Raw genomic sequence first — 288358 nt, forward strand, 5'->3', positions numbered from 1 at the left:
GAAGTAAATATAATGTAACTCCATCAGTTATTATCTTGAGAGCTCGGTTGGCATGTGTATTAAATAATGGTTATATCGCTATGTTTTTTTGCCTGATACGATATACTATTCAGCCCTACTGTCGGCTGAAAACTCCACACACTTTCAGGCAATATTGAAGGAAAAAGAATCAACTTCATACTGTACGTCCTCGGGTTCAGGAGAGAGAGAGAGAGAGAGAGAGAGAGAGAGAGAGAGAGAGAGAGAGAGAGAGAGAGAGAGAGAGAGAGAGAGAGAGAGAGAGAGAGAGAGAGAGAGAGAGAGAGAGAGAGAGAGAGAGAGAGAGAGAGAGAGAGAGAGAGAGAGAGAGAGAGAAAGAGAGAGAGAAGAGAGAGAGAGAGAGAGAGAGAGAGAGAGGAGAGAGAGAGAGAGAGGCTGACAGACAGAGAGATAAAAATACATAGATAAAAGGAGACAGGAGACAGAGACAGAGATACACATACAGAGACCATACCGTGACAGAGACAGACACAGAAAGAGAAAGAGAGAGACAGAGACAAAGAGACAAAACAGTAAAAGCGACAGAGACAGAAACAGACAGAGAGAGACAGTCAGAGAGGTACAGCGAGAGAGAGAGTGAAAAGAAGAGATCTGAAGCTCTGCTTTATTTATTTTCGAGTAATTAATCAGCGAATATTTTGGTTATGGTGTAGAATTTGGTCAGTTGGATCGATGACAAACTAATCTCTGTCACGTCAGGGACTGGGCATGTTCTTTGCCGGGGAGGCGAAGCTTATAATGTTTTAACATACATGAAAAAGTGGCTGACCCCTCCTATTCCAACTTAAAAAGAACAAAAACAAACAAACAAAAACCAGGATGATGACAAAAGTTACTTCAATTATGCAGTAATTATATGTTGCTAATGTCATACATTTAGATGATATATAATATTATGAGGTTATTACGAAAATACCGCCCGACGCGAAATACATCTTATATTCCTGGCTTGGGCATCAAATTGTCAGAGTAGTGATAATTTTCGTGCAATGCCCACAATTTTTTCTCCCTATATTATCGCGCCAGTGTGGAACGCTATGTAGGACGCGCTTCTGCTAATTTTTGATTGTGTGCACTACACACGTACGAATGTACAGAGCGCGCGAGACATGTTCTGGCACTCGTCCAATGGGTCCCTTGAAACCGTTCAACAGCATGAACAGTGGACGCGCAGATACAGCCGCGAGGGATGGGGCGCCTTAAAACCGTACATGTTACGGAACGGGCGTTACGTACGGCCTTTTTTAGCGCACGAAAAATTCTATTGTTCTGGATTGTAGATGTATAATAATTGGTTTGATGTCGACACTTTGAAATATACTAGGATCGTTCCTTTAACAGTGTAGATGTGTCCGCATTGATTAGGCCAGAAAAAAATATTATAAATTATAGGTTTGTTTCTGGTCATTGACATGTGGCAAAAGGATGCGGCGACGCAATTTGTTTCATTATATTTCAGTTTTGGTGGAATTTGACACATTTCCCCCTTTTTTCCACAGGGGCAAAAGAAAAACAGGAAACAATGAGTTGACGCGCACACTTTGAAGTGATGCGCGCGGTGACCAGAAACAACAAAATTGTTTGCCTTATGTGTAGCTTTTCTTACAGACAAAGATAACATCACTTGTTTATGTTAGAGTAACTTTATGCTCGGATAATGATTGACCATGATACATCAAGATGATGTCTTTGTCCTTGTTCTTGAAAGACCAAATAAACTTTGACAGTTCACTGCTGTTCATATACATATTGTAGGGAACGATTGCGTGTGATTAGCGAAGCGTATCATGAAGATGTTTATCAGTAAAGCCGACTTAAACCTTCTCCTTTATTGACTTCTGTTCAGATTTTAGCCTTGTAAATGTAGTCCTACTTGACAGTCACATTTCGACGGACGTAAATACTTATCCTGGCAAAATTTTGCTGGTGTTGTAACTGGCCGGGGCACAGCATTACTACCAGTAATGAGGGGCCTTGTCCAGCATTGACAGCGTTTGCGGGGCATAAAAGAAGTTACAAAAAGTAAGGAATTTTATCTCCTGCAAACGTTCATACAGCGCCACCTGTGGCAGGGGTCAAGAGGTCGTCGTGTAGGCTTGTCCCATCCTCTTTGCCCTGAGACGGTCCCTCAGGCAAGACTGCCATTTAGGCGCTTGACCTCATCTGAACTTTAACAACGCCCTCCTCCGCCCCTTTCCACCACTTTTGTAACTTCTTCTTCTGGCAAAACAAATAACTGGGCGATCTTTGCATGGTATAGCGTATCATCCATGTATGAGCCTCTGTCTCCATTTTAAATGTATATTTACCGCTATTGAGCATTTCAAAAACATGGTGATCCTCCACCACCAATGTCAAAAAGGAGTGACTCCCATGCATCCACCCCCTAACTGAAAAAAACTGCCAAATCGCTTGCTCACCTTGTCCCTCGCTGTAAGTGCCGTACACAAATAGACGGCAACATGATAAGAACACAATGCAGGTTTTGTCTTTCAAAATCAGGAAGAAAATTGGGGGTCACCGTGCAAGTTTTGTTACTAGAAAAACAATAACCCAAAATAAACGGTATTTAATATTCAAAACGGCCGCCATCACTGTATTATCTCTATGGAGAAAAATAAATCTTTTGAATTTCTAAAAACCAAGCAGGTGAAAAGTTTTCTTATGCCAATAGCTTTGAAATCAAAGCCCACGAGTGGTATATAAGAAAAGAATTGTAAAAATTTGAGAATCTGATTAGCTATCCCCAAGGCGCTTTCTACCTTAACAACGAATAGCAGTTACGGCTTATAATTTGAAATTGTACGTGACAGTAACTTCTATACAACAGTGCACTGGCATCACTTAAAGGTTATTGATCTTGATCACAAGGTGTTTATATATATATATATATATATATATATATATATATATATATATATATATATATATATATATATATATATATATATATATATATATATTTATATATAATCCCATGGTATTTTTCTATGTTTGACGTCATCGTATACGAGTGTTTTTCGCGGAGCCGTACAACTTCGAGCCGAAGGCGAGAAGTTGTGCGGCTCCGCGAAAAACACGAGTATACGATGACGTCAAACAGAGAAAAATACCATGGGATTATATATTTATCACATGAACAGTCTTCTTATTTTTCTTTTGACGTAGATGGATCAAAATTATCGTAACAAATTGCATGAATTTCGTCGCGATTTGTGTTTTACTTACGCGGATTACTTTCATTTAAAGAGTAAAGCGGCCCGTCACCCAGGAGATACTTTCATTCATAAATCCCATCAAGCTGAAATTTGCTACATTACAGGGTATCTCCACCAACCAGACGTACGGATTCGGTCATGTGAACGTGTCAATCATTGTCTCGCGCTATATCGATGCCAAGACAAGTTGGCCAGCGGCGGACATAGCTTTCACCGTGCTAGCGACGGATAACCATAGTATTCAGAGTTACTTTATATAAAATTACAATTATATTTATGAAGTAAATGAGACGACACGATCGAAACAGTAATTCTCATTCCCAGAGATGCCGTGGCTTTCAAAATATCACACAAGTTTACGACCTTTGCGAGCGCGAAAGATTCCGTTCGATGACACACTCATTGCATGTAGGTGCCCACAAACGTTGCCGTCACCAGTCTCTGCCGTGCCGGTGTCAACTCGTCAATCCCGATCTCGGTCATCAATGTTTTCGTCTTACGAACTTTGATGTTTGCATTGACACATATCTCGTCCATGGATACATCCTAATTTTGTTGACGGAAACTCTGTTTTGAGTGTTGTCTGAGTCAACTTTCGAAGTACAGGAAGTACATGGGATTCCACGCAGCTCGACAGCTTATGTCGTCACAGCATTATACCACGCTGCAAGTTTGATTCCGAGCGAGACTTTACGGAGTTTTTGTGTGATTAAGGAAATTGATCGTTGTTAGTCGAATGACTTTAGGCTTGTGCCTCCTATGTCGCTTTCCCGTAGATTATACTATACTCATTTATTCAGTTTGAGGTGTAGGTTTCGGTTTTATCGCCAACCGGGATCGCCAGGTACGACGTCCACACGACTCGACTGGAGTCGAGACGTTATAATACTGACCTTATAAAATAACGATCGTCGGTATCTCCATTCGATTCTCGGGAAAAGCTATTGTTTTAGCGACTTGAAATTTCGTTGGACAAACATGCCTTCTATGTTTCCATGTCTGGATTTATCGGGTCACCTTTTTGTAAAAATAACGTGCGAGCACGGCATCGATCACAACAAATCTGTTCGTATCGCGACGTATGACAACGGTACCATGAAAGAAAAAAGTTCCGGTTGATGACGTACAACAGGGGTAATTCGGATTTCTTATCCGTCCTGTTCTACGTCACACAGGTGGGAATTCGGGCCAGTTCATGTGATAAATATATATATATATTTATATGCAAATTATCTGGTCTGTTTTAAAAGAAAAGACTTGTCGTAAAGAAAGATCGTCATATTTGGTCTGTCAAAAATCAATAGGCGAGGTAGATAACTATCGCCAATCGTGACTCATTCTTTATTTTTTTGATAACAAGGCTCTAGACAGGGATGGCATAGCATGATACTTTTCCTTATAATGACTAACATATTAATAGAGGACGGCGGAAAACACGTTCAGCTGAACGTTCAAAAATCTTTAGCGGTAACTACAGTAAGTGTTACTCACGCTGTACTAAGACCTTTGCACATTGGGCTTAATAAAATATTATTATCATCTTGATTTATATAGAGATAGTTTCATCGGTTGTCGACGACAGAAAACAAAAAAAATACACAGATGAGAATTTATTATCAAGCAGCAGCAGTTGTATAAAACCAATGCTTCTATAATGATTATTCTATGTGATTGACTGTGACTGTGACTGTGATTGACACTAACTCTCTTCCGTCGACACTGTCATTTTGCTATGATCAACTATAACTATAACTCATGACATGGTCGTCCAAAAATGATGGTGCAGTAATACCATGCTATTGGAGATGTACTTCTACCAAAAGGAATTTTCCATTTTGTTGAAATTATCACTCTTTTAATTCAGTCATTTTGGTCTTATCGGACAAGAACAAAATAGCTGACTTTGCAGCCTGTTTGTGATACGAACAATGCATTGCGATGTCACGACTTTATCTATTTCCGCGTAATTAACTATAAATTAACCAGGCTTTTGAAAAAATGGGGTCAGTTTGTGTCTTTATAATTTAATAATGACTACCCTTTTTTGATAAAATGTCGTTTTGTGAGTTAGCTATCACTAATGATCGTCTGACTTGTCATCATTGAAGTTGTTGACTCGTTGTTATCTGATAGAAATACTTAAGATTGCATATTATCAGTGCAGGAAGGGGCTAAAATGTTCTATTTTTTAGAAGCAACTGTCCCATAATATGCCTATACTCATCTCAAGCTATTTTTTTAATTTTCACGACACAGTGAATGATTCTATGGGTTTGTCAGGCAGACACTGGTTTATCTCGGTGTCGAAGGTCATTTTCTTAATTAAGTTGCACATTGAAAAATTAACAGAGAGTTCAGATTGAGCTATGGTCAATGATAAGTTATTTAACTGATATAGCTACGGTTGTAACTGAGTACACTGCATGAAAACCCCATAATCTACTTTGCATTGATTATTGCCTGTATTTTAGCTGAAGAGTGCAAATGCAGATGAATACAGTCAAGAATCCATTGGTTGTATTCAGCAAGCCTGTATAAATGTGGATTCACGTGAATTCACGTGTATTATTCTATAATACAGTCAATTTATTAGTGTGAATTTATGTGTATTATTGCGTTTTGATACAGTGTTAGATTGAACTGTTTCGCCTTGCCGTTTGAATCGACAAACTTTATAGTTATGTTGATTTGGATGCAGAGAAACATTGTCCACTGCAGAGAGAGTTTAAGAAAACTTATTTTAAAGGAGTAATTCAAAGACAATATGGCGGGAACATTGGACAAAAAAGTGAAATTTTGGAGATGGCGAGTTTTGGGGATTGGCATGAGTGAGTAGCTAGTCATAGCAGTATTTGAAGCACGGTTGACAATCATCGCCAATCGAAACTCATTCTTCATTTTCTATAGCAAGGCTCTGAACAGCGCGATATTTAAGCAATGGCTAACATATTAATGGAGGCTGACACAGTAAACACAATACATCGATTCAGATAAACATTCAATACCCGGCCTCGTATGCTTCATTTACTCTATACACTAACCTTGCACATTGGGTTCCAATGCCTTTAAATAAACCATTAATGAGAGCAAGGGTCATACAAATTTAGATTATCATCTTGTTTAATTGAAATGGCATCAGCGCTTTTCAAAAACAAAATCGGGTTGTCCCTGAGCAACAGAACAAATAAGAAGCTAAGCTTTTTGATATCGTTTAATCTTTCTGTCTGTCGACCTTCATCTCGGGTATATCGTTGCTAATGTCTTCATGTTTGGACAGACACTCAGATAATTATTTTTTATTTGTTTCCTACTCATCAAACAGGTGAATCCAATTACAGGATGAGGAACTCATCTTGCCCGATGGAGCAATGCAGAGCAGTGAGGAGTATGGAGCAATGAGTCCAGTACCCTAACCACTGTCACACGGTGCCTCCGATTAAAAACTACCCGGTTTAAAGTCTGCACTTTAGTGACCTGAGTGGCCAGTGACTTTCTCAATACACGTTCAAAATGGTTCAAGCGCAAACCACAGTAATAGAATACAGAAATTCCTGAACATGCTATTGTTTTTCATTTATCAGTTAACATTAAGCTGTCTGTCCACACTATCTTCAAAGTGTTGATAATGTTCAAAAGCAGGTATACGATAGTACTCGCATATACTAAACCCGCGGATCAACTTTGTTTCCTGTCCTAAACATCAACATATCTAAACATCAACATCTGTCCTAGCAAAACATCAACATGAAACAAAATATTTACCTAATGTTGCAGTAGAATATTTGGGATTCTAAGGTTTCGTGAGGATTCAAGAGACCAGGATACTTTGCAGTGTGTTCGCGATAAGAGAAAAACATTCCGATGTCATGACTTTGTCTAAAATATTCAACAAAAAAGCGGTGAGGAACGAGGTCAGCTCAATTTGATCCATTAATTTGCCATTTATCTCGATGTTTGTACAAGGAGTGTTGAATACTGAGGAGTTATTATACAGAAGTAAATATAATGTAACTCCATCAGTTATTATCTTGAGAGCTCGGTTGGCATGTGTATTAAATAATGGTTATATCGCTATGTTTTTTTGCCTGATACGATATACTATTCAGCCCTACTGTCGGCTGAAACTCCACACACTTTCAGGCAAAATTGAAGGAAAAAGAATCAACTTCATACTGTACGTCCTCGGGTTCAGGAGAGAGAGAGAGAGAGAGAGAGAGAGAGAGAGAGAGAGAGAGAGAGAGAGAGAGAGAGAGAGAGAGAGAGAGAGAGAGAGAGAGAGAGAGAGAGAGAGAGAGAGAGAGAGAGAGAGAGACAGAGAGAGAGAGAGAGAGAGAGAGAGAGAGAGAGAGAGAGAGAGAGAAATACATCGATAAAAGGAGACAGGGGACAGAGACAGAGATACACATACAGAGACCATACGTGACAGAGACAGACACAGAAAGAGAAGAGAGAAAGAGAGAGACCCAGAGAAAAGAGACAAAACAGTAAAAAGAGACAGAGACAGGAAACAGACAGAGAGAGACAGTCAGAGAGGTACAGCGAGAGAGAGAGTGAAAAGAAGAAGAAAAGCAAGGAACAAACAAACAAACAGACACACAGAATGAAATAAAAGAAAATACGCTGTCATGAGACAAACATTACAGGGAAAATTCAGGAATCCAGTTTAGATAGGGTAGTGATGAGAAACGTTTAATAGACGTATAGGAATCCATATTCATATTGTTATTAATGTGTCTATTTTTTTAGTATGTCAAATAGATAAAAAAATCTGAATTTATGAATCACAGAATGTTATACAGTTTGCTATGACAAATCTCTTCCTATATATTGTAAAGGCTTGATCATATTGCCATTAATTAGTCTGTCTAAAGGTTGGTAGATAGGCCAGTAAGAATGTATATGAAAACACGCTGATATGGATAAGATTTTTCAGTTTCAAAATACAAATACTAAACATTATCCTGTCATCAAAGTCCAGGGATTTTAAACAATAATTTTCAGAGTCAATTGCTTTATCGTTTAAATAACGAACTGGTTAGCAATGTGCACTGGTTAGATTTAGTCCCTACAGAAGGAAATAAAGTACAGTCAATTCAAATTTAGAAATGTCAAGACCATACTGCAGATACCAAGAGTGATCAATAAAGTATGAAAACTTCCCCTGGCAACATTACTAGTGGCCGTTGTCAACAGTCTGAACTCGTTGTCATACCAGTCTTGGCCGATATTAAGGCGCATGGTCCATCTCATTGAAAGAGACTCCCTGTCTTGTATCACTTCATATGCGTGATACAACGAAAAACTCTTGCCACCAGGAAAGCATTTCCTTTCACTCTTAAGTTGTTGGTAAGTTAAGTAACTAGACAAAGTACAGTTTTCGTCATATCTCGCCTTGACCCCGTAAGCAAACAAAACGATAGATTGTAGTCTATAATGATGACAACTTTTCCACCCGATTTTGACTTGATTTAGCTTGTCAGTTTTTGTGCATATACACTGTTGTACATCATGGTTTCGTTACGTTATGCACATTTTAGTACGCCTGAAAGAAAAAATACAACGTGACGTAATTTTATCTTATTCTCTCATATTTTGTTATGTTTCTGACGACCCTTCCCCTCAGCTGAATGGCTTGTTGACGTTTTTTGTACTTTCTGTTTAGTGTACTCTGTTTTCGTCGACTAGGGTGAATAATAACAGCTACATCTAGAATATACTGGTGACATCGTTTTGTTAAAAAATATTTCTACGTAGTAGAAATTTTCAATGCGAAAATAACTCGTTTCTGTAAGTATGCAGGAATAAACGCTAACAGATTTATACGAAAGGATAGACGCTAAATGCGCATGCCCTTTTATTTTGCTGTTCACACTCGATATATGTTTAAGGTCCATTGATGGTCATGGCCAAAGTGAAATAATTAACTACATTTGTTATCAGCCATATTTTGACACTATCCAGACATCAAACGTGTACTGGAGCTTTTTCTACATGTATGCCTTTTACTTGGAATACTACTTGGAATCTTACAACATACTGTGACGTGTGAATTATGATTAAGGTCCGTATTACATTGTTTATATTCTTTTTGCGCTGTGAACTCCGCTCAACGCATTTACATAATTGTGGTCAGCGTTGCCGATCTCCCGAAATCAAGATAGAGCAAATCAACCAAAAACAAGTATAGGGTAGAACAGTAGAACGGTAGAGCAGCTCTGTGTTCTCACAGACTTGCACGGGACTGCAGATTATCTTATTCTCCCGACGTAATCTCTTGATTTACAGCCTGGAAGGGGAAGTTGTTTTGTTTGTAATGTGATATCCGTCGTATAATCACAGACAAATATAGACAGACTTGAATCGCGGCATGCCTTTAGTTCCATGCTCGTCTCAGTAGACTATTGGCTTTTCATATTAAAATGAGCTTCAAAGGTGTTAAACATTTTGAAGGCTTTGTTTGTGGTTGATAATTACACGAGATTATGCGAAAATACGACGAGATTGCATCGTACTGCCAGTCGCGTTGCAACCATAGTTACTTTGTGAGCTCTCAGGCCAGAAGCACTGCTTCACGCCAATCAAAACATAACACGCCAGCAGTTTCATAAACATGTCCTTCCTTGACGCACGTGTAAAAGACGGTATGACTGACTGTAAATCATTGAATAAAACCAGACAGTATCGATAAAAGACTTTCAAATTTGGTTCAAAACACTCATTATATATTCATAAAAATATGACATGAATTTTTAAAACGGTGAAACTCACTTTCCTGAAGCTCAAAACACTCCCGTTTTCGCAAGAAGCATGTCAATTCCGCTCAGCACCACACGAAAACAACAACGACAAACTTTGCCGAACATACTTTCGCTTAAAAAATTGGCGAAAATCAGAAAATTACCGAAGGATGCATGGTCGGCACTCTTCGGAAAAGAGAGGCGAGAGCAACATGAGGCAAGGCGAACATGGATGGGTAACGTAACCACTTCATGCCTTAAACAATACCCGTTGCGAGTCTGTCTTTGTTTGTCTGTGATATAATCAGCTGAACCTTCAACGTCCATCATTGTTTTTAAACTCTGCGACAACTTTTTTGCTCCCTCTGGTGGGTTAATATTTTCCAGTATCCATTTTCACTTCTTGCAGTTGTATCCCTCCCTTAAGGTAGTTGGTAATTATCTAACTAGTCTAGGTTGTTTGTTTATTTTATTTGTATTATCTAACTTGCCTGGGATTTTTCAGGATTTTCTGTTGTTGATTTCTTGCACTGCACCATGGAAATTTGCAATCTCCGCATTACATTATCTACCTTTTTGAAGCGCACATTAAATCGTGTGTAATGGTATGATTATAATCGTTCGTAACATTGGTTGGTTAGGATTGTTGCTCACACAATGTAATTTAATTGCAGGTTATTTGGATTAGAAGGAATTGGCTTTCATGTTTTGAAGCTGTCTTGGAGTTACAAGGGCCACAAATGCTACCTCAAAATTAAAGTAAAAATAATACTACTGTAATTTTCAAGTTTTTTTTCAGTTTCAGTGTGTTTTTGAATTACAACACTTTCTCATACCTGCCTAAAACGCATCGTACCAGGAACAAATCGTATTAGTTACACATTTCGGCGTGGCCTTCGGGTGCATGACTCTAATATCAATACATCAGAGATATATAGCACGGATAGCTGGGTGTTTGCACAGTTAAAGCCTGTTTTACAAAGAATCATACCGGCTAAAAGCTGCATCTTTCAGTCAGGGTTGGATTTTTGCAATTGAAAGTCTTTTTTGCAAACTGTACTAATCAGTATGAAATCTGCAGGTCATGGCGATAAGCCCCTGCGTTAGTCATTGGTAGGACAAATTAATGAAGGGGATAAGCGAGGACAATTAACGGATATGGACTGTTTTCTGTAAAACACAATACAGAGATAGCTAGCATAAAGTAAGAGGCACACACTCGACACAGGCGAGGCTTGTACAATGAAGGAAGTTTAATACATGACATTTATTTATCGTATTCATGTCTTCTTGACGAGTGATGCTATCAATATCTTAACATCTGAATAACGACAGATATTTACTGACAGGTGACCGTTTTCCCGTATATTGGTGGGGCTTTTAAAATTATCGGTTTTGTAGCCTTACTACGGATTGTCAGAAACGTCCCCCTGAAATGTGCATGAAAACTCTTCGATATGTATTAGAGTAGTGACTTTTTCTGTAAGTGGAGAATCATAAACCCTAAAAGACTCGATGGATGTTTAAGTTCCCTCTTCAATGGCCATTGCCGAAAGTAAAATGATTCACTTCACTTTTGCCAGTCATTGTTTCACATCGTGAAGTCATAAACAGTATTGTGAGCTAATATTCCCGAAAGTATTTTTTTTACATTAATGCGAAAATACTGCGCGGAATATTTTAACATGGTGTGACTTATGCCTCATGACATTGCTTATTCGGCGGTGTGAACTCCGCCAAAGCATTCAGATACTGTGGCCAGCGTACAAGGTCAGTCTTCCGAAATCAGATAGCGAAGCAACCCTGTATAACAGTAGAACAACAGAACAACTCCGTACTCCCTCAGACTTGCACGGCTGTAAATTGTATTATTCTCCGGAAGTTATGACATAATTTAGAGTCTAGAAGTTGTCTCAAAGAAATGTGACATATCTGTCGTGTCACGGTTCGTTACGCAAAACGGTGTCAATGGTGGACTTAAATATGGTTAAGAGGTCAATTGTACCTTTAACGCAAATATTTTTACTCCGTCACCTTGTCTCCTCGTGAGCTGTACGGCTGCTCTTTTCACGATTATTCCAAGCTTATGCTTCCAGTGTCGTCCGGATTCGGTGAAATTTTGCCCAGTTCCTGCTCATCAGTTTTATTTATCTATGTAAGTGACGCCGATGGATTGCAATCCATTGATGTACATGAAATAATTAACTGATCACCTTCTTCTAGACATTGGCCGTTTGCAGTGTTGCCAATACACACTGGCACCTCTGGCTATCTGTATGGAAATGGTAAAATGGTAAAAGTCGTTTTAGTATGAAACACGTTTATCAGTGACTTCTGAAACAAATATGCATTACCGACACTAAATGATGAACTGCACGATTATATTGCAGCAAATGAATTATCATCGGATTTAACGACAGAGAGTATATTTATATTAATACAGACGGTGTTAGAGGATTCTCAAAAATTAATCGGTAGAACTTTTGTTCTAAGCTTACTTGAGATGAACACTGTTTCATTGAGAGTTTTTCATACACGCGGGAAAACAAAGAAAGAAACGACCAGGTCATCTCCGTTTTTATAGTAACAGTTATTGTCCATTGGTGATAATTTAGAATCGATGACAAATCGGGTCATTGGCTTTTGACGTAAGTGATTACATTATTTACAGTGCATTCAAAAGTTATAAATACATAGTTTGATTCTGGAGATATCATATCAATCATATTAATGCAAAACAACTGTAGCAAGAGGATCGCCTAGGGACAAAAATGGATTGCCCTTTAAAAAAGCATTATGTACATATCAGAATCATGACATAGCCTCCTCAGATGAAGTTTTAATTAAATCAGTTAAAAATGTCCAACAAAAGACCCATGACATGTAATTTTTTTTAAATGGCAACCTTGTTTCCCTACTGGAAAGTGTGGCTACTAACATAAACATATATATGTATGCAATAGTTCGTTAATATAGGATGAAACCTGCTCAAGAATATCCGTATGACGCGCTCCACATCTGTACGTAAAAACCGTCACGAAATTATCATAAAGTTGCTGCATTTGATCGTTTCATTTCAGTTGATTAATGCCACGGTACAATATCCTTGTAATAAGTTTGAAGTAATCGATGTACATTTTTCGTAGCAATAGCTTTTAGCGTTTCTTCCTGATATTTCAAGCCTCCATCACCCTTTCCGACACCAAAATAATTTAACACCGCTTTCAGGTGCGGAGTAACTATGGTTCAACATTGTCTGCTGCACGACCTGATCCCGCAAGGTGGTTTGTTACACTTTGCCCATTCTTGTATCACTTAAAGTTTAATGATATTTGTTCAGGCATGTCTGGCAAACAAGTTGGCCCGAAAAATGTATTAAAATGGCAGCCACGATGTCCATATTGAATGATTCCTGAAATACATTGATGTACATAATGAAGGTTATCGTGTATCATCAATGAGTGAGGGTTAAAGGAATGTGGATGGTTACGTCGGTAACGGATGACGTCAGTAAAGACTAATACGCATTTATACGCGAGTATGAGCTCCAGTGTACAGGGTATACTTACATTTGACAATGACGTTCCAAGCTCGCAGCTTTCACGTTTGTTCATCTTCCTGTGACCCCCTTACAAATGACTGTCAGAGTATTGTCGTACTTTGTGAGCTTCCACGTGTAGGTATTCCAAGTTATGCAATCCCAGTCACATCCTGGCTGTGAAATGCATTGCCCTGGCATTTCAACACTGCCATTGAACCAATTTAACACAGGAAGAGGATTGTCACCTCTTGTTTCACATATTGTTGTCATCTCATACCCATCTTGTAGAAAGGCTCGTTAAGACGATATGTTTTGGCACGATGGCCACGGAATGTTTGGCTGATCTATGTAAATGATGTTGAAACAAATCACAGGCAAACGTTTAGTGTGATATTTTGTAAAACAGTTTTGAGATTTTCGGAAAAACACCTCAACATCATGTCATAAGCATTTGAAATGGCTGTAAAATACCTATATTAAAACTTTACTCAGCTATACGGTTTGGTTTGAAATACCACATGCCAGTAATACAAAATTAGAAATACTTATAGTGTACTTCTAATGTCACAGATTTTTCATCAGAACCGTAATTACTGTTTACGACACAAGTGTATGAAGTCATGTGATCTGATCCATCGACGTTGGTGATGGTCAGTTTACTATCACTTTCACAGAGTTAATATCGGTCATCATCAGGTAAAGATGAATCGTTGATTAACCATCCATAAGTTGGTGGAGGAAGGCCGGTTGAATTACACTTGATTGAAACATCTTCGTTTCCAATACCAACCCTTGGGTCGATATCATCTTTTGTTATCTTTGCTGCAACCGCATCTATTGACGTTAGGAAAGAGGGGTTTGTAAATTAAACGCATCATATCTTCTACGGTGCAAGTCTGTGAAATATCTGCTGATCATTACTTGGATTGCAAAAAAAAAGAAAAAAAAGAAAAAGAAAGAAAGAACAACAGGGGTTCATTCTCAGTCTGAAAGAAACCTGAAAGTAGTTTAACACTTGCGATTGAGATATGAATTAACAATTAAAAACCTTTATATTTTTCCTTCTTACGGCAGTATTATTGCATTTACCTGTTACTCTCAAATCTAATTAGAAAGACTGGACTTCACTTGCTGCAAATGCATTGACATCACATGTGTAAGGCGATTCGTCACTCTTTTTTACTCTGTGGATGTGAAGACTTGCCTGTCCGTCTATCCATACAAATTCTCATCCGTTAAAACAAGGTCATTCTCTAACTCCAAGGTCATTCTCTAATATTGTCGTAGTCTATGAAAACATCGACTTTATTATATGACTTTTGGAGGCCTGGACATGCCCGCACTTGACCCCTTACTTAAAGTGTAAACCGTATGTCTACCGCCTGAAAGTACCACAGTGTGTCGAAAGTACTGGCGTCGGCGGGGTCTATGCGAGTAAGAAGCTCAGCGTTTTGTCACGGATTTGTCTACATGTAATAATAAAACTGCAAAGTAAGTGTCTATGCTGAGCCGCTGTTAACTCAGCCTGAGGCTGATCTGAAAGTCTGTCACAAGGACAGCTATAGATCTAGAACGGCTGTCAGTCGATGATAGTTAGTACATAAAGGCACTTCTTCAAGTTGATCCGGGAAAAGTGAAAAAAGAAAGTATGAAAAGATATCGAGCTTTAGGAACTGCAAATTAATTACGTGTTTTTAACCCCCATCAATTATTTTATTCTGAATAAGGAACGCATCTAGCCGAAAAGTAGGTACCCTGAAACTTTTTCCACTCTGGCAAAGGCAATTCAATAACAGCTCTATTGGGATGGGGGGAGGGGGGGGGGAGAGCATGGTGACCATGTGCCGTCTGTTTCGGAATCAAAGCAGAGTAACTCGTTTGTAATTAAATATGCCTGACTAAAACTTTCATTTAATGTGAAACTTATTATGTTTGGCATAGCCGTCCGACTTGCGACGCCAGGTCAAAGTCAACATTAAAGCCGCAATTTCCAATCCCAGGTTCTCGCATTAGTGGAGTTCTCCTCCAAGTCAAACACATGGCCAGTATGATGTTTGATTTCTATAACATTAGTTACACAAACTGATCTGAACCTTTTGGCTTCTTTTGCTAATTCTGCAAACAGAATTTATATAAGGTTAGAGTTTGATTGACAGTCCGTTCAAATCGCCAATGGTCGTTGATTCCCCAACACCAACGCTCGAATTTCCTAAAAATCATCTTCCAGTCGCGTTAGAATTTGAATATAACCACAGAGTTCGATCGGCAGCAGCTGCGCGCTGACTGATTTGCAGTTTTCTCCCCTAGACGGCCGAAAAAAAACCCAAAAAAACTAAAAAGTGACAGCTTCTGGAGCATGTGCCCGCGTGTTGCCTATTTGGTGTCCACTTACACAGTGAACGCAACCACGGCTTCGCGCCCTTTTAAAAGGAGGCTCCGCCTTTACAAATGAAACAATGACAAACGAATTAACTTCCTGTTCAACACCAAATTTCGATATTCGATTTATTCCTAGCATATTGCAAAGCGATGGTCTTTACATTTTCTCACTTGTTTCGTGCGAACATTGCATATGTGCTGGATTTCGAGCTAATACGCGTTTCAATCTCTAATATCATCATCATATCATATATAAGCTGGCCGCGTAATGCACGGCGTTACATGTAAAATCCGATGTTGGAAATGTCAATTCTAAAACGACAATCACAGAAAGAAACATGACGATATTTCAGAATTCCTTCTTCGATTTCGACATTCAAATTCGGTTGGCCTAATAGTGCCACGGGTTCGAGAGATGCCTTGCATTGCTGGTCTGTCCTAACTATTCAAAACATTACATATCTAATTTACCGCCATGTGGTTTCTTTTTATATTAATATGCATTTCTACGCCAACTAATCTGTCTTGAGCAGAAACGAAAGTTAATCAAGACAGTCCTAGTCTCACTTGCAGAGGTCAAAGTGTCATGGCTGATGGGTCGCGGGTCTCGATCTGTACATTATTGTCTGCCTTCAAAGATTTGATACTTTCAGTAATACTTGGCATATTTTCCGAATTTATAATTTCAGGATTATGTTTGAATTAACTATAACTTTTACCATTTTGACAAACAGCGCACTTCATCATCTAAAAGCCTGTTTTTCAAATCAATCCGCAAGGAAGATGGGAATGGTGAGGATGCTGAAAATGCCGAACACTCTCAGGATAAAGTCATTTGTAAGCATCTGACAGAAAATTCCTGTTTTGTTGACATTATAGTTAGTCGAAATTGCGGTATGTCTAACAGCAGCCTAAAACCATCTTTCGTGTCTATCTTGGTGGAAAGACATATATTTATATCAAAGGTTAAACGATAACGCCGATCCAGCGTAAACATTTTTGTTGAGCAAAATATTTACTTTGAGGCGGCGGTATATATATGTAAGCGACAGCATGAAGTGGTACAATCTGATGCTCTGCTTTACTTACTTCGAGTAATTGATCAGCGAATATTTTTGCTACTGGTGTGGAATGGGGTCAGTGGGAATCGACAAAACACTAATCTTTGTCAGGGAACGGGCCTTTTCTTTGGCCGTGGGAGGGGAGGCCTATAATGATTTTAAGACATCAAAAAGAGGCTGACCCCTCCTATTCCAACTTAAAACAAAACAGGGTAATAACACAAATCACTTCAAGTATGAAGTAATTATATCTGTTACTAAAGTTTCATACATCTAGGCGGTATATAAATTTGCTGTAATGTCGACACTTTGAAATAAACTCAGATCGTTTGTTCAACAGTGTAGATGTGTCAGCATTGATTATGTGTAGCTTTTCGTACAGACAAAGTTAACATGGCTTGTTTATGTCAGAGTTACTTTTACGCTCGGATAATGATTGACCATGATACACCAAAGTCGACGTCCATGTCCCTGTTCTCGAAAAACCAAGCAAACATTGAAAGTTCAGTACTGTTCTCATATTTTTCGCATATGATTGCATGTGATTAGTGAAGCGAATCATGAAGGTGTTATCAGTGAAGCCAACGTAAACCTTCTCCTTATTGGCCTCTATCTTCATTTAAAAAATATATTTACCTCTATTGAGCATTTCAAAACATGGTGACCCTCCATCGCTAAAGTCAAATAGGGTGACCCCATGGATCCATCTCCCCCAGGCTGAAGAAACTGACCAGTCCCTTGCTCACTTTGTCCCTCGCTGTGAGTGCAGTACAGAGACAGACGGCAACATGATAAATACACAATGCAGAGTTTTCCTTGCATTCACACATACGTGTCATTTGATAATGTAACAGACAGACTGAGAAAGGTAGTGAGAGAAGTGAAAATGTTTACAAATAGACTGAGTTAAAGTTATACAGAACCATATACCAAATACCATTCCATTTGAAATGATTCTCATACGATTTAACAATGGACGGTAACTCTGACTTTGTGAAGCGCAAATCTTATAATATGTAATGATACGATTTATTACTTGCGAGATAATCTGAACGTTCAATGTTAGAGAGATCTCAATTTGTATGAAATCTAAAGGGACGAAAACGCACATATTTCCTCTATATGACCCAAAAGTGGACAAGAAACGTTATCTCTTTACACTTCAGCAGGACTCATATCAGTCTAAATCCTGCAGAATCAAATGTTGTGTCAACCTGGTTATCATTCTGACGATCCTTACGGGCTGATTTGTTTTTCGGCATGTTTGTAGGGAAAGATTATGGATATTTTTTTTTTCAAATATTGAGATTTAAGGATCATTCAAAGGATACTGTGAGCGATAACCATCATTAGTTCTTTCGTATTTTACATTGCTAACCGATGACCATGCAACTCAGAATCAAATACTCAAGTTTAGTATTAATTCGGCGAGGTATCGCTGATATCACAAATATAGACATAAAATAGCTTGAGGGAGACATGGGAAAACTTCACTGTGATGTGTCACCAAATTTACCACATGCTGAGATGGGTGACTACATTGATTCAAATGTTTACCTTTCTGGTGATCAGCAACCTATTGACCTCCTAAGCTTGGTTAAACTCACTTGTGTCTGATGGCATATCATAATCCGATCAGCACGCATAAAAGTCCACAAGTCCGAATCTTTGCTTGGCAACAGCGTGTTCATTATTTTATGTATCTGCTGCAACAACGGAACGCGGAAAACGCTTAAGAAAAAAACCCAAACAATTTGAATTATAAATATAAAGGGGAACATTTGTACTATTGGCATTTTCTTATTAATCATTATGTATTCAATACGGCGTAATGATTTCGTTCTTGTTTCTCTGAGCACTTGTTCTGCCCGAACAACTTTTGAAAGTACTGAATTGGGTAAACAAGACTATGAAATATAGAAGTCGATTTACACTCACGACAAATTTGACATAACACAAAAAGAGTGTGTTTCAGATCTTTATTTTAATTTGAGAACTGTATGTACGAACAAGTAATGTTCATTTCAATATTAAACATTTTCCTTCCTCTCATTAGCCCCTTAAATACATGGAAAACGTACATTAAGCTGACGCACACGTGAACATACAAATTATAATTCTCATCTGTGGATGTAACACACTTACACATTTTCTGCCACCAAATTATTCATCGCTTGCTTCTAAATGAGCTTTATAGAGGAGTTATATTTGCTTGACGGCATCGTAAACGGATACAGGTAAGTTAAAATGAGGGTAGGTAATATAACTTATTTTGAAACTCATAAAGATTACGCTATGTATGATATCGCATTTTATTTGCGAGGATAAGACCGTTTGGAAATAATTATAAACTGCAAAAAGGGCAGGTTTTATCGTGGACAATCAGTGTTAAATTTACAAATTTATGCGTAGAGCCATTAAGGTAATATGCACCTCGAAAGTAAAAGTCTCAAACTTTTGCTGACATTTTCCTTAAGGAATCTTTCAATTATTGTCTTTCAAAATTCGAAATAAAAATCGGGGTCACCGTGCGTTTTGGTACTAGAGACAAAAATAACCCCAAATTTATTGATTTGAAATTCAAAATGACCGCTATCCCTGTGTTAACTCTCTGGCGAATTTTTTTTTATTTTTTTTGAATTTCGAAAACCAACCAGCCGGTGAAAAGTTGTCTTATGCTAAGAGCTTTAAAATGAACATCCACAAGTGTTATAGAAGAAAAATAATTGTAAAAATTTTCAGAGTCCGAATATCTATCCCCGGATGCATTCTACCTTAACAACGAATAGCAGTTACGGCTTATAATATGAAATAGTACAGTAACTTCTAACCAACAGTGCATTGACATTACTTTAATGTTTTTGATAGATTTGATCACCTTTTGTATCTTTCTACCAAACGAACATCGATGTTGGCATTATATAGCGTTTTTACTCAGCTATTTAAAATCGGGTCTTTACTAACTCACTTTAGTAACTCTACTTTCCTTTGATTGCAATGGAAGCAGAATGCTGCTAGCAGGGATATTCCAAATAAAGATGTTTACAACATCTAAATTGTAATCAGAATCATACCGTTTGAAGTAGATCCTGTACTGCAGTGTGTTGTACACCCTGCTGACTGTTGGCGCTAGTTCCGACATGTCGCTTGGTACATCGCAAAAACCGTACTCGTGGGGCTTCGGCTAGAAATGCTTTTGTTTCAAATATTAAGATACTTTCTATAGCATATATCGTCGCTTCACGTAAAACTATCCATTTATGTAAAATAGAATAAAAGGGAAAACAGTCTTTGGATTTTGACTGTCAAGGCTTCCTCGTAGACTTCCCCTCGTTTTCCATCAATCCTAGTCAAGATCGTGGAATGACGACCGTTCTCATTTAGTATACAATTTTGACATTACATAAGCCCTAAAACACTCTCATCTTTCTGCATCTTTCCAGCGATTTTTAGTTGATTGGTGTAAAAAAATCCACACGAATAATTTAACTGAAAGGAGCGGCATTATCGATTTTCCTCGTGTGGCGTCTGAGCTCGTTGTACTTTGCTTCGTTATCTGGACTGTGCATGCTTGTAGGCCCTTTTATTAACTTATGTCGCTAATCGTTAACAGTGAGATGTTTTGGAAAGACAGAGAAGTCTAAATCCTAATAGGAACAATTTCTATTTCTCGCTTGAAACTAAATAACGAAAAATTTACAGCATTTTTATTATTGCAAGTAAATCAAAATGCAGTTAAGCATGCATATGTATGAAAAACATAATTTCTTTGGATGTCTGTTTTTCAGAAGTTAATTTGATACACTGGTTAAAAATCTAGACATAGCCACTCATTGTGAAATGCAGCTCCTGTTTGAATACTAACAGACGTATTCTAGCAATGTTTGAAAGACAAAATAACTCAACTCATTCAATAGGCATATCAAGACATCATCAGTTGAAGTAGGCAGACTCGTGCGCCTTTGTCTAATAATACAATGGCATTGCAAAAGTTGTGCTAAAAGTTCAAAATTAGGAAATAGTTCTGTAAACGTCCAATATTTGGAATGACTGATGGAAACTCTCTGTATACACCTACTTTTGTTGACAAGTCATGATAATCCCCGCACATAATTTTAAGAACAAAACTTGGACATTAGATAACAGGTGCTGAATTAAGTAATCCAGTTGTTTTCATTGGCAACGACTCTTCCTCTGAATGATGCAAAAGCGTGTACTCGGTCGTATGAGGGCGTTTTTCTGCACCCGAGAACAAAAAAGATCCGCCGATGCGGACAAAATATCCCCAAATGCCTGGTTTTTCTTTTTCCCTCACTTGAAATTAAACAAATAATCCTGCTTTGTAGATTTAACCTATATTCAAGCATACAATTGAACTTTTACGACGTACAGCCATCTAGAATGTAAAGTTTTGGACAAAAAGCCCCGTGCCCCGAGGTGGGTAAGCTTTGATGCCGTGAAAAACTACGAGTTTACATTCTTGCAGACGAAGTTTAAGTACGAAACAATCGTGACGAGAAATTGCAGCAGAAGCATCAATTACTTAATGTGTCATTTGACACGTTAAAAATATCAGGGCGGGGGGCTGTCATGATAAACAGAGCAAGGTGTTAGTTATTATGAAAGTGTTGTAACCCAAAAATGCGCCGAAAATGAGATATGATATGGATATAGGGCGAAGCGAAATATGCAATAAAATGGGGCACCCGAGGACCATGCCTTAGGCATCCGAAGGGCACATCAAAATGAAAAGTGATGGCGGAAAATAGTTGTTGTTGCCTTATTATTCCCCATTCATAGCTGTATCTTTTTCCAACGGCAGCCTTTTGAGCTTTTTTGGAAAAACCTTCAAAGCTCCCCTTCCAAGATGTCAAATGATTCATCCCTTACTTCTGGTGGTGGCGTTTTGTATATTGCAATTATTAAAGGGAAATCAACTCCACACATCATTCGTAACTTGGGTCACCGGGTTATACTCAAATTTAAATCTGAAGAGACATCAGAGCGTTGATTGTATTTGAAGAGTACGTTTTGTAGAGCGAAGCTCAAATCTGGAGACGGATATTAAAATTTGCGGAGCGTAGCTCTAATCTTTAGAGCATAAATGAATGGTGTCGTTTTCGGATTTGGTAGACGGTACACTGACTATGGTTTGACGACGTCTGAATACTTACTTCAAGCTATGATTTTAGTTCTTGCTCAAGTTTCCAGTGTAATTCGCGCGTATAAAATTTATATTTGAAATTGTGCAAGCAATACGTTTGAGTTCTCAGAGACAGACTAAACTTAAATTGCGCCGTCTACGACCGACCATTAAAACCTCTCTCTTTTTCTTATACTTCGATTTCCCCCGCTGATTGCCGTCGGCAAGCGTAAATTGTAAGTTAATTATTATCGAAGCCTATTTACAGACACGACCAGGCATAATAGGCAGTGTCATGTCAAACTTGCTCGATGCGATGAAGTGGCATCTTTATAGGGTCCCTTTCAAAAGCTATTGGCGCATGTTACTATCATTGTATGAACAGCAAGCTTTCAGCAAATTAGTATCTAGTCAATATGAGTGAGAGGTCCTTTATTTTCTGGATTACACCAGATTCGGTGGAGTCTCGGCTCTCATAAGAACTCTAGGCATTCAAGAATAAAGGCAAGCATATGAATAGTTCTTGCTTTGAATCTACTCGACTACTCTCTGATAGAAACAACTGATCATAGTGCTTTCCATTTCACATATCTTACGCTGTGAAAGAAACGAAATCAGAAAATGAGTATTAATCAGTTTCAGCGTAGACATTAACATTATTCAAATCGAATTAGCGCCCTCACCGTTTTAGACTACAGCATGTTACGAAGAAATGGCACATACAGTTACCTTGAATGCCTTTTATTTGAGTGTATTGACAGTCATATATATGACATGAATTTAGCATCTCAACCTCCCACAGTTGTTCATATATATAAATGTGACAGGGTCAGTGTTCGTACTATGACACGCTATCGTGACTGTGTTTTGCTAACCTAATTGTTATCAGCCTTACCTGTAAACACTTGATTTTTCTGTTATTTTTGCCGAATTTCGGTTAATGGTTGACCAAAATCCACCGCATGTGCTAGTAACAGATAACATTTCATCATCTATAGCTACGCTGCTCAAAAAAGTCAACTTTGCTCACACAATCTGATTGCAAGCTGAAGGGTACCATTTGCACAGTGCTGATCAAAATATATGTTAACGGGGCATGTAGTGGAACTAAGTTTATCAGGGTGAATGTCAAACTACTTATTTAATACAGAATATATTTGATGTTTAAATTACTCTTGTTAGAGAGAGAGAGAGAGAGAGAGGAGAGAGAGAGAGAGAGAGAGAGAGAGAGAGAGAGAGAGAGAGAGAGAGAGTTTACTGTACGCCATAGTAACAGTTTGCACTTGTTCAAATCTGTAATATGTCGTATCCTCTTGTCATCGGTGACTCAATTATGCCGTTTCTTAGACTTAAAAATGCCTATGGTCACCCAGCTTTGTATTTTCTGATCATTCCGACATGTTGAATTTGCGAAGATGTGACAGGGTAGAGTAATGTTTTTATTAACGGAAGAATTATTGAAGTACAGCGATATTGTTAAAAATATACAGTCATAAGAAACTTGCATCAACCAACAAAAATTTAACAAAAAAAACAGCAACACGGTACGTGCGTTTATTAAGTTCCTCAGATTCGAGATACTGAAATTCTGCAGTCGAGATAATGTATGAACGACTCGTCACGTTCCCATCTCGATGTGATCAGAACTTCCTTATCACTTTTAATATTTCATTAAAACGCCTAGAAACAAACGAGTGTTTAGTTTTATTTGTTCCCTATTCAAACGGTACAGTGGTCAAAACAAATTGTCTCCAAACACTTAATCTAAGCTTGGAGAGGGCGCTGTTACTTTGACCATAATTTATTGTTTCAAAAGAAATAAAAAGGATAATTACATATCGGAGAGCTATGAAGCACTTTTTTTAAAATGAAATTGCAGATTTCATGCTGTCTCTTCTCATGTCAATCCTGTGCACGTTTTCATCGCTTGCTTGTTCACAAATACGTTGACCGTCGCTTTATGCTTGACATACGTGTTATTAAAGTTTTAAAAGGGAAGGAAGAGGGAATAAATTGTGAGATCGCACTACTGAGACTCCGTACTCTCGGAGAGGTGTTGCACATATCGGAGGTTGCCTGCCGTGTACTCCAAATCTGACACATACTGGCATTGCTACTCCTATAAGTACACATTATATTTTCAACGTCATCTTACAAAATTGCTCACACTGTCTGGTGTACAACGAGAAAGAAAGAACTGCTAAATGCTATCGACCGACAAAGTAGGACAGACAGACGCCATTCTGATGACCTTAATTTGACCGTATTCTTAAGGCAAACATACGAGTTCAACCTTCCGATGTTAATCCCCTCATTAATAATGCAAGGCTTGGCATCGTTTCATAACCAGGGGTTTACTGAGACAGGTGGTGACGGCTTGGCTAAGTACGGTCAATGATATCAATTCATCCGAGCTGCTATTTCTATCCGGTGACTAAGTGTAAAAACAAATATTTGGAGACGTCGCGATGGCACAGAGTTGCCTTGTTCCTTATAATTGGTGAGCGATTAAGACAGATAAAAGCATAAATGTCATTGAAAAATAGTTCAATATATAGAGATGACAACTTCGTTATTTCTGTCGTTTCAAATATGCGTGCCTACATAATGCATGATAAGAGATATTTGGTAAACTAACAGTCAGAGTCTCATTTGCAGGGAGATGAGCGCCCTCATGGACACAAAATAAATCGCAATTTTGTCTTCTGGCTCGTGTAAATTCCTTATCTTTATTGCAATATTAATGCTAATTATAGCATCTTAGCGCGAAAATATTTACATATTAAGTAGTTCATGTAAATAAAAAATATTAAAGAATTTGCAATGCCGTGAGAAGAGGTGCCAACTTTACGCCACGCTGTAATTGGTCATGTCGGTTAAACTTTAACTGTGACCGTCCGATTGTATCTTAGTTTATCACTATATTAGGACTCATTGCGACAAAGCCTCATCGCTCAACTCGTGATAATTTCGTAGCAAATAGAAACGCAAAAACAAATGTGTTCTGGTATGTAGGGCATTCTATAGCGTCTGACGACATCAAGGAAGACTTCTTTGTGATTCCAGTGATTACAACCATAAAAGGGAGAAGTAAACATTCTACTTTACGGGAGCCATCCCAATGTAGCGATGATTAGAGGATAGAAAAGGGTATTTCTGACAATCATTCTGGTCAGGAATCGCCCCGTGCATGAGAACGTGCACGTAGGCCATCTCTATGACGACCACCGTGCAACTGTGTTATGACTACCTTTGATGACAGCAGAACAATCTAGAACACTGACGGTTTTGATCCGTCAGGTTGCTATCAACTGTAAAAATTAAAGTCTACTGTTTCTCTCTTCACTTGGCATATATTCTTTTACTTTTATCTTCGTAGTATTAAGGGCTGCAACGTAGTATATCTGCGACTAAAGCAGCAAAAACACGTGATAACACATGTCTTAACGGTATTTAATGGTTGAGGACAGTGTGACATTTAGTTATCTTATCCAGTATCTAGGCCCGCTATGTGTAGAGGGTGAAGTCGATTTTGACGTAGAAAATCATGATAATGTTTGTCATTATTAATGTTGAGCTGCCAGTCTACAAAAGTTGGTGAAAATTCACACCTTTTTGATTTAATGTCTTTTCTTTCGTCATCAGATAAAGCTACAGTTAATTTAAAATTCACCGTGGAGGAATTGAGAGAGCGTTAGGCTGCATTCACAAATCAAAGACAAGGTTCTCAGATTTTTCAAATGTCCCCCACCAACAAACTTACAAAGCATTCAAATTTCCCCGTTTTACTTGCTATAGTTTTGAAATTCCCCCTTCAAGAGCTTGAACAGAAATTACGTGCGGAATGCAGTTTTTTGCGCAAGCATTTTTAAAGAGTCATGAAATTTTAGGGATAAACAAAATGTAGTGCTCTATGTACAATTACATACCAAACTATAAATGAAGTTAAACACTGAAGTTATTGTCCCTTTTGTGATCACATAAAGAGGTTTGTAAACAGGATGAATTCCCTCACCTATCATGAAAACTAGACACAATTAACATATTTGTGAAAGAGGAACATTAGTTGTACTTATTGGCCAATCAGAATGTTTTGATCTGTGTAGCAACTGCAGTTTCTTGTTCTACTCCCCGCAGCATGTTAGAATAACAAAAAGTCTATTTGGCAAACACTCTGCATGTGTTAAGACCGTAATCATTGTTATTGATGACAAATGAATTCAAATCCGCGCTTGACTTCAATTTTGATCGATAATAATGCTGATTGAACACATGGCTGTGCTAGACTTTTCATCACGCTACAGGGAGTGGGACAAGAACTGCCGTGGATACACGATGCAAAACCAAAAACATAAATCAAAGAAATAACAGACGAGTCTGTGTCAAGTCCCCCTTTAATTCCTCAAATCCTTTCTAGCGCCTCCAACACACCCTTGATATTTTCAAGTCCCAAAGTCAATTGTCCCCCTCCAGGAGTGCTTGTGTATGCATGCTTAGCAATTAAAGCGAAGAGAGAGAGAGAGGAGAGAGAGAGAGAGAGAGAGAGAGAGAGAGAGAGAGAGAGAGAGAGAGAGAGAGAGAGAGAGAGAGAGAGAGAGAGAGAGAGAGAGAGAGACAGAGAGACAGACAGACAGACAGACAGACAGACAGAGATAGAAACAGATAGACAGGGAGACAGAGAGAATGGGGAAATCGACTTATGAAACAAATTCTAATATACAGAATCGTAAATTGACTGACAGAAACAGCAGGCAGGCTGACAGGCACTCATATACAAATCTGAAAATTAAAGGCATAAGCAGATGTCGACTTTCTTTAACTTGTAGGGCACCTTCAATCTCCTAATTTGCCTACACCGATTAGAAGTATTGCATACTTAGATTATTACACAAAGGGGATGTAATATCTTCCGCCACTAAAATCCTATCTATGTCATAAAACATTGCCTTCGCCTTGATTCATTTTGTGTACTATAATATTTTATTCTCTGAAAAAATATCTAGGGTTTGTCCAATCTATTAGGAAATATTTAATATTTTCCAGAATGGATTGTGAACTCAATTCAAATAATACATCCGGAGTACTAACCAGCCTACTCTACATTCATATGTTAAATTATTAACTATTCTCAAACATGTGTGTTAACTGTTGTTAACAGTCCATGCATGTGGAATATCACTATCGCGTGTTACTGCCACACTCACCTGTGAATGTGGATTAAGTACTAATATAAGGAACCACGAGCCCAGCTCAGAGAGGCATATCTAGGATTCCAACAGGTCAGTTCCTTATTTTTCCCTCGGTTTGGTTCCGTCTAAGTGGTATGTCAGATAGAGTTGTGTGCATTCTACAATCAACGTTGCATTGATAAAAATAGCCGTCTTCCCAGGGGCGAGTCAATGACCCTTGATGCATACGTAGTATAGTTGATTGGAAACTGTATTTATATGTGAAATTAAATGCGTCGTCATGAATGTTACTTTGTCCGATACATAAACAACGATTGGAAAACAAGTAATCTCCGCATCTATACTAATCAATATTAATCCAAGCTAGTAGTATGTTTTGACTAGCCCTGTAAATGATTCAAATGAAAGCTGATAAAGTTGACGAACGTTTGACTTGTAATGACCAAATTAAAGGAAAAGGAGCATTTTTCTTTGCTGGAACATGTTAATTGTTTGAAAGGTTATCAGAACAGCCTTATAATTATTTAGCTTATAGTGATCAAGTCTCCGAATTCAAAGGTGAGTTAGATATAATGTAGGGTTGAAAGTTCTGCAGTGAAGTGTTCAGAAATTCTTTGATTCGCATATTTTTTAAAGATTTTGAAAACCATTGAAACGGTTCATTGCTGTCTTAAAGGCATTAACGAAACTATGCAAGAAGACCACAACCTACAACATATGAAATGGTGACTAAGTATCTTTAATTTGATCTTGGTTCACCCTTGCTACAGTGTGTTCTGAAGATAATTTAAGGGGTGAAAAAGAGAGCGAGAGAGTTTCAAAACGAGTCTTAGAAAAGGGATGAACAACACCTTGCGAGGATGGTGCCATACAGATGAACATAGAAAAAATAAAATAACAAAGTACCCGACCGAAAATAGTCACATATCTCAAATTTGGAAATAATTAATAGAAACATTACTCAAATCAAATTAAAAAAACAAACATTGCAGCGTAGATGTTTGTTGAAATATATCTGGTTTATTAGCTTTATCCTTGAGTATTGAATTCACGCAGAAATAAGGATATTGCAGTCAAGTTTGGCTATTCTAATTTTACTTGCAACTTATGATTATCATTTATTTATTAATATTATGTGAATGAAAATATTGAAATTGCATTATTTGCATCCTATAATTTAAACGTGTTTCTAACTTTACTTAATTGATTGCGAAATTTGACTACTCGTTAATGAATCAAAATAACAATAGTAGTAATTCCTTCAGAATTATAACAAATAAATGATCTTTAGATCAAGTCATATAAATTTATCTTTGGTGATCATCACGGGAGAGACATGGAGTGGTTTGTTTAGCTATGGTAGAAGGCCAATGCCAGGGCAACACATCGTTTGAAATATAATTTGATGATTCGTAGTTGAAAGCTACGGGGAATTTGCTCAAAATGTGGACAGAGAAAAGGGAGCCACTCAATTTTCAGGAAATGTACTGAATTTATACACAAATAGTGTACAAGTATGAAAATAATGGATTAGAACATGGTGCATTTTTATAATAAACATGGTACAATTTGATTTGTATGTATACTAAGTATAGTTATTATAATTACAAAATAAATAATATTTTAGTATTTTCTGATAAAAAAATTGGTATACTTCATTAATAACAACAAGAAACATTTACTCTCCATTTTATAGGTACTGATTATTTTGGAGACTGTGAAAACAAAGCTAATCCTAAAAAGTAACAAAACACTGGACTCTCAAACCATCTTTCAATGCAAGAAATTAATTTGTTAGTCTAAAAATACTTGCGCAAAGGACATTTTCCAGCTGAATATAAATTTAATTTATATATTAAAGGGCCATTATTTGTAACTTTTGACCATTTTTTACCTCGGAAAATTCCATGTTGGAGGCTCATATTTGTTGCAAAATTTTGTTTTACGAAAAAACAAACATGATTAGTGATGTTATAGCCACATAAAACTGCCGATTTTTGTTCAAACGTGTTGCCATTCCGAGCTCGTTTGTTGACGTCTGGCATGCTCAGCGTGCTGAGGAGAACGCAGATATGGTGACGCCGCTGGTAAGGTCATTTCTCCGGCTCAAAATTACAAACAAACAATGAATGGATTCAGAATAATACTGACTCTGACTCAGATTGCACCAGACTGCTTCATCGCACACATCAATTTCTCAAAATTTTCCACACAAGAGGCGGACACCCCACTGACATTCTCCCCTCAGCTTCTCTTTTATTTTTCCCCACCTGTATCTTCAAATTATCTGATGTTAGATATCGTAGTGGAAAAACCCCGTAGCCGAATTAATCACATTAGAACACCAGCGTTTGTGCCAACATTCTTAACGATTCTAACAAGTCAGTGTTGTAACTGCAAATCGTTCTCGAGGAATCATTTACACCGTCTCACCATATACCCATGAAAACGTTCATTCTCGACAAACAAAATAGAGAATTTTTACCCTCCCGTGTGACAATCAGGCAGTCGTACAGGAATATCACAAAGGGAACAATTCTCATCATTGGTCCATGGCAGAGAGTATATATTCACAAAAAGTAGTGATAAGTATGACAACAGTGGTGGTCAAGTTGCACTTTCTCATCGTCGTCGTCTCATAGTATTTGTCCTATTTAATTTAATTGATTACAACATACAGTAAAATTACGCCGCATTGTGTATGTTCATTCTAGAAAATATTGTCATTCTGTTGAATACACCATTTACCATACACCTGGCGCCGCCTAGCAGGCAGAGCCTTGGCGGTGACTGCGTATCAATACATTTTATTGTTAAAGATGTGTTGCTTTGACATGATTCTGCCATCGTCAAAACAAACCACTCTTGAGGTTAATAACCTGATAAACTCCTCTTCATTAGGATTTTATGATAAAACTTGTTATAGAGGAATTAGCACATATCACCATATGCGTATACTTAGGGTTTTTAAGCAAGTTAAAACAATTGTCAATGTAAACAGTCTTTGAGTAGTGAATCTGTGTTAACGGCATTTTATTCCTTATCGTATACCAATATCGCACCATCCTGTTTTTGTAATAAGCTGCGATAGTTTGCCGTAAACGTCGAGATATGCAGGATAACGCCATTAGTTTTGGAGTGTTCCCTTACTACATCCGTAATTTGATAATAATCAAAGTAAACCAACAAAAATGTTCTTACACTCTGTAACCCCGTACAGTTTCATCAAAACATCTTGGGCGCTCAAACCATGGTAGGAGTTACAATTTCTAAATGTTGATAAAAATTCTTTGTATGCCCTGATTTTTTAATACCCGAATAACATGAAAACACTCAGATTGCATAATTTAGATAAATGTATTTACGGCTTAGCCAGTAAAATATTCAAATAATATGATGCCACCCTTCGGTTAAAGATTAGAGACAAAGCAAATAGAGACGTTTATGGTTGACATGGTATCATTGCCTGGTCAGGTCAACATATTTTACCACTCCTAGTTCTGTTTGCAGCGTGAATAATCTGTTCACTTAGTATTTTGTAGAAGTGTGACTTAACCAGTGATATATGCAAAAGTTGCATACACTTACAAAAATGGGCAAGTAAGAGTCACGGCACCAACAATCCCTTCGTATCATCAACACAAGCTCACGGTTCAAATGTACGCTAAATAATTTCCCATATTAAAATTACGTATGTCCAAACGTCATATTTGGCCTTATATTGATTCGCAAACCCTCCATCTCAAATATAATTGACTCTAGAGCTGTACTGGATAAAATATTGCCCTAAATCGAGATATTTTTTTTATTTGTAATTCAACAGATAATGTTTCGTTTTATCTCATATTCTATTGAGACATTCGCAAAAATTCTACAAGTTTGATTGTACCAACACCGCCTGTATCGCATGCTGGTGTCCGTCTGATTCTGACTAGCGGCCGACATGACAAGTTCAGCCGTCTGCACCTGACTTCGAACACATTCCGTTATTCATATATTATATTACCATGCCCTGCCCAGTCGCATTTTGATTGGTCGAGCTGAACCACGTGACTGACCACAAATACACAGTAATGGTTTGTTTACATGACCGTGAATAAAAATAATAAGATTAGCAACTCAAAATATCGTAACTTTACACATCAAACGTAAATCATAATCAATCACAAAATAAAATGGAGCACTTGTAGGTCAAGTTGAGATACTTTTTCCTGAAAACATCTCCGGATTTGCCAATTTTTTACAGCGCGCGTGATAGTGCGTCGCGTATTGCTCAGTTTCTGGGGCCCAGTTGTCGTTCGCTCCTGAAATTTTCGCAAACTTTGACTGTTTTCGTGGGTTCGCTGATAATATAATGGAAATAACAGACTCCGCTCTGACCATTAACGTATATTTTTGGGCGCGGGCTCAAGGAAAGCCAAATTAACGGGCTCGGCAAGCCTCGCTCGTTAATTTTTGGCTTTCCTCTCGCCCTTGCCCACAAATAAACGTTAATGGTTAGCGCGTCGCCCGTTATTTCTTTAGTGTCTTTATTTTACTATGTGTTACCCTTGCTTTATTTCGGTGTTATTCACGGGCTAGCTGCTTAGGAGCAAACTCAACAAGGGCAATCACCGAATTCGTTCATGTGAGTTGGGTCGCGGAATTCGTGGAAAATGCAGTTGCGTCGCAAGTAGGTGTAAACCAAGACGAGTGCAGGGACTGGACAAATGACACAGACACTTGAAGTAAAATAAAAGAATAATAAACAAAATATAATGAATAACGATCCAATAAAATTCAAATGTACCGGTACCGAGCAAAAATATCAAATTACAATATCGTTAACAAAAAAACGTACTATCCCTAAATCGATTCAGCACTTGATATGTCTAAATGCTATAAAAATAAAAGACATTGATTCAGAAGTGCAAAATGATATCAAAAACATGTGACGTCGAGAACAAGTAACACTTATAGTGACAATGTTCAGCTGTGCCACTCGTTGCTTTTCACTTGACAGACAAATCAGGGCAGAGGCTCTGAACTTGTCAAACAAACAAACAAACAGTACAGTGTCCGTTGCATTAATTGTCCAAACGCCTATGTGGTAACGTTGACAACACAGTAACTCATTAGCATTCCATCGCAGGTACACGTTCCTGGAGAAAACGAGCGTATCTTCGCCTGCCAAGAGTCACTTCAGGCGTAGTTCAAAAGTTCATAAACAAAATCGAGAACCACGTCGGCTTTCACCGATGAGGGCGTCGTCCCGCAAACAGCTCTCAGTAGCGTGTAAATGGGCATAAGAGTCAGCAACGCACGTCTCAGCTATAACCCATGAACGTTACACTAATTCGCTGAATATGATTCCACTGGGAAATTCGTTTTGTCGACAATGCTCCGAGTTCCTTCGAACGTGAAGTTGAACTCAACAACAAAGCACCGATCAGTTCTGCGAATGAAAAATCACTTATGTGGTCGATTAATCATGTGCTCGTAAGATGATCCGTCGACAGTTTATCCGTTGGCGTTGAGTTATGCGGGTCATTGCATTCCTCACGCCAAGTTCAGAGAACTTCAAATGGCCGTAACGTTATCAAATTGAGTCCGATTTTCATGCGACTTGTATCGATCGAATTGTACTTACATCAGCTTCTAAGACGTGTAGCATCAGCGTTGAGAAACCTGTGCAAGCACCATTAATTGTCGGATATCTGCAGTCAGTGTCTCCAAAGAAGTGTTCGATTTTGGCAAGCACCCACGCTTCGTGCAGTAAAGCAGACTTTGACATTCGATTGGGTCGAAGAAATACCACTTCACACGCCGGGATCTCACGAAGACAAACTAAAATAATGTCAGTTAACATCCAGCTTCCCTCGCGCCCCCTTTGAATGCGATTTCATCACACGATTCCGCCGATGGTTCGGATTTTGTAGAGACTTCCACTCACGTCGACCTTATCGGACACCGGCCATATTCGAAGTTCTTCATGATCAAGTTTCCTTCGCCGTATTACACCCGCCAAACTTTGGGTGAAATACACGCGCGTCTTCTTTGATTGAACTGATTTAACCCTTCTATCAGCAAAAAGGTCAATAGATAACAATAAAAGAGCTTTCGTACAGAAATCATGAAATCTAAGGTCTAAATACTACATCAAAATACAATCAAAACCCTTGGATTACTTTAATAGCGTAATCACCCCAAAAGCAAAAGTCAGTAGTTAAAATCGTCTATCATCACCTATTCGTGGGTCATCCCACTATGACTTGAGGGGGTCATTGCCTATGGTATCACACTCCCCCAAGTCAGCATAGGGACGACCTACTATGCTTACTTTAAGATTTTTTTTTTTATATAAGCAAATGATCATTGAAAACCAAAGCAAATTCACTAAAATATCGACTTGCCAAAGATACGAATTACTGAACACAAACATAAGTATAAACATTACATCAACGAGACCATTAACATCGAAATGCTCTCGTTGGCAAAGGCATGGCGCCTGAAAAACGAGTGACTCAAATCATCCTCAGATGCACCTTCGATGAAACACCGCCACTTTCCTGTCATAGCAGTAGGAGTAGAGTCTCTATAATCCTGAAAGAGTAATCAGAAAAGGTAAGTGCGCAGAAGCCGCTGGGCAACGCAAGACACACAGCACCCAAGGGACATTGCTAAATCCACTAGCACACCTGCAAAGGTGCACAACGCAATAGTCGACATGCACCACCACTTACCTCACGTCAATCACCGTCGGCCCTCCAGACCAACTTACCTGTAACATCATCGATGGCATGGTATACGCAGATGAGTCACAGTTAAAGTGTAGCTATGGTAACCTACTGTATACACACGCATCCATCTACATTCATTCGTACTTACATGTACATTCCATTGGCCATGATTTCAAGTATTTTCATGGTTATGTCATGGTTCCTGTTGTTTGGCAAAGTCAGTCTTCCTTGAAAAACTTCATCTTCATGCTTGATCCTCATTGAATCAAAAGACGACCTCTTACCAACACCAGGATTCTTTGAAATGCCTCTATCATTTTTGCCTCGTTTGATCAAACGCGAACACCAACCATAGTACTTGGGCGGTCTTCGAGTTCTAGTTGATCGACGCGGAGGGGGAACCATGGTCTCTCCCTCCTCGGAAATCGATGATTCCTCATCGGCATCTGAGCAATCACCATGGGAATTAGCTGGGTCACTACAAGTGATCTCTGGTTGCTTCTCCCCTATATTCTCATTTCCGCTTTTTAAAGTTCCTCTATGAGTGGACGCATCTGTGACATTCCCAACTACATCACTTGACAGAATGTTCTGTGGTGCCACATCAGCCTCCTCAGCAATTCCGTCAGACATCTCATTAGATATAACGTCTCTACTATCTTCATGCATGCTCGTTGCAATGTTATCTGAGCCTCTTATATGGTCAGAAGAATCACTCACAACAAGACCGATTGGTTCCGGAAGATCTTGGTCAATAACGACACGATCGTTTGGGTCATTCCTGTCCATAGATTCAGCGCGGAGCCCACTTCTACCTTCTAAGCTTACAGGTCTAACACGCCTAGGCTTAAAGGGTGACGCTTCTGGGTTCAGAACATAGTCTTGTTCACTCTGTGTGGTTGAACTCCCTTCAACTCCAGTAGTCCCCTGGATACCCTTATCCTGGAGGCATTCACTCATCTCATCTTCCGTATAACTCGACAATGGTCGATCACAGCAAGGCTTCAACAGATTTCTGTGAACCGTCTGTGTTTTCGAAGTTTTCGTTGAGCGTATAACATATACTGGCAGATCAGGGCTGAGTCTTCTCTCAACAACATACGGAGTCTCCTCCCACCGTTCGGCGATTTTATGTTGACCTCGTACGTTAACGTTTCTACGTAAAACTCAATCACCCTCCTTTAGCATCACCTCTCGGACCCTCAGGTCATATTGTTCCTTACTTGCTTGAGCTGACTTCCCTGCAGCCCTTTTTGCCATCTGGAATACCTTGTCCATTCTGGATCTCAAGTCGGCAATATATTTCGTTGGCGTTGTAGGATCCCTGTTTTCAGGTGATATTCCAAATCGTACGTCCAAGGCTATCTTCGCTTGCCTTCCAAACAACAGGTGGTAAGGCGCGAAACCTGTTGTGTCATGAACCGTGCAGTTGTACGCATGTACCAACGGCTTGACATAATCCTTCCAGTTGGCCTTCTGTTCGTTCTCAAGCGTACCCATCATATTAAGGAGCGTACGGTAAATCTCTCAGTCTGTGCGTTCCCTTGGGGATGATAGGGCGTGGTACGTGATTTCTTGATGTTCAGCAACTGGCACAATTCCCGTATTACTCGTGACTCAAAGTTCCTACCTGATCAGAGTGAAGTCGTTCCGGGCATCCATATGGTAGCATAAAGTCTTCCCATAGGTGCTTGGCTGTCGTTTTAGCTGTCTGGTTGCGTGTCGGTATCGCTACAGCAAACTTCGAGAAATGATCAGTGATCACCAGCAAGTCCTTGATCCCGCCTTTACATTCTTCAAGGCTCAAGAAGTCCATGCAGACGAGTTCTAGCGGTTGCGAAGTTTCAATACTCAACATCGGAGCACGGGTCTTCAGTCCTGCCTCGTCCTTCCTTCGAGTACATCTCTTACACGTACGAATGTACTTCTTCATATCAGCCGACATCAGGGGCCAATAAAACCTAGCTCTCAATAAATCAATTGCTCGATCCTGTCCCAGGTGTCCACAATCATCATGCACCCCTTTCATGGCTTCCTGGCGAAATTCGTGCGGTAGCACCAATTGGTAGTAGACTTCTCCACTGGATGACGTCCTGGCTCTATACAAAACATCATCGCGGAAAGAGAACTTACTCCAATCCCTCAGCGCTATTCTCACTTCTTGTGATTCATTCGCTCGCTGCTTCCTAGTCATCTTATCCTTCCCATCGGTCCTCGCGTGGACCAAGGTTCGTATGCATTGTATGGTAGGGTCTCTGTCCTGTAATTTTGCCCACTGACTTAACGTAATCGTAGGCAATGTCGCTTCACCTGGCATTTCCGGTGGTTCAGCCATTTCCTTGGGTATTGCTCGTACTGAGGCAGCTAGGGCTTCCACCCATGGTGTATCTTCATCGCCATCAGTCAGAAGTGGCTCCCCCACTGCCTGCACTTGGTCAGGAGTCATCGCTACGGTTTCCTGGAACCGCTTTTCTGACTCATCAAATCTTTGAGTTGTGGTATTGGGTCGTCGTGACAACCCGTCGGCATCACCATTCCTTAAACCAGGTCAGTAGTGAATCTTCAGCTTGTACTGAGACAAAGCATTCCACCACCGCTGCCCTGTTGCATCCAGCTTTGCAGTACTTGCTATGTACGTTAGAGGATTATTATCAGTCAATACCGTGACATCATTGCCAAAGCAGTAGTCATGAAACTTTTCTGTGAGAAATTCCAGTTTGTGAGCTGGGTAATTCTTCTCGCTGGCAGTCAAACTCCTACTCGCATATGCGACTGGTCGCAATTGTTTCTGTCCATCTGCACCTTCGACAGTTTGGTATAGAGCAGCTCCTAGTCCCATCAAGCTTGCGTCTGTGTGCAGCTCAAAGGGTTGTGTATAGTCTGCATAGGCCAAAACCGGAGCAGAAGTAAGTTTGTCTACAATCAGCTCAAAGGCATCTTGGCACTCCTCTGTCCATTCATATGGGGGTGGTCGTTTTCTCTCTCCCCCATTCTTCCTTTTTGTCGGCTGCCCTGCTGTCAAAGCATGCAACGGCCGGGCAATCGCCGAATATCCCTGTACAAACACTGCATGAAAACGCAATAATACAGATAAATTCACATTAATGAGTTGCCTGTATTATAGAATAATACATGTGAATTCACATGAATCCAGATGAATACAGGCTTGCTGAATACAAGAAATGGATTCTTGACTGTATTCATCTGTATATGCACTCTTCAGCTAAAATACAGGCAATAATCCATGCTAATACAGTAAGTATTATTGGGTTTTCATGCAGTGAAACCTACGGTAATACCCCGCAAATCCCAGGAATGTCCTCAGTTCTTTTACATTGGTCGGGACGGGCCATGTCCTCAAAGCCTAAGTCTTGTCGGGGTCGGTCTCAACACCATTCGAAGATACAACATGTCCCAATTACTTTATGTTCTCGCGAAAAAAGCTGACACTTGGTATGCTTAATCTTCAGGTCACATTCTCTGAGTCGTTTAAGAACCTTATCAACTCGATCGAGATGTTCCTCAAAGGTCTCTGAAAAGATGACCACACACTCATATAAACCATGCAAATCCTCATGTTATAATCCCCTAAACACTGTTCAACAACACGCTGACATGTAGCACCAGCGTTCATGAGTCCAAAAGGCATGACAACAAATTCGTAGAAAAGAAACGGAGTTGCAAATTCTGTCTTTTGGATGTTCTTCTCGGCCATCGCTATTCGCCAAAATCCACTTTTCAAGTCAGTTGATGTGAAACATTTCGCATCTGGCAACACATCCTGTCCTTCCTCAATACGAGGCAGAGCGTATGCATCTGAAATTGTCTGTGCATTTAAACTCCTATAATCGACACCAGTGCGAGTAGTTTCGTCGTTTTTGCGACAAGGATGAGCGGAGATGATCAGGGACGTTTAGACTGCCTAATCACTCCAACGTCCAACATTCCCCATATCTGTGCTCGGATCTCCTCATAGAATGCTGGTGGTATCCGGCGGTATGGTTGTTTGACCGGACGTTCATCTTTCAAGTTGATCTCATGTTTGTGGATCGTACATCTCCCTAGGTCATTGTCACTGATCAAAAATGACGCAATGTTACGTTCAATCACCTCCTGTACTTTCTTCATCTCATCTTGTCAACCGGCGAATCAGTCATGTCAAAGGATAATCCCCCAACCTTAACTTCACTCACTTCCGATGACTCATGTTGTGGATCGTACATCTCCCTAGGTCATTGTCACTGGTCGAAAACTACGCAATGTTACGTTCAATCACCTCCTGTACTTTCTTCATCTCGACTTTGTCAAGGGCGAATCAGTCATGTCAAAGGATAATCCCCCGACCTTAACTTCACTCACTTCCAATGACTCATCTTGTGTTTCATCGTCCCTGCGGTTTCTTGGTGGCTGCACTTCTATTCCTCGTACTGCCTTCACCGTAGCGACAACCTGCCTTGGCTTAATGACGACCGCTTTATCGGTTTCATTCTTTACTACCACGGGCACGGCTGTCGAACGTCTCCCACACTCAGCAATCATCACCATTGGGTTCAGAGTCAACCCTTTGTGTCCACTCCAGTCGTCATCATCACCTAACAGTACTTCATGTTTCTCTCCTTTAGGACCAGCCTTCATGCTCCCTGGAATGGTATGTGCAGTATGTGGCTTCAATGTCACTCGTTCGTTAATTGCTGCTCGCACCACTCCCATATTTCCATTTGGTCCATAGAACTGTTCACAAGCACGAAGAGTAGTAATCGCTCTTCTCGCTACTGGCTTCATTCTGCTCATTGTCTTACCGCCACCGTTCAGCATATTAATCGTCATATAATTGTTCAACCAGTTGGTCCCCGCCAACAATGGCACGCGATCGTTGTACTCCGTTCCTTTCACCACCAATGCCAACAGATTGAAAGTGGTAGCATCGTTGAAAACGTGAATAGGGAAACCAACTTCAACTTCTATTACACCAACGTAGTCCAAAACATCGTCTGTCACACCCGCAATCTCAAGAACTTCGTCCAATGGCGTAAACGGCACATCGGATAGGTATCGATGATAGTAGTCCTCGCTGACCATGGTAACCTGTGACCCCGTATCCACTTGAGCCAAACATTTCCTTCCATTTAGAAAAGCATACTGCTCATTCAACGGACCAACGACCCGTCCATCAATGGGTCTCGGCTTACCCTTTCTTTGCGGGTTCTTTTCCTGTCGTCGTCTACCTGTCATACTCTGGGCTTTGACAGATGCGCGTTTCCATTTTGGGCACTTCGCTGATGTGTGTCCTTCTTTACATTTACCGCATGGCTGCTTACAATCACGCGACATGTGACCTTCACCATTGCAGTTGTAGCAAGTGAACGGCTTAGCTTCACTCTTCTTTTCATTTCGGTCATTGCTTTTATGCGGTGCTCCCTGTCTTGGGGCTGGTTCCTGCGGAATCTGTGTGGCAATATCATGTGGCGAAACTGTCATTGCTGCACGAGCATTCCAGATCTCTTCCATTCCAGCAGCGTGTTCTTTTCGTTGTTGTTCTATAGCCAGCTTCACCTGTTCCTGCTGTAGTTGTATCACTTTCAACATTGCTGTCATTTTAGTGTACACTTCGTCTGTCCCGTGATCTCGTTGCTTCTTTTTCTTTGAGCGCTCTTCATTGTCACAGGAATCAGAATCAGACTCAGACATTTCCTTCACAGCTCTATGTCCTCTTGTCTTCTTTCGTCGATCTTCATCTTTTCTTCTATTTTAGGGCCACATACTCCCTGTACTTCTTGTTCACCTATGCGGATGATCCGCAATAACTCATCAAAGTTCCTAGCATTCTCGTATTGGTGCCTGGCAACGTCCTTTACTCGCAGATCAGTCAATCCTTCCCACAAAGTGGTGCACAGGATTGAATCCATTTCACTCTCATGTACCCCCCCCCACGATCAAATATACGCCGGAGGTTTATCTCAACGCGGCATGCAAATGACGCAGCTGTCTCGCCCTCCTTTTGAAAATCATTGTACAACTGCCGTTTCAATGTAGCCGTAGACACAACTACACCGTATACAGTTTCAAGTTTATCCAACATCTTTTCAATAGGTGGGTCAATTCCTAACCTAGAATGACCTCACTTGCTTCGCCTCTAATGGATTTCCGAATGGCCTGTCGCAGTACCCGATCGCTGTGAATACCACTCTGTCTCATACTCTGTACCTCTCTCAACCACGATTCATACGATATACTATCCTTACCTTTATAATCGCCAGTAAAGGTCGGTACCCTTGGCGCCGTATTCATCACTTCGGCCAAAGCTCGATGTGTCCACTCCCCATATTCAGGTTGTTCCTTCCTTCGCTTGCCGTTACGCTGCGACGAAGCCTCGCGTTCAATCTCCTCACTTCGTCTGCGCTCGCGTTCACGAAGAGATTTCAGTTCATGTTCCAATTCAGCTATCCGCTCGTGCTCATAGTCAAACTGCGCTGCACTTTCAGTCAAACTACTATCTTTTATAGGCTGCAATCGCACTCCTATCGGTTTCCATTGATAGGTTGATAAGCCCTTTTTCGGAGTATATACGCCTCGGCCCCCTCCTCGTTTTGGTACAGTCCCCTGGGGTAGCTTAGACATGCCCTCTCCCCCAATGGGTGACCTACCCATCGCCCCATATTCGTTGGCCATGGCCCCTTTAATACTATCAGTAGTTTCATTTTCATTGTCCCCTGGGTCGGGATGGGTGACCCCATTCGCTGCGATACTTACCTCATCGCCTCCCTCCGTCTTCACTCTGATGCCAGTACCTTGTACATCCTCCATGTTTCAAATTCAGAGGCAATCTGTCGATAGCTTGAGTCTACAACGATACTTACAGACAAAACTGACAAGTGTTTGCAAACCGCAAATGGTCGTGTTCAATAAATCAGAGGCAACAGTACCTATCATTAATTTCTTGTTCGATCAATAAGCGTATCACTCGTCCAACCCTTCTCGTCGTTTGTTTTCAACTGCAAAAACCAAACCTCAATGGGCCGAATCAAAACGTTGTCCCTCCCTGTTGCCAATTTGTACAAAACGGTAAAAATGACAAACCTCCCCGGGAAAACCTTCTAATCCAGCCCCACGTTGCTGGGCGCCAGATGTTACCCTTGCTTTATTTCGGTGTTATTCACGGGCTAGCTGTTTAGGAGCAAACTCAACAAGGGCAATCACCGAATTCGTTCGTGTGAGTTGGGTCGCGGAATTCGTGGAAAATGCAGTTGCGTCGCAGGTAGGGGTAAACCAAGACGAGTGCAGGGACTGGACAAATGACACAGACACTTGAAGTAAAATAAAAGAATAATAAACAAAATATAATGAATAACGATCCAATAAAATTCAAATGTACCGGTACCGAGCAAAAATATCAAATTACAATATCGTTAACAAAAAAACGTACTATCCCTAAATCGATTCAGCACTTGATATGTCTAAATGCTATAAAAATAAAAGACATTGATTCAGAAGTGCAAAATGATATCAAAAACATGTGACGTCGAGAACAAGTAACACTTATAGTGACAATGTTCAGCTGTGCCACTCGTTGCTTTTCACTTGGCAGACAAATCAGGGCAGAGGCTCTGAACTTGTCAAACAAACAAACAAACAGTACAGTGTCCGTTGCATTAATTGTCCAAACGCCTATGTGGTAACGTTGACAACACAGTAACTCATTAGCATTCCATCGCAGGTACACGTTCCTGGAGAAAACGAGCGTATCTTCGCCTGCCAAGAGTCACTTCAGGCATAGTTCAAAAGTTCATAAACAAACGCGAGAACCAACGTCGGCTTTCACCGATGAGGGCGTCGTCCCGCAAACAGCTCTCAGTAGCGTGTAAATGGGCATAAGAGTCAGCAACGCACGTCTCAGCTATAACCCATGAACGTTACGCTAATTCGCTGAATATGAATTCCACTGGGACATTCGTTTGTCGACAATGCTCCGAGTTCCTTCAAACGTGAAGTTGAACTCAACAACAAAGCACCGATCAGTTCTGCGAATGAAAAATCACTTATATGGTCGATTAATCATATGCTCGTAAGATGATCCGTCGACAGTTTATCCGTTGGCGTTGAGTTATGCGGGTCGTTGCATTCCTCACGCCCAGTTCAGAGAACTTCAAATGGCCGTAACGTTATCAAATTGAGTCCGATTTTCATGCGACTTGTATCGATCGAATCGTACTTACATCAGCTTCTAAGACGTGAAGCATCAGCGTTGAGAAACCTGTGCAAGCATCCTTAATCGTCGGATATCTGCAGTCAGTGTCTCCAAAGAAGTGTTCGATTTCGGCAAGCACCCACGCTTCGTTCCAGTACAGCAGACTTGACATTCGATTGGGTCGAAGAAATACCACTTCACACGCCGGGATCTCACGAAGACAAGCTCAAATAATGTCAGTTAACATCCAGCTTCCCTCGCGTCCCTTTCGAATGCAATTTCATCACACGATTCCGCCGATGGTTCGAATTTTGAAAAGACTTTCACTCACGTCGACCTTATCGGACACCGGCCATATTCGAAGTTCTTCATGATCAAGTTTCCTTCGCCGTATTACACCCGCCAAACTTTGGGTGAAATGCACGCGCGTCTTCTTTGATTGAACTGATTTAACCTTTCTATCAGCAAAAAGGTCAATAGAAAACAATAAAAGAGCTTTCGTACAGAAATCATGAAATCTAAGGTCTAAATACTACATCAAAATACAATCAAAACCCTTGGATTACTTTAATAGCGTAATCACCCCAAAAGCAAAAGTCAGTAGTTAAAATCGTCTATCATCACCTATTCGTGGGTCATCCCACTATGACTTGAGGGGGTCATTGCCTATGGTATCACATGCAATACAAAGAGTATCCGAAATTGAAAGAATTAGAATTTTTCACTTATCTTGGCTCATAGCTTTATTTCAATAGATCTTCGATCAGGGTCAGTAAACAAGTGTAGATATATACAACGCTTATATGCGTTTTTGTTTGAGAAGATTTATACGTGAAAAATGGCGACCATACTTGTGTACCGTCTATTTACTGTCTGTTGTGCTGTTTTGTGTATATTTTTACAACTATTGTCTTACGAATTCTGACCTAATGTCTTTGGAGAATGGATTGGTATGATTGCGATTATTTTTGTACAAGATCTCAATAAAGGAATTTCAATATGTCTTTGTTGATTTAGATTTTATACTATAATCTATAGAATATTGAAACATTCTCCTATTTCTATTTCTTATAGTCAATATCAAAGTACGATTTCGAAACGCGCAAATTAGTATTTATTGCAAGGAGACTGCTGCCAAACGCGCTGTCTTGTTTTAAGTCATCAGCCGCACGAAAATTTCCTGCTTTCAATTATGTGTATATGTGTGCAGTGGCAGACTGTCCTGCAAAAGCATCATCACAAACGGTACACCACACGATCATTGTTACATTGTAAGTTATGCAAATCATCGGCCTGCAAACGGACTTGTAGTTGATGCAACTTTGTTTTGATAAAGGAGACATAAAAGAGCCTAGGGCGTGAACAATTCATCTGTTTTATGAGTCAAAACAATTTCAAACCAAATTAATGCCTAAGAACACCATTTTGTTTCTAGATACGGTTATTTCTATTGTCAGGCAGAGGAAAATAAACTTGCTAGGTTATCAAGAGTGTCAAATTATGTAGATATTATTACTTTTCATGCATGCTATGCCTACAATTAATTCAAATTCCTGTACTGAAATCTCGTCGTATATAACAGGTTGGTCGCGATTCCGAGTCGTCCAGGATTTTCTATCATGTAAAACAAATTTGTCTATGAATCGAATTTTGTTGTTGATTAAATCATCACAAGGGACTTGTACCAATCTACTAAATCGCAACCAAATATAGTCATGTTCATGAGCAATCTTGTATCGTCTGAATATATTCTGAAAATACTTTGAATATCGCCCCAGATAGATATTATACCGCTGTCCGTAATATGGGCTCGTAAGCTGTCTCTATGACAACCACCGTGCAGCTGTGCTTTGTGACCTATTGAATGGCAGCCACAATCTAGTATGCTGACCGTTATCATCATCAAACCTCAATCCTGTTTAGTTGGCTATTAAAGCTTGCATACAGGTACACCATTATCAGAATTGACTAAAGTATTGAAAAATCGATGAAAATTTTATTAGCACATATCATAAATTCGCCTGTATTTATGATGGAGGACGCTGTCGCCCAGTGATATCTTGTCAAATATTTACATAAACCATCGAAAGGTTACACAGCTTCTGCTGTTTGTAAGAAAATCTTGAATGGCGGTATTTATTCAAGTATTAAGCTGCCAGGGAATAAAACAATCTTATCTGATTATATAAATTTTTTTGTCAATTCAGGATGTGTACTCGGAACTATATCTCTTACATCGGCCCTCGAACTCAGGTAACCCAATCTGCTAATACAGTTGGATGTTTGTTACATCAGAGGATGCAAAGGCCTGAATCACTTAAACATTTACGGTGAGAATAAATGAGTTTCAGTGACTGTACATGCTTCATTGAATAGTAAAAAGGTCAATATTCACGCTGACCAAGATTGAACGGATTTTTAGCGCGAAGAATGCTGTATAACTTACCATTCCATCTGATTGAAGTCAATGAAAAAATGAGACGGAAATAGTAGACACATAAAGATGGAAAGATGTAGACAGTTGCTAATCAAAACAGTTAGTTATAGAATAAAGCAAAGAATGTCGGAGAGAATTAGACAGCTAGTTACAGACATAATAATGAAGCACGTCGCGAGCAAAAAATACAGACTGGCTTTTATTGTAGTAGAAGTTGACGAAGCTCCTTCTCATCACTGTACATAGACCTCCATATCGTTAAATTCGTTTAATTCAAATGATGAGAAATGATGATACGAAGCATATTAATGATAACTTTTTTTGAAGAAATAAAAAGAGAAATGAAGGAATTGAAAAAGAGACAATAAAGATAAAAGAAGAGAACACGAGTCTTCGTGATCAATTGTCAGCTGTACACAAAGATCTGAGTAATACCAAAGAAGAATTAAACGAACTTTAGCAGTACGGTCGAAGAAATAACGTAGAAATACAAGGTATCCCTCAGCACGACAATGAAGATACAGACAACATTGTAATCAAGATCGCAGCTGCCACTGGTGTCGACATTACGTCATCTGATATCAACATTAGTCACCGTCTCCCGAGGTGTCACGCTACGCAACAACGTCAACGACAGCTATCCGCCTCCTACACTGTAAAGTGAAGTGTTCAAAAATAGAACACCAATTAAACGCCCTTTTGTAACACTTTTTGAACGCGTCTAGACTTTAGAAATTTAACACTACGTGTTCAACCAACGTTCAATTTTTGAACACGGGTGTGCAGATTTTGAACACTATGTGTTCATCAGACATTATATTGAACACCATTGTGTTCCATATCTGAACACACGTTGCACATAATATGTGTTCAAAAAATCGAACGCATTTACGCGTTCAAAGGGCTGTAACATTTTTGAACACATGGACGCCGTTCAGCGATAAGTGTGTTAAAGGATTGAACACATGATATGCACTTGTTGAACACCTTTAATTTTTGGTGGTCAGGGGGTGTTCAAGCCTGGTTTTAACAAAACGGACCACTGATATCCATTAAAAATTATTTTATTCTAAGAGTACACAAAAATTCCTTGAGTAAAATACAATTATTTGGTGTAAAATGGGAGAAGATGCATGATCACTTTGTACAGTTTTTTCAGAGGAAATCACCAACGGTGTTAACACCTCCTATCAAAACATAAACAAAAGAAAATCCTTATAAACACTGTCGATCGTTTTCAAAAAATATGAACAAAGTAATGACAAAACAGGTTTAACTTCAATATTGTGGATTACGTTATATGTTCATACTTGTAAAAACGTACAAAAATATCTGTTTTGAAAAAGCTCAAAATTTGGCTTACTTATTGTGTTGAAAACACGTATTCGTATGAAATGTTTACTCCGTTTTTGTAAGATAGTTTAAGACATTTCCTCTTGTATAGACAATTGCAAACTTGGAAAAAGGTTAGTCAAGGCTTCTCTGATGCACATGGTACATAGTTGTCCACACTAAAGTAAACACAACATGTCAAGTTGTCACAAAGTGTCACAGTAGTCCTGTTTCAAAATGACCTACATTACACGTCCTACACACATGTACTGCATGCTCTGATTGGTTAATCCGCTTCTCTAAGGTCCACTTTCGGAGCAGTCATTGGAGGGACCTCATGTGTTAGGTCTCATTATTATGTATTATTCAATTTACAGCTTCCTGATTGGTTAATGTGTAGTTCCGGTCCTCCAGTGTTCACTGCCTCATTATGCAATGTCCCATGTACTTTTGGATGATGCCTGCACGTGGTCACAGCTCGATCCCAGTATATGAAGAAAGGTACTCATGCCGAGTATTTGTCAAAATATCTAGTTAGATTTGACCTTGTTCGAGAGTTCCTTCACTATTCATGGCATTTAATATGATACTGTGAATTATAGATGAATTGAATATTGTCAGGAGAAATTTTGTCCTTTTCCCTGCTGTAGTTGGTTGAAATGAGCTACCAACCACGAAATGTGATGTATAGCATGTTATGTAGGTCATTTTCACACACTCATCATGACCTGAGTTCAATTAGTCTAGAACATTATCAAGGTCACTGCCCTTAATGACCTCACAACCTTGAATTCAATTAGTCATGTTTGGAATGTTCTGGAAATTTACTGAGTTGTGCAAGAGATAATTTTAGAACAGTAATTAGCATGTCAATAAAAGTTCTAGATTGTTCTTATATGCTTATGTAAGCACATGAGTATAAATACTGGGACAGCAGGCTTGCAGTCAGACATTTGGGATCGTGTCTCTTGTGTGTTACTTCAAGTCTTTGGAAACTCCAGCAGTATTATTTTCAAGACTTTTCAAGACCTTCACTGCCAACGCTGGATTTATACTTTGGACTTTGTGCAACTTCAAGCCTGCAAGCCAAAGGACTGTTCATTCATCCGACTGACTGTTACAACTCTGAGACTGGAGCTTTGCCGTCCCAGCTGAGATAAAAAGCCTGTACACTTTTAAAGCTTGTATTCTATCCCTTTTTTATTTTCGTAATAATTTTGTTTAAACGGAAACTGCTGAGTTCACCCTTTTGTTCGTTTTCTCTGCAAGTAACAAAATTGGGGGCTCGTCCGGGATACAAATATTTTGAGCCGTTTAACAACATTTTGCCAGCCTTTTCAAAACTACTGTATACTGTGAACTCAGCGAAATTCAATCATGGTGGAATTCAAGCCAGACGAATTTATGGATGACCTTGATCAGGACACATTTGATTCCCTTAGAAAAGACAACCTCATTGCACTGGCCAATTTCCTTAAAGTAGAAGTCAAAAGATCTATGCGCAAGAAGGAAATTCAGTACAAGATTGCAAAACATTTAGTTAATTCAGGCCATTTTGAGGAGTCTGCCTTTAAAGATTATGAGCCTGAGTCTTCCTTTGAACTCAAACAATTGGAATATGAAATACAGGCAGATTTGGCATGTAAACAATTGGCATTCGAAAAAGAAAAAAAATACATATGGATTAGAAATGAAAGAAAAAAGAATTACAAATGGAATAAAGAGAAAGGAAGAAAAAAAGAGGAAAAAGAAAAGGAAAGAGGATTAGAAGAACATCGATTAGAGTTAGAAATGAGACATTGGGATCTTGGAAATCAGGAAATTCTTCCCTTCAGACGGTTTTGAAATCACTAAGCATTTCAGGTTAGTTCCCCCTTTCCAAGAAAAGGATGTTGACAAAATTTTCTCCATTTTGAGAAAATATCTCAGACTCTAAATTGGCCTAAGGAGCCATGGTCTATGCTTTTGCAGAGTGCTTTGGTTGGTAGAGCAAGATAAATTCATATTCAGTTGTCAGTAGAGCAGGCTTCAAATTATGATTCTGTGAATGAATTAATTCTCAAGGGCTATGAGTTGGTGCCTGAAGCTTACCGTCAGAAATTTAGGTATTGTGAGAAGGTGAAAGATCAAACTTATGTTGAATTTGCTCGAACAAAAGAACAATTGTTTGATCATTGGTGTTCTTCTGGAAAGGTCAGTCAGAATTATGACAAATTACGACAACTTGTTTTGATTAAGGAATTTAAAAGGGAATTGACATCAAGACATTTATCAATGAACAAAAGGCAGATACATTGGAGGTTGCTGCACGTTTGGCCGATGATTATTCATTGACCCACAAATCTTCATTTCTCAGCAAACCATCCCTGTACTTTTCATACAGAAACAATGCAGGTAAATTTAACTCCTCCTTTCCATCCAAGAATTGTTCAAAGAAAAGTAGGAAATCAAATGACAACAGTTCACAGAGTTCAAGTAACACTCCAACATCATCAGATCCCAAGTCTCAATCTCCTCCTGACAAACAGTTTGGTACACTTTCTTGTAATTATTGTAAGAAAGATGGCCATTTAGTGTCAGATTGTTTCAAATTGAAAAGAAAACGTGAAGGTCAAAGTAGTCAAAGTTGATCTAAGCCAACTGGCTTTATTTCTTCATCAACTCAATTAGAGTCTAACAATGTGTGTAACACATTTTCTGAGGTTAAACCCCTTATCCCCAATTAATGAGGGCAAGGTCAATTCTTCTCAAGATAGCATTATGGGTATTTTCGAACCATTTATTCATGATGGTTTTATATCACTTTCTAGTGATTTTTCTTCCACTACCCCTGTCAAAATTTTAATAGATACCGGGGCTTCCCAGTCTTTTTATTGGCAGATACCCTGTCGTTTTCTGAAAAGTCATTTTCAGGTACTTAAGTTCTTATTAAGGGGGTAGATTGTAATGACGACATTCCTATTCCTCTCCATAATGTATCTTTGTCTTCGGACTTTGTTTCTGGACCTGTGACTTAGGTATTAGGCCCTTTTTGCCTTTTGAAGGGATTCACCTTCTTCTTGGAAACGACCTTGTTGGGGACAAGGTCATTACTAATCCACTTGTGATTGATAATCCTAGTTTAGATCAGAATCAAGAGCCAATAGAAGAGGAAATTCCTGGTTTATCCCTTCATGTGCTATTACTCGAGCAATGTCAAAGAAAACTTCTGATAGTTAAAATACTCTAAAAATAATGTCACAGATGTTGACTTACATAACACCTTTCTTAGTCAGGTGTTTGACACTGATCATTCCGTTATCCCTCGTTGATTTGAAACTTTCAGTAAAACTTCTGCTGACCAAGTCAGACATTTTCTAGACCAAATCTGATTGCAGAACAACACAAAGACCCAGATATTTTGTGTTTGTTTGACAGGGTAGACCATGATGGTGAAACTTCAGATAGCCCTGTTTCCTATCATACAAAATCTGGTATTCTCATGCGTAAATGGAGACCCCCAGATGCCTTGAAGTTCGTTGATGACGATTGGGCTATAAAACATCAAATTGTGGTTCAAAAGCCCTGTCGTGCTGAAATATTGTGCATGGCCCATGAAACGCCCTGGGCTGGTCATTTAGTTGTCAGGAAAACTTATCACAAAATTCTCAGTCACTTTTCGTCGCGTCAGTGGAAGAAGGTCGTAACTGCGTTTCACCAAATTTTACAGGAGAGGCATAAAACTGATTTTCAACAAAAATATAAATATATCGAAATTTTAAAGTCAGCGGTTCCCGAAAAAATAATTTTTAGACTCAACACATTAAGTTCTTGGTTCGGAAAGCCTTTTCAATAAATATTTTTAGGCGAAAAATGTAGATACGACCCCGGAAGTGGACCAAACGGAGATCAAAAAGATCGTAAGTGGCAGATACGACCTTATTGCATGGAAAACTCATGGTATGTTTTCAGTGTCAAAAGGTCGTAACTGCCGCTTCTTACCTAGTATCACATAACTTTGAAGTCACTGGTGTAATTTACATTGATAACGGATAGTACGATTTACATGAATGGATGTCAAAGATGAAAAATGCTTGGATCTCGAGCGGAGAAGCATTGTTTTCAGTTTTACAGACTTCCTTAGTACAGCGCCCTCAGGGTCAGAGGAACCCACACGCACAAACCTTTTGAATAGAATTGGAGGATATATTTGCTAACCCTGGCTTCCATATCGTTATAATCACTCAGAATAATGGACAGTCTTCCCCAAACCTTATTAATTTTCTCAATTACTCCTCGTTTTATTTCATATCTTGCATGGTACCCGGGCTGTTTTATCTAGCGCCCTCAACGTCGGCCAGCACAATGTGCTAAAAAAAATCCAATGCGCTGGCTTGGGAGTAGAAACTGACAGGAAATTATCAAAATGTCGATAAACGATTGAACACATGCCACACTGCAACCATCAAGCTTTGAAGAGTTAAACTTATTTACCAATTACTGAATAAATGGCCACAAATATGTCCAGTGTCATTTTAATGATAAAATATACTCCTGTTTTGTTTAAGCATAGGTCATAGAGTGAGAAGTTAACACAAGTGTTATCTAATTGTGATAATAGTTTTGTTTGTTTGTTTGCTTGTTTGTTTGTTTGTTTGGATCACACATAAATAGTAAATTCGATTACTGTTTTCAGGCTTTTCATTTTTCTCAGTCTTTCACAGAAAATTGTTTTAATTTTTTTTCAAAAACATGTTTTGATGTTCTGAACTAAGCTTTTTAAATTTACATGTTAATTCTCTGAAAGAAAACTTCATAGAGAACTTGGACAGTTCTCACACATTGAACTATTATGCACAAGTTGGAAATCGAGACATATCAACTCAATAGAAGGCATATTAAACCAATGTGAGTCTGATACAGAACAATTTTGTTGAAAACAGAGGCCCTAGTTACAGCCACTCTGTCTTAGTGTATGCAACTGTGTCATGCACTGAACTATTACTTCACATTTTTTCCTGAACTGTAATTCATTTATTGATGCACAATTTCTTTGGTTGTGTAAAGTCAATACAAGTAGCATTCCTGCAAAAAATCTCTCAAAAGTAATAGCCAGATATTATATTAATTAATCCTTTCAGGCCTAAATTTCATGACATGCTCAAACTACAGTAAGAGAATTTTATCTACACTTTCAGAAGGTCAGGCAAAGAATTCAACATTGCATCACAGTTTAATCCCAGTGTCAGACTTTCTTCTACAGAGCATCCATTGCACAACAGACTGAATGAGTGAAAGGCTTGTTAATCAACATGAATAGGCACCAACAGAAAAATGGAGTCTGTTTCTGCTTTTGACCCTGACTGAAATTTTTGAAATTAACTTACATGTCTGTAACAGGCAGAGCTGACCAAGCCAGGATACCAAGACAATGCCAGAGGTTTGCAGAAATTTCAGCCAGGGGATATTTTTGTTTGTGTCTAAACCTATAATACAGTAAACTTATAGTCTGACATAGAGATTAACCTTCATGTAATATTGAAGTTCTTGTATGCTTGCCTCATATCACAGCCAAATATTATCAATCTAGAAATTGTCAGGCCTGAAAGGATTAATTATGGGAATGACCATTGAATGTATTCATAATTTAATTTAATTAAAGTAACAATTCATTGAAAATAAATTAATAAATTCACTGAAATATTCCGTTGAAAAAAGTGCATTCACTGAGGTGTTTGAAGAATGTTTTTGCCAACTTACAGTAGTAAACTCATTGTAAAAATTCATACAACCATTCATTGCAACAATCCCTTGTAATAAAAAATAGTTGTAAATTCATTGTAAAAAAATTAACTTTGGCAGTAGTTGTTAAGTCATTGTAAAATGTTCAAACAATTTGGCAATAGTGCATTGTTAAGTTTTTTTTCCTTAAATTGCTTTTTGATTTTACATTGTAACATCATTTTGTCCAATATGTATATAAACGCAGAAGTTTTAAAGTCAACGGCTTCATTAAATCCAACATTAACAACAGTGATTGAGGTATTGAAAAAAACACTGAGGTGTTGAAAAGTTCATTGGCCAACTTACAGTAGTAAACTCATTGTTAAAATTCATACAACCATTCATTGCAACAATCCCTTGTAATAACAACCATTCATTGCAACAATGCCTTGTAATAAAAATAGTTGTAAATTCATTGTTTAAAAAAATTAACTTTGGCAGTAGTTGTTAAGTCAATGTAAAATGTTCAAACACTTTGGCAATAGTGCATTGTTGTTTGTTTTTTTTTGTTTTTTTTTTCAGAAAAACTGATTTAAATTTTGTCCAACATGTATATAAACGCAGAAATCTTACAGTCAACAGTTTCATTAAATCCAACAATAAAACGCTTTTGCTGTGTTAAGAATATGACTTATTTACATTTCATTAAACACACTGACGTGTTGGTTAACATGTGTTGACCTTGTACAAAGTTGAAAAAAAATATTGTTTCAGGCACGTTTAAGTAATGCCTGCAGACAGACTTGCAAACAGTTGGATGAATGGATGGATGGATGGACGGATGAGGGCATGCATATGGGCGGAGATCAGACGGACGGAGAAAAGGATGGACTAACAGCGCCCAATGCACAAGTCCCTTCTGATTACGTTTGAAGGGGATTAATAGTGGTGATAATGTGGTGTTTCACATGTTGTAAGTTTTCAAAGTCATGTGTTATACTTTTATCTCACAGTTACAGAGGTCAGTCATGCTGAGAATTAATTTGTTTTAAGATTTCAAGGCCATATTATTATATTATTTTATCTCATAGTTACAGAGGTCAGTTACTCTCAGATTTTATTTATTTTATAGGATTTCAAGGACATGTTATTGTACTATTTTTGTCTCAGTTACAGAGGTCAGTCATGCTGAAAATTCATTTAGTCGGAGTCCTCATCCTCATTTGGCTCAGCCAGTCTCTCTCTGGAAGCTGTGCTGCAAGGAAGTTTGGCATAGAACTCGTGATATTTGGTAGGGATGAGGCCTTTGCTGCAGAGAGCTGCTAGGTCTTGGTACTTCAGCATGCCGATTGGGACAGCTTTCCCATATGCAGCCTTCAGAGGATAGTTGTGCATGTCTGCCATCTGTCTTCTTCTCCTTCCTCTTGACAAAAGGATGTTGAGTGACATAAACTCTGAATCTGCGATGTCATATTTGAAGAAGATATTAGTTGGGCTTTCCTTCCTATACTGGAAACAATGGATTTTGTTCCATCTGATCTTTGTGTCATTGTCACACCACTGAAGGTTGGATACTGTATTACAGACAAGGTCCTTGAAATTAAGGAAGTTGGTGTGTTTCAATTCATGCACTCTATATGCTGGTACACTTTTCTTGGCCATTGATACTGCTGTATACCACTCACTCGGGGCAAACACATCGACATGTTTCACAGCTCTTTCAATAGTAGCATGGACAGAGTCCCCTTCCATTTGAGAATGACCTCTCTCAAAATAATTGTGAGTTATTGTGTTTATCGGCAGATTTACAACTGAGTATAGGCACATGGCTGAGAAGGCACTGTTTCTTTGTTGGCCAGTACAGCTATCTGAGTAGTATATTACCTCATCCTTTGCCCCAAGACTGACATTGTATTTGTACAGACATGTAGATATTTCACAGCTTCCTCGCTTTCCCTCGCCTTCATGCCACATGTAGCACTGTGCTTCTCTGGTTGCCATATTATAAACTGATAGGTTGTATGTGCTCAGTTTCCTACTGTAATAGAAGTCAGAAACATTACATTTGGGTGTAACAAGGACTTTCTGTAAGTCAAAATTTACAGCAGCAATATTATTGTGTAATACTGCTCTATTTTTGTCAGTTTGCTTTTTCAACCGTGCAGCTACTTTTCTTCTGATATGACTGTCATACTGTTCTTTACTCTTCACTTGGTCTTCATTACTCATGTTATTATATGTCTCACAGAATGCACATTTGTCCTTTTTTGGCACATGAAAGCCGAGGTTGAATTCTCCAGAGAATATAGATTGATGATAACATGTTTTTTTACTGGTGTGCGGTCCTTTGTTTTACACTCCTCAACATACATCCTGTACATGGTGCCAATAGATAGCCCTGATTCAAGGTACTTCCTGTTTGAACTTTTCCTACAGTAGTGTGATTCAACTGCAGGAAATGATGCTATGTGAGTTCGGATAATGTTTTTATCTTCCTCTGTGATTGCACCAGGTACTGCACCTTTACCTCGTCCATCCTGTGAGTCTATACTTTGTCGCTTTACCAGTGTGTAGGCAACAGTCTTTTCACCAACATCAAGTGTTTTCAGGAAGACATCTTTACACACTCTCTGTTTATCGCAATGTTTTGGCAAGTTGTATATAATTGTATTCTCTCTTCGTGAATTTCCTGTGACAGTTGCTCTCTTCTTTCCTATCTTTGTTACATGTGCCTTAATAAAGTCTCTCTGACGTTCATAACTTCCTAGGTTCCAGTATTTACTGAAAATATCTTGACGTTCTTCTAATGAAAAATGTTTTGAACAATCCATGTTACATCGACACTGATGATATATCATCTGCCTTGCACAGACTCTTTTACCCGTGTGAGCAGTGTATTCTTGACCTGAATTTCTGAGCCTTTTCTGAATATTCCGCTTCCAGTTTGTGACATTGCGAAAACGTAACCTACTCCTACTTGAATCATCTACCAAGTTATCTGCTTCACTGTGACTGACTTCGGGACTATTGATGGAGGTAGAACCAGGGTCACCAATGACATCAGTAGGGTTAGCATGACTGACCTCATCACTGACAATATCACGGCTACACTGAGCAGCTTCTATAGCACTACAGCTGTCATAAAGCTCACACACACTACCTATCTGTGGATTTTGATTAGGCCAACTGGAAACTGCATCATTATTACTGAAAAGTAAATGACCCCCTGGACTGAAGCTTGATTCGCTGATATCAGCACCAATAACACTGTAGTTTGGCTGATATACATGTAAATCTGTAAAAGTGTTATCACTTGAAGTGGGCAGAGTGGTATCTGTTACACTCACACTTGGTCTGCTTGACTCAGTAATATCAGGAAATATTTGTGGATGAGTTACACTGATATCATTCTGCCTAACTTCAAAAGTAACACTGTAGCTTGACTGATTTTCATGTACATCTATAGTTGTGTTATTGATTGAGTTGCACGGAATGTTGTTAGGACAGCTAATGCTATTATCGCACTCATACACACCATCAGTATTTTGGTTGATTGGAATAGTTGCATTGCAGAGAAAAGGATCATCTCCAGTGAATACATCATTATCTATATCAAGCAGTATACCAGAAGTGGCAGCTGTTTCTAGGATGTCTTTAACTGAGAGTTTTTGTTTTAATACACTTAAAGGAATATCATCATTTTCATTATCAACCTCATCGTCACCACCACCACCAACACCACTATCATCCCCACCGTTATTGACAGCTATATCAACATCAGTACAAGACTCACTGTGCAAGTTATGTTTATCTAGACTTAACTTTGACTGAATAACACTCAGTGGTATATCATCATCGTCACTTTCAAAACTATACTCAATCATATTGTTCTATCACAGTCCCTCTATCCACTGTGGTTCTATGTTCTCTTTGTCACGTTCTGCTGTATGATGATCAATCATATGACGAATTATTTTCAATCGAGTAAAAGTTATATCTTGCTTAATTATCTTCAAACGCAGCCGGTTCGCTTTTACATGGTATATCCACTTGAACTGTAGATACCTGCCTGTGTATGACTGCAGAGCCTGCCGTCTTAGTCTAGTAGTTGCTTGTAACTGTATACCCTTGAGGGTTTGAAACGCGTTATTTTTATAATCTAGCTCTGAAGACAAACAAATGCATTCTTGGCATGAGTCCATTCTAAAAAAAAAAACAGAGAAAAAACAGTATTAAGTGTTTGGGTATTAAATTGCAAGAAACTTATTAAAGGCTGGCGCCGGGACATATGGTTTTGAAGATTAATTTTGTGTTTGCACGGATGTTTATTGGGAGTGATTTTGAATGGGCATAAAATTCACATGTCAACAATAAAATCACTTGCTGCACATGGTTATATTGACATGCTAAATACTGAGAATTTCACCATGCTTTTGGAAGTAGAACATGAGTAAACAAAAACAAAAATAGTGAATAATCCATCAAAGGTTGCAGCTGCGTGGCTTTAATGTAATGTGATAATGTCAAACAAGGTCACATTATCTCTGGTGTTAGTAAACTAGAATCAAAGAGGATACATTTTTTACACCTGAGTGCTAATGGTAGCCATACCACTCAAACTGGCAAGGCTTCTAGCGTACTTTAAATCACATGTAACTGTTCATGAGCAAATACAAATTCTGTCCTTTCCTTTCCTTTCCTTTCCTTTCCAAGTTCACAGTCCAAAGAAAATGAATATTCCTACCTCACTCGAGAATCCTCTCATGGCTCACCAAGCGATGTGACATAACGTAGTGGAACATACCACTGCAGAAAAGTTTAATGTGGCAACATAATCTGAAATTGGAAATGTTTTTAGGCTATTGATTCCGTACCTGCAATGACTGTAGACAGTGTAGCGGAAGGCCGCTCTGATTGAAATTTGAATGAAGTTGTTTAAATGCGGCCCGGTCACAAACAACGTAACAGGAGCACCCTGTCCTGCACAATCACTACAATTGATTCTGGTTTACAACCATGTTCAATAATAACACCTTTGATGCAACGCAATGTTGCTTTGGCAGCCTCACTTGGGATTTACACGTCCTTGATGCAAATGTAGACAGTACAAAGTAATACAACTTTCACTGACTTCGCAAAGCTATCACCAATCGTCATCACAGAGGCGAAGTGCCCTTTACTTCAGTCAAGTTCGACGACATCATCTGAATGATCGTGTAGTTTGTTTCTCGTACACTTTGTTTTCGCCTATATTGCCTTCACGTATTAGCAGTGTTATTTGGCATTCTTTTGAACACAGACGAGTACGAGTGCGGCCGTATGGTAGGAGAAAACACAAGACTTACCAGATGCAGTTCTCTGCTCAACGTACGTGGGATGCGTGTTGTTGGGCGCATCATACCGTTTTACGGCATTGCTTCAGTACACGGCGCCCAACATCGACACTCACCGTTTTACAACAATGTAGTAAACACTTTACGACCAGCCTGTTTTGATACCTATCGCAATGCCAATCACTCTGTGCGTGTCTCCTACTACATTTGGGAAGGGCCCGTACATAATAGTAACATAATTTTTGCATTTTATTCTGATACCATCTAAAATACCTTTGTGTTTCGCCAATAAGCATTCGTCACTGCAGTTACGACCTTATTGCATTTATTCTGGCATCCGTACAGCACGACCCCAAAAGGTCGTATCTGACACTTACGACCTTTCTGCACAAGCGTTAACTGCAGATACGACCTTATTGCAGCAGTTACGACCTTACTGCCAAACCGAGAGGGGATATGATCAAAACTAAAAATCTATTTTTTTCACCTTTTCGCGAGAAAGTTTACTGAAATGACATTCAGCAGATGTATTGATAACAAGAAATCATAATTTGATAAAACTGATTTTCCTCAAAAATGTCAGTTACGACCTTCTTCCACTGACGCGACGTTTATTTGGCCAAATCTAAGGCAGGATGTAGCATATTTCTCTAAAACGTGTCACATATGTCAAATGATAGGAAAGTCAAATCAGACCATTCAAAATGCCCCTTTACAGCCAATTCCTGCAATTCAAGATCCATTTAGTAGGATACTAATATACTGTTTGGGCCCCTACCAAAAACAAGATCAGGAAATGAGTACATGCTGACAATAATGTGTACATCAACTCGGTTCCCAGAAGCCATACCACTGAGAAATATAAAGACAAAGACTATAGTGAAAGCTTTAGTCTAATTTTTCACTTTATTTGGCCTCCCTAAATGTGCCCAGTCCGATCAAGGCTCCAACTTTATGTCTGGTATTTTCCAACAAGTAATGGATCAGCTAGGCATTAAACAGTATAGGCCATCTGCGTATCATCAAGAAAATCAGGGTGCTCTAGAGCGATTTCATCAGACTTTGAAAAATATGATTAGGACATACTGTTTTGACACAGAGAAGCAGGGGGATGAAGGAATTCATTTTCTGCCCTTTGCTGTTAGAGAGTCAATTCAAGAGTCCATTGGGTTCAGCCAATTTAAACTTGTATTTGTACATACAGTCTGTGGCCCACTTAAGCTCGTTAAAGAGAATTCCTATCAGACGATGACGATTGTCTGAATATTTTACAATATGTGTCAGATTTTCGTACAAAACTCTCTAAAGCATGTGAATTAGCAAGAGAAAATCTTGAGTCATCTCAGCAGTCAATGAAAATGAAATAAGATAAAAAACACCTCAAAACGGAAGTTTGAACCAGGTCAAAAAGTTCTTGTTCTACTTCCGGTTCCTGGCAAACCACTCCATGCTTGTTACTTTGGGCCATTCCTAATTGCTAAGAAATTGAGTGATTTAAATTACATCATAAAACACCTTAAAGGAGAAAACAAAAACAGCTATGTCACATAAATATGCTTAAGCCATATTTGGATAGGGATAATCCTACTAAAACACAGCCTGTTAGTGCAGTCAGTTCTAGTCATTATGAAATAGTGATACTGAAACTGACTTGAGTGAAAATACTCTAAATTCAAAGTTGGGCCTCGGTCAAGCTTCAGAACTCAGAAATCCTAGAGAAGCTGGAGTCTACAAATTGGCACACCTCCAGACAGAACAACAACAACAGGTGAAAGAACTGCTCCATGAATATAAACACCTGTTTCAAGATGTTCCAACGAGGACAAACGTCATCTATCACGACGTTGATGTTGGGGACAGTAAGCCTGTAAAACAACACCATACAGACTGAATCCAACAAAAGCAAAATATCTCAATGAAGAAGTCAAATACCTGCTGGACAATGACTTTATTGAAGCCAGTAAAAGTAACTGGATTTCACCATGCATACTTGTTCCCAAATCAGATCACAGTTATTGTATGTGCAAGGAGTACATGAAAGTGAACACTTTAACAAAGACAGACACTTTCCCAATCCCGAGGATTGATGATTGCATCGATCGAGTGGGAAAGCCAAGTATGTGACGAAATTTGACCTACTGAAGGGATTTTGGCAAGTCCCTCTGACGGATCGTGCTCGTGAGATATCCGCCTCTGTTACACCAGACGGAGTGTTCCAGTACAAGGTGATGCCACTTTGACCACTTTGACCTTCACCTTTTCTTTTCAATTTGAAACAATCTGACATTAAATGGCCATCTTTCTTACAATAATTATGAGAAAGTTAACCGAACTGTTTGTCAGGAGGAGATTGAGACTTGGGATTTGATGACTAGGGAGTATTACTTGAACTATGTGAACTGTTGTCATTTGATTTCCGAATCTCCTTTGAGAAATTCTTGGATGAAAAGGAGGAGTTAAAGTTTACTGCATTGTTACTGTGTGAAAAGGACTGGGATGGTTTGCTGAGAAAGGAAGATTTGTGGGTCAATGAATAATCATCGGCCAAACGTGCAGCAACCTCCAATGTATCTGCCTTTTGTTCATTGATAAACGTCTTGATGTCACTCCGAATGCACCTTTTAAATTCCTCAATCAAAACGAGTTGTCGTACTTTGTCACAATTCTGACTGACCTTTTCAGAAGAACACCAACGATCAAACAGTTGAGAATTAATTCCTTCACAAAATCATAATTTGAAGCCTGCTCTATTGACAACTGAATATAAATTTATCTGGATTTACCCACAAAGCACTCTGCAAAAGCATAGACCAGGACTCCTTAGGCCAATGCAGACTCTGAGCAATTTTTTCAAAATGGAGAAAATATTTGTCAACATCCTTTTCTTGGAAAGGGGGAACTAACCTGAAATGCTTAGTGATTTCAAAACCGTCTGAAGCGAAGAATTTTTTTCTGATTTTCCAAGCTCCAAACGTCTCATTTCTAACTGTAATCGATGTTCTTCTAATTCTCTTTCCTTTTCTTTTTCCTCTTCTTCTTTCTCCCTTTGTCTTTCTCCCATTTGCAATTCTTTTTCTTTCATTTCTAATTCCATATGTATTTTTTTCTTTTTCTAATGCCATTTTTTTCATGCCAAATCTGCCTGTATTCCTAATTCCAAGTTTTTGAGTTCAAAGGAAGACTCAGGCTCATAATTCTTGTAAGGCAGACTCCTCAAAATGGCCTAAATTAACTAAGTGTTTTGCAATTCTGTACTGAATTTGCTTCTTGCGCATAAATCTTTTGACTTCTGCTTTAAGGGAATTGGCCTGTGCAACGAGGTTTTCTTTTCCGAGGGAATCAAATGTGTCCTGATCAAGGTCATCAATACATTCATCCGGCTTGAATTCCGCCATGATTGAATTTCGCTGAGTTCACAGTATACAGTAGTTTGAAAAGGCTGTCAAAATGTTGTCAAACGGCTCAAAATATTCGAATCCTGGACGAATCCCCATTTTTTACGTGCAGAGAAAACGAACAAAGGGTGAACTCAGCAGTTTTCGTATAAAACGAAATTTAATACGAAAATAAAACTAATTGCTAAGTCAAGGATAGAATACAAACTGTAAAAGTGCACAGATTACCCATCTCAGCTGGGACGGCAAAGCTCCAGTCTCAGAGTTGTAACAGTCAGTCCGATGAATGAACAGTCCTTTGGCTTGCAGGCTCGAAGTTGCACAAAGTCCACAGAATAAATCCAGCGTTGGCAATGAAGGTCTGCAAAAGTCTGAACAATTACTACTGCTGGAGTTTCCAAAGACTTGAAGTAACACACAAGAGACACAATCCCAAATGTCTGACTGCAAGCCTGCTGTCCCAGTATTTATACTCATGTGCTTACATAAGCATATAAGAACAATCTAGAACTTTTATTGACATGCTAATTACCGTTCTTAAATTATCTCTAGCACAACTCAGTAAATTTCCAGAACATTCCAAACATGACTAATTGAATTCAAGGTTGTGAGGTCATTATAAAGGCAGTGGCCCTAAGAATTTTCTAGACTAATTGAACTCAGGTCAAGATGAGTGTGGGGGAAAATGACATACATAACAAGTACTATAAGAGGTAGAAATATTTATTGAGTAATGTTGAACGAAATTGGCATCGGCACTCAGGCCTTGAAAATTAGTAATTTTAGGACGATGCAAATCAGTGAATACACTACAGTATAAACGGACATAACCTTTCTTATACCAGGTGAATAATCTGTAGGGAGTGTTTATGGATTCTTGCAGGTTAGCTAAATGGCTCTGATAAATTTCTTGATCAAGTCAATTTTGCATTTCTCCAAGAGTTTGCGAGAAAGATATTCATACATGTCTGTCCAAAGATCGGTATATGTAGGTTACGACTGGTACGACTGACCCACAAGAATCTATGGCGGCTGGCACCAGCTGCAATCAGTTGACTGCGAACAACTGTAACTGGGACATGGTAAACGGCTTACTGAATTATGTAATGAACCCATGTGTTTCCCTTGAAGCTCTATTGTTTCCTCTTGTCATTCACAGGCCTCACTGTAGTCGATGCGGCCAATGCTCCCGTCAAATCAAAATGAAATAAAAAGCTTGAACTTTGTACATAACCAACAATTGGAAAACAGCGAGCCAACATGCCTGTAATGCATGAAGGGACAGGGATAAGTAAAAACATGGAAATTTAACGCATGAAGGTTTGTCGGGCATTTCTCGTTGTAACTTTCGGCCGATCCGTGAACATCACGAATAACGTATTACTTCAGCGGTAGCCAGGAAGCACGTGGGACATTGCATAATGAGGCAGTGAACACTGGAGGACCGGACCTACACATTAACCAATCAGGGAGCTGTAAAGTGAATAATACATAGTAATGAGACCTAACGCATGAGGTCCCACCAATCAGCGTAACGCAAATGGACCTTAAATTACCAGATGAACCAATCACTGATGTTGGTACATATGTCAGGGACCTGACTTATGAAACAGGACTAGTAAGACACAACATGCAGAAAGTGGGTAAAGGGGTCCTTTGAGGTGTAAAACCCATTTCTTTGTCCAACAAAGTCCTTAATGAACGAAAAGATTTGTTTGTTTGTAATACCTTTAAATAAACTCTGAAATAAATCAGTGACATTTCAAAACTCTACTTCTCAGAAATTAATAACACATTAACTAATTTTGACTTCGTTTCATAAGTTTTGTTCTGTTTGTCAATAAGCATTTGCTGTTGAACCTGGAAATTTCTGTCCTCACTAAAATTCACTTGTAAAAGGAAACTGCAGTGTACAACCAATGGCAACAACCTAAATGTTAGCCATTTCAACACTAATATAGCAACTCAACAAGCGACTTAGACGTCGAAAGAGCTCGCAGTGTTATGTATAGGATCTCTGACAGCTCACGTCGAACCACCAGTAAAGGAGAAGATTTTTGGAAAAAATAGCAAAATTCGCCTCAAAAATATAAATTTGCGTATTTCACCATAACTTGAACATATATGATTAGGGAAATCCCTGGGAACATGTACTCAAACAATAAAGGAATCGTACGGGCCGTTTTGAAGAAAAAGCTTGGGATGTAAAAATTTGAGGATGGTGTCACACATTCACCTATTAGATAAGCTCTGCTTCGCTAATAGCAAAACTGAAAACAGTAAAAATCGATAACAAAAGACGTGTTGATTTACAATGCAAAAATAATCCAAAATTTGGTAGCAGGCTATGATCAACTAAATGCTACTGGAGCATAAGCCTTCAAAGACGTGACGTGTCCTTCATCAGATGCAAGGGTGGGATGAAGAATTGAAGCTGAAAGCGACAGAAAATTCAGAGTGAAAATTTCAGGAAATTCAGAAATTCACACTAACACTATGTGAAATATTTTTGAAAAATGAGATTTGCTTATTTTTCATGTTTTCCCATACAAAAGAGAAGAAATAGAGGTAGTTAAAATATTTTCAATATTTACCTCTCTGAATTTCTATAAAATCTCCCAGGCTACCAAAATAACCTAAATGATTTCTTTTCCTCTGATGAAAATCAGAGTTTGCAAAAGAACACAAGTTACCCATTTTTTTTACAGATAATTTGTACACTTGCAAGGAGAGAATTTATACGTAGACTTGTACATTTTCACTCTGAATTTTCTGTCGCTTTCTGTGTTTTAATTCTTCATTCCACCCTTGCATCTGATAAGGGAGACTACACGTATTTGAAAGCTAATTCTCCAGTAACATTTAGTTGATCGTAGCGTTCTATCAAAGCTCAGATAATTCAGAACAAAAATACAGAAACTTATCAAAATTCAGTCACTGACCGTCGCAAGTTAAATTTATATTAGAGATGAACTGAGGTTCTCAAGCTTGTTTCCAGACAGCTACCTGTACGCTTATCTTCTTCAATTTTTCAGAAATACCATCAGTATTGATAATAGGTGATGAAAATCTATGTGGTAACATTTTTTTCGAACAGGCATCATTACGCCATGTGACAATAGATTGGAAATGATAAAGATCGTCAGTGATAGTAAACTGATAGGTATGGCGTGCCAGGGGCATCATGGTACCATCAGTTTCTGTAATAACTCTTCGATTTCTAGGTAAATCAAACTTTTCACATCCTAAATAATGCAACAATAGGTAATATGGCGACATGAGACTTTAAATGAAAGACAAGGTTGCCTAATCAGGTTAAGGAAAAAGGGTGACTTTGGTATATAGTGCCTCTTTTCGATACTGTTACAAAATATTGGCTTCTTCTTGTCATCAACTGATGAAAAGTAAAAACTCTTACTCTCATATGCTGAAACAATAGAGTGTACACTCTGCGGTGTTTAACTAATGTTTTATATGCGATTGTGATTACTTAAAGATATGGTTAGCTGTGATTACACAGCGGTAATGAGGTATATCAATCGCGCTCGGTCAAGGATCATCGCCACAGTTTTGCGTTGATGACCCTTGACCCGAGTGCGATCGTTATGCCGTGGCCCAAAACACTGCTGCGTATTTACAGCTAGTGTATGGTCTACCAGCCACTGAAAGAAAAAAGGGTTCTTCACGTATTTTAGCTATTCCTAACTACTATACAAATAATTTCAAAGGATAACAATACAGATGCTTGAAAATTTAACACATTTTACTAATTTGGAGAGAAAACTTATCCTTTCTGGTCTTGTTTCCGCACGATCACGACTTCAGGGTGCATTTACAAGAAAAATGTCACAACTTCCGTTTTGATGCATGGCGGGATAAGAAAAGGCAACAAACTTGAACATCAAGTGTGAAGGAGTAAAACGCCTCTTGCACGCCGATGTTAAAATTAAAACGTTCATTGTGGTTACCTGATTTTGTTTTCAAATTTCAAAATTTGAACCCGAAATAAACGTGTAAAAACATTTTGTATACTTCCTTTTTTAGAAAAAAAAACCATGCTTTCAGTAATTTTGGACCGGAGATATTTTTCACTTAGTGGGAAACTCGTTACGTCAAAATCCGTGTACGTTTGCCGGACAGCGATGCACTAGTAAATTTAATATGGCCAGAGTAAAATGAAAAACTCTAAAGATTATTAATTGTTTTACAGAACTGTAAAATTTCTGTAATGCTGAGTTTTTGAACACTTGAAGGAGATGGTTGTTAACACTCAGTGTTCAGGTTTAGAACATCATTGTTATTAATATGAACACCAGTGTTAACAATATGAACACCAGCCGTTCAAATTTGAACACCGACATCTACATTTTGAACGCATAAGACGCGTCTTGCGTCCGCTATTTTCACAGTGTATCATTGTTAGATTTGTAAGGCGCGCAGTCAGAAATGAGATGTTGAAGGCCAGGAAGAAAGGAAGAATCTACATGGTAAAACACCATCCCACCTACGTCTTGACGAAAACGCAACGAATAGTATCTTTATTAACGAAAATCTCAACCCATCCCTGAAGCGACTCTTCCATCAAGTTAATGACAGACGAAAACACCTTGCGTGCAGCTATATATGGACTAATAATGGGAATATATACACGCGGAAAGATGGCACTTGCGATGCGATCGTCATTTCATTGTTGCAAGCTATTGATCGCTTGATCTGAGAATATTCACCCTTTTTGTACTTTTTATGGATTTAAACTTACAGGACTCTGTCGTTAAATCTAGTTGCGCTTCATTTTCTGTCGACGAATCGAACCATGGTAAATATAAAAACAATGTTCCCTCGACTGCTAATAATAATACTTCTCTAGATCGGTCATTTTCAGCTCTTCACGTAAATATTCGATCATTGGGGAAACACTATGATGACCTCGTCACTTTATTAAGAACACTGAGTCACACTTTCTCTGTTGTCGCTTTGACTTAAAACGGTTAAGTAAGGACTCTGATTGTTCTCTTTTTAACATACAACCCTATCAACTTATCACTTGTAATCGTGAATTATCACTTGGTGAGGGAGCTGCATTAAACATTCACAAGTCTTTTTTGTTCACGCAATAACAACTTAGTGATAACTAATTGTGAGTCTGTTGTTATAGAAACATTTATCAATGTGGTTGTGGGTGTTGTGTATAGAAAACCAAACACCTCAATGCAGGATTTCCTCATTTTTGACAAGTGTCTTGCATATATGTCTACTATGGACAAAAATTGTATCATTCTGGGTGATATCAACATTGACGTCAGTGTTAATACAAGCCCGGCCGCTGATTACAACTCTATGTAAATTCCTACAACTGTGTTCAGATTATTGAATCTCCAACTAGAGATTATTCTAGTACAGCGACAGTGATTGATCATGTGATAACAAACATTACAGACAATTTCATTAATGGTGGCTGTATTCACACTGATAACAGTGACCATCATCCAATCTTTGCTATTATTGAAAATTTTAAGCAAAGTTTTTCTAATGATGTTTCATTCCTTAAATCTGACTTTTCACACTACGATCGGGAAGCTTTTCTCTCCGATTTGACTAGAATTAGTTGCCAACCAATTTACAAGTGTGTCGATCCTTATGATTCCTATGAGGCATTTTGCGTCAATTTCACAGCATTTCAACAAACCATGCCCCTGTCCGTCAATGCAATATCCAGCATAAACCAATGTATAAACCCTGCTTGTCTTAGGGTTTATCCATTTCAATTAAGACAAAACACAGGCTCTTCAGTAAAATGAAAAGATTGCCTAACAATGTTGATATTAGTAACAGATACAGAGTTTATTGCAACGTGCTTACAAAGTTGCTAAAAATAGCAAAAAGTAGGCATTTCACCAACAAATATTTTCTTGATTCCGAAATTCTCAACAAGTATAGTAAAAAAACCTTTCTTCCCCTATACATATAAAGGGTGATGGTGACGTGCTCCTGACAGGAAAGGCTAGTATAGCAGAAAAGTTTAAACCATTTTTTCACCGAAATTGGATCCAATCTTGCAGCAATTATCCCCGCTGCCGGTAATTTCCACCATCATATCAGAGGAAATTATCCCCTCACTTTCTTTCTCAGTCCTGTTGTTGAAAAAAGACATTCTCAAACACATTCAAAATATTGACCCTGGCAAAGCTATGGGGTATAACCATATTCACGCTAAATTATTGAAGGACGCTGCATTCTTCATTTTACGTCCACTGGCCCAAATTGTCAATTGCTCTTACACAAAAGGTATTTTTGCGTGACTCCAATTTACAAAAAAGGGTTTACCCCTTGATGTTGATAATTGTAGGCCTATTCCAATTTTACCAGTTCTCTGCAAAGTGATGGGATCTGTTGTTAAAGATCAACTGTTGACTCGCCTTGACAAAAATGACATCCTAATCGACACACAGTATTGTTTTCGCAAACACTACAACACTAAACTTGCCCTTGCTGACGTAGTGTCAAATATTATCCATCAGTTGGACCAGGGTCTGATCACTTTTGGTATTTTTATCGATCTTAAACAACATTCGATACAATAGACCATGGCATTTTATTGCATAAATTATCACGTTATGGTATCAGAGGACTACCCCTGCAGTGGTTCAAAAGTTACCTTAATAACCGTCATCAAGTGTTGTACCCCAGGGTTTAATACTCGGACCCATTCTTTCCTTCTTTATATTAATGATATGTCTAATTCTACAGATGTCTTTGATTTCCGTCTCTTGCGGATGATACTAACCTATTCAAATCCATGAACCCACACAACATCAACCTGGACATGATGAATTCGATAGAATATGTCAGCGGTGTAAGGCAAACAAATTAACAATTAACGTCGAGAAAACTAACTATATGATAATTAAAAGCCACGTGTTCTTCTTCTGCTTTATAACTAATTAATTCTCCAACATTTGACCTACTGCATTTAAATCTATTTGTTTACATAAGAAAATAGTCCGACATCACTTTTTCCACTTACATGCCTCTTCAGCCCCCCTCTTCAAACATCTCAGCATCTTGGACATACACAAACTCTGTAAATTTCAGACTTTATTTTTTTCTAGGATATTAAGAATAACCGCTTTGCACGTACTCAGAACAATTATACTGAAGACCATGTACCCGATAGCTAATATACTCGCTCTAAGATTTAAAAAATACCCGAATTCCCCGAGTGAAGCTCACAGTCAGTCAACATAATATTAGGTACGCAGCAACCAAACACTTGAGTTCTCTTCTGTGCTACATCAAAAACTTAACAAATCGTCACTCTTTCAAGACGAAGTTAAAAAAGAATATTTACTTGACATGAATTGACATCGACATTGTCTCAGTCCTCCCTTTGCTAGCATCTCTTTATTTATTTATTTATTTGTACAACTTAAACTTTATAAAATGTTTTATGTTTCACTTCAATTCCATGTATTTTTCTCCTTATTTCCACTGCTTTGTCAACTGAAAGTCATGTTGAATCAGGATATCTACTAGTTTAGGGCCATTGACTTGATTAGTTTGAATGAACTATTTCCATGGTCCTCACCAGGGTCGTTATTCAGTGTAATAATTATTAGCACTGCTATGTCTTGCTTCAACTGCATATTTCTATTACTTCACTGTGTAGTGTAATCTTTCCCATGGTGAAATAAAATGAAATGAAATGAAATGAAATTTGTGTGTACATTTGATTTTTAAAACAAATTGTCGACGAATGTAAAGTATTTGTTTGACAAGTTGTGTATAATATGTCCTATCTTCATGTACGTCGGGCCTGTATACAGTTTCAAACACTCCTTACATTATTTCTTATTATGACTATCGCTTGTTTTCGCAACACTCACTTTTAATTGTGGAATTAGTATTATAATAAGAGAGTACCGAGCCTAACACATCATGATACGTCAAGGTTTCCAAAGTCCAGTCTCTTATTTTTAATCGGTTTTCTTCCGTGTAAATGGAATGCAAAGTAAAATTAATTACGTGCAACGTACGATGTATTAAAATAGCCGTGTGTAATAGAAGATAAGAAGTGGACCCTCACTTTGAGTTGTGTATATTTATCGAACCCATGACATTAGATGCATCGTCATGACGATTTCCATCCATGTTTATACACACAGTCCGATGACAGACCCTGTAACCCCCAGTGTAGACACTGATCAATCAGCGACAAAACTACACTAACCCATAAAACGAGTCCTGCCTAACCGACCGGTTTAACGTACCAAGTGAAAATTGCTAACGCTCGTAAAATTTGAAGGCGCAATGAGATTTTTTTGATAAGAGAGAGAGAGAGAGAGAGAGAGAGAGAGAGAGAGAGAGAGAGAGAGAGAGAGAGAGAGAGAGAGCCAATATGCAGAAGGCGTCACTGTTGGAGTCGAGCTATCTCATTTTCTTCGTGGTCACCTTTTGTTTATCAATCTTATGATTGCAAATGTAATACCGATTTGTCTATTTACGTTTCCTCTCATTATACTATTGTTGCATCTTAAGAAAAAATAGTGGTATGAGTGACTTAATCATAGACCGATTGTTAAACGTTAACTGCAATTCATTATCTTGCTTAAATTTCGTTTGTATTGTTACCGTTAAATGAATTCGTATATTTGAGAATCTAGAAGTTAACGAGAATAGCACATACTTAAGATTCAAAGATATTGTGATACGATAAAAATTTTAATTTGAATGCTACAGGTACAGTTAAAGTGATATAGAATTCGAGCAGTTTTGAGTTTTGACATAGTATAACTCTGTTTCACCGAATGAAAACACATGTCTCAGTGAATTAAATCATATATCTGTTTGAGATAAAACTTGGAGTTCCTATACATTCAAAATGAAGGTAATAGAAATGTTCATATCGATAGACTTAATCATTTTGAAGACCCGTTAACGAAAGGCTACTGGTTGGATCATGTAACTTGTTAATGATTTCTGCCTGAGGTGCTGATCGATATTTATAGGCAAAAAAATAGCAAGATATGATATGTGAAGCACATATTTCTTGGTCAGGTCTTAGACTCCTAGCACATATATTAGAATATCTGTAGTGTAAGATGATTTTTACAGAAAGAACTAAAATTTGACCTTACATTTGCAACATTTACGAACACTTGGAAGATACTTCTAGTAGGATTAATGGTCGCGATATCTTAAATCCACTTGAATCGGGTGTACAGTCGTTTTAGGACTCGTGATAGACATTTCTGATAACAACATGGCGTAATATAACCAATAATTTGTCTTGGAAGTGTAAATTCACTCGTCTCCTTTTTGTATGGCCACACATCATGGAAGCAATCCACCCTTTAAGGAATCTTTATCGTTGAAAATAACTTTATTCACATCTGTATTCAATTTTTTTGTGATCGGGTGATGGGAATATCGTTTTTACAGGCAATATTGTAAAACATCTCAGGTAATTTTGATAATAAATTGTTGCTGACTATTTGTGTTTATACAGTCCGAGTTAATAGAGTGGTCACCTATAAATACTGTCATTTTATGACGTGTAGACTCTTAAAGTCTGTAGCTGACTTTTAAATATTTCTTTTATAACCTCATTTTTTTCTCGTCCAGTATGAGGTCAGATCTCAGTCATATCTCGTAGTTTTCTAAACAAGAATTGAAAACGATCCGTCCAACTCTACTAGTCAGGAACATCATAGACCGAAAGTCTGTGTCTTCTGCTTTTAAGGGTACTTTCTATCGCTTCAACATGTCTTTTTCTCGCTTAATTAATTATCGCATACGCAGATGTTTCACATTAAAAATATCTCTGAGTGGTTATCTTTAGAAGGAAAAGCATTGTCTGTTGAATTTGGTGAGACATTTTGAAGCAGTGTGCAAGAATTTCTACAAGTACTAATCTTACCCTTTCTTTCTGACTCGCTTCTCTATTAATATAACGCAGAATATCTATATCTAGAACTTGGTCAAGCAGCGGTAGATTTCTGTACGAGAGTTTCCAATGTTAAAGTCAGATATATAGATGATGTCATTTCCTGAATAATTCAAGCTTCAATGTCTGTCTCCCTATGATATATCATCTTGAATTAGGCGTCAAAGAAACTATGCAGTTTAGCACATCATCTGGATGTTTTGTTGCCATGTTATAATGCGACAATAAGAAAGTCGAGATGGCTTGAGACAGTCGTAACTTTGATCGAGCAACGCAACCGAAGAGAATGAAGTAACGAACAATGACAGTAACTCATCCAGAAAAGTAGGCTGACATACAATGCAGACATTTAATAGTTACCTTGGATACAAGACGTTTAATTAAAATAAAGTTCAACTCATACAATTCCATTTCTATTGTTAAGCACAATAACCTTCGGTCAGCGCAGTCATAAAAAAAGATATAACTGATTAAGTAATTGATGTAGATAAGCTACAGTTTCTTGGTCGCCACCTTATAAATTGTAGTTTTCTTAAAGGGGCTGCACCCAACACAGCGTATTTTGTTTTAAAATCACATTTTTTGCAAATATTCATTCAATTTTATTTAATTTGTTAACCCTGGATTAAAATATTGGTTGGGTTCACCTGTAAGCTTGACAAACTCTCGTAGATTGTGTGATAAAAAGATGTAAATTTACGCAAAGACATGCAAATTACCCGAAATCCTGGCTTCTCTTTTCCAATTTCAAGATTTCAAGAGAATTTCACTCCACTCTTGGTCAAATATTCAAAAATTTTTACATTATGTTCTTCTATTGCTATATAACAAAACAACTATTTTTTTGGCAATAAAATTCTTACATTTGAATGAGAGGCATTTTACTATTGCTAATTATGATTTCAATCGTTCCATTTTAGAATGTGAATATATAATGCAAAATAAAATGGTCGTTTTTTCCACATATGGTCTTGCTTCATGTGAAATATTACATTTAAGAACATAGTGTTAATTTTGTGACAAAAACTTATATTATAATTTATACCAAAATCGAGGTACTTGCCGCAAATATACACCCCTTCACCCTTCGAGTAATCGATTGATACGATACCAAAACTTTTATTTCTTTGCTTTTTGAAAATAAAATGTGTGTAATATTACTTTGAAAAACTGTGTAGGCAACGCGCAGCTCCACCTTAATTCCACACATTTGCAAACTTACAGAGAGTGTTACTATTAAATAGGCAGTGTACATCATGCCATAAATGCATGAACTCCTCAGGTGTACATAAGAAAAATACAATTATCGTGATACAAAAATGCGTAATGCTCGATGTTACATTATTATGTAAGTGTTTTGCTTAGTAAGGTCCTCCATAATAATTTCCGAGTAAATATCTTAAAGAGAGAGAGAGAGAGAGAGAGAGAGAGAGAGAGGAGAGAGAGAGAGAGAGAGAGAGAGAGAGAGATCCTCGATAATACAAACAGAGCTATAAATTCTGAAATGCCGTCTGATAAATCCTGATAAATATGTATGGTCATGTTCATGACTATTGGTCAATCTATTTCTGATATTTGAACGGTTAACAAGGCTATTTAAATTCAAATTCTTGATTATTTAATAGAACTAATAACGACTCGAATATAATACCAGGAAGTAGATCAGGCATATTATCGTTGACTATAAACTGAATTTTGAGAACTTTGAAAACATAGAAGTTAAAGATACAAACATATATACAAACTCTCGGTTAAAAAGAGAATGCTGCTGTCAAGTAGTTTACGTGACACAGAGTAAACACAGTTGTGTAAAAAAATTCAACTTGCAATGCTTATCAAAACAGTTATGTTTATAAATCACTGTTCGGTTCCCTTAGCTATAAGAATATACTACTATAAACGCCATTACGTAACGACCACTCTGTTTTATATTCTGACGACAGTAAACACCTAAGCAATCAATCTCTTAATAGAAGATATCGAGTGAAAATGCAGAAACGGTTGCTCATAAAAGCCGTCAATACCATGGGTATTTTAACGTTCTTATAAAGTGGCGTAGTGTCAGGTGATCTTTTTATAAATTTATCCTGATACATATGTCCTCATAAAAAATCCTTTAATATTGAAAACAACGTATACAAAAAAATTTTCATCCAAATTTTAAAACAAAATTCTATTCTGTGAAGCATTGTTTGGCCAATGTTTGCAAACTTTAACAAGAAATGCAAAATATGATTGATTTCCTATATTTTTGTTGATAAAATAACAGACGACGTCTGAAGGAAGAATGCGCTTCTGGAAGAGACATTCAGATCCTAAAACGTATCTTTCTTTTCTACCGTCTCAGGGGCTCGTTCATAAGCTTTAGGTGTGAGAAACATTTTCACCGTCTCATTGAATTTTATTTTCCCCATTGGAGATAACACACATATAGAGTCCATGGTGAATTGATTTCAAATTAACATTTGGTAAGATTTGTTTTCTCTGAAGGCGTCGAACTTTGCACAGTGACCCAATGTTTATAATGATTTTGTTAGAGAATGGTTCAAGTTTTCCTAAAGGACAGCTTTTAGCAAAAAATGTAAAGTCTTTCACTATTGAGGCGCCAACCTCCTTAACCAAACATAGCTAAAAATAACTGCGACAACTTGTTATCTTAAGAGATGCTGATATCTCAAGCGATATCTACTGTGACTTGGAGAAGTCAATGGCGGTATAGGCAACACTCTCGTCTGGTGGTTTTTGTGGGGGCTTTGGTTTTCCACCGCTGGGGACAGACTTTGGCTTGCTGGTCGGCTTTAAGTCTAGGTCAGCATATACTAAACCCTCGATATTTTGCTTCTGTGAAAACGAAAATATGAGGAGAAGAGATATTACATCTTGCAATAACTTAAAACATGTAAATGACACATCTGACTCTGGGCAAAATGCTTGATAAGCAACAATATATACACATATACAAATTCTGTGCACGTGTCATATATGTTCTGTAAACACGTACGTATACTAATAAAATTCATAGGCTGTGTACACTTGGTATGCAAAGACCTGCATTACTTATACTCATGATCTGCATAGAAATACGCTACGCATATCAACGTATTGAAATGTTCCATATACAAAGATATACGCTACGTATGCAATTAGTATTGTGTTCCATATACGTAAATATGCGTACGTAAATATACTGAACGTATATTAAGCATTTTGTCCAGTGTGAGTGGTGGCAAATTACTTTTTATTGTCGAACAAATATAGTCCACAAGTTAACAAAGTCACATAACACACTGCTTAAACATTATCCATAGTTACGTAAGTCAGGCATCGTCATTCTGCTCTGGTAAAATACTGAACCCCAATGTATTGATATGCAACAGTTTAAGACAGGGAGAAGACGTTGAAAATTAATCCTGACAACACGGTTTATCAAAATGTTTAGTCATGTTGGCATTATCATTGTAGATCGAGGTCAAATACCTGCGGGAACTGGCCGTCGTTTGTATTCTGTGCATTGTCGTTTGATTTAACACCTTTTTCATAGACATCTTCATAAACTCTATCTCCGACTTCGTCTGCCTTTGTTTTCTTTGGTTTGGCACCCTTCCCTTTTTTCTTAATGACAACATCCTCGTAGGCACCATTATCAGCAGTACCACGGCATTAGATTGAGTACGTTTGCTCATCGTTCCGGATATGTTAGCGTAAGAAACCTCGCCATCTCAAGAAAAAACAGAATCGACAAGAAAATTGCTAAAAGCGCTCTGCCTATAAAGGGGTGCATGAAACTTGAGCGCCAACAGACTTAGTATTTGCTTAAAGCTAACAAATTTAGAATCACATTTAACAAATTACTAATAGTTCTTTTGCTTTCTGTTTTCGCGGTAAAGTGAATTTCAAACTTGTAAACAATGTAAATTCATTGTTTTCACAAGTTGCGATCATTGCGTGTTTCAAGGTATCGTATGCACGAAACTTACATAAAGCGCAGAGATATGGAGTTAAACAAAACAATAGTATAAAGCAAGAGTGGCTTTCCATGCATTATATAATGATCTACATATCGTAAACTGTAATATGCTGCCGTTTCTACTGTCGTTTCAGCATGTGTGATGTACATCATGTAGTATGCACGAATCAAAAAGACAGGAAATGACGTATTTAATTGTCAGCCCTCTGCACGAACACTAGGTGCGAAGGATATAATTTGAAAGCAGAACTTTGAACATTATATGATTAATTGAATTATTGAAAATTACGTGCAATGATTTTTTGGCGTGCTCACATCGCTTCACACACCATAATATTTCGTCTCAGTACTGTAGCGCATTCCAACTTTTCCCCACACAGAAACTGGCCTGCTTGGGATTATAACACATCCACTAATACTGCTTATCTCGATGTTTTTCTACAAATGTTAGATCAGCCCAATGTTTTGACACCTTTCACGAAGCGCTATGTGATTGGATAAAATGGCTGTTCTTAGCATTTTTAATTACCCCTAGGCCTATGTACTGGTCGGACATCCTGTTGCCTACAGTTGTTCTAAACTACAAAAAAGCTGTTACACTACTACAAGTTTCGTTTAATTAAGACGCCTTGCCGAGTTCCTTCTCGGTGGGTTCTAACATAAGGGTGGATTTAGATCAGACACTACAAGACAGCAAACTATACAGAAATTATGTGACACACATTAGAACTGAACATTCATCTACATTGAAACGTTTAATATATTGTACAGTACATCAGTCGAAAAATCCGAACTTTGGTCATATGTTTTCACTGTGATGTGACGCATTAAATGACTCAATCGACACGCTAAAACATGGATGTTCCTCGACGAGAATAGAGAGAAGCCGCCGGGTATGCAATCCTTGATCAAGAATCAAACCTTGTACTAGAAAAAGACAAGTTAAAATGTTCTTTAAAGTACTGGCAACGTTTGGGTGAACGAAGCCATCAAAATGTTACTCCAAGCAATAATCTGTACCAAGAATCAAAGAATTTTGAGGAAAAGTAACCTCATCTGTAGCTAATTTTGAGAAAATCTCAGCTAATAACACAGATACAATACACATTACAAATGAAACCATCAGTTGTATAATTAGAAATCTTAAAAATAATAATTAAGGCATGCGGACCAGATAAAATAACACATGAAATCATTAAAGGTGGTGGGCAGGTAGTAATTGACTCAGCGACTGCTCTTTTTAAAGTCCCATGAGCTGCAACTCTGCGACATTTGTCCACCCTCAAGTATCTCCGATTTCCTCAGACATTCATAGCAATCTTCAAATTGCACATTATAGTCATTAACTATGCCTCAACAACATTTGCTTGTAACAGAATAGGCAAGAAATTGAACAGCTGTTCGTTTGTTCATTTTAAATGCCCCACCATTTTCAAAATCTTTGCCATATTTGAAAAACGGAGAATTATTCGTCAAAGTGGAGTAAATCCCTTTCCCTTCTTTTCAGTTGGTTGCACCATGTTGTATTTGTAAAGATTCAAATATGTACATGCACAATTTACACTGTTTATCATGTAGTTGTATGGGGGCGGCCATATTTGGGTGCGACATCAGTTTATTATTTGTCTTACTGAAACCTCCCCATGCAGTCCGACTCTGTGGATAATTCTACTCGAGTAAACATCTCTGGGTAAGAGTATTTCTATAAACTTATTAATCTATATAAATAATGAAATGATATCGAAAGTTGCAGTTCATGTACCTTTAATCCTTCTACCAAATTAGGAATTGTTCCAAAAGAATAGGGGAAAAATATTATTAATCAACTACATAAGTATAAGGTGACACCAGAAATCTCAATAATTGTAAAGGTATTGAGCTCAGTTATTGGAAAAATGTACAATAGAATCATAGAAAAAGAGGTAACAAATTTAGTTGAATCGATGAATATTTTCAGTGAAATTCCAGGACTTCGGAGAAATAGGCGAACGATTGACCCAATTTTCAATTGCTTTTTTAGACTTCTGGAAAGTTAATGACAGCGTTCGGAGAGATAGATTTGGTATGAGTTGTGGAATAACGGAATCAAAGGGAATTTGTGGCGTGTAATTAAAAATATACATACATACGATCATATTGAAAGTAAAGTTACTTTTAATGACATTGAAACAGATAATTTTGACCAAAACGAGGGTCTCAGACAAGATGTGTTTTAGCCCCGATTTTATTTGCGATCTACATAAATACGTTAAAGAAGGTGATTAATGAATCACTGCTTGATGTCACGCAATCTCTGTGACCATACTCGTTTGAAGAAAATACCATCAAAATTTGACAATTTGTTTCCTCTCATGAAAGCAATCCTTGGCAATCATGCAAACAATAATGGAACTTTTGTGTCCCCTACATCAGGGACAAGCTTTGTGCCTACATGGATTGTTAATACTAGAGGAATGCTTCAGGGTCCGTTTGCGTTCACTAAAAAGTTGCCGCAAGTGCTAATTGTATGTATTCAATCCCTCTCTATAGAGAAAATCAATTGCCATGCTTTTCTGATGCACCATCGGTACGAAACTACTAGTATGTGGACCTTTCTGTACATGTTACGTTCACTATGTTAACCTGCACCTCAATAGAAGGAAACACTGTGGACGAACACAAATAAACATAAACAGACTTAAGTGGCTGCAAAGGTCGCAAGGACCAAAGATCACATGTACATAAAAGAAGGGCCTTGGCTACCTCTTTGGCGTCTACACACGCGCTACATCGCTCTGCGTGGCACGGCTTAGCCCTGCGAACCGTGCTGTGTTCTCGGCGTTATATCGCCACGACACAGACAAATAGAGAAACAGACTAGCAACGGGTATTGTTCAAGGCATGAAGCGGTTATGTAACCCATCCATGTTCGCCTCGCCTCAGGTTGCTCTCGCCTCTCTTTTCCGAAGAGTGCCAACCATACATCCATCCTTAATTTTCGGATTTCGCCTATTGTTAGACGAAAGTATGCTCGGCAAAGTTTGTGTTGTTGTTGTCGTGTGGTGCTGAGTGCAATTGACGTGCTGGCGAAAACGGGAGTGTTTTGAACTGTAGGAAAGTAAGTTTTACCATTTTACAAATTCCTCTGATATTTTTATGAATATATAATGAGTGTGTTTGAACCAAATTTGAAAATCTTTTATCGATACTGTCTGGTTTTACTCAAAGGTTTACGGTCAGTCATACTGTCTTTTATACGTTCGTCAAAGAAGGACATGTTTATGAAACTGCTGGCGCGTTATGTTTTGATTGACGTGAAGCATGTTTCTGCCCTGAGAGCTCACAAAGTAACTATGGCTGCTACGCAACTTGCAGTACGATGCCATCTCGTCGTATTTTTCGCATAATCTCGTGCAATTATCAACCACAAATAAAGTCTCCAACAAGTTTAACACCTTTGAAGCTCATTTTAATATAAAAAGGCCATTGTCTACCGAGACGACCATGGAACAAAAGGCATGCCGCGTTGCCAGTCTGTTTTTCTATTTGTCTGTGGCCGGGAACACTAGGCAGGGCTATAATACGGCAAAGGCATAATCATACCCGGGCATTCTTGACTCTTACCGGCCGTAGGGATAATAGCTGACCATTGCGCATCGGTTGATACCGTGACAGAAAATTACTTTAATAGTAACCTCCGTGGTTTTATTTTTATTGGTCATGCGTACATCAGTCCAACGACGTACCGCCATGGTTAGTCATGGGGACGACAGTAGTGGAACTAGTACTTTCATCCTATACGGCAAGCATTGTGAAATATCTTGGTCTTTGCATGCTCACTGTGTTTCGAATTTTATTACATACGGCTTTGCCCAGGTCTGCATAATTTTCCCTGTTTAATGAACGTTAGTGTATAACAGCTGTAATTACTGGGAAATTAGTGAAACCAATAAATTTGTATTGCTTTACTCGGAATCTCAACTGTCTCACAAAGATCATGGAGCAAGCTCCATCCACGGATGTGTACATCCATGCTCCATGCAAAGAGTAATCTTAATTCGCTGCCCATATGTGGGGGTTGTCAACCTGATGTAATAGCCATTCCCCAGATTTCAAATCGATAAAGTGTGTGCGTAAACAAGAAAAGTAAACTCATGAATTTTAATAGACGTGGTGGGTATGGCCGATTTGCCCAAATAGGCCATACCAACCACGTCTAAATCTGTGTGGGGAAAAGCTGTCAAGGGTACGTTATAACAGTTGACATTTCGAGACCTGTTCATACGTGTTTCATATTAGGGGGTATTTGTGCAACAAAATTACGATTATCGTATTAGTAACCAGTTGAAGGCTACATCCGTCGACAGAGCATGTTGTGTAGGTAGATGCAAGGTCGCTTATCGTCAATAAACGAATTGTAGCCTAAGAAGTAAGATGTTAAAGACGTGTGTGATATATGGTTCAGTAACAATGCAAGTTTGTACTTTGATCTACATCTCTGCCGGAGCGATTGTTAATTCCAATGCCACATATTTGAGACATTCAGTAAACTAGATCGTCAAAATAAATGTCAACACGATTTTCAGTAATGAGGATGATTAAGATACATTGATAATGATAATTGTTGGAAGTGAAAGGGAGAAACAGATGACATATTATCATATTGTTGATTTTTTTTTTATATTTAATGACAGCCTTCTTTATCTAAAATCACATGGCCCTTTTACCTGTTTCTTTACCTTTCATGAACGGTGGTGCAAAATCGACATTGTTAGAGCTGGTTGCTGCTTCGTGATGTCCATCGTGCTTCCCTGTCAAAAAATAGAAAAATCTTTATGTGTTGAATAAATATAGTTAAATATATATAATGAATATAGTTGTAACAATAGGAAAACCATGACGAATTCAAATGACCGCAATAGTGATTAAAAGTACGTTTATCGTCAGTAAAACGAATTTAAGCCTAAGAAGTAAGGCGTTAATGACGTAGGTTATATATACCCTGCTCTTTGGATTTCTTTTCCTTCTTTTTCTTCTTGTCAACGTCTGCATAAACATCCATTCCTACGTTACCAGTGTTTACTTCAGGGTCACTTTCCTTTCCTTTCTTTGTTTTCTTTTTCTTAATGTCAACAATTGCATATTGTTCACCACTTGCAGGGCTATCTCCATGTGCTACTACAGTAGTTGATTTCTCACCCGGAGATACCACTGCGTACGGAGATTGACAGTGTATGTCACTGCCGCCCTTTGACTGTTTGCTTTGGTCTGTATCGTCCTTCTTTGCAAAGGATTTATCAACCACAGCATAGGCTCCTGCCCAATAAAGTGTAAAATGGTTTTTAAAATTATAGATGATGACTTTGTGTTAGTATATAAGTTTTAATAAAATTCCCATTGTTGATACAAGGCCTTGAAAAGGGCCAATATTACAGCAATAATGCCTAGACTACCTCGTCCATGTTAATTTACCTGTTGTACGATTCTGTTCCTTATTGCTCATTGTGCTGTACGATGTTTTCTGTGGGTTTGTGCTGACGAAAGTGTTGACATAACTCTGATCTGTGTCCTGTGATACTGCATCATTCACAACAATGAAAACTCCGTATCTATTTAACAAATAAATCAAACTTAAAATGAGATAAATTTAGTTATTGATGAACTGGGACGTGCATTCGATCGATACGTTCCACTACATAGTCCCTATGTCTCACCTGCATACAGTCTGCTTTCATCTTCTGAATGAAAGCCACGCCATCGTTATATTCTTGATACCCTGATGTCATATAAAGAAAGGAAACTTACTTTTGTCGCTAGATTTTCACACGACAAAGTGGGACATGTTTTAAATGTATCTTTCAAATTATTTTTTTTAACTATTCCCTTTGTTATGACATGTCCATTCTGCTTTGACAACATTTTGTGCCGTTTTTTAAGGCTGTAAATATCATTCATGATAATGACGCTGAACGTCGAAATTCATTTTAAACGTAACTAACTTTCGCGTGCCTGAACTACTTAGGGCAAGTTTAAATTCAATGAACTAGACAAATAAGATTGCCGTAGCTACCCTTTGGTTCGATAATGCCTATATTGAAATTTCAAGTGGTGGGATTCGGTTTTAATCGATAGGTCTTGGGAAGTTGAATTATAGACCCATAGCTTAGCTCACAGGCGTTCGTTAGCTGTACCATATCCGTGAGTAGGCTATGTCCGCTAGCTAATGGCTTCTCTGTTGCATTAGGCTACAGGTCATAGTCCCTAACATGGACGTAGTCCAGCTAACTAACGACTGTTACTCCGCCATGCAGTCCCGTCTCACTGTAGTCTCTTTAAATCCTGAGGAAGCATTTCGGGCTTTAATGCAACTTGATAACTACTCACTCAATTTGCTGTGTTCATTTCTGATTGGAGTTAAGGGTGAACTCAACTTGATCTGTTGCGGGTTCAGGTGTAATATAAAGTGGCGTAAATAACAGTAGTTCTCCTTGGTGATGATAACAGGGCCGAATGAATCATTCACCCGCTAAGACGTACGTAGTCGATTATTCAATAGAGCTAATAAATCACAGAAATCCGTTAGCAATACCTACAAATGTGGTACCCTCCAGATTCGTTGTCGTTTTTTTTTTGAAACCAAAGGAATAATGCATGTGAAATTTTAATCTACCTACATCATTACTGTTCTTATTTCCAATGTACTGACCGAGCCAGACAGCTACTGTAGTTACCGCCATTAAAATTCACACTGAATAAATGAAACCAACATTCAAAATAGTATAGCTGTCAGCCACATATAATTTCAGCCATCCAAAACATCAAAGCCTATCAAAAGTCAATTAACACGGCCCGGTAAGGTGCAAGATGCAGTCTTTGCTTGATTCCTTTTCAGAAACATGAATTGTCCAGAAAGAAAAATCATAAACTGATGATGTTTTACGGGCATTTGTAGGCGTTGACAGTTGAAATATTAATACCTACATTTGCGCAAACACTACTGGGATAGAGGAAAACTCGATAGCGCGGGCCTGTGACATTCCGAATATATATTGAAATCTTGAACAAAGGCATTTTTCTTCGACGTTTGGTACAATTCATCATCTCGACCATTATAAAGATATTTCCTAAACCTAACGGACCGAGCACAATTAACGGAGGGGGGGGACACGAAAAAAAAGAGTGTTCTTGGGGTGGGCCATGAAAATTCCAGGGAAGGTAAGGGGTGGCCCACCAAAACTTTGACACCATGACAGACAGAGAATATTTTCAGCATTTTTGTTCCTTGTTCAAGCTGGAGTTCCTTATTAAACTTTGTGTAGCATGATGAAATACCAAGTCTTAAACCTCACAATGCAGTTATTATGTGTGAAATGAGCAATATTATACTTGAAAATTGACTTGAGCTTGTTAGACTAACTTGGAGATGTGCAGTGAACACTGTCATCATTAAAAATAATTCATTTCTGAATCAATGCTTCAACCATAACAACTATAACAGCACTGAATGAACTTGTAGATTGTGTATAAGGTATTTAGTAATTTCATCATTCTTTGAGATTAAAATAGCACAACACAATACTGAAAAGTAGCTGTAGGTGTTACAAGCAGTAAAGCTGGAACGTATGTTATTTTGTTTGTTTATTATTTAAATATTTATTTGTTTATTATTTATTTCAAGAATGCAGAATGTTGTTTTCACTAAAGCATATATTAAAAGTTTTAAGGATTATATATACATGTGTACAACTTTGTACCTATGTAATCCTTCTTTTCGGGGAGGGGGGACCACACAAATTTTGTTGACGGTGATCGGGGGGGGGCGCTAAAATGTTTGCTGGTGTTAGGGGGCCTGTAAAAATATAAGCACCATATATTTTCTCTTCCAGCCCCCTGCCGTTAATTGTGCTCGTTCCCTAAAGTGAACTTACCTGTGGAACTTCCCTTCGGTGGAGATGACAATAAACCCGTGTTGAGTTTAGTATTCTCGAAGTAGTCGTTATTGGAGGAAGTGCTATAGTTAAATAAACATTAAATATAATTCTGTGCTTTGTGGTATTGGCGAAATTGTTATTAATTTCAAATTGATTGTTTGTTTAGCATTTTTGAGTCAAGAGAGTTCCAATTTTGCATTTTAATATTGAAACACACACATACACAAACACACACACACACACACACACATACACACACACACACACACACACACACACACACACACACACACACACACACACACACATATATATATATATATATATATATATATATATATATATATATATATATATATATATATATATATATATATATATATATATATATATATATATATATATACATTGTGTGTATCTATTGTCTGAAATTAATTGCTACTGAATTGCTTACCTCGTTCCCTTTTGTAATGCTGCAGAGTGAACAATGAAAAAAAAGAGATTGTTGGCAATATACAGGAATGTATGTCAATAACTTGTAGTGCAATATTGTCATGTACAAATAAATTAAAGAGCCAACCAATCCCCCGCCACACACACACACACACACACACACACACACACACACACACACACACACACACACACACACACACAACACACACATATATATATATATATATATATATATATATATATATATATATATATATATATATATATATATATATATATATATATATATATATATATATATATATATTTATCGCATGAATGGCCCGTATTCCCACCTGTGTGACGTAGAACAGGACGGATAAGAAATCCGAATTACCCCTGTTGTACGTCATCAACCGGAACTTTTTTCATGCATGGTATCGTTCATACACGCAGGTCGCGATCACAGGTCGCAGGTCGTGATGGACGCCGTGCAAGCTCTCATGACATTTTTACAAAAAGGTGCCTCGATGAATCCAGACACGGAAACATCATGTTTAACGAAATTTCGAGTCGCTAAAACTATAGTTTTCCCCGAGAATAAAATGGGGATACCGTCGGTTGTTTTATTCTGGCTCAGTAACGTCGTGGCACCAGTCGAGTGGGAAGGCTCAATGTGGACGTCGTACCTGATGATCCCGGATGGCGATAACCCGAAACCTACATCTCAATGTATAAGTTCAATTGAATAAAAAGTATAGTAAAATCTTCGGCAAAGCGACATTGGAGGCACAATCAAAAAATCATTCGACTAACAACGTCGCGATAAATTTCCTTCATCACACAAAAAAACCCGTAATTCTCGCTCGGAATCAAACCTGTAGCGCTGCGTATCGCGCAAGGGCTGTATCGAAGATATCAGCTGTTGAGCTGTGCAGCGCTGTGGAATCCGATGTACTTCGACTCAGAAAACACTGAAAACAGAGTTTCCGTTAAGTAAAATTAGGATGTATCCACGAGGTTAGATATATGTCACTGCAAACATCAAAGTCCATAAGACGAAAACATTGACGACCGAGATCGGGATTGATGAGTTTACACAGGCAGAGACCGATGACGGCATTATTGTGGGCACAAACATACAATGAGGTGCGTACACTCACTGCGTCATACGAACGGAATCTTTCACGCCCGCAAAGGTCGTAAACTCGTGTGATATTTTCCAAAGCCACGGTATCTCTGACAATGAGAATAACTGTTTTGATCAGGTCGTTGCATTAACTTCATAATCCATAACTCTGAATACTATGGCTAAAGCTACAGCGTGCCACAATGATTGACACGTTCACGTGATCGAATCCGTACGTCAAAGATCCGCCCCGATCATCGAGCTAAGAACCCTTTCACTTCTTCTGTCTGATGATTGCAGGATACATGAAACTTAAGTAACAGATACCATTATTTTGTACTTGAAGTAATTTTGATATATATATATATATATATATATATATATATATATATATATATATATATATATATATATATATATATATATATATATATATATATATATATATATATATATATATATATATATATATATAATATATTGAACTGGCCCGGATCGCCATCTGTGTGACGTAGTACGAGGCGCCAAATGTAACAAAAAATAATTTACACAATCAGCCTCATTTTAGAGATAGAACAGCTACTGAGGATATATCTATAGAGAGGAATTTTAATATATATATATATATATATATATATATATATATATATTATATATATATATATATATATATATATATATATATATAGACATACAAACACATATACATTGGTCATACATATGTATGCATACATATACGTGTATGCATACACATATATACGCATATAGGGTATTCATTTATACATGTAGAATGCATACATACATACATACATACATACATACATACATACATACATACATACATACATACATACATACATACATACATACATACATACATACATACATACATACATACATACATACATACATACATACATACATACATACATACATACATACATACATACATACATACATACATACGTACGTACGTACGTATGTGCACACATACATTCGCAAAAACATGCATAAACACACACAGTATACATACATATAAACAAACACAGATACATACATACATACATGCATACAAACATACATACATACATACATACATACATACATACATACATACATACATACATACATACATACATACATACATACATACATACATACATACATACATACATACATACATACATACATACATACATACATTACATAAATACATAGAGCCTGGACTTGGATAAATTTACATTCAGCCTCGCTTTCGACATACAGTTGAAAACGAGGTTGAATGTACATTTTTTCAACTGTAAGCTTGTCTCGAAAACATTTACATTCAGCCTCGCTTTCGACATACAGTTGAAAACGAGGTTGAATGTACATTTTTTCAACTGTAAGCTTATGTCTCGAAAACATTTACATTCAACCTCGCTTTCGACATACAGTTGAAAACGAGGTTGAATGTACATTTTTTCAACTGTAAGCTTATGTCTCGAAAACATTTACATTCAACCTCGTTTTCACTTTGCATACATACAGCTGTAAAATTTTATATACACGTAATACCAACTTCAAAACTTTATATACAGTCTCGTTAACGTTTTCACATAGATGGGACTCGGAAATTTATTTTCACATAGATGGGACTCGGAAATTTATATATATACACCCTCGTTTTCGAAATATGATAGTGACTTCCAAATGTTCATATAATGTCGGTCGAAAGTGGATTTACATTAAAGACGTTGTGTTAACACTGCTGCACATAGCAGGGCTTGTGTGTTTCACAAGACCAAAGAAATATTCAATTTTACTATGGCCCTCCTAGTGGTCCAGCCTACCATGCTCCGCGTTCCCAGCATTGAAGGTGCTGGACGGGAGGCGGTAGGCCTCTCGCGCCGCGCTGGGAAAACACAGTATCGTACGCAGGGCCATGGAGCTAAGAAGGTACCATGGCAGGGCTAAGAATGACCCAGGCTAGGTGCAATTATTGTAGCCCATATGCCGTGCGCTGGCTTTTCTGACCTGTTTTCTTTGCAGCGCTGGCCTGTAGCGGCCGGTCACAGCAACATGTTAGAAAAAGACCACAGACAGCCCGGCCGGCTGTGAGCTGCCTTTTTTGCGGCTAGACCCTGGCAAGACTAAAGCTATTAAACACACGCATAGTGCTGGCGCTTGTGCTATTCAAGTGCATTTGAACTTTCTGGTTTATTTTGTGCTAGCGACAACAATGACCGTGGTATTGCTATCTGGAGAGATCACCACTGATCTAGGTTTTTATTGAATATAATGTAAGTTGTTAGGTACGATTGAAAAGATAATTTTCTAGTCTTTAAAATGACGTATTGTACCATGCAATATCTTGTATAGTTTGTATGAAATATGACCAAATCTTACCCCATACCCTAAAGTTTACATCTAAAATTGCAGTCATAGCTAAAATCAAATTCTACCAATTTTTACGCAGACATAAAAAAGTGGGCAATGTTTTGTATTAAATCTGTTTTATTTGGTACGTGGACATGTTAAAAATATGAAATAGACTTTTAACAGAAAAAAATATTGGGATTCTATAGCTGTAACAGTCATATTTTTAAGGGTACAGCAAAATCTCAGTATTACTGACCCGCATGCGTTTTTGTTAAATCTGTCTTCCTATAAGTCATCTGCTGAGCTTGTTATTGATTATAACCTGGCTTGATTGGTATCATTAGAAAGGTAATTAAGTAGTGCTTTAAATGACATATTGTAACATTCAATATCTTGTAAAGTTTTTATGAAATATGACAAAAACTTTCCCCATACCCCAAAGTGCATATCCAAAGATACTGTCATAGCTCACGTCAAATTCTACTGATTTTTTACCTACACACAATAAAAACAGCAATGTTTTGTATTAAATCTGTTTTACTTGGTACTGAAACATATTAGAAATATAAAGTATATTTTAACAGAAAAAATATTGGGATGTTATAGCTGTAACAGTCATTTTTTGAAGTATACTACAAAATCACAATATAGTTGACTCGCATGAGTTTTTGTTGAACCTGCCTTCTTGTAAGTTGTCTGCTGAGCTTGTTTTTGAATACAACATGGTATGTTAGGTATCATTAAAAAGGTAATTTACTCGCCTTTAAAATGAAATATAGTAACATGCAATATCGTGTATAAATTTCATGACATATGACCAAAACTACCCCATACCCCATGGTTTACATAGAAAGTACTCTTATAGCTAACATGATCAAATTCCGCAAATTTTTAGCTCGACATGATAAAAAGGGCACTGTTTTGTATTAAATCTGTTGTATTTGGTACTGGGTTATGTCAAAAATGTGAAATAGACTTTTAACAAAAAAAGATATTTGGATTGTATAGTTGTAACAGCCATATTTTTAAGGGTGACGCAAAATTCCAGTACCGCAGACTGGCACCTTTTTTGTCAAATTATTCTTCTTGTAAGTCATCTGCCGAGCTTATTTTGTAACATAACCTGGCTTGTGGGGTATCATTAGTAGGGCAATTTATTCGTCTTCAAGATGACATATTGTAATATGCAATGGCCTTCACAATTTTCTTGAAATATGGTCAAATTTCACCCCATACCCCAAAAGTTCAAATCGCAAATTATCTTAAATTTCAACCATTTTTTGCTACACATAATACAAAAGGCAATTCTTGTATGAAATCTAATTTATTTGTTACAAATGTATGTCACAAGTATGAAATAAACTTTTAACGGGAAGATGATACTATTTAGTAGCCATTTGGATCACCTTTGGATGGGGAAACCCATATATAGAAATGCATGTGTTTCAACAAATTTGCCATGATACCTGGGTACCCTTCCAAATATGATCCAAAAGGCTAAAAAATCATATTATATTCCTGTTTAAAGTTAATTTCATATTTGTGACATACTTTTTTAACAAAATCACAGATTTTATAGGTTGCATACAGGCATTGCCCTTTGTATACAAAGTTAATAAATTGTAAACAAATGGTAGAGTTTCAGATTCGCTGTAATTTGCTTTGTAATTTTCAACGTAAACTTTGGGGTATGGGGTAAGTTTTGGTCATATTTCATGAATACTGTACAAGATATTGCATGTTGCAATATGTTATCGTAAAGAAGAATAAATTACCTTATCAATGGTACCTAACAAATAAGATTATATTCAAAAACAAGCTCAGCAGATGTCTTAAAAGAAGACTGGTTTAACAAAAATGCGTGCAAATCTGCAACACTGTGATATTGCGGTACCATTCAAAATATGACTGTTACAGCTGTAGAGTCAAAATATTTTTTCTGTTAAAAGTTTATTCATATTTCTGACATGTCGTTGTACTAAATAAAACAGATTGAATAGCAAAAATGGCCAGATTTTTGTGTCTAGCTAAACAATTGGTAGAATTGGATTTTAGCTATGACTGCAATTGTCAATGTAAACTTTGGGGTATGGAGTAAATTTTTTTGTCATATTTCATGAATACTGTACAATATATTGCATGTTACAATATGTTATCTTAAAGATGAATAAATTACCTTTCCAATGGTACCTAACAAATTAGATTATATTAAAAAACAAGCTCAGCAGATGACTTATAGGAAGACAGGTTTAACAAAAATGCATGCAAATCTGCAACACTGTGATATTGCGGTACCCTTCAAAATATGACTGTTACAGTTGTAGAGACCCAATATTTTTCTGTTAAAAGTCTATTTTATATTTCTGACATGTCCCTGTACCAAATAAAACAGATTTAATGGCAAAAATGGCCAGATTTTTTGTGTCTAGCTAAAAATTGGTAGAATTGGATTTTAGCTATGACTGCAATTTTAAACGTAAACTTTGGGGTATGGGGTAAGTTTTGGTCATATTTCATGAATACTATACAAGATAGTGCATGTTACAATATGTTAATTTAAAAACTAGTAAATTATCTTTCTAATGATACCTAACAAGTTAGATTATATTCAAAAACAAGCTCAGCAGATGACTTATAGGAAGACAGATTTAACAAAAATGCATGCAAATCTGCAACACTGTGATATTGCGGTACCCTCCAAAATCTGACTGTTACAGCTGTAAAGTCCCAATATTTTTTCTGTTAAAAGTCTATTTCATATTTCTGACATATCCCTGTACCAAATAAAACAGATTTAATAGCAAAAATGGCCAGATTTTTTGTGTCTAGCTAAAAAATTGGTAGAATTTGATTTTAGCTATGACTGCAATTGTCAATGTAAACTTTGGGGTATGGGGTAAGTATTGGCCATATTACATGAATACTATACAAGATAGTGCATGTCACAATATGTCATTTTAAAGACTAGTAAATTATCTTTCTAATGATACCTAACAAGTTAGATTATATTCAAAAACAAGCTCAGCAGATGACTGATATGAAGACAGCTTTAACAAAAATGCATGCAAATCTGCAACACTGTAATATTGCGGTTCCCTTCAAAATATGACTGTTACAGCTGTAGAGACCCAATATTTTTTCTGTTAAAAGTCTATTTAATATTTCTGACATGTCCCTGTACCAAATAAAACCAATTTCATACAAAGAATTGCATTTTTTATTCTGCCTAGCTAAATAATTGGTAGAATTTGAGATTTACTGTAATTTGCAATGTTAAACTTTGGGGTATGGGGTAAGTTTTGGTCATATTTCACAAAAACTGTAGAATATATTGCATAGTACAATATGTCATCTTAAAGAAAAATAAATTGCCTTTCTAATGGTACCAAACAAGTGAGGTTATGTTAAAAAATAAGCTCAGCAGATGACTTACAAGAAGACAGATTTGACGAAAATGCAATTGGGTTGCAAAATCGTGATTTTGCGGTACCCTTCAAAACATGACCATAACAGCTATTCCATCCCTATATTTTTTCTGTTAAAATTCCATTTCGTATTCTAGGGATCCCAAGGCTTCTGAAAAATACAGGTTTGTTATCCTGTGGGGGGGGGTGCACGTAGACCCCCTCTAGCCCACGGCCTACATCATGAATATGTCCACATTACCCGTATATATTGACTTATATAGCATAACATCAACTTATCCGTTGGTTTCGTATACTTAAATTGGATCGCCGACACTCTTTACAGTTTTGGCGATACGTTTATGTTTCAGCACATTTTGGCGTACTTTTGCCAAGTTTGGCGCCACTGTGAGCTGCGAACGACCTGCGAGTGAGCACGACAACAATGTATCAATTTCCGATAAAAGAATATCGATCGATAACGTTCACTGCACGGTTACAGTGGAGTGTCTGTGCCCGTTCGCCTCCGTTCTGTGTTATTTTTTCAAATTTACTGGAATTTTATCGTTGATATTCGCCCAAATTTGGTGTAAATTACAACTACATGACATGCATTCAGTCTGTTAACTTACGAGACGCATATTGATTAAAATGCGTCAATTTAAGACCCTTGTTCTGCATATGTACACGCCGTCAGATCGCCTAATTATTGACGGCAACAGTATATTTCAGTGATCGGAATAAATAAAATGCAAGTAAAACAATTTTCGTGAAGAAATTCAAAAATCTAAAACGATAGGAATTTTGTATATTAATCAAAGGATCACCATGCCAATTTTCATCATTATTCGTTCAAAATTGAGGAATTTGAACCGGCGAGAAATGTACAATCTGTTCGGTGTATTAGACGCCATTGTTTTCTACGGGAAATCGAGCTTATTCGCCGCGCCGTAAAATGAAAAATATATCTGAAAAAACCCGTTGGTTTAACTTTTTTATTTCGCTTTAAATTCTTACGATATTTGAGATGATACATCTCATGAAGGTTAACTAAAACTCTATCGTTTTATTTTTTTGAGTTTCCCTCTAATTTTTATGAAATGACGAGTTAACGATCGTTTGGCTGTTGACTGTGTTTTCGCCTGTTTTTGTATATGAATTATTATTGCATAGGTATTTTCAGAATTCCTTCATGAAATTAATGCCAAAATATCATAATGGAAAGGTCAACATATGAGGAAATTGAATATGCAACTCTTCCATCAATATTAAGCTGTGCAGCGACGAAATTCGGCGAAATTTTAAACATAGCGTCCAAGGCGCATTTGACTCTCTGTACGCGTACTCGACGTATGAGTGGCGAAAAAGTGACACGCTAATATGAAACAAAATGGAGGGCCTTTGGGCCCGTAGTGGTGTGTTCCGGGCATTATACGGCCTCCACCACAGCCGTATAACGCCGGGAAAACACAGACATGTACACGGGGCTAGGCTACGAGCAGCCCAGATCAGTGGTGATCTCAACTGATAGCAATACCACGATCATTGTTGTGGCTAGCTTACTAGATCAAAATAAACCGGAGAGTTCAAATGCACTTGAATAGCACAAGCGCCAGCACTATGCGTGTATTAGCTTTCGTCTTGCCAGGGTCTAGCCGCGTACCCCTGGGCAGAGTTCAATCACGCTTTCTGAGCACAAGCATCACTAGGTATTACACTTAATCCAAGACGAGTCTGTATGTAAAAGTTTCCCATCGAGTCTGTGTATAAAACTTCCCAGCTAGCTGTATGTAAAATTTTCTTATCGAGTCTGTGTACAAAACTTCCCAGCTGGCTGTATGTAAAATTTCCCCATTGAGTCTGTGTATAAAACTTCCCAGCGTGCTGTGTCTTCAGAACAGGTTTGTATGTAAAACTTTCCCACCGAGTCTGTGTATAAAACTTCCCAGATAGCTGTATGTAAAATTTCCCCATCGAGTCTATGTATAAAACTTCCCAGCGTGCTGTGTCTTCAGAACGGGTTTGTATGTAAAACTTTCCAACGAGTCTGTGTATAAAACTTCCCAGCTATAGCTGTGCCCTCACATCGACACTGTATGTAAACTTTAGCTGTTTGTAGTTGTATCATCAGAACGAGGCCGATATATATAAATTTTGCAGCTGTGCTGAGCTAAGTAAGTTTCTAACATATAGAACCTCGTTCTGATACAGGGATACTTCATCAGAACGAGGCTGTATAAATAAGATTTTGCAGCGCTGTCAGATACTGTAAACGTCAGCAGCTGCCTCGAAAACGAGGCTAAATGTAAAATCTTCGAGCTGTATCAAAGTCCGATGTATGTATGTATGTATGTATGTATGTATGTATGTATGTATGTATGTATGTATGTATGTATGTATGTATGTATGTATGTATGTATGTATGTATGTATGTATGTATGTATGTATGTATGTATGTATGTATGTATGTATGTATGTATGTGTAGTGTGTGTGTTTATGCATGTTTGTGCGAAATTATGTGTGTACGTGTATACGTATGATGTATGTATGAACGTATGTATGTATTGTACATGTCTGAATGAATACACTCTATGCGTACGCGTATGATTATGTATATATATATATATATATATATATATATATATATATATATATATATATATATATATATATATATATATATTATAATTCCTCTCTCTATATACATTTTCCACCTTTTCTATCTCTAAAAAAGCTTGATTGTGTAAATTAACAGACATGGAAACATAAAGGCATATTTGTCCAACAAAATTTCGAGTCGCTATAGCTTTAACGTTTCCCTAGAATTGAATGTGGACGTCGTACCTGGCGATTCCGGTTGGCGTTAAAACCTAAACCTACACCTCAACGTAAGTTCAACTGAATAAATGAGTACAGTATAATCTTCGGGGAAGCAACATAGGAGGCACAAGCACAAAGGCATTCGACTAACAACGATCAATTTCTTTCATCAAAAAAAAAATCAGTTAATTCTCGCTCGGAATCAAACTTGCAGCGCGGCGTCTAACGCTGTAGCGTAGACAAGCTGTCGAGCTGTGTGCAGCGCTGTGGAATATTATGTACTTCGAAAGATGACTCAGACAACACTCAAAACAGAGTTTCCGTCAGGTAACAAAATTAGGATGTATTCAAGGGCGAGATATGTGCAGCTCCAAACATCAAAGTCCGAAAAGAAGAAAACATTGATGACCGAGATCGGGATTCACGAGTTGACACCGGCAGACACCGGTGACGGCAACGTTCTCACAGTGGGCAAAAACATGCAAAATGCAAAACTTGTGTGATATTTTGAAGCCACGGCATCTCTGAGAATGAAAATTAATGTTTCGATCGTGTCGTTGCCTTTACTTCATAAATCTGATTGTAAATATCATTAATAACTCTGAATACAACGGCTATCCGTCGGTACCACGGTGAAAGCTATGTCCTCCGATGGCCAACTTGCATTGGCATCGGCACAGCGCGAGACAATGGGATATGATTGACACGTTCACGTGACCGAATCCGTATGTTTGGTTGGTGGAGATACCATTCGATGTATCAAAATTTCAGCTTGATGGGATTTATGAATGAAAGTATCTCCTGGGTGACGGGCCGCTTTACTCATTAAATGAAAGTAATCCGCGTAAGTAAAACACAAATCACGACGAAATTCATGCAATTTGTTACAATAATTTTGATCCATCTACGTCAAAAGAAAAATAAGAAGACTGTTCATGTGATAAATATATAATCCCATGGTATTTTTCTCTGTTTGTCGTCATCTTATACTCGTGTTTTTCGCGGAGCCGCACAACTTCTCGCCTTCGGATATATATATATATATATATATATATATATATATATATATATATATATATATATATATATATATATATATATATATATATATATATATAATGTGTGTGTGTGTTTATGTACACACACACACACACACACACACACACACACACACATATATATATATATATATATATATATATATATATATATATATATATATATATATATATATATATATAATCTCACTGACGATTTAAACTAAACAAAAGACTGTATACCTCGCAAAAATTCTATGTAAATGCAACGTAACTCACATCCATGTTAAAAGTGAAACAAAAACACAAATACATCTCACCTTGTTTATTTTCTCTTTCGTTTCGCCAAACAAGGGTTGCAATAATGACAACGGCAATTGCAGCCGCTACGATCAATGGAATTAATATGGATATGGCTATTATCCACGAGCTCGATGTCGATATATCATCTATTTAAATTAAATAGCAATACGTTTGCATATACATTATATACTCGGCATTTTAAGCAGACATTCAACGATTTTCTTCCAAAATCAATAAGAAAAGGACGCTGTCATTGTGCAAATGTTGTGACAATTAATTACACAATATTTACCGATAATAAGAATTCAACATGGACGTTATAACATTAACACTAAAAGATTCAAACTTTGCCCTCAAAATTGTATTTTAAAAGATCGATAGCCTAAATATCTCTCCCGAGGTCATTGTACCTTAATAAATTTAAAACACCCTTGACCTTGAAATAATCATGGTATTTAGTCTAGCCGTATCGTGTCCAAAGATTAGACTAGAGTTTTAACGCAAGCTACCATTACTATGGTTTTATAAAGTTCCAACCTAGACTCTGACATTAAAGAAGTCTGCGAAATTGTAGGGGTCTATTTACGTCTTATTTAAATTTTGAGAAAATAACATTTCACAATGAAAACTTACTACTTACACGTATAATAAAGAGGAGCGCCACACTCTGTGTACTCTTTATTGCTACAGAAATATATGAGCAGTGCTCCAGATCCTTGTACTTGAACTGTCACTTCATCCTCACAAGGATCATCAATCCAATAGTTTATCCAATGTGTTCCGTTGTAAATTTCAACTTTAACACATGCTCCATCAGTCACAGATATGACAATATCACCGTTATCACTCACTCGTACACCTGGAATATGACATGAATATTTACTGATAAAAAGATCTATGCGGAGCATGACGTTATATGTATCCAGTTGTCGCTCCCGCCGACTTCTTCGTCTTCACAACCTTTTTTTGGTGTACAAATGTATAATAAAGTTGCGATTGTTAATGCCAATATAATTATACAAAATTACTTAGGAATACAATTTTGTAAGATTGGAATCGTGGCCTTTAATACCTGGAAAGTTATCGAATTTGATGACATCAAACGTTTAAAGGGAACTATAGAATAACTAATCTGTACATTGTGTAGGGATAAAGAGGCGCTATAATGGCACATTGTTGACGTGGTAAATTTCGTGAAAACATTTAAAAGTTACAATATCAATCGTGTTAATGTTGGTATCGGATTTCTTAAGTTAAATACTTTGCGCGGGAAATACTCACTTTCCGACTTGGGTGTTGCGGCTGTTGATACAAGCATAGATGAAAGTACATATGAGATGTGTGTTAGTTTACACTTAAAAGTTTTGATGTGGGAGAATTTCGTAACTGTCGCTATAATATCAATGACGTAAGCTCAAGATTATCCAAAGTCAACTTTACGCAATTACTATATATTAACATATTAAAAATTACGACTAAAACTCATATTTTACTACATTTAACCTGCAACTTCGTTACATATTAATGACGCCAATCATGTGGGAAATATTTACCAGTTTTTTAGTTTAGAATAAAACCACAAACTTTTGAGTGAATAGCAATGTCCTAAGTTCATAATCTGTAAAGCCACATCAAAGTGAAATATGCTTGCCACGAATGTATGAAACCTTAACTTACGTAAAGTGGAATCTATCGTCGGTTGGTCACCGTGGCTTTCACCGATGATGTTAAAACTAACAACGGTGATTTTGTATTCAGTCATAGCTAAAAGTCCATGAATAGTATCTTTTGTGTTTGTGGTTGGCTTGGTCCTTTTAACAGTTTCTTTAGATGAGTCACTTTCTAGATATTCCAACAAGAATTCTTGTGATAATCCACCATCGAAGCCCGGAGTCCATGTCAATGTTAGACTATTCTCAGTCTTGTTTTTAACCATTATATCATAGGCTGGGTATGGTCTCCCTAAAGTTTTGAATCCATAATGAATAACGACCATGGGCTAATTATTGTAGTCTAAACGATGACCTAAACCATGTATAGTTCAAGTTCATGTGGTTTTTTATTCATACTGACCATGATTGTTTATTAAAGGTCTGTCGGTCCGTCAATGTTTTGCCTTCATGTCTTATAATATATATATATATATATATATATATATATATATATATATATATATATATATATATATATATATAGAGAGAGAGAGAAGAGAGAGAGAGAGAGAGAGAGAGAGAGATGAGAGGAGAGAGAGAGAGAGAGAGAGAGAGAGAGAGAGAGAGAGATAGATAGATATATAGATATATATATGTAGATGAAAGTCCGGAGCTGGATTATTAGATTAAAACATTTATTCGCTACTCAGACTTTCGTGCATCTTGCGATGCAGTCATCACACGCGCATCTCGATGTGTTCCATTCAGAATGCCTTTGTTCTATTTTCTCATTAATCTAGTATGTATTGGTTTGTATTTGGCAGTTGCCTGATGACTGCATCGCAAGATGCACGAAACTCTGAATAGCGAATAAATGTTTTAATCTAATAATCCAGCTCCGGACTTTCATCTTCCTATAGCTCTAGTTCAACTATTGAGCACTCTGCCAGTCCGATGGAGACATCAATCTACGTCCTGCTCGTGTATATATATATATATATATATATATATATATATATATATATATATATATATATATATATATATATATATATATATATATATATATATATATATATATATATATATATATATATATTCAGCCATGTCAATACTGATATATATATATATATATATATATATATATATATATATATATATATATATATATATATATGTGTGTGTGTGTGTGTGTGTGTGGTGTGTGTGTGTGTGTGTGTGTGTGTGTGTGTGTATTGCAACATTTCAGAAACGGCTTAGCCCAAAATGATGACGTCACTATCGCAATACACAAATCAGACACATAGTTGATATATGAAGGGAGTAGGAAATGGTGTTTCGCTTATCAAAATGTCCGGAATAGAGCGAAAGTCCAGGAATGATCATGCCTGCTACTCCCATGCTATACACGAGACAAAACCGAGCACATAAAACGAAGCAATCGGAGGCAAGCATTTCAGCGCTAGGAGTTGTTAGTTCATGTAATTACGGGAAATATTCAGTTTTATTCCTGTTAAAAGTCATCTCACTGACATTTTGTACACCGAGTGCAGATTTATTTTTAAAGTGAACCCAAAGGAAATGGGTCTATTCAGCTCATTTCAATACTGAAGACCGCAAACGGGTACGTGAGAGTTGTCGAACGACATTCATATCCAAAAGACAGGGCTGCGATGACTATTTATACGTTACGGTGATATTAATTGTAAAAGAGGCATATCAAGAAGTGATGATTTAAAAGTTCAGTGTTTACCTAGGATAATAATGTCCGAGGTTACGATCTGAAAGTGATGATAAATTATTTTTTTGTTTTCGGTGCAAGAGTATGGAAGTGGACATGGAAACTTTGGGGAATGATTGAAAACAAAAGTCCACATTTTCACGATTTTCATTTTATCCCCTGTCGTTGAGTACTCGAATACTATTAACGTCTTCTTCAGTTTACCATATTTCTATGTGGAAGGACGAGTACATAAATTACACAGGAGAAAAGTGTGAATTATTAGTTATACTATGTTTTATATAATAACCAATCACCGCTACCGGGGCTCGAACCCAGCATATTAAGCATGTGCAGCTCTAGCTATTACCTATACTCTACGAGAAAAAAGAAACAAACAAAATACAAACAAACAAACAAACAAACAAATAAAGAAAACAAACATAAAACGGGTGCAGTGTTTATTTAAACATTTGGATAGTAATGCTCTGCAGGTACTGGTTCATTTATACTCTTAACTTTTATCAAGTCTAAATTGACTTTTATGTACTTTTTGACATCGCATTTCGCTCTTTGTTTATCTATTTTTGTTTCATTTGTTTCCATTGCCGTCCATTTTGAGCAGAGTTCTTATCATTTTGGCATTCAAAGAGACAACCAGAATTGTGGTTTTTTAACATTTATGTAAGTTGAATACTTCGCGTTTGATATTTTTTGTTGAATTTTGTTCTTTGCTGTTATTTTACAATACCAAATATATTTGTTCACTGGTTGCCTAATACTGCTTATATAAAACTTGTCCACAAGAAATGGAAATGCGAACAACCATCGTGAAAGATTTCACAAAAGTGACATTATGAAATGCCACCAATTACACTTGACAAAATTATTGATATATGTTCAGTATATTAACGTATATTGACGTATATGGAACACAATATTAATTGCAAACATAACGTATAACTTTGTATATTGAACATTCCGATACGTTTATATGCGTAGCGTATATTAATCAGATCATGTGTATACGTAGTGCAGATCTTAGCACATCAAGTGTACACTGTACTTTTTCATTTTATTAGTGTACCTACGTGCAAACTTAAGGTATTTGACACATGTGCAGAATCAGTATATATGAATAGATTGTTGTAAATCAAGCATTTTGCCCAGTGTTAATAAAAACGAATTTGAAAGTAGCGAAAAAATTTGTTGTGAAAGGTCCACATACTGCCACTAATACCGAATCATTGCTTCTCCTGATTTTGTTTTTCTATTTTATTTTCCAGGTGTCACCCATGATATGGCGGCCTCCTGGGTAGACACTCCTAAAAATATTGCGCAATATGCCAGTGCCGTTTCGATTGATGGGGCTGTTAACTGAAAGTATAAACAAGTCAAATATGTTGAACAAATGACTTCATCGCTCGGCTCATTTCAAACAAGCTTCCGCTAAACGAACAAATATTACTTGCTAACAAATCTAAAGATTTACCTGGCATGCATCCACATGCCTTCAATGTTGTTGGTGTGGGCGATAGTGTGAGGATCCACGAAATGAAGGGAACAATTGACGGTCAAATAAGAGAATTGATGAGAGTCGGACAACGGAAAATAAGCCATTCATTTATCAAAAATAATAGCGGAATATAGACGAATAGAAATTAAAGTATTGAATTCACGCCAGTCAACAGAAAATAAAAGCTTGCTGAAATATCGCTAGCTATATGACTCCGAACAATAATTTTCCGTCACTGTGTCTACCCCGGGTGTATCTGGACATTCATTATTTGGATTCCACATCGAACTTTTTTACATCCTGGATTCTTCAATTTCACAAAAGAGTCGGGTCACCAATCTGGTGGAAGGCATGATCGCGAAGAGAGAAGAAACAAATATCTTCACAATATCCAAACAAATCAATAACAGAGTTGGACATGATATAAGAATGAGACGAAATTATTGCCGCCATAATATGAACTAATTTACGCTAACCCTTAAATGTGTGTGTTGGTCTTTGTTCGCTTATGCTCTCTCAGTTCCAAAGATTCGGTTAGCTATCATCTGTTCCTAACTAAAACTGTGACGAAAATGAAGCAGTCGGAAAATGTGAAAGTGGTTGAAAGAATGTTATTAAGTATTCAGTGCCGCTATTACAAGTAGGTGTTCGTGTACAATGACTTTTTACATCATCACTTGTTGGCATACAATTCCTTCATCCTTGCAAACGGCAGCAGGGAGAGTGAACAGACCACGCTATTTTACGAATTGAGACCCCCCAAAGCAGAGAGGTCCACTTTTACGAGGATATCTCTGGCAAGCCATCCAAGGAGCTACGTTAGCATGACCGACCAGAGGGCAGCACAGTTACTTGACGCTATTCCGGAGGGAGAGTTTTTCTGAAAATCCAGTTCTTGGGCGGGGTAAACCAAGACAGCTGGTCCGTCAACAACAAATTTGACCAAGTCCGTGCTAAGAGGAAGAAGGGGCACAGGCCATTGTTGTCATCACTCAGAGCACAAAGCCTGGTGTACTGACTGGGATTGATAGTGTACTGTCAGCATGCGTACCCGGTCACGGCCGTAGTGTATGGCCTCTGCCCCCTCAGAGACCTAGTCCCTGCCAACCTGACCCCACTAAGAGATGAGACCTTAAGTGTATGGCCCAGCGAGTTATGGAAGCACTTTAAAGGGCCTATGACATGCCCTTACAACCTAACGTAAAATCACTCTTTGGGTCTTGAAGTAGCTTACGTCACTGTCTTGCATTGCCTATCGCCCCCTTGTCCTGATAAAACGCAAGTAAAAGTTACGGGTGTACCCCTAGCCCTACTCGTTCGACTTTTTTGGCTTTTCGAAGTTGAGCCGACGACATATCTTAATACGGGCAAACAGTCTTTCACACATTCGCAATACCATGTCCGTAAGGGTGTGAGGCAAGGGCTTTCTTTGCTCAGAACGTACACCAGCGGCAACACACGAGAGAACATTGTAAGCTTAGTGTTTAGTTTGCTATAAATAGTGTTTAGTTTGCTATAGTCACATGGTCATTTCTGCAGGAGATCACCAACGGTCACATGTCGCGTACGGCATATCGCCTCGCCGATTGAGTAAATTAAAATGACTAAAATTAAAATGACTTGTCAGGCTATGTGATTAGGTGTGATATATATAATGCTTTCGTGCAAAATCTGGGAAATAAACATTACAAGAAGGATGACAGTCGATGTCACATTCTCATTCATCGGGAAACATTTGTGCGGCAGGAACCTTCCCGTCAGCACACAATCGTGAAAGGTGAAGATGACGATTCAAAATGGCGACCGACAGAGCAGTGACAAGCTTTCTTTGTTTTTATTCATCAAAACATATACAAAATAGGCCTAACACATCACTTTTTGCAGGATTCGTTTGATCTGAAAACGCAGGGGAACACAGGTCGATTGCACCATTTGTCTCGTGCTCCAAGGAAATGATAGTTCTGTCAAAGGTCGACGTCTGACACAGCTACACTCACAGTGATAGATTTCGGAAAGGGTAGTAAATTTCGCCCAAAGCCGTTTTATAAATGACGAGCACTACGAAGTCTTATTACCATACCTTTTGAAACTTTTTTGTGTTTATCCTCAAACTGTTAACGCGGCGGAATTGGTATTTAGGGGTCAAGTTGCAAAATTTTTGACCCCGTGTAGAGTGCTTAGTAATCGGACTGCTATCACAGTAATCGGACGTCATATTTGGAAAGTGATTAGCGGAAAAACGTTGATGATTTGATACTTAAAACCCCAATTTTCATTTCGATGTGTTTTAAAAAAACTGAATGTAATATTTCGTGATAAATAGTTACGTTTAATAGACGACATAACCATATTTCGACGTGTTTGGCGCCTGGGTTGGCGCTTACCTACCGGACATATGGGCTGCCTCTGTGTTGCTTTCGGCACATTTTATCGTATGGTCTGGCTATCTTCGCCAAATTTGTATAGCCCAAAATAGCTTCCACTAAAGACTATCCAAAACGGGACAGCAGTATCACTTCACTTAATATGAGTTCACACGACTTGTAAAACGTTATCATTACGGAGCGAAGTGAGTCTGATGAGCAGCATGTGATTGAATTCCGAAAACTGAGGTCGTCTGAAAACTGTCACAATGAGTGCACTGCAGCTGCAACATGTAATGCGTTGAATCGAAACGATTAGGCGCGGGATTCTTCCACTTTTTATAAAATAAATTAAACCGTGAAAAGTTCAAACTAAGACTGATACTGTCTTATTTCATACAAAGAAATGAAACGTAGCCTTGTCGTACTTTCAAATCTGTCCAGAGCATTCTATTGCTTTGTCCACTTGCGCTGTGTTCTTCAGATTCAGAATCTGACTCTGATATTTTAACCATTCGTCCCGGATGCCTGGGGTTGCCTATCCGCCTTCAAGCCAATTCCCCTTGAAATCACTTTCTGAATTCTCGTCAACACTTGCCTCGCGGGAAGCATAGACCCTCGAGGGTCTATGCTGGAAGCAACTTGATAAGTCCCTGCAGCTGGACCGCCGGTGTGGCTATCTTCCAGTGTTTACTGGCGTCTGTGAGCACTGTTTATATAGATGACTTTGTTTGTGGTCTAATTTATGCAAGGACCGCTAAATACACTTTCTTGACAATGGCGTGGTACAAATGACGTCAATTGTACCTGTTGGTCAATATGCAATAACACTGCCTGGCTCGGGTGCGAAGAGGTCCCCTGATCACAAGGCATGGAAAAGAAGTCAAATTTCGCCCTTCGCGCACATCTTTCCAAACTGACACAACATGCAATCCGTAGACAGGTCCTCTAGCTGAGTTTTGAAGGGGAAAAAAACTTGTGAAATCATGTCATAGGCTCTTTAAAGTTGCTCTGAGGGGCAAGGGGCTGACACTAATACGACATCAGAAAATGAAGGAGTGGGAAAGAGAGTTCATGCGACTGGTGCCACCATCGGGGATGTTGCCAGACTCGAAATTATCCTCAAGAGGGCGATCATTCTGCAGGACATTACAGTTGAAAATATGGTAGAGGTAACCATCACCCCATAGAGCTCATCTGCCACAATGGCCACGCCTTAACAAAATAACTGCAATTTCCTCAAAGCATAGCGGTCTATATCTACGAGGGCGATATCTGGCAGCCCATCAAAGAAGCTATCGAGGATGAACCACCAGCGGGCTGGCCCTTGTGAAGTGGTAGAAATAAACGACTTACATTTGACCAGGTCGTATTCCAAAACGGCGGCTTCTATAGGAAACAGGAAGCCCAGGAGAGACTCCAGGTCTATGGCGGCCTATGTGACCCCGCAATCGCCGGAAAGCTTTCAGTGAGAGCCATGCGGCCAGTATATTGATCAAAGAAAAGAACTGCTGGAAGCCGACCCTAGCTAGCTTTCTTCCAGACATCCAAAAGCTTTTCGGAACATTGCCACAGCAGCATCAGGTACGCGATAGACTGCAAAATGAGGGATGGTGCTGGCATTGACATGAAGACCTGCTACCCTGTTTCCCTTTAGGGCCTTGGCGAAGACAAAGCCTATTTTAAGTGTTTTGGATACCCCTTCCATGATTCAAGTAGCCATCAAGGGTCCTCTTCCAAAAGACATTGGCACTGGCTTTGCGGAGGTCCAGGAATGGAATTTCACTAAAGATGCCCAACCATTTCATCCCATGTCGCACGGAAAACACTTTGCTGAGAACTGCAGGGCCCAAACATAGCTTCTGCCTTCCTGACACTCTGCCAAAAGTCGAGAATCCATTTAGGATTCTTCTGTATATTGTTCTGGATACTGCAAGAATCCACCAGAATACTAGTATTACATTATGTATTCCTCCGGAATCCACTTACAATCAATCAAGCAATGGATTCTGTTGGATACGGAACATTTTTTAAGAAACCATTGTTTGTGGATTCACGTGTAAACCATTATATGTATATTCAGGATACTGCTGGATTCACATGTGTAATCCATTGTATATTTCAGGATACTGCTGGATTCTCTAATTTTTAGAGAATCAATGGTTCAGTACTTTCACCTGTTTGATTACATAATAATGGGAGGGACAGTTACCGCATATATCATTCTTATTATAACCAATTTTTACATAATTATCCAACACTGGCTTCTGGGGAACTGGGAGGTGGTTCCTTAAATAACATCTGGAAACTACTACTTCAATTTAGATACACAAATCCAAAATCACTCTAAATGATTTCTTCTTTATTCAAAAGGAATGTGTAAATGTTAGTAAAATAGATAAAAGGCAATATAAAGCATAAAGTAAACTACACTGATTAAAAAAATACACACAAAAAAAAACCATTCACAACAATCTCCCGAGACACATATAAAGTTATCTTCAATACTGTCAAAAAGAACTTCCATAACCTTGATAACTCTTATATCAATTAATGCAGTCACTTTTTAATATGCCTGGGCCTAACAGGGAGAAATATGGTCATTACCCTATTGACCTATATACAAAATTTTGAAGCAATCTGTTGACCTGTTTCAGAGAAATAATTTTTGACAAAAACAGGAAAATAACCAACAATACAATAAGCAACATAAAATCTGCTCAATTAAATCCCGTGACAATTTTAAATTATAATAGAATTCATTGTTTCACGGCCAAATCTGTAAAAATAAAACCTAGTGAATCATTTTTCCCAAACAGCAAAACAGCGAAATTAGATCCTGGTGAAAATTAATGCTTTTTACAGTATGTTGTAAATTTTGGCAATACCTTAAAAGATATACATGTTTAGTATTTTCAAATAATGTACATTTTACCTTGTGTTAATCGAGATGTGCAAGCTAATGACTGTGTAATTCACCAAATTACAAGATCAACTACATGTACCTTTTAATTATAGGAATAAAAAATTATGTCAAGAGTTTCTTGATTGAAAATGAAGCACTTAAGCTATCTACACAGGAAAAAAGGCAGACACATACCTGTAACAGAGGCTAATCAGTACCTGCAATGGGCCTAGAGAAATAACCTTTGTTGCAAGACCAGTAAAAATATGTCAGATATTAAGGTCTTGTGTAAATCCTTATTCATGGTGGTACAGGAATGTATACAATGCTGTAATTTCTGACTGTATCAAGACCTATGATTACAGCACTGAACCACCGGTGTGTGTACAGTGGTGTGTCAGCTTTGAATTTATAGCGCCTAAAAATTTGGATGGATTTTAGGGTGCAAATTTGTTGTACAATTGGCAAAAATTAATAATAGAAGCGGAAAGAAGTGTTATTGTTTAAACAATAAAAACATTGGTGGCGCTCTCCGTAGCAGCCTTACGTTGTTCAGCGCTCCGCAAGTTTTATGGTATTTTAGCAGCCCTGAGCCTTTTAGCCATCAAAAACCTTTTTATCGTGTGCAACAGCGATGCAGGTGACCGTTTGGACTTCTAGATTGGCTTTATTGGTGTGTTTTGTTGAGTTCTTTTCGAAATTCTCATCTGGTAGCCAAGCCATCGATCAAGCCATGAAAATACAATATGGCTGTCATGAACTTCTCGCACTACGGAGATCTTCCCCGGGTACGCTTATGACTACCTTAGATGAAATCCCTCTACAGGATTCTGCCACTGGAAGTTGGCGGTCAAAAAGATTGAAAAGACCCTGCTTAAGAGAGGTGGCTATGTGAATTATCTTCCTTCATCGCGGAAAATTCCTAAAGTTATCGGCGTTTTTTCACGTCATGCCGAGAACAAGTTTGTTTCAATTCCAGCCAGAAGTACAGTGCTAACTTCAGTAAAAAGAGTTTCTTCATATTGTTTATGTGACTGTGAAATTTTACTCTGTTGGAATGCAAGATCGATGGATGGTAAAGTTAGTGCTCTATGTGCTTCGATTATTTCCAACACTACGGATATTTTTATGATTAGTGAATCCTGGATTACGGATTAAAATCGTACCCTGGTAGAAGCAGATTTGTCATCTTCCATATCAGGCTTTTATATATTGCAAGCACCGCGTTGTAATCGGAAGGGTGGAGGTATAGCACTGATAACAACATCTAATCTGGAAACTAAAAAGAACAAGTGTACCAAGTTTAAATCTTTTGAAGTCATGGATGTGAATATCTCTACAGGCAGTTCTGCTCTTTGTGTCATCATCATTTATCGTCCACTGTATCAGCGAAACATAAATTCACCGTGAAATGTTTTATCCCGGAATTTGCACTTTATGGAAAGCCTGTTACTTGCACCTGGTCGCCTACTGATTGCAGGGGGTTTAATATTCATGTGGATGATGCAAATGACAGTGATGCTTGTCAGTTTGACGATCTCATTCGATCTCTCGGTCTAACTCAACATGTATTCGGGAGTACACACCGGAACAGTCATACTCTAGACCTTGTGTTGACCCGAACATCTGAACCATGGCTTTGAAATTTCATAATTGACAACAAAATGCCATCCGATCATTCTGCTGTCCATTTCACGTCCATGGTCACTCGTCCCCTTATACAAGAATAACCAGGAACAACGCAACATCAAGAGCATTAATTTAATGAATCTTAAACACTCAATTTCAAGTACACTTAATCATCCGGAGTCGATCAATGAAATAAATGAGCTGACAGAAGTTTACAATTCTACATTGAAAAGTTTGATGGATTTGCATGCTCCTGCCAAACAGAGAACCATTGTGCAGAAACCCCGTGCCCAATGGTTTACAGAAGACCTACTGGCTAAGTATAAGGCCCTGAGATCACTTGAACAAAAGTGGCATTCTTCTCAACTGAAATTGACAGACAGATTTTTATCGCTGCTCGTGTTGAGTATAACAGAGAGTTGGATTGGAGAGAGCGACTTTTCATCGAAGTAAAATTGAAAACGCAAATACTGAGGAACTGTTCCAATTTGTTGATGACATTTCCGGTGCAAAGAAATCTGCTTCCGACATTCTCCAAAATAATCATGAACTATCTCAACTACCAGTGCCTTTGCAACGTTTTTTGAACAGAAAATAGTAGACATTCGCAAAAAACTTGAAAATGCTAGTCCTCTTAGTATCGAACCATTCTTGTATCAAAACTCGTTCTCCATTCTTGAACCTTTATGTATTGATGATGTAATTTCTATTGTTAGTAAGATGCCTTCTAAATCGTGTCAACTAGATCCAATGCCCACACAGCGGTTAAAGCATGTGTAAATAACTAGCCCCATTACTGCTCCGTATTGTAAATTCTTCTTTTTCGTCTGGTGTTTTCCAACTGATTGCAAAACAGCCATTGTTCGTCCACTCATTAAGAGAAGTGAACTTGATTGTAATACAATGAAAAACTATCGTCCTGTATCAAAATGTAGTTTTCTGGACAAGTTTTTGGAGAAGTGTGCCTTTGTTCGTTTAAATCGTTATCGGTCCGAAAATTCTCTGTACGGTCGTTTTGAGGCTGCTTATCGCGAGGGGCACGGCACTGAAACTGCACTTATACGCATGTTGAACGATGTCATGCTCGCTCTCGATAAACACCAACATGTCGTCCTGGTTCTTTGGATTTGTCAGCGGCATTTGACACCATGGACCATAACATTCTACTGGGTAGGTTACGCTCTCGTTTTGGTATTCAAGGGGTTGCTCTAAAATGGTTTGAATCCTTTCTGAAAGGTAGAACACAACAGGTGTCTGTCAAGTCGATGTTATCTATCAAATGCATTTTAAAGTATGGTGTACCTCAGGGTTCAGTATTGGGTCCTGTCTTGTTTGCTGTGTACATGACTCCGATTGAGGATATCATCACGCGTCATGGTTTAAATTCTGTTATATATGCAGATGATTCTGGATTGTACATTGCTTGTGACATCCTTACCAGCTCCACAATTGTTCAGCGTATAGAAGCATGCGTCGATGAAATTCGTAATTGGATGATGTCCAATGAGTTGGCACTTAATGATGGGAAGACAGAGGTTGTCTGGTTTACACCCCGAAATTGTACGGTTGGTTTACAATTTGGTTCTATGAATGTACGAATAGGTGAGGCCACGATTTCGCCATCCACTGTTGTACGTGACCTTGGCGTAATGCTTGACTCGTTAGGTCTCATGGACGAGCATATTCGCTATGTTTGTAGGTGGCATCTCATTCACTTTGGCGGATAAGTAAAATTAGAAAATTGTTAGACCAGCCCAGTGCTGAAAAATTGGTTCACGCTTTTGTCACATCGAAGTTAGATTATTGTAACTGTCTACTTTTTGGCCTACCTGCATATAAATTGAGCAAGCTTCAACACATTCAGAACTCTGCTTCTCGTTTGGTAATGGACGGAAGATGGGCCGTCACATTGATAGGACATCTATACTCAAGGAGTTACATTGGCTTCCAGTAGAAGAACGAATCTGTTTTAAAATCTTTGTTTGGTTTTTAAAATTGTCCATCAAGATGAATTGGTTCCAAATTACTTATCAGAACTAGTAACAATGATAGCCCAGTACATAATACCAGAAGGAGTGTCGGTGTAAGATTGAATCCATTTTCTGTCAAAGATCACGGGAAACAACTTTCTAGAATATATGGTGACAGAGCTTTTAGCGTGTATGCCCCTAAACTGTGGAATAGTTTGCCGCCCGAACTTCGGATGATAAAGAAATTCGCTCTTTTTAAGAAGTCCCATAAAACCATTATTTTTCATCAATGCTACTGTTGACTTGGATATAATTTTTACCTGCATGTTTTATAGTTTATTTATTTTTATCATTTTAGTGAAATTTAAAAATACTTTCTTTGCTGTTTTTAGGTGGGATCCTTTAGTCTAGATTTTAGCTTGCTTTATTTATCGATTGTTTTTAATTGCACTCTTTCCTCTGGGAGTTATTTTGTATTTCTGCGTTTATTTTAGTTCTTCCAGTATTTTCTGTAATGTACAGACCACTGAGACAAGATGTGTAGTGGTCTTTAAACAATAAAATTATTATTATTATTATTATTATTATTATTATTATTATTATTATAATTATTATTATTTCAGACCATGTTAGAGATCAGTGTTCACAGCACTGTGTACAGGTGTTGTAACAGGTAGAAATACAGCCATATGTTAACAGTAATGGATACAGACTTGATACAACTCCTTCCGTGTTTGCTGACGCAGACCTGTATCACAGTTTGTATCAGGGCCTGTGCAGGAACTGTCACAGGGGCGAATTTGTTTTGCAGTGTATGTTTAAATAACTCTTACTTATCACATACATGTATGTGTACTGTTAAATCGTAGCTTTTGTTCAACTCATCAAAATCTTAAAAACTGGCAAAAATTGCTCTGAAAAACACAATCTTGCATATATCAGGACAAATTGATTACTGCTTACTTATATTATCCTAAGAAACCTTCAGGTAAGATTTCAAAGCAATCTGACAAGCAATTTCAGAATTTTTTTTACAAGAAATAGAAAAATACCATCAATAACACGGTGTGCCTCACATTTGTTTCAGCATGTTTAAACACTGTGTCTGCACCTTGATAATTCTTGAGGACACAAAATCAAGATACGTCAAAGTGACAAATTTCATCAGTACTTCAAAGATGTACTGGTACAGTATTTATGATTTATGCCTTGGTTATGCAAATCTTTGCTTGGTGTCAACTGACCCGTGCCGGCTAATGACTGCATATTTCACTGAACTTAAAACACCTGCTCTGTATAATACTTTTCAAGTAAAGCAATTAAAATTGAGAACAAATCAATTTTGACCAACAGAGGAATGATGGATATCAAAAAAGCTATGTATCACTGTTCTGTCTCACACAATTGTCACTGAACTGTTTCTATTAGGTAGGTCTCTCACTGGCTCTGTCATACTTCCTCTGCAGTATGTAGTGTCTTGAATTAGAGTATTTAAGCATTCGCTGATTGAGTATGTCTATCAAATCGTTTAGTTTGTCAGATTGCCAAAACGGCCACGAGGCAATTGTCCTTCTATCTGGTGTAACCTCCTCAACAGACATCAGGTCTGCAGCTACATCATTCCGGAAACTCTTCTCATCTGCATTGATCACTGCACTTCTCCTCTTTGAAATCTGTAGGTAGAAATGATAAATGATGGTTATTTAAAATAATGCAAAAATTGAGATGAATTGTGACGGTATATATTTAAAGGTCACTGTCATAATTAGCAATATTGTACATTTGATATTTTAAGATCAACTCCGTTCCACCTATGCTTAGGGAACATAAGGAAATTCATGTATCATTTTAACATTGGCATCCTTGTCCAACGACCTTTGAGCACATCAGAATAGAACTGTCAATTTACATTACCCTCAACTGAAGCAAGTATTGCTTTGTTGAAATTTTATTTGAACCAATAAGTACATTTTTACAATTATTGTGACAAAATTGTTGGCTTTGTGTATCTAATAGTGCTAACTGTGCAAAGACTCTCACCCGTACTACAATATCCCGTGAGTCATTCTGATTGTACCAACAGAGATTCCCTAGTCAAGCCAGGCATAGCTCACATGTAATGAGAAAACTGTAGACTACTAAAAATAAAAAAATTGAAAACATGCTTTGAAGGAGACTCACTGTCAATTACCATTTAAAATGATTTTTAAATATCATGCATTATTTAGAGGACATATACATTTACATAATTTTCAATAAATTACATAACCAGCCATACAGAAGAGTTTGAAGTAAACAGAGATACTTAAAGCATGGACTGAGAGTTATTGAATACCGTTCAATAACTGTCAGTCCAGCCATCAAGTCAATACTAGTTCAGAACTATATCCTTGTTCTCAGAAGGTTCTCAGCGGGTGCAACACTAAAGCTGTTTTGACTATGCAAAATGTTGTTTTTTATGAAAATGTATATTAAGTTACATTTTCTGAAAAAAAGCAAGAGTTTTCTTGCACACAGCTGGTTGTTCGGAAACAGTTTCGTACTTCATTGATTCCTTCAATATCATTTTGGCAAGTGTCAGCTGACAGTGTTAAAAAGATCATATTAGGTTTGACTATGCTATTATTGTTTGTCATGTTATATACATTGTGTTTGAAATCATCTAAGAGCCCCTTAAGTTGTTTCAACACTACGCTTCTCTAAAATAATTTGCAGGACTAACACATTTCCTTGTGATCTCAAATTAGACATTTGATAGGCTGCAAACCGGAGTAGGGGCCTACAGTGGTCCCCTGTTTTGACATCCAAGATCGAACACTGACAGAGGTGAATGTTTCCAACTGTGACGTTGCATGCTCTGTTCCTTAGCAATATTACCAAAATCAAAAGACTGTTAAAATGTGAATTTACTCATCATATATTTCACAAATGTATGGTTTCCTACTGCAGTCAAAGCCAATAATTTTCAGAGCTGAAATAAATTTGTGAAAATACACTAATTTTCGTTGTGTGTGTACCCTTGTTATTAAACCCCGGCTCGAAAGGGCCTGGGATAAGGAACAACTATGGTCACATGTTAAGAAGATTATGAGGTGTTTATGTCTTTGTTTTCCTTTGAAATTGCAATCGTTATATAAATATGTTGCGAAATTTTTGGATTAAGTCCGCACCGGGCTTTAACTACCAGCTTGGAGAGTATATGCAATTTTGCACGAAATAAAGATTGCGCTGTGATTAAATATTTGCCCAAACATGCATACACTTAGAATACTTTGCATATCTACACTGAAATCGTCACATCAACGGCACTGACAAGTCTAGTGTATAATGCAGAGCACTGAATGTTTTCAACTTAGACATTGTATGTTCTATGTCCTTAGTAATATTACCTATTTGTGAAAATGGGGGAAACCAAAATGAATGTTAAAATTTGAATTAATTGTCAAATGTTTCTCAAAGGAATGGTTTTATAATGCATTAAAAGCTCATATCCCTTCAGATGGTCAAATTCAGAGAAAACCAGACAGAATGGGAAGATATTATGAGGCCAACAAATTTCAAGAGTTACATGTACAGCTGATGGGACTTTCAACATGCTACTTCATCTATTAACTTCGCAGCATTTGTAACCTTCTAAATTAACACTATTGTTTGACTTGGGAAATAAGTTGACAACATGGATATTATGCCTCCAATGACTATTGATGAGGACAAACAAATCAGGGGGCTCTTTTCCCCCATTTAGCCCACAATACAAACATAAATTTTGAGCTACAAGAATAAGGAGGCTTGTGGGATTTCATTCAAAAATCTATCAACATATTAAATTGATTGAAGTTTAAAAGAAAACGAAGGATAAAAACACCACATTCATGGCAGCCATTTCAAGTAGATCTAAAAGATAGAAGGTAAAACAATCATATGTTCCTGGGTTTACTTTTCACAGGGCCTGGACAGAAATCACGGGGCCAAAGGCAACCATCTTGGAAGGGTTGCTATAGTCAACAAAAGCTTTTTTGAAGGATCACACATACCTTTTGGGGCAGGTTCATCGTTTTTGCACTACTACCTCAACCATACGAAGACAAGAAGTGGCCGATATTGTCCTTTATTGTAAATTATCAAATTATAATATATTGGAATCAGTTGGCAAAATATTGACAATTTTGCACTATAAAACATGCATTACATGTCCATCTACACATTTTTAATAATTTATGTAGTTTTTGTAGTTGGAATTTGGAGGTAACACTGCATAAAATCCCTATAATACTTACTGTATTAACATGGATTATTGCCTGTATTTTAGCTGAAGAGTGCATATACAGATGAATACAGTCAAGAATCCATTTTTTTGTATTCAGCAAGCCTGTATTCATGTTGATTAATGTGAATTCACGTGTATTATACTATAATACAGGCTACTCATTAATGTGAATTAATCTGAATTATCGGGTTTTCATGCAGTTGTAAAAATACACCTTAGTAAAAGAAATTGATATTTTGATTCCATAAAAACTGTTGATTCACTCACTGTCCCTCCACCCACCAGTCTCGAAACGAGACATATGCGCTATTTTTATATAGGTGTTAATCGCTTTACCGTAGGTACGAAGCGCGTTGTGGATGTAAATACGTGCTTGGGGATCCCATCAGTAGTGTTTGGCAACATCTTGCGGTGTGGAGTATTCTTATTTATTATAATTTCTTTGCTCTTCAGGTAACTTTGCTACCACAGCCAGTATTTCTGATACAACTGAGAAGCCGTGTTTATTGAGAGTATTTTCTTTTTAGATTTTCGTCTTTGATTTTCCGTGTTTTTCTGTCGAATTTTCATCCACCAAATTTGACCTCGCTAGGTAGGAAGAGGCACCTTGTAGAATGAAAGTCCTTCCCCTTTCACTTGTAGAAATAAGAAGAAATCGAAATGACTTTGGCGTGATCAATCAGCCATGAGATTTAAAAAAATGGTAATATGCGTCTTTTGTTGTTTACTCTGTTCTGTTTTAGAAAATGCCCGAGCCTTCGATGATGCATTTGTTGTTAGAAATCAAGATGGCGGCCACCATAGGTCGGCAATGCGTTTTTTTGAACACGAAAATTGCCAATCAACCCGTAAAATTCCTTGTGAAATTTGACTTGCTCGATGTATGCCTTCCTAAAAGTTTATTTTCTTGAATCGATTTTCATTCTAACATTACTCGAAGTTAATGCTTTCGCTGTTTCGGAATGCTGTGTGACTTTGCTTTGACGCCATTTTGAAATTTTGATCGCGCAGGTTAGTTTTTCAGTTTTTTCCTCCCTTCCATGTATGAATCTAATCCAACTCAGCAAATTTCTGTCATTGAACATTAAATTTACGGTATTTTACGAATGTTGAGACAGTTATTTTGTTTTTTCCCTACGAAATGATGATTTTTGGGATAGTGATTTTGTTTGTGTCTTTGTTTATCCGTTTTAAGACTCAGGGGTACAGCGGCGTACAGTTGTCTTGCAGCTATTCCTTGCAAGCTCAATCTGTTTTTGAGGCCAAAAGGCTACGCAACAGTTTTAAAAAGAAATGAATTTTTATGTAAAAATGTGAAAGAACCTTGAGGCTACCATCTCAATACCGAAACGTTTGTGTTACAATATATATCCATCATGACAAGTTTATTCAGCGAAATCGCTGTAGTGAATGTCGCAGTGCATTCTGGTCATTTTGGTTAAAATTAGCATATTTTTCATGCAAATCTACTTGTCACCTCTAAGGTCACCTTAAAGGTGTCAGAGATTCACAGATTTTTTATAATTGATATGTTTACCTGCAATCCGGTTTGGAGCAAAGAAACAGGAGCTGTTTCCAGACCAGAGGGTGGAGAGACGGTGATTCACTACACACTGTATCTATGAGGAAAAAATTAGATCTTATTTTTCAATACAAAAACAAGCCACATCTTTGTATATATAGATGCTGGATTATTGGTATTAATGTACTTAATTAGGCTGAGCTGGTTACTTGTGAATGTGTGTGCATGAAATTCGGTTTTTCGAATATTACCGGAATGTTGATGCCTATACATACATTCTGCTCTCTGGAAATCTGCGATAGATATATCTATCTCCATCACAAGTTAAATCTATGCTTTTAAAATGTTGACAAATGATATAAATATACACGGTGACAATAGCGTTTGAAAGCAGATGCGAACAACAATATGCTATTTGACTTTCATCCAAGTGATTACATTATCTATTTTAAAGGTTTAAGGTATGCTTTAAAGTTCAAAGCTCAAAAAAAAATACGTCAATTATTATTATATTATATCACTGCTACCATGCGCATTCTGATTGGTCGAGAGCTCATTCCCCCGATGCTAACATACAGTTTTAGCACTGATTGCAGTGCTAAGACGGGCCTCTAAACCAGCATTTTCGAAAATTGCCCGGTCGGTGCATTTGAACGTACCTATCTAAACCATAGACCTCCGAGAAAGACCGAAACAGTCCACTTTGTTTCAAAGACCGAAGACCGAATTTGATACCCAGATAAAGTGTGGTTCTGTAACTCACCTCTTGGTGTAAATAAGTTGGGATCGATGATGAAAGACATCTCTGAAGCAGCACGTTTGGGGTATGATGCACACAAATATTAGGGCGACAGCGCACCGTGCACTTTGCGGGAGTCGAGACGGGTTATATCCTAGTACCGCTCTTTAAAATGAAGATAGTGTTCGTTCATACACAAATAAATTGACACTTCCTCACAGTAACGGTATGTCAGATATTATTTACCAAAGTTTGGGCTATAACAGTTTGGGATGTCCTAACGATGTAGACCAAGAAGTTCAAAATAACAATGGGATGACTCCTGGCGACTGCGATGATATTTGACATCAAATGCAACGAGCAGTGTCAGCGTCCAGCTCTCCCTACGGGCAACACACTCAGAATCTGCAAAACTGTTCATCACAGTTGCAGTCATCGCAAGTCTGGATTATTTTAAAACTGCTTGTTTTCTGGTACAATTAACGTCCAAATTATCCATCAAAAATAGATCCTGTAACTTCACTGTGCCACCACTAAATGTCGCTACGGTATGCGGTACAGAATAAGACAGTTCTGTTTTTAGTATGCCAAAAAAGCCAGGACTATTGTTCTTATGTAAATTTACGAAAAAAATGTTACTTTTTTTCTTTTGATTTGAACTCTTGACCCATTTTCTGTGTGAGTGCATCAGGTATTTTTGACAAGTATCGTTCGTGTAGTCGTGTGCATGCGAATAAAATGCAATGTCGATATGGACGTAATGCGTATTTATCGTAGGATACTGTGTGCCTGTACGAAATCCCAACTGATAAAACTGCTCGGTCTCGGGCGCAAAATTTCCGACGTTCGATCTCTCAGACGTCCGTTTCTGCATTTGGCGCTTAGAGTGATGAAAATACCCAAGTAAGACATAAATACACGCAAGTTCATATAAAAAATAGCAATAACTCGATTTTGGTACAATTCGCTCCATATAGCACTCGCCTATCGGCTCGTGCTATATGTCGCGCATTGTACCAAAATCTCGTGTATACCTCTCTTGCGGCAGGGGTTATTGCTTAAATAAAACATTAACACAGACTGTGGCACAAACAGCGAATGGAAATTGGGGCAATCTTCCTTGAAAACATTTTTGAAGGGTGATTATTCTACATTTTCGAAACACCAACCAACACCCCAACCCCCCTCCCCTTGTAATTTATGTACAGTCCCTCACCGGGATCAACACTCCATCCCGGATCTATTGCACGGCGAACACGAAAAGGTCATATTACCATAAAGTTGCCTTGGAATTAGATGTTCATAGTTCAATTGAAATTATCAGGTTATTGATGATTTAAACAACACAAAATTTAGACATTTTGCAAGATAAAGACATGCTGAACACGCTTAGACGAAATGGAGTAGACGTATGTAAGACACTTGGACTGTTAGACGAGAAGGAGTAGACGTATGTAAGACACTTGGGCTGGTTAAGAATAAGAGAGCAACTATACATACCTGGTATTCTGTACACGACCACCGTCCAGCTGATGCAGGACTCAGCAGCTATTGACGCCTTCAAGTGGGTGTCGACATTTCGGTGGTGCAAAAAGAGTTGCATTCTTCTGTCCAAATTGCTAAAAGGCATTATCGAGTTTCGTCCCGATTGAACGGAGAATAAAAAAATGCTGCTTGTCAAACCATTGAGCTTTTGGTAGCTCTATGGTTGAACTGGACGATGTAACTTCATGGCACGATTGACGACTCACCAGTTGAACTAGATTAAACGTACAGAGTAGCCATTGAGATGGTCAAGGTTTTCAAGGATAGACTTTGTAGACATTCCTAAACGAGCTACGGCCAACAATTGCCGATTTTAATTTTTACATTTATGACACGAAATGTCTGCATGAAATACATTCTATGGTCGAGTAAGTTTAGCTGGCTTGCACAAAATACATTCTTTACCTTTAATACATTTTTGACATTTTTTGCACAAAAGGTCTGCACGAAATACATTTTATAATCGGGGCCGGTCTAGATGGGCTTGCACAAAATACATTCTTTACATTTAATACATTCTTTACAATCAATACACTTTTACATGTTTTACATTGATAAAAAGGAAGTTCTGCACGAAATACATCGTAAGCTCGGGCAGGTTGTAGATGTGGCTTGTAATAGTTCTAAATGGGCGAAAATTGTCCTAGCACAACGTAAATTACCGCTGAGCGACGCTTAGAACAAGTTTGACACGACAAAGTGTTACACAATCTATTGTTATTGAGCACCCATTCACACCTATGGCCATTTGAAGTCCAGAAAGTTAAACCACGGCCCCTGTAATGTGTCTTACGTGCGGACATTTTTGGGACAAAATGTATTAATTGTACAGAATGTATTTCAGGCAAGGTCTGCCTAAACTCACGATGAGGTCGGACTGTCCCTCCTAACCAAGTCCTGATAGTTTTGTGCGGACATGTTATGAAGAAAAAGCCTTTAATTAATGTAAAGAATGTAATTTGTGCAGATCTTTCTTGCAAAGAATTTATTAAATGTAAAGAATGTATTAAATGTAAAGAATGTATTTCCTACAAGCACAGCTATATCTGACCCGACCATAGAATGTATTTCGTGCAGACCTTTCATGTAATAAATGTAACAAATGTATTAAATGTAAATATGCATTTCGTGTAGACCTTTCATGTACTAAATGTAAGAAATGTAAAGAATGTATTAAATGTAAAAAATGCATTTTGTGCAAGACCGGCCCAAACTCCCGATGGTGGCCGATAACTCCCGAGGAAAGGCACAAGAGTTTGGTGTATTTTGTTGAAAAATTGTATTAAATGTAAAGAATGTATTTCATTCAGACCTTTCATGTAATGAATGTAAAGTATGTTAAATGTAAAGAATGTATTTCGTGCAAACCTTTCATGTAAAAATGTATTAAATGTAAATAATGTATTTCGTGCAGACTTTTCATGTAAAAAACGTATTAAATGTAAAGAATGTATTTCGTGATGGATAAATGTAACAAAAATGTAAACGTGCAGAATTCTTGACTACTGGCAATGGATGAACAAGGGATGCAGCATCATTGGCAACTTCAGGCAGGGCAACATGGTCGGTTGAAAAATACTGACCTAACGGCTGATGAAAGACAAAGCAGAGCTTGACTTCCTTGTTAGACATACCCACCAATGTGTCAGCCAGGTTGGAGCACTGATGAGATGTCTCATGGGCGACATCCCTGTTTATGATGATGGCGAACAACATCAACCTTCTCTCCATGCGTTCAAGATTTGAACCCAATGAGGCTGTCCAGGTGGCCACCGACACTATCTTCGTCCAACTACGTTCAACAAGCCCAAAGACTACGAGCCCCCGCCCTCCCATGTGTGTCTGCACTAAACAAGACGAAATGTGTGAGGTGTACTGCATGCAAAGATTCAGCTACTTGTTTGTCCCATCGCCCTGGCCCAGTGGCGTGACAAGGCAGAGCAGCTGTACATGCCAGAGGAATACACAGCTTACCTGCCAATGCCCAAACACAAATCGCAACATAGGACCTCCCTCAAAGCACTGCACCATGCCATGATGACCAAATGACCCAATTCATTTGAGCTACCAGAACGGAGGAGGCTAGACTTGGTTCAAGTCTGTGATTTGCGAATGTTTGAGTGGGGTGAAAGCAATATTGTTGTGTTCTGTTTTCATTTGGAACGCATGAGTGGAGTGGACGTGGTGAGTAGGGTGAATGCTATAAAGGAGTGTTTCACCCGGATTCACAGACTTGGCTTTCTTGCACGATCTGTGTTGCTATAAATTATTCATGAGAAGGCGTTTTTATTCACTTATATATTATTCATAAGATGAAATCACCGTTTTTTTACGTATGGAAGGAGTGACCTCTTGATCCAAGTGAGAGGTGCATAAAACGTACACGTAGGTGTTGTTGATAAAATGTCGAGTGTGAATACTGCCTCAAAAGTCAGCACGATCTCTGTTGTATCACCGAAAGCACTTGAAAATATCTTTGTTGTTGTGGGGGCCCATGTGGCAAAAAGGCGATAATCGTCGCCGTCATTTAAGGATGAAAAAGACACTGTCCTGTGAAGAAATAGTTTGCCGTCGGTGCAAGTCTTGACCCCTTTCTGCACAATCATGTCAGTTGCAGATCATACATTAATCAGGCAATTGACACATCTTTTCTCTCAATGTAACTCTAAACAACTTTTCTTTGGTAATCTCGTATAATTAGCGAAGGTCGACCAATAAATTGTAAAACGCAGTCGATGTACGACCTTGATTGCCTTTATTCGCCCAGCACTCAACATACTCGATGTCCAAGTGGCTTTGCACAACATGTATGGAGATGAAAACAAAGTAATCTGCTTTGGCAACCTGGTCAGCTGCGGCAAATTGCTGGTAAGATGCCTCATTATTGGCTGTATCGCAAGGCTGACTACTTCGAGAAGATTGATGTCGACCATTAATATATGCAGAGGTTTATTAGCATGCGCTCTTCTTATTGGCCAGAATAATTGCAGAAGTTGTCAATTATTTTTGTATTTGCTTGACATCACTGTGTATACAGTCCATCTCGTCGCTGGAAATGTGCGAGGAGTCGAAGTCAGTGAACCCGGCAGAAACTAACTCACTACTGCACAGACTAAAGTAATACATTCAATCGCTGGGAAAACCTAGCCTTGGCTGCCACTTTCCGAATAGTTTGGTACGAAATAGGAGAGACAAAGGAGAAATTATTGTAAATGGTTTTATTTGTTTAATCAACCAACTTGATCTAAGTCTAGGAGGAGGGGATATTTTGCAACACCACCAGAGCAATCGAGCTGTTCTTCCAGAGAGACCCCTTGTGTTCACAGTGACCTATCATCCGGCAGAAGAGATGCGGGCCAGAGAGGTCAAGGCCCAGACCTATCTCAGCTTCATCCGCTGGAGTGGTCAGACGGAGAGGACCTCGGAAAGTATTGTCCTGAAGTATACCCACCACGTGATCATCTAGGATGAGGTCTGCACCATGCCCGGGAATATTCTTGAGACCTTCCTGGACTGGCTCAAACACAGGGGTGTCCAAGTCATCTGCTGTGGCGACCAGGGTCAGCCACCGCCTATTTCTTGTGAGATGCCACACGAGTAGCTGCATTGGAAGACTGACCACTATGAGAAGATTGATGTCGACCATTGAGCCTAGGACTTGGCCCTAAATGTACTCAAAAGGAGTATCAGCCTCTAGCCTGAAAAAGTCCAGTGCCGAAGGATGCAAAAGGCACAAGTCTGTTGCCAAGGGTTTGATCACTTTATTGAGGCCTAGATGCCTACTGCCCTAATCTGATCTCGAGACATACAATTCCTAATCCAGTATTTCAGATGTTAAAACAATAGACGTTTCCCATCGGTGTGTGCAGGGACTGTGTTTGAAGAAACCTCGCGCGGGGCACATCTTCAGGGACCTTAGTGGCTGATACCATTTTTCTATGGCTGCAAGCTCTTTCCAGTAGCCAAGGGGTAGGGGGTTAGGGCGGAATGGGTGTTGCTTTAGATGTTAAACTCTTGCTGCTTGCTTACTGCCGGTGATTAGGAGACTTACTTGCGAAATGCTTTTGAGATACATAGTGAAATACGGCAAGTCCAGCAGTTAATGGTTACATCTCACATACAATTGACTGAAAAGGTCTTGCCTTTTGGAGACATAGAGAAATACAGAAAGTAAAACAGCGAGGCACTGGCAAGTCCAGCAGCAAGTGACATGCCCTAATTGAAGGAGTATCACGAGGCGGCCAACAAGGCCTGCCATGACATGAATTAATTTTCATTTTTTCTGTCCAGTGCTCGACGTGTAGTACTTTTGAAACTTGGTCTAATCATACGTAACACGGGCTGTGCCCCAATCTCTTGATTAAAAGATCTGTCAGTCCCCATCCATCAAAGACAACTCTCTCTCAGCCTCAGTTCTTGGCTCAGTGTCTGTCTTTTACAGTTTTGGATCCACTGCATCTGCTTTATAAACGTCTCTCTGTCCTAATCGACTTTCTCCCTATTGTGCCTTCTCTCTCTGCTTTAAAGCCTCCCCGATGGCCACACAGTTTTTGAGAAAGTACACTGTCACTAGTGAAGGCGGTCATGCTGAGAGTCGCACTGACAACTGTCATCCCATGTTTTTTTTTTCTACCCAAGCACAACTTTCATTGCAACAGCCACTGCCATAGCTCCCCCAATTTTGATGACTCTGTTCAAGGTGGGTTCACCAGGGTCACCTATCTCTGTCTTTAGTATGTTTTCTGCGCCCATCGAAAAGAAACGGTCAGCCCTTCCATTAAAGCCCCTTGTACAAAGAGTAGTGACAACAGTCTTTGTGTCCATTACGCCATAAATAATATTTATGGCGTGATGGAGTCTGGCGCCCATAAATTACTTCATTTTTACAGAGAATGCCATGGAGCAGGAGCAACAGGAGGGAAGGGGGACGAGGCATCTGTGGCCCGCTGCCTGTGCCGCAGCGCTGGGTTGGTTTGAGGAAAAAATGCTTACGTTTTTATTAGTATAAGCATAATCTTCTTCATCTTTGCTGTGCCTTCAGGTTTCAATGCCAGTGGTTCCATGGTCGTGCACAGCAGGGCCAGGGGGATCGGCGGCCTCCCCTGAGCCATTCTCTCTCAAGGGAAGCTATCTCAATTTGTGTTAGTACACAGATTATTTTATTCCCGTTTTTATGTCGACGTATTTGGCCATGATAAGCGTTGCATGCACTGACAATAGAGGGTACAGCCGCGCCTGGTCCCCCCCAAGTGTAAGCCTATGCCCCCAGCTTATTCATAACTCTCTTGACAATTAAATTGGCGTTCAGATCCTTCAAAGCCCCTATATGCTGACTATCATCAGCAAGCAGCCATTCCCTTACTAGCTAAAGATACGAAGCTCTTGACGATGTTCTTGCTAAAAGGGGCATTGAACGCTGTCTCAAAAGATTTGCATACATATCTATATGTTGTATATTATATGAAAACACTCAGTGGATTTTCCTATCCTCTGGGCAACTGGACGCGATTGTTAGCAAACTGACACTAATTTTTTATATGTTTTTATGGGAGTAAAAAAGCGTAAATGGTTACTCCTCTGGGATCAAAAGTCAATAGGACGTGCCGTTCTGTCATTGGTTTAATCTGACAGAGGTGTAATGCCCAAAGGCTGTGCTCAAGGTGATTAACACAACGGTTGTCACAGATGATTGCGCAGATACTGTACTTATCTAGTGATCGCTAAATGCCACTCACAAACCATTGTTGTGCTTCAGTCATCTATGCAGCTGTGTGTATTAAACTGTTGAACTCCCTTCACACAATATCTAGAAGGCAATGGGTCTGTGCTTTCTTTAGAGATAATTGCCATAGGCAGTTTCACAGCTAACAGAAGCACTGCCCTTTTTCTTTACTGTGAGGTGAGAAGACAAAAGTATACGGAAAATTAAAGCAATTGAAACATAGACATGCTTTTTTTCCTAGCTGGAGGCAAACGTAACTATTTTACTGTGAGATCAAAAGGTCAGGTTAGTCGTTGAAATCCGTGTATATAAGCAGACATTTTATATTAAAACCTCATTCGCTCTGGTGCCAATGTACATTGCGCATAGCCTTTCCTTTGGAACTTTTTATGTGTACGAGGCGATTTCCCTAAGTTGGGGCATTCAAAACGTAAAAACAACGCGCTCAGGGGGTAAAGACCTTTATTGAGAGGGTGGGCGGCTTCCGTTTTGTAAAATTGCGTGGTCCGTTCACTCTCCCTGATGCTCCCATATATTTATGTTACCATCGAATTTGCATTTAATTTAGTGCAAACCTAAAATAACCCCTGCACTGTTTTTAGCAAACATATATATGCGCTGTCTACTACTGCAACTTTTTGCCATGCTAACACAAAACATATTATTATGCCCGGTCAAACTTTGCAAGCTAGCACTGCGACTCTATTGGCAGTGACACAGACTTTCATTAAAACAACAATGTAGTCGCAATCACATTCGACCATATTTTCTTGCTTTACCAAACATTTTTTAAAAAAAAGTTCGGTTAACGATTTGCACGTTCTATCACTCATTGAAGGTATACAAATAACATTTTGAAATCAACTCACGTTTTCCTGAAAGATATATTGTAAAATTGACATCATTGACGACGTTGATGGCATGACATCGGTAATCACCAAAATCGGTCTCACTAACGTTAAATATTGTAAGCATACCATGCGTATTGTATCTGACGTGGTTTTACGGATAATAAACCTGCCAGTACCATTGATGATTACGCTGTTGTTACTATCAAACCATGAAATGATAACTTCGGGGTTACTGTTAATTTCACAGATAAGATCCGCATTGTCTGTTATATTGACGGCGTAATGTTGATTTTGTTCTTCATTGACCACAAACGGAGTATCTGAAAGACATTCAAACAACACAGTAACACTCCATCAAATTATTATATTGAAAAAAATAACTTATAGAGGAATCTTCTATGGCCTCACCAATAAGTTAAACTTTTCCTAAGAAAAGGCTCTGTTGTGCAATGGCAACGATTTGAAATTATTGCCCTGGTGTTCTAAGTCCAACTAGTTCTACTCTCTCAATTAGGTAGAGTATATTTGTAGACTTACAGTGCACGTCCAGCTGGACTTCTTCAGATACCACTCTATCGCTTTCGGCCGTGAATTTTTCATTGTAAGATTCGCATCTGACAGAATGACCATGTTGTTCGTAAGAAAGATGTAAAGTTAAATTTTGTATGCTTATTTCACCATGATAATCCCCTGATGAGTAGTAAAACTTCGCTCAAAACGTCTTCTATCAGATTGTCATCTCTGAACCATTCAATGATTGGCGTTGGATTACCACTGCATGATGTACAAGTAAGTGTCAGGTCATTACCCTCTACAACCGGTGATGAATATCCACTCAGCTCAGTATTGCACCTATCCGGTTCTGAAGGCGGAACTAAATATCATGTGATATCCCATTTATCTAAAATAATGACTGTCTGAAATGTATTTTTTCTGTTGAAGTTACATAGTATGAAATGATATTCACTACTAAAAATGCATTGGCATATAAACATTTTTCTCATCAGGTGCTTTTTCACATAAGTATGTACTGATTTAATATATTGTCGTCACGCAACAAACGAAACAGAGAGTGGCTGTCAATAGAACTTTTGGAGATATTGTAATCCGCACTTTTGTGAAAATGTGACCGGACGTCTTTTTATATATGTATCAAATTCATGAGTTGGGACTTGCAGTTTCACTTTTAATCATACTTCACTGAAATGTGTCCATGTGTACTTTGTGTGAAATAAAATCAGTTTTGTATTTTTGTTTGCTATAGAAGTTGGGTAAAATGTTGATTTAACTTAAGGGTCTGAAAATAATACCCTGAGTTTGCTCCATTAAGATAAATTGTTGCCATTGAGGTTGTCATAGATTCTGAACAATCTCTTCTGTACCTCCCACGTATCAGTATCACAGATATTTCAGATAATACTAATGCTTAGATCGAAGATGAAAATTAACACAAATGGTCAGAATAACTGTTGGTAAGTTTCATACATTCGTCAAATAAAAAAAAAAACTCGGAAGAAAAATTACTGACACTTACAATACACATTCACTTTGATTTGTTTGACCGGTGTGTATCAGAATATCCATCCCTCTGTGCTTCACAGAAAAACTCATTCTTATTGTGAGATGCCAACACTTCAAAACAAAGTCGTCCTTCAGTAACACTGCCACTGAAATCACCCTCTGTAACTGCTTCATCTTGGGTGTAAGCATTATCACTCTCACGTATCAATTCAACATTTTTGTACCATCTGATGGTTGAGTAGGGTTACAGGAGTCGGTTAAACACAGTAACTGTAATTCATCTCTCTTTTTTACCGCGTCGGTGTACCCCGTCAAGCTTACATGCAATGGCGGGACTGCGAAATAAATAAATAAATCGTGACTGGCTGTGGCAAATGATAGGGCACTTTCGTTAGATGAATTACAATATGATTGGCGAATGAATAACAATTATATTACAAAGTTTACAGTAATGCACAATATAGCATGAACTGGACCGTACCACCATCTGTGTGACGTACACCAATACAGATAAGAATTCATATTACCCCTTTTGTACGTCATCAACCGAAACTTTTTCCTGCCCTATAAATATCGTTGGTACATGTGTCGGTGTTGTCGCGCCGCCTGTCCATCTGTCGTGATCGATGTCGTGCTCTCATGACATTTTAACGAAAAGGTAACGCGATATATCCAAGCATGGAGACATAAAAGACATTACATGTCTAACGAGATTTCGAGTCTAAAACTTTAGTCATTCACAACAATGGAGTGGAGGATGCCGTTGATCATGTTAATGGCTTAGTAACGTTGCTGCTCAAGTTAAGTCGTAAGGCTCAATATGGACGTCTTATCTGGGCATAAAACCAAAAGGTACATCTTAAGTTACGGAAGTTTAACTGATTAAATACATGTAAGCTTAAAAGTACCTTACGATATTCGGAAAGTGACATAAAAGGCAAAAATATCCTGTCATTCGATAAACAGCGATAAATTTCCTTCATCATATAAAAATTCCGTTAATTCTTGATATGAATCCAACCTGCAGCATAGGCTGTGTAGCAAAGACATACAGCTGTAGCCTGAATTCTGCTGTGGATGTATGATCAAAAGTTGACTCGTACAACAGAACAGATTTTCAGTCAAGTAACAAAATTTGGAGGTATATTCGGGCGAGATATTGTCATTGACAACCGAGATTGGAATTGAAGAATTTGACACCGGTAGAGACTGCTGACAGCAGCACTGTGCCAACAACTTGTTGCACAGGAATTGCAATGAGGTACACGATACACTCTGTGTGTCGTCGAACGGAATCTTTCGGCTCGCTAAGTAGTAAACTTGTGATATTTTAAAAAGCCACTTTAACTCTAGAATTAGTTTTGATCGTGTCGTTGCATTTACTTCATAAATCTTTTTTGTAAATATTCTAAATAACTCAGAATACAGTGGCTATTCCTCGCGCAAGTGAGTTAAGGCAGTGGTCCAGACCGTATTTCTAGCAAAAATTAATTCACTGGTCATATTTTGATGAAATTTGTACATATGCGTAGTTTTGATAGCTCTTTTTGTTTATGTCATTTAGATTTGCATAAAAGGTGTCACGTCGTTTTTTACCGGTAATTACCCGCCAAAATCGTTTATATTATGTATCAGCATATTTCATCTTGTAAACAACGTTTAAAGTTTATTTTTCGGCGTATGATAATAAAGTAGACTCAGGTTAATCGACTTATATACTTTAGCAAGGGAATTTCGGAATTAAACGCCTGATATTTCTGCCAAATACATAGGATTTGTAGGAAAAATCAATTCTTGTTTGAATTTTGGTATATCTTTAAGGAAACGTTTCTAAATCATATATGTTAAAGGTGTGGTTGTAAAGATATTTGAAGCCTTAGTTTGAAGATAGCAACGTTTCTGAGAAAAGGAATATCTGGAAGTTTTATTTTTCGAAAGAAATCTGGTCACTGTGTACGCGATCGGACCCTCTCGCAATCCATCCAAAGGTCATGACCCCGTCGCCTATTACCAAAACGATTTGTAATTGTAAATTGGAAAGTGGCTTCACACATCATCCCGCTTGTCTTGTATGTGCTTTAATGTTTTTTGTGTCCGTATTGGGTAAGGCTGTTAGTGTGAAAATTAACAAAGAAGTTGTTAATTTAAAATAAGCCATGGCGAGACGTGGGCATAGTAGGAGTGCCTCAGACAACCTTGAACTTTTGACCCCACGTTTCGTAACCTCCGTGATATAAGTATATCTCAATTTTGTTGATCTCCGGATCTCTAGAATACTTATGTTTGGATCGTTCTGTGTCCGACTTTGTTCGTTAACTTTTGTCGCCTTGTTAAAGACAGTGGACTTTGGCCTTTATTAGTGTATACGATGATCGTTTTTGGGGGAATAAATTCGTAAATGTTTCGTCCTATTCTATATGTTGTAGGTTTCCACACAGTGCTTAAATGCTTTATTTTGTTGTGAACACTAGTGTGTGTTTTGTCAATTCATTTTATAGCTGGAGTTCTGGTTGCGAACTTCGTTTGTGATATGATGTAGCTTTCCTATCTCATGTTGCACAGTATCGTTTTATTAATATTAATAAGCCCTAATGCATATTCATGATAACGTTTGGCAAACAAGCCTTAACCTACTTGCGCGCTAGCGCATTGAAAGCTATGTCCGGCACCGGTACCTATGGCCGACTTGCCTAGGCATCAGTACAGCGCTAGTCAACGATTCGCATATTCATGTGACCATATTTGTATGTCTGATTGGTGGAGATTACAATTCGATGTATCAAAACTCAACATTATCGGATTTATGAATGAAAGTAAACATATAAAAATTTGCACATCGATCCCCTTGGTGACGGACCGCTTTACTTATTAAATGAAAGTAATACGCGAAAATAAAACAAAAAATCGCGTCAAAAATCATGCTATTTGTTTCAATAAATTTCATCCATTCACATCAAAAGAAAAATAAGGAGACAGTTGATGAAATAAATATATAATCCATGGAATTTTTCTCTGTTTGATGTGATCGTATACGAGTGTTTTTCCCGGAGCCGCACAACTTCTCGCCTACGGCTCGAAGTTAAACGGCTTCGCGGAAAACACTCGTATACGATGACGTCAAAAAGAGAAAAAACATGGGATTATATATAATAAATAGACCATCAACATTGCAACAAACCAATTAAAGATGTCAAATCCTCATCAAACACTGATCATTATTTTGGACTTAACATGCTTCGTTTCGTTGGCATGTCTGACAAGGACAGCAAACATTTCTTTCCCTGATACTTAGAGTTGCATGGTCTCAAAAACATGGATGTCTCTAATATTATGTGACTGTTAAGAATGCCAATTACAGTAACATAATGGTGGTCCAACAGTGTTGTAATGATACATACAGTTCACATGGATTGGTCCCGTACTACATGTAAGGATGTCTTCCTCTATATCATTGTATGCGTCGCATTTGAATGAGACTTGATTGTCACCTCGTGTCAGACTCCAAGAATATTCATTGACGGCGATTCCTCCACCATAAAAATTGGTTTCTTTTAAAACACACGAGCTTGATTCGTTAATCCACTGTAATGTAGCTAACGGATTTCCATCCGATTCACAGGCGAGAACTAATATTTGAGTTTCGTTGAAAGGATTACCATCAGGCTTTGTGCATTGTTGTTTTGTTGGCGAAACTAAAAAACAAATGGGAACCAAATAAACCTATAACTGTCTCCTCCTCTAAGGTAAGTTTATTGAGAGAAAGAAGATTATAAAAACGATGTACAACTTCAGGACTAAAATGAGTAATTCAAATTTCAGGGAACTTCTAGATCACATTAAAGTGTGAATCGGTGATTGCTTTTCTATTTGTGTGTGCCTTTGCACACAAAACACGACGTTGCATATGCGTGTTCGTTATATTTTATTTTATTTATTTTTTATTTACTTATTATACTTCCTCACTATGATATTTTATCAACCTTTACATGACAAAATGCTTGATATACATTCAGTACATTTCCGTATATTGACGTATTCGGAACACAAAATAATTGCCATACATAACGTATATCTTTGTTCATGGAACATTTTAATATGTTGACATACATAGCGTATATCTATGCAGATCAAGAGCATGCGTAATGCATATCTTTGCACACTTGGTGTACACTGTATTTATACATTTTATTTGTATACGTAGGAGTGTACTTAAGTAGTTGACAAATGTACAGAATCAGCATATGTGCATACAGTGTTGAATATCAAGCATTCAGCCAAGTGCTTCAAAAAGAGAATAGTACTCATGATCTGTGTACCCACATTAATGTCAAGTATCCAGTATCGCAATCCGGATGTTCACCTGATGCTTGATGCTCACCAACACATATATATTGCACACCGTTGTCGTATGATGTCAATGACCACTCAAAGACATTTTTTGTCACCATGTTGTCTTCATCTTCTGGTATAGTATATATACCATCCAATACATTACTATCGTTATACCATTCTAGACTCGGATAGGGGTTTCCGTCTGTGGCTGTGCAAGTTATTTTAGCAATATCACCAGCTTTTGGTTCAGTCCTTTGAGGATTATAGTCCCACCATACATTCAGGCCACCCTTTGTCTGGAAGATCTAAAATGGTAGAAAACAGAAAGAAGACAGCAGATGATTGTATTCCCTAACTTTGCTCATTTGTCGCAATGACAGATATGAACGCTTTCTATCTATTTATATATTAAAAAATCAAATTACCACTTCCAAACACCGATGCATACACGCAGGCAAAGTAACATACAGAGAGCCATGTCACTAAAAACGCACATGCACTCTATGTTTGCGAGCTTACCTACACGTATATTGTATGTATACTCTCAAAACAAAAGAGAGACATTCATTTCTTCAGGAAAGAACAGTAAGTTCACACTTTACTGAAATAAGGGCACCACCACGTCAGTAGAAAACTTCTTGTCTAAGTTTTTTCCAGGGGTCCACGTAGACTGCTTACTGATTACACACCTGATGTATGGAAAAAAAGTTAAACTCTTTCATGAAGAATCTTCCGCCCCTATACTCGGATACACTGACAAAAATAATTATATACGTCAGGTTCTTAATTTGCCCAAGAGAGGTTCATGGAACACAAGGCACTGTAAGGACTTCAAATGACCTTTCAAGTGAATATGTAGTATGATAAGAAAGTTATCCAAAGCAGCACACAAGGAGTGCACCCTGCGATTATGACCTATTCATAATTTAGAAATTTTATTTTAAAGATCCAGAAAGAGGTGCGAGAATAATCGAGCCAACACTCTCATAATCGATCCCGCATTCTGCAGTATATATTACACGAGTTCTAATTGGATGATAACCAGCTTTTTGTTCCAAGCGCGCGCAAAAATATCCAATGGCACTATGAGTAACACATGGAACTGCAAAGTAAGTAGATCAGAGTGCAGTGTCAAACGATAGCGTTGTCACGATTTTCAATACGTTGTACGTCGTTGGCTACATACTAACAAAAGGCGGCTGAATGTTCCAAATAACTGGTGAACATTGTTATATAGGTCATTTTCTCCTACACTCATGACCTAAGATTAATTAACCTAGAACATTCTCAAGGTCACTGTCCTTCAGGACCTCACGACCTTAAATTCAATTAGATATGTTTGGACAATTTTAGAATTTCATTTAGTCTAATTGTAAGTGGAAATATTTTTAAAGCAGTAATTAGGTATCAATCGAAGGTCTAGATTGTTCTTATATTCTCTTACGTAACCATTAAGGTATAAATACTGGGACAAAAGGCTTGCAATCAGATATTTGAGATCGTATCTCTGACGTGTTACTTCAAGACTTTTGAAATTCCAGCAGTATCAATTTCAAGACTTTGCAAGACCTTCACAGTAACACTAGATTCATTCCGTTGGCTTTGTGCAACCTCAAGCCTGCAAGCCAAGGGCTACATCAGTCTTCTTCACTGTCTTGTTTTGGACCTTTGTCGTCCCAGCTGAGATAAGTAGCCTGTAAACTTTTACAGTTTGTATTCTATTCCTTGACATAATGATTAGTTTTATTTTTGATTATAAATTCGCTTTAAAGGAAGTTGCTGATTTCACAATGTTGTTCGGTTTTTTTTTTCTCACGTAACAACATTGTGGAAAATATAGCCATTTTCCTGTTTGACATTCCTTTCAAAGCAGATGTTGAAGTATCAGCATGGAACTGGCCATGGAGTTCGTGTCCAGAAGACCACGAAATAGGATAGTCGCTGATACAGTTTAACCTTCTATTTTTTCAAATTTCAATTGTATGCATTTTGTGGTCATGTGAAAAAGAGAATCACACATCAAGGACCATGGAGCATATATATATAGTTGGTGATATTTTGTCTCACACTCGCCTGGGGGTCGTGTGAGGCAAAATATCCCCAACTCGTGTGAGAAATCTGATCCCAGGTACTTGGGGTTGTAGGACTCTATAACTATGTTTTTCGATATGTTAGGATTAGTACACAATTCTACATCATCCTAAACAGCAGCAGCAGTAACAATGAAACCACCTTAGGGTGTTCAGATATAGGCAATCGGAGAACCACTCAGTTTTGACAGCTACCTGTATTTCTTCCTAAAGGGTATGTCAAAATGGACAACACACAGCACATTGCCATTTTTATTGACTGCTGGAAAATGGCTTGAAGACTGAAGTATATTGAAAAAAATTCACGCAGAAGAAATCACCACTGGGCAAAATGCTTGATATACAACAATATATACACATATACTGATTCTGTACATGTGTCAAATACATTAGTATACTCGTACGTATACTAATAAAATGCAAAACTACAGTGTACACTTAGTGTGCAAAGATCTGCATTACGTATACTCATGATCTGCATAGAAATACGCTACGCATATCAACGTATTGGAATGTTCCATATACAAAGATATACGTTGCGTATGCAATTAATATTGTGTTCCATATACGTCAATATACGTAAATATGCTAAGCGCATATCAAGCATTTTGTCCAGTGCACTATATATATAAATTTTACTATAACCCATACGGGATTCGAACCCCCACACACTCACGGCAACATCGCCTAGCTGCTAGGCCTCACACAAAACCAGTCGGCCACTGCTTCCAACCCAAAAAGAGTTGGTCACAGTAACCGACTTAGATGTTGCAATTCTGTGCGCGACCAAGCAACACGGTGTGCGTGGAGCAGACGACACACAGACACAGTACACAGTACACACACATATAGTAATCGGAAAAGCACGAAGCTTTTTACTGAGCTATCAGACAGCCTCGGGGACAAGTAAATATCCACCAGCAGGACTGTCCACTCAGGTTAAAGAAATATAAATTTTACTATAACCCAAACGGGATTCGAACCCCCACACACTCACGGCAACATCGCCTAGCTGCTAGGCCTCACACAAAACCAGTTGACCACTGCTTCCGACCCAAAAAGAGTTGGTCACAGTAACCGACTTAGATGTTGCAATTCTGTGCGCAACCGAGCAACACGGTGTGCGTGGAGCAGACGACACACAGACACAGTACACAGTACACACACATATAGTAATCGGAAAAGCACGAAGCTTTTTACTGAGCTATCAGACAGCCTCGGGGACAAGTAAATATCCACCAGCAGGACTGTCCACTCAGGTTAAAGAAATATAAATTGAGCAATAATGTACCCCCTCTGACCAATAATGAACGAAAACATACCTTGCACGACATAATGTACGAGGCGTAGCCGATAACACTAAAAAGTGCATAGTTTGCTTGAGTCCATTACGGGCCGGGAGGGGGTACATTATTGCTAGTATTGTAAAATTTTACCAATGCAAGTCAAGTTTGAGATGTAAATACGAATAAAAAAAGGAAATTTAAATGAGTTTTAAGGCAGTGAGCATTGTTCTGCATGCTCAAGTAAGTTAATGCATGGGTGTTTGTACCCATCAAGCCCAAAAGTAAGAAAATGATCAATTATCTTTAAAAACCACCAGATTTGATTGATATTTGGCCTAATTATTGGAATTATTAAATTCTTTAAAAAAATGTCTGCCTAAATCTTGACGAGTTGAGTCACGTGACCAAATCTGATATTTTCCCGCCAAAATTTATGTTTTTATTAATTTTAATATTCCAACCGTAAGCCGTTAAATTTTCTTGATTTTCTTTGCACTTTTGGAAACGACATCTATCGTATTCTTTCAAAATTACATGGCACTCATGAAACTCTATCTATACTTCTTTCTGATATTCAAATATTCATGTAAAACGTCAAAAATATTGTATTTGTTGTTTTTTGTGAAGAAATGTTATTCAAAATTCAATAATTTTGCATCTGCCACTAGTTCTAACACAAGTTCCCATCCCATTTTACATTAATTTGTCATAATATTTTAAATATTTTGATGTTTAGCGGTTGGAATATTCAGTTATTTGCAATATACAATTTTGGCGGGAAAATAACAGATTATGGTCACGTGACCTGACTTAGGTAATATATTATGATAAATTTCAACTTAATCAAATGCGAAACATATTTTTGGCAATTTTCACAATTTTCTGACCAGGTCTGATTAAAAAGTATGTTCAAACTGATTTTACATGTATGTAAGCCTATGCCCATGCATTAACATACCTGAGATGATCGGCCCTGAATCTGTATAGTATACTTACATATTTACACGCACTTAACAATGCACTGTACTTTAAAAGCAAAAATGAGCAGTACAGTCACTGTTCTATTTAAAAATGAAAAAACATGTATTTTCGAAGGAAATGAAAGGAATTGCACCACTTTCGTCTCTGACAAACTTGAAAAATCAACTTTTAATATGATGCGATTCATAAAGCTGAAACACGGTAAATACTAAGCATAAAGAAAACGGAATGTTCATGCATCGACATCATCGAGCTACATGGTACCAGCTGATTGATACGATCAGTCTTATGTCGCTAGTAGTACAGAATTCAACTACAAACAATATCATCAGAGTTCAACAGTGTTATTCAAATGTTTAAATTTCATTAACAATTCGTCTTTAAATTTATTTTTATGGCCATTGAATTTTTGCGAACGTGAAAACTGGATGTAAACGGGTGCTTGAAAGGCATGGTTGACAAATATACCGGAGGGTCTTCGTTGGGAACTAGTCGAAACCGACGATAAAAGTTGTTGCCCATTACAGCCGGTGCATCAGAAATAAGTAACCGAAATGTTATATCAACGGAGAGAGCCCACGGTTATAATGATTGTTGGTTGTAGCCGACATTTGACCGAGACTTTAATGACTCTGGAGTCATTTCCTTAGATGCTACGTGCCAGTCAAGTTTGATGACAGCTGCTTTTGCAAGCCCGTTGATAGCAGGCTTGAGTAGCTTTTCACCCTTGCCTCGTTTACATGGCAACTGATGTACATAATATGCCGTTGGTCAAACTAAGCACCGTCTAGGAGTTTGCAAGCGTTCTGTGTTCTGTTTCAACCATACATCTCGAAACGAGCTATGTTGTATACAACGTAGTACTGCCCTCAGCATCTGATCGGACGGGGACAGCTGAACGCCAGCTAGACAGAGCAGACGACAAGTGCATGGGGGTATCAAATTATTTGATAAAACGTACAGTATGGTATAATAGTGCATCATAATCAAATTGCATCATTTTATCTGTTACATGGTTTTCCTCCCCTCCCCCTTTTTAAATGCCAAGTCCTTCTTTTGTTTGCAAACAAAACCTTATATTGTTATTTTCGCTGTGGGGCCACTATACTTGATAATCGGATACATTATCAGTAATAATCAGGGGTATGAAGTCACAAAATTCACTGATATTGACAAAGCTGTACTTGGATTTTTATCTTTTACCCAATCAAGTGTCTTTAATACTTTTTAGCCAATGTACAGTTACTTCCTGTAATGTATTTTACATGTTCAGGTTACGCCCTGAAAAATTGTCTATTTAATGAGAAGTTTTGAGATGTAAGGGCATGATGACTTTCTGGTCGGTCAAAATGACAGCGTTTGCAATAAACATCGTCCATTTCAACTTACGACGCCTCTGTTTAGTAGCATCTTGTGTTACCTCTCAGCGAGTTAATTTCCTAGCTGAAGTCTTCAACCGTTAAAATAGCTGGCAACACGTGGTGGAGAATGACCGGGCAATACACAAGAAACTTGCATGACAACGAGAAGTGGACAGAGATACAATGGCTGAAGAACAAGTGAACGACCATCCTGAAGTGCCTGTCGTCGAGGACGACATGCCAGAACTGCAATTAGAGGAGGTGTCCGACGATTACGTGGCAGGATCATCTCAGCAAAACGCAGACCAAGAGTGGCAGAGTAAAGTGGACCTCCAGTTGGAGTTCACTTTGAGCTTTTTAAAAAAATTGAGACAACTCAACGAGGAGGTCAACATACAGAGAGCCATGTCACTAAAAACGCACATGCACTCTATGTTTGCGAGCTTACCTACACGTATATTTGTATGTATACTCTCAAAACAAAAGAGAGACATTCATTTCTTCAGGAAAGAACAGTAAGTTCACACTTTACTGAAATAAGGGCACCACCACGTCAGTAGAAAACTTCTTGTCTAAGTTTTTTCCAGGGGTCCACGTAGACTGCTTACTGATTACACACCTGATGTATGGAAAAAAAGTTAAACTCTTTCATGAAGAATCTTCCGCCCCTATACTCGGATACACTGACAAAAATAATTATATACGTCAGGTTCTTAATTTGCCCAAGAGAGGTTCATGGAACACAAGGCACTGTAAGGACTTCAAATGACCTTTCAAGTGAATATGTAGTATGATAAGAAAGTTATCCAAAGCAGCACACAAGGAGTGCACCCTGCGATTATGACCTATTCATAATTTAGAAATTTTATTTTAAAGATCCAGAAAGAGGTGCGAGAATAATCGAGCCAACACTCTCATAATCGATCCCGCATTCTGCAGTATATATTACACGAGTTCTAATTGGATGATAACCAGCTTTTTGTTCCAAGCGCGCGCAAAAATATCCAATGGCACTATGAGTAACACATGGAACTGCAAAGTAAGTAGATCAGAGTGCAGTGTCAAACGATAGCGTTGTCACGATTTTCAATACGTTGTACGTCGTTGGCTACATACTAACAAAAGGCGGCTGAATGTTCCAAATAACTGGTGAACATTGTTATATAGGTCATTTTCTCCTACACTCATGACCTAAGATTAATTAACCTAGAACATTCTCAAGGTCACTGTCCTTCAGGACCTCACGACCTTAAATTCAATTAGATATGTTTGGACAATTTTAGAATTTCATTTAGTCTAATTGTAAGTGGAAATATTTTTAAAGCAGTAATTAGGTATCAATCGAAGGTCTAGATTGTTCTTATATTCTCTTACGTAACCATTAAGGTATAAATACTGGGACAAAAGGCTTGCAATCAGATATTTGAGATCGTATCTCTGACGTGTTACTTCAAGACTTTTGAAATTCCAGCAGTATCAATTTCAAGACTTTGCAAGACCTTCACAGTAACACTAGATTCATTCCGTTGGCTTTGTGCAACCTCAAGCCTGCAAGCCAAGGGCTACATCAGTCTTCTTCACTGTCTTGTTTTGGACCTTTGTCGTCCCAGCTGAGATAAGTAGCCTGTAAACTTTTACAGTTTGTATTCTATTCCTTGACATAATGATTAGTTTTATTTTGATTATAAATTCGCTTTAAAGGAAGTTGCTGATTTCACAATGTTGTTCGGTTTTTTTTTTCTCACGTAACAACATTGTGGAAAATATAGCCATTTTTCCTGTTTGACATTCCTTTCAAAGCAGATGTTGAAGTATCAGCATGGGAACTGGCCATGGAGTTCGTGTCCAGAAGACCACGAAATAGGATAGTCGCTGATACAGTTTAACCTTCTATTTTTTCAAATTTCAATTGTATGCATTTTGTGGTCATGTGAAAAAGAGAATCACACATCAAGGACCATGGAGCATATATATATAGTTGGTGATATTTTGTCTCACACTCGCCTGGGGGTCGTGTGAGGCAAAATATCCCCAACTCGTGTGAGAAATCTGATCCCAGGTACTTGGGGTTGTAGGACTCTATAACTATGTTTTTCGATATGTTAGGATTAGTACACAATTCTACATCATCCTAAACAGCAGCAGCAGTAACAATGAAACCACCTTAGGGTGTTCAGATATAGGCAATCGGAGAACCACTCAGTTTTGACAGCTACCTGTATTTCTTCCTAAAGGGTATGTCAAAATGGACAACACACAGCACATTGCCATTTTTATTGACTGCTGGAAAATGGCTTGAAGACTGAAGTATATTGAAAAAAAATTCACGCAGAAGAAATCACCACTGGGCAAAATGCTTGATATACAACAATATATACACATATACTGATTCTGTACATGTGTCCAATACATTAGTATACTCGTACGTTTACTAATAAAATACAAAACGACAGTGTACACTTAGTGTGCAAAGATCTGCATTACGTATACTCATGATCTGCATAGAAATACGCTACGCATATCAACGTATTGGAATGTTCCATATACAAAGATATACGTTGCGTATGCAATTAATATTGTGTTCCATATACGTCAATATACGTAAATATGCTAAGCGCATACCAAGCATTTTGTCCAGTGACACTATATATATAAATTTTACTATAACCCATACGGGATTCGAACCGTAAGCCGTTAAATTTTCTTGATTTTTCTTTGCACTTTTGGAAACGACATCTATCGTATTCTTTCAAAATTACATGGCACTCATGAAACTCTATCTATACTTCTTCTGATATTCAAAATATTCATGTAAAACGTCAAAAATATTGTATTTGTTGTTTTTTGTGAAGAAATGTTATTCAAAATTCAATAATTTTGCATCTGCCACTAGTTCTAACACAAGTTCCCATCCCATTTTACATTAATTTGTCATAATATTTTAAATATTTTGATGTTTAGCGGTTGGAATATTCAGTTATTTGCAATATACAATTTTGGCGGGAAAATAACAGATTATGGTCACGTGACCTGACTTAGGTAATATATTATGATAAATTTCAACTTAATCAAATGCGAAACATATTTTTGGCAATTTTCACAACTTTCTGACCAGGTCTGATTAAAAAGTATGTTCAAACTGATTTTACATGTATGTAAGCCTATGCCCATGCATTAACATACCTGAGATGATCGGCCCTGAATCTGTATAGTATACTTTACATATTTACACGCACTTAACAATGCACTGTACTTTAAAAGCAAAAATGAGCAGTACAGTCACTGTTCTATTTAAAAATGAAAAAACATGTATTTTCGAAGGAAATGAAAGGAATTGCACCACTTTCGTCTCTGACAAACTTGAAAAATCAACTTTTAATATGATGCGATTCATAAAGCTGAAACACGGTAAATACTAAGCATAAAGAAAACGGAATGTTCATGCATCGACATCATCGAGCTACATGGTACCAGCTGATTGATACGATCAGTCTTATGTCGCTAGTAGTACAGAATTCAACTACAAACAATATCATCAGAGTTCAACAGTGTTATTCAAATGTTTAAATTTCATTAACAATTCGTCTTTAAATTTATTTTTATGGCCATTGAATTTTTGCGAACGTGAAAACTGGATGTAAACGGGTGCTTGAAAGGCATGGTTGACAAATATACCGGAGGGTCTTCGTTGGGAACTAGTCGAAACCGACGATAAAAGTTGTTGCCCATTACAGCCGGTGCATCAGAAATAAGTAACCGAAATGTTATATCAACGGAGAGAGCCCACGGTTATAATGATTGTTGGTTGTAGCCGACATTTGACCGAGACTTTAATGACTCTGGAGTCATTTCCTTAGATGCTACGTGCCAGTCAAGTTTGATGACAGCTGCTTTTGCAAGCCCGTTGATAGCAGGCTTGAGTAGCTTTTCACCCTTGCCTCGTTTACATGGCAACTGATGTACATAATATGCCGTTGGTCAAACTAAGCACCGTCTAGGAGTTTGCAAGCGTTCTGTGTTCTGTTTCAACCATACATCTCGAAACGAGCTATGTTGTATACAACGTAGTACTGCCCTCAGCATCTGATCGGACGGGGACAGCTGAACGCCAGCTAGACAGAGCAGACGACAAGTGCATGGGGTATCAAATTATTTGATAAAAACGTACAGTATGGTATAATAGTGCATCATAATCAAATTGCATCATTTTATCTGTTACATGGTTTTCCTCCCCTCCCCCTTTTTAAATGCCAAGTCCTTCTTTTGTTTGCAAACAAAAACCTTATATTGTTATTTTCGCTGTGGGGCCACTATACTTGATAATCGGATACATTATCAGTAATAATCAGGGGTATGAAGTCACAAAATTCACTGATATTGACAAAGCTGTACTTGGATTTTATCTTTTACCCAATCAAGTGTCTTTAATACTTTTTAGCCAATGTACAGTTACTTCCTGTAATGTATTTTACATGTTCAGGTTACGCCCTGAAAAATTGTCTATTTAATGAGAAGTTTTGAGATGTAAGGGCATGATGACTTTCTGGTCGGTCAAAATGACAGCGTTTGCAATAAACATCGTCCATTCAACTTACGACGCCTCTGTGTAGTAGCATCTTGTGTTACCTCTCAGCGAGTTAATTTCCTAGCTGAAGTCTTCAACCGTTAAAATAGCTGGCAACACGTGGTGGAGAATGACCGGGCAATACACAAGAAACTTGCATGACAACGAGAAGTGGACAGAGATACAATGGCTGAAGAACAAGTGAACGACCATCCTGAAGTGCCTGTCGTCGAGGACGACATGCCAGAACTGCAATTAGAGGAGGTGTCCGACGATTACGTGGCAGGATCATCTCAGCAAAACGCAGACCAAGAGTGGCAGAGTAAAGTGGACCTCCAGTTGGAGTTCACTTTGAGCTTTTTAAAAAAATTGAGACAACTCAACGAGGAGGTCAAGGACGAAACTGGCACCAATGGTATCGGGCCGGGAAAATTTTCCGGCCGCGAGAACGAAAACGCTCATCGGTGGTGTCGGCGATACAAAGACTTCGCCGACTTCAAGAAATGGAACCAAGAACGTCAGGTAAGAGGCGTTAGCTTATATCTGACGGGGGAAGCAGAAAGATGGTTTCAAAACCAACCAAAGAAGGGGACACTCGCCAAGACCTGAAGGTATTCAAGAAAAAGTTCATTGAGCGGTTTGGGAAGACGGGACCTTCTTGGCTCCATAATCAAATGTTGCACAACCATCGGCAACAAGTGGGCCAGACCGTGGAGCAGTACGCAATTTCGTTGAAAGAACTCGGAGACAAGGCTAGCCAAAATGAAAAGGAACTGCTTTCGTTTTTAATCAATGGGCTCTTGCCGCCGATTAAATCCTTTGTCGGAAGTAGGTCCCCACAGGACTATACTTCTGCCTACCACCATGCAAAGACGGCAGAAGTGTTTCCAGATTTACATCTGATAACAACGAGGCTATGGAGGCAAGTAATCGAACTTTGAGGGACAATATAGCGACTTTGACGGAGCAGTTGGTCACCATGAATAAGGAACTGAGAACTTTAAAAGAATCAGGAAAACAAGGCAAAGACACTACTCGAAGGCCCCACCAGTCTACAGAGGAAGAACAGTTCAGGATGCAAAGGTACAGTGTACTAGATGTTTTAGAATTGGCCATAGCGCCGCTAATTGTCGAACAATACGAACTCAAAGAGTTGATGAACGAACTTGTTATTCATGCGGCCGCATAGGTCATATAGCACGAAATTGTAGGAATATACATGTCAATCAAAGGCCTAATTTAAACGCCTAAGGCCTAGTCGTAATTTTTAAGAGAGCCACATTACGGCAAGGGCAAAAAGAATGGTGACAAAATATTATTTAAGGCTCAACAATATGGGAATAATTACGGAAAACAAGACACTGTAGAAATTTTGGGTTCTTCGAATGATGAATTAATTGATAATGATATTATTTAGTGTATATCTATGAATGAAAAGTGCAGGGGTTGATCGACACAGGGCTCATTTGACCGTCTGGTCAGAGGAATTATTTAATTTGATTCCTGAATTACATAAAGTAAAATTTCAGAAATCGGAGGTGTCTAAAATTTTAACAGCGGGGAATGAAAAATTAGACGTAATTGGGGTATTGGAGGTACCAGCGTTTATTGCTGATAAATATGTCAAGTTGCGTATTTATATTGTCAAGGGTTTACAACGAAATTTGATATATGGATTTCTTGAAACGATATCAAGTAGTAATTGATTTCAGTTCTCGGAGGATAAAATTGCGAGGTGAGGTAACTTTAAGAGTAGCTAAAGATATAACAGTGCCACCAAAATGTGAATTTATCGCTCCAGTTAGAGTGCCGTATAATTATCCAGAGGGTATTGTTGGCTGTACAAATCAAAGGAAATCACGGGTAACGCCTGGTATCTTAGTAGCAAGGGGTTTAGTACATTCTAACCGTAAAATAATACCGATGAGAATAGCTAATACTTTAGATTCTGAAGTTAAAATTAGGCGAAATACAACTATAGGTGCATTTTCTCCTCTATCGAATGATTGTCATATTTTAAATTTATCTGAATTGTCGGGTACTGAAATTCCAAATTGCAGTCCCAAAGTTGAACAGGAAAACTGTTTGATTGAACAACTAAAGATCAGTGAACTTGATTTGAATAAAAAAGGAAAGAGTCAATTACAGTAGGTATTGTCACAACATGTCGATGCCTTTGTGGATTCTTTAGGTCAATTAGGCCATTGTGATTTAATTAAACACCAATTTAAATTAAAAGAAAGGGCGAATCCATTTCGTAGAGCACTGTATGGGGTAACCCCCGAAAAGAGGGAGGAAATAAAGAGACAGGTTGATGACTTACAGAGACAAGGTGTAATCGAACCTTTGGTGTCACCCTTTGCTAGTCCTGTAGTTCTCGTTAAAAAGCCAGATGAAAGTTGGAGATTTGCACAGATTTTGATTTTGAATAATAAAACAGAGCCTGATTCATTTCCATTGCCGCGAACCGATGAGTCCCTAGAAATGCTTGGTAGAAATAAACCGCAGTATTTTTCAACACTAGACTTACAATCAGGATTCTTCCAATTGGAGTTAGATGAAGAAAGTCGACCTAAGACTGCATTTGTTACACATAGGGGTTGTTTCAATATCGACGGCTGGCACAGGGTTTGAGGAATTCACCAAGTTGCTTTCAGCGAACTATGCAATTTGTTTTACGTAATATCTTCTGGGAATTTACTTTATGTTACATTGATGATATAATTATTTATAGTAATACTTTCGAAGACCACTTAGCTCACCTAAATATTATTCTAGAATGGTTGCAACAGGCGGGACTAAAACTGAAGCCCAGTAAATGTCAATTTGTTCGTAGAAGTGTGAAATTCCTGGGACACATAATTTCTAAAGATGGAATTGCTACTGACGAAACTAAAGTCACTGCTGTAAAAGAATACCCCAGACCAGTAACAGTAACCCAGTTGAAATCATTCCTAGGATTGGCTAACTATTATCGCAAATTTGTTAAGGATTTCTCGAAAATAGCGAGGCCATTACACAAATTGCTAGGGAAGAATTGTCGATTTCTTTGGACAGATAGATGTGAAGAAGCCTTTAATAGAATTAAACAATTATTATGCGAGGCCCCTATTTTGGGTTTTCCGGACTTGTCCAAAGATTTTATTATATACACTGACAGTTCTACTTACGCTTTAGGCTTTGTTTTGGCACAAATTCAGGATGGGAAAGAACGAGTGATTATGTATGGGGGACGAAGTTTAAATTGTCACGAACGAAATTACACTGTCACAGAATTAGAAGCTCTTGCCGTAATACATGCTATACGAAGTTGCGATCATCATGTTAGATCTAATCACATAACAATAATTACTGATCATTCAAACTTGACATTCATGTTTAAACAGAAAATACCAAAGGGATGCATTGGGAGATGGATAATGACTTCACAACAATATGATTATGAAATTGTATATCGACAGGGGAGGAAACACATGAATGCCGATGTCTAGACGCCCCTATTTATCATGTCAGGGACACAAGTCTGATGTTACTGACTTAGACAATACCCCTGAAATGAGTAAAACGTTAAACAATAGGGAGACCTTAATTGACAAATCAGTCAATACAGATCTTATGTTAATTGAGCCCAATTCACTCTCTGAAGGTAATGTCAATCAGCGAGCACAAATAGTCAATCTATTCAAAGTGAGACACAGGAAAATAATTCTGTTGAGACTAACGATGAAAGTTTTATTAGTAATACTGAAAATGAAAGTAACGATAATAGTAATGTTGAGATAGATGAGACTGTTATAAATAATATTGGTGAGAAACAAAGACAAGACGCTTATTTAATTAAATTGTTTAATTACCTAGAGCATGGAAATATACCAGATGACACTAAATTAGCGCGTAAAATTACCACTATAGCTCCAAACTTTGACATAGTCGATGGGATTTTATTTCATTTTGGAAACCAACTGAAAAGCTACATTTAAAGGAGATTGTGTAAGACAAGTAGTAATTCCTAAATCTTTAATGAAATTATGTAATTAAAAGGGCACATGACTGTTTAGGAGGTCATTTAGGGTATTCTAAAACTTAAGGAGTTTTACGAGCAAGGTATTATTGGGAAAGGATGGCTAGGGAAGTAAATACATATGTTAAAACTTGCGCTCATTGTCACACCCGTAAACGTCCAAACATCCCCATGAAAGCGAAATGTTGCCAATTGCAGTATCGGGACCATGGGAAAGAGTTGGTTGTGACATAGTTGGGCCACTTCCTCGTACTTATGATGGGCACAAATTTATACTGGTTTTTACTGATTCTTTTCTAAGTTTCCCCTTGCTTATCCATTAAGAAATGCTAGAGCTGAAACAGTAGCGAGGGTTCTATTTGATGAGGTCATAGCCGTGTATGGGAGTCCCAGGGTCTTAATGAGCGACATGGGATCTAATTTCTTATCTCAAGTTGCTCAAGAAACTTGTCGATATTTTAATGTTGAAAGAAGAACAAGCAGTCCGTACCGGCCAAGACGTCGGGCCTTACCGATAAGTTTAACGGGATGTTAGTTAACATGTTATCAATGTTTGTTGATGAAAAACAAAAAGATTGGGATAGATTTATAAGTTCAGTATTATTTGCATATAGAGTGAGTCCCAGGAATCAACTTTGTACAGTCCATACTCTTTACTCTTTGGCAGAGAAGCGGTGCTCCCTTTAGATGTTGAAATTCAGCCTGTAGAAGGTAGAACACGTAATATTGATACTCATTTGAAAGTAATGGCGGCAAAACGTAATATAGCATTTAAGATAGCTAAGAAAAATATTACTCAGTATCAGAAAGCAATGAAGAAAAGATATGATCGGAGAGCCACTGCAAAACAAAATTTCGAAGTTGGCGACCCAGTTTATCTATATAAACCATCAATTAAACCTGGAGTTAATCGGAAATTTGTACATAAATGGACCGGCCCATACATTGTCACAGAGAGAATAGGTCCAGTTAATTATAAGCTCCGATTTTACAATAGTGATAGGAACTACAAAAGGGTTGTTCATTTTAACCGGCTTAAGAGAGCTCATTTACGGCCATCTGAATTCGATTCTAACACCTCTGAATCGAATAGTGAAAATGAATTAATCAATGATGAACATACAACTGTCAATGAAAATGAAACGGCTAATACCAGCCCTGATGTAGACCAAAATGTAGATCTCCAAAATTCCGAAAATTCCGATGATAATCAACCTGAGAGTTCATACCATAGACTGACAGAAAATAGTTCGAACTCAAAATCTTTTACTCCTAGGACGACTCTGACTAATCAGACTGATGAAACAAGCGAAGGTGAATCAGACACAAATGAATATTATGAGGTAGAAAAAATTCTTAAAGGGCGCTATAGAAATGGAAAATTACAATTCTTGGTAAAGTGGAAAAACTTTGCTAGCAAACATAACACCTGGGAGGATGAAGATAATTTAAATGAAGTAGCTAAAGAATATTTAAAGAAAAATCCAGTGCGAATAATTGGAAGACAGTCTCCTGAAAGCCTTACGTAATATGATAACCAATATAGTAATAATTTGTTGCATCAAGTTAACCAGCAATTCAAATGTTTTAGCATCTAATGCATGTGTGAATGTGAAGAGTGTTAGGAAGATCGATCAATGTAAATGTGTGTGAATGTTGACTTGTATGAAAAATTGTTGATTAATTTATTCAAATTGAGCTTGATTCATAATCACTTAATTAAGTGAATTACTCAATTGAGGTACGATTAGTTCCTTTCCCTTCTTTAGTAAACTATCAGAGATTATGATCTTCCCCCTCTCCTGTGAGAGCTTCGATAGATTATGACATTCCGCCCTTCCCCGTTTGGGTCCTTAATTTTTAAAGTCCAAGTAAACCTACAGTATTTTAAAGAAACAAAGAAAGAATCCACAAAAGGTGCTCGAATGTAATCAATTGGGGCAAATGAATATTCCGTGTGTGGAATAAAGGATAATAAGCTTGAAGATAATAAAGTTAGATTTGTACCTGAAAATAAAAGAGTTAGATTTAAAGGATACTGCAGTTAAGCCTAAGACTTTATCAAAGTCAGCAAAACCAAAGACAATACGTCTGTTTGTGAATGATGATATAAGAGATATTAAAACAGAGTAAGGAAAAATAATAAAAACACTGCATGAAAACGCAATAATACAGATAAATTCACATTAATGAGTTACCTGTATTATAGAATAATACACGTGAATTCACATGAATCCACGTGAATACAGGCTTGCTGAATACAAGCTATGGATTATTGACTGTATTCATCTGTATATGCACTCTTCAGCTAAAATACAGGCAATAATCCATGCTAATACAGTAAGTATTATCGTGTTTTTATGCAGTGAAAGATATTGAGATATTGAAATAGAGAAACGAGAAAAATAAAAGATATTGAAATAGAGAAAGGAGAAATAATAAACGATAGCGCTATCAAAGATGATAATATGTTGATGAAGGCCACTGTAGGCCGTAATAAGGATGAAGATTTACAAAGTGGTAACATAGATACCTTTCATGAAGAGTACGGGTTTTATGCATTGTGGTACTACCCCATAAGAAGAGGAGAGCGTTTTATTTGTGTGATGGTATTTTTGGAGGGTTTTAAAGGTATAGCTCACACTTTTATCATTCCGCAATTTTTACAGACTTCGCATTTTAGTTTGAAAAGTTATAGAGTTACAGTTGTTTTTAGTTTACTGTATTTTGGTAATGGAGTAGTTAAAGCTTTGAGTGTATTTTGACATTTTACGTCCATTTTATTGTATTTTACAGTTAGTATGGGTTTTTAGCTAAGCATTTTATTATTTCGTTTTATTGTATTTTACATTCACTTTAAGCTTTTTATTTCATTATTTTCTTTTATTTTCACAAAGAGATTTACAAATGAAAAAAAAAATACAACAAAACAACAAACAACAAAACAAAAAACTTGTAGCGGTTCTTGAAAATCGGGACGATTTCTTTAAAGAAGGGGAGTGTTACGATTGTAATTTTTAAAGTAAAAGTATAACAGGGAATATGTACAATTTTGTTGAACTCATAACGAACGTTCACTGGGATAAACAATGTCACACGGTACAACGTGGAGGGTCTTTTCTTTTGTTTACTGGAGTATTATTACTGGTAGTTCTTTTATTACCTCAAGTATCATTGCCAATGTGTTAATTAACGAACAATGCCACTACCGGTCAGATGAATACGAACAAAAGATGTTTACTGACATTGACATTGATACTGGTACTCGAATGGACAATTAAGCTAAAACATGAAGTGTGACACTGATATGGCTACATCGCGTTGGTCATTATTTAATTGACTTCGGCATAAAACAATGGCTCATACATACATAATCATATTCTGGCTCCACAAATCTTGACCATGGAACGGTAGTAACTATTATTTTTAGAAGTCGGCATTTGTCAAAAGAACATTATAAATATTAAAAAGCGTTAGTTGGGATGCCAACTCAGCAGAATAATTCTGAATATTTTAGAAACTTCCTTCCAATCAAGTACTTGGATTTTTATCTTTTACCCAATCAAGTGTCTTTAATACTTTTTAGCCAATGTACAGTTACTTCCTGTAATGTATTTTACATGTTTAGGTTACGCCAGAAAAACTGTCTATTTAATGAGAAGTTTTGAGATGTAAGGGCATGTTGACTTTCTGGTCAGTGAAAATGACAGCGTTTGCAATAAACATCGTCCATTTCAACTTACGACGCCTCTGTGTAGTAGCATCTTGTGTTACCTCTCAGCGAGTTAATTCCTAGCTGAAGTCTTCAACCGTTAAAATAGCCGGCAACAGTTGTATTGCACAGGACAACACAGTACAGCACAGCGAGACAATGAACAAAGTATATGTACATATAACAAAGTCAAAATCGCGAAAAAAGATATAAGACCTCTCGTCAAACAACTAGGAAGTGATAACAGCTGTTTTAAAGGGTAAGGACATCCTGCACTGGACAACATGTTTGACATATGTTAAGTATATTTACGGATATTATGAGGTTATTATGAAAATACCAAAAAAGGGGATGCACGAGGACATTAGCGTGCGCGGTGCCAATGGCCGAGTGCATCCTTTGAGGTAATTTTGTTATAACCTTATTATTATACATCTTTCATTCCTTTGTGGGGCATCAAATTGTCAGAGTGTGACCATTTTCGTGCAATACAGAGGTTAAGATTTCATCCGTAGCGAGAACGTGACGTAGAGTGGCTACGCGTTCCATACGCGTAACGTTCTGCACAGATTCGGATTAAGGCTTTACGGGCCCCGTCGCTTTGCTTTCCAAGGCAGCAGTAACTGACTAGCCGAGCAAGGTTCATATGTCTGTGTTCAACTAACGATCCGCGTAACAGCCTATCACTAATGAGACAGCCTACTGAATTTTATACTTTCAATTCGCTCTGTTTTGAGTTTTATGTTCCCATAGACTTGAAGCAAATCTATAAGACGTTTTCGTACCGACTCACACAGTCTCATTGTCTAAAGGATTTTGCTCTGATATCAGGTTTAATAATAGAACACAGAGATAAAAACTTGAAAATACTGAAATTTTACTTTGTGTTAGAAAAACCGTGCAAAGCCACGGAGGTAAAACAAATGACAATGTTAATTTCAGTGTAGATTTAATGTTATCGGCAGTGCAGTGTGGCGACGTCTGCCGCGCGTGTGCCGTCGTCTGCGAGTGTACTGCAGGAGGTACTTTTTCCTTTTTGTTACCTAAAATATCTCAAAATCAGACGGCGATCGATAAAACCAAGAGCAACAATACAAAACAAAAGGAATGTCAGTTTTGAATATCAAGTCTATGGCGAAGCGAGCGTGAAAATCGCTCTAGGAAAAGCTGTCTCCACGTAAATACGCGACTCCGACTCCGTGTACGTGAAGAATGTACGCACAAGTCGATGACATCATCGCAGAAATTCGTGACGTTACGCGTTCACTTTCATGGAAAACGTGTAGCCGAACCTCTCTCAATTGCATACGTAACGTATATCTTTGTATATGGTACATTTCAATACGTTGATATGTGTAGCGCATATCAAGAGTATACGTAATGCAGATCTTTGCACACACTATTCATATGCTTTTCGATTAGTATACGTTCGTGTATACTTAACACATTTGGAACATGTACAGAATCAGTATATGTGTATATATTTTTGTTTATAAAGCGTTTTTCCCAGTGCTGCTTTACATATAGCACCAGCAAATTTTTAGTAAAAATATGAAGTATATGGTCACGGCTAACAAAATGATGTCACAGTGTGATACATCAAGGATAATCTATCTGAGAGACACATCAACCTTTTCATTGCCATTGACTTTTGTTTTTAACGTTTTTTTTCTACATTCATTTATTCATGCAACACAAGGTACCTGTCTTTTTTTTTCAAAATGTTGTGATCCTAAACAAGGCAGTTTGTATGTTATCCCGAGTAATTAGCATCAATTTGGTATGATGCGCGTTTAGTCCCACAGATGAACAATAAATGGTAATCGGGCAATTTTTGGGCGCAGCTTATACATTCGAAATGTCGTAACAATTTCGCCGGTCAAGGATGTGAATTAGATCAGAGGACCTTCCACACCAGTTAAGATGATTGTTATTCGAATCTTGAGATAACGTTAATAATAAAAATCAATGAAGCAGAGAGTAAGAGTGATGCATTTTGAACCAAAAGTGATGAAAACATTTGGATTCATTGATTTAAAATGAGGAACAAAGGAAAATATTTATGAAGTGGTAAATTTTATTTGAAATTAAGCAATTCGTAAATACCGCTTACATGATACACACTATGAACATACATGTAGTTACATCATATTGGGCTCAGCCTTGGTGTCGCTCCAGGGATTAAGATTGGCAATGTTATTTGTATTGACTCATGATAAAATGGAATTAATTGTTACTTGCTATATACGTTTGTATGACAACTATACCCAGTTTCCCTCTGATGAAAGCAGTTCACATCCGTACACGACGTCAAACCCTACAGCAATGCAGATATAGATTTTCTGTATTGTGTAAAAATGTTAGACAAAATTGGCAATTTTTACCATGATAACAGCCTATTGTGTTACACAAGAGACGTATTATGCCATCATTATCATTGCAATGGTAACCTCACTGCCCACCTTCCACTTACAAGCTGAAAACTATAGCATTCCGTCTAAAACTGGCAATTTTTGTATCTACTCATTGACACGGGGCGCTTTTCAAAAATTCAATCCCAGCATTCTTTGCTTATACCCCTCCGTCCATATGCACGACCAGTTTTCTCCCCTTTTCTATTTTTATGCGTGATATTAACGATCTTTTGTACCAGCGACAAGGTGGATAATAACACTTACTTGCTAATAAAAGAGATATATTTTATAAATGGCATGTGATAAAATAAAAATTTGCACGTTTCGTATTTGTTTATTTAAGAGTACTCAAAAAAAAAAAAAAACATGACGGCGCCCATGAAAATAGGGTACACTTTCGGTTACTCGCATAGTATATTATGAAAATGCGCATGAGTAGTCAGTAAGCCACTGGCGCCATCAAATACATTAACTTAAGCTCATTTTGAACAACGGGCCTTTACTGGTATGTTTGATCGATGAATATGCGTGCTTGCATACGATGTTGACTGGATTCGATGAAAAACAATTTAAAATCATTTAACTTGTTGAGGGTCACATTCTCTTGCAATTTAACATAATTTTGTTGTTCCTCACATGACGACTTATTGGTTATAAGTTTGTAAGGACGAATATTCATTTGCTAGTTTCATAAAATGTTGATTGCTCAGTCAACAAAAGCAAAGCATAGATTTTTAATTTTGTGGAAATTTTAGATCGTTGTTAAAATTTAGTGGTAAAGTAGACAAATATTCTTCCTAAAAATTTGGAGGGGTCAAATAATCACCTTGGTCAATTGATAAGAATCTTCATTTTAGTTGCCCCTGATCACTTAAGTAATATCTCTGTATCACAATACAAAAAACAAACAATGCACAAACTTAGAAAGAGGAGTGAGCGAGTTCTACAGTTTTACAGGATATGACAGGCTTGTGAATTTCTGTGGATTTCTGTGAATTTATGTGAATAGTCCAAACGCTGTGTTCAAATTTATTGATACTCACATGAAACAGAGAGAACTGTATCACCAAACTCCGTTCCAAATTGATTTGAAACATTACATGTATACACAGCAGTATCTTCGCGAAGTACTCCATGAATAAGCAGGATACTTTGATCTTCGAACAGTAAATATCTGTCAATATTCGGTAAAGTTTTATTATCCTGTAGCCACGCAAAATATGGCTCTGGATTTCCATTTGAAGAACATTTCAAAGTCGCATTCGAATGCTCTATAATAAGATCCTCTTCTATTTCCACAACGGTATCGATGGTGCCATGGGATCTAGAAAAAATGTATCATATAATCAAGTTATATACCGCTAGCATATTCCACGTTTTCTCCGATACTAATACATATTCTGAACCTTTATTATATAAAGATGATAAATTAAATATTTATAAATTCTAAGAATTTTTTTCTTTACTTTTATGACCTTATAAAAACAATTGCCCAGTCATTTTGAAATTATTTGAGTTAAAAAGAGACTTACACATCACACGCATGGCTCACAATTAGGTTTATCATCTACAATGAAAAGCTACCGATAAAACAACGTAATGGTAATATAATGAGTAAACTTTGCAAGCATGTATTTTGTGAATTTCCCAGGAGTTTTTATGCTAATTAATGTATAGCTAGGGTGTCCATTGCTGCAACTTTGTAAAAAGTCCCCCACGCGCACAGAGCTCTTGAAAGTTTGAGTGTCAGTCTTTGTTGTTAGTGCAGATATGTCTAAATTTTTTAGTTTCTTAACGCTGCGAATATACATGAATATACAGACTGATAAATAGATAGAGATCGAAGCAACCTCTGCAGTCGATTGACCGGGCATTGTATGCAAACGAAAGCCGTGCAAGTGTCCAGTACACTATACATCGAGAGGTATCGCCGTGAGTTGAAATGTATTATTTCTACCGCAAATGGCATATGTGTGATGCCTACTAACATTTAATAGTCTATAAGTTCTGTCAGATTACTTTGATTATAACGAAAATGTTTCCTGTTATCGTGAACTAGAAGTGGAGTATTTGTGAACCTGTCAACGATTTCAACGATTTCTAAACTCTTTATATAGCCTAATTGTTTATGTTTTTATATATTTATTATTAATTTATTTATTTATTAGGAAAGCTTACGGGATCAAGTCCCATTTACAGGTTCCAAAATAAACTCAAAACACAAAACTAAAATTACAGACAAATACGGTCATAGAAACAAGTCGCCTAAAAACATTTAGGTCTACATAAAAGGTGGACCTGAAAAAAACACAAGAAATTAAATAATATAAAATAAAATCAAGTAGGTAAAGTATCAAAAATTGATTGTCTAATGTCAGAATTAAACTGAGCATGATTACTGAAAAGTTCAATATTTGGATGGGAAAGTAACAATTTTGTAAAAACTACTCAAGCACCTGCCGATAAATATTTAGAAATATTGATACAACTACGAGGCAGTATAAAGGTTCTGAACAGAACATTAACACAAAGCTTTAAAAGGACATCCAGCAAATTATAAAAACCGGTTGCACATTTATGTAAAAACATCATGTCAAGATAAAGACGCCATTGTTGTAAAGTTGAAAGTTTAAGAAAAGAGCAAAGGGCTTCCTACTGATAAGTATGGTATAAAATATGGGTTTTGAAACAGGTATTTTACAAATTTTCTTTGAACACTCTCTAAAATTTACTTGTGGCACTGTTGCCACGGATTCAACACAACAGAACAATATTAAAGACTACCTCTTACAAGAGACATATATAGAGTTCTCAAAGTCTTAACTTGGTTGAAGTAGTATATATAACTTGGTTTCTGTGACATGTACTTTGTTTTCCCCCCTTTTTCCCCCATGGGAAACCCCTCCATATATCTAAAATGACACCTACCGGAATTCCCCCTTACGCGTTTGCCTATTGTGCATGCATGGAAGAGGGAATTCCCCACTGAGTCAGATATAGTACAGAAGGGTAATCCCCGAAGGGTAATCCCCGAAGGGCCTCTTACGCGTTTGCCTATTGTGGCCCCCACTGACATGTCTATACACGCAGCCACGCTATTTATAAACACACAACATGTATAGACATGTACGTGAGGGAAATTCCGCGGGAAATTCACCATCAAACTAGCCTATATAAAGGCCCCTTCGGAACGGAGTGTTGTCAGTCAGTCGACGGAAGCAGAACCGGAGTCCAGCTGATGTGAGTATGTGAATTTTTTTCCTACTGCATGACTGAGGTCTGAATTTCTGGTAGGTTTTTTCTGAACGACTCTCGTTAACTAAAATAGTATAGACTTTAATCTACTATTTTCAACAGAGACCTGGGCATCGCTAATAACATAAACATGAGCAAATATATTATCATCGTGAGCGTCGTCGCCAGCCTTAGATGAGGTGTCTTTCTTCAGGATTTCAAGCTGTATTCCATCTTTTGTGTTCATTACTCTTAATCCATTTCCATGAAATTCAATATCTTTAAAACTACGCAGATCGATAAACAGACAGAATTTATTCTTCAAATAATCAACTTCATCTATATCAATTTCACACCAATCTTTATCTTCAGCAAAATACTGCCGTGTTTCTTTCCAAAATTGTCTTGGTAACATCTTCTGAGCGTATATTTTGTTCGCAATACCCTCAATCATTACAGACACAGATTCAATGGATGGATTAAAGAAAAGTTCACTGTTCAGTTCTAACTGATTCTGATTTTTAGTGAAGAGTATCGCGATACCTCTCATGCTACGTCGTGGTACATTTATATTTTCATTGATAACCGTGGTTGATTCTTTGAATGGGATTGTTCTAAAATAATGTAAATGTTCGTAGAGAAAACTTTTCCCACTGTTGTAATAACCAGCAGTTTCTCTCGCGAGTGTTTGATCACTTAATGTCTCATATTCCATTTGAATGTTTTTTAATTTATAATTGGGTGTAACATTATTATTACTGACAAGTAATTGGGAGGCGGGTGCAAGCGTAATTTCCCATTCAATATGACTCCCTAACGCTTTTGGATATGCAACCCCATGGCCTGTTATGAGGGGATGAGTGAGACGAATAGCATATTTTGTTTTATATGTGTCAAAAAGTAAATGATCGTCCCATTTTGTAAGCCTGTTGTCATCTGCATCGGCCGCGCCACTTCTCAATTTTCTTAGATTTTCATTCTGAATTCCATACAGTGTCATGTTCGTTCTCTCCTTTTTATGTTTGAAGAGATCACGATAACATTCAATAAGGTTATATTTATTCAAATTGAAAAGTGCCTGACCCTCAAATGTGAGAACCATACGCTCCACCAAATTTTTTGCAACATTTTGTACTACTCGGTTATCTTCATGTCCCATTACTTCGAGATCAAAAACCAGGTCGAAAGTATCTGGAACTAGTACTACTCCGCTTTCTAACTTTGGACATCGTATGATAAGTGTCTGGCCTGGATCTGCCTCACTTGGATTATGAGCAATCACATGATGAGTTCTTTCTGCTTTCGTTCCCTGCGGTATTCGGTTGCTGAAAGTCGGTAATAATGATCTATTGTATCCCATTTTCGTGCACTTCGTGTATATAATAACTCAGAAGAAAAAAATTCAAAATAAATCACATCTTTACATAAATATTTCCGTCTGATTGAAAGATAAATCGATTACCTGTGTCGCGAATCAATCGAAGAATCCAATATTCTTGTAAATATATGACCTCTGGTCATCATTATCTATCTTCTAGTCGCTTAAAGAAGTTAGTCTTTTGACATTCCTTTACGAAAGCTAATATGTTATGATATAGATTATCATCTTTGAGTCGAACACCTGGATTTGCTCGAAGTATATGTCGATTTACTCGTCGGAGTTTGCACCATTCCAATTCGACAGAGAAACGAAACAGGTCTTTATTTTTAGAAAGAAACTTTGTAATATTCTTTTCACCAACATGCTTGGTCATATCTTAATACATAAATAACATAATTTTATTTATTATCTATACGGAGTCGTCTTCAGAATTTATAAGACTCTGTATCAATACATAATTTTATTTATTATTCCTACGGAGTCGTCTTCAGAATTTATTAGACTCTGTATCAATACATAATTTTATTTATTATGACTAATGTTAAACCAGTTAAAAATATCCATAGCTGTTCTCCAACAAATCCGACCACCGATCCTGCTGTTTTTAATAGAAAACTAACAAGTGAACCGATTAAACCTGGTATTGCAGCAGCACTTTTTGCGGCCAAGGTTTTTAACCATTCGCCAAATTGCTTTACAATTTCTTTCACTTTTGTGTATACTTTGGGCGGACCTGCTCCCCCTGTGTTTGCTCCAGTTCCTGCTGCTGCTCCTCCTCCTTTAGTTACAGCCAGGGCAATTGTTGATATTGTCATTCCAAGGGCAGTTAGTATTGCAGCGATTGTAATACCATTTCGTTTAAATAACTCTGTCAGCTTCAGCCTGAGTGACAATTCTGGATCGGAAATTACATCACGAAGAGACCTAGTCGTAGCCAGACTTTCACGTGCCTCACTGATCTTACCATGTTCATATTTAATTCGATCAACAATTTTAGCTTCTCTTGTTATGAGTTCAGCTAGTAGTTTCTCGGCTTTTTCTTTTGCGTAGGTGTGATCTTCAGGGATTTCCTTTAACTGTTTTTCAACGTCTCTTTTCTCTAGCGTTATTTTATCTTTTTCATTGTTAAGCTCGTCAAGACGCATATTCGCAATCCTTAATTCATCATTAATAGCTCTATATTCGGGGTTTTCATTATTCCATTTTTCGATTTTATTTTCGATAGTACGTATTTCATCGGCATTATCGCTAAAATTTACTCGTAAATCTGTTATTCTATCTCTGAGTCGTCCAATGTCGTAGGGTTTCAGTTTATCGGCCTGCCCTTTCAATAATATTTTAACTTCATTATCAGTCAATTCTGGTACAAGATCTGGATCTATTGCAAATATATCTCTTTTAAATTCTGCAGCTTCCTTACCTTTTATTGAGGAGATCATTAAAGACTTCGTGCCTTTATTTGATGTCAGCCTGGCGACTCAATAATATAGCTTTCCATCCCTAATACTAGCATTCGTATGCATTAATTCTCGTTTATACACATCAGTAATCCTAATACTATCTAAGTATTGGTTAGCCATTTGTTTTGTAATTTCTACTCTCTGGCCAGTCAAACGATCCCCCTGTGGGCTCCCCGCGCTTGAACTAGCCTGGAAAGGGTCGGTGTTTGCAAAGGCATCATCATAGAAAAAAGTTGTTTCAGCAGCAGTAGCATCATCGTCATTTAAATTTGCAACATCGAAATCCTGGAGTTGTATATCTTCTCCTCCTTCTGCCATATTGTCTCTCTATATTACTACAATTATTTTTTATCATCCCTTACATATACAGTAAAAAGAAATGCACGTCTCAGTTGTTGAAAGTGTTGAACAGTTAGCTGACTATATCGAAAGAACCAGCGCTGCATATCGTCGCAGTTATAAATTAATGGGCCGAATTGATATGGCTCTTAATGTGACTAAGGGAATTCTTGTAAGTTCAGCTGTCATAGCAGCAATTCCGACAGTTCCAGTTCTTTTAGCTTTAACTCCTATACCAGGTGTTATTATTGATGTAATACAAGGAAAAACAGGAGTATCAAGAAGGCGAGAGAAATATAAACATTATTACGTTCAATATAAACAGCTGCTTACACAAATACAAGAAAAAGGCGCAACAACAGAAAATGCCTCAGAACTTATTCAAAACATATTTCATCAGGCACTAGAAATACAAAAACAAGAAGGATTTAGTCCGCCGCTAGAAAGATACATGCAACATTATGGATTAAATGGATATGAAATATAAAAGTTAACTCCGTTTCTATTCCGAAGGGCGTTTCTATTCCGAAGGGGAACTCCGTCCTATCGGCCATGTTTCTGCCAGCCATTCGCCCGTGTCTGGATTGTATAACTGCACACGTTTGATATCATTTGGCGCCATCATGATTTTACTGCGCTTTTCACTACGGATTTCTCCAGGTTTTTTCCGTACAAACTGCACAAAATGTGCCTGCTCGGGCTCCTTCCCAGTTTCAAACAGATCCTTATAGTCTTCAAAGTTCAAATGTTTTCTAACACAAACATCTTTTATACCTTTATTTTTTCGTCTCGGAAGTTGGAGTTCGAAAAGCATACACTTTGAGCGTATGCCGACAAAATCAAGAATAGGTTCTCCATTCAACTCATCTTTAAATTTACCTATCACCTTTTATTAATCTTTGGAACTCCTGTCCCGTCTTTTATACCACTAGTATCATATATCATTTCGTTACCATTCTTTTCCACATCTTCTCGGACTATATCATTGAAAGTTGTATCTGCAGAAGGAAGAGGCACACTGTAAACAAAACTGTCAGTATCTATGTAGGCTAATCGTATTCCAGGGAACTGCTTTCGAAAGTAATTGTAATGCGTCTCATACATAAGCAGTTTAGAAAGTTCGAGTACTGCCGCGCCAATGAAAACTGGCTTTTTATATTCATATTGATCCCTTTTCAGTTCCAGTAGGACACTGTCGCAGGAATCGCCATCTTCTTCAGAAGTTATGAGAGTTATATGTTTCATCTTTGGATTATACTTCTGAATCTTTTTACGACCACTAACATTACCGTTCCGGCCCGAAACAAATTTAAAATTTCTATACTTTCGGACATCTTCTATTGTCTTGCCGAACATTGCATTATTCATCAGCTTATAGAAATTCTTTTCAAAATCTGTCTTTCCCTTTGCCCTCATTTTAGTGTTAAAGTCGATATATTTCGCGAGACACAGAGCCTCTTCAAATGCGAGTGCCCGATGAATCTTTTTCAGTTGCAATCCCATCCAAAGATAGAATTCAAGCAACTTATAATGTAAGACGTATCTATCTCTGTCCATAAGACTTGTAATCAGTCGACTCCCTCCGCGGTAGCTCCCCGCCTCGGAAATTCGTAGTGATGTGGCGCGAGTGGTAGATCGGAATGTTCTTCATGTAATTCAGTCGGATATTCTAAGTCTACTTCTAGAAAACTTGGAGGAAATCTAGCGCCGGGTCCCCAATCCAAGCCTGCTCCGCCATTCTGAGCAGACCATTCTAACAATTCTTCCATCGTCATCCAATGAAGTCCGCCCATTGGCATTGCCTGACTCATTGCCCAGCCATAAAGATTGTTAGCATCGAGATATTTTATTTCGGTTAAGGGTTTCTCCAGATCGTAATCGCCGTAAGCCGGATGATTTGTCTGTAAATAATGAATATTACACTGGCTGATACCACCTCTAATTCCCCTCTGAATGAAATTCATCTGCTCAGCATCTTGAATGAGTTTAAATTTGTTACCCATGTAAAGTAACATAGCATCCCATTTCAAGCCAGGCGCTGACATATAGTGAGCAAGAAGGAGAACGTCCATCTCACAATAGAATTCCATATAATCTTTAATCGTCCGACATCCAACTTCGTCCCACACCTTCAATGCGTGTTCATAATCAGACTCTGAAATCCCCTCTTCTGTTAATTCGCTATAAAATTTGTGTCGTGGTTGGAGCTGGTCCTCTTCCAATCGCTCTGGAGAATCTAAATATTCATACAGAAAGAAACCTTTCGCCCGCTGAATGTCCGGGTACGAAAGTGGTACTGCCATCCATCCATTCTCTGGCACAGTCTTTGCCAACTTCGCGAGCGACCCAGACATCAACTGAGCACTGTCCATAAACTTTATAGAAAAGAAACGTTTCTTTGTCTCCCTCCCCCCATCGACAACAATTGAGGCACTAAAAATAAATGTTTTCATAAGACACATAATTCCACCATTGCCCGTCTTAGCTATGATATTTGGCTCTGGTTCCCCTACCGCCCCTCCGGCGTCAGCATCCCCGATTTCATGTATTTTTTGTAAAATAAAAGAACCATCGTATCCCTTGAGGTTGTGAAAGTAGATAGGAATGGTTCTCAACGGGCGGCACTTTTCACAATAAAAAGTCGTAGGATCCTTCACTATTCGGTATCCGGCTTGATCTCCACATGCAATACAGTCTGGATAATTGTAATTAGATCTATCTTTCATCGGTTTTATTTTCCAATAATACGATTTCGAATAATTCTCAGCCCTTTTCTTCATATCCTTTAGAAATTCTGTAACACAGGAGAGGCCCGTGAATGTTCTTTTACTAAAAACTTTCGGCCCGTTCCGTAAGGGGCCTGGCCATCGTTCAAGCATAACATACAAAAGACAAATTGGAATGTGTCGGCCGGTGCCCTGCTCAATAATTGCCTCAGTATCTGCATACACGACGTAGGGACAGGGCACCTTCTTCTTATGTCCTTCAAATTGACATACTTCCTTAGGAAAAACTGGCTGAGCAGTGTCTGTTCCACAGTATACCTGATGTATTTCTAATTCTTCTGTTGACGCAAAACCCCGCTTACAAACCATACAAATACACTTCCGTCTGTGCTCATTCTTACGATCATTACGAGAATTAAGAAGGCGATTTAACGCAGTAATTGGTACATAGTGACCCGCGTCTTCACCGACTATTAGTAAGATATTCGCTATTTGATCCGCTCCGCCTTTAGCTTCACTCCGATAGGGGGCTCCGCTACAGCTACTATATAACACAGTTATGTCGGACGGGGCGGGATCATTCTCGTAGATCTGAAATACTTGGAGTTTGATGCCTGTTTGAAGTGCTTGAATACAGTCTCATCGGCGGGCGTAGGAAATGGTATTCCATCAAAAGAGTAATCGACCATAAATGGAGTGTACGTATTCCATTTTTTTCTAGTCTGTCCACGAAAGTGGGGGTCACCTAACTTTATACTTGCTACAACTGCGTATTGAAAACAATTCTCGCTACCGAAAGGAAGAATAAGATCGCTCACACAATGCTTATTTTTTAACCATCCGGGAAGTTGAATCCGTTCCGAAAGGGGGCTCTTGTGTGCCGAAGGGCGGCCGGCCCCGAGTAAAACTTCTACTAGAATTACTTCAAAATTAAGTATCTCCTCGAGAACGAGACCAGAACCCTCAACATTTTCAATTGTATCAAGCATATGGTCGTAGCGATCTATTAATTGTTGTTTCACATCCGATCCCGCTGTGCCTCTTACATCTTTTGTGTATGTATCTTTTAATTTAACAGGCAATGTACGATTTTGTGTATTACCGTTTTTCGGATCCACTAATTTGACTTCCATTTCTGTATAAACAGAGTACATCTTTCTTATTTTGGTCATACCTTCGATATCCACCAGCGTTTCGATATCCTCGACTCGCTTGACTTCAGGAAATTCTTTTCGTAAAACTGCCCCGTCGAATACTTCGGTTATGGCTTTTCGTAAGCGGCGCCTAACATCAATATTCTCATCCATAATAATCTTTATAATATATACTATCCTAAAAAATTTTAAAAAAGAAAAATAATTATTCTATGATAGGTCATCAAAATCTACTATAATATTTTTGACAGCATTTATTTGTTTATATATCTCGCCTAATCTTTCTAAGTCGACTAGTTCTTCCGCATCTTGAATTTCTGGTTTATTAGCCGTGACACAAAATAACCTCTCTATAGTGAAAGAAAGGGTACGCTTATTTAAGCGCGGTTTAAATGCTAAGAATTCTATCTTACTACCTTTTTGGATATTACGAGGTACAATAGCAGGATTTTCTCTGGCTGGCAATGGGCTCACTGCTTTAAAACCACAGTCGATTTCTTGAACTATATCAATACATGTAGCGAAATCGGCATTATTATTTCCCCCTCTTTTAAACCGAAATTTAAAATACTTTGTCTGTGTGTCGCTCCCTTGCTTCTGATACACTTTAGATGGATTGTAAAATCCGATAGGATTCCCTTCGGTTCCGATAGGATTCTAATACACTTTAGATGGATTGTAAAATAATCCGCAGGAATTATTCTGGGAGTGAGCGGCCAGGCTTGCAGCATAGCTTTTAGCAGTGCTTGCTTCGAAACTTTCACCTAAGGTACATGATATTATCAGATCGGTAAACTTTTTAAGACTCGGTAGCCAATGGACACACATTTCATCGCATGTAGCAGGATCTTTTGAACCATATTTAGGCCCGATGGGGAAAACCACTTCTAGCTCACTGTCTACATATATAATAGGATCTACATATTCACCAAATATGAGTTTGCCGTCACTGATTTGAATATTGTTTCCTCCACTTTCAAGTATTTTTATTGCATCTGAAGTAGAAAGGATTGCCATTGTCTTATCGTAATATATCTTTACGAAAAATAATTAAAAAAAAAAAAATTCTATGATATAGATAGAACAAAAATGTCATACATATTTATAAATGGACCAACTGGAAGTGGTAAGAGTTACGATGCAGTAAATTTGGCGGGCGCCACCGACCACATTATTTGTGACTCTTCCATAATTCAACATCTGACTTTTTCTCGAATCCGTTCCCACGTTTCCGTGGCAGCGGAAGAAAAAAAGATTGTTTCTAGAGCATTTGACCATTTACATAGTTTCATTAACATATTCAAAGATATGCCTTTTGATTATTGCAGGCGGAATATTCTGACTCGAGCCAGACAATATGAAATAGCTACCTTAAAAGAACTAGAAGAGATTCATAAGCAGTTCAAACAGACTTTCTTAGAAATTTGCAATGACTACAGACTTCCATGTTTGATAATTAGTTATCCTCTTACGCCTGAAGTTCTCAAGAATATACTTAATCCAACAATTGATACCGAGACAGTCGGGCCAGTAGATTTTCCACGAGCTTTTGACTTTGGAATTGCATGGGGCGGCGGCAGCCAGGGATTTTTAATAGAGGGTTTTGACGAGGAGGAACTTGAAAAAGCTTATTATCCACCTAATCAAGAACAACTAGAACAACCTCGAGTCTCACTCAAGAACCTACACAAACTTCTTAATGCTTGTGAATCTGTGCACGCTTATAATGCTTCTTTTGACTTACAGGCACTTGACATGATGCCGAAGGAACCCTACGGTTACCCCTATCCGGAATGGTTCCGAAAGGGGGCAAGACTTTGAAGTTACTTGTCTATGGCTCATGTCAGTTGTGTACATTATACTTCAACCAGAACTTATCGATAAAGCTGAACAAGGAGGACTGGAAAGAACGGACCTTGGCAACATGAGAAGTCGCTTTGAAGATCTTGCAAACTTAATATGTGCCTCCGGATCCTCCCCCTCCCTGTACCACCTCATCCACATACTGCCAAAAAGATGCAATAAGTGAACATTACTTACGACAATACATGATAAATACTTGGCCAGGTGGTTGGAAGCGGGCTGGTGGTAAACTGACACTTTTGGCTTTCAGAAATTAAGGCTTGCTCCATGGTACTTATTGAATAACTTTCGTAATTACTTGCGTTAGGACCAGCACAGAAACTTGGTCGAGTACTTACGAAGTTCTAATAACATTTTCCTCTGGCTCCCAACTATTGAAACTTTCTGGATAGCCTTACGAAGTTCTAATAACATTTTCCTCTGGCTCCAACTATTGAAACTTTCTGGATAACCTTTCCATTTTATCAGATAATATTTCTTTCCTCTAATTTTTTTCGTCTTCAAAATTCGTTCTACTCTGTACAGCTCATCGGCACCAACACGTTCCGAAAGGGCGCTCTGAAGTCATCAGAATAGAAAGTGCCAAGTATTTCCCCTCCATTCAGATCTTTTATTTTGTAGACTGGCGGAGTAATAATAATAATAATAATAATAATATTGGGTTCTTATATAGCGCACATATCCACAAGTACATGTGCTCAAGGCGCTTTACAATTATTATTACCCCTGGTCACTGGACCTAATATGATACCACTCAACTCCCTGGGGAGCAAACTACAGCTCACATGTGCAGCCAATAGGCGCAGCAGAGCTAAACACACACATTACAACCACTGTCCTACCAGGTACCCATCACTCCTGGGTGGGGAGGAATAATGAGGAATAAAGTGCCTTGCTCAAGGACACAACACCATGCCATGCCAGCTGCGTACACCACTCTTGAAACTATGAAAATCTCCTTGGTCCAATTTGGTAAATATCCTTTCCTGAAAGTGGTCTTGTATTTTGTAATTCTAACCCGTTCTCCTAGCTTGAATTCAGGGGTGGTGCCCGCGGCTGCCAACTCAGGACCGTAAAGTGTATAAAATGCCTGCCAATCGTTGTCCTCTGTTACGTCGACGGGTTTCATTTTGATACTTCCAGGTGTTATTGTAATTCTCGAGAAGTTGTGGTAAAATGGGGAGCCAGGAACGTGTCTGTCTGTATGTGAAGTATTTCCACATCATCGTTTTAAGAGTACGATTAAAACGTTCAACGACGCTAGCTTTTTTGTCACTGTAGGTGTGAAACCAGTGAATTCCCGCCTCCTCCAACCATTTCTGCATTTTTCGGTTTGTAAATTCCCGCCCCTCATCTGTCTGAAGTTTGTCGGGTTGCCTCCCGGATTTCTTAATTATGTCTTGTAGCGCCTGTAACGTATCATCAGCCGTTTTTGACTGTATCGGCCTGGCCCATGCATATTTGCTGAGCACATCGATTACTGTTAGCATGTATCGAATGTTACGATTCTCTTTTGCGAACGGTGAAGGGAATTCCACGAGATCAGCCTGCCAAAACTCGTCTATCGATGTTACGAAAACGCGCCTCCCGCCCGTAGCACGAGTACGAGGTACCGGTTTATGTAGATTATAAGTTAGCTGAGTTTTTAACCACTCCTGCACCTCTTTCTTAGTAACGTTTAGTCCGCTGGCGCGTGCTGCGTCATAATTTTTGTACACCTCCAAACCCAGTTTTCGGGTTGTAATATAATTCTCTAAGAGTACCTTCGGTCGAAGCCATGATTAGCTTAGCAGCTGTTTATATTGAACATAATAATGTTTATATTTCGATACTCCTGTTTTTTTCCCTATTATACGAAAAATTGAATGTCGTACGGATGCCGTAAATGAAATACTAGTTTACTGAATGGTATACTTTTCAATTGTCTGACTAGGTCCGTGGCCTCCCGTTCTGACACCTCCATTCCATATTCTTTTATAATAGTCTTGTTGTCTGTCTTGCTCGGTGTGTAAAAAAGTACTAACATCTGTATGTTTTCCCTAAATGGTTTACTAATACTAGTATATTGTTGAGTCAGAACCCAGACAGATAATCCGTCGTGTCTTGCACTGAAACCAAGTTTGACTAAAACGTCACTGCGCTTCTTCATATCTTTGGACGATGCGCAGTCGTCGAGGATTATTAAAGTGTTCGTGCCGGCCCATTCTTTATGTACTAAGGCTAGTGTAACATCCACAGCATCGAGTCCGACCGGAAACACAAACACGTGGTCATCGGTGAAAATGAATCTTTTATTATACGTTTTATTGTTCATGAATGTTGGACAAATGAAAACTATATATTCAAATTTCCTTAAGTACGGACCGGTGAGGAGATCCATCACATATTCTGTTTTGCCAGAATTTGTCGGTCCAGTTACAATCATGTTGAATGGCACGGTTGCATACATCGGATCTATATACTGTACATAAATGAATCTCTTCTAGTTCTTTCAGAATATTCCACCTACAATAGTAATGAATATGGCTAAAGATAACAAACCAATTTTGCCGTATTCGTGAATAGGATCCGCGCCGGCGAGTGGCACGGCTGCTGCCTTCCGTTCCGAAGTCGATAAGGGAATCTGACTTGTGTCAACAGCGTCTGCCGTATTAGGTGGCCCTCCGGGATGCACAGCATCCTGCCATTTCACAGCATCCTCTTCCCCTTCCATCTCATGTTTAGCACTTTCTTTAATTTCTGTGTTTATATCTCCATTTACACTGAAGACCATAGATTCTGTTGCGTATTGTAATTCATTATTATAACCTGCGATTGCCGGGCCCGAAAGAATGACCATTTTAGACGGTAAGAGAAGTAAATTGGGTGAAACTGCCATATCAAGTTTGACACCAGTATTCATTATTGTGTCTTGATATCGCCTATAACTGATTACTTTGTCAGTATTACGAATTTCATCTTCGAGGAGAACGCCGAATTCTTTTCGGACTTGCTCTGCACTGCCAGTATCGCCCACAATGGTACTGCGAATATTAGCTTGTGCGCCAAGTATGCAATATACATAGGCTTCAAGGCTTTCATTGAGGCGGGCGAGACCGGCCTTTGTTAGTCCGGAGTCTCCCTTCAGAGGAATGAAACTATTATATTGCCCCTCTGTTCCATCATTTCGGAAGAAATAATAATGTGGTCTGTCTTTGTCGGGCAGTACATGTTTTTTCTTTCCAAAAATGGTATGTGTATAGAAAACGTCTCCGTCGGCGGAGAGGAAAAAGTCATGACCATTGTATATTGCTTTTGGCTGTCGAACAGGCCCATGATTAGTGTAATATTCATAACCATAACCAAGACCTGAGTTTTGGCCTTTGCGATATCGAAAGTCGGACTTCGTTGGGCTTATATTTCCAAATTCTGTACATAGAAGTTCATATTGGACGAGATTGTATGGATTGAAGACAGAGGTATCGTCTGGAAGTGCAACGCCCATTTCATGAAGTATCCGACGTATTGTAAAGTATACATGAAAACGGCAGAATGATCGTATTTGTGGTGGATAATTCTTATCGAAGAGATGGGCGAATGATATACCACAACCAGTAGTGCTGCACTATACGGCGAAATTTAATTGCTGGTCCCAGTATTTCATGTGTGGGCCGCCCAGCCATATATTACTTTCTTTAGCTGATCGATGAGTATTTACGTTATCTTTGAACGCATCCCGCTGATGAAAAGTAAATTTATCTGTCGGTGTTACATATATTTCTAAGTCAATGAGAATAGGTTTTACTCGCCCGTTTGGTTTGAAAGGAATATCAGCATGCTGTACCATCTGTACGCTCGTCTTATTCAATTGAAAAGCAACTGGGAATGCGTCTGTACTCATTATTAGTGTTTCTATATACAGATAGATTTTAATGGAGGAGAATTTTTCATACTTCGGAATCCCTATCGGAACGGTACTAACATTCCAGACTATGTTAATACTATATTTTGGATTCAGGTTCCGAAAGATTTTTTATCTTTTACTAAGAATAGATAACATACTGCAAACAATGGAGAATTTAATAAAGTCATCGGCAGCGGCAAATACAACAGCGGCCTACCAGAACGGTTCCAAAGGGCCAACCGCAGCGTCGGACGCTCAATCCATAATAGAGACGAAACGTGAAAAAATACTCTGTGTCATCGCAAGTGGTCAAAGCAAGTTATTTTTTGGCAAGGAGATTTCAATTGTGGACGTAGAAACATGGAAAGAAGAGACTGTAATTAAAGCCTTCAAAATGTACGAAGCGAAATACAGTTCTCTTATAAGTGATACCATCACTCAAAGTTTCATAGATCTAGGAGCCCGTGCAATCAGTCAGGTAGTTCCAATCGATGATCGAACAAACTATGCCACTGATCTTAAAAAGGATTTTATTCTAAACAGTGAAATAAAACGATTATCAGGACGGATAGCCTACACGTGGGGGCCCATACTTGCTCTAGTTTCCACCGGTTTAATTACGGGTAAACATGTAAACGGCTCCACCAGGGGCTCCGCCGACTCCGACACCTCCGACGACTACCATTCGGAACCCTACGGAACGGAGCGCAATATAGAGAAAATTACATTACCGACGAAACATCCAGGGAGAGTGGCTGCAGGGAAGCGACTAGCAGAATGGAACAGGCAAAACAAGGAGAAGAAGCGGGAAGCAATGACTAATGCGTTCCGAAGGGATAGCGATGCGGTAGCGGCAAACTGTATAAGTCCCTTTCGGGACCGTTCCGATAGGGTATCGCCTACGACGAAAGAACAGTGTGATAACTGGTATAATGAATGTTATCTTGTTTTAGGAATTATAGGAGTTTCATTGACTGCATTAGGACTATATTGGAGGCGTGCTCGACATCCCCTTCAGAACAATCTTAAGCAACCAAGTCCCCTCCAGAACCATGCCGATAGTGTGCTTATGCCTGAGCCGCTTTCTGAAGAGACGTGTGAGTCGCCTTCTGAAGCGACGTTTGAGTTGCCTTCTGAAGCGACGCCTACAGAGATCATACCGGGGTGAATAAGGTCTAGATACCGGATACCTCCGGAAAGAAGGGGTCCCTACTCCCGCAGAACGCAACGTCCCTCTACATTGTATGAGATGGACTAATACATAATTTTATTTATTATGACTAATGTTAAACCTGTTAAAAATATACATAGCATATACATAATTTTATTTATTATGACTAATGTTAAACCTGTTAAAAATATACAAAAGCTAGTTGGCCAGTTATTGAAATTGACTATGTTTCCATCCTGATCTGTTCTCCACCTTCAGAACCGTTCCGTAGGGAATTCCGTTGACCTTTCGGAAATTATTTTATTTTTCTATTTTATATACGTGTCAGCAATCATGGATACTAAAACAGTTGTAAACACAATGTATGATGGTATTGTAATCGCTGGACTTACGATGGGATATCTAATGATCTCCAGCAAATTTCTGAAAATGGATATGGGCGATCCAAGTCGACCAAATTTGACTCGGTGGGTAAAATTAGGTGGAGCGACTGCTGCCGCGGTTGCGACCAAAGATCTCCTTGAACAGAAAAATATTATTCCTGCAGAACCTTATACTTTGTAATGGACACCTTCGGAATGGACAGTCGAATAATAATAATAATATTCATCGAACACTTATACTTAGTAATATATACATACAGTAAGTATGATCATTTGGATTGAAAGCAAAACAGGCAAACCGGTTACTGTTAATTTTGACCCTTGCATTGACCTTCGGAATGGACAGTTGAATAATAATAATAATAATAATATTCATCGAACACTTATAATTAGTAATGTATACATACAGTAAGTATGATCATTTGGATTGAAAGCAAAACAGGCAGACCGTTTACTGCTAATTTTAACCCTTGCATTGACATATCACAGTTTACTCAAATAAGACTTTTACAGTGTTCACTCTTTAATTCATGGTATAACATAACAGGGACGAATAGTATATTAAAATATCAAGAAGGTGGCCAACCGAAGAAGACTAAATCAATACATCCAGGTAACTACAATATCGATACGTTGAACAAAGCAATCGGGTTGAAACAGAAAATTAATTTTGAAAAACATCTGCCGACAAACCGCGTTCTTCTAACTTTGGCTAAAGATGTTAAAGTATTTTTTAATGCTACAGGTAACTTCGCTAACCTCGTCGGTTTTTCAGATAGAGGAGATGACAACCCCGTGATAAAAAGTACTATGAGTCCAGGTCGAGCGGATTTCTTAACAGTCAATAAATATATAGTTCATTCAGATGTCGTCGATGTGACTGGAAATTATGTTTCAGCGGCTCGGGTGAATACCACTACGGCCCAAAGGCGCCCCATTTTGTACGGTATTAGCGTCCCGAATTTTCGCCACACATACGTGGAGTGCGCGTTCACAGAGTCAATTTCACCTCCCGCGTCATGTTGAAAATTTCGCCGTATTTCCTTGCTGCACAGCTAAATATTAATGAAAGAGTAACAGGTCCTATTTCCCGTATATGCTGCCCTTACAATTATAATATTTTGGGAAGAATTTCACATGGGAATTCCAAAAATACGTAAGCTATAACAGCATATGCAAAATTACGTAAAAACAAAGTCAACAGCAAAACGATCTTCAACTCGTCATTTCATAAAAATAAGAGGGAAACTCAAAAAAATAAAACCATAGAGTTTTAGTTACCCTTCATGATATCTGTCATACCAAATATTATAAAAAATAACAGCAAAATGAAAAAGTTAAACCAACGTTTTTTTCAGATGTATTTTTCATTTTACGATGTGTCTAATCAGCTCGATTTCCCATAGAAAACAATGGCGTTTAATGTACTGAACAGACCGTACAACTCTCGCTCGTTCAAATTTCTCAATTCTGAACCAATGATAGTGAAAAGTGGCACAGTGTTTTCTTGATTTATATACAAAATTCCTGTCGTTTTAGTTTTTTGAATTTCTCGAGAAACATGTTTTAGTTGCATTTTATTTTTTCGATCGCTGAATTTTTGCTCTTGCCCTCAATAAAATGGCGATCTTACGGCGTTTGCATATGCAGAATCAGGGTCTTATATTGACGCATTTTAATCGGTTAGCGTCTCTTAAATTGTACAGACCAAATACCTGTCAGGTTGTTGTAATTTACACCAAATTTTGGCGAATACCAACTATGAAAATTCCAGTAAACTGCAAAAATAACACAGAACAGAGGCGAACCGGCACAGAGTCTACTCTGTAATCGTGCAGTGAACGTTATCGATCGATATTCTTTTGTCTGAAATTGTTACATTGTTGTCTCACTCACTCGCGTGTAGTTCCCGTTCACAATGGCGCCAAACTACGCCGAAGTGCGCCAAAATGTGCTGAAACGTACGTAAAACTATCACCAAAACTGAAAAAAATGTCGTCGATATACTTTCAGTACAGGAAACCAACGGATACCTTGATGTTACAGTGTATAAGTCAATATACGGGTAATTGTGGAAATGTTTATGACGTGACCTCAACACACGAGCGCCCGGCACGAGCGGCACCCAAACAGATTTTCGATCGATAATCTTTTGAAAATAGATTGATACAATGTTCGTCGTTGTCAATAGCGACTGGCTGAAACGCTGTTCCATAGAAATAACGCTTCGCGGAATACCGTACACTGAGGCATACTTTTGGGCCGCAATGATACATACAGGGGAAAGTATCGAACTGTTTACAAATACTTCCCGTCCAGGATAAAAAAGAAATAAGTGAAAAGGTCACCTATGATTTTAAAAAGGGGGCTCAATTTCCAAATTTCCATGCCATTGAGAAAAGGCTCATATTACATGAGTTCAATGCGTATTTGGATAACAGATCAGGGCGGAAAGGAAGTCAATTTCAATAACTGGCCAACTAGCTTTTGTATTGAATTGCTGTAGCTAACCCTATCAGCGTAGCGCCCTACCGGAACGTAAACCATCCCACGACCAACCCTCCAGCAATATAAATCATTTCATATTTCTTTTGCTCGGGACTGGGCTGATAATAATCTGAGAATTGCGCTGGCCCTGACGAAGAGTTGGCCACCGCTGCTGCTTCTTCCAGGATTTCTGCATCTGTATCTCTTAACTCAGCTGCAGCATGCGCGTCCTTTGCTTGATTTTCTCTTTCCCAATCAGCTTGGAGTAATCTTTTTTCTGACCAGACGGCGCGATCATGTTCAAATTTTTCTAATGCTTATCATGTCTAATTTTTTCTCAATAAGAGCATCACCATTCCCAGAAAGCTTTTGTCCGATAATATTTCCTCCTGTGAATGCCGTTGCATTTAATACAGCACCGAGAACTGTCATTCCTATAGCTGAAGCCATGATTGTATATATTGTACGTAATAATGTTATATTTCTCCTGTTTTTCCTTGTTATTACAAGGTATTATTTTAATTTTCACTGTATATAGGTTAATTATGTCTGGCCCAAGTAACTTCGGTCTAGGTACAATTCACACACAAAATCTTGAGCTTGAAGATTTGAGTGATGTTAAAGTTAACAATAATACTAAGATAGCAGGTAATCATAATAAGGATTACGTCCTTCGTTATAAGGACCGTGAGAAACTTTTTGTTTTATCGCCCGCAACAGCACAGAAACACGAACATGCAGTAGAATTTTCCGAACTTAAAGACGTCGATGAAACTGTAATTGACGCTACAAAGGCTTCAAATGATCCTACTCCTTTTGCTCTGACGTGGGATGGGGATAGTCAGAAATTCATGCCTTATAATGTACCACGTAACATCTTAGATATATTGGATAGTGAAATTTCAGGTGGGGTTGATGAACCGCCAGGAACTCCAAATGTGATTTATTTTGATAGCAATGTAAACAAATATAAATTGTCCGATTTTCGCCTTTATCTTAAGCCTAATAACCCATACATTACACTACTTGGTATACCGGTTCACCTTAAAATTAGTCCTCTTAATACAATAATGAAGGTGGATAATACACTGCGAAGGTGGATAAATAATGGGGAGAATTATTGTTCATATTCAGTAGCAAGGTTCCAGTAAGATTATTTTGGGACACAATTTTAAAGAAAATGGGTCTGAAAAGTGTGGGGGAGGAGACAGCTGAATTAACTTTACAGACAGCCAATCAACAGATGACTGATAATATGAAAATAATTGAGCATGGTACAGTTGTTATCAAATGTATAAAATTAGGTACAGGAGACGAGTTTGATGATTTAGTCGGAAATATTGCTTTAAAAAACAGATTCAAGAACACCTTGCACTATTTTCATAACTATTGATAAAGATCGAAAAGATTTAGATATTTTTACTCATACTCAGGAAGAAAGTAGTTCCAACAACATTTCATTTGTTAAAAAAGATACAACTACTTACACTTTAGATATCAGTACCATTTATCTAAAACGTCTCATATTGTTTGAAGTAATGGTCTTCCGACATATTTTAAGTTCAGAGGAAAATTCTAAAATTTTATCTATCGTGTGAGAAAGTTCGTACCAATAGGAACGAGAGTCGTTCAGAAAAAATTCTGTAGAAAAGTTCCGATACGATTTTCATGAAAACCGTTCCAAAAAACTGTAGAATGACAGACCTCTGTCATGACATCACAGGCTGCTAAGTAACACTCGAAGCCTATCGAAACGGGAAGCCCCTCGACATATACCTCAGTCATGCCGCATATCTTCACATACTTACATCAGCTGGACTCCGGTTCTGCTTCCGTCGACTGACTGACAACACTCCGTTCCGAAGGGGCCTTTATGAAGACTAGTTTGATGATGCTGACTCACAGGAATTTCCCTCACGTACGTGTCTATACATGTTGTGTGTTTATAAATAGCGTGGCTGCGTGTATAGACATGTCATTGGGGGGCCACAATAGGCAAACGCCCCTTCGGGATTACCCTTCGGGGATTACCCTTCTGTACTATATCTGACTCAGTGGGGAATTCCCTCTTCCACGCATGCACAATAGGCAAACGCGTAAGGGGGAATTCCCGTAGGTGTCATTTTAGCTATATGGAGGAGTTTCCCATGGGGGGGAAATGGGGGGAGAAAAACAAAATGAGTGTCACAGAAAACAAGTTATATATACTACTGTTGAAATTCTTGGAATTGCGTTTTAAATACCCCACATTCTAAAAGCATTTTTAACAATATAAGATATTTGATTTGACATGCTGAGGTTTGATCTAAAATGACTCCCAAATCTTTGACCTGGTTTGCCCTTTTAAGGAAAGAATCTGCAATACAATAATTAAAATCAATAATAGATTACACTAGGCAAAATGCTTGACATACAACAATCACTATATACACGTATACTGATTTGTCAAATACGTTAGGTATACACGTACGTATATTAAAAAATGCACAAGTACAGTGTACACTTGGTGTGCAAAGATCTGCATTACATATTCATGATCTGCAAAGATATACGCTACGCATATCAACGTATTGAAATGTTCGATATACAAAGATATATCTTACGTATGCAAGTTATATTGTTTTCCATATACGTTAATATAAGTAAATATAATGAACACATATCAAGCACTTTGTCCAGGGATACTTGTTGGTAAAATAAATTGCCAAACATTTTGGACATTCAAATCAATTTTCCACACACTACACCAAACCTTCAATCTGTTAATATCATCTTGAAATTTTAAACAATCTGATATCTGTATGGGTCTAAAAACTGTAGCATCATTTGCACATAACAGACATTCTCAATTAGTACAACTACTTGGTAAATCATTTATATAAAATGGTAAATAATAAAGGACCAAGTAATGACCCTGGGGAACACAAGAAGACACTGCACCATATTCAGTAAAAAGTGATTGCCAATACTACTTCTGCTTGCTGTCAGTTAAGTAGGATTTAAGTATTAATTCGGACCTGAGAGTCCATGTCGCTCAAGCTTGTGTACAATAGGTCTATGATTGACTGAACGAAAGCTTTATGAAAGTCAGTATAAATACTATCAATTGTATTTTTTATCAAAACAATAGGCAAAATAATCTAGTAATATATAACACACAAGATTAGTGTGGGTTGATCTATGCTTAATAATACCATGTTGTGAATTAGAAATATGCTGTTTAACATGATTGAATATGTCAAAAAATCACCTTCTCAAAAATCAAATCAAGAAGTGGAAGAAGTAAGACAGGTCTATAATTGGTTACATCACATTTGGCATTACTTTGAAAAATTGGAACAACATCTGCCCTTTTTAACTGGCTTGGAAATTCCCACTCTGGAGAGATTTATTGAAAAATAACAGAAAGTAGGCAAGTTGTTTCGCACACATTTTAAGTAAAAGGACCAGTGATATTATCAGGACCGATTGCCTTATTAGGGTCAAGTGATTTGAGATTTTGATAACGTTGTTTGTAGACTCATTAATATTACATAACGCCTCGTTAGTGTAATTATGTGTCTTATATTGCCGTGTTTATTACATGGTGATGTACTTAGGTCTTATTAATGCTGCCTTTACAGTTGACGGAATTGATTACCATTGTATTTTTATACCATGACGGCGTGGTAATTATTATAGACAATCAAGTTTTGGAACATTTGTCAAGTGCAATTGGTGATTTTAGGCTAGATTGGGATAATTGTTCGTATTAGTCGTAGAAAAGGCAAATGTGGAGTGAATAATATTTCATTGATCTATATATCGAGTTGCAAAACAATGCTCTCTTGAAATGTAATTTTTCATTTTGCCAATTTCATTGTTTTGACATATTAATTATGGTGCAAACGTGTCTCACCTTCAACACGCAGATGAATGTATCCTGTAATGGATTCGTCCCAAATCTAGTTACCTCGCAGACGTAGTAGTCGGTATCTCCAACTTCAGTTTTGGATATTTCAAGAGAAGCTTGATAGACAAGCTTATGCCGTGTATAACCTTTTGAGTACTCTGGTTCACCAGAAGGCTGGCGGATAACAATCTGGTTATCCACATGCACTGACTCTTTGTACCATGTCAGTGTTGGTTCTTTCTCAGTCATTAATTGCATTGTAGAAGGGCTGTTTGTCCAGTGAAAGTATCAACGTCTTCACCAGTATAAAGTTCGTCTGTTTGTACCCGACTGTCGCCTATGATAGGATCTGCAAAAACAAGATCAACCAGCGATCATTTGTTGTCCTTCGTCTTTAATATTTACCCTTAAAGCACTTAATATACAAGGGTCTTAGTGGTATGTCACACACACACACACACACACACACACACACACACACACACACACACACACACACACACACCATATATATATATAAATATAATATATATATAATATATATATATATATATATATATATTATATATATATATATACAAAATGTATACAATGTGCCTCCCGGTTATCACCATAATGGCTTTATGGCAACCTAAATAGAGAGAGAGAGAGAGAGAGAGAGAGAGAGAGAGAGAGAGAGAGGAGAGACAGAGAGAGAGAGGAGAGAGAGAGAGGAGAGAGGAAGAGAGAGAGAGAGAGACAGATAGATAGAAAGATCGATTACCCTACCAGGGCAGTAACGTTTGACATATACTTTATGAAATTACGGGCAAGTTCTTAAAAGGAAATTTGAAATAGATTTGAAATAAGTAAAGCAGGTGAATGAATTATTTACGCCTTTATGTCAATCCCATCAATGGAACCCCATCTAACACTGACATACCTAATACTGTCACCAGTATAACTAACAAAAAAATACTTATGCAACGAAAGTTGATGAATAAATAGAGATTTAAAAAGCAGCAGCGGTTTGATATTAACTGCTGTTCATGGTATTTAAAGAGGCAACATCAATCATCATGTGTTCTTTACGAAACTTGTTTTATTCGAGACGCTAAGAGGGCAGAGAAATCATTGTTAGGCGTCCGGATTGGCCAGATTAATCAGAAACTTTCATCCCTTAATAATAGTAACGACAGACTGTGTGAACTTGTTGATGGTTTCAATAGTAAACCTATAGCTGACATTCAGTCTGAAGTGCAAATCCGTATTGCTAAACGCAAGTAAGGGAACATTGTTACTAAAAGTCGGCAAGAAAGAATGCATCGAAAAATGGGAAAAAAAAAACTGTTCAAGTCGGTTATTAAACGCAATGGAGCTTTAGTAATTGTGAAAGGCCAGAACTTTGCGATCGCCAAACCGAAAATACCGTTTTTAACATTATCACCTCCTCTGAATCAGCTTGTAGAAATCTAAACAATGCTTATACCACGATTTCCTTGCCAGGGTTGTTGGGTCTGTTGCAACGTCCTAGGCCCTACCCTGAGCTGAAATATCACTCCTGATGAACTGAAAGCTGTGGAGACTTTGCGGAAAGATAATAACATACAGATCCTGCCGGCAAATAAGGGCAAATGTCTGGTTATGCTAGACACGTTTGAAAACAAGCCGAAAGTGTCTGACCTTACTTAACGAAAGGAAGACATACACTATAGACTACGGCATACGTAACCCTACCACATCCTATAAGGCACTTATTGTTAAGGTTCTCACTGACATTGAATGGGAGAAAGGCATCAAAAGACGCCTCTACAGAATGCTGTTATTCTTCCAAAGAATCACCACAAACTGTCTATGGACTACTTATGATCCATAAGGCTTCCAGACCACTCAGACCAATCGTCAGCAGTTATCGGTACAATTACATATACAGCTGCTAAACATTTGGCCCTTGATCCTATCACCTTTGGTTGGCAAACCCCTCACCATACAAAAAACCTCAAGAGTTTGCATACAAACTCAAGACCCTTACCATCAAAGATGATGAGGAATTTCGTTTTATACTATGTGACAGCTTTGTTTACTTTGGTACCTAGGAGTAATTTGCAACTTGTTTCACCAAGCGGAATCCATCAAAATGACAAGAAAGATCTAGAGAACGAAATTGCCCATGTGCCAACCGCCAACAGAATTTGTGGCTGACTCCCAAGTGGACCTAAGATCGAATGAAACACGTCTGTTTTACAATTTCTGAGCCCCCTCTCCCAACCAGAATACCCCCAATAGTGAGGAAAGGAACAAGGGTCTTGTCATTATCCCCTACGTAAAGTTCTTTTTGAGGCCCTCAAGCGTGTTTTTTGCCATTAAGGGGATCCAGACGTATTTCAAGCCTACCAGTACTCTTAGGAAAATTTGTATGCCCACAGATAAATCAAAAAATGAATAAACAGTGAACTCCACCTATATAATTCCTTGAGCCCCCTGCAGTGATTCATACGTCGGAGAGACTGAACGTATTTTAGACCAGATTCAGTAAACACAGGACGCCCCAGCTTGCCATGGAGTACGGAAGTGGCACCCCACATTCATAAGAATAGACCGGATCATTCCATTGGCATAAAACATGTTAGATCCTAGACTAAGATCAACATTGGTTTGAATGAAGTGTCAAGGAGGTTATATACATTAGGGCCCTGCCACCGTTCCTTAATAGAGATGTGAGCGCTATTATTTACCTGAGATATATACAGATCGTTAGTGCGCATGTGCGATCTGAGTCATCCATCCATTAGTCCAGCTGATGAAGGGACACATTGGATTGTTCGAAATTTCTGGATGTATAAGTTTCAACTTAGTGTTTTGAAGTCAAGTTTAAACTTAATGGAATACAATCGAACATTTCCTACGCAAGAATAAACATTGAATTTTAAATAAATTTAAGATCAATTTTTTGTCACAATAACACTAAGATGAAAAGTCACTATGACATCCCTGCTTATGATGTAAGTATCTAAGAAAACGTTCATGAATTGACTCAATATTATGTGCCTCACTGTCAGAAATTTAATTGAAAAAGACTGTATTATATTCTAGAATGAACGCAGCATTGTAATGAACAAATATCGAAAAACAGCAATTTGAACAATAAAATTAAAAATTGCGTTTAATGAGACCAATTCTGCGATCGGCTTTACAATATATTAGATAAAATTTGATGAGCAAAAGTAATTTTGACTCAAAAATGGTACCAAAATCCTAATGTGATAAACATGATCGAGCAAAAAAATTATCCAAATGGTAATGGTAATTAAACATAACAGGTTTTTTAAGGTGGTGGTGGTAAGTGCCTTATATTTACTAGCATTCAAATCTAAGCGCCAATTTTAACCACTGTACAAGTTTATCTACAGATCTTTGTAAAAGTGGTGCGGCATAACAAAATTTTTCATAACAATTGCGCATTTTGTGATAAAAGCATGCAATTTTGTATGAATATAGATTATCATAATATAATCAATTTTGATATCGAGCCACCGCAGGTTAAGTTTTATTCTGGTGTGGTGGCCATTTTTTAAATATTGCAACCCCTAGTCACTTTAAAATCCTATAGTTTCTGCTCTACAAATAATTCTATGGGGAACAGTGGACTTATTTCCATCAGAAATGCCCATTAAGATTTCTATTTGCATTTTTTATTGTTTTGAAATAAATTTGGATACCAAGCCATTACACGTATAGCCTAGTTCTGGTGCTGCAGTCATTTTAAACATTGCGACCGTCAATTTCTGTAAAATCCCACAGTTGCTGTTCTAAGATGGTTCTGTGGTAAATTGTTGATATATTACATGAGTCAGCCAGCCTAAGCCCCTCTGTGTCAACTTTCCAACATCTTCAGGAGAGTTTGGAATACGAAGTCAAGCACCTATTAATCTTTCTGGCCTATAGGAATACCTCTGGCCTGATGTGGAACATGGGCTATGAATGATCTTTGTTTGCCACCTTGTTTGTCTAGCCTAAGGTGTACCGTAAACCGCCAACTGGAACTTTAGAGATTCCCAGGTCCGGAACCCCCTTTGATGAGTCTCGTGATTGATTCATGAACATTTATTGTACCATAAGTTGATATGTTATTTAAAACTAAGTCGTCTCGGTAAAGTGTATGATTTTTTTTATTTTTATTTTGGCTAACTACAGTCATCGAGGTATGGGCAAACCTCCATGGTGTATATCTAAATGGAGCATGGAAGCTGTGTAATGGCTTCACTCGCTACCATTGTTTCGGGTAACTTTCCTGAATCCGTCTTTATAGCTCAGTTTGTTCACATACGTGAGCTCCTGTCGTTCAAATTTAATCTGCCTGTAGGCGCTGAGTGTGTCTGTTTGTTACTGCGGGTGCGTGTCTGTATGTCTGCCTTCTGTTTAGACAACTCAAAAAACGGTTGAACCGATGTCAATTCAGATTTTGTAGAAAGGTACTGTAATGCTAACTATAAGAACGATTGATTTTGGGTTAGTGTGTGGCCTTGCATATTAATAAAGTAATGAACTCTCTTTTTTCGTAGAATGTTTTCCAATCGAGACAGTAATGACAGTGTCCATATATATCAAGACCGGATATGAACTGAATATGCTCACGTGTTTACAACAGGTTCATTAATAGTAGTGCGCTTCACAGAACAATGAGATATATGTCATCACTATATGTAGCAGATTTTTTTCAACTTCGCACAGTACTCTCAGAGTTTAATCACTAATTACAAAACTATATTTAATATGCAAATGAGCTGTTCATAAACTTGACAATGCTCAATGCTTTAGGGGACCATTAGATATCCATCAGATCAAACATTTGTAGCACGTTCTATTTAATTTAATGCTATAATTTTAGAGTAACGTCACTAATTACAAAGTTCATTTTAAATGCGAATAAACCCTAAAATAACTTGACACTGTCAATGATTCATAGCACAATTAAATATTTATCAAATCAATATCTGTAGCACGTTTCACAACATTTTCGTGCCGAAATTTCAGAGGTATATACCTAATTACAAAGTTTATTAAATATGCAAATGAACCCTTAATTAACTTTAAACTTCCAACACAGTTAGCTGTCTGTCGTATCAGTATGTGCAGCAGTTTTCATCACGATTTGATGCAGTTATTTTTGGAGTTATAAATACTAATTATAAGACTTCCGGAAATATGCAAATTAGCTTAATATTAACTTGACACTGCTCATGCTTCTCGTACAATTGGATATTTATCAGATCCACATCATTTGATGGAATCTGCTGCAGATACTGATCCGACAGATACCTGACTGTGTTGTAAAGCATTTAGTAGCGTGAACTTAAGTAAGGGTTCATTAACGTATTAAATGAACTTTGTAATTAGGTATATAGGTCTGAAATTACGACACCAAATTTAATAAAAACGTGCTACTAATGTTAATCTGATAGATATCTAATTATCCCATGAAACATTGAAAATTTCCAAGTTATTAAACAGCTCATTTGCTTATGAAATAAAGTTTTGTAATAAGTGACTTAACTCAGAGAGTAATGTGCGAAAGTTTATGACACTGCGGAATATAGTGATATAACAGATATCTGGTTCTTCTGAGAAGCATAATACAATTAATGAACCTGTTATAAAACACTGTGAGCAGATTACTCAGATATATTCTACAGCTTGATTTTTATAGTCCTGAGCTCCAGACTGACTTGACTAAGGTTGTTGTTATTTGATGGTACAAATGTCAACACGTCGAGATAAAAGTCCCAAATGCCTGGAAATCTGTACATGACAAAGTCTCTGATAATCTTTATGGCGGAGTCCAGCTACGTTTGTGTCCACCAAGTGCCAACCACTCCAAGAAATAATCACCCTCGGTGGATTTAGTATAGTATAGGTTATTTCAAGAAGAGGTGAAAACTGGGTAAATAAAGAGATTAAAATTGAAAGTCATTAATTGTCTATGCACGAGAGTCAAGGTAAATAAAAATTAAAAGTAAATGGAAGAAAAGTAAGAAAAATATCTAAGCACTGCATTGAAATGGTCCTTTAAATAATTGAAAGTCATAAAAGGGAATCAACTTATTCGTTGCGCCTACAGTCCTACTTTTTTGTTTAAGTATTTGTCAGATCCACGTAGCATGTCTGCTTGCTTTTACGACAATTGAAGAAAATGTGTGTGCGTAGGCTTGATTTAAACTGTAACCCTTTAATTGCTTTACCAAGAAGTTTCTTGACCTTTGTGTCTAAGGGTCTTAGAAAGATAGAGGGCGATCTTCTTAATATTTAGTTAGGGTCATGAAGGGTCAGTCCAACAAAATCTTTAATGAGTGAAATATGCGTTTAGAATTTTATCTTGTCTTTATGAACTTGAAACTAATGGCATTACGGCACATTCTAAATTATCCTGTCATACATAATATTGACGATATGGCGGCGGTTACACTGGTTGTTCCGAGAGCTCTCCTGTCTGTTGTGATTTTTTACAATATTTTTTTGTCAACTACCAACAAGTTAAGAATGTCACCGCAAGGTAACTCCCTATGAAACTCACTGTGACAGTTTCAACCATGTACAATCATTACAGGACCGTTTATTCGAACTCTCGAGTGTATGCAAGCCATTCGGTTTTGCAACGTTGTCAGTGTTACGTAACACAAAGCTCACAACCTATGCAGTCTTGTTTCGTACAAGTTGAAATGTCCTTTGTCTTCTGTAACTAGTATCTGGTGATGTTCATTGCAACCCAGGGCCACGCACCAACTTTTCATTTGGTGCATGATCAAATGCTGTGAAAAATAACCAAATGGGCCTACTTTGTTCTTTTTGCAACACTTTGTTCCACATAAAATGCGAGCGAATTCCATTGAAAAAGCATGAGAGGCTTTATGTAAATTACAACAAAGACTGGTGCTGTACCAGGTGGGTCATGCCATCTATTGACAGCATTGTTCTGTCAAATGACATACCGATTATCGACCAGGAGCTTCATGGAAGCAACATGGAGGCTGCTCGTACTACTAATGGAGATGCGAGAGAACAAGACAGAAATTTACGTCGATTGACAGTCGAACCTAGGCGCGGATACTCAAGCTGAAGTGCCTTTTCTCTCACAGGCTGATGAATAGCATTTTAAATGTTTCCAAATGAAGGGTTTACATATTTTACATCTCAACGCGCGGAGTTTATTACCTAAATTAACCGTGGTAAGACTTCTCGCTGAACGAACTCAAGCAACAGTACTTATAGGTATCACGGAAACATGGCTTGATGAAACCGTCCCTGATAGCGAGATCCAAATTTCAAATTATGTTTGTCAGAGAAATGATAGAAACCGACAGGAGGAGAGTGTGTATGTATACACGTACTAACATCCTTTCAAACCTCGACCTGATCTACAGGATGAAAATCTTGAATCAGTCTGGGTGGATATACTATTGCCGAAAGTGAAGCCAATTTGTTGGGTACGTGCTATCGCCCTCCTAATTCTAGGAATTTTTTCAATTCTTTAGAGGAGATATGTTTAAGATCTGATCGGATACCTGGTAATGAAATAATCTTATCGGCGATTTAATTGTAACAGTCTGTTGAACAATCTGCATTCATTTTGTGATGCGATCGACCTCTCTCACTAATTGAAGATCCCACTAGAGTCACTAATATGAGCACTTCTATAATTGATCTCATCTTTGTGTCTGATGAGGATAAAATATATCAATCTGGAGTATTGCCAGTTGGAATCAGTGACCACTTGATAACATATTGTACCAGGAAAGTTGGTTGAAGAAAAATAGGTCAGCATAGAACTGTAAAAATTCGGTCAATGAAAAATTATGATATTAATACATTTCAAAATGCCCTTAGAAATATCAACTGGTTTGATGTTATTATTGCGATAACGTCGACAGGGCTTGGGAAATATTTAAAACGTCATTTATGACAGTAGTTGATAAATTTGCTCCTATAAAGAGGTTAGAATAAAGCAAAGGTCGGAAGAATGGATTGATTCAGAAATTTAGAGGCTATGAAGCTTAGAGACAAAACACTTTCACAATTTTGCAAAACGGGTGGGGAAACTTTGTATAAAAAATTAAACGGCAAAGAAACCGTGTGTGTGAAATGATAACTAAGCTAAATCTGACTTTTATAAATCTAGGATAAAAAATAATACATTAACTCCTTAACAACTCTGGAAAACTCTACGAAGCTTAGGTACTCCATCAAAAAGACAGGTGGCCAATCATATCGATTCGATATTGTTTGGCCTTTGGGGATGACATCAGTTTTGATAGCTCAAAGGTGGCACAAAAGTTTAATGACTTCTTTAATTTACATCAGTTGCATCTTCATTACTTTATACATTACCTGTAAGCAAAGACGGTCGCAAACATATTCAAGATTTTAACTCTGAACAAGATATTTCTCAGAATTCTTTTGGGCTATCTGTAGTCGATGAGACTGTTATAACTGATATTATCGGTAAAATTGGTAAGAACAAAGCAGCTGGTTTAGACGGCCTTCCCGCTAAATTTTAAATCAATGGAGCTCAACAAATCAGTGCTCCACTTACAAACATTATAAACTTGTCTATTCATCATGGAGAAGTGCCATCTGAACTTAAACGTGCTAGAGTGATACCTCTTTACAAAAAAGGAGATAAGACCTTTGAAGGAAATTATCGTCCAGTCTCAATTTTGAGTGTGGTCTCCAAAGTTTTAGAAAGAGTAGTTTACAATCAATTTGAACAATATCTTCAGAAGTTTGACATTTTGTATGAATTTCAATCTGGTTTCGGCCTGGGTTTTCTACGGACACCTGTCTGACCACCTTACTGACTATATTAGGTCAAATATGGATAAAGGGGAGCTAACAGGCATGGTTTTGATAGATCTTTAGAAAGCCTTTGATACGGTTGACCATGCAATACTGTTGGAAAAGCTTGATGCATGTGGCATGAATAAAGAGTCAGTACGGTGGTTCAAGTCATATCTGTCTGGTAGAACTCAGGCCGTGAACGTGAACGGTACTCTTTCTAATGAATAACTCAGTTAATTGTGGAGTACCGCAAGGCTCTATACTGGGGCCTTTACTTTTTTCAATGTAGGTAAACGATATGCAATCAGCAGTGTCATGCAAATGCTCTTATATGCTGATGATTCAGCTCTTCTTGTGTCTGGCAGAGATGTTGAACATATTCAAACAAAACTTAGTAAGGAATTGGGTTATCTCAATGAATGGCTAATTGATAATAAATGTCTCTTCATGTCGGTAAAACAGAATCTATCCTTTTGGTTCTAGTCGAAAATTAAAACAGTGTTCGGAAATGCAGGTTTTGTGTGGGGATGTCAACATCGCTGCAAAACAGTGTGTGCAATATCTTGGTACTGACTTGGATCAATCCTTGTCTGGTGAAACAGTAGCATCTAAGGTTATTAAAAAGACATGCTCTCGTCTCAATTTTTTATATCGTAATAAGAAGTTTTTAGATTTTCATACGAGAAAACTGTTGGCTAACTGTTTGATACAATGCCATTTTGATTATGCAAGCTCTTACTGGTATAGTGCCTTGACTCTAAAAAGCAAACAAAAACTTCAAACTTCCCAAAATAAAGTTATACGGTTTGCCCTTGGTATGTCAGCAAGAGCACACCTTGAATCGGTTCACTTCAAACAAATGGGATGGCTACCTGTTAACCACAGAGTCGCATATATAAAACTCAATCCTGTTCATAGAGTTACATTAGATTAGCACCGAAATATTTGTCAGATAATTTGTTTTTAACAGTCATGTCCATAGAACGAGATCCGGACCCTATTCTATTTTTATTCCAGGTGGGGCTCGGTTTTATCAGAATAGTTTTGTATATACAGCTAGTGTTGAATGGAACAAAGTTTCAATAAATATACAGAGTATTACTTCAAATTCTCTGTTTAAAAGAAATTAAAGAAGTATTTTTATGAAGCAATGAATGAGCAAAAATTTTTTTTTTAATTGTAGTCGTGCCGATTTTCTTGTATATTTTTTGTCGTCGACCACAGTGGTTATAAGTTTTTTTTTAACTTTTCTGTATAAGCCCGAACATTTTTCCTTGTTTGGTTCCTTGTATGGTTAGAAATCAAATCAAAAAATCAAAAACTCTTGATTTTGTTAATTGCATTGTAGGAGTCCTTGTGGTTGCCTGCTTCCGTTCTCATATCAATTTAAATTAAAAGGGATAACGTAGGGATTTGAGAAAAAAACGAGTGAAGTGTACCTTTGAGCTTACAATTTGTAACAAGCTTTTACACAATTTAAAATATTTTCTTGACGATTATTTTTTTGTGTACTTAACAAATACCAGTGACAAATCCACTACCGCCCTTGATGTCAATTCATAGAAAATGAGTTCAAGGCATGTGGAACCCATGAAAGCTGTTATTGATACTCGAAATTCTGCCTAATAAAATGTTAGAATTGTACCTTGCCACACCAAGGTGTTTGTGTAAAGGCTGGCCCCGCGGCTGTTTTCACAATTTCGTTGTCTTTACATGTTAAAAAACTGTATTGAATTTGCCGTCTCCAGGGCCATCTGCAAACGTTGTTTGCATGTAGACAGTAAAGGGCGGTATAGTAATTACACCTACATTTTTGTCCTGATACTATGATTTATGACTCAGATTAATGATACAATTTGAAAGTGTTACTTATACAGCGTTGTAAAAGGTAAACTGTCCCTTCTCATACTGTGGAATTTTCATATCTGTGACATCATTATTGGGACTTGCCTTACGGGCTTTGTGACTCAGAAAATGTCTAAGTGATGAGCACCGCAGCATGTCAGCTTTAAATTTTGCTCACTCTTATAGTTGCGAGTAAAATACTTATCTCTCTTTAGATATTCTTTAGATGTCATGACGCATTACTCAGTGTCAACTAATCATTATATCTTATAAAACTTTGACAGGTTGCTTAATACTCAGCAGTGCTATAGACATACTATCTTCCACCTCATAGTAAAATTGTCTTTTATGCTAACACACTACAGCAAACAGTGTTGGGGGTAACAAGTCAATCTTTATTGACAACAAACTTCCGCCCCAAGGGGAGAGTGGTTGAAAACTAGAAAATAATTCTTACATAAGAAACACACTGGCGGGAAGGTGCGGGTCTATCAATGACCGCGGCTGCAATATGAATGCTGCACATGGCTAGCCTCGATCCTCGCACTCAGCCTCATTCCCGCATAAATACCAATAAACAGCGTCTATTGTACACCTTATCCTAACACACTACAGCAAACAATGAAGCCTTATCCGTTCTTGTTCTTGCTTTACACGGAATGTTCAGTAGACCTATAAGTTGGTTAAGTCGATGATGTTTCAGGCACGTCGACCAACTGGTTTTTACCAGGTTAGCTGGAAGATGTGAACACACCTGCAACACCTTACCAATGCGTGTTAAACACGTATTCATGAGGCCCTCCTTTCCGAAATGTTTCGTTTCAATGAATATTAAAGTTTTGAGTTGCTGCTTGTTTGTTTTCTTAAGACATGAATATAAAATTGTCCACTAAGTTTCCGGATCACCTCTGGACACGGCTTTTGTGAGTTTCTCCCCCTTTCTTCTGTTATAGCTTGCTCGTGAGTCCGTTGATGACTTCTGTCAAAGTTAATCCGATATTATCTGGGGACAGCGTCCACAGATTAGTAACTTGCCCTTGCTTGCTCGTGCGCATAAGGCAACCAAAGCGTATCAGATATAAGACGCAAAACAGTGACAAAACTTCGCCTAGGCGCCATGCCGTATGATTGTCAAAGGCCAATATACTTGACACAGTGAAGGAAAAAAAGAATGGTTACGGAACCAGGTGATAACGGAAGACAAAGACATTGGAGGTTGGCAATATAAATCCTTATTGGCAATACATGTCGTTCACTTTAATTATCACTTTAATTATGTTTATGGAAGATCCCTGTACTTCAAGACAACTTTTGGAATTATAGATCCAAGAGTTACTTCAGTGAACCTTCGAAATACTAGCAGGCACATACGCACATAGTACTATTTGTTTTAAATATAAGCATAGTCAGCCATAGTTGACCATGTCAGCAAGAACGGAAAATCTAGCATCCGTTATGCTTGACAAGGACTATTACCTTAAAAGGCCGTAACCATTTCCAAACAAAAACTACAGAAACTTAATCAAGCTTCGTTTAACATAGTATATTTCACAGTGGTTCCAAATTGCTAATTTTACACCTAAAACTTTTGGCAAGAAGTGCTGGCAAAGTTAGTATATCAGAAAGGTATTAAATGGCAATCCATAAGATTAGTTATTGAAGCGCCAGAAATATCGAATATCAGATGGTAATAATAATAATATCGGGTTCTAATATAGCACACATATCCACAGTACATGTAATCAAGGCACTTTACAATTATTATAAAACCTGGTCACTGGACCTTATATGATACCACTCAACTCCCTGCCGCGAGCAAACAACAGCTCATATGTGCAACCAATAAGCCCAGCAGAGCTAAACGCACACATAGCAACCTCTGTCACTAGGAAGAAACAATGAGGAATTAAGTGCCGGGGCTCGAACTCCCATCCTTTGATCGTGAGTCCATTGCTCTCTAGCCAATGGCCCATGATGACCTTTTTTCGTAAGTCAGTAAGTTGCAGTCATACTCACACCCTTCCCTCCCTCCGCTGAAAAGCTTAATTAAACCTTCTCTTCCATCACCTTCATACAACCTCACTCAACAAAACACACATCCGCGGAGAGATAGATTAAGTGATACTTGTAATCTGATAGGCGAATATTTGTCAACAGCCTCATGCATCCTTTTTGTCCATAAAGTGTGATTTAAAATGAATGTACTTTTTAGATTTTGGTAAGGTTCATAGAAAGACAAACATCATAGTATGCATTGGGTTTTTGCATCATTGAAGTTCACTACACATTTGTAAAACAGTAATATAAGGATTATTGTATCATAAAAGACACGGGAAGGTGTCAGTCTGCAACTGATAACCCTTTATATGGTATCGGCGCAACTAATCAATTTCTGTATTAAAGTTATTTTCAGTGTTATCATAGGATTACATATTTATCACAAACAGCCCTTTTACGTTTAGTTTGGTTTGGATGAATGAAAACTATTGTGGAAGAGTGCAAAATCTTTTCGCAGTCTTGTTTTTAATCTCCGTTGATACTTTCAACAAATAAGTAAAACAGCCCATCCGCCGTAGATATACTAATGTATACTGCGTACTTTCATTCATTAATGCAATCAAGCTGAAAAGTTGAAACATTGAATGCCATTTTCTCAATATCAAACATACTAATTCGGTAACGTAACTTATCATTGTGTCTCAGCGCTGTCCCTACGCAACTGAAGGGCAATCGGCGTGGACTGGTTTCATTGCGTTAGAGCCTGACAGCTATAGTAACAAGAGTTATTTAGAATATGTTCAAATATTATTACGAAGGGAACACAGCAGACAAAATCGAAACAGTAGTTCTTATTTAAGGAGGTGTCGTTGCTTTCAAAATACCACAAGCTTACGATCTTGGCGAACCCCAAAGTTCGATGGCACTCACTGTGACTCAGACTACGTATCGGCTATAACAGGCCCGACCGTCACAGTACTGTGTCTCCGCCACTGTCAACTTTGTAATCCCGATCTCGGTCGTCAATGCTGACGTTTGACGGACTGATGTTTGCAGTCACGCATATCTAAGATACAATCAAATTTGTCACTTGACGGAAATTATTTTTCTTGTCGAAGTCAACTTTCATTAATACTTCCAAGGGCGTTGCACTGCAGAGATCAGGTACCGGCTACTGCTGAAAACATGACAGCCAATGCCCTTGCTACAGCCCTACGCTTTAGGTTCGATCCCGATCGAGAAATTACGATTATTTTATGTGCTGAATAATTTTACCGTTGTTCGTCGGATAACCGATGTTTTGTGCTTTTTAAGTCACTTCCCAGCAGATCCCACGGTACTTACTTATTCTGTTGAACCTTACGTCGAGGTGCAGTTTCGGGTATATCGCCAGGTACCGGATACGACATCCCATTGATCCGTACGACTGAGGCACAATGTTCCTGACCTATTGATAGACCGACGGCGCCGGCAACCCCATTTATTCCCGGGAATATAAGCTTAAACGACTTAGAGTTTCCCCCCCGGTGCTTCATTTCGTAAAAATGTACCGTGAACAGCATCAATCGACACAGATCGATCTGTATGCGAGCCTGTCAATAAGCATGCATTAACGGTATTTGTACAGGAAAAAAACTTTTTGATTACAGACTTGAAAACGAGTATTTCGGATTTAATTAGGGCTTTGAAAAAATACCCAATGTAGCATGCGAACCCAAGTCGCCGAATTCAATCCAGATGTTTGACCACCTGTGTTAAAGGATCATATATGATATATATATATATATATATATATATCTATATATATATATATATATCACCTCTGTGATATAAATCAACAGAAGACTAAGAAGGCCTGATTTGATTAGTGTATGTCACATTCCGAAGACACATTTTCTGTATATACGAAAATCGAATATTAGCTTGTTAACGAAACAAAACTGGTTAAATCGAAGAAGAAACGTCACTCAATTACAAAGAACAAAGCACGGTAAAGAAAGAGTACCAGTATCATAATAGATTATAATAATGCACTAGTGTCTTACCATAGACAATAATCAAGAGGAGTGTCAACGTTCCGAATAATTGATTCGAAGCGACGCCCATGATAGCTAAGCTTTTCAGACGCATTGCAGCAGTTGCTTGCCCATAGTAGACTTCTTTCAGGAAATGCGACTGTAGGGTTTTTTCTATGAAAAAAAGGCATTGTGGGTACAAATGATGAAATCTCTGTACCGTAGAATGTTTCCACGCAGTCAATCGTCAAGGAAACTGTATTCTCGTCGAAAATGCTGTACCTTGTCAGCATCAACAATACGCGTTCCTTACAAATGATGTTCCTCACAGCAATCATCAAAATATGGTTATTGACAGCGTTTTGCCGCCTCATGTAAGCTACGCTCTAAAATTGTTTTGTATGTCAGCCATAAACAAAATTGAATAATATTTGTACTCTTTTTAATCGTGTTTGTTTTCTGCCACAGGCATCGGATCATGTACTGTGTGATATAATATACCTTTGGTCAATGTATGCGGAGGAGTTGGGCAATCAGCAATTCTTAACTCTCCTTTACGACAACAGAATCGTGCACAGTCCAGTACGTTGGAATGGTGTAAGGGGGACCGAGACAACTGCGATGCAATTATACATGCTGACGGACAAACGGAGCACGTTTTCGACGGATATGAAAGGTTTTCGCTCGTAGAAGGAACTAGTAGCCTATTTATCGACGGGGTACTGCAAGATGATTCCGGACAATATCAATTTATTGTCCACGAAACTTCATCTAAACCTTCGGAGGGGTAGAGCTAACGGTGGTCGGTGAGTTTACATTTAATTTGTAGAGCGGACTTAAGCCATATTTCACAATCAGGATCAGTGAAGGAGTTGCCATTCAAATATATTAAAACGATGGGCAAAGTCTACCCTCCTACCATGTATTCGTTGTTAGCTTGAAATATATATCCGTCTTTGTAGCACAAAAAGGCAAATATAGACAGGCACTGAACGTATATTTGTAGTGAAGGAAAGCGAAGAAAATACTTACATTTAACGTAATAGAAGAGCATTATTTAATTATTGAAGGTTGAAATCGGATTTGAAACTTGAATCAACTTGAATCAAGGTCATCCAAATGACAATAGGCAAGAGAACTCAGAAACCTAGCCATCGGGAACCTATACTAAAGATTACATTAAATCTTTCGTATCACATCGTTAGCAAAGTTCTGATGAAGCAAACTTTAAATTGCATCAAATTACAGTCATAATTTAATGACGACTACTTGCTTGAGGCTTACGTTTTTTATCTAAGACTACAAATTTGGAAGGAGGCAGAAAGAAGACCATAACCAGCCGAGGCCATTTTTTATCATCGTGACAAGCCGGGGCATGGTTTCCAGACAGGGATGGACGACTGTCATCATAACAAATATTTCGAAGTTTGCCATTGTGTTAGCGAGCATAATTGACCGCTCGTTGAGAGTAATTACTCTTCATGCTGTTTTCAGGCCGTTTGTGAGGGTTATCCGCCATGTATGTGTATGGAAATATTCGTTTCTTCTGAGGTCTTTGTAATTCTTTTATCAATTATACACCACATTCAAAGGTTATTTGACGTAGTTTGGTTTGATTGATAAAGTGCTAATAAGAGCAAATTCTTGACCAAACAAACCTACAGCTTTCAAAAACATTTATCCTCGAAGAATCATAAAGGCTAGAACAATTCCGATCCTTCGCCAACGTCTACTTGACATTGTGCAAAATGTTCAAATCGTTTGTGTTTGACGGCAATAACGTAATAACAAACAGCATATCACATAAATTAGGATCTCCGTAGAGGACGTAATTCATGCATAGGAGCCAGTTTCTGTGTTTGCAAATCTTTGAATTAAAATGTCAAATATTCAGGGTCCTAAAAATCAGATGTTTAAAAATATATGATCAATATTGCCAATTAATAAATTCATAAGCAAGAAATGTTGCCTTAGGTATCTTATTTGTTCATTATCAGTACTTCGATTAAAAATGGAAAAATATATATAAGATTGAGTTGAGATACTACTTTTAATTCGGAAAAATCAAATTTCTATATAAATATATTTTGCTCTAAAAAAATCCCTCAACAAATCCACACAACATGGTGTTACGCTATTGGTTGTTGGTGCTTCTAACGCACAAATCTCAGTAAATGCTTCAGTAATAAGGACCTAACACTTGATGGCGCCATTGCAAAAATTGTCACTACTCGAAGCTACACAAACGAAAGACGCACCTGGGACGATCAGCTATTGATAACATTCGCTCTGATTTCATTGCCCACGTCCGCTGATCTGGTTGACCACGCTTTTCTTGTCCACCTTTGTACTTTATTAAAGTCACGTTTTGCGTGGAATTTATGCCGAACTTGAATTATAACGTCAAGGCAGATGTAATGAAACCCAGATGAGTAAGACCACTCGAGACTACGCTAAATGTGACTATCTAATTTAGATATAGTATGTTTTTTTACTGTGGAATGTGCATCGGACGGCGTAGCCATCCGACCTTAATGCTTAGGCGAAACGTCAAGCTACAGCAATTGGACACTTCAGATTCATTACAGACCATTTTTCATATGCTTTTAAAGAAATTCTTTGTCTGTCTTCCGTTGATTTTTCGAAAAACCCACCTGGCAGCCAGGGGAGGGGAAACAACAAGCATAAAACACAACTCCTCTAAAATTAGCTCATTTTCTATTTGGTTTGGCACATGATAACAGCGTCAACGAATGCTCCCGAAAATCTGGAGCTTTCAACAGCCATGGTGTAAATTAAAGCATTGTTCCAACATATTACGTTTTGTGAATACTTGTGGCATCACCTTGTTGGCGAAATTCTCTCATTTTTTCCATTTTAAGTTGATTTTTATGCCAAAACTGCTTCGATGCTGTGTTCGAAGCGTCCAACAAACAATAGATGAAAGCATTCAAACAGCTGCCAATCACGAGGGGACGCGCAAAGGTTAAAACGATCAAACATTTGTTGTGTACATCGATCGATTACGATGTCAACAATGAATAAACGATTCTTACAACTGAGCAAAATACTTGACCAACGGTTACTGAAGCACGAGTCTCAGATGAATTCAGACACAAACGGACTACTTCATGGTTTCAAGCAATTGCCTCTCCCTGTTTGTTTGTGATATGTGTACCTGTAGGCCATGAATGGGTGATGTGTATGTTGACCTCAAGTATGTTGTCGCCTAGCCCTGCGTACGATGACCATGTGTTCCCGGTGTTATACGGCCTCCCACCACAGCTCCGCTGATTGCCATGGACAAAACCGGCAACATGCGGATCCAATTCGGAAGGAACACGAAAAACTACTTTTCGAACTGTTTTCGGCCGAAATCAACTCGATTCCGATCTATGCAGCCAACCCAAATCACTCAACGCTCACAGACTGCGGAAAAATGCTCTCGTGACGTCCAAAACCGTTGTTTGCTGGCGATGCACGGTCAATGGCCCATGCAGTGGACGGCCATTGGATACGTTCACGCCACGATTATACAGGTCCCCATGAGCTGCATTATTTTCTGTCACGTCGGGGCGATGAAACTAAATCGCAATTGCTTCATCTCTGTCAGATTTGACCAAAAAGAGACACTTGACATAGATTATAGCATCAAATGTTAACCGTTCAGACCGAAACATGATAAAAGGTTTGAAGATCGCCGTGATGTCGTTCTTCTCTATACGTTTTTCTGAGCTTGTTTTTTACTAAATTGCTCTAATATTATGTGACGTTTTTTTGAAATCTTAATCAACTTTTCTTTCCAAACCAGGACACAACATTACCTGCAGTAACTTAGGATTCATTTAATTCTCAGATTAATAGACTCTTATGTTCTTCCTTGATTGTCTGTGACTGATTTTGCTATCCCGATCCGATACCGATATTGTGTTTGCACTCAGGTGTCTTGAAACTTACGTCATTCACTGAAATAGTTTTCGGACAAATCAAGAAATTTGACAACAACTAACGAATGTTCGTCGAAATTTACAGAGACAAGCAATAATAACTATGGTCATTTTACCGTCTTTACCTAAGCGGACTGGCTTTGCGGAAGCAGTATATAACGTTCTGAGTTCACATTTTTACCATACCGTCTGAGTGTAGTATTCGAACGGGTGAGATCATAATCTTACGCTGTTCCGAGTGGCCTGGAGATTTTTTATAATATACAATAAATTGACCTTATCAAAATTACTCTGTTTTACAGTGCTTGGATATTGATATTTTTCTATACTTTTTTACTTTTGATTTGAAGTCTTTTGATTCTCCATTGGCGGCAGCACATGTACGGTACAACCGTCATGTGATGACCGAAGTGTGCTTGTAAGTTGTCGGCAAGTTGTCGGGAAGTTGTATTTAGATGCTGCAATTCGGGATTTTTCAAGATGAAAACCACATTATACAATTCTACATCTTTAAACGCGGATTACGGTAATCTTTCATGTGATGAACAGTTTTGTAACGTCTTTGCAATGTGTTCCCACAATGAGTGTGAGCTGATTCTTTGTTTGTAAAAATCGTCAGAAATGGTCCAGTGACAGTGTTAAAATAGACACAGATGTAAAACCATTGCGAGGAAATAGTAATAAATTCACGTTGCAATATTTGCTGTCGTATTTCTCAGCAGGAATAATATTTTTTTACACGTTGTGTATAAGAAGCTCAGCAAGCAGGTGTTCGGCGGTTAACTGCTTCTATCATAATAATCTTGATCGCAGCTATTTGGCAAGAAGACAGCGGGTACTTATAATCTCGCAAAATTATTGATATCATGTCTTTGTATTGAAAATTTCGATCGGAAGCAGCTCAAATCAACAGCGGTGGTATATTGGGAATCGTGTTCTCACTGAACACCGAACTACCTGCTATCAACAGTAAGCTTACGTTATGTACCATAGGCGGTAACACATTGGTCATAATCTTGTCTAATTCTGCCCCATCTTTTGTACTGTCCAGAAATTTCAAAGCTAGAATTTTTTTACCCTGACATATGATACAGCGACCTTGCACACTAATGATCATTCCACTGTTTCTGTTGGGATTTGTTTTGTTTTTTAATTTGTTCCGTGGCTCCGGTAAGATTTTTCAATACGATACACAGTTTGAATTTTTTTCAAGGTAAATTTAGTATATTCCCAGTTTGTGGGGTAAAGTTTTCTGGAGTGAAAGTTTGAGTTGACGCTGATAGAGTAGACGTCGAGCCCGGCTCAGTTGACTGAGATCCGGTCGGTTTGGGGTCGTTTAGTCCAGAAACCTGCAGTGTTCTGTATGATCACCGTTTGGCATTTGGGTGATTTGTTTTTGTTTTTTTTTGTCAAAGTAATCAGTAACAATTTACGCCAGATTCCTTGTGTTGTTTTTGTCACTGTCATACGCGTATACGGACGGTTTTCGATTAAAAACGGTAAAAATATCCAGTGCTCGTAAATGCGTGCAAAATTTATTCAGTGACTGTTTACGCAGCAGTCGTAAATACGACTAGGATTTACCACTACGTAACAACTGTAAACACCGCATCAACAGTCCATACGAAAATTTTGTGCTGAATCGAGGGAGATAACAATAATTGCGGTAGGAAGGTCAGTCAACCAAAGTTGTTGATCGGAAAAATCTTCACTGTTCACAACTACATGAGTGGCTGTTATAGTTGTACACGTAGTTCAATGGGCTTTCCACTGTCCCTTGTTACGAGCTATGTTTAAAGTGCGTCAAGCTACGAATATTTTCATGTATGGAGTTACAGACATCGGTGAATTACCGGCTACATTTTGTTCAAAACCCCTGTCTGTTTGTTCCTCGTGTTGTTTTTGTGTCCCAACGTCGACTGGCTCTACGTGCGTACAAACATAGCAGTCGGGATTAGATTTCCTGGATAAACAGATACACTCATCGTGTATTCCGCCTCTTACGCAAAGATAAAGACTGTTTTACATGTACCACTCCTAGGCCCTGGGATCGATTTCCATACCTTTAACAAGTTGATGTCTATGCATAAAATTTTATTTTAGAATTTCTCTGAAATGTTGATTCACTAAACACCGGAGTCTATGGAAAAACTACTAATAAGTTTTTACAATACAAAACTAACCACATCTGTTCTTCCAAAGGTGTATGGCAATTGATACAATAGTACTTGATTCAAATAGGATGTTTAAAGTTCAGATGCGGCCACAATTATGATACTGGAATTTCATGTTAAAGTTTCATGATTGTACTACATGTAATTGTTAAATATTTTTTCCTGATATAACTTGCTATATCTTAAATATGTAAATTACGGGCATTTCATTGCCCTCACTGAGCTCGATATAATAGGAACATACACCTCAGAGTTGCTAAGGCAAAAGATAATTATAGTTTAAATCAGATTTTACAGTAAAATGACTTCCGAGAATGAAATAATGCAGTAAATTCTTTTTATTTCCCAGAATATTTTGAACATTTGAACTTCCTTTGACGGGGTAGTTACTTATGAAAAAGTTACTCCTCTCTGTGCTTTTTGAAAATACATGGCTACCTTTGCATTCTTCAAACTGAAGGTAATCCCCCCCCCCCCCGATTCGGCCGGCCCATCCCCGCCATAATAACTGATCGCTCCTTAACGTGATCTTTCGCCAAACTCGTTTGCGATAGACACGATCACGCATTTCACACAGTCACACACAAAAGGAACATCGTACTCACTGATAGTTTGCGAGTGAATGTTGAAAACGTAACCAGTTGCGGACTCACTGAGAGTATAAACTGTCATACCATATTCATGCGGTTTTGCTGGTTAGAAGAGAACGTTCTCTGTGCTGGTTTGGGTGACACCTTCTTCGCATCGTGACTTCGCACTGCCTGCAATATAGAAGCGAGAGAAAGGGGTGAGCTTTTCGATAGCATGTTTGACGTCGCGACAGCAGATATGTCATGTAAAAGTACTAAATTTGGCGTACATGTAAACACTTTATGGGCACACGAATGGCCGCATGTTTCCCAGGCAGAGAAACAGTAAACACTCCTGATAACAAATAGCATTCACTCTCACTTCATATTTCATATATTCAATGATGCTAGTACGATACCACTGGGCAAAATGCTTGATATACAACAATATATACACATACACTGATTCTTACCGTTAACAAAAAAACCCAAACAAATCTCCTCGCTGTGTTGAAAGCTCCGCGTTGTGTTAAATTTGTCTCCGCGCTGTGTAAAAATCTCCCGCTGTGTTAAAAAAAAATCCGCACTGTGTAAAAATCTACGCGCTGTTTAAAAACCTACACGCTGTTTTGAATTTCTCTCTAACTGTTTCCGCGCTGGCGCTATAGATACCGTAGCACTGATCGCAAATGACGTCACTGTTCTTTCTCATTAACATGCATAAATAAATATTTGTCTGCATTTTCCGCATGAACGACGAAAATAAACCTGCTAGCGTTACAATGGTTACTAAAAGTCACGCTAGTTCGTGGCATTTATGGCTCAGGCTAACAACCCTGAAATCGCGATCAGCGCTATTCAGTTATGTGACCCGGAAGTACTGGAGTGCATTATTTACGAACAAAAGTACGCATCTCTCATTTGTAAGATGTTGGAATGTTGATGGCCAGAAATACACATGTAGAGAAAGTTGTAAATGATTATGTAATACAACAACTAGAAAGGTGCATTATATTTATTTATACAATATATGGTAGGCTGCCAATGCTTTTGCTATTATTTCTTTGGGTTGGACAATTTGATAGGGGGCTTGTACGGCAACATTTTTTTTCATCCATCCTTGCAGCAGTCTTTGTAAAATACAATGTCCCTAAAGTGACAGTAGCAGTAACTAGATGCATTACGATGTTCAGTGTATCGACGACTATATATTTCTTGTTCTACTCTTGAGAGTTAATTTAAATGGCCAGTATTAGCATGGAGCTACCAAAAGGTAGCTCCATGGTATTAGCTTGTGAACACAATAAGTATACATATGAAGTTCATTCATATTGTGTACAAAGGAGCTCAATCCAGAATAAAATATAATTGTGTACAATAACAATACAATGTACTCATATAGTGGTTGTAATTCTTGGTATGTCCATTGCAAAACAAAATTTTGTGGACAAAATACTGAATCAAATCAGCAAATGTTGCATCACCTGCCTTTTAGGTCTACATGTCTAACTGTGGAAATCGGGCTTGGCCAGACAGCATGGCCACTTCTGTAAGGTATAGTGAAATCCCCTATATACATCTAATATTTCCCCGCAATCTGACAAGTATGGTATCGTCTAGTATCGAAGTAAGAGTCGGATTGAGGAAGTCGTGCCTGTCAATATCTGTGAGTTGATAAAATCTCATATATATATATATTGGACATTTACCCGCGATTTGAAAGTCAAGAATCGACCAGAAATGCTATTAGAGTCCTCAAATCGCAAAAAAACATCGGCAATTTTACATTGACCAGACGTGCCCGAGGCACAAGGCAAGCATTCCAGTATCTATGTAAGAGTCCAATTTCCTATAAATATGAAGTAAATATCTGTGATTTCACAGTCCTGGCGTGTTGAAACGCAAGGCAAAGTCATTATAGATTTGTCTTGTATCGATTATTTGAGTCCCAAAAATAGCCCTTATGTATCAGCCTAAGGTAAAATATCGTCAATTTAGCAAATGTGGCGTGCCCCAACAGGAGGCAAGTCGTTCGTGTGTCGTCTGATATCGATATTAGACCCAATATATGGATTATAATGTATGACAGAAATATTTTTGATGCCAAACTTCGAAACTAGAAAGTAAATGTCCGATATTTAAACAGTGTGCAAAATCGCGCCTTCATAATTGTGATTTTACCTCGATGGCCATTTGCCTTGGTAGCCTCTAAAGCTTACATTTTTGTGATTCGTCTTTTAACGTGGGTTTCGACATTTCAGTATTTTTCTCTTCATCACTTGCCCAATTCTTTTGTATTCCTTTCTTCAATTTGATGATAGTCATCTTCCTCAAAGAGAAGCCATATAGGGGTAGTTTATCAACCAAACGTCCTGTAGCTGCAGGAGTCCCAAAAGGTTCTATTTTGGACCTTTATTATTTATGCTTGTTATTAAAGATCTTTCGTTATCTGTTGACTCCTCTTCCTTGCATATGTACGCTGATGATCAAACACTACTTACAAGGGGTAAATGTATTGGCGAGGTTAATGAGGCCACAAATAGGGATATTCGTCCCATCTCAAATTGGATGATGGCGAATGGTATGCGTATAAATATAAGTAAAACATAGTCTCTCTTAATTACAACCCCTTACAGGTTGAATCTTATAAATGGGACTGATAATCAGTTGTCGTTATATATTTCTGACATTTTGATTTCCCAAGTTCAATCTGGGAAAATTTTAGATGTGACACTAGATTTAACTTTATCATGGGATGTTCATATCGATACATTCTGTAAGAAATTAAGTATGCGTATAGGTCTATTACGTAGATACGATCATATATCCCCTATGAGTATCGTATGATGCTATATTTTGGATTGTTCCAGAGCGCTTTTGACTATTGCTGTATTGTTTGGGGTAATGCAATCGAAAAAAAATATTGATAAAGTTTTCATTCTTCAGAAACGAGCATTATGTATACTTTTTAAACTTCCCTTTGACTTTCTATAACAGGATTTCTCGTTTGGGTTATAGTAAAAATATATTTCATCTCTGAATGTTATGTCAGTTAGACAGCGTATTTTTTTACTTAACTGCAATTTTAATGTTTAAATGTATGAATGGTTTCTGTCAACAATATTTATCAAGCTTATTTACCTTCAACTGCAATGTTCATGACCATAATACGCGGTCTGCATATCGCCAGGACTGTTATGTACCAAGGTATATTTCAAAATCTGATCAACGTAGGTTCCATTTCCGAGGATCTAAAGTATGGAATGCTTTACCTATAGATATTAGACAGAGTACTACTCCTTATACTTTCAATCGTAACTTGAAAGACTACATAAGAAGGAGAATTGTTTCCATGTAGTTCCGTCTCTTGTACGCATGTCTGTGATATGTAGTTTTTGGTGTTTTTTTTGGTTTTTTCCCGAAAGAGCCTCGATGAAGATTACTGTAAAGTAATTCGGCCGTTCAATAAAAGTGTAGAAATAAAATAAATAAATGATTTTTGAAAGAGTCAACTGTTGTAGTGACTCGATTTGCGTGTGATCTTGTGTTTGTGGTGCCAAAACTTATCCATCTCTGATCGGACTTCTGGACGCTTAGGTTTTTCGTGTTTGGACATATTTCAACTTCAATCTCACGCTTGCGCTAATTTTCTCAATGTTAGAAATATTTGTTGTGAAAGGCTGTTTAAGAAAAACAACCCTTTTACGTGTTTGTGTTTAACCTTTCACTGATTTCATACATTTTTTGGCAGTGAGACCAGTTGTGCTTTCCTTTAAATGAATTAAAAGGCACAAAACAGTTTAATGTTAGGATGCTAAAGTGTGTATTTATATTTTTTTAATCAAATGTTCTAACCCCCCCCCCGTCCCCCGAGAGTGGGTAAAAAAAACCTGCATTATATTTGGATTTGACCTGAGGATCGGACCAGTTTATTTCTTCAGGGCCAGCGATTGTTTAAAATTGCTGTCCCTATTGGCCAGTGGACATTTTGTATGAGATTCACACACAGGTTCCAACAGATATTCAGTGTAGATGCTTCAATATGTAGGTCAATGTCAAAAAATTAGCTGTTGTTGATTTGAGAATAGATCAGCCTTTGTTGGATATTTAAACAATATGCAGAAAAATCCTTTCTCATTGCTTGATGTTCGCACTTTGGTTTCCAAGCATTCGTCCAAGAAACTTGTTGCTTTATATGAACTTGTTAAAGGTACAGGCTTTTTATCAACTTTATCTCTGAGAAAATTGACTTACTGCAGCCAAATTTCAAACTTAAGGAAATGCAAGACATTCACATAATCAGCCAATCTCAACAACCAGCAATGCAACCACCACGGATTTAAGACTGCCCTTTTTAGCATTTAAGTTTTTAAATGGAAAAAAATTCCTCCTTTTTACCTCTTCCTGAAATACAACGCTAGTAGTCTTTTCGGTTCCAGAAAGTTAGCAGTTATAATGCATATTTAAATAACTTGTAAGTAAAGAGAACACTAAGTACACAATCATGCATACTCAGGTTTTTGGTCATTCATGCCACATATCCTATGCAGCAGATGCGATTAGCAACTTAATTATCAACCAATCTATTAAAACTTAGCCATAATTAACCAATGTGGGTGGCACCTTCAGAGACTACTTAAGACAGTCTATCGTCTCTTGGTACCTGCCAGTGGAAACAATTTATTTTGTACAGCCTTGAAGTACTTCTGTTGCGCTCGTATTTAGGGAATTTACGAGTTGAGTACCAGTCTGGATCGTAATGCTTTCAGTAACTGAAGCTGACACACCAAGATGTAGATTTAACACAACCTTGTACTTTATTGCAAGATGGCAACCGTGTCGATCACCGTCAACGGTCTGATCTCTAGTCTATAAGTTAAATACATCGTCGAACTTACATAATTACAAAAGTTATCACGTGGTAATTTTCCGCCAGTCTTTGATTGTTTCTTAAGATTAATAAGATCACATCGTGGCATACCCCGTTCTCGATTGTTCTAAATGAAATCTTAACCAATAATTAATTAAACTATCACACTACCTCTTGTCTGCTTCTCGTACGATCTGAGTCAATGACCTTCACACGCCTTGGCCACGTGAGGGACGCTTCTACAGGGAGGGGCGTTACACTCTCCCACCTTTTTTATAACAAGCGTCCTTGCTGGTCAAAACGAGTGACGAAGCACGGCGATAGTTGACAATTGCAATCTACTTAAAACAAGCGACCTAGCGGCCGATATAGCTCCGCTGTGTTTATGTACAGAATAACTATTTTTGACACATGTTGATAAAGAAGGTGGAAATCTTTCTTAACTCAATGCAGTGGCCAGAAAAAAGTGGCTAAAATAAGCTGCAAAAATACAAAATTGAAGATTTCATCATACTTTGAATATATCACATCCGATCATCCCTAAGAATATGTCAACCAAAGCTATCTGATGAGTAGTTTTTTGAGAATAAAATAGTCTGACCAACAATGGCAACAATTGCCCCCAAAATAAAAATTGCAGATTTCATCATTATTTCAAAATATCACACTTAGTTCATATATAGAACCTGTATACCAAATTTCAAAGCTGTTAGACCAGTACTTTTTGAGAAACGCATTTTTTGACCAAAAATGGGATAAATTGCCCCAAATTCAAAATTGCAGATGTCATCATTATTTCAATAAATATCATTTAGTTCATCTATGGAAACCTGTATACCAAATTTCAAAGCTATCAGATAAGTAGTTTTGGAGAATACACTTTTTTTGACCAAAAATGGCAAAAATTGCCCAAAAAATAAAAAAAATTACAGATTTCATCACAAATTCAATATAAATTACTAAGCTTATCTGTAGAAACCTGTATACCAAATTTCAAAGCTATCAGACCAGTACTTTTGAGAAACACATTTTTGACCAAAAATGGCAAAAATTGCCCCAAAATTACAAAATTGCAGATTTCATCATTATTTCCAAAAATATCATTTAGTTCATCTTTACAAACCTCTATACCAAATTTCAAAGCTATCAGATGAGTAGTTTTGGAAATACACATTTTTGACCAAAAATGGCAAAAATTGCCCCCAAAATACAAAATGACAGATTTCATCAGAAATTCAATATATATTACTTAGTTCATCTATAGAAATCTGCATACCAAATTTCAAAACTCTCAGACCAGCACTTTTGAGAAATACATTTTTGACCAAAATGGCAAAAATTGCCTTAAAAATGCAAATTTGCATATTTCTGCACAATTTGAACAAATCTGAAATAGATCATCCCTAGGGACATATGTACCAAATATAAAAGCTATCTGACCAGTAGTTTTGAAGAAGAAGATTTTTAAAGATTTTTTTACCAAAAATGACAAAAATTGCCTTAAAAATACAAATATGCAAATTTCACCACCATTTGAACAAATCTGATTTAAGTCACCTTAAGTAAACTGCATATCAAATTTCAAAGCAATCGGACGAGCGGTTTCAGAGAAGAAGATTTTTTTACCAAAAACACCAAAAAATGCCCCAAAAATACAAATATGCATATTTCACCCTGATTTGAACAAACTGAAGTGAAGTCACCTCAAGTGAACTGCATATAAAATTTCAAAGCAATTGGACTTGTGGTTTCAGAGGAGAAGGCAATTGTTGACGGACGACGACGGACGACGATGGACGACGACGGATAATCAACCTATTTGATAAGCTCCGCGTCGCTGACAGCAGAGCTAATAAAAAAATACATTAATCGTAAGGCAGTGTGGTTAAAATACGCATAAATCACATATTTTACAAGTTAGCAATAAGTCAGACATTATTCGTGCACCTACAAAATTACAGATTGACATTAACGCATCTAAAATACTTACAGAAATACTAATAATATAACTAAAATGCATCCAACTACAAACTCAAAGTTCAACTATTTTACATAAAATACAGAAATCGACGAAAACCATTCGAAAATCGTTCCATGTATCAGTGATGATTTTCTTTAATTTGTGTGAAAGGATGGATTAACTGGAAGGGGTGGACATTGAGAAGGATGACGTAATTTTGCTTGGTGTATTCTGATATCTCGGTCAAAGGTTCAGGTAACCATAGTAACGACCGATAGGCATCACTAGACTGTAGCAAATAGCAACTCCCGTGCCAATATTCGGGGCTCTTTCTATCTCCAAAAATCTTCATAAAACATAAAACAACAAAAAGCAAAACATCAACAAAACATCATCAACAACTTCAAAAACTTCAAAAATAAACGCGATAAACTCAACATCGCCTCATCTCCAAAACTCAATTCCCCAGGCCATTCGGTCAAATCTAAGGATCATTGTATCACTTACGGATCACTAGCAATGGCATTCCTAGCCGACTGAGGGGAGATACACAACAAAACATCCATACTCCTTACACTTACTTCTTCAACAACAACATAACTGCAACTTCATCAAAACAAAACAAAACAAAACAACACTTAAAAAAGAAAGACACCTCGTTTGCATACAAGTCCAGAGTATTATCCTAATAAAAGGGTCGCTTCCAAAATACCAGAAAATACAATCAACAAAACTGAAAAGTCATGCATCTTATTCTTTGTCGTCCCACTTTATGGGTGCCACTGGGTGTATTCCGAAATTCTGCTTCTTATCATTGTCAGTTCATTCGTCACGTAATCAGTTCGTGTATTACAAAGCCAACTGGAAGGTGAACCACAAGCATCGCTGACGTTGGCTGGTCGTACTTGTTCTAAACTCACACACATATCAAACTTCTTCAGCCATTTCTGTAGACATCCACTCTCGCGTCCGGTGTATCTTCGAGGCATGACGTTAGCACCAACATTATCTATGCCACATTGCCTACCTCGGACGTCCATTTCTGCAAGTCGCCTTCGTCTCTCCGGTCATAGTTCACCTCCATCCGCTGCCGTGCATCTTCGATCAATCGTGACATGTCACCATACAGTCGCTCTTGCTGCTGGTTCAGTGGTCCTTCAGCCGGGTCTACCATGTCTGGTTCTTGTCGCCCGTTGATTTTACCAGATCTAAGAATCATATATTCGTCCTGCTTCAGTATACTCCGGATTCTGACACCAAATTGTTGCGCTCGTAGTTAGGGGAATTTACGAGTTGAGGTACCAGTCTGGATCGTAATGCTTTCAGTAACTGAAGCTGACACCCCAAGATGTAGATTTAACACAACCTTGTACTTTATTGCAAGACAGCAACCGTAACGTTCACTGTCAATGGTCTGATCTCAGGTCTTTAGCCTAAGGTCTCTATAAAGTTAAATACATCTTCAAACTTACACAATTACAAAAGTTATCACGTGGTAATTTTCCCGCCAGTCTTTGATTGTTTCTTAAGATTAAATAAGATCACACCATGGAATATCCCGTTCTCGATTGTTCTCATTGAAATCTTAACCAATAATTAATTAAACTATCACACTATCTCTTATCTGCTTCTCGTACGATCTGAGTCAATGAACTTCACACGCCTTGACCACGTGAGAGACGCTTCGAGATAAAATCTCTACAGGGAGGGCGTATTCAACAGTTTCACCCTTTCAACCAAAATCCCTTCTGCATGGTATAGGGTCTAAATAAACCCATAGTTTGGTAGGCTCATTTTAAAGCTCGCGTACCGTCTTAATTTTCCAAAAACCCAAAACTTTATTGTTCTCCATATAGTTAGCACAGTGGTGGTGGCTATTTTTAATATCAAATATCGGTAAATCTTTGGTCATTTATTTCTTTTATACCTAAATTTATGCGGTGACCCCTGATTTTTATTCCTGATTGTGAACGAAAATCTTGGGAAGAGTAATTGATAAACGTTTGAAAAAGTTTAACACAGCGCGGAGATTTGTAAACAGGGCGGAGAAGATTTTTACACAGCGCGTACAGCGCGAATGTTTTTTTAACACAGCGCGAATGAGCTTTTAACATAGCGCGGGGATTTTGTTAACACAGCGCGACGATTTTTATACAGCGCGGAGACAAATTAAACACAGCGCAGAGATAAATTTCACACAGCGGCGAATTGTCATTTTCGTCCACGGTAGAGTCTGTGCATAGGTCAAATACGTGAAGTATACACGTATGTATACTAATGAAATGCAAAACTACAGTGTACACTTAGTGTGTAAAGATCTGCATTACGTATACTCATGATCTGCATAGAAATGGGCTACGCATATCAACGTATTGGAATGTTCCATATATAAAGATATACGTTGTGTATGCAATTAATATTGTGTTCAATACACGTCAATATATGTAAATATGCTAAGCGCATATAAACTATTTTTCCAGTGTACTGAATTCATAAAATGCATGTTCTTTTTATATGCAAGAAACGAACATCCTCGTTTTGAGACACATTGAGGCATTTTCTGACTTTACCCTATATTTCTTGAGTCGTTCTCGAGAGAACGGATCGTTCCTGTTATGACATAAAACGGGCGTTCTCGGGGACTGACGGCGAAGCAATGTCGCATGAAATGTGAGTGGAAAGAAACCTTTTCGCCGCTATATGTCACAAAACAACCCCTTCCTTTCCATACTGAAAAAGTGTATGAAAATGTAACTCCTGTCCATCTAGGAATTTCTGAAAAGAGAGTACACTATAACACGAAAACAGTTCACAGAGTTAAAGTAACACTACTACGTTATCAGATCCTAAGTCTTAATCCTCTTTTGAAATTTGGTACTATTTCTTGTCATTATTGTAAAAAATATGGCCATTTATATCACATTGTCTCAAACTTAAAAGAAAACGTGAAGGTCGGAGTGGTAAAAGTGGATCAAAGCCCATCGGCTTTATTTCTTCAACATCTAAATTCGAGACACATTTTCTGAGGCCCAACTAAAATCTTATCTCCAAACAAAGAGGTCAAGGTCAGTTCTCCTCGCGATACCATTATCAATATTTTCGACCCATTTATGATGGCTTGGTATCACTTTCTAGTGACTTGTCTTCCGCCACCCCAGTAAGAGGTAACATAGATAGATGGATATATAATTTATTACAGTGACACGGCTTCATACAAAGGAGAAAAAAATACAAATCTGTTGTAAGCTTAAATAATTTGAAACCCCAGCCGGGCGTTCCTTATGAGTCACTTAACGTATTTTATATACCGTTTACTGTGCGAACATCAATCTATAATCCGGTTTAGAATTTACTAAACTTGGATTAGATAGATGCTACTGTGTTCCTCCTTCTTATGAACATTTCATACAGTAACCTTGAACATTTTCTGACAGTGTCTACGTTTACAGCCATTGTCTTACGAATTCCGACCAACTGTCATTGGATTATGGATTGGTATGATTGCGATTATTTCACCTCGCCAAAGCAATTGGGGTAATTATTGCAAAATGCAGATTGTACGGAGGAATGTCATACCAAATGTACACGAAACGGTTGATTCGTTGGTCGTTCCAATCCTTGGCTACGCGTCAGCTGTTTGGCGCCAAAAAAATTACTAACAGCATTGATAACGTGCAACATAGAGCAATGCGGTCTTTCCTTTGAGTTGGGGTATCTAGCCCTATTGCATCACGTATGGTGATATGGGTTGGATGCCAAGTGAGTACAAGCGCAAAGTAGAGTATGTATCACTTGTCAACACAAATACCGCTCAGTTGTTGCGAGATTACGTAACGGAACATTGCCATTGAAACTCAAAACTGGGCGCTACTCAAACGTAGAGATTGCTGAGTGAAAATGTGTTCTTTGTAATGATAATGCCGTTGAAGAAAAGTTTCATTTTGTCTTTGACTGTAGTCTTTATAACGATATTCGAACAAAATTTCCGTACACACCTACACATTTTGTCTTCAAAGAGAAATTGAGCTATATATTCGCGAGTAGACACAAAACAGCACAGAACAGACAGTTAATAGACGGTACACAAACAAAGTCATATTCATGAAAGAAAGATATATGGACCTCTGGCCAGAAGACCAAGAAGTGATGTCAGGTGTTTCGAAAATAGTAAGCGCATCCTGCCCAACATGTGGCACCCGCCATATATCAATCTATAAGTCAGATAGGTAGAGGTCACTAACTAAGGTCCAATGTCGCCGATGTCATAAGTGATCATTTGTGGAAGAGAGATATTGTATTTATCTACCAGCTTGCGATACCTGCCAAAAAAGCGTTTGAAGTTACGTAGTTATGTAGTTACGTTGAAGTACAGATGTTCATTAAAGTACATACCAAGTATTTATATTTTGACGTTACGCCAACTGACATGGGCCCACAGTGGAACAAAATTTGTGTATATGGAGTTTTCGGATTCCGGAAGTGCACAGCTGAAGTTTGTCTTTACTCAGTCTTAGTCTCTATTTGTTAGAGTAATGTAAACTTTATAAATTAAACGTTGCAAATTTCCCTCTGTATCAGCCAACAAAACAATATCGTCTGCATACAGTAATATGCTGACCGTTTCATCTCCAACTTTTATTCAAGTGCTTGTTTTCTTAATTTCACTTACTAAATCGTCGAGGTAAATGGCAAAAGGTGTTGGAGGTATAATATCACCTAGTTTGACTCCGATGTCATCAGGAAAGCTGTCTATGAGGTGATTGTCAATCTGTGCCATGCATGTTATTCCATTGTAAAGGGATAGTCAGAAAAATTCCAGTTACGCCATATTTACTAAATTAATACCATAAAACAGTTTCTCTGCACGCAGTCAAACGCCTTCGTCATTTAACAAAACATGCAAACGTAGATTTTTCCTTTGTAAAGTCGGTTTGCGATCACAGAATACAATACAAATATATGATCCAGACACGATTTCAGTTTACGAAAACCATTTTGTTAATTTGCCAGTTTGATGTGTTTCTCTAACCAGTTCAACAGGAGAATTTTGAGTACTGAATTAAATACTTTACATACGCAGGATATCAGCGTAATTCCTCTGTAGTCCAGTGGGACACGCCTATCTTTGTTTCCACCTTTTGGTATCGGATGAATAAGTCCTTGACGCCAGATGCTTGGTACAATGCCCGAATCAAAACACGAAGCAAGAAGTCGATGCAGTAATTTTGTGGAGGCCTTGTTCTTGAGAATTTCGTTACGTATTTTATCCAAACCTGTCGCTTTACCACATTTTGCTATTTGGATGGCCCATTCAGTTTCTGCAATTGTGATTGGTTGATTTAACTCTGAAATGTCTGGATAGAAGATGTCTGGGGGTTTCAGGTCATCATACTCGCTGTCAAATTGCTTTAATTTATTCATTATTGCACACAGGTGTTCATCATCAAAACAAAACTCTTCGGAGTCATCTTTTAATGAACGTTCATTCGTGCTGAATAAATTTGCAAAATCGTTTCTCCACCTTTTCAACAGAGCCTCAGGATCAGTAAATGATACACCCTAATTTACAATTTCCACTGGTATCGGTTGTTTACGTTTGATTGATGAAAATATCTCATACAGTCTTTCTGAAATTTGTCCCCTCGGTGAACACATCCAGCAATTTCTGTTGTTGTGATGTATTGTACCATCATTTTGCTTTCTAATGAAGAATGAAACAACCGTCTAACTTCCATAAATAATTGTCTCAGTCTTGGTCAGAACAAGGTTCCGTTTCATTTCGACAAAACTTGGTTTCTTCATCTTTTCAAGCAGAGTTCGAAGAAGCAAAGGACGCCTTGCCAAACCCCGAGCAAATTATTCCAAAAATTAACGAGGCAGGTATCGACTGTCGCAGAGTTAGCTCAACTAGCGTAAGGTTTCACAGCCCCCTTTGTTTGGAACGTCTTGCAAACAAGCAAAGAGAGATATGTATGAGAAACTCAAACAGTTTAGAAAGTCGGGAATCAAATGATTAGTTACAAGATTACCTTGACGAGAACAACAAGTTCAAAAAAGTGTAAATACAGTAAGGAAGAGTATAAACTAAGTATTCGACAGCAATTGAATGAGGCAACTGCTGACGGTTCGAAAGATATCTGGTCAATTTTGAAAAGAGTTATCTGTAAGCATCGTAATACAGACAACAAAATCGAAATACAAACTTGGTATCAACACTTTTCTACTTTGTGTAACGATTCATTAGTGGTGGCAAGAGAGTGATATCTTTAACTCAGTGGGAGGTGAAATTAGTGCACTTAGTAATTTTACAGAAATGCCTGCCAACTCAGAGACTGGTTACAACACTCTATCAAACTCTGCAATTACAGAGGAAGAGGTTCTTGTTAGCCTGGCGAGTTTAAAAATGGAAAATCTCCTAGCCTGACAATATTCCAAACAAATTTCATAAATTCTCAGCTCATGTGATATTACCAGTGCCAGTAGAATTGTTTAACTTAATCTTTGATACTGGTCATTTTCCCTCGCAGTGGAATTATCATTCCAATTTTCAAAAGTGGTTGTTGGAACGAAGCCAACAACTGTTGGGGAATTTCACTTTTGAACTCGCTGGGTAAGATTTTTACGTCAATTTGAAATCGCCGTTTATCCGAATGGTCCGAAGAAACTAATGTTTTGTCAGATTACCAGACTGGGTGCCGCAAAGGCGGCAATACCATTGATAATATTTTGTACTGCATGCCATTATACAAAAGTATCTAAGCTTCAGACGTGGCAAATTCTATTGCCTATTTGTCGACTTCTCCAAAGCCTTCGACAAAATCAATCACTCTTTACTCCTACTAAAACAAAAGTCATTAGGGGTCGATGGTAAAATGTTTTGTATTTTGCGTTCAATGTATACAAATATCAAAGCATGTGTCAGAGCAGGAAATGTCACTTCAAACCAAAAGGTGTAAGGCAAGGCTGCATCTTAAGTCCGCTGCTATTCTCATTATTATTGAGGAACTTAGCTCAATGATTTCCAATTACGGCCGTACAGGCATTCAGCTTATTCAAGATATGTAAGATCGTTTTGTATGCCGACGATATAGCCTTTTTGCAGACTCTGTAGGAAACTAACAGCTACTTATACACGTTCTTGCTGAGTTTTGTAATAAGTGGCGGATGGCTGTTAATCTGAAAAAAAAAATACAACAAAAAATTGAATTTTTCGAAAAGGAGGCCGAAGCGCCCGCAATGAGGTAGGGTTTTTTAACTTCTCTAAGATTGAAGTAGTGTCTTATTATAACTATTTAAGCTTAGTTATATCGTGCCGAAACATTTGGACGAAAGCTGTTTCTACTCTAGCAAGTCAAACAAGGAAAGCCTCTTATAAGTTACTAAGTGCTCGAAACAAACTAGAGTATGTGTCATATTTAACCCATTTTTAAATGTTTGATTGTATAATTCTGCCTATTCTATGTAATGGAGCGGAAATATGGGGCTACCAGTACTATGATCTACTTTTAAAAGTTCACAGAAAATGGTGTCGCCGACTATTAGCAGTTTCTGGTAACGCTACCATTGAAGCAGTTGTAGGGGAATGCGGTCGTCTGCCCGTCTTTGTTTCTACACTAAGATGCTACATAGGCTATTGGCTGAACATGACTGAGATGCCAGATGACAGACTCCTCCGGTCTGCATATGTTATGTTACGCAATTTAGACCAATTAGGTAGACACAATTGGGCTACGTCAATCAAAACATTTTGTTTTATTATGGGTTCGGGTTTGTATGGTTATCGCAGGAATTTGGAGACAAGAATGTATTTTTATCACCTTTTATTCCAGGGTAACGGATATATGCAAACAAACATGGTGACCTAGTGTAGGAAGGAAACAAAAACTTCGCATATACAATACATACAAAAGCTTACTAGATGCAGAGATATATTTAATTTTAAGATGTAAAAGTAAATTTATCACGCACTGGCACGTTTTAGATGTTCGACTCTTCCTCTTGCAGTACAAGAAGGTCGGTATCAGAATATTCCCTTACATCTAAGAGTTTGTCAACTATGCGATAGTGGGGTTGTTGAAGACGAATATCATTTTTTATTTATAATATCCTCAGAAATGAGTATTTATAAAGGGACACATATAATAAGCCAAATTTTGATAAATTTCAGAGGTTACTAAGGTCAACAAATTCAGATGTACTTATAAACATTGGTAAATTCATTTATAAAGCAGCAGAATTGAGATATTCCATAATAAGTGCTGTGATATAGTGTTATGAAGCCTTTTTTACAATGTCATGGTTTATTCAATTATTAAGATATCTATATATTTGCATATCACTTATATATCACCTATACATATATAAAATGTAAACATCGTGTCTGTGTGATTAAATAACGCTGTACAAGATATTTTGTAAGACCCTTCTTTTTTTGCCGGTGGCCTTGAAAAGCAATAAACCTATTATTATTATCATTAGCCGACCATGTAAACCGTTTTCGCCTGTTACATTTTAGAGCGGCAGAGAAAGGTGCTGTGCCAAGAACACAATTTTAAAAATGTAAAATAAAAAATTGAATGAGTGTCTCCGTCTGATTTAAGCCTAGATGGACCTTTGAATCTGAGCCAAAGTTTCTCTTTTTGATAAGCTTATTTCCATAAGTCTGAGACAGTAATGTTGACCACCATGGTTTATTTTTCCTGCGACGTTTTGTGGTTCTCAACGATATATCTTTGAACTCTAGATGCGTATCCATCTCACTTTTGAAAGTTCACAGATATCATTGTATATAGCATCAACATCCAATTGTTACAATTGAGCTCGTTCGAGATTTTCAATGATTTTAGAGACATGAACACGAGTGTTCTGGTTGCACATAAATTCATCTGAAATATGGTCGAACTGGTAAACCCCTTTTGTTTTTGGTGCAACGTTCCTGCAGTCACTTGAGCGCGATACAGAAACCTCGTTTTTGCCATCAAATTCTACACAAATATTCCAAGTGAGAACACAATCGGGTGCCGTGCCGGTAGGAAAAATACCGAGCTCATCACAAATTCGTGCATTAGACCACACTTAGAAATTGTTGAATGTATTCATATTGACGACTGGTACTAAACAATAGTCAACTACTGCAGAACCTTTTATTGATACTGACGTAAAACCATTATATTGATCATTGCCACGCCCATTTAACATGCACATGTCATTATCTTTGCAAAAGTCAATCAGCGAATCACCGTAGGAATTTTTCACCTCATCTACAACGGATATCGGTGGTACATCATGTAAATCTGTTATATAGTCCTGCAATAGACCGCATCTGGCGTTGAAGTCACCACACAAAACGTGAAAGTCGACACAATCTTGGTCAAGTACATGCACTTCTTGAGTGAGATATTCAAAGAAGTCATTGCCAATATCTCCCCGTGGAGAACTTTTAGGTTGTAGATAACAACATATGGTAAAAGAGCCTTCAGAAAGCCTGTGTTTGAGTTTAAGCCACAAGATACCTTCCACATTATTATCTATTACAGTTACATCGTATAGGTTCAGTAAACGAATATGCACAAATATGCCAACACCTCCCTAGCAACGTATAACTCTTCTTAAATGCATTTCTGTTATGCTGAAGAAGACATAGTTATCCAACTCAAAGACACCGCTTCCTTTCAAAAACGTTTCACACACACATGCAATATCTAAGTTTAGTTTCTTTGTAACGAGTTCTCTGTTATTGGAGTGGTGGCGTTTTTAAGTATGTATGTTTGTCTGTAATATGTATGTGTGTGTGTGTGTGTGTGTGTGTATGTGTGTGTGTGTGTGTGTTATGGGTCATATCTCTCAAATCACATTCATCAAATGCCATATAATAGAAACACAGATTTTTTAGGATTGGAACTAGATTTGATTAGGTTTTTGGGGTTGTTGGTTGCATAGTTCAGCAGAAATTAATTTTTGCAGTAATATTTTGACATATTTTTGCTCATTCACATAGCAAGGGAGGAGTGGGCACACAGGACTTGGAAAAATAGCAATTACTTTGACTACAATGATTAGCTCTTGTGTTCATTCGAATGAGCTATTGTGGACTGATGTTTTAATTCTCTGTGTATGTCCGTATTTATGTTTGTCTGTTTGTTTTTCTGTCTGTTCAAATTTCAACAACCGATAGAAATAGTCGGCTGGGTTGTCTCCTATTCTGAATCTTGTGCTTTGTCCCATATTATTCTGCTGTATTTTCCATGTCAATTTATGGTCATCTCCTATGGCACGTAGAATATTACGAAAATTTGCATGTGTTTGTCGAATGTCTATCTATACATCACTTCCAATATAGACTGTTTTATATATCAATCTTACCTTTGTAGAGAGCGCTTGGCCTTCATCAAAGCCTGTTTTCCTCCCAAAGTTTCTAGAATTCCAAAGTTGCTAGTATTACGCCAGGTTTGCTGGTGAATGTTTTTTTCTGTGTTACATGAGAACATTTAGCTTCGAGCTCCTCAAGTTTCAGCCCATTTCGAAACAAGGCACTCACCACGTCACTGAGATTCTCATCACCATGCTGTTTCAAACTCGAATTACAATTACACACCTGTTGCTGTCATTGTTTTCTCTATCTCCGCTTGCGTTAGTCTCAAGGTTTTAAACTCTTTTTGCCAGACGTTCAAAATCACCTCTTAGCTTTGAATTTCCATTAAACTTTTGTCTCAAATCTCCTTGATAGCAATATCAATTGACGGCATTACCTTTGTCTCAGAACCAGCTAATTTCTGCATTAGATTTGCTTGAATACGCTGAATCTGCATACTCCAGTAAGCCAGAGTGATTTCTCGGTCATGGTCTCCTTCTGCGCTGTCACTGGTAGCATTGTGAGTACTTGAATTTGCTTGGGTCGCCCTTTTCTCCGTATTTTTGCCAGACATACTATAGCAGCCGTGAGGTATTGACTTCGATAACAAAGCTGACCATGTCTTTGTTGGCAGATACCCTATCTTTCTCTGAAAAGTCATTTCCAGGTTCTAAAGTTCCCATTAAAGGAACGTAGTTACGTCATTCCCGTTCCTCTCCATAGTGTATATGTATCTTAGAACTTTGTTTCTTGAACTGTGACATTTGGTATTAGGCCTGGCCTCTTTATGCGCACCTTTTGAAGGGATTCACCATCTTCTTTGAAACGAGCTTTGCTGGGGACAAGGTCATTACAAATTCATCTGTGACCGATAAACCTAGTTTAAATCAGGATCCAAGGCTAATTGAGCACAAAATTCACGGTTGTATCCTGAATATGTTGTTACTTGAGCAATGTCAAATAAAATTTCTTTTGAATCTAAATATTCTCAAAAATGGCGTCACAGAGGTTGACTTAAATAACACTTTCTCAATCCAGTATTTGATACAGATCATTCCGTGATCCCTAGTGGATGTGAAACCTCTTGGAATACTTCTGCTGGCCAATAGCAATCATTTTCTAGATTAAACCTCTTTGTAAGACAGAGAGACATCCTGTTCCTGGCAAACCACCCAATGCTCGTTACTTTGGTCCTTATTTCATTGAAAAGGAACTGTGCGATTAAAATTGCGTTTTAATAACCACTGACAGGCGAGTACAAAACAGCAATGCAACATAAATGTTCTTAAGCCATATTAATAAATTCGGCTAGTTTTCAATCGGGTAAGAATAACCCTACAGGAACACAACCTCAGTGTAGTCAGTTCAAACCATTATATATGTTATAATAGTGAAACCGACTTGAGTTAAATACTCTGATTTTCAAAGCTGGGATCCGTCAAACTCCTGAATTTCAACATCCTGGAGAAATCTGTGTCTAAGATGGCGCGTCTGCATTATGCACAGCGACAACAGAAAAAATGAATGATCATGAATACGAACATTCATTTCGAGATGTTACAACAAAGACAATAATCATTCATCATAATTTTGATGTCAAAGATAGTAATCTGATCCTTCGAAACAACATCAGTATAGAATTGGTGCAGCAAAAGCGACATATTATCAGCAAGAGGTCAAATATCTGTCTGACGATGACGTTAATGAAACGAGTTACAATAAACTGGAGTTCACCGTGCATACATGTGCAAAAACACAAAGAAAGTTACTGTATGTGTACAGACTACAGTAAAGTGAACACTTTCACAACAACAGACACTCCCTGATCACAAGGATTGGTGATTGCATCGATTGAGTGGGAAACATATGTGGAAAATCTGATGTACTCAATGGATTTCAGTTACCATTTAAATTTGCTGTAGATGCCAGTAATTGTGCTGCTGGTGCTGTGTTATTGCAAGTGGATAGTCATAGGACAGATCATCATGTCTGCCACTTTTCATGCAAATTAAATAAATAGCACAAAACTACTCTACCGTAACAAAATAGTGTTTGTATTTGATATTACCCTTACAGCATGTGGAAGTTTATGTTACTTCTTCAAACAAGTCAATAGTGGATTATATTAACCACAACCCTCTTGTTTAATTGAAAAAATTAAAGGGCAAAAATCAGAAATTGTCAGATGGAGTTTCATTTTACACGGCATAACCTTGACACTGGACATATAAAGGCCATACATTATGTGATTGCAGACCGTCTCTCTCTCTTTTTGAGTATATTTTTTTCTTAGTTTTAATATCACATTTTTAAAAAAAAAGGTTTTCTTTTGATTGTTTTTTTTTTTTAAGGAAAGGTTTGTTATGCATGTTATTCCCCCTACCGTGACAGGCGTTAAATTATTCTTGAACATTCTTGAAGTCATTCTCCTGCATGAGAGCGTTAATTTCAAGTCCTATTATATGTTAAAGAAAATTACTGACTTCACCGTTTTTTTTCTGACATATCAGAATTTTGGGGCTTGGCCAGTATTGAACAATTTCATGCCTTTTGTACAACTTTTTGCCAGCATCGTGAAATCAGGGATATTTTCATAAAGGTAGAATTCAAGCAAGACGAAATTAGGGAGGACCTTGATCAGGGCACACTTGATTCTCACAGAAAAGATGACTTAATTAATTTGGCAAATTCCTTAAAGTAGATGATCCTTAAAGTAGATGTTAAAAGATCTAAGCGCAATAAGCAAATTCCGTTCAATGTTCTAAAATATTTAGTTTGTTTAAAAAACTCACTCAATATGTATCTGAGTCTGACAAAGAACTCAGAAATTTAGAAATTAAAGTTTTTACAACTTCGGAAAGTACAAGAACTGAGAAAGGAATGATGTACTCCAGAGTATTTGTTTTCAATAGACAGTCCAGCTACGTTTTTCATATCGCAACTTTATAAAATGGCAAAACGATGAAGATCTTAAGTTCTTTCACACTTTGCAAAGTGACTGACTTCAATTTATCAAAGGATAATAAGTGTGCAATGTTTCAGATTGCAATCTCACCAAACAGCAGGTAACTAGTGATGTCGTGTTTAATTTTAATTCCTGTATTGTATTTAGTTCTCTGTACAAAACTATTAATACATAAAAGAAAGGCATTGCATGTTTTTAAGGGGAGGGATGGATGAATTACATAGTTAGCTGAAGTTCCAATGATGCATTCTTTATACCCGAAATTTTGAAGTGATAATCAAGGCCTGTGCACTTGTTTATAAGGTCATGGCGTAGTGCGACATTTCCCTGCTCATACGCTACTAGAATAAGCTAGCTGCTCATAAATTACTTATATATTTTCCTGAAAATTGCACATCTACACGGTATGTCGTGAAGTCTTAGTGCCATGAGACTATATCATGATTACATAAGCCTAATTCAAGAGATAAATTGCACAAGTATATGTAGAGTACAGCACTATGTCATGGATATTGCCTCTTGATAATTTTCTTTGTGTACTTAATTCATTTTAACAGCAGTAATGCTTTCCAGTATTGCTCATGAAAATCGAAGATACATGAATGAAATGAAGACAAAAATAAAAGTTTGGTAATGTTTATGAAATGAAGATTAACTGTCCAATACATTGATATTTGACGTATATTGAGTGGCTGAAATTGCATTGGGTTAAACGGATTCTCTGATCCTAACCTGTATTTTTGTAAGCACACTCGTACATGGTGTAGAATATCTAATTGTTTACTACCTTTTCTGATACTCTATGTAATGCTGCTTTGCATTCTCTAAACTTTATTGTCAATGATAGATTACTGCGCGCAAAGTGTTTCAAACATATGTTTCACTCTTGTATAAGAAGAAAATCGTAATTGATGTGTTGTGAAAATATGCATGTTGAAGTAAAAGTACATATAGGAAAGGGGTATTTAGTAAAATCAATAAAATCTTTTCAGGAAAATATACTAATAATAAAAAGAGAATAAAAAATAAATTCATGCAAACAATAAAAAACTAAAAAAGCAGGAATACCATCATTCAAAAGCAACAGGATGGCGGTAGATGAAAGCCGGAGTTATTCTAAAAAATAAAAAAAAAACAACAAAACCAAAAAAAAACTAATAAAAACAGGCCAGTGAAGAAACGAAAAGGGCACATGCTAAGGAAACAACCCTACATGCGAAATGGAAATGGAAACGTCATAGTTGAGCTGCCCTTCAATCGATCAATCCACCACAGTTCGCTGTCAGGGAATTTGATCTACATACTATGTTGTCAGACAAGATATTTTGAGTATTTCAGCGACAACTCTCGGCAATATCATCTCATGGACGTCCATGTCAACTGTATAAAATTTACAGAACAGATCAAGATACTACAAGATATGGGTACACTTTACAGTACCAATGGCTTACAAATACAGAAACACCCGAGTGGTGCACCGAAGGTCCCCCAGCTCTAAATTGCCTGCCTCCAGTCTCTCCAAATTACAAGAGTGCCTAGCCTGTGCGGCTCGTGTAGAGATCGAGGAAATAGAGACATTCTCAAAATGTCGCAAATTTCTTCAAAATTATTAATTTTATTATGATTTGGGTGGAGCATCAGGATAGGTGAGGAACTACAAAACAATAAGGCGGTTTATTGTGGTGTTTGGTTTTTATTGAAATAATCACACGTCCTAAAGAATGGTGATGGCAAGGCTGTTTATAAGACGCTTAGTCTGAATCTATCCCCGCCGGACTATGCCATACGCGCACTGGCTAAGCTTTACTATATTGTTGAGAGGTCATGTTACAACCAATAACTTATAAAAGCCAATAATTTACTAAAAAAATTACCGAAGATGTATCAAATCCAAAGATAACGTAGTGATTTTCTTTAAAACCATAACGTATCGAATTAACAGAAAGTGTATTGGGTCAAACGATTCATGGGAATATAACAGATATTGTATTGGGTCAAACGATTCATGGGAATATATGAAAGGCGATAGATCCATCCCAGATCAATCGGTCATACAATTGATCGTCCGATGCATTAACCTATCAACCCCTCCGTCGATGTATCGATTGCATGATTAGATAAAAAATCGATTGATCGATATCTGTCTCTGTTTTTCTCTGTCTCTCTCTGACTCTCTCTTTCTCTCTCTATAATATCAAGTAGCCAAGTCAAAGAATAAAGATTCCCAAATATCAACAGATAAAGTATTAATTATAAGCATATATATATATATATATATATATATATATATATATATATATATATATATATATATATATATATATATATATATATATATATATATTATATATACACATACGTCTGGTCATACATATGTGTGCATACACATACATACACATAATCATACTCTTACGCATATAGTGTATTTGTTCGTACATGTAGAACACATACCTACCTATCTATCTACCTACCTACCTACCTACCTACACACATACATAAAGAGAACTTGGACTTGGTTAAAGGTCGAAAATTTACATTCAGCCTCGCTTTCGAGACATACAGCTGAAAACATTTACATTCAGCTTCGATTTCATGCAGCTGCAAATTTATATAGGGCTTCCTTTTCATACAGCTGCAAAAGGTTATATATATATATATATATATATATATATATATATAATATATATATATATATATATATATATATAACAACGGTGATTGTGTAAATTATATATTTTAACATCTGGCGCCTCGTAGGAAACTAAACGAAAAAAAATGAGTGATGTATCTTTCGTTTTTTCTTGTCAATCACTAACACTTTCTGTAACGTAGTGTCATGTGATTATTATTCATGAGCTGTCATTACTATTCATGAGGGCATGTATATCTCTCTTAGCCCCCGTGTACTCAAACCAGTCTCCAGCTTAGCATCACTCTTTGTACGTAGCTTAGAGCTTAGGTTATAAAGTAGCATCTGAGATTATATAGTACTCGCTGTTTCCAGTCGTCTTTACATCCCTTCATCATTGGAATACCAGCCTTACCGGCCCTGACACGCTCCCACTTAACCGACACTAACATCATAACCTCGGTTATATCACATTGGTGCCAGCTTAATGGGATTCTAACTCACATTCTCAAGACGGACTTTGAGGAAACCTGGTTGTAACAAAGCTTAGCCTGTGAGTACTTATAAGTTCTTTGTAAGACACACTCGGAACTTTAACGAATAACTGTGTGCTACTAAAAGCTGAGAGACTCTGAACGAACGCTTCTGCGGTTGTTGTAACCTGACTTTGCGACAAGCAGCAAGTTAAATATCTGCTGGAACTTTGGAAAGTTATCTGCAGGCAGAAAATACGGCTAGTTTTCAATCGGGTTCAAACCCACTACACATGGCAGAGAAAACTGTGGTCATTTTATGTATGAATTGGTATGTGGTATACAATCATAGCAGAATCTCCAGTACCTGAGATAGCCCAGTGGAACTGACTTTGCTGATCAACTTCATACTAGTTCAGACATCGCCTTGTGTACGTAGCTGATAAACCAGAGGCGGGAAGTTGGATTTTGTGAGCACTGTCAACCTAGCGGATAAGTCAACCATAAGCCAGTAGAAGCAAGTTCACAGAAGACGGGGACAATTAAAGAAGACAAAAGATTTTTTGTGTGAAGTGAACATAATTGAACCTTGCCGTGGACACTGTCATGGAAGCAACCGGAGTTGTTTATTATGACATTTGAATTTTTTGAAAATTTCTGTGTGCAGAGAATTTTCACAATCTCTTTTTTTCAGTGTTTAATTAATTTGTCATTATACACGTTAAGACACACCCTGTTGACGCAAAAGACTGTAAGTACTAACATAAACACTTATTGAAACAAAGTCTTAATGATCTAAAGATAGGTTGTTTTTCTAAGGTGAACGCCCGTTAACTAAGTACCAGTGTGCAAATCGTACGACAGAAAATTTGCATTCCTCTCAATGTGCACTTGTGTATCTTTTCATTAGCGGCGAAAAACAAAGATAAGAAGCCGTGGGAAATACTATCATTAAGTTGCATTCAATTAAGAAATTTACACTGACTGGGTGGGATTAACATACCAGGTGGTTGATACTATTGCATTCTAGGGGTGACCAGGTAAGTGCATATCTCTTACTACAGCCGTGTGCTAGTGAGTGAATGAGTATGTCCGATATTGAGGCTGAAGTAAGCTTTCCCAGTATATCAGGAAGCCAAGGCTCGACAATTAAACAAGTAATGATCCTATTAATGATTATGGCGCAACAAGTGGTTTAAGTGGAAAAGAATTAGCTGAAAACCTCTTGCATCAAAAAGAAATTCTTCAGCTCAAATTGAATCTGTATAAACAAGAGCAGGCAAATCACGCGCAGCATATAGAGAGAAAACACCTGCGTATAAATGTAGAAAAACAAAAACATGAGCAATAAAAGGAAAAGCACGAACTAGAACTAAAAGCAGAAAGAGGACAGCGCGAACACGATTTTAAAATGAAAGAATTAGATTTAAAAGCGAAAGCAAATTCGCATGATGCGGATCGTGAGTTCAATGATTGGACTGCTAAACTCCCTCAGTTCAAAGAAGGTGACAATGTTGACACACATTTGCGTACATTCGAGAGGCTAGCTCGAACATACAGTTGGCCTAAGCGGATTTGGCCAAAGAAATTAGCTCCGACTCTTGTTGGTAAGGCCCAGGAGGCATATTCTAGGTTGAAAGAAGACGATGCCCTGGATTATGATAAGGTCAAAGTTGCTATACTTAGGAACTTAAAGCTCACCACGGTGCAGAGTCATACAGAGTTAAATTCAGAGCTTGCAAACATACAGACGAGGAGACATTCTGTATGTGGGGTGATATTGTTACTGATACTTTTGACCGCTGGATGGAAACAAGTGGGGTTACGTCTTTTAGTGGTGAAGAAAAATATGAACAGTTACGTGAACTATTCATAATGGAGCAATTAGTTGAGGGCGTACCCAAACAAATGCAAACATGGTTGCAGGAAAGGGATACTGAAAACTATAAGGAGTTGGTAAAAACTTGGTGAGATAATATAAATCTGCTCATTCTGGCGCTGCCAGCGATCAGACTGAGCGGAAGCGGGGTTTCAAAAGTTTTAACAATAAAAAAAGCAGCAAAAGGGTGAGGGAAAGAAGTCTGATAACTCATCACAGAGCGGTGAGAAGTCAAAGCCCTCAACTGTATGTTACACTTGTGGGAAAACTGGTCATTTGACAAGAAATTTTCCCGAACAAAAGTCTGATAAAAACGCAGGTACAGCAAAGACAAAGGTTGTTGGCCATGTCAGAAGTCAGTATGACAAAGGCTATCATATTTGGGCTAAATTTGGTAATGAGTATCTACTTGGGAGAAATACTTACATTGGGTGTTTAGATGGTAAACCAGTAAGTATTTAGAGGGACACGAGTTGTTGTCAAACCTTGGTAAAGCCAGAGGTCGTACAACAATCTAACTATTTGCCTGGAGAGACTTGCGACATTAGTTTTGCAGATGAAACAGTGCACGAGGCACCTGTTGTCAAAGCCCACATCAAAAGTGAAATTTTCACTGGACCTTTGCGTATGGGGGTATGGAAAGGTATAGCCGAGGACGTTCTGCTAGGTGAGGACGCGCTTGCTTTGCAGGATCGCTGTGCGTTAGTTGTCACAAGACGTCAAAAGAAAGCGCAGGACGAGTGCGAGGCTATAGTTAAGCGAAATGAAATGGCGTCTGGCGTGAGAGCAATACCTGTTGAGGAATTACCGACTCTCAGTGAAGCGGAGCAAAGCGATGATGACTTCGATGAGGAAGTAGAATCATCTGATGAAAGTAACAGTGCTTCAGAACATATTGACAAGGTCAATAAAATTCAAGAGGTAAATGGGTCACGTGACGAACACGATGATTCACTGGTATCTCTTAATAGTTTGATGAGGACAATTTAAACGATTGTAAAGCGGATAATGTAAACAGTGGGAGTGAGTGTTATGATACCAACCGTGATGCATCAGCCCTTGACGCGCCGTTTAATGAAACTTCATCAGATCTGAGTGACATCAGTGATGACAGAGAAAGTGATGATGTCACTTCTAAAGTGTCAAAGAATATTTCCACTGGATTAAAATGTCAGCAGGAATATGCTGAAATATTAAGATTAGATCTGGATAAGTTTAGAGAACTTCAATCGGCCGATCCTACTCTTGCAAAGGTGCGAGAGTATGCAGATGCAAACAAAACGTCTGTAAATCAAACTGGATTTTTCTTGCATGAGAAATTATTGTATCGTAAGTTGATTTCTTCACATAAGGTGCATGAAGTTCGACAAATTGTAGAACCGGCGAAATGACACAATGCATTGTTAAGAGTGTCATATGACATACCCCTGTCAGGACACCTTGGCATTGAAAAGACTAAACAAAGGCTGCTAAAATACTATTACTGGCCCGGTATTTTCAAGGATGTGACAGAATACTGCAGGACCTGTAGTCCATGTCAAAAATCTGCAAGATGGAGAGCATCAGAGAAAGTGCCTCTTGTTTCGACGCCTATTATTAATATACCGTTTGAGTTAATTACAATGGAAATTGTGGGTATTTTGAAAAGAACTTGACACGGAAATAAGTTTAGTCATCGTGGATTATGCAACTCGGTATCCAGAGGCTTTGGCTATGCGACAGCATTGATCAAAGTGTTTAGTCGGATGGGACTATCTAGTGAAATTTTGACAGACCAGGGTACAAACTTCATGTCGCGTCTTATCACTGATATGTGTTCGAAGTTGAAGATCTCAAAAAATCGAACGTCCCCATATCACGTACAAGGAAATGGATTAACTGAAATGGATTAACTAAATGTTGAACGGCGCTCTCAAGGCGATGTTGCAACGTTTTGTAGCAGACGACCTGAAGGAGTGGGACCGATATTCGTCGTTCCTCCTTTTTGTGTACAGAAGTACCGGAAGCAAGTACCGGTTTCTCACATTTTGAGCTAATGTATGGTCCAAGTATAAGAGGACCATTTGCTGTGATCAAGGATCAGTGGACTGAGAAAGGTTCACAGGAAGAAAACTTGGTGCAATACGTAATAACGATGCGAGAAAGGCTTGCCGACATGAGAAAAATTGTCAAAAAGAACATGGAAAAAGCCCAAGCACAACAAAAAAGGTGGCACAATAGGGGAGCAAGGAAACGTTCTTATAAGAACGGTGATAAAGGTCTTGTACTCTTACCTTCTTCCATGTATAAGTTGAGTGCTCAGTAACAATGGCCATTCACTGTGGTGAGGAAAGTCTCAAACATTGATTACGAAATTGAGCTAGCTGGTCATAGAAAACCGAAGCGGGTTTATCATATCAACATGCTGAGAGCATGGAAAGAGAGAAATAAACCGTTGTATTTTGTTGACACTGTTGACGCTGTGTGCAACAAGGACATAGAAAACTCTATGTACTACACACCGGAGGATCAGAGCACGGAGACTTGGAGAGAGGTAGTAATTGCTGATTTGGTAACTGCAGATCAGCAGTGCGAACTGTTACGCTTAATGCAAGAGTACAGTGATGTTTTAGCTGATGTACCTAGTCCTACTGATCAGGTAGAACACGATGTGATAACTACTGATGTAACGCAAATTTGTCAGAAACCATATCGTCTACCGCAGGCAGCTAAACAAACAGTTAAAGAGGAACTGCAGAAAATGCTGAAAGCTGCAATTATTACTGAATCAAAGAATCCTATGCCTCGCCTCTGGTTTTAGTGAAACGAAAAATAACGCGGAATTAGATTTTTCGTGGACTATAGAAGACTCAATCAGGTTATGGTATCTGACGCATATCCTATGCCTAGACCTGATGAATTGATTGAGGAAATTGGCGGATCGAATTATGTATCGACGATCGATCTCACAAAGGGATATTGGCAAATTCCCTTGAGCAAATGTGCTCGGGAGAAGTCCGCCTTTATCACTCCTTTTGGACTGTATGAGTTTACTGTTATGCCATTTGGGATGAAAAATGCGCCAGCCACTTTTCAGAGGCTAATGGATAAGACATTTAATCAGCCCAGAGAAAAAAACAACATACATGGATGACTTGGGTCCACGTGATTATTCATGGGAAGATCATGTTAAACACCTCTGTAGCATATGTGAGAGGTTACGTAGTTGTAAACTATCTGCTAGGCCAACTAAATGCTATCTCGATGGCAGTGATGTTTTTTCATTGGTTATGGTGCTGGAAGTGGAAAAATAAAACTATGGCAGATAAGGTTAATGCTGTTGTCAATTATGCAACACCAGAGACAAAGCGTGACGTTAGATCATTTTTAGGATAAGCAGGATACTACAGGAAGTTTATCTGACATTGCAACCCCGTTGACTGAGCTGACGTGTAAAAATAGCCCAGCCAATGTTCAATGGACTCAGAGCTGTGTGGATGCTTTCCAGAAGCTGAAAGATCCTTTAGCATCATCACCAGTTCTGGCGGTTCCAGATTACAATACGCCGTTTGTGGTGCAGACAGACGCGTCTGACCATGGTATTGGTGCAGTTTTGTGTCATATGATGACAAGGGAGGAACATCTGGTTCAGTATATTAACCGAATTACCCAACTATAGAAAGAGAGTGTTGAGCCACTGTTTGGGCTGTGGAAGCTTCGAATCCGTATTTGTACAGGAGAGAGTTTAAATTCAAACAGATCAAAATCCGTCGGTTTGGTTAAACAAAATGTGTAGTAAAAATCGTAGGTTGTTGCGATGGAGTTTAATACTGCAAGAGCATCAATTTAAGATTGAGTACAAGGAGGGCAGCGAAAATACAAATGCAACCGCATTGTCGCAAATGTGGAGCTCGGATGTACGGTAGTTTGTGAAGCATTGTATTATTTCATTTATAATTTTGCTGTTCTTCTGAATTATTTTGCAGTACTGGTAATGTAGACTCCCTGTCTCCATCAAAATAAGGAGGGAGGAATGTGACATAGTTTCACATGATTATTATTCATGAGCTACCATTACTATTCATGAGGGCATGTATATCTCTCTTAGCCCCCATGTACTCAAGCCATTCTTCAGCTTACAATCACACTATGTACGTAGCTTAGAGCTTAGTGGAAAAAAGTAGCATCTTAGATTATATAGTACTCGCTGTTTTCAGTCGTCTTTACTTCTCTTCATCCTTGGAATACCAGCCTTGCCGACCCCAACAAACTGCCACTTAACCGACAGTATCATCATAACCTCGGTTATATCACACTTTTAGAGTTACATGTACTTGGAATACACTGCGTTTTGTGATATTACCCAGACATACCGAATCGAATTTCTTGAATTTGGGAAATGCGGTAATTAATAAGTTAATAAGTATTCCTGTAGGATTGGTTCAATATAGAGCACATGTGAGAGTCTTTATCGACACACTGTCTAATTTTGGACAACTCCGATAAAAGGATACAGCATGACCGATTATAAAATTTCGTTACTTTCACTGTAAATATATGAAAATGGCAATAAGTCTTTACGATGTAACTCTCACCCTTGGACGATTTATCTGGAATCATTGTTCAATTGAATTCACTATAATCAACATTCATTAATTTTGCAAGTTACTCCTGTAGGCAAGCCAAGTCAACATATTTTTGACAACAATTTACTTTTTCTTTCCTTTTTTATCCCTTCTGTCGCAATTCACGTCAAGTCACATCTTATTTGAAGTAGGATTTCGACCTGGCAAAATTATTGAACAGTCCTACATGGTGTAGTGTTGATAGCAAAAAAACGCTCGCCGGAGTTCACTCATACATTTAAATAAGGTTCCTACTTCTTAATCACCGATATGCTTACCTTGTAAAATACAACCAATTAAAATTTTCTATAACATGTAAAATGGTGGATTGTACGAATACTTCAAAAAATATTTTTGGTAAATTACTAATATGCAGTTTTTTTATATCGGTGACGTATCCAATATGTGTACGAAATTTGCGATGTTGGCTGTCGGTGATTGTGGCATTATAATTGGTATGTTAAAGTCACAAACAGCCCCGAAGGAATGAGGATTTTTTTGTAGCCGTGGCCGTGGAAGTAAGCTGACCGCTGTGCACTCCAATAATATGAAATATGGTTTCACGTCGTTCTGTGATTTTTTTCAAAATTTTCAGCTTTCTTCAAATGTAGAGAATAGTAACAAGTTTGGAATAGTACGTGAAATGAGTATTGCTAAGATGTAATTTACACGAGAAGATATTCAAATATATAGCTGCACATAAGTTGAAAAGTGAGTTCTCTTGTTTATTACAAATATCTGGTGTCAAGCATATGCGGTTAGCATTAGGGATGTTTGGAGTTAAGTGTGAGTTGAACTTGTTCCTGTGCAAACTAGCAATTCCCTGTTCGACAGCATGTCAAGATGTAATTTAAACATAGACACACAGCAAATCAGTGAAAGAGCTTTCTTCGGAAGCTAAATGGTGGGAAACATATTCTTTCCGACATGAAATACAGATGGCAGATAAAGCTTTTTTGACTTATTATCTATGTCCGCCCGCGCCTCTGTACAATGAAGACCTTATATCGTATTCAACGCAAGGCAGCCGTATGGTACATGAATTAATTCTGACATCTCTACATAGTGAGACATTTCGAGTACAGTCCTTTCATAATTACACCAATTTCTCAGAGACTCAGCAAGGCACAATTTCTAATCAGTTAGTTGTTTTATTACAGTGTCTACTTTGTGGTGTACTTGGTATGTACCAATGACAAGAGTAGCACAGGTGCTAGGCGTGGTATTGTATTGTGTACAGCACCTATAAAGGTCCCAGAATAACAATTGCTGGTATTGTATAACTGAAGTTATTTTACAAATATATTTGTCCTGGTTGATGTATATATACAAATAAGTTAAGCATGTGCCGCAGATTTACTCTTCCTAAAAGCACACATTAAACTTAGAGTTTATCTGTTCCTATAGAATTATGTAGTACCTAGAAGATATAATAGATACGGTGAATCAGGTTTCATTTATCAAATAAAGGCCCAATGATAACCAAATTCTAATCAGCATAATATCAAAACGATGTCATTATGAAAGCTGGTATAAAGATTTGACAATTTACTTTTAGACATGTAATCCAAGCGTGTTGGTGATATTCTTACCCTGTTTTTAATGATGAGCAATCTTACGACACTTGTACCCCTTAACGTCAATTCTGCTGGCAAAATAACAATGGTATTTACATACATTTCTGCAATTGAAAAAAATAGCCTCTATGACATCATATTTTCACAGCTGAAATTTTCATTTTGACCTATTTTAAGGGAACAGACACTGGTTAAAATACTTTATATAAAACAATATAAACACATATGCTGATTCTATACATTTCTCAAATACATTAGTGTACGCGTACGTATACTAATAAAATGCATAAATACAGTGTACACCAAGTGTGCAAAGATCTGCAATTCGTATAATCTTGATCTGCATAGAAATCCGCTATGTATATCAACGAATTGAAATGTTCCATATACAAATAATTGCAATCATACCAATCCATAATCGAATGACATTAGGTCAGAATTGTTGTAAACTTCGCGCACGTATCACCCATTAGACGCGACATGAAGTTGTAAACATAGACACAAAACAGCACAGAACAGACAGTAAATAGACGGTACACAAACAAAGTCATATTCATGAAAGAAAAACACATGGAACTCAGGTATACCTTATGCATGCAATTAATATTGTCTTCCCCATACGTCAAAACAAGCAAATATACTAAATGTATATCAAGCATTTTCTCCAGTGATATGGAATAGCAGAACGCCACAACCTCAGAGCACGATCTGTAGATACAGAGGTAATTTTCACTTGCTATTGGAAACCAACTGTAGAATGTCAAATCGTCACTCATGAAATTAACTTGTATACCTTCAGATCATGCAATCATGTAGTAGCGTTGTGTAAGAGTCACACAGGTTATTTGGTCTCAAACATTTGTAACGAGATGTTGTAATATTGAAACATCAAATAATATATTTCGTCAATGTCCAAGGAGTAAGACACAATTTTAGTAAACTACGAACCATTTTTGCAATTATGGTCTGTGCATAAAATACCTGGTTGAGCCATGTCCCATAAGAAAGCACTGCCAAAATTTACATTAAAAAGCTGTTAAATTTAAGTCCCAACATATTGATCTTTCCTTGATATAATGGCGTGCATAGATGTGGTATATATCATGTATGTAGTAGTATCATGTTAATTAACTGCTGATTTGCATATTAATGAATTCTCGCAATTAGGCTGATATGTGGTTCATTAAATTTTATGAAACTTTGTACAAATGTTGAACTCACATTGCTTTAACATTTGAATGAAGACATTTATCAGTGTCAGTCAATTTTCTAGTTTGCACATTAAATGAACTTTCCTAATTAGTGTCCAGAAATACAGCATCAAATTTGATGAAACTGGATACAGATGTTGATCATTCATTATTGTAATACTTAGGGAAAACACTAAGCAGTGTAATTAATTTGATTGCTTATTTGCATAGTTGATGAATTTTCATAATTTGTGTGATCTATCTAGCTATCCTGCATCAAATTTGGTAAAATATGGTACAGATGTTGATTTTCCAGTAGTTTATTGCATGCAAAGATATATAGTAGCATCATAGTCAATTAACGGCTGATTTGCATACTTAAAAAATCGCAATGAGGCTAAGTCAAGAAATGGTGCTTGAAAATTTCATTAAACTTGGTACAGATGTTTGCATCGTCGTACGGCACGGGGAGGGGCCGCCAATTTTTTTTTAATCCTGAGACGCACGTGACATAGCTGTCACGCCAGGCGCTCACTACCTGTTCGTAGACCGTGTCGGCGCCGTGCGAACGGCAGAAAGTTTGCTAGAGCATGTCCAAAAATTGCTTGGGCTTCAACAGAAAAAGCATTGGAAAATACTCTAAGACTCAACATTTATTTCCGTATTTAGCAACCAAAAATATATGTGTTCCTCATAACCCTTCAAATTTTACGTCGGGGACATCGCTTCCCAGATGGAGAGTGGCGGCCATTTTGATTGTTTACGTTGTTTACCAACACATTCCAAATGTAGTTCGGGAACACTCCAAAACCGATGACGCTTGTCATGCATATCTCGACGTTTACCGTGAAATATCACAGCAAATAGTTTATGCTTAACGTCACTAGGATGATAATTAGTAGTAGTAGTAGTAGTAGTACTGGTAGTAGTAGTAGTAGTAGTAGTAGTAGTAGTAGTAGTAGTAGTAGTAGTAGTAGTAGTAGTAGTAGTAGTAGTAGTAGTAGTAGTAGTAGTAGAAGTAGTAGTAGTAGTAGAGTTGTTTTAGAGCGTATTCTGAGTTATAAATCAAATTATAATTTTCATCAGAGCCATCTGAGAGCTAGAAAAAGTACATGCGTATAAAAAGCAGATACAATGTACATGTTCATACAACAAGTATTCAAAATAAGGATGAGTAACATCTTCAGTACATCGCAAAAATAAATAAATTAATATGAATCTCAACCCTCATTTCTAAACTTCATAAGATAATCTTTCAACTTTACTATAAAAGTGGGTAAAGTTGAGCTGTTTCTAATTCAATGGGCAACTGTATTCCAAGAGAAACACTTTAGCAGTCTTAACTTTTAGAAGTTACAAAGTGGAATTCACAATCACTTGCTACTATTAGCCAAAAGACACATCTATGCCATAAAAATGAAACAGAGTAAACCACACTTTGCAGCTTTTATGTTGCAAGTGAAATTCAACTACCATCTAGAGTACGAAATAGCTCTGGAAAAAGACAAACTAGAGAGACATTGCAGCAAATGGATTTCAATTTTACACAAAATTGTAGATAACTAAGCACTGTACTTCATTTTAATTTAAGTTCATGTTACTAAAGAAAATGTTACCAATAAAACAATTTGAATACAAAAAAAGTGGAATCTGTATTTTATCACAGATGTGTTTTGTGATTACACCTAGCTATCTGCCTTCCCTACATCTTCACCGTCGTTCCCTTAGCCAATCAGCTCTTCTACCCATGACTGTTATCAATCCTCCTTCCCAGCCAATCAGCCACGTTTGCACACGACACTACATCATCAACCCCTTGTCTCATCGCTCCCATACATTCATTCATTCATTCATTCATTCATTCATTACTCCGCTGGGTTCATGTCATACCAGCTCGGCCAATTACTCTACGTCCGGATTCGCTTACGATCCCTTCCATCGAACAACCATGCCGGCCAAAGGACGTCCAAAGACAGCCAAGAAATCTCAGCGTCCGAATGCTCAGCCTGCTTCGAGATCCCGTGCTCAACCTTACACAAGGCCGGCCACTGATCCCTGTCCGGCTCCGCTGCAAGTGCAACGTTGGATACTCTAGCTGCGAATACGGAGCACGTCCGTGGTACTATTACTCAAAATCATTATAATCAGCCTCAGGCAAATGAGGGTCCTACCATTCAAACCGAGCTTGGAACCAGGTCTCCTTCCTAAGTTCCATTGTCTGCAATGGTTCCTTCTGCCAACAGCGTCCCAAGCCAACATTACCAAGAAGATAGTTATTTAACAACTGCCATGTTTACGTAGATGCAAGATTCGGTCAACACGCTATCACAAAAATAAATAAATTAGTATGAATCTCAACCCTCATTTCTAAACTTCATAAGATAATCTTTCAACTTTACTTTAAAAGTCTGTAAAGTTGAGCTGTTTCTAATTCAATGGGCAACTGTATTCCAGGTACTCGCATCGTGAAAAAAGAAATACTTTAGCAGTCTTAAATTTTAGAAGTTACAAATTTCAATGACTGACATTACTGGTGTTCAATAAAATTCGATAAAAACGCAAGTCAAATAAGAGGCCGCAAGGTCATTCATTGATTTGAATGTCAATAACGCAGAAAAATAGACAATACGTAGGCCAATCGGTAAACGGGGCAAAGTCAAAAAGTTTGTTTGTGAGGGAATCCAATTGTCAACCCCTTAAATTATTGTTCCTGCCCTTTTCGGACTTTGTATAAACGGTGCAGATTTGACTTCAAAGTATTGCCCTAGACGGTGCAGCAATAATCGATTAAAGAAAGAAACAGTGCATTATACACATTTTGTACAACCAAAAGAGAACTCGTAGTGGTGAATGGGCGTAATCAATTAAAACGTCTAAGAGGATGTGAGACGTGACGTTAGAGATGATTGTTTTGTGTATTGTGACACGAATAGAGACCTAAGTATTAGTAGCATGTCTAATTTTAGAGCAAGAACCAATGACCATACTTCATTAAATGAAATTTTACATTACTAAAAATGCTACAGAGCTACAAAAGTGTACACTTGGTGAAAATATCAATAAATATCAATAAACGTTGGTCAGATTATCTTGGCAAGGCAGCTAACATAGAATATAGCACATTGTATGGCATATTTGTATTTAAACAAAGCTTAGAAATTTCGTTTGCAAGGTTTTTTGTTTCTTGTAATTGCCATCATGTACATTCAAGGAATTGTTTGTCTGCACTGGCGTCTGCACAAAATATTTGGTTTTAAGGATTTAAAATGTGATTAGAAGGGCTTCAAAACATATGGACATATCGGATTGCACAGGCTCCATGGTTGATGAAGGCTTGTGTTTGGAACTTTCCCAGTTTGTCATTGATACTTCCAAATATGTAATTGGGTGGCGTATAGGATGTACCATTATCATGTAAGTGTGGCAGAATAGTTAACAGTTGCAGCAACAAGAATGCGTAGTTTTACATATGACCTTAGTTTTCGGGTTTTAAACCATAGACATATGGTTAACCCTTGACTACCAAGGCCAATGTATTCCTATATACCAGGCCCCTTATGTAAATATTGATAAAATCTGGGGTGTGGTCATTGCATGAACACTGCTTAGAGTAAAAATTAAGTAAGTACCAATAAACCATATATTTTCTGAATCAGCATGAAATTTCCCATTTTTTCATACATAAATTTTGTATTTCCAGGTCACGTGACTGATCACATGACACGTCATGTGACCAGAGTTGGCAAAGAATATGAATATTTGAAGCATCAGGACGTGTTTTGAATCCATAAAATGATGCAAATTTGAATACAGTTGCAATTTTCATGGCATTGTCGTTACATATATCGAATAATAACTACCCTTACTACTTTATTTATAGATGTTCCTATTTAAGATTTTTCTCACAAAAGGCAGAGTAAATGAACCATAAACATCAGCATCTGACATGATTCTGTATTTGAAAATCAACACATTTTATATTTGTAAACACCTGCTTTATGTCTTCCTTGCAGAAACATGCATCTAAAATGGTTATGATTTATCAAAAAAAATTCACAATATTTAAAAATACATTTTAGGGAACAACATATCACATGACCAAACACATGACCAGTCATGTGACCAGTCATATTGATAATATGGCTGCTATAAAATTTCACTGGCTTATAGTAAAAAACTGTATTTCCTCTAGTTTTATTCACGAATATTGCTGTTAATAGAACATATTTACATATAAATCATTTGTTTTCAATAAATAAACATTTCATAACTTAAAAAAAAAACCATAAACATCTTCGCGATCGTTTGTACTTCTGAAAACTGTAAACAATCAGCGCGACGCTTCAGTGATCAGCCTGACCTTTCAGGGTCGAGGTCATGGGTCACGACATTTGCTTCCGCATTTTGGCCATACTCGGACGTACGGGGGCGCAATCACATTCTGGCCAGATCGGAATACATCAACCTTAGTTGCGCTGCGTGCCTGTGCCGAAATTACGGGATTTTTAGCAACAAAAACGAAGCAAATACGCCTATTTAACTGTGCCGGATATTTCCGGCACTCAAGGTATATGGTAATTCAATATGGCGCCGGAAATATCCGGCACCATAGGTAGTCAAGGGGTTAAAATATTGTCGACATTAATTTCATGCAGTACAATATGACAAGAGGATGCCTTTATTTTGGTATGATAGATTGCCTCACCAATTATGGTGTATTATGTTGCGTAACCCTACTAGCTGTACATTATAGCAGTATTTTTAATTGTTTTACTTGCAAGCAAAAATATGTTTACAAAAAGGTACTTATTTAGGTGTATACACTTGTTGTTAACTACCTATTGGAACTGTATGTCAATTTTTTTACAATATAAAGATTACACTACGATTAAATACGGCTAGTTTTTTAATGGGGTTCGAACTCATAATATACGGCATACAGTTGCCTAGCGGAGAGGCAATGGACAGAACCGCTCGGCCAAATCCACTCTCACAAAAGAGTGGTTAGTAACCGAGCCAAGTTTGTATACTTTTCTGACTGCGACTGCTCCGGACGTTTTAGAATTCATGAAACACTCATGGCCGTACACTCACCATCATACATCACACATACAAACTTTATCAAAGCATTAAATATATAGCTTAAAGTGGGCAAAGAACAGCCTCGAGGACAATTATGTCCACCATCAGAACTATCCACCCTGGGTAAAAGTACAGCTAGTTTTTCAGTTGGGTTCCAATTCACAACATAGGCACCAAGTCGCTCAGCGGAGAGGCAACATTAAATCGCAGTCCTATGCGAAAAAAGCAAAACCATCGATACTACGCATATCTGCACTGAACCGCACAAAAACTGCACAGAGTACGTACTCTCATGTAATGCTTAGGGGTGAATGTCTTCAACCGTGATATTGTATGTTATGTTTTCTTTGTAATATAACCTACTTTTGAAAAAGGCAGGCAATCTAAATGATCATTACATTTGAATTTAATTGTTAAATATTTCACAAAGGAATTGTTTTCCCAAAGCAGTAAAGCCAATATCCCTTTAGAGGGTAAAATTAAACAAAGGAGAGAATAGGAAGATATTTTGAGATCAACAGATATCAAGAGTTACAGCTGGTGAGGCTTTAATTGTGGCATCAACGGTAACAACTGTCATCAATACTCGACGTTGCAACAGTCTAAACATTAAACATTAAATGAAAGCAATCAGCGTAATAAACACAAAATCGCACAAAAAATCATGAAATTTGTTACACGAAAAGTGATCAATCAACGTCAAAAGCCCATCGAATATTTCTCTGTTTGAAGTCATCGTAAACTCGTGTTTTTCAAGAAACCTAACAACTCTCGTCATAGGCTTGAAGTTGTACGGCTCCGCCAAAAAAACCCCACAAAACACTCATATACGACGAAGTCAAACAGAAAAAAATACCACAGGAGTATATATATATATATATATATATATATATATATATATATATATATATATATATATATATATATATATATATATATATATATTTATATATAATCCCATGGTATTTTTCTCTGTTTGACGTCATCGTATACGAGTGTTTTTCGCGGAGTCGTACAACTTCGAGCCGAAGGCGAGAAGTTGTGCGGCTCCGCGAAAAACACGAGTATACGATGACGTCAAACAGAGAAAAATTCCATGGGATTATATATTTATCACATGAACAGTCTTCTTATTTTTCTTTGATGTGGATGGATCAAAATTATTGTAACAAATTGCATGATTTTTATCGCGATTTTGTGTTTTATTTACGCGGATTACTTTCATTTAACGAGTAAAGCGGCCCGTCACCCAGGAGATGTGCAAATGTTTACAGGTATACTTTCATTCATAAATCCGATTAAGCTGAAATTTCGCTACAGCGAAAGGTATCTCCACCAATCAGACATCCGGATTCGGTCACGTGTGCGTGTCAATCATTGTCTCGCCCTGGAGCGATGCCAAGGCAAGTCTGTCATCATAGCTTTCACCGTACCGTGCTACCGACGGATAGGCATAGTATTTTGAGTTATTTAGAATATTTACAATTACATTTATGAAGTTAATACAATGGCACTATCGAAACAGTAGTTATCATACTTAGATATGCTGTGGCTTTTAAAATATCACAAGTTTACGACCTTATAGCGAGCCCGAAAGATTCAGATCGATGACACACAGAGTGTACGCTTGTTGTTGTTGGCACTGCCGTATACGCCACCGGTCTCCGCCGCGCCGGTGGCCATCTCAGTCGTCAATCAATGTTTTCGTTTTATGGACTTTGATGTTTGCTGTGACACGTATCGCCCGTAGGTGCATCTCAATTTTGTTACTTGATGGGAACTCTGTTCTGTTGTACAGTGAGTGTTGTCCGAGTCAACTTTCAAAATAAATCGGATTCTACAGCGCTGCACTGCAGAGTGTATATGTCTTCACTACAGCCTTCCGCTGCAGGTTTGATCTCGATCGAGAAACGACGGAATAATTTGTGTGATGAAGGAAATTTATCGTTGTTCGTCGAATGACTTTATGCTTGTGCCTTCTATGTCGCTTTCCCGAAGATTATACGGTACTCATTTATTAAGTTGAACTTTCGTTGAGGTGTATCTTTAGGGTTTATCGCCAACGGGATCGCCAGGTACGACGTCGCTTGGCGATCGCCACGTACGACGACGTCCACATTGAGCCTTACGACTGGAGCAGTGACGTTACTGAGCCAAATGATCGATGGTATCCTCATTCGATTCTTGCTGTTAGGTATATTCGTCCCAGATTCTTGGAAATAGCTAAAGCTTTTATAGCGACTTGGAATTTCGTTGGACATGCCTTCTATGTTTCCATATCTGGATTTATCGCGCCGGGTCACCTTTTTGTCAAAATTCTGTGTTTCAGGAAAAAAGTTCCGGTTGATGACGTACAACAGGGGTAATATGGATTTCTTATCTGTGCTGGTGTACGTCACACAGGTGGAGATACGGGCCAGTTCATGTGATAAATATATATATCTATATGTGTGTGTGTGTGTGTGGTGTGTGTGTGTGTGTGTGTGTGTGGTGTGTGTATGATCCCATGGTATATTTCTCTGTTTGACGTTCTCTGTTTGACTTCGGCTCGAATTTGTACGTCTCCGCGAAAAAACACTCGTATACGATGACGTCAAACAGAGAAAAATACCATGGGATTATGTATTTATCACATGAACAGTCTCCTTATTTTTCTTTTGACGTATGCGGATCACAATTTTCCTAACAAAGTTCATGAATTTCGTCGCGATTTGTGTTTCACTTACGCGGATTACTTTCATTTAGAGAGTAAAGCGGCCATTCACCCAGGAGATACTTTCAGTCATAAATCCTATCAAGCTGAATTTTGATGCATCAAATGGTATCTCCACCAACCAGACATACGGATTCGGTCACGTGAACTGTCAATCATTGTCTCGCGCTGTACCGATGCCAAGGAAAGTTGGCCATCGGCTGACATAGCTTTCACCCTGCTAGCGACGGATAGCAATAGTATTCAGAGTTACCTAGAATATTTATAAATAGATTTATGAAGTAAATGCAAGAACACGATCGAAACCGTAATTCTATTTCTCAGACATGCGGTGACTTTCAAAATATTACACAAGTTTACGATTTTGCGAGCTCGAAAGATTCCGTTCGATGACGCACTCTTTTTTTGATGAAACATTTTACCTTATTTCAATAGGTATAGACGTTTGACGTCATTCCTTTTGGCATACCACTTCTACAATGTTTCCAAAATAGGGTAGCTAATTACGGTGATAATATATTAAATAATGTGAATTTTTCCCAGTGGTTAGAAGTTCTTTTGATCTTCAGACAAGATCTTGCAAATGTTCTACCTCTCGTGCACAGCAGGATTAACCTCAAAACAAGTAACAAGCTCGTGGCATGACAATGATATCGTGCCTGTGACTCCTGTTGACATCGCAACTCCCGATGTTAACAAACAAAATGGCTGCCTCTCTCCCCTCCTACGACGTCGGAGCGCGATCGAAAATTTTATGAATGAAGCTTAATTACACAAATATTGCTATATTATAGCGTGTGGCAAAGCAAAGTCTCGTTATTTAAGGATTTCCTATCTTCTCTACACTTCTGGGCAATGGTATATGATAAATTTGGTATTACCCAATATCGCCTATTCCTTGCGTCGTAGTAGCATTTGTGTCATTTGTGCTGTGTCGGACATTCGGCTTTGTCTTGCGTTTGACGCACCACAAATGGCACTCAAGCTGATATGACACAGAAACAGGCGATATTGGTAAGGCCTCTTATAAATGGCATAATTCATTAAGAAGCAAAAATATATCTAAATGTTTTGACAGACGCGTTGCATGTGACAATTGTCAAAGAGCTTTATTGATGATTATAAACAAACAATAGTTCTGTTTCTGGAAGACTACAGTTTAACATTACTAATTTAGAAAATTTGCCCAACTATTAAATTTTGCATTCTTTACCTCACACTACTGGAGCATAATATCCGAATTATTTAAACTTACTTTATATACATTGACATGACTTCTTTTCTTTTTAGAGAATGGGCCAGGTTATGCATTGACGGACTTTGACTCGCAACCTTTAGAAGGTGAAATACTGGTCATGACCTGCCTCACAAGTGATTCGACATGCACAAAATTTGTCTGGTATAAGGATGGTATCCCTTTGGTCGGAGAAACTGAAGATGTGCATTTTGATGAAGATACTCTCGAATTTACAAGCGTTAATAGGAATCATTCAGGAATGTACAAATGCGAGGTCATAAATCCTATTGGCGGAATTGAAAGCAGTGAACAGCTTCTGGACGTCCTTTGTAAATATTCAATGTTAATCGAATACTTATCTCTTTTTGATTGAAATTATGTTTTTGTGATTTTTTTTGTATTGATAGCAGTATTCATAAATAACTAAAGACTTTTGTAACAAAACTCTCAATATTAATTAAACCGCCAACCTTCTGAGTTTGGTATTCACATGTTGTGAGAACTTAATCGCTAATATAAGCTCATATTATATTTTATTTATAACGAGCCTTATTAAAATTCAATAATTTTCATCCAATATTATATTTCTCTGACGTGAATTATTTAATGATCACCAGCCTTATCTTTAAAACCCCAATAGCTGCGAATTTTATGCATTATTTTCATGATTTTATTTTCAGACCTAAGTTGGTTCGTACAAATTTGCTAACTGAAGGATGTGTATAAAAGTATCACTGCTCGCTGATTTGGCCCATGCCTACACATTTCAAGAGGCTGCATAATAAACAAGTGCTGCATCAATAAAATGGCGCCCCCACAGAAAAGTACAAACAGTATTTCCTGCACATACCCATCGTTATCATACCAGAAACAAGCACGATGTCATTTGCAGGAATGCAAAACACGTGATGGCCAATATTTTGTTGTTGCAATCTTTATTTTCTCTCTCATATTGTTATTTTTGAAAATGGCGGGAAATCTAAAATGATGTTAAAACGTTTGAATTTACGTGCCACTTCCAACACTTATGAGAGTATTATACACTGTTTCAGTCTTTAATTGATCTTATTCAAAGAAAACTCGTGGGAAGCTGAGGATATTTTGAGATCAGTTAATACAAATTCGCAGCTATTGGGGCTTTAATAAATAAGTAAAGCAAGTAAACGGACAAGCAAAATTATCCTCTATTTATCTAGCTCTTTATGAAACGGGTATGTTGCTTCAAGTATCAACAACTAACACAAATCAATGTGTGTTCTTTTTTCTTTTAAATTTTACGTCTCTTACCTTTTATCAAGATCCTGCATCAAACGTTAGTATACTGGCAGACTGTAGTGATAAACAGTGGTATTTCTCTTGTCTCTGCGATGCGAATCCTTCAGCTGACAATTTTACTTGGTATTTTGACGGCCATGATAAAATCCACAATCAGACTGTCACATGGAATGTTGGGAAATGGGATGGTGGAAAGGTAACCTGCAAAGCCTGCAACGCCTATGGTTGCGATTCGAAGGATGAAGAATATGCGACATGTGTTCAAGGTAAAAGTACATTACACCAATATAGATCATTTTACCATTGTCCTTTCCTATCAACAGTGAGTATTCTAGATTTCGATTCGCAAGCTGCAAAGGCATTTTTACATTTAGCACAAAATCAAAGATTGGGAGAAAAAAAAACACATCTTTAGTAATTTATCCATTCATAAGGACTGCAATAAGACCTTTTACAAGAATTTCATAATTGAAACAGTCGTATATTTTTATGACCTTTTCTATATTCAACAACTTCTCCTTAATCAAATGGACGATAAATCCTACTCTTACATAACTCAATATACCTAAACTTGTGATATTTTAATGCTGCCCGTGATGGTAAAAACAAATTCTGACCTTCATCGTATCAATGATATTAACCTAAATTACCGGCCACTCTACGATGTCATGTCGCTGGTCGCTAGTATACCAGTTAGCTTATGACTTTGCATCCTTAGCAATATGTCTCTTTTCAGCCAATGTAGATTCACTTAGCTTAAATGACGTCAATGCGTCTCCGGTATCCCTCGTATCATTAGTTGGGTTGTCTGCTGGTTCATCCTGGAAAGGTCAATGTGGGTCTTCCCATATATATATTATTTCCGTATCTTCCCGGTCGATATTATTCGCACTATTTGACAAACATCATATTTCTTACAGAAGTAAGGGCAAGGTGGATTTCGTTCTCCTCTAATTTCTTAATTTCTTTGAATTTGGTATTGTTCCTTTCACTTGTCTTGTGAATCCAAACCCAAACGTAAGAAATACATATTTGGCATCTGCACTCCCCTAGAATTAATGTCAAAAGATCGATGGGCATAAAAAAAATTCAGTAAGCATTTGATTAAATTCAATTTCATCCATATTATTCTAACAAAATCGCAATTTTTTTCACTATTAGAAGGAGCTCGCAATAGCGGAGTGTCATTTGAAACAAACCTGCATAAAAGTCAAAATACCACGTAAAATTAGTGTGTGCCTCTCTTTCTCATCCCATCCATGCCGTCAGCCACAAAGCCAGATAACAAAGGCATTGCCTCACTGCCACCAGTGTAAATAAACGATTGCCCCCTGCTGCCTAAATAAAATAGTCTCAGTCGTGAAATCACCATCTTCCGTGAGTTCTTTTCTATGTGAAGCCAAAAAGTAGAAAACATTCTAATCTTTAATGTTTTTATTTTTTACTATCAAAGTGTAATTCTAAACACCTAACATTTACAAACATATTGTTTTTTAGTATCATAATCCATTCACTCCTGCAGTTATCTGATAACTAATATCTTAGATCTTTGTTATAACATATTAGTGACTGTGTTTGTGTGTCTTAGAAAACAAAAAGTAAATTCAAAACACTGCTTTTATAAACATTTCATTTAAGAACATCCTCACTGTCTAAACGTCTTCAAACTTAAGGCGAAAGCAACTCTTGTCTTGTTTACGGTAGAAATCAAGGACATCAAAATGCATTATTTAAAAAGTCGTACAAGGGGCAAACAGACTACGCAAGTACAGGTTAAATGTTTCACATTTAGACATATTACACTGCATAAAAACCATATAATACTTACTATATTAACATGGATTATTAACTGTATTTTAGCTGAAGAGTGCATATACAGACAAATACAGTCAAAAATCCATTTTTCGTATTCAGCAGGCCTGTATTCATGTGGATCCATGTGAATTAGCGTATATTATACTATAATACAGGCAACTCATTAATGTGAATTTATCTGAATTATCGGGTTTTCATGCAGTGTTAAACATGAAATATATACCTGCCCTGGTCTGACCAAGCGTGTACGAGATATGCGCATCAGTGGATGACAAAGTTAACTTTGATTTATAGCTTACGCAATGCGTACTGGTCCCCCTTATGTATATAGCAAGTAAGAATGGATTGCATTTATACTTACTTATTACTTACCACGAAGCAACGCTTTTCTTGAACTTGTAGACGTCGACCATGCACTTCAAACGGACATATAATTTCCTATCTAAGGCTTTGGCCCGAGATAAAGGGCTGAGGTATATGGTATTTAAAATACGACAAAAGTACGTACGATTGTGTACATTCTCATGTCGAATTCTGTCCTATTGCATTGTCCCCCATTTTTCTCACACCTGGAAAATGAATTTCTCAACGTTAACACCTCTCCTCTCTAAAACATGATTGAGTAAAGGTGCACCGAAATACGACAAGCTGATGGACAGATACGTATACATCCCTGAAATCTTACAAATGTTATAGGTATTGCCCAAAAACTTCTAGCATTGCATTTAAGATGGATGAGTATTGTTATTACTGAATGTTGTAAATGCAAACATGAAACACAGAGCACTTAACTGGTGAAAAAGATTATTTCCTACCGTTTGTATTGCATAAAAATCAGACTAGCATAATAAACACGTATACGCGGTTTCGCTGAATAGGGGGACCCAAATTATGCCAACAGAGCTGAATCAACAAGGTATTATGGTAGATTTTATTTTGAAATATACCAGAATATTTTGGAATCCTCAGGGAATCCACAACGTATTCTAGTGCGTAATGGTGATACTCTCATTGATTATAGTGCATATAGTAGGAATCCGTCAAAATTGATTCTGTTATTGCTCTTATGATAGGGAACATTTTATACAGTGTATTTTGTTTAATTTGTCAAAATAACAATTAACTGATGTAAAAAATCCACATTGTTTATGGAATAAGGCAGGACATACCAATTTTGCATCACATGTAAATTACGGGAATAGTAAGTAAGTATTATATTTCTCGTATACCTTGAGCCAAGTGAAACCACTTGGTGTCTCATTCTTGACGGTGCCTTTCAATCATTTCATAAAATGGAATCGTTATTATTGTTCCTCCAATGCTCTCTGTCACGAATAAACTTCATATGACATTTTTAATAAGTACTTTGTTCAAAGCTAATCTGCATATCTATAATGGTCAGAAATAAGTTAACATACATTGAAGTGTTCACAAAATAAGGTATAAGTAAGGTATAGAATACCACATGGTCCAACTATGTAAATGCAGAATTCTACGTAGTTATGCTTTATGTTTGTTCTGTAGCGTCCGTTACTTAGCTCATGATAGACAAACTTAGCAGGAAACTCAACGCTATACAAAATGTTTCAACACTACTCTGAAATTTCAAAATATCGTACGTCTCTTCTTGTCAATTTTCCAATTTAAGGTGTTCTTGGATGGGCGATTGCCCTTACAGTTGTACTTGGATGCGCAGTCATCGCCGGCGTGACAGCTATCATCATTTACTTTATTAAACATCCATCAGGTAGGAACGAGTTTGCATATATTTTAATGAAGTTTTACGTTGCTTTAATATTTTTGCATTACCAGAACTGTTATTGCGTAAGGCGGAGAATAATGAGTTATAGTTACCTTTTTATTGGTGGCGTGTGATTTTTTATTATTATTAAGTTTTATTTCAGACAAATTATTAAAAAAATCGTCCATAGTTAAAAAAGTACAGAAAAGAAGCACACAGTAACAATACACAAAGCGTAAGACACAGCATTAAAATCTGACATTAAAAACAATAAAAATTCAGCGGTGGAGCAAACTTTGCCAATGCCATTGTAGACCAGAATAAAACATGTCAGATTTACATAACACTTTTAAAAGCTCGTTTTCACAATGCTGAAGTCGACAAACAAAGCTATAAACAGCTTTTCTCCTCAAAACGGATAAATTATTCATACTATGAGTGACAAACGAATTTGTAATACTAGCCATTCGTGGGAGGCTCAGTAGCCTTCGAAGTGCATTGTTATGACAAACATGAATGCTACGAATTGAGGAAGACTTATATTTACACCATAATTGTACACCATAAATATTATTGCAAAAGGCATTAAAAAGCCGCAATTTAACAGCTGGGCTACACCTGCTAATTTTCGTAAGAGCAAATTTGAACGACCGTACAATGCCCTTCGTTGAGAGGCAATATCATCATCATCTTTAAGATCGTAAGTAAAAATATGGCCAAGGTAAGTAAATTTAGAGACAAAGTCTATTGTGTGCCCTCTAAGCATGACCGAAGAAATATTACTCAGTTTGTTGACCGAAGTAAAGCACATGCACTTGGTCTTTAACACATTGTATACAATATCATGATCTATAGCATAGAGCTCACAAATTTTAACAAGTTTTCTCAAGCCTTTAATTGGAGGTGCAAGCAGACACATGTCATCAGCGTATGACAAGTTATTTAAAACAACTCCTCCAACTTCACAGCCGACACCACAACTAGTCAAAGAGTGATTAAGGTCATCAATATAAACATTAAAGAGAAGTGGTGACATAATTCCCCCTTGACGGACCCCATTTGTAACTGTAAAGAAGGATGATATTGATTTCCCCCAGCGAATGCAAAAACGTTGAGATGCGTACCAAAAATGTAGTGTACGAACAATGTAAAGCGGAATATGTCTGTCGATTAATTTGTTCAAAAGTGTCTCATGATTCACCCTGTCAAAGGCCTTTTCAGCGTCAAGAAAACAAACGAACACTGAGCTGCCATTAAGCTTATAATATCTAATGGTTTCCTTTAAAAGGAAAATACACATGTCTCTACCATGCATTTTCTTGAAACCAAACTGATTGTCGGATGTTGTGAGATAGTTTTCACACCTATCGAGAAGAACCCGTTCAAAAACCTTTGAAAACACACTTGTCAAAGCGATTGGACGGTAATTATTTTTGTGCGACAGATCAGCTGTTTTGTCTTTAACAAGCGAATAATAACAACATTTGTCAGATTCTCAGGCACAAACCCATGAACCATCATAGACGAAAAGCAAAGACTAAGATGGACAATCAATTTGGTGTGTGCGTAACACAAGTGTTCAGCACTAAGACCATCTAAACCAGGGGATTTCCCAATTATAAGGTTATCAATAATGCGACGAATTTCATCAACTGTAATTGACATATCAGCTGTATATGAGATGGACATTAATGCATTTTGTACAAATGCATCATGTTTTGGATTATTTACAGAGTTCATCAGATTTTTGAAATGTGAACCCCACATATCTGCAATATTCTGTTCACCTTTTATGTTGTTTACACATGTTGCTAAAGGTGTCTTTTTGTGATTAATTTGGGCAACTGAGCCCAAAAATCTGCACGTTTGCTGGCTTCAGCCCGCTTGCAGTTTTCACAATGAATATTTAAATATCGATCTAGTCCGACGCATGTAATCAGCAATTTGACCAGAGTGTGGCTTATCAGCAGAATTCCACATCGTATAGGCATGGCGAGCAGTTCTGTGGGCTTCTTTCACCATATCATTCAAACCCGGTATGGGATTGTAACGTTTCGATTTACTACTATGAAATACATCATTACTCGCTTTTGTGGAGGCATTACAAATAATAATAATAATAATAATAATAATCTTTATTACCCTTAATCATAATAATATTACAATTCAATGATGAATGTACATCTGAGTTGTGCTGTGATAAAGGGTAAATGGAAACGGAAAATAGCAAATGCTAGTCTAGTCCGTTCCCAAAGCCATTTGATGTTAAAGCAAGGAAACGAAGAAGAAAAAAGAAAAATGAAGTATATCGTAACAAAGTAACTAAGTGAATAAAAGAACAACTACATAAATAAATATATAACTAAATAGATACATTACGAGTAAGTAGAAATGCGTAAAAAAGAAAAGGATAAGAGAGAAAAGAAAAAAAAACGTATATAAAATATATATATATTTAAATATGATATACATATATGTAAAGTTGAATATAACTCTTCATCACTTAAAAAACAAAACAAAAAACAATCGTGTAAAAGTAGACTTGAAAGTGCTATGTAACTAACTAAGTAAATAAGAACAACTACATAAAATTCATTACGAATAAGTAGAAAATATGTAAAATAAAATAAAAAAAACAAACAAACAAACAAACCAAAAAACAAAATGTATAGTGAAATATATATATTTATATATCTATGATATACATATTTGTAAAGTTGAATATAACTATTCGTCATGTAAAACACTAACCGTGTATGAGGAGACTTGAAAGGGAGTGTCTGAACGAACTTCTTCTTATAGAATTATAATATGTCGAAATGTGTTGACTATGGGATGGATCATTACAGTTGCAGTTTTTACATAACAAAGCTCTGATTGGTGGAACTATTGTATACAAATAATGACCAGATTTAACAGTATAGTCATTGATAATGTCTTCACTCAAAGCTGACCAATCAATACCTGCCCGAGTCCTTTGGGAACAGGTGTCACTAGAGATTGACGCATCAATAGGCTGCATACTAAATGCAAGGTCAAGCAAAACTGGCAGGTGGTCAGAAGAAAAGAAATCATCAATGACTTGAATTTTCGAGATCAGATTATACGAAGCTTGTGTACAATACAGTGGTCAAGCCAAGAGGTTGTCCCATGCGCTTCACTTTTGTAGGTAAAATACTAGAACTATTCCCTTGACCCAGTATATTCAGGTCAGCAATAACATAATTGTTTTCGTTACAAAAAGAGATTAGTTCCTGACCAAAATGTTTTCTTGGATCCGCGTTCATATCACCTATTACAAAGGTGTACCGGGTATCCGTGTCTTGAATAATAGAGTTAATTTTCCCAAGATAATGAGCATACTCATCAAAGTGTTCCCGGCAATCCGTTGGTAGGTAAACACAGAGCAGTAGAGAGTTTCCGGTTTCAGTCGCTAATTCGACACCGACAATTCTGGGATCATGTAAGACTTGGGCGTAATGGAACTGCAGAGAGATTTTCTCCACAGAATGGCCGTGACACCATATGGACGACCAATGAAAAGATTCTTTTTACAATCTATAGCAGAAATTCCGAATGCTTGGAAATCTTGATGTATTGATGAAAGAATGGGTAACTCATCCTTTGATAGCCAATGTTCTTGTAGCAAACAAATATCAGCTTGATCACACAACATCTGTACATCGGGTGTAGACGATTTGATGGAGCGACAATTGTGTGTAACTATTCTCACCATTATGACACTGTTGGTTGAGAGCGACTACGATATATTTACAAACTAAAACACCACGAGGCCATTTCTCTGAACAGATGATATCCCTATAGTTAATTCCTCTACCAGTAATGCGAAATGATGCATACGTGTTATATTTGGTGGTAAGCCGTTCACAATCAACATCTAGCTTACAATTGAAAGAATTATTGATAATAATTTGTTATCTGCACAGTTGATGTTTCAGGAGCCAGTCGACTGACAAAAATGTTTATTGCTGGTTTGTGTTCCACTCCAATTACAAGACTGTTCGAAGATTCTGTTGTACCGATGTCTGGTTTACGCCTTTGTCGTTTCTTCCTCACGACTGTTTGAAAAGGGCTGATCAATTCGTCGTTACCTAGATCGTTGCACTCCGTTTCTTCATGAGATATCGGATGCCGATGTCGACTATCTTGGTTATCATTTGTCTTTACAACATCTGAATACAATTTCATCGATGGTGCCTTGTCCGTATTACTGGACTCATACACTTGCATCACTTTAGTGTCGACATCATCCAAGTTTTGCTCGGGTGACTTATGCAAATCTGTCGTATCATTGTCTACGCGTACGGTAGGCGGCATACAGTGAGGTGCAATATCTCCACAGGCGGGAATGTCGACGGAAGATTTTTCCCTTGCTGACGACATGGATCTCTGTTGATCACAACGACGAATACTACTAAGCAAGATCACGTCTGATTTAAGTTCCGAATGTTATTCTGCAGATTTGATAACTGGTACGTTTAAAGAGGTGTTTCCAGATGACAATCAAGATTTTAACAGAAAGACACGTACAGGCTATGTTTGAAATATAGAGATAAAGTTTAATCTTGCCATTGCAATATATACCATCAATAGTTGAATTTGGTAAGAAATAGTTCATAGAATATCATATAGTTTACTGGAAAACAGGACTGTATGCTTTATTGCTAGAGTTATAATACGTAATTTATACGCTCAATATGCAATCAGAAATAGTAATCTGATTCGGTAATTCTTGTGGATATGGAATTATGATATTGAGTACATAGCTGATGTGGCTTTTTTTCCGGTGCAGTGTTGATACGTTACTGTAGTATGAAGGTGATCTGAGGCAACTGTAAGAAAACCTCACAAATTAGTCGATGTGGCCAAGTTCCTTGTGCCCTTACTTTGGATTAACAATAATTACAACAGAGCCACATGCACTCACACACATAATCCATACGTAACACTCACACACATAATCCACACGTAACCAATGTGATAATATAGTAAATATCTTAAAGCGTCAAGCAACCCATCCTCCATAATAAAAAAAATGAGTTTGTAAGACAAACTTATCACAGTTATTTGTGTTAGCGATTGTGCTACCAGCAAACAAAAAATTGATTGCATTGTCATATAAGAAATTAAGCACAACAAACATTTGTTGTTACAACATATTAGACGGTTTCTGATCAATAGTTATATACCACACAGAAATTCCGTCGCTCTCAGCTGTCTTGGGGTTAAATATATTAATGTATTTTATTAGGATACATGAGCCTTACCTTTAAAGGTACAGAATCGTCTGAAGAGGCAAAATAAAAAAAATCATTAGGCAACGAGTTTATTGTTCATTTTCTTCCCTGTTCCAGGATTTGCGCCAAATATTGATAGTTCTGTGACAGGTCTGTTTATCTCATTGGGGTAGGAAAAAACTGATACCTCCATTTTGTTACCTTCCACGTGAACAAGCGCCACCTCGAATGTTCAGAATGGCCTTGCCTATGCTATCGTTATTTAACCTTCATTGATCTGTGCCGCCAAAAAGCTGAGAATATATATTGTGAGCTTTGATCAAAAATTCGCAAACTATTAAAATAGTTAGCGAAAACTCAAACAAGTGACCAAATTCACAATAAAACATTATGAATAACTAGCATAGGTATACCTATTGTTAAAATAAGAGATTGACCTGCGATAATATATGATTATTTCTCGATATTTCTTCTTCTTGGGCCGTACTGATGCGAGTGTAGTTGTAGGCTGCATTATAATAGTCAAAGAAGAACATGACGCAGCCTACAACCGCACAAGCAGCAGTCCGACCCAACTGAGAGGTGACACATCAGGATAACTTTTCTATGCCTTGGCCTACGTTATTGAATGGATAAATCTTGTATGTTTAAATATGATACATTTCACTTTATTTTTTTTTTATTTTTGCTGGAATAAAGCCGTTTACTTCCTCGAACTCATGCGGATTGACATAATAGCGCCTGACGAAGGTCAAGCAGCTTGCTCATTCATAATTAACCTTTTTACCTGCAGCGGAGATTTTAAGAAAAGTCAGTCCCAAGGTCGATAAAGGATATCTTTGGAAGTTTGTTAGTTGACAATGACATCCCTTACGCGCGTCCTCATTAGATCGCAAAAGTAAGTTTAAAAGACAGGTAAAAAAAATCAGATGAAACTTTTTTAAAATCACGATTATATTTAAATTAATATTTGAAGTGGAAGAGCATTTAAAGTGGCGAGAAAAAAAAAACAACAGGCATGGCAATTTTAAATTCAGCTTGGATGTAACACAACAGCCAACAGTCATACGTTAGAGTTAAATGTGTGAAATAAGTTGAATACGGTTGTGTAAGATAAGGGACTATTCTTATATTCGGAAAATCACCAAACTTTGGATTTAGAATCATTTTCTACGTTTGCATGTTTAAGACTTGAGCCTGGACGTGGCAATATTATTTTAGAATGAACTCACGTAAATATCCGTCCTCAAAACATAGCTCCTCTAACTGATGCCTTGGTCTGGTAGTACTTTCACTGCATATGTTGATAAGGTCAAGTTGCTTACCATGCCTCAGTAGTCATATTCAATTCAAGTCATATTTTATTATGAAATTATTGCTGTTTCTTCCATGCTCGTGTTGCATATTATGTTTGATATTTCATTCAGTCGCACGAGCAAGATAAGCGAAGCCTATATTTGATGCAGGAAGGTCCCCAACACTGTTTCCGAATTTTCAGGGGGCAGATGGACATTTTATGCCTCTCAAATACCGTCGAAAGGACTATTTCTGGCGGGGAGCTAAAGGGCCCAGGGTAGGCCAACCACCCTCGCTGGCCCGGGCTCCCCTTCTAGACATACACCCTACGAGGGAATACTTCGTAAATGTGTTGCAATATGTGAGATGTTGTGATGGAAGATACTAAGTGGAGATGGGAGACTGATAGGGCAAGGTAAAAGGGGCGCTGTGCATCTCCATTGAAAAGATTTGACAAATTGCCGGCAAGCAGGTCCGGCTATAGGTGATACCAAGGAACACAAAGGATGGGTGTTCAGGTTGTGTTGCAGCCCCATCCCAAATGTAGAGCCTAGATTTTGCAACCCTACACTGCTACTGGGCGACAAGGATCCTGGAGGTCACATGCAGGGACTTTAAGCAAGAAGGCCAGCAGAGAAAAAATCACTACCTCTAATGGCTACCAGAGAGCGAAGAAACACAGATACACTTTGAGATTGCCAAGAGCTACACTTTTGCAACAGAGAAGGATAAGTGATTTCCTTTGTATCCTAGCAATCCAAAAAAAGGAAGACAAAGATTCCATCATGTAGCACATTTACCCTTGATCCTTGGCCTCACACCTCCTTGACCCTTGTTAGAAATTTGTTAGGTCACCAACAATATCCCTTCCCCTTTTTCAGAGACTTGTCACAAGGCCAACTCCTACATAAGAGTAGCTTGAACATCGAGGGCAGGACAATGTGTCGTGATAATTTATGAGCATATGCAATATTAAATAAGGTCAAAAAGGCATGGCAGGAAGGAAAAGTACGAATTCGCTTTTAATTCTTATGTGCAGGTAAATAATAATGTCATCATCCCTTAGCTGGAGGGGTGTTGAAAAATCATCCGCAAGTCACATCCCTCAAAAGAGCACCTAAAACTCTGCGAAATAATTGATATACAGCATCAGCAACCGCACTGACAATGCCCATCAAGCGGGTTATCAACCTCAGCAGTTTTAGGTTACTGATGACAGTTCAGGATGGCCATGTTGTCGACTTCAATGATTTCCCTCGCACCTTTTGCTATTATTGCCTGCCTCACTCTGAGTGCAGAAATGCACAGGCATTCTGATTTCTCTCTAATCCACTTGCAGATGCTGGTGTATTGTTGCATCATGATCAACGGAATTTGGTGGTCTTGCCTGACACAGACAATCAAAAACTGGTAAAGACAGACAGAGAGCCATGAGGTGGAGGCGGGGAGGGAGGGAGGGAGGGAGGGAGGGAGGAGAGAGAGAGAGAGAGAGAGAGAGAGAGAGAGAGAGAGAGAGAGAGAGAGAGAGAGAGAGAGAGAGAGAAGATGAGTTTTTATTGCTAAAGACTTGCAGCTCCTTTCACAAGAGATGGAATGGGTGACTCAACTCATCTTATGGCTGTATTGCAACAGGCGTTGTCGGCGGCCTTGTTGTGATCGGGGCAAGTCACTTGCTGGTTGTGTCGCTAGTTGTCTTTGAAGGCATTTGCCACGACTTGCCGTATTTGGAGAGACTATCTTCATGTCACTTGCTGCGGACTTGCTGCTGGACTTGTTGTATGTCTCTATGTCTCTCAAGACCAAAACATCTCTAGTCGGTTAAATGAGACGGCGGCCAGCATTAGGCGGCAAACAATAGAGGAGACTTCATAAACTCAGTCCGAACACCAAATGAGATCTACATCCCCCTCCATTACCCTAGATTTGGACACACAGGTGATGATCCTATTTATTAAACTGGCTGAGGTCTGCCAGATGGCCTAGACAGATTTGCGGGAGAGAAGTCTGTAATCCTAGAGTGATAGCTGACTTCCATAAGCCTTCCAAAGGGAGGGAGCTAGAGCTCCATTGCACCCCCCGTATTACACAAGAAAAATAGGCCAAACCTGCTCAGCGTTGTCTTCCCCTTGCCCCAGGTTCCAGTCACTCTTTTTGGGTAGTCGGTAGGGCTGACAATAAGTTAACCTGCTTAAATATTTGCAAGTCTCGCACGGGCTGTTAGTTAGCAGACAGCAAAATTTATAACATATAGAACAAATCCAAGGTTACTGGGAAGGGTTTACACACTAGACAAAATGCTTGAAATGTGCTTAGCATATTTACGTATATTGACGTATATGGAACACAATATTATTTGCATACGCAAGGTATATCTTTGTATATGAAACATTCCTATGTGTTGACATGCGTAGCGTATTTCTATTGTTACGACCACGGGAAGTCAGCAAGGCAAATGGAAATGGCTGTCTAAAATTGTCTTTAGCAAAGTGGTACAATTCAAAGCGGACCCGCTGGCCGCAACAAAAGATGGTCAAATAAAGGAAACTACACGCAAGTTATTGAGAACATTTCCTTATTCTTATTGAAGAACGTCACGTAATTACAGCAAGAAATAACTTTACAATATTGAAATTATCATAACTCTAAGCGTGACCAAATAACAAACGTGTTGAAATTATCTCTACTCTAAGCGTGACCAAGAAACAAAACGTATTAGTTTTAGCTTTTAAATAATTAAGAGAAAGTGTCCACAGGCGCGACGACGAGAGCTCTCTGAACACAAAACACGCTGGTCCACAGTGCCAACACCGTCCGGACGCATCAGTCTAACGAGAACAGCCACGTAGCAGCTCGACGCTCAAGTACAACCATCTTCGTAGAAAGTCACAGCATGAAACTCCCACCATTACAATGTTTCCAAATAACTGTAATGTACTCAAAGGAACTCTTGAATCAGAACTTCCTCAGGCGTCAACAGGCACACAAGTTTCTAGACTGCAGTAACAATTTTTGCACCAGCGGGAAAAGTCAGTGAAGTCGGCCTCGGTCTTCAAAACTCGGAAACTCAGTGGACGTGGACTTCCGACGATCCCAGCACTTGCGGAAAGTCAAAGTGACGTGGCAATGAACACGTTTATATACGACAAAAATACATTATTCATAGACACCTGGTCATGCAAATAAGCAAAGAAAACAAAAGGATTTCAAACTATGTTACCTGGTCACTAGAAAAATGACAGAGGGCGTTTCCCTTGTAACACTATGCAGATCTTGAGTATACGTAATGCAGATCTTTGCACACTAAGTGTACACTGTAGTTTTTTATAACGTACTTGGCATGTGTAAAGAATCAGTATTTGTATATATATTGTTGTATTTCAAGTATTTTGTCCAGTGACAGCGATCGAGAAATTGGCTGAAGCTGCTGAGATTTTGTCTAGTAGTGACTTCTTCAGCCTGCCATCTAGCAGATCTTTTTCCAAGCTCGGCTGCAAATATCGCCACCAGAACAAGGTCCAGAAAACTGGCCTCCGGTATCTGCCGCAGGGCGAAATTGGCAAGGACGCCCACATGTATGTTTTTACCATCTAACACGAATGGAACTAAATTTGGAAGATTGGATGACAGTAATTATAAGGAAAATGTAACGAAATCGAAATTTTTACAGCTGAAATTTTATTAAAATGATAGAATAGTTTTAAATTTTAGATATTGTTCTCATCGAAAAAAAACAACGAAAACAGCAATTAGTGCATACCTCTTTCATTGGATTCATTTTTATGGAAAATTTTATTTTTGTGTAAATATTACTAGGAAATGAGAGAAAATGCGTAAAATTTCTCTAATTGACGACTTTTGAGTCAGGGCACTTTTGAAATGTCCCTGACTTTTTTTGTGAATTTAGGGCTTCATAAACACTAAATTGAGTCAGGGCACATTTTAGATGACCCTGACTGACTTAACTGTAAATCAATCGAAAAACTTCATTTTGGTCGAGGCAAAGTGACAAACTGAGATTAGTACTAGTATTTCAGTAATGAAGAAACTACAGACAAGCTCGCACATTTTCATTCAAATATGAATATTGTTCATATGTTTTGGACAATATTCCATTAGATACTATCATGCACTGATTCTTACTCATAACATTTTAACAGCATCGTAAATTTTGAATAAAATTTTAAAGATGGTAAGCAAATGTGGTGTAAAGTTAGACAAATTTCTAAAATTCTTGAGAAATTGTGCCAATCCAAGTATCCCAATTTTGTTCAAATCGTGTTATCTACAGTTTTACTTCCCACTCACTCAGCCCTGACCACAAAATGTGCCAAGGAGGTCAGAGATGCCCTTTCTTGAATCTATAAATGAGGTTCCCGACTGAAGTGGCCCTGCTTTAGAGTTTAACATAATGCCGAGGTCAGTTAAGGGTGCACAGATGTACTTCGGGATCGAGGAATCGAAGAGAGAATCAATCTGACCTTAGCTGAAGGCGTTTTTTGCATCAGTTTGCTCAAGAGGTAGGTAACCTGTCTTCTCATCATTGTTGCAGCCTTGAGGCAGAAAACCGTCAATATGACCTGCGAAAAAGTCCTCTTAGGCCCATAAGGCTGGGACGCTGATACAGAGTTCCTCTGCTTCTGTATCCCTCCCCAATGGCCTTCAAGAGCAAAAGTTCCCTTTCAAGTTGGTGTCTATTACCTGTACTAGCTTGGTGAGCTGGAGGGAGGTTGCCACTGCTGGATGGATACCATCTCACCATCTAATCCTTTGCACCTATATGGTACAAAGTTAATTTGCTTGTACATTCCTCCCAACGGCCTTCATGAACAAAGGCTTCCTTTTGATTCGGTGTTTGTTACCTGTCCTAGCTGGCATTGGTGAGCTGGAGGGTAGTAACCACCGCTGGATGGATAATATCTTATCCTTGAGAGTTAACTCGGTGACGAGGCATAACAAGCTTGTGCTATTATATTTACAAAATTGGCCCAAAGGGGGTTTGTCTGTGAGTAACGTGTGATTTAGCATCTTTACAGAACACTTAATCCGGATTTGGTCCTCAGCAATTCAGAGTTGCTGCCTAATTTTTTCTATAATTGCACTTTAGACTGGTCAACTTTATGTTGCGCTCCTGTGGCCCACTGTGCTATTCAACTGGTCGGCAGTGAACTACTGAGTATGCTTGGTCTAGTAAGCCTTACGAAACTGGACTGGACTTACTGCAGGTAGCATAGTGGTTATGGTGAGCCTCCCTTAGAAACAAGATTCGGTTGACCTCAAGGTCAAGTGTTAATCCGAAGGCTTGGTCCCGATGTTTGCAGATCACAAGCTTCTTTTTGATATCCTGGTAGGCAGCTGCTTGGCTAGTGGCCTGGCCGTAAACTCTCATTCAGGAGAGAGAGAGAGAGAGAGAGAGAGAGAGAGAGAGAGAGAGAGAGAGAGAGAGAGAGAGAGAGAGAGAGAGAAGAGAGAGAGAGAGAGAGAGAGAGAGAGAGAGAGAGAGAGAGAGAGATTGATTGATTGATTGATTGTACTGGGTGGTTGGAAAATGATCGATGCGGTCACTCCGCAAAGCAATTTGTACTTCAGGATTGACTTGAGTGACAAGGTACCTGAGTTGTGACTCTGATTTACATGCTCTATGCGGTCATCACACAACTGAGGAATTCTTGCTTCCGGTGTACACAAAATGTTAGTAGTATATAGGTGGCAAAGTTGTTAGTATTGGTGGCGCTGCACTAGCTGCGTCACTGTGGCTCTTTCTCTACGTTGTTTTGTTGGGTTTTCGTCCTTGTGAGTGATGTTTTTCCCTAATTCTCATACGTATTGTCATCATGAATGGTAGGAGAATGGACGGCAACTCGTTCTGTGTATTTTTGGTGTTCCTGGCTCTGTTGGTACACTTTCATCGATGTTGGCGGAGTGAAGACACAGAACAGCCATGGTCATGGTGCATTTCCCGTTGTTTACAGCCGGAAAATCTTGCTGAGCTTGCGTGACCAACAGGTGTCTGCAAATGTTTTGAATGCTAACTTTCCAGTTGATATTTTACATACAACAATACACTCAGCCGAGAACGACAATTTTACTGCAGGATCTAACAGGCGAAGGAAAAGAGGTAGGAAGGGTGGTGTAAGACAAAAACTGAGACAGCGAAAATCCAGACTGCCATTACCAACTGTACTTCTAGCAAACGTCCGTTCGTTATGTGCAAAGGTCGATGAACTGCAAGCTAATGTAAACTACATGAATAAATATATCAATTCATGTCTGTTTGCTTTCAAAGAAACTTGGTTGGATGAACAGGTTTGTGATCAAGATGTATTTGTTGATGGTTTTGGTACACCAATCCGTTTGGATAGAGACAAAGAGAAGACAGGAAAAGATCATGGTGGCGATGAGTGTTTTTTATGTAAATGAGCGATGGTGTAAAACCATGACTGTCCGTGATGGAATGTGCACACCTGATATTGAGCTTTTGTCCATTTCTCTTCGTCCGTTCTACCATTCTACGTACACCCACGAGCAAATGTTTCTACAGCAGTTGAACACATATCAAATAATTTGCAGAAACTGGAATCACTTGCCCCGGATGCTCCGAAGTTTGTACTTGGTGACTTCAATCATTGTGGTAGTGCAAAAATATCCACCAATGTGTTTCGTGTCCTACTCGTTTTGATAAAATACTTGATAGGTGTTATGGTACAGTTCCTGACGCATACAAATCTTTTGCGTTGCCTCCTCTTGGATCTTCAGATCACAATGTTGTAGGGCTTGCCCCTATTGTTGCCTCCTCCTTGGATCTTCAGATCACAATGTTGTAATGCTTGCCCCTGTCTATAAACCAGTCATTAAGCGGATTCGTAGAGTAACAAAAACTGTGAAGAACTGGTCAGTAGACAGTATTTCTAGCTTACAGGCGTGTTTCGAATGTAATGACTGGGAGGTGTTTTATCATTCTTGTATCGATTTTAATCAACTTGCCAATGTCCTTTCTTTCTTTATTTCATTTTGTGCGGATTCTGTTATTCCTACTAAAATGTTAAAATTTTCCCATAAAACAACAAGCCATGGGTGACCAAAGAATTAAAGTATATTCTCAACCAGAAGAAGAAAATCTTTTTCGGGGTACATCAGGCGAGAAGCAGTTGATAAACAAAGAAGTCAAAAGAGCGATTAGTCAGGCAAAGTTAGATTATAACTCAATCAAAGTTTCTTTCTCGTAACTTCCGATCTACTTGGCAAGGTATCAAGCATATGGCTGCAGTAAATAAGGTTACTCCTTCAGAGTCAAAAGTTACACTTAATAACTTAGACTCAGCGGCACTGCCAAAGGTCCTAAACACATTCTTCACTCATTTTGAAACAGAAGATTTTTCATCTCAAATCTCAAATCTAAAACAGTCATTATCTCCTGAGTTAGGGATGTCTATTGAGACAGAGAAAGTAGCTAAAACTTTGAAATCATTAAATGTGAACAAAAGCCCAGGTCCCGATTGTATTTGCGGTCGCACACTGAAGTTCTGTGCTGATCAGCTTAGTGTAGTCTTACAACACCTTTTCCGAGTTTCTTTTGATACAGTTAGTATTCCTGCCATATGGAAAAATTCTATAGTAGTACCAGTCCCAAAGAAAGCTAGTCCTAAAGAACCCAATGATTTTCGACCTGTTGCTCTTACATCCCTGGTAATGAAAACATTTGAGAAAATAATTAGGTCCGTTATTCTGACAATGGTTGGAAACAAACTAGACCCCTACAATTTGCATATCGACCGGGAAAAGGTGTTGAAGATGCTAAGCTTTTCATTCTCAATACACTGTACAAACACATAGAAAAAACAGGTGCTCATGCAAGAATCCTTTTCACAGATTTCTCCAGTGCCTTCACACAATCCAACCCCACATCCTTGCAGAAAAACTCTTAACATTGAATTTAGCAATCAACTTGTTCTTTGGATTATTGACTTTCTTGCAAATAGATCACAAAGGGTGTTTGTCAATCGTCTTTTGTCAAGTTTCATTCAAACAAATACAGGTTATCCTAAGGGTTGCGTTTTGTCTCCTCTGTTGTACATCTTTTATACTGACGATTGTAGAAGTACACATGAAGGTAGCCATCTTGTAAAGTTTGCTGACGATAGTACTCTGCTTTCACTTCTACAGGGATCAGAATGTCATCATGGTCCCGCTCTTAGCAAGTTTGTTGAGTGGTGTGATAATTCGTATCTAAACTTAAATGTTAAGAAAACTAAGGAAATGATAATTGATTTTAGGAGGCAAGAACCGCAAACCTCCTACATCCATTGTTCACGATCAAGAAGTCGAGATTGTTTCGAAGTATACATACCTTGGTTCAATATTTGACAACAAATTGAAATTGGATTATAACACCGATGCTATCTTGAAGAAGGGGCAGCAAAGATTGTACATTTTACGGAAACTGCGTTCATTCATGGTTGATAGACAAATTTTATCTCTTTTTTATAAATCTTACATTGAAAGCGTTATTTCATTTTCATGCATTTGTCGGTATTAAAACCAGTCTGTTAAAAACAAAACTTCACTTGATAGAATTGTTTCACTTAGCTCAAAATTAATTGGTATACCCCAGAGAAGTCTTTCTACGTTTCATTATCAGCAAGTACTCAGGAAAGCCCGCTCAATTCTTTTGTCTAGTGATCACATTTCATCAGCAGAGTTCGACACACTTCCCTCTGGTCGGCGTTTTAGATACCCGGCTTGCAGGTGAAACGGCGCAAGTTGTCATTCATTCCAACCGCTGTGCGGCTTTTAAATGATCCCTAAACTGTTTGTTTTTTTTATATATAGTCCCGCGTCTCCTACCATTTTGTAAATTATTTTATTATATATTTTTGATGTTGTATTTCAGCCATGCTTTTAATTGCCCGTGTTTAGGATAAATAAAGTTCTATTGAATTGAATTGAATTGAATTGAAAAAGTATGTAAAGGGCAGTTCCATTTCCTATGTGGGATCGAGGGTGTTGACCATTAAGTACAATTTGTTTTGGTGACGACATTTCGAGGCAACGTCTGACCCTTTGTTAAGAAGACTGTTCTTGTCTGTGTTGATTATACACATTTTTTTAGAGGGGCACAAGTTGAAATAATTTGTTTCGTTAGTGTATGCAGTTGCTCTTGTAACGAAAGACCAGCTGATAGTAAATGGTCGTTCTCCTTGTTTTAGGTTCCATACGTGTTTTGAAAGTTAAGTACAGTTTGCGTGTTCTTGTGGTTGAATGAGTACCTGTGATTGGTATAACGGCTTTTGGATATTGATTTTGTTATTCCGTAGTAGCATCTATTGTTTTCATCAACCTCTTTCTCCATTGCCTTATAGATGACAAAAGTCACTTGCAGTTTCCCTCTTCTATTTAAAGTGTATGTCCCGCATAAATTCAAAGTTAATTTTGCTTAAAATGAGCCATGCTATATGATTTTGCCATTTCTACTTTATCAAATAAATGCATCACCCCAAGGAAACGACGCGGTTAAATATTTAAAAATGCAATATGTCGTGCGACTTTGAAATTGGCTGCCATTCGGGTCGTTTCGGAATTCGCGGGCATTGCCACTGGAAATGATATAAGTAATAGAACGTACGAGTGAGTGTGTTCACCTCGGCCATAGCGAATGCTTACCGCTGTGGCTTCAAAATGGTGAGAAGTTACGCTTTTGGTGGCTGAAGTAACCGCAGCCATTGCCAGTTTATTGCATTTTAGGATGCCGTATTAGCCGCATTTGCCAAAATTACAAGAAAGGGTCGGAAAAGAGGCATTCAGACAAGCGTTTCCTTAGGTGCACATTTTCGGGTGCCGTGACTTCGCGTCGAATAAACATGGTTCGGAAGCCAGATGTACGGTAAGATAGACTTTAATTCCTGGAGCTACTACATCGATTATGTGATCGCAATGCCGTACCAGTACGACTCTTGTCACCAGAAAGCGTTCGCGTGTATCATCATCAACTGTGGACAAGAGCGAGAACAGCAGCAAGACTGCAACAGGTTGCCCAAAACATGTCAAGGGGATGCGGGGGCCCGCGGAAAAGTATGGCCGTGTTTACATCCACCAGGACGGAACGCCTATTCAGCTGCTTTACGAAGGTGATTGTAAATAAACATATAAATAAAAGAACTACATCTCATGTGTGTGTAACTCTATAATTAGTAATGTTAGGAGATATCTAATTGTATATTTTTAAAAAGTTTACGTAGTGATTGACTGACTCTTTGTGAGACTGAACGATAGGTTGTGTATAGCCTAATACAGCGCTGCCAGTAACAGTGACACAACGTGTAGCTAAGAAATTTCTTACTGTTGACGAAGCAGTCGCGTTGTCGTCATCTGTTCCTTCTGCTCGACTAAGTCTCCCCTAAAATTTGTTAGCTTCTTTGAGAATTTCGCAGTCATGAAACAATGAACTCTGTGCTTTATATCGCTGACACTTATTCAAGAAAAAAAAAACCGCGGAAGCGTAGCTGATCACTCCGTCACAGAAATGGCCAGCTGAGCCGCCCGGCCTCGGGTGGTGCCTGTGTGCCCGATATTTAAATCATGTCAATTTTAATTTATCTCTTCCCGAGAATTTGGCTAGTCATGTCTTCACGGTCACATATTTTTAAAAGTGCCAATGTTCATGTGAGGTCTTATAACGCAAAACTGAAGATTTTGCGGCGAGAACACTACTTTGGTGTTTATGCTAACATGACCCTCAGCCTGTTGCTCTTCCAGCTGTTGACAGGAAAGATGTGTGTTATAATAAAACGGTGGACAATTTTCAACTTGATCTCTACTACATTTATCTACAAGCGTCATGGTGTAATTCAAATTTTTATATACAGATTTTGCACGAGGCAGTTTATGTTGAGAAGTAATAATAAGGTGGGATGGCAACTCAAGACTTTTATTCATATTTTGGTAGCTTGCGGTTGTGTGTACGGTAGTGCATCGGTGTGTTTGACTGTGGTGGGCTTGTCACAAACGCAGACGCGACGGTCAACAAGAGTTCCGCTCTTGTTCTCGTTTAGGTTAAGGTCCCGACTGTTAAAATTTGCAAGCCTGTAAATTCTGAACAGCTTGTCATATCTTCTGTGACGATGAAATCCTCAGTTGCACCGCTTTCACTCATGAAATTATCACTATCTCCATAGTCAATGCACGAAGTCACCATCACATGTTCTATTAGTGAAGTCACAGCTACTTACGCCAAGACGGGGCGAGCTCGGCAATTTCCGGAAAATGTCGCCATGATTGAAGTCAAAACCTGCAACTTTTCCCGTGTTTTCGTCAAAATAACAAAATTGAATACAACCGTTTAAAAACCGCTCAAGTAAGCTTCAGTTTATGTGCAAATCTTTGCTTATTAATACCAATTTCATTGACACCCAGAACTAGAGTATACACGCAAGTCAAACGGAAAAAGCCTCAAAATGTGGCGGGACTCACACTTTAATTGCAGTCAGTGCCTAGATTAATGATTTGTCTCTTGTGCTGCCTACTGTCATTTGGGTAGTAAAGGCGAGGCACAGATCAGAAAAATTAACAGAACAGTAAGATAATCAAATACAATAGTACGCATACGGAAACATTCAATTTTATAATATTTATGCGTTTCTTCATACCACATTGTATCAACATTTCCACCAATGTTAAGATCATATTGCAGGAGCTCAAACTTTGAAATAAAGATGACCTTAGTGTAAAGCACCTAATAGGAGCAGATTTCACTCTACTAAAATTTATTCTTTTTTTTATTTTTATAATCTTTGCAGCTGTCCAATGTCTTAACGACGAAAGCAGCAAACATGGTAAGTCACACCTACAACCTACACCTACCTACTACTACCTACCTAACTACTACCTACCTGCCTGCCTGCCTGCCTAGCTACCTACCAACCACATACATAAAGACATACATGCATGCATGTGTGGAGTACGAACATACATACATATACAAACATGCATACATACATACATACATACATACATACATACATACATACATACATACATACATACATACATACATACATACATACATACATACATACATACATACATACATACATACATACATACATACATACATACATACATACATACATACATACATACATACATACATACATACATACATACATACATACATACATACATACATACATACATACATACATACATACATACATACATACATACATACATACATACATACATACATACATACATACATACATACATACATACATACATACATACATACCTTCCTGCAAAGATACTTTTCTTTATGCGATACATTCTCTAAGCGATACATAAGGCAGCTAGCTGTATTACTACGTTACATATTTTGCGACACATTTTAATATGTCGCCATATGCGACATATGTTATTTCATTAGTGTGAAAAAGTGTTTGTCAGAATCAGCGTAAGAGACTGACTGGATATAATGGTTTGCAATTTTCTCTTACCTTCAGAAATGTCCAAGTTTGGAGATGTAAAACTAGAAAGTAACGAATGTTGATAGCATGTAATGGACTCCAGATTCATTTGAAATCACATTCCTCCAATTCACTTTCACCTTTTGAAAATGTGGTTACAAGCTTCAATGTTGTCATTCTTAAAGGTAGCCACATAACAAATGGATATTTCAATTTTTCTTTTGAGTTATAGAAATCCCAAACCCCAATAAAGCATATTATTTTTCTTAAAGTCGTTAAATTGGGAAATCGTAGCATGCACGGTTACACAAATTTCTACTGAAATCGTTCAGCTTGTTCCCTTAAGGGAGAAAAAAACCGATTTTGGAAGGTTTAGCAAAACGATTGTCACATGACTATTATGCAAATAACGCCTGTGTACTGTACATGATCGGATGGCGCGATATCAGGCCTTTCAGATAATATATACCTCTTTGGGATTGTTCGGGACTTCTATAACTGAGAAAAACTGAAAGCGCCTATAAGGTATGTAACTATCTTTAGGATATCAAAAGAAACGCATATAGACAAACATAAAGGTTTTAAATGAGATTTTTCCAACTCTCTGCAAATGTTCTCTATTTAAAGATCAAGTCACTTTAATGCAATTGCCTATCGACGATGTAAAATGCATTTCCCTCACTGTCTAACCTTATTAACATTTTTACTCAAGACACATAAATTATATGATAAACGTTCGAAAATTTAAAGTAATTAATTACTAGGTTAAGTGTTTCCCATTGTTTCTTTAGCACTGATTGCATCCAAATTGTTATTTATGTAAGTCTTCTATAACTTATTGCATTAATTGCACCAGAAGAATTAGAGTATATATGTACAGTGTATGAGATAGTGTATATGTTATAAAGTTTGCTATTCAAACTTCATGCTTCGAAACTACAGATACCAACGCTCGTACATATTAAAGACCATAACATGAGCCCTTCCATATAATGCACACAGAAAATATGTCTGTGACTAGGCGTCATTTCTATTTTACTTGCAAAATAGTCTACGTAGTTCTTTTTGTAAACAAACTTACAAACGTCAAATGCAATGTTAAAACGCCATGGAAATATTGTACTTATATGATTATTATTATTATTACAATTGAGAAAATCTATGTACAAATTATTTCAAAGTTTCATTGGATAACTTTTCTAAATATTATGCAATAAAAAATGAAATAAGTAGCAAGCATAATTGTAATTGTCATAATTCAAAATTACATTTGCTACACGTATATAGCTGTATATAGCTACCTGCCTACTTACTTACATACGTATACTATGGCGCGCGAAATGTTTCAAAAAATATTTATCGTCACAGAGTAAAATAAACTGTCAAATCAAAATAAAGTCTTAAAGTGTATGAATATTAGAGAAAAAAGTTCGTTCGTCTTGCATTTTAATAATGTACCTTTTCATAAAATTAAAATAGCATTCATTTGAAAATATGTGTCATTAAATATTTGAATGTGTCTGTACAGATAAAGATGACGTGAACCGTCTTTCTCGATTGAAATAAAAATTCGATGGAATTACGGAAGAAAATAAACGAGAAAAGTATTATTGCAAAAAAGGGCAGGATGTTATGTAATACTTAATTGTAAAATATTCTTTAAACCGTAATGAGAAGATAAACTGTATGCAAAAATTTGGAAATACCACACTCCCATACTTATTTACGTACATACACGTGTATTTGATAAAAAGGTGCAATGAATGCTGATTATAAGGAAAAAAAGGAAAAAAAAATCAAGCACACACACAAAAAATATTGAGGTGATTAAAAACAAATAAAACCACAAATAGTACTTACAGTACTACCAAAAAACCAAACGAACAACCATCAGCTCTGACTAAAAATAGAAAGAGAACGACCGAGATCGAGCCGGCGTTGAGGATGAAAAGAAACCAAAACGAGGTCAGCTTGAAAAAAAACAAAACAAAAGGAGGTTAAAAAAAAAAACTCAGTAGAAAAAAAGAGGCCCGTTCGAGAAAAAAAACAGAGTAGGACACCCCGCAGAAAAAGCCCAACATGTAAATTGAACAATTGTCAACGTCATGATTGTTGCAGTTTAATGCCAAAGGGTTTTAGATCATCACACTCCGGTGTCGGACAATATATTTGGAGTTTTTTCATCGATAACTTTCATCATGTGGTCTTCAATATCATATCATGGACGTCCAATTTAACGAGACGCCCCTTTCTATATACAGTTACAAGGGACAAAACACTCGTGGTGGTTCGTCGGCTGCCAGCGGCCCCCAATGTACGTACACTCGAGGCGGTAAGCCAGCGGCCGGCGGTCCCGTCGCTAGTACATACACGCCGGCAACCACCGATCCCTGGCTGTATAGCGTAGGGCCGCCTCTCCCAAACCATAGACGTCTGACAGACTGTACCTAAACCACGGAGTCCTACCCCAACAAAACGATGGATAGCCGCTTACCCACGGTTACGTGTGGTTCGATACAAAGCGGCCGCCGTGTGGGTATGCTTAGTAAAATTGCATACCACCACGCAGCGGCCGCTATGTATCGAACCACAAGTAATCGTACGCGTGGTCACCTTGTGGAGGGACCGTGGCGTGGATTTAGCTTCTAAACGGAATGTGGCAAAGGCAAAAATACTCAGGCTAAAACGCTCCGTTTAGATTCGAGGCAAGTTTTCACTAGTACATGTAGAACGCGAACGCGCCAGACTTTGAAAACGCTGATCAAGCAGCAAGCAGCCGCTATTTCTCTGTAAACTGTTGCAGGGCTGTGAGTTACCGGCGTTATATATACGGCCAGGCCGTATAATAACGCCGGTAACTCACAGCCCTGCCACCAACAGCTATGTAAGCTTATATGGGCTACTGCACAAATATCGTAGCTCCATATATTGGACTGTGTGGATATAAAGCTTTCTGCAACAATGGGGATCGACATGTCTTGTATGTGCCGGTCTAGCCTGGCGAGTACAGTGAGAGTGTCTGGCGTTGCGAAGGCCGGACACTCTTGCCATACTCGTAAGGCTTGTACCGGTCCTGAGGGATCGCGGTTGCATCATAGCGCATTAAACTTGCGTCGCTCGTCTTGTCGAACACGGAAAACGATGGACGTTCTCTCAACACGCGACAGATTTCTTCAAACAATTCATTTTATCATGATTTGGGTGATCTTTCAGGATAGACGAGGAATTACCCAACAACGAGGTGGTTTATTATCATGGTATTTGTACGCGATGTATCCAACCACACGTAAAATGTGTAGAAATCATGTAACGGCGATGACAGAGCGGCTCGGTGGAAGGCCTGCAGTGCCCCCCCCCCCCTGCCATACCGCGCCCAAGGCATCCATATGTTCGCAGTGTTGCTATGAAGGGTCATAGGTTGTACTTCTCGCTCGTGATCTGAACTGTGGACTGCCTGAAATTGGCTCAGTTAACTTGACTCTCTGGAACTATGCACTGTTAACCTTGACGTTCTTTTGGTGATATTGCCCACTTCGCTTCATCAAGTACGGTTTCAAGTAGCTCTGCGTGGCAGGGCCCAGCCAAACGGAGCTAGGTTTCAAGATGTCAAAGTTATCACTGAAATGCTCAATATTTCGTCAAACATTGGAATATGTGATGATCGGATTCCAGTTGTTGGGGATTCATCGATCGAAGGAAACGTGAACCATGAGTTTTTTGAATAAAATAACTGTAATTTCGCGCGTTTTGTGTTTTTTTTCTGTTGCGAGTGCTCGTTTTTTTTTTTCTTTTTTTTCTTTTTTTTTGCTGTGGCGAGTGCTCATTTGTTTTTTCAGGCCAACGCGTTTTTTGTACTTGCTGTGATTATGAGATTTTTTATTTTTTTTCATTTTTATTTTATGTTATTTTTTTAAAGATGACGTCCAGTTTTGTCTAGACCCATCACTGCCGAATTTGTCTCTAATTTCCTCTAATTACTGTCAAAGCGGCTGGTGGTTCATATTATATTTTTGATTATCTATAATACTTTTTATGAGACGTACTGCTTTTTAATTTCCTTAAGTACATAAATAATTTTATGTATCCATGGTTTTTTTTTGTCTGATTCTTTTGTAATGATTTTCTGTATGTGGTTCACATTTTCATTTTTTGTAATATTTTTCTCGAGTGGTAGTATTGGTTTTTAGTGATGTTCTTGTGAATTTTGTGTACTTACCACTGTATAACATATTTTACTTTTTTTGTAAAATCAACACTCATTGCACCTTTTACGCGAACTATTATACGTGTATGTCGATAAGTATGGATGTATGACTTTTTTAAATCGTTGAAAACTGTTTATTTCCTAATTACGCTTTAAAGAATATTCTCAAGTTAAAATAAAGTATCAAATGACATTTCTGTCTTTTGTTTTTTAATTACACTTTTTTAACTTATTTCCTGTCTAATGACACCGAATTTTTATTTCAATCGAGAAAGGCAGTTTATTTTTGCACTGAATCGATAAATAGCTTTGAAACGTTTGGCGCGCCGTACGCAGACACAAAGACACACACACACACACACTCACACACACACACACACACACACACACACACACACATATATATATATATATATATATATATATATATATATATAAAATATATATGTATATTATATATATATATATATATATATATATATATATATATTATATATATATATATATATATATATATATATATATATATATATATATATATAATATCACATGAATAGGCCCGTACCTCCACCTGTGTGACGTACACAAGCACAGATAAGAAATCCATATTACCGCTGTTGTACGTAATCAACTAGAACTTTTTCCTGCAATGGTGCCGTTCAGAAATGCATGTTGCCACACACACCGATTTGTCATGATCGATGCCGTGTTCTAATGCCATTTTGACAAAAGGTTACCCGATAAATCAATATATGGAAACATAGAAGCATGTCCAACAAAATTTCGAGTCGCTAAAACTTAAGCTATTCCCAAGAATCGAATGAGGATCGATACGACGGAATAATTTGTGTGATGAAGGAAATTTATCGTTGTTCGTCAAATGACGCAGGCACACGAGTGAGGAATACGGGGGGATTATATATTTATCACATGCATAGACCCAGTTTTCCGTGAATAAACCTTTCAGGAATGATAATTACTGCGAAATAAGGAGAGGGAGTATTTTACAAGAATTCATACGCTTGTGTTATGCGGTCGTCGTTGGGTCACAGCTGTCTTGACTGCGCGCTCAGCTGTACATGTCGAGGTTAACTTCGAGCACGCCGAAGCTGCTCCTATGGATAATTAGCATCTCTAGTAGGGCTTTTTCTGTGCGAATCAAGCGGAAATAGGAAAGACTATGGATTTTTAATACAAGGTATTTATTTGGTAATTACTATAACATCAATTTGAATGAAAATTCATTCATAAAATTATTGGACGTGCAAGCGCTAGGTGCGGGACGTCGCGACTCTCAGCCGCGGTATACGGCTACCAGGAACGGTTTATTTTTGTCAATATTTGAACATCATTCAGAGAATTATGCTTTGCAAAGTTTGTATGAAATTTTAAAATTACCATTATTATGTGTTACGAAATTATCAATTGTATGTTTAATATTTTACGAGTAAAATGAGCTTTTTTAAATATACTGAAGAACTGTGTTCGGCACTGACTCAATCGGTAAGACTACGAGCAACGAGTCTTTCTGAGCTCAGACGCGAGACGACGGAAGTTAAACAACACGGTACAATACAACGTGGTGCACAACATGCATAGACAAAGCAATAGCTTGCACCTCTAAGTGCACTGATAACCTCGTGAACTCGTCGCTCTTGAAAAGTAAAATAGCGTTTCTTCTGATGAGTCAAGAGTATAGTCATTGCTGTCAGAAATATTATGAACGCCCTTCGCTTCCTCAGCTCGACCCGGGGGCTCGATTCGTTGACTACCACGGCAGCATTGATCGTGATGTTGAACTTGAAACCCGTCAATGTTGCTTGAGTAAACATTTTTACTGCTGCAGGGATGATTGGTACGTGTCTTTGGTTATCGGCTATGCTTATCATGTTTGATAGACATCGACAGGGGCTCTTTTGACGAGGGAGACAACACACAATGTCGGCAACATAGCGTATTAAAATGTCAGTGGTGTAGAAATCAAACGTTTCAATCGCAAATCAACGACGAAGAAACACAAATTCATAAACATTCTAGTATCGACGGTATTTTGTATTCTACACATATATTTTAATACTCTATATTTCCTTGTGCTTCATTACCCTCCCACTTTTGCTTTGAAAATTATTTCTGTTCTGAACAGCCGATTTTTTGTTTACGTTTTAAAAGTAGTCCGGGTCCCATATCCACCACATGTGGAATATGGATTCATCGTAGTCATATACCTATAGTGTGACGTCATACTATAGGGATAACTGGGTCTATGTATGTGATATATATATATATATATATATATATATATATATATATATATATATATATATATATATATATATATATATATATATATATATATATATATCACACGAACTGGCCCGTATCTCCACCTGTGTGACGTACACCATCACAGACAAGAAATCCATATTACCCATGTTGAAGGTCATAAACCGGAACTTTTTTCCTGCATGATACCCTCCATACATGCAGGTGGCGACGGGCAGAGACCGATTTGTCGTGATCAATGCCGTGCACTCATGACATGTATCCAAAGTACTTTCGATTAATTCCACACATTGAAACATAGAAGGCATGTCCAACGAAATTTCTCGTCGCTAAAACTATAGCTATTCCCGAGAATCGAATTGGGATACCGTCGATCGTTTTATTTTTATGGCTCAGTATTAAACGTTGTTAAAGGTTTTACTTAAGTATTGTGAATTACGTTTTATGTTCATACTTGATTAAAACGTACAAAAAATCATCTGAAAAGCTCAAAAACTGGCTTACGTATTGTGTTGAAAACACGTATATGTATGAAATGCATACTCCATTTTCGTAAGATGGTTTCTTAAAGACTTTTCCTCTTGTATAAACAATAGTAAATTTTGAAGAAAAAAAGTTAGTGAAGATTTCACTAGTGCACATGGTATATAGTTGTCCACACTAAAGTTACACAACATGTCAAGTTGTCAACGTGTCACAGTAAGGCACAACATGCAGGAAGTGGGAAAGTGGGTCCTTGGCAGGGTAAATCCTATTTCCTTTTCAAACAACGTCCTTCATAAACAAACAGGTTTGTTTGTTTGTAATATATTTAAATAAACACTGAAATAAATTGAAGACATTTTAAAAATCTACTCAGAAATTAAAAACATTCGTTCCGACCTTTCAAATTCTGCTGTACCCTGCTATTACTTTTATACGTTTTTTTTACAAAAATGGTAAAAATCACCCTTAAAAAAAATGCAGATTTCATGAGAACTTTTACTATATTTCATTTTGGTAATCCCTAATATCTTTAAAATGTCTGAAATGTCTTTAATGTCTAAAAATACAAAGTTGCAAATTTCTGCATAATTTGAACAATCTGAAATTGACTATCAGTAGAGATCTGTGTTCTTATATCAAAGATATTCAATTAGCATTTTTGAAGAAGATTTTTGAAATACTTTTTGACCAAAAATGACAAAAATTGCCATGAAATATAAAAAATGTGAATATTCATCACAACTATCACAAATTTGACTAAGGTCATTCTTAGGGCAATGTTTACTAAATATTTAAGACGTCAGTCAAAGAGAAAAAGGTTTATGTCAAAAAATAGCAAAGTTACCCTCAAAAATATAGATTTGCATATTTTATCATAATTTGAACAAATCTGATTAGGGTAATTCTCGGGGGCCTGTAATCCAAATATTAAATGATTCGTACCGGCTGTTTTGAAGAAAAACCTTGGGATGTGCAAATTTGAGGACAATGCTACCTATTTAGCTGAAAGCAAAGCGAAAAATCAGTTGCTAAGAACAAGAGACGTGTTTAGCTACAACACAAAATAATCTTAGGTTTGGTATCGGCTATGATCAACTAAATGTTACAGGGGCATAAGCTTTCAAAGACGTGAAATCTCCTTCATCAGATGCAAGGGGGAATGAAAAATTGGAGCAGAAAGAGACAGAAAATTCAGAGTGAAAATTTCAGAAAATTCTGTAATTCAGATTGGACATTTTTACTTTAAATTTTCTGTCGCTTTCAGCTTTAATTTTTCATTCCATCCTTGCATCTGATAAGGGAGACTACACGTATGTGAAAGCTTCCTCTCGAGCAACATTTAGTTGATCATAGCATGCTACCAAAGCTTAGATTAACTCAGAAAAAATACAGAAACTTATCAAAATTCAGTTACTGACCCTTGGAAGTTTAAATCTACATTACAGATGAAGTGAGGTTCTCAAGCTTGTTTCCAGACAGCTACCTGCACACTCATCTTCTTCATTATCTGTACAACCAGCTTTTGTAACAGGTCTTCGATTTTCAGTTAAATCCAACTTTTTACATCCTGAAAATAATGCAACAATATTTAATATGGCGAGATGAGACTTTAAATGAAAGACAAGGGCTGATTAGGTTAAGGAAAAGGGGAGACTTTCATATACTGTGCTTCTTTCCAATACTGTTACAAAATATTGGCTTCTTCTTGTCATCAACTGATTAAATAAAAAAGCCACACTCTCATATGCTGAAACAATTGTACATCTACGATGTTTAATTGATTTTTTACATGCGATTGTCTCTACTAAAAGACATGTGTTAGCGTGATTACGTAGCGGTATTATGCAAGGCGTATCGATCGCGCCCAGGTCAAAGGTTATCGCTACAGTTGTGTTGCGATGACCCTTGACCCGAGTGAGATCGATCGATAGGCCATGGCCAAAAGTACCACCGTGCGAATTCACAGCTAGTTGTTGGTATACCAGCCACTGTAAGAAAAAAGGTTTCTTCACGAAGATAAGCTATTTCCAGGTGCAATACAATTAATTTCGAAGGATAATAATAATGCTGCTTCAAACCTAACCCCTTTTATTATTTTGTTGAGAAAACTTACCCTTTCTGGTCTTGCTTCCGCACGATCACGACTTCAGGGTGCGCTTACAAGAAAAATGTCGCAACTTCCGTTTTGATGCATCATGGGATAGGAAAAGGCACCAAACTTGAACACCAAGTGTTTAGAAGTAGAACGCCTCTTGCACGCCGATGTTAAAATTAAAACGTTCATGGTGGTTATCTGATTTTCTTTTCAAAATTGCAAAATTTCAACCCGTAATAAACGTGTAAAATTATTTTGTATACTTCCTTTTTTAGAAAAAACATGCTTTCAGCAATTGTAGACCGGAAATATTTTTCACTTAGTGTGAAATTCGTTACACCAAAATCCGTGTACGTTTGCCGGACAGCGAGGCACTAGTAAATTTAATATAGCCATTGTAAAGTAAAAACAAAAGATTGTTAATTGTTTCACAGTATTGTAAAATTTCTGTTATGCTGAGTTTTTGAACACTTGAAGGAGATGGTTGTTAACACTACGTGTTCAGGTTAAGAACATCATTGTTAATAATATGAACACTAGTGTTAACAATATGAAAACTAGCCGATCAAATTTGAACACCGACATGTGCATTCTGAACGCGTAAAGACGCGTCTAGCGTCCACTATTTTTACAGTGTAGATGCAAACTGTACATACGGTTTGGTTTGTGCCAAATAAAACAGTTCACTCAACCGCCCCGTATTCAATTTCGTCAAGCCAGCCAAAATGATACAATAATAATGATAATACATGATAATCTACACTGCCCTTCAACTACAGGCCTATGAATTTGTGTCATTCTTACCATGAGCCTCAAAACTAAAATTTGTCCAGCCTTTAAAATGCCTCCAACTTCCTCCGATGTTCATTTCAACTTACCAAGTCAGACCACATCTATTTGTGGTAGTAGAGGCAAGAAATTGAAAAGATTTCGTCATTTTAAATTTCCTGCTATTTTCAGAGTATTGCGAGAAAAGGGGGAATTTTATGTCAGAGTGGAGTGGAGTGAATACTCTCCCATCCTTTCAGTTGGCTGTACTATGTTGTATTTGTAAAGATTTAAATGTGTACATGCGCCATTGATGCTGTCCATTATATTTTTGTATAGCACCCATTTACTGTTTGTAGTACTGAAAATTCCCCTTGCAGTCCCACTCAGTGGAAAATTATACTTTATATCTCTGAGTAAGAACATTCTGTGAACTAATTTTAATCTAAATATAAAATCATGAAAATAATGTCAAAAATTGCAGCTCAATTGCCTTAACTGACTTCTCAACACTGTGACTATGGAAACTGGTAAAACATATTTGACTTACAGACACTGTCAGCATTAATATTTTCTCTTTAATTGTTTCTCTTTCCTCTGATTATTTCAGTCAGAGTCTTTGAAGAAAGGTGTCCATTGAAGTGTTTTTGCTTTCGCTCAATGAGAAAGAATGACCCACCTCAAAAGGTGACAGTAAGTGAATATAACTGAAAAAGACTGTTCTTGATGGTGACAATCATTTGTTGACAAGCTTGATGTAAACATTTGTCAATATTTTGGGTAGAATATTTAGCACTAATTGATTGAAAGATCGAAATAATTTTTAAAAATGATAGCAGTGGTTGATCAAAATCCAACTAATTGATTTACTGATCGAATTCTTCTAAATGCTAGCTGCTATTAAATCACAATCCAACAACACTAGCTACACACTGACACATCTAGTTCATTAACAACCAGTGGTAAATAGATGAACGTACATGCAAATGAGACTTTTTCAAACAATAAAAAAGTGTAAAACTATCGCTTTATGATGGAACACGATTGGAACTAAATTGTGATAATTTGATGAGAGTAAATATAACGAAAGTTTGATAAAAACGAAATTTTTACAGCTTAATTATATGATAAAATGATAGAATACTGTAAAAATTAAAATATTGTTTTCATCGAACAAAACAACAAAAACACGTCAATTATTGTATATTCCTTAAATCGTATTCATTCTTTGAAAGGTGGTATTTTGTGTAGATGTCATAAAAACGACACAAAATGCATAAAATGTGTCCAATTAATGACTTTGAGTCGGGGCACTTTTAAATGTCCCTTGCTTTTTTGTCAATTTGGGGCTTAATAAACACGAAATGTAGTCCGGGCACTTTTGAAATGACCCTGACTACTTAACCTTAAATCGATTGAAAAACTTCATTTTGGCTGGGGAAAAGTAACAAATCGAGTTTAAAACTAGTATTTCGGTACCAAAGAAAGTATAGACAAGTTCGCATATTTTCATTCAAATATAAATATTGTTCATAGGTATTGAACAATATTGCATAATATGCAGTCATGCAATGATTCTTACATATAACATGAGCACAACAACGCAAATTTTGAATAAAATTTTAAAGATGGTTAGTAAATATGCTGTAATATGTAACAAATTCCTTAAATTTTAAAAAATTGTGCCAATCCAATTATCCCAATTTAATTCCAATCGTGTTAAAAACTATTGAAAAAGACAACAGCCACATAAATCTTGTCATTGGTTCTGAAAACAGTAACTTAAATTTTACACCTCCTGGAATTGATTATTGAATTTTTATGTAATATTATTTTACAGATCATTTGTTGAATGATAAGTCCATGAGAGACCATCTGTGTTCCTGTACAGCTGGCAAAGGCATGTGCAATCACATATCTGCCATGCTCTTCCACATAGCCCACTACAAGACCATGGGACTCAAATCCATACCAGAGATAGTGTGCACAACATCAGCACCTCAACAATGGCATGTACCACCTAGGACTAATGGAATTAAACCCAGGGATGTAACCAGCATTAAATTCACAAAGCCAAAGTCAGAAAGTTCTCATTCATGTGTAAAGAGTACTTTGTATAATCCAGTCAATAGTGATTTTCCTGATTTTAATTCAATGTCTAATTTACACAAATCTATGTCTGTAGCTCATCAATCTGTACAAATTCTTCAAGTTCTTCCTCACAGCTTTGATAATTTAGAGATGATAGAAACTTCATATGGAAATGTAGTAATGGGCAGTTTTCTTTCATATCAATTAACAGAACGACAGATCAATAATAAAACTCCCCCTACTGTTACCTTTTCCTAAATTACCCCTTAATAATTATGATATTCAGTTTCATAATAATTTCGTTCTTAGTGCCTCCCAAATATTATCATGGTCTTCAGGTCTCTTTAGGAGAGTGCCATGAAATTAAAACACTAACAAGACGGCAAAGTGATTGCCCAGAATGGCATAAACTCAGAAAGACCCTCATCACTTCATCTAAATTCAAAGATGTGGTATGTCGTAAAAGAGACGTTGATGCACTGGCTGACAGACTGACATCAAAACGACATACAGACAGTATTAATGAAATATGGCATTGAACATGAAGCACAGGCAGCTTCAGACTATGCAAATAACAAAAAATGCAAATGTGTATTTGTGTATGTTTATCATTAATCCGATGTACCTTTCTTTGGTTCGTCACCAGATAGGATTGTTTATGACCAAGTCAACTGTCACCTTTTGGAACACTTGAGATCAAGTGTTCTACCCAAGCCTCGTACACAAAGTGTACTTAACTGAAATGTGAGGTAGGACATACAGAAGAAAGAAAGAAAGAAAGAAAGAAAGAAATCACATCAATACTACTACCAAGAAAAGGGACAAAAGTAAATTTCCAGCTTACCTTTGGGAGATTTTGTAGTGTGGACAGAAAATGACATACACAGAGAAAAAATCTACTTTGATTTACACTTTTGGAATGAAATGCTCAATAAACTAACAAAAGTTTATTTTGAAAATCAAATAATGAAATTTATGTAATTAATGAAAGTTAGAGATAGGGCAATTTGTTTTGAAATGCCCAAGTGGGAGGGTGTCGGTGTATATTTAATTGTGAGTGAGATGTAATTGACTGTCTAGTCATAAGAGGGCTAGTAGTTAATGGGCGAGTAATAATGACAATAATGTTATTGACGTTACAAATATCTGTTTCTTGAATAAATTTTATGAGGTACTTGTATGTCATACTGTCAATATTGTTCAAAATGTGGCAGAGTTCTGCATCATCTTGACTCAAGCTTGTGTAATTTTAATTGCTGACCACTATGGAGTTTAACAACCTGTCTTGATTGTTATGGACACCACATAAGTGAATGAGTTGATAAAGAAAGACTGTGCACATAAAATCACAGCAGACAAGCTGGTAGTTATCAAATAACCTGTTAAAACTGAAGCACAGACATTATATGCATTAGTTTTCATGATACTGCATTAATTCATATATTTCCACTCACAAGAGTATACTTAAAATGCTTATCAGAACCCTATTGGATGGAACTGATATCAACGAAAGTGTCACTTAATAATAATAATTCATATAAGTATTATATAGAAATAATAACGCCAATAATAATACGTTCAATTTCCGTGCGTGAAAATTTCACAATAAGGGTATTTTGAGTCGAAAAGACCAAATATGATATCGATTTCACTGACCCCATGTAATCATGGTAACCATTTAAGGGGTTGAAAATTTCAGTTTTTCTAATGTCCCATTAAAAGTTACTTTGATCGATATGAAAATTATCTGGTGGGGGAGTTCGGGTCAGAGAACACAAAAATCCAGACTTATTTTAATGTTACGAGCTGCCACGGTAACAATTTTGGGATTAAAAATGTTACTTTTTCCCTAATTTCTATTAAAGAGCATTGATTGATGTAAAAAATTGATAATAAGGGTTTTTCTGTTAGCACACCAAAAAAATCACACTCATTTAATGTGAGATGTTTCCATGGCAACCATTCAGGAGTAAAATTTACCAGTTTTTCAAAGATTCCACGTAAAATCCAGTAATCAAGAGGATGTGTTATATCAAAGGGATATTTTGGGTTAGAAAGACAAATATCCAGTGTAAAGATCCAGTTATCAACAGAAATATTATACCAAGGGATATTTTGGGACAGACAGACAAAATATGATATCCATTTTTCCTGCCCTGTTTTTCCATAGTAACCTATTTCCATTTTAAAGTTCAATTTTTTCCAAATTCACTTAAAAGTAATCCCAGTTACTATGCAAATGTTCTCTTAAGTGTATTTCTAACAGCATGAACTCTATGTTCATTTTTGTCTTATGTTGCCATGGTAACCATTTTGGTAACCACAGTTTTTTTAATTAAAACCATAGACCCTTGAGAGGATCTATGTTAAAACATAATTTACTGTTTTTTATTAATTTATGGATTTCTAAGTAACAACTTTTAACATTTGTTCTATAATAATAATAATTGTAATTTCTTTGCCTTCATTCTAGGAAGAATAATAAAGATAATGTATATTGGGGCCATTCTGGTCAAAGTCGTTTTCCATTAATTTTAGTGTGTTGAATTAATTTTATGTAGACAAGAAATATTTTTTCAAGCATTTTAATTTTGTTTCATGCAGTCATCCCAAATAAGTGTTATATAGTATAGTATAGTACTAACTTATTATGCATTCATCGAAGTAAGTTTATGCCTTCAAATACATTTTATGTGCTAAAATTAATTCTACTACTATCCGAACCCAAATCCCCTTATCACCAAATGTACCAATATTTATCACAAGCAGGAACAGTAGGGCGCAGTTTTTTTGTTTTATTTAAAACATAATTCACTGGTACTTATTTATTTTATGGATCTGTAATTAATGACGTATTAATATTCATTTTATAATAATTTACTTTGATTTCTTTGCCTCATTCCAGGAAGAATAATGAAGACAAATTATTTCTGATTGTTTAACTAAAGTAAAATTATGGCCATGTAGTGGTGCATTACTTTTTGTGTGACCTTGCGTGACCCCATAAACTCTATGATTAGATAGATCTTCCCTTTCCATGGTAGCAATGGCTAAATTTGAACATGGTGTGTGTATACCTTTCAACATTTTTTAAACCCAGCATGCCAAGACAAGGGGAAATAATACAAGTTAAAATGTTTTATGTTTAATACTGCCCAGGGCTCAAAATTAACTTTTTTTCCCTGGTAGTCGACTCAGGCTACAATTTTCTGAAGTTGGTAGCCCGTGGCTGGTAGTCCATGCATATTTTACATTAGAGGTATCTATTTCGTTAACCAGACAAGAAAAGGCTATTATACGAGATTCTGTCCATGAAGTGAATTTTCTAGTCTTTTGATGTGTATACTTGCACACTTTTAATACCCAAGGAAAGAGGTATAAATGGACGACAGTGGGACTCAACAGTTTTGTGACCTATTAACAACCCGTTTAACACTCAGAGTTGTATGCAAAATTTAAAAGTCGTCATGACAACCTGACAACAACATGGCCTTTTCAGCACTGAGACATACTGTAACAGGGCTAAAAATTGGCTATGGCCCTTCTGCCAAGACAAGGGGGAAATAATACAAGTTAAAATGTTTTATGTTTAATACTGCCCAGGGCTCAAAATTAACTTTTTTTCCCTTGTAGTCGACTCGCGGCTACAATTTTCTGAAGTTGGTAGCCCAGTGGCTAGTAGTCCATGCATATTTTAGATCAGAGGTATCTTTTTTCATTAACCAGACAAGAAAAGGCTATTCTACGAGATTCTGCCCATGAAGTGAATTTTTAGTCTTTTGATGTGTATACGTGCACACTTTTAATACCCAAGGAAAGAGGTATAAATGGACGACAGTGGGACCCAACAGTTTTGTGACCTATTAATAACCCGTTTCACTCTCAGAGCTGTATGCAAACTTTAAAAGTCGTCATGACAACCTGACAACAACATGGCCTTTTCAGCACTGAGACATACTGTAAGAGGGCTAAAAATTGGCTATGGACCTTCTGCCGGGAGGAGGCATAATATCTGTGTCATTGTGATTGATACACTATTATCAAAATGCAACGAGAATGCGTTTTTATTGGCCATCGTTTCCTGTGCCTGTCATTCAAGTACGTCAGTTCAGATATTGAAACTTTGTTGCAAAGTTCCACCGCACGGCCGGTCGTCTTCGTAATTTCCAGAACAAAGTCACATTATGATTATGTGCCCAACTGGGTTTGACTGCATTTATCTACCTCGTCCCAAAGTGACGGACGGATCTTTCAACCTTTCAGCTTGGTGAAAAACGCATTTATTGATTCGCCAAAGGCCTGTGGATTCGCTTGTTTTTACACAAGTGCTACATGGACATAGGAAAAAGTTCGACTCACCCTTGCCCTCTCGATTGTTGAATACAACCACGGTCCATCATGATGAGAGTTCTCGAATCAAAAACTGTAGCCGTGCTCGAATACAAATGTCTTCTCATTAAATTACGTCATTCTTGATATGTAAGAGTTAGCATTCCAAATCTGTCACCCTGTTTTTTCAAAGTTTGGAGAAGGGCGGCATTTCCATCTGAATTATTGAACGACGTGAAACGCAAAATTTCATCGCATATTATCCGCAATATGTACACTGTACAGTAGAAATACTGTATACGCTCAATGTACATATAACTATAAGCTTATACTCCACAAAATGGCCACAGGCGGCGTTAACTTTCTGAAATGATTTCCTAAACGTCCTACTTGTTACCTTACAGACTCACATGTGATGTCCTGAAAAGTATTCTCTGCAGTAATTCCAGTTTCTGTCAATAGGCAAAGCTTAACGACATGATTATAGCACGAGATGTAGTGTGCAGACTAGACATTCACGCGCACGTGCACTCAATTGCGCATGCTCATATTGGCAGACTACACTGGCAAAAGAGTGCGCATGCGTAAGTTATATTTGTTGCACAGATCTCGCTGAAACTCGTGCCTTTGCTCTATTTCCATCCCAAAACTTCCTTGATTGCTTACAGTTAATGCACATGAACAAAATGAAACCAACAACGTCAGCATAGGGAGAGGGTTTATGGTTTTCGCAACAACTACAAATGCCACGCTGAAGATACGTTTACAAGGCCAATTACACTGGCATAGACTCTCCACAGGCGCTGTGCCTTGTTTTCTACACGCCCACGACTGCCACGATGGGCCTGCATTCGAAGGCTACGCTGTGCAGCTCAGCAGCTGTGAGCACGCGCTGCCAGACACAGTGACTGTCAGTTTTTGCAAGTATATGAATATTCATAAGGGTAGTGATGTCAAAAGGAACACCTAACTGGGCGGAGAGAATATACGTACGACAATTAGAATTCACCCCTATTGACAAAATTAAAATAAACAACATCTCTTTTTCAGAATTCCCACAGCTTCAATGAACTGTTATTAGATTTCTATATAATACTTATAGCCCCTAAACTTGTAATAATAATAATAATAATAATAATTAATATAAGTATTATATAGAAATAATAACGCGAATAATAATAGGTTCAATTTCCGTGACATTTTCACCATAAGGGTATTTAGGTCGAAAAGACCAAATATGATATCGATTTCACCATAAGGGTATTTTAGGTCGAAAAGACCAAAAATGATATCAATTTTACTGCCCCATGTTTCCCATTTTAGGGGTTGAATATTTCAGCTTTTATAATATCCCATGAAAAGTTACTTTGATTGATATGAAAATTATTAAGAAGGGGAGTTCGGGTCAGAGAATACAAAAAGCAGACTTATCTTAATGTTTCGAGTTGCCATGGTAACATTTTTGGGATTGAAAATGTTACTTTTTCCCTAATTCCTAATAAAGAACGATTGATTGATGTAAAAATTTGATCATAAGGGTTTTTCTGGCTAGCACACCAAAAATATCACACTCATTTTTATGTGAGATGTTTCCATGGCAACCATTCAGGAGTAAAATTTACCATTTTTTAAAGGGGCCCTTTATTCATGAATACTTATAATAACACATATAATAAAGGTGAAAACAAATTGTTATTGTCTTTTCTAACAAACTGCCAAGCAAAATATGCGTTTCCTTCTATATTTATTATTTTCTAATTGTATAAAAAATAGAAAATATAGCGGTCGCAGCCATTGTGTATGTGTCACGTGATCAAAACGTCATCAGTGCTGCTTGCGTTCAGCGTGGCGCGCTTCTTCGAAAATGGCGACAGCAGAGCAGACAGCAGAGACTGATATAACTGAATGTTCGATGGGGTGAACATCAAACCAGCGATCATGCCGTATTATATCGCAAAATTGTGTACTGTCTCAGACAGAAGGAACCTAGAAATGCACATTTTTTCAATGTACCATCAAAACCTTCTCTTCGTAACCAGTGGTTGGCGAAATGTGGTCGTCCGGGAGGAAAGATCGTCAAGCTCGTGTCTGCAGTGAGCATTTCCGCCCCGACGACTTTTTGAACATGCTGCAATACCAATGCGGATTTGGTCATCGTCTGCTACTGAAGGATAATGCTGTGCCAAGCCTGTTTGGGAGCCCTGAGTCTGAGGAACAGTATCTCGAGAAGGCCCAACTGAGCGGGATAGTCGTATGGCCAAGCGAGAAAGGAAAGAAGTGAGTATCATTGCGTTGTGTATGAATCAATGTCAGTCCCAATCCCGTTTGCCATGGCATGGGACTCGAGCTGCAAATCCTGCAAATCAATGTATCGTACTTGTGCAAATTTTGTGAATAAAAATCGACAGTTGTTTATATACCTAATTCACTATGTCATGCATAGTTTCCTATCTGAACGGGCAGGTATGCCAATAGGTGACGTTGCATCGTGTAGCCGGCGAGGGGTGTCTACGCGAATGGTAGCCCTGAGTGTTCTTTTCGCACGGCGTTCCAGTGTTGTTGGGATACACATACACAGCATCAAACGCAGGGCATCGTGAATGTATGCCCGTGCGTTTATGAATATCGTTACTGATTGCATCTAAAATGTGTTCTGTATTATGTACTATGTACAAATATACTCACTGGGTGCGTGACTAAGAACGCGTATGCCCATTTCGTATATTTACAAGACTGAAAGTACATGTAATAATCAAACATTGTTTTAAAAAGCTCAAGAGTCATCAACTGTTGTGTTTCCGGCATTAGACTTCAGTCAACTTTGAGGCTGATATTAAGTAAATGCTGGCCAGTAATGCCATAACACAGATTACAGAGGTTGCAGTGGATTTATCCTTTGGACATCTTGAACAGTGATAGGGGTGATTGTAACGATACTACTGCAGCTGTTACTACTACATGTACTGCTATTAATTTATTATTATTATTATTTGCAAAGGTGCTTTTTTCTACTCGTAAACATGTTTCCCAACACTACAGTTATATGCGCACAGAGGGTTTGAATAGGCATCAAAGTATTTTAATGTGAGACTAGACCTGGCAAACATTGTCTACACTATGGACATAGACTACATGTATGCCCGATAGATCTGTGAAAATACAGACTCCGTGATGATATATGTGAGAGGACTCCATTTTGAGGTCTTGGCCGTCACTGCTCAACCTCATAGACCCAAACAAACACACCACTTTACTATTTGTAGTTGTAACTTACGAATTTTTAAATTTTATCTCCAGCTTTTAAGAGAAATCCTGTTGCCTAGGGACACTGTCCCACAAGAGCAAAAAGAAAACATAGAGATTTCCACACTTCCCCATGATGTTACTTCTCATCAGTGTTGTCACTGCAGTGGTACAGTGGTGCCTTCTGTCTCTGGTGTGTATATTTAAATTTTTTCACCTTTAAAGCCTTAGTAACTGTATCTTATCAGTGTCCTATTTTTTTTGCAGAATGATTATTAATTTGCATAATGATATTGTCATTATGCAGGAACAATACTTTGTTTAGTCGAGACATTGACTTGTACACAGAACAGCTCGTGACATGCTCTAACGGAGAACAAATTATGTCTTCGTTGATTAATCTACAGGGTGTATGGTTCGTGTTTCCATGTTGTATGTCCATAAATTCATAAAATAATCTTTTAATACGTACTAAAACACAAGCATGTATCCAAGCGTTTCAGGTATATGATAAACCTTATGGCCCTCATTACTGCCGCCCTTGGTTGTATGGCAGGTGAGCCCTCCCTGTAGTTGGGACCAATCCGCTGTACAATCTCAGGAGCCAAAATACTTATCAGAGCCATAAAGATTATACTTTTCTGTGGACTCAGTTTGTCTACATGCTAATGGTGTTTAACTCTTTCACCCCCCTCCCCAATTCCCTGTGTAGAGGGCCAACTCTACCATAGAAAACAATGGATTTTGGACATACCATGGTTGTGAAAGGTTAAAGAATTAGCTTATAAGTAAAAAAAAACTAGTTATCGCCAAAAAAAATGGCAACTTATGGAAGAAAATAAATTGGGCAAAAAAATCAAGCAAACTTTGACACATTCCTTGGGAAATGTGTCCACGCTCTATTCATAACCACCTTTTAAATTTGATCTCATCTGTATCAAAGGTTGTCCCATATACTTTTGTGCTATTGTTTTCTGGTTCGTTGGCATCAAAACTCAATGTAATAATACTTTGTGTTTTTTTTTTTTGGGGGGGGGATTTACCAGATGCAACAACACAAACTGATTTAGACGGCATAATTGTTGCAGTGTCTAAAGACCATGGTTATACTACAAATCTACCAGTGACATCTGATAGACTGAGAGGTAATTTATCTGATGGTACAACATCACAGGGTACTACTACAGATAGTGGAGGTGAAAGTCAAATGGACACAGAAGGTGATGCGCTGGACAATCATACGTGTGACAGTTTTGTTGCTTCTGATTCCGATGCTTCAGATGAGGACAGTCAGAGGACCCAGACTTCATTCCGTATACATCATCATCTGAGACTGATTAAGAGTATAGTGACACAGAGCCAGATATTATCATTGATGATCCTGTTTCTAGTGATCCAGCAGAGCAAATGAAATTTTTAGTTTTTGAATCTTCACTAATTGAATTGTTTACAAACTGCCAGAGAAAAGATTGTCCTGGACAAGTTATTTCCATGCAGAAATTATTATCTGGTTCAAGATTGATAATCAAAACAACATGCTCTGCAGGTGTCACTGCAGTTGGTCCTCTCACCAACTTTAAATAACATGGAGCTGGAAATTTGTTGCTGTCTGCAGCAATTTTATTTTCAGGTAACACTTACACTAGGCTCTACGATATTGCTCATTGCCTTCACATGCCCATTGTTGGTGAAACTCAGTTTTACAACATCCAGAAAAAGTATTTGTTTCCTGTTGTGAATGAGACATGGCTATCGATGCAGAATTTAATCATAAATGATCTTCGTGGCAGAGATAATGTTTTATGTGGTGATGGCCGTTGTGCTGCATATTGTACATATACTTTGATGGTTGAGGAGACAGGATACATTGTTGACTTCTGTGTAAATAGTGTTGCTGATCCGTCAGTGAAAATTCAAATGCCATGGAGCCAATGGAAATCAGGAAGTGTCTTAATTTCCTGAAGAAAATGGATGTACCTGTTTCAGTTCTTGCAAGTGACAGGCATATTACAATCAGGAAAATCATGAGATTAGAATATCCTGAGATTGAACACCAGTTTGATATTTGGCATTTGGTAAAAAAGTGTAATAAAAAGACTCTGTGCTGTTGGCAAGGAAAAGGTTAACAGTGCTCTGTTGGAATGGATCCAGTCTCTCAGTAATCATTTCTGGTGATGTGCAGAGTCATGTAGGGGTGATGTTAATGTTCTGAGAGAAAAGTGGCAATCTGTGGTGTACCATACAGTTGATATTCACTCTTGGGATGACAAGGAATATTTCCATGCATGTGAGCATGAGCCCATTAGTATAGGTAATAGGAAGGAGATATCTTGGCTTCGTGTAGGTTCCCCTCCCTATGATGCACTGAGGAAGGTTGTCAATGACAAAAAACTGTTGAAGGATCTTGAACATGTTACTCTGTTTTGTCACACAGGCGAATTGGAGGTTTACCATTCACTCTTGCTGAAATATACTCCAAAGCGACAGCATTTTTCACACGAGGGAATGTTGTGTCGCACACAGCTTGCAGTGATTGACCATAACTACCATGTTGCTATGGAACAGGCTACTACTAAGTCAGGGTCACTGTGTTTCAAAGTTGTATACCCCAAGTCTCATAGTTATAACAAGAAATGGATTGCAAAGATCAGAAAAGAGCGCAAGACTTATCCATATCGTGAGAGTATGATGAAGGAAGTTGTTGCTATGCGCGTTGATATTCCAAATCTCAGGTCCAATGTAGCTCCAATTGATAAGCCATGCAAACATGATGTCATAGAGAGGACTTCCAATTCACTCGGTTTGCCTCTGAGAACTGTGAAATTGGACAGAGTGATTTTGTGTGTGCTTCAGAGGCTAGGCAAACATAATCTGAGGTTGTATTGTAAATATGGCAAAGTGTGTCTTGGACATTCCATTTGTAGCTTTGTTGTCAGCAACACAGTTTTTCTGATAGAATGATTGTCTGTTGTCCGTCTGTCCATAAACATTTGACTCTTTCTCTGAAACCAGTGATCAGATTGTGTGTTGAAGTTTGCATGCAGGGTCTTTAAGGTGATGAGAGTTTATGTTTTCAAAGTTGTGGTGAGATATGCTTATTTGTCTTTTGAGGCATTTTTTCCTGTTTTTGGTCAAAAATAATTTATCTTAAACTGGTGGCCTAGTTTCCTTTGAAATCTGATGTGCATGTCTCAAGGAATGATATTAGTAACATATAACCAAATTGTGCTGATATATGCAAGATTGTATTTAGGAGCAATTTGTGAAATTTTGTAATGTGTTCATTGAGTTGGCAATAATAGTTTCTATTTAAAAGGAATGTCAGCTGTGAACTTTGTTTACATATACATACAGTTCCTTCACTGCGTGAGTTATGCAAAATAGATAAGTGCTTCATTTTAAATAAACCATTTCAAGCCTGACAACCTATCATATATATCAATATTTATTAGCTATGATCCCAGAAAGTCAAAGATATGAATATAATATTACATGTAGGTTTATTTCAATGTCAGACTCAATTTTACTGCTCATCGATCTAGCCATGAACAAATAAGGCACCTGGCTGAAATATGTACAGACCTCTGGCACTATCTTGGTATCCTGGCTTGGTCAGCTCTGTCTGTTACAGACATGAAAGTTAATTGCAGAGATTTCAGTCAGGGTCAAATGAACTGACAGACACCAGGCAAAAATAGACCCAATATATGTTGGTCTGCCTGTACCTGTTAGTCTAAGATTCAATCTATTATGCCTTCAAATTAATTTTATGTGCTTATAACAGAACGAAAAACAGTTCCTCCCACTTTACGAAAAGTTGAGGTAAAATGAGTTGTTTTCTTAAAAATCATGGAATCAATTTTTTTCTTTTCAAACTTTCAAAGAAAAGTGCTTGACAATCCCATTACAAATTATGTGGTTTCATTTTTCTATTTTTCTATGAAAAAAGAGAGTCCATCTTGATACAAATATGGCCATGTAACATTTTCTAATGAAAAATGTGACCCGAGAAATTACTGCACATGAAATTCATTTTTTTCCATGCAAAAGTCCACAAAACACATGCGTGATTAGCAGTATTTGACTTATATGATAAAAAATTTCAATTTCAGAGTTAAGGTGATTCAGTTTGTCAACCATTGTTGAAAAATTGCAACATTTATACTCTGTTCAAAATCTCAACTATAGTTGACAACACTTCAAAGTCAGCTAATCTGATTAAACACTACTTATTATACTCAGTTCCAAATCTGAACAATTGTTGACGATACTTCACATGGTGAACTGGTCTGTTCTAATGCTATTGGCCATACTCAGTTATGACTGTTTAGACATTTCCTTTTAAAAATTGAATCACCATCACTAGAGGACAATATGTGTAAATATAGAATGTGTGCACAGATAAAGGTGATAGTGAAATTCTTTGTAGAAAAAAATGAAGTGACAGGCATAAATTACATTCAATTACAATTCATAACCATTTATTGACATATATATAAGGAATTTGACATTTCAATGAGTACATGTAGTAGTAATATCCATTACAAAAAATATTCATATATACATTTTACATTATGTTAAGAGAGAATCTGATTTGAAAGAAAAGTCAATGTTTGTGTTACATCAGGTACAATAATATTCAAACAAAATATATCTCAAAATTACAGTTATAATTTGCCATACTTAGATTGAATGCTTTTCTACACTGAGCCATTAGGCTGCATTGACAAACAGCTCTGGAGGGGGGGGATTCCAAAATAAGTTCTTGGATTTTTTCAAATACCCCCTAACAAATTTTAAATAAAAATTACAATGTGTTCAAAGCCCCCTCCCCTCCCTTCTGACTTGCTATAATTTTTAGTCACTCCCAAAGGAAGCAAAAGTGGCCAATATAATGCTTTGTCTGAAAATATCAAATCATAATGCATGCGAGGCTATTGGGCAAATTATTACAATTTGTTCCCATAAAAACAAGCTATATCTTTACATTTATATGTGTGTGATAATTCATTTAAATGTACTTTGCTTGAATTGGCAGGTATAAAGTGCATATGTGTAAAAGAAATGTCGATCCCTATACATTGGAGTCTGTGACAAAAACTGTGAATACGTTTTCCCAATTTAAAACTGCAATATTGGTGCATTTATTGACCTGAATAATTGACATAATTATACATGATTAGAAGACGGTAGTTCCAATGTATATGTGCTTATGAGTACATGAAATTTCATGTACTCATAAATACATATAACTATGTCAAGCCGCAAATAGAAATGGCTGGAAATGAAAGCGCCAGAAGGTATTTTGAAAGGAATTTGATATTCAATAAATTTTCAAGTCTCCCATCCTTTGCAATGTCAATTTTTTATGATCCCCTGGCAAGGTTTAAATTTTTTCAAGTCTCCCCTGAAATCTCCTGCCCTTCACCTCCAGAGGTGTTTGTGAATGCAGCCTTAAGTTTAAATTTCAACCCTTCCACCTTACAATTAACAAATCATTATTTTTGCAATGTTGCAACAATTTAGCAATATCTAGTAGTATGCTTTCAACAAATTCTCAACAGATAATACATTGTATATACATGCTACTGCAATGTAATTGACTGGTACAAAGCAGTTGATATACCATATACATAGTTCTTAGCAAATGAATGCAAATTTTTAGTGTCTTTGAATTATCATTGTTAGTTGATGGTCCTGATACATGATGATGAACCTTACACTGGGTGGCCACAAAGTTAAGTGTAGCACTGGAGACCTACTATACTCTTTTCAAATTGAAAGACAGAGTTTTACATCATACTATAAGTGACCTTGCAGCCAGCCTATATAGCCCTACACAGAAGTGTCAGAGAAAAATGAAAACCTAATCATGTAAGAACACACCTGATACAGAATAAAATGTAATCATGTTGATTGATACGAAGAGGCTTAATCATTACACACAGATACATGTATATGTAGCATCACACTTAAATAAAAAATACTACGGTAACTTATGAATGTGGATTGTAAAAAAATTATAATAATTTTGGAAGGAAATTTGATGAACAAGTCTTTGAACACATACACCCCTCTTGTTAAACTGATAAAAACTTCAAAGGGTTTTAAAAGATGAGGAAAATGTACAGTTGTGAATGAAAACAAAATGCACTGCAGAGTGCCCTGTGTGGAGTCTCAATAAACAATTAAATTTTCAACTCTGTTTGTTAGTCCCTACATGTATGGAAATAAATGTTGTGTGCTAAAAAAAATTTATGTGACTTTGTAGCTGCCACAGAAACCTATATAGTCACTGAGGTGAAAAAGAATATGATTGTTAGAGTTGCATTGTTGTCCAATTGTTGCTTCAGTACTACTAATGTTGAATTCAGGTCAGCACAGATAGATATGTTTTTAACATCTTGACCTGGTGGTGAAATATGGACTTGGCAGGATAAGGGTTAATGTAATATCAATTTTCAGAATTGAATAATTTCTGCATGTTTATCATGGCCCATTTGCAAAATGTTGAAGATTCAAAGCAATGTCCTTTTCTATTAAATTTTATTTTTTTATAAAACTATATCAATGCTCTCTTTTGACAGTAAGCATACATGTATCAAAATAAACATGATTTCATCTTTTGTTTTGGTTTACAGAGTTGAAATAAAAAATAATTCAATCATATATGAGTGTACATATGAGTGTACATACATGTACATGTACATATACATGTATGGGTCCTATCTCAGCCACCAGCAATTAATCCGATTGTGAACAAAATATTGCACATTAGTACTTTGCCATAGAACAGTGTATAGAATTGAATGCAATCAGTTTCAAAATGTGTAACAACAGATCTTGACAAGCTAAAAACCCACAAAACTAGACTTAATTGAAAAGTCTGAAACTGTACATAATTAGTATTGCCAAACAAATTCCTGTATAACTGCTACATTCTTTTATAATGATGCAAAATACACATCACATAAAAAAGCTACATGTATTTAACTACATGTATACAAGTATGAGCTAAAGACACCCCTTAGAGTCCTTGTTTCAATATTCAAAACAACTGAACCAGTATTTTGTCAGGGGAATTCTCGAATCTTTGACCATGACTTCAATCTTACATGTATCAAAAGATGTCAATTTGAATTTTGTTCGCTACATGTATCCATTCTAAAACCAAATTGGAGGAAGGAAAGGAAACTCTGTTACAATGTTCTTAAATCAATGAAGTTGAAAGCTTCAAACATTTTTGAGTATTTGTAGAATCTACCTAAACTATAGTCCCTTGATTTTCTTTGACATATGATGTAGCTTTTCCATCAAGGGTTTGACTACTTACTCCTCAATATGGTCTTGAAGTCTTGGCAGTATTCTGGGCCCGTCATCAATCTCCTCTATCAACTCTACACACAATGAAGTACTGTTCATGTGCCCATGTAATTCTTCAGCCTCTATTGTGTTGTTGGTGTCCTTCTCATGGCAATGATCTACAATCAAAGATAATAAAACACACACATTAGTTGAGCCATACAAACCAAACAGCATACAAATATGTATTGACATGTAATTGAAAGAAAAAACAAAATATTTAAATTCACTATGTACCATGTGTATAATTACTCTCATTTTCAGTACTGTACACCAGAACATTGTCAGCTCAATTCTGGCTGTCTTCACATTCATGACCATTTCATAGATTTATATCATGACACCTATGTGACTATGCTTCTATTTTTTTGTTTTTGGTGAGGGGTCCAAGGGAAAGTAGATCCAGCAGTTTAGTGAAGGTGTAATGAGTTGTTTGTCTCAAAGCAAGTGACACTGGCATTTCAGTACAGTATTATAGCTGGCTGTCACATGTACCTGTACAGTGTAGTTTTCACTTACTCTTTCATTTAAAACTCCAGAATTGCCTTTGCAATTAAAAAACCAGAGTATGAAAGACCTACTTATTGCAAGTGTTCAGCATCAAATGTATGTTTGACTGGTACACAACTGTACATGTACTATTTAAGTCTCTTTATATTTGTCAGTTCACATTTAATTCATTTCTCTCTAATCATTTAAATATAATTAAAAGAAAGCTCTATTGTTAGTGTTAAATGAATTTACAAAATATAAAATTTGTATATTGTGAAAGATAATGTGGTACTTTTGGTGAAAATACAGGCAATTATTCAGAATGCAATTAGTTCCACAAACTTGGTAAGGAACATGTAAGAGTAGTGTTTGTTATCAAATGCTTCATTGCACCATGATTGGATTTGTTTAAATGGCCAAGTTCTTGTCAGTTTTCTCAGGAAATTGCAAACTGTACACTACTTTTACATTGACAGTTTGCATCAACATGGCCTAATTAAATTTGAGGTTTAAAAGATACAAATTTTTGTGCATGTCTCTGAAAAACCACTGAACTTAGTAAACTTATATGTACTTATAGGTTTTCCTAACACAAGGCTAGACGACCTTCAATGCTGGCAAAATTCTGGTGCCACAATGAATGACTCTGACTCTGTGAGCTGGAAAATTTCAGTGAAATCCTAATATATTTTATATTTCAATACAAGATATTGGCAATGGGAGAAGTGGGCCTGAGGAACGCACATGCATGTACAAGCTTAATTGACAGGCTTAAAACCCTGCATGCAACATACTTATGGGAGTAAGACAAGACAATCTGGCTGAAATTGGTAAAAGTCATCAACATTTAGCATTTCAGGGCCTTTTGTACATTTGAATTCTAGTCTGCACCAGAATTCACTCTTCAATAATGCACTTTTTACATGTACATTTTCAGTTAAACATGCGTGTTCAGGCTGAAATGACAAGCTGAATACTGTGTATCTTTAATACCTTAGGAATAGAACATTGCAATAAAAAAGAAGAATAGTAAAAAACCATCACAATTTACAGTTTCTGTACTTTAAATTTATCTTCTGATTGAATATGAAAACACCTGGTGATCAAAAGATAGAAGTTTCAAATACTGATATATTATTGGATGGCACTGTATATATGTAGATTTATCCATGTTTGTAAAGAATTTAAGAGAATGTAATTACATATTTTGTAACATTCTTTGAAACCACTTTTGTGACAGTTTTTCAAAGTTTTTCCTTTATATTCTTTAATATCACTTTCCATTCAGGTGTGGACAAATATATAATTGTTCAAAGGTCAAATGAGAAAGTCTGTGTCAAATCAGACATTATTATTATTAGACTTTGACACACAGAGGATAGATTACTGCTTTAGCACATGATAATTGGGAGGGTGGAATTTTGTCATGCAAAAACACTTGAAGGGTCACGCTTTTGTGTAGCATCACTTTGAAAAGATTTGCCATCCATAGTAATTTCAGTCCAGTCTTTACAAAGATACAAATGTATGTTGTTAATATTTTCTATGTATTTGCAATGATTTTCTATAAATGTATGTACCCCTGTAAATTCGCATAAATCTTAATAGTCCTATGTGTTTGTAGTTTGTATGATCTTATTTCTGTCAATTTTAATTAAAAAATATGTTTATTTTAACGAGAAATGCATTATCTCTCCCGTTATATGTATTCAATAGTGTAAGCACTATTTTTATTTTAAAGTTATTTATGCACTGCTACACATGGTAAAACCACAACACTCACCAGTAAATTTTTTGTCACTTGAAAGTGAACAGGTGACATGAGCTTAAGTTCAACTCCACGCTGCCCTGGAAGATATCCCATAATGCATTGCTGTAAGTCCAATGCTTAAACCGGAA

General features: G+C 37.6%; 1 protein-coding gene across 1 annotated transcript; it reads right to left on the minus strand.

Annotated features, from left to right (window-relative positions):
- Nucleotides 1–50976: 50976 nt before the first annotated feature.
- Nucleotides 50977–57115, minus strand: LOC139125611 (uncharacterized). Its single transcript, XM_070691707.1, has 3 exons — nt 57029–57115; nt 56428–56519; nt 50977–55886 (listed from the first exon to the last, which is right to left on the minus strand). The coding sequence occupies exon 3, from the start codon at nt 55565–55567 to the stop codon at nt 53909–53911; it is 1659 nt and encodes a 552-aa protein (XP_070547808.1). The 5' UTR covers nt 55568–55886; nt 56428–56519; nt 57029–57115; the 3' UTR covers nt 50977–53908.
- Between the last annotated feature and the right edge of the window lie 231243 nt (nt 57116–288358).

Source organism: Ptychodera flava (genome assembly GCF_041260155.1).
Source record: "Ptychodera flava strain L36383 chromosome 3 unlocalized genomic scaffold, AS_Pfla_20210202 Scaffold_25__1_contigs__length_14229661_pilon, whole genome shotgun sequence".
Taxonomy (NCBI): Eukaryota; Metazoa; Hemichordata; class Enteropneusta; family Ptychoderidae; genus Ptychodera; species Ptychodera flava.

Coding starts and splice junctions, on each gene's coding strand:
- LOC139125611 (XM_070691707.1), bottom strand. CDS start 55,567: ATGATTGAGTATAGTTTTGAAAGTGACGATGATGATATACCACTGAGT.